Below are 279,626 nucleotides of genomic sequence, written 5' to 3'. Positions count from 1 at the left end.
ATAAAGTGCTCATAAAGATTCAATCTTTGTGTCTACTTATTGGTTTTGGTAGTGACAGGTGGCAAAAACATCAACTTGTCTGGGCTCATTATCATATAAGAAAAATTTTGAAGAAAAACAAAAACAAATAAAAGCGATGAACAAGTTTGCATTGTTAGGAGGTAGTTATACTCCTGCGTGGATTCATCTTTGATATCTCCCCGGTATAATCCCAGATCTTCTCGTGAAGATAAATCCTCCTCTGATAAAGTCTTCATTTACATTGTATTTGCAAACTGGGCCTTTGTGTTCAAACTACAATAGAGCTAAAGTCTCATTTCTGCCTACCCTACCCCCACCTCCTTTTTCCTCCCTCAGGAGTTTTAGACACTAAGCCCTCAGAGGTGATATTATCCTTAGAATTCAGCCCCAACAATCAACCCAAAGATCAAATGGGAACTAAAAACTGGGGAAGAAGGAAAAGAATAATAAATTCCCCAGGTAATAGTCTGTAAAATAAAGACTGGCTATAATCTGAGATTTCCACAAGAAAGACACAGGCCTTGGATTCTGAGTCTATACTTGTCAATATCAAGGAGAAATGAGGATTTAGAATCTTGGCTGTCACAGCCTGACGACGAGGTGTGGCTCCTATTTTCTCCTCTGTTTATCTGTCAGAAAACACACATAAGAAGTTGTCTCATCACAAAGGCTCTTAACTGTTTTCTTATAGCCAATCCCTTCCAAGCTACCTAGACACCACCTCTAAACAGCTAATCCCTCTGCAGTAATACAATTTTTAAGCTGTGGTTCACCAGCCTCTTCCCTTCAATATTCCCTTTCCACTTGGACACAATGACACAGCATTCTCCTGATTACACAGGGACGGGCAAAAGTACTTTTACAGCTGTTTGTATGGAAAAAGACATGCGAGTTATGATGATTACAATAGCTTTATTAACTCAGAAGAATATCACAATGCAGCTGTAAACCTACTTTTGCCCAGCCCTGTATTCTATAATGTCAACCATGTCTAGTTTATCATAAAGGAAGAATTCACACATGTCTCAAGATCCTGTTGTCTGTGTTTCTCCTGCCTCACTCTCCAATTCCCTGGTGATCTGTTCACTTTTACAATTTCATTTCTCACCTGGATGACGCTGGCTTTGAGAACACCCATCTCAAGCCCCATCCTTACTACTGAGGTCCAGTCAGCAGTGTGTAAATGTCCAGCGCCTCCACTAAGACATGCTGCCTGTCCTTTAGGGAACTCTTTTCCCCTTTTCCCTGCCCAAACACCCTTCCCTCCTTGAAGGTCCTTGTGAGAAACTAGAGGGTTCCACCGCAGAGGTGCTTAAACATGGAGTTACTGCTATACTTTCCTCCACCTTTGCTTGCATAAATACAACCCCTGCGTTCCATTCCTACTGACACTACCCCAGCTCCAGCCTGGTTAGTTTTCACAAGGATGATGCATTCCTTTTTTAAACTGTCCTCCTTCCCCTGAGGCCTTTCCACCCCCAGTTCATCCTACACTCCGCTGCAGGTGAATTATCCAAAAACAGTTCAGACCAGATCACATCCAAACTCAAAAAAAGAACAACCCAGCTCCCTGCTGCTTCCCAAGTAAGAGGCATACTCTACTGAAATTAGAAGGGCTTCCAAATGCGGTCCCAAGCCACCATTGGTATCCGACTCATCACCCCTGCTCAGCCAACCCAGATGGCTCACTGTTCTCCAAATACATCCAGCACTTCCCTTGGCCCTTGCTTCTGCTTGTTTCTTACATGAGGAATGTCCTTTCCATCATCTCTGCTTGCCCCAAGCCCATCAACACCACCTCTCATCAAATGCCATTGCCTCCAGTCCCAAAAGTCATTTCCTGCCACCAAGCTGGCAGTGATCTCTGAGTTCCCACGGCGTTTGGTCCTGTCTGTCTTCTAAAACCAATCACAGACTATATTGTGATAGAGTCCTTTGTGTGACTCTGGTATCTACTGTTAGGTAATAAACATCTTGAGGGCGGAGGCCTTGTGTTATCCCCCACAATGCCTTTCACACACCAAGCCCTCAATGAAAGCAGAAGCCAGGAAATGATAAACTGAGAACGAATACCTGGTTGGATTCTAGATGTCTGGGGCTGCAGAAGACTGAAATAATGAACAACACGGGTCACACAACCCCCATTTTCTTTCCCGCCCCTCCCCCATTTAAAAATAAACATACCTAGACCCAGGAAAATGGCACGGCTTGCCCAAGGTCACACCACTACAGAGGAATGACTAGAATTCAGACCGCCTGAATCTCAGGTCATCAGCCCTATCAACAAATTGTTGGCTCCCTGCCCTTTTTCAGTCCTTTCCTCAATGAATATTTTTCTTGTTAATAAAGTTTTCCTCGGTAATCTTATGTCTTTCCATATTATTTAAGTTTAGAGCATTGATGCCACATTCCTGGCCCCACATATAATTTTAGCAAAATGATACTTTTTTTTTTTTTAAGCCAAAGGACAAAACAGAGACATCAGAGAAACATCTGGTCTGATTCATCAGGGTAGGAGCAACTTTTCTATTTATACACAAGTACAGCCCTATCTTTGTAGCTCTCAGCTGTTCCCCATTGCTCAGTGTGTCCCCCTTTTCAACCTTGTCTGTCCCTCATCAAGACAGCCTCTTGCATCCTGAGTCTTCAGCGGAATCGAATGCAATGAAAGAAAAAATATTTCCTACTCCCTAGAACCGGCCTGTATTTAACAGGAACTATTTCCTTACTTTCTGTCTCCTTCTTCAAGAGCCTAGGACACAGTCTCAAGTTATGGGGTGGCTGCCTTTTGTTCCACTGCATTCTGGGTAGAAAGAAGTTAGATGAAAACTGAAGCTGCGGCAGCAATGAAGTTTTGGAAGCAGGTCAGGTGGAAAGGAAGTGAGTACTCTCAACAGGGAACTTGAGGGTGACACAGAAGACCAAGGGAATCTCTCGTGCTCCCCACGGCAATGTTTGACGGTTATTTAAATCAGAAACTGTTTCATCTTAGGCATTCAGCAGTACCAAGGAAAACATGGGAATCTTCTTGGGTTTAATGGGTACTGTGACCCCTAGGAGAAGGTCACTGTTTGTTCCAACCAATGACAATATTGTTTGGGAAAGCAGTGGAACAGGCCAGAGACAAAGAGACCTCCCCTGGACACTCCTTCTTGACAAAGCTCCTCCAAAGAATGACGTCACCTCAGCATTCAAGTACTGAGAGGCAAAAAGAATACAAACTCTCAGATGGGACCACAGGGGCCCCTGACATCAGCGCCTAATTAAAACCTTGAGGGGGGGTAATATAGCCTAAAGGTTTTGGTGGGAAAAAAAGGGGGGGTGGGGGGGTGGGGGGGGGGGGGGGGGGGGGGGGGGGGGAGAAGAAGTAGAGGTTCTAAGCACTGAAAATAATAAGGTGCCCCACCTCACCCTGTGTAATTTTTTTAAATTGTAAAGTGTTAGAAAAACCAACAAATTTCTGATTATTTTTTAGTGATGAGTACTACAGGACTTGTTTTAGCAATGGCAAATATCAAACTCCTAGATTTTTTCCATGAGCTTTTGTTTGCTCTTGCTTTTGCCAGTGCTCCAAACACTACCGCCTGCTTTGGAATACACAGCACCAACCATCTATTAACTAACGCAGTCTTTGAAGAGGGTGATCTTTAGCAAAGTAATTTCCGTGTGCTTTCAGTAACTATAGAAACACCAAGTTATTCACTCTAGCCAAAGAAAACGATCACTTCCCTAGTTCTGTGGGTCTAATGAGTTCTTGAAAGAGACAGTAAAAAAAACAAAGCCAAATCATGCTAGAAGAGAGACTTTTAAAATGATTCCACTGCCCTCGTGTTACCTTGGGAGCAATGTTATCGTAATTGATCAGCATATTATTGTAATTGATTAATTACAATGTTATTGTAATTGATCAACACTAACCCATTTTCATTTGGCCTCTGGTATAATAAAGGTGTCAAAGTATCAGTGAAAATGCCTGAAGTGTATTTGAGATTCTCATCAAAAACCAAAATTATCCAAAATATATCCCTTAGTAATCTGTCATCTAAATATGGACAAAGACGGTCATAGCACCTCCTGAATATCTTACCATTATTGATTAGGTTTGATTGCTGGTATTGAAAATAAGAAATCTACAAGGTTCTGGTGGGGGGGTTTTCTTTCTCTTTTTTTTTTTTTTTGAGTCAGGATCATTTTTCCATTGGTCCAGTAATAAGATGTCCTAATTAGCAGGGCATCCAGGAAAGAGCTAGCTTTTAGAAGCTAGCAGTCAGAAAGTGGGATGTTGAAATACATTTATGAGATTGCTGAGACGTAATGGCTGAGGGACAACAAGACGCAGAATGTGGTTCTGGCAAGAAGGTAACTAAAGCAGAACGGAGGAGAAGGCCACCAGGGTTCCGGTTCCAAACATCAGGAAGCTGTGTTGGCGCACTCCCAGGATGGCGGGAGGGGGTGCGACAGAGAGAATTGTGTGTTGGGCCTCACCGTTCTCTGGGGATGCTAGGAAGCAACGAGGAGACTGGTTAGCAGCCAGAGGGAGGAGAGCATGGAGCTCCTCCTGAAAAAAGGCTGAGCTTTTACAGGAGAGTTAAGAAGTGATGGTCTGGAAGTAGCAACAGGGCAATAGGCCACATGCCCACCCCGGCCCCCCAACTCCCTCTACAGCACAACAGAGCAAAATTGTATGAGGCGGTGAACAGCCCCAGTTGGCAGACTTTGTAGGACAATTCCTAGCCTTGAAGGAGACATCTTAATCTGAGGCAAGAAGTGGAGAGTACACTTCCTAGAAGAAATGTTAAGAATGTAGAGTATTTACAATAAAATAATGTTTTCAGATGACTCGGTGGAAAGGTGATTAGGAGTTTGTAGTGACATGCACAAGGGGTGAGAAGGAGGGGCTTCACAGTGATAAGCTGAAGAAGCGAGAAAGTACTAAACCATTAAGGGGACAAGGGTAAGAGTGGATAGATGACAAGAAGCATTTCCCTTTTAATCAGTGACTGAGGATTATGGAAGTGGGAGAGATGGGCTTCAAGTACACTTTGGCCCCTGCTTTTGACATCCATGTTGGATAAAGATTCTGTCAAAATGCAGAGGTGTGGTGAGGGCTACCACAAAGGTTTTAAATAGGACATAGGCACTTGGTTCTTATCTGAGCTATGTCTCTCTGTTCGGAGTGGTACCAACAAGCCTAGTTAGAACAAAGTCTCTCTAAATTTGCAGCTCAGCCAAGGGGCCATTTCTCTGTTTCATGAGAAGTCAAATCTGTGGGTCTCTTTATTTTATTCCTAGACTCTTCTTGTGGCCTGCCCTGCCTGGGACTAGTGATTGCTCATCTGGAATATTCTCACACCAGTCTCTTCCCTTCCCTTGCACCCTGTCCTGGTACATCAATTCGGGATCATTCTTATAGTCTGCTGTTTTCTCCTTCTCCTTCTCAAGTGGTCCTCAGAGATCTATCAATCCCTTAACTTGTCTTTGATCAATTCCCTCTGTCATTCTCTCCAGTAAGACACCTAATCTTTGTCTTTTTCCTCAAGACCTAGTCAACTCCCAACTCTCATTATCAACAAATGCTTCTGTGCCCTATTTCAAGGAGAAAAATTGGGGGTTCCGAGCAAGATCTTCAACATCCCCACCCAACCACCATATTTTCCTTCAGCCTCAGAGATGAGTGATCCCTCTTATTTTTCAAAAGCCAAACTCTCTCACCTCTTGCAGGGCGTCACCAATGATCTCTCTCTCTGTCTCTTTCTCTCTGTTTTTTTCCAACTACAATTTCAACATCGGCTCCTTCCTTCCATTTGTGTGGTCATCTCTCCCACCTAATCAAAAAGCTCCTACCAATGAAGCACACTGATGCTTGCCACCTTCTTTATGTGTTAGTGAATGGATAGATACGTGACAAGGCAAACGTAGCAAAATCCTCTTGGTAGAATTTATGTGAGTTACATAGATATTCACTGTACAGTTCTCTGCATAGTTAAGTTTTCTGTGTATTTAAAAACTGTCACAATAAAAATGTTGGAAAGGGATTCGAGACTCGGCATCTTCCTCAAATCACCAATCCTTTTTCTTCCTTTTTCCATCTTTAAAAAAATTATACTATACTCCCTGTCTTTACTACCTCCCTACCTCCCAGTCATTATTTTTTTTTTAGATCTTTAAAAAAGAGATAAAATGTAGTAAACAGAGGTGCAGTTCCCTTTACACCCATCTAATCCCTTGCTCTTCCAACTACCAAGATGTCAAGATTACTCTGACATGGGTATATATCTTTACCACAGGTGCCCGGGCACATGTGTGTATGCAAATTCTTTGATGATTTTTTTCTATGGAATTTTTGTTTCATGCCTTAATGAAATTTACATAGATATATATCATATATTCTGAACTTTACTTTTTGCATTTAGTATCATGTTTTTAAGATTTATCGACATCGATCCTCATGGATCTAATCCATTCATTTTAACTGCTACCCAGCTTTGCATCATGGAAATAGTCCATTATTAATTTATACATTCCGCTGTTGACAGTGGTCCCCAGTTTTTTACGATGGCAAACAAGAAAGAAGTGAGCATCCTTTAGGCAATTCTCTCTGTACATGCGTGTAAGCGTTTCTCTAGAAATATGTCCAGAAATTGAATGGCCATGGAGTAAGGTACACACTTAGTCCACTCTACAAAATATTGGCAAGTTGCTTTTTATCACGCTTATAAAAATGTAGATGGGAAACTTCCCATCCCCAGAGTATGAGAGTGTCTCATCTTTACATCCTTGCCCATATTTAGCATTATCCAATTTTAAATTCTGCCATCTCATGTATGTGAAAAGCAACCCAATTTTACATTTTTAATTTTTATCTGGAGAGAGCTGGCATCTTTCCATACTCAGTTGGTCATTTGGGCTTCACTTCTCTGAACTGTCTATTTCCCTTCACTGACAATTCTCTTCTATCACATTTTGTTCTTCTTTTTATTGACTTATAGACGTTCCCTCTGTGTACATCTTCTGTCAGTTATTTGAATTGCAAATGTTTTCTCCTAGTCTTCTTTTCTTTTTTTTTAACATTCTTTATGGTATCTCTTTAATTTCTCAAATAAAAATTTAATTTTTAGTTAGCATTTTTTTTGTTTACGGTTTAAGTTTTTCATGCCTTAAAAAAGCCTTTCCTACCCTGAAGTAATGAATATATTCTCCCCTATTATCTTCTGAAAGCTTTATTACTCTGCCTTTCACACCGAAGTCTTTAATCTACTTGATATTTATTTATGTGCACTGTGGGCAGAATCTAATTTTTCCTTTAGATAGCTCATTGACCCAGGACCATTCATTGAATAGTCCAGCTTTTTCTCATTGCTTTTCACTTTCAGGTACATCTTATACCAGGTTCTCATATATATTAATCTCTGTCCTCTTTCATCGGTCCGTTTATCTATTTATGATCTAGCACCACACGGGTTACTTTCTCCTGCTTCTCATTTTTCTTTTACAAAGTTGCCTTACTTATTCTTGGTCCTGAAGTCTCCATGTGAATTTCAGAATCAACGGGTAAAATTCCACAAAGCACTCTGTTTTGATTCTGACTACGACTGGACAAAATGTATACATTAATGAGAATTTGCTGATGTATAGAAACACTATTGGTTTTTAAACATTGATTGTATGTCCATTAACCTTGAAGCACATTTTCATAAATATTGATTACTTGTCAAAAGATTGTTTTGAATGTTCTGTGTAGATGATCATGTTTTCATATATTAATTATTTTGTTTCTTCCTTTTTTTGTCTTCCTATCTTGGTTAGGATCTGCCGGACAGTGTGGAGCAGATACAATAGCCACATCCTGTTCCTGACTTTAAAGGGAACGTTTCCATGATTTCTCTATTAAGTATGAGGTCTGCTATATAAGGTCTTTGGTATCAGGCATTATTTTACCTATTTCTAGCTTTCTACGAAGGATATTTTAAAATCATAAAGTGAGTGTTCAATTTTATTCAATGCTTCTTTTTGTGTTTATTAAAGTGATTACACAGGTTTCTCCCTTAATTGAACAAGATTGTGAATTATGTTAATAGAGTTCAAAACAGGAGGCATCATTTCATTTCTGATATTAAATCCTCCTTGATTACCTTGTGTTTTCAATGAATTATAAGTACTGCAGTTTAGTTTTTGTGTATCTATAGCTATATGTGGCAATAGCCAATAATTTCCCTTTTTGGTGCTGTTCTTATCCAGTTTGAGTATCCTTCCTGGGTATTCAAGGGGGTTGCCTCCCTATTCAACCTTCACTCTGTTATACTATATGAGAGCAGCTCTCCAAATGGTATCTCAGTGGATAAATTTAAAGTATCTTGCTGGAGTCCTGGCTGGTGTGGTTCAGTGGATTGAGCACGGGACTACCAAGCAAAGGGTTGCTGGTTCAATTCCCAGTCAGGGCACATGCCTGGGTTGCAGGCCAGTTCCCCAGGTAGGGAACGTTCAAGAGGCAACCAGACATTGATGTTTCCTTCCCTCTCTTTCTCCTTCCCTTCCCCTCTCTCTAAAAATAAATAAATAAAATCTCTTAAAAAATAAAAATAAAAATAAAAATAAAAGTATATTTTCCTTGAGCCCTACATTGCAATACCTCTGTTACATATAACAGCTTAATTGGTCCCCTTCTTCTTAAAATCTACTCTTTATTTTATTAACATTACGTTCTCCTGTTTTCTCTTAAATCTTTCAACATTCCTTCTCTACTTCCTTTTTTTTTTTTTTGCTTTTTTTAAATAAAGAAAAACTATGACTGTGTCAAATGGATAAATTTATTCATACAAAATAATACTATTCAACCACTAAATTACATGTACAAATATGAATAAATCTCCTCTACTTCCTTTTGGGCATCTCTTCTTCCTGGAGTCTCCCTTGGCTAGCATTCCTCTCTCCTCGTTCCCTAAGTGACCTGACGCCCCCTCCATGTTTCAGTTACCATCCATACAGATGGATTTTAGTGCCATGCCTTTGTTTCCAATCTCTCCCCTCAGTTCTAGTTTATTCTGGCTTAGTTTGGCATTCCCAAAGGCACCTGGGACTTCACATGTTTAGAATAGAACTCATCTTTTCCATGAAATTAGTTTCTCCTCCTGAAGACACAATCTTAGCTCATGACCCCATTATCTACATTTGTCATCCAAGAGAGCATTCTTTGATTGTCTCCTTCGTTTCTCAGATCCTATCAATCACCATGCCCTGACAATTTTACTTCCTAAACGTTGCTCAGTCCGGTCCCGCCTCTCCATCTGCACTATCCAGGCCTCAGATGGGGCTCACTTCATTTTTACCTGAACTAGAATGACAATTTGCTAACAAATCTTCTTTGTTAGCAAAGAAGATTTGTACAAGTACAGATGCCATTGCAACCCCTTTCTGATTGTTCTCTTTACAGTCACTGAAGTAGCTCCTTTAAATCTCTAAACTTGCCATGTCATTTTACTCTTTAAAATCCTTTAGTGGTTTGCCCTGGCCAGGTGGCTCAGTTGATTGGAGCATCATCCCATACATTAAAAGGTTGGGGCTTCGATTCCTGGTCAGGGCACATACCTAGGTTGCGAGTTCGGTCCCTAGTCAGGGAACATGTGGAAGGCAACCAGCTGATGTTTCTCTCTCACTCTCTCCACCTTCCTCTCTCTCTAAAACCAAAAGACATATTTTAAGAAAATTAAAACCCTTCGGTGTTTCTCCATTGCAGGCAGGAAGGTCGATACTTTTTAACATGGCATTCAGAGCCCACCATGTTTAGGCCTCACCTTCTTCTCTAGCTTCATATACATCTTGCTCTTGTCTTCAGCAACTCCAAACTGCTTGTAGTTACCTCTGTAACCTATGTATTTTGTTTCTTTCCCTGCCTTTGCCTATGCTGTCCTTTCTAGAAAGCCCATCTCCACCTCCATTCACCTCTCCCACTTGCCACCCAGATCTGATTTTCCTTCACCTCTCCACCTGACCAACCCACCATATCCTTTAAAATCCAAATCAACTGTCGATTCATTCAAAAAGCCATCTGTAACCCTCACCCCTCCCACAGGCTTAGCTAAGTGTCTTTGTTCAATGATCTCATAAATACCACTATTTTACACTTATCATATTGTATTGTAATTATTTCTTTATTTGTCCCTTACTGGACTGTGAACTCATCAAGAGAAGTAATTGGGTTTTTATATTTAAAGTTTGAAAACTTACCAGAATATCTGGCACATAAATATTTCTGAGGTAAATGAATAAGTGATTTAGATGAATTGAATATATTCTTTGCAGAAACTCTTGTTTTTTCATCTGTTATTGCTTAAAATTTAGTTTTTGTAGACTTTCCCCACCACATTGACTTCATAAATTTATTTATTTTTTTCTCTGGCTGACCATTTCTAAGGGGAAAAAAAAGTGACCTATCAGTACGGCTAACATGGTCTAGATTGGAATATGGAATCACAGAGGAAAATAAAAACAAAGAGAATAGGAGGTTGAAAGATGAGGATCCAAGTTCAAATACACACTATCTTTTCTAACTAGAGTTCTCACTAACACTACGGTGAGAAGTGGTTAATATTTATCAGCAGAATCTCAGTTGTCAGTGGCCCCTGGATTATTTGTGAAGTCAGATACCGCACCGAAGTCTACATAAACTCATCTGGAAACCCCATCTTATGCCTTATGGAAAAACCAATGTGCTCCCCAAATTCCCTGTAGTTTTTGTGGGAGCTCCCTATTCTTTTGATAACCTCGGGGTTTGATTTCTGGCTTCTGCTGAATGCCCATTCTGCACTCTGCACATTGCAGCTGTTCCTTTATCTTCATTTGGCACCGCCTCAAGGGTGGGTTACAGCCCCTCCTCCTCAGTTTCCCACCCCAAATTCACAAGAGGCAGCTGCGTGTGGTAGACTCTTCCTGAAGATTCGCAGATCACATTTGCCACACAAAGGGCCACGGCAAATAAGCAGCTCTCTCCAGCACACTTGAACTTAACACTGAAACCTCGGTTTCCTTGCTCTGTGTCCACCAACCCAAAGTCAAGCCTTCTGACCTCTTGTTCATATACTTCTTTTCTTTTCTTCCCATATTTCCCAATTTCTTTCACAGAATGATTTTGTGATCTTTCTGTTGTTTCTTTGCAACCCAGACAGAACCTCTACTTTCCCTTCTTAGGCATCTTGCAGATATTATTCTAATCAAAGACAATTCTTTACCTAAAAATAATTCTTGTGCCAGTTCGCAACATGTTTTCTCATTCCTCAGCTAAATTTCAATCTTCCCAACTACATCTTTCATAAAAATATATGTAAAAGAACATCTTTAGCTACTGCTTTAGTTGTTCATGTCTGAACCAGGCGGCACCAACCAACACAAAGAGTCCTCATCCTGGTGTACAGTTTGGAGCAAGCCAAGGAGTAGTTGTCACAGAATTATGTCTGAACTGGGTCTTAAAACACTCTCCACTCAATGCCTTTAAACAGACACTCCTCATATTTGGTATATGCCTGGTCTGAATGGAATGTTTCTGAAAAACAGCAAACTGATGGTTCCGACACACCTCTGGAATCCAAAAGAGATTTTCCCTCTTGGAAAGGCTTGATTCTTTCCAGAAAATATTATTAGTCAAGAGCCACCTGGGGGTCAGGCACTGTACTAAACCTTGGGGACTGAGTGGAGAAGAGAAGAGTTAAACTCCCTGCTCCCCTGGAGCTTATATTCTAGTAGGGAACACACTCAGTAGGAAGGAAATAGATAATTACACACTGCAGTGTGCTCCATGAAGAAAGCCAACATGGTGAGTTGACGGAGAACAAGTGGGGACCACGTGGGGAAATTGGGGACAACTGTAACAGAACAACAACAGGTGGAAGGGAGGGAGGTACTCCTGACTGAGTGCTTCAGAAAGTCTTCTTTGAGCCTTGACCTGTTATCTGAAAGCTAAATGATGAGAAGGAGCCAGTCATGCCAGACAAAAGGGGAGACCAGCTAAGAGGCCATTTCAGTAGCCCTGGTAAGAGATGATGGTGCTTAGATTAAGGTTGTAGCAGCAGAGAGAAAAGGAAGGACATGTAGTCCAGATAAGTTTTAGAGGTAGAACTGTAGCAGTATTTGCTAATGGGAGGTAGATAGATAGATAGATAGATAGATAGATAGATAGATAGATAGCCAGCCGAGGGGAGAGGAAGATGAGAAGGAGGAGGAGGAAGAGGAGGAGGAGGAGAAGAAAAAGAAGAAGAAGAATAGGAAGAAGAAGAAGAAGAAGAAGAAGAAGAAGAAGAAGAAGAAGAAGAAGAAGAAGAAGAAGAAGAAGAAGAAGAAGAAGAAGAAGAAGAAAAAGAAGAAGAAATGAATCAAGGAGGACTTCATAGTGTACTTTGACACAAACATGGAAAAGAAGACTTAGAGGAAGAACAGTCTTGGTAGGGAAGTCCAGTGGTCCATTTTGGATCTATAAATTTGAGATGCCTCTTGGACATTCAAATGGGAATACTGAATATACGAATCTGGAGTTCTGGGAAAGGTTAAGGCTGAAACATATACACTTGGAATAATCAGCACACATACTGTCTAAAGTCACAGTATTGAGTGATTCTTCCTAGGGAAAGAGTTACTCTTAGAGAAGCAGGCCTAGGACTGAGCAGTGAGGCACTTCAACACTTAGAGGTCAGACAGAGAAATGGGAGATAGAAAAGGACCGAGAAGGAGAGCCCAGTGGGGCAGGATAAAGGCAAGAGAACATGGTACCTCAGAAGTCAAAGAAGAGGGGGGCCTGGGGGAGAGCTATGTCCAATATATATCGCATACACAAGGCAAGACTCTGCCTAACCTGTTAGCTTTCTGAGCCTGAAGGAAGACACAGGCCAAGAAAGGATTTTAACATCAAATCTCCCCGGAAAGGTTTTGCAATCTGATTGGGTGTTTGAAGAGGCAGTGTCTTTGGACATTTGCGTGTGTTCTTCCAGGTTTGCAACTGAACAGAGAGGGGGGTAGGCAGTGAACAAGTCACCCCGGGCTCCCTTAATGTGGGCATAAATTTGTTGGTTGATTCTTAGGAGAGAATAACACCAAAAGACCTTCGTGGTGAGAAAGAAGTATAAAAGCATGATTGTAAAATTAGGATGGGTGTTTCGCAATTTCCATGGTAAAAGCAGGATTATCTGTGTTCATCTGTGCTTAGTTCCTTTCTGCAGAAGGTATCCATCACTGGAAGGAAAGAGTGGTACCTCTCTGCCATTCAGTTGCTTGTGGTTAAGTCTAGCTTCCCACTGCAGGAGGAAACATTGATAGAAAAACACAACATTTTATCTTCTTAGACACAGCACTGATGTCCTAGAAAACGTTCCTTTGATGGCAAGTCCTGTGCCAATGTGGGGCACAGCCATTGTGACACAGGCTGTTTTGCCCCAGTCGATTTGCTTACACACAGCTTTGGCACAGTCATTTTGATGCCAGGAACATCTTGATGTGGCTGCCTTGAAGTGGCTGTTTTGATATGGGAACATTTTGACTCTGCCTAAAAACAAACCAATAAACTTTTCACTTAAAAAAAACGTTATTACCAAGTCATGCGCATTGACGGAGCTCCTCCATCCACTCCGTGGGCCCCATCTTCTCCTCTACCCCCCAGAATAGAAGCCACACTGCAGAGGTGGACCGTAGGACCCTTGGAGGGAAAAAAAATCACCATAAGGGAGGGAGAAGTTCCAGAACAGTGGTACCAGCTCAGTTATAACACTGGTAGAAAGAGAAAGGTAATTCTGCCCTTGAACCCATCCCGACTCGGCCCCTTAAAAACAGCAGGGCGTGTCCACCACACTGAACAGGGCTCAAGGAGTCTGTGGCAAAACCCCCCATCCCCTCCCAAGAGCCGAGCCATCACCAGGAATTTCTATTCTTTACTTTAAACAGGAGGAAAACAAACAGAAGATAAAACGTATACCTCCCACATACCAGGGAGATGCCCAGGAAAACCAGGTAATTCCAGCCAGGTGTATCTTTGACGGGACGTGTACCATTGGATGAAAGACAGTAACTGTTCCTCAGGGAGGTTACAAAGAGCCACAGCTCTGCTCACCCAAACAGGAGGCGGCAACCCAGGTGGCCAAGTGACAGGTGTGAGCACCCGGGGATCAGATAGTGAGGTTGATCGGGTTTGATATTTTGTCATTCAGGTGTGACTAGACAATAGGTAAGGGAAAGTAAAATGCCTTGGGCCTCCCCATTGTTATCAGGAAGCCGGCAGGGGGCTATTATCAAGTGTCCCGTTGTCCGAATGGAGAATATAAGCGGACTTCCTCTCTAGCAACTTCTGTTTCTCTCTGGGAGTTCTTTCTTCTAAGCAACAATGGAACAGAAATGCTTATGCTGTAAATTAAATCATTAATATGATTAATGGTATAATTTTTCTAGCACAGGGTAGTCATATCACTTAAGCTAGTGAACTAAAACATTAAATATTTTCAAAAGAAGAATCCCTGTCTATTTCTGCCACCATTATCTCTTCAAAGAATTGAAGTGTTATTTAATTGAATCAGAAGATGTACGTGGAGAATATTGAATGATATGCAATATGAAAATCTGGAAGGCATGGGGGTGGGGATAAATGGTGCTGGGAAAAATTTTTTTGATTAAAAAAATCTATACAGTGCACCTGATTTGTTTCCTGGAAATATGAATTTCCCGTCCCCCCAAACCCATTTACTTCACCTCATTGCAAACATTTCCTATTTAGTTTCAGTTTCTATTCTTTCCAAATGCTCTGATTTCAATTTAGGTCAGCAGCTACCTATTAAATACCTAGTATGTTAGGCACTACAGGGAACAACATTCTAAATATGAATAAGAAATAGTCTCTGCTCTCAGGGATGTCTTGGGGGAGATTAGACTTGAATATAAACAATATAGGAAGCAGATAGAGATATCACTAGGCGCTCATATGCATTTAAATATCATCTGACAAATTTCAGATGTCATAAGCTGGCATAATCAAAATGATTTGGGACCACGACTAGAGCAATTAAACCCTACTGAGAGAAGGAAAGGGAAAATGGCATTTAATTATGGATGGCCTGCTCTGTGATAGTCACTGTGCCAAGCGTTTTACATATCTTGTCTCATTTAACCCCTCCCCCCCACCACAGTCCCGTTTTACAAAGCAGGAAACCGCGGCCCTACAACATTAAGTACCTCACTCAAGGTCCCCCTGCTCAGATTTGGTGGGGAGGCCAAATTCAAACCTGGCAGAACCCACACTCGTTTCAGGGGCCTCAAGGAAGGTAGCAGAGAGGGTGTTTGAGAGCATGACTTTGAGTTTTTAAAATGACATCAACGGAAGGTAAAAAACAAAAGGCAGTCAGAGCCAACCCGGATCCACCACCGAGCAACTCGGTGGCACAGCCATCAAGATGGCTATTTGGTAAGAATAACTTTTTATGAGCTTCGCTGAGTTGTCAAGGAGAGTAACAACAACAACAAAAAAGCAATACAAACCTTTTAAAATGACTGCATTGATTCTTGAGCTTATTGAGTCTAGAAAGTTACCTATTCTGCAGTAAGAAATATTACTAATAATAACCAGCATTTATTGAATACTTACTAACTCTGGACAATGTGCTGAATATTTAGAGGTTGAGATCATACATTTAGGACCAGGTTGAGGGGGTTCAAAGGGTGATCTCACCATGTATTAGTTATTACCTTCACCAGGTTACTTAAAACCTCTGGGCTTTAATTTCCTCATCTGAAAGGGGAGTCCTCTTCATATTATCTGATAAATAAACACCTGGTAAAATTAGCTGTTATCATGAAGTTGGAGTATGTTTGACTATTCTCCCAGACAGGAAGGGAGTTTCCTGGGTACACCCATCCATGGGCGAATCCAGGCCGGCTTCTTTGGGGTTCATGGCAAAGCAGGGGTCATGAACATAGGCTGAGCACCAATCAGCCACATCCCGGAGCTCGGTGGCCGTCACTCCTGCTGGAAGGCCCTGCATGCTGAGGGGGAGTCCGCTGCAGAAGAGAAGTCCTCAAGTGATGCCAGGCAGAAATGAGCTGGCGGAGCCAGATGCACTGAACGGGATTCCAGGGAGGTCACGTGGCCCGCTCCCACGCACGTCCGGCTGACCCTGCAAACCCCTGAGAGCCTCTCCTTTCACGACCCCAGGAGATGGATGCTCTGATCATCCCCATTTTACAGACAAGACGTTATCCTGCTTTAGGTCACGTACCTGGTGGGTAGCCAATCCAGGACCAGACCCCTGGGTGTTTAACTGTCCGACAATACTACCTCCTTATGCCAGTTATCCCAGGGTTGTGAGATTAGGATCCAAGGAAGAGATGAGATTTGCGAAGTCTGCATATCCACTCTGAACACAGCACTTAAATGAATCATCAATAAATATTAATTCTAGGAAAGACTTATTTATTCTAAGCCCAGTCAAGCAGTTGACAGGTCTGCCTATGTTTTAAACTCTCCTAGGCAGTAGGATAAAGGACTTTTCCAGGCAACCTCCTGGGTCTCGTAGAGGGAATTGGTCTAAAAGTGCACATCGCTGTGGGCAAAGTTCTCCAGCTTCGCTCCAGACCCAGCTGGAACCCCTGTGACAGGTTTCTTTCCTTCTTTCCAAGCAGCTCTGGCACAGGTTCTCCACTCTCCATGAAGCTCCTACCCACTCATGTTCCTTCCCCTTTACTCTCAGCAAATGACTCAACACCCACGGACAGGAAAAAGATGAGCCACCCAGTGATAACCGCCTTAGTTCCCACCACCCACCCTAAAAGCCTGGCCCCCCACCCTCCTTTTCTAACAACAGACAAAATCCTTCTCTCTGCAGCTAATGATGCCCCTGCCTGCCCTCTGGATCCCCAACCCTCCCACTCTCTCAGGAGTCTCTCTCAATTGATTTCTCCCTCTCTTCATTGTCCACCATTCCTTCCCCTACCAAATCCTTCCATGCGTATTTAAAATGCTTGAGTCCCTGCTTAATGAATAAAAACAAACAAACGCCGTCCCACAGCCCCTGCCCTTCCCTTCCCCTTCTCAGCCACACGTCTTAAGGGATTGTCTACACTCGGTGTCACCACTTTTTTGAGTCCTACTCACTCCTCAGTCCACCATGGCTCAGCTTAGGACGTCAGCACTTTTCTCCATCTGCACCAATGAGGACACCAATGGCGCAAAATCCTAGGGACACTGCGCAACCCGTTTATTTCTTCACCTGTTAGTGTTCACACTACTTTTCACTGTGTCTTAAACAGCTCTTTTGCTCGGCTGAATTTTCTTTCTACCTCTCTGGGTGCACATTCTTCTTTGAAAGCTCCTCTTCCACGGGCCATCCCTTTCCCCTGAGGCTCTCTGCTGGGGCCTTTCCATGTCTCAGTCTGCACACCTTCCCCGGGGGGGGGGGGGGGGGGGGGGGCGCATCCTCTGCCTTAGCTTTTGTTACCATCTGTTTGCCTGTGATCCCAAGTCTATAACTCCGGCCTAGATTCCTCCTCTGAGCTTCTTTTTTAAGCCCATGCTTGCCTTTTGTTAGTTTTTTTTATTTTTATTTTAACTTTAAAAAAAATATATTTTATTTATTTATTTAGAGAGAGGGGAAGGGAGGGAGAAAGAGAGGGAGAGAAACATCGATGTGAGAGAGAAGCATCCATAGGTTCTATGAGCATCTGTCTTTAGACACAAGGCAGGTGAGACCATGGCATTCAAGTGCACTGGTTAAGAATTAACGCTCTGGCCCTGACCGGTGTGGCTCAGTTGGTTGGAGTGCCATCTTGTAGCCAAAAAGTTGAGGGCTCAATTCCTGGTCAGAGTATCTACCTAGGCTGTGGGGTCCATCCCCGATCCGGGCACATACAAGAGGCAACCAATTGATGTTTCTCTTTCACATCGATGTTTCTCTTTCTTCCTCTCACCCTCTCTAAATTCAATGAAAAAATGTCCTCAGATGAATATTAAAAAAAAAAAAAGCACTCAGGCTCTGGAGCGAGACTGCCCAGATTCAGATTCAGGCACTGCAACGTCCCAGTTCTGTGACACTGGACAACCCGCTAACTTGTGCTTCATCTTTGTCCTCTGCACAATGGAGATCGCAACTGTATCTATCAAACAGACTCGTGACGATTAAATGAGTAAAGCTGAGTGGAGCATTTTGAATGCTGCCTGACACCCAGCAAACACTCCAAAGAGGGCTGCTATTACTTTCCGAGGCAGGTACCGCACCACTCATCTCCACAGAGGTACTCCCTAAATATTTTTGAAATGAACAGAGGAAATATTTGTATCTAAACTTGTCACCCAGATTCTCAGCATTAACCCAAAACTGAATATTAAATACACTACCACAAGCGCCATGCACAACAGTGACACCAGTGTGGTCGTTGGTCACCTGGAACCTTCTGGAAATGAGGTCATTCTGTTTCTCCCCGAGCAGTCAGAGAGTGACACTCTCGGGAGGGGGGTGTCTGCACCCAACACGACACCTCAAGGTTCCTGAGGGTGTCTCAATGGACTCTGAGGTAATGTCTCCTTTAGGTAAACATGGCTGTTAAAAGCAAGGATGCATTAAGGTAACTGTTTTAACAGGTCTTCCAGTCTTTTAAGGCTTCTGGGCCCTCCATTCTCCCTGCATCAGAGACACCGGTAGTCATGCCCACCTTCCCCAAGGAGTGGGCCTTGTTCTGCAGGTGCTTTGCCTTCCCGGGTCCCACAGGCTCAGCCGTATGGAGTTCAAGCCTCGCAAGGCTGTGTCATTGAGAAGTCAGTTTTTCATAACAGAAGAAATGCCACCAGATGCTCAGTTTGATCAGGGCAGAGACAGAAGCAGAATCATGTTATTTAACAGAAGTGGGGTTGTTTCCAAAGAAATGGTCTGAGAGGGAACTGAGGGGACCTAGGAGAAGTTTCAGAGTTTCAGAGGAAAACCAGACCAGACGTATGCACAGCACCAAGCTGCCAAATACATATTTATCCATAAATGTGCATCCCGCCCCTATCACCGCTTGCCTTCCTCACTGGCTTCCCGCCGGTTGTAGGGTTAGGCAGACACTGACACAGTATTTCTGTCTCCGGAAAGACAGGCTGGCATCTAGGGAAATGACCTTGATAGACTGAACTATAAATACAATATTAATCAGAGCAATTTGCTCTCGAATCGTGCCCCCCTGGTCCCCATATCCCAAAGCAGCTCGAGGAGAGAAGCAAAAAAGCATCATTAGGAGCCATGGAATGAGTGTGCGAGAAAGCAGAGGTCAAATACCCCAGCACAGTGGGAATAACAACCTGAGTCCTGGCTCCAGACAAAGTTATTTCCCTCGATCGGCTAAGTCCGAGCAGATCCGCAGGCGGTGTCTCTGTGCCTAATGGTCTCTGTCTGGGTGTCATAGAGCCAGATACTATGCAAAACAAGGTGAGGGGCTTAATCCACAAATAACTCATCACCTTTGCTCTCTGCAAGAGAGACCAGCGCAACCTTTACTGCTGAGGTTGTCCTGTAGCATGCCTGGGGCAGGGAGAGGACTGAGAATGAGGACCCCCTATGGTCATTCATGGAAAACGAAACAGCCACTCACAAGCCCAGGCTATTGGCGATAAGACTAGTGCATTACATGAATGCGTTCTAAACTCTCATCGGGCGTGAGCACTATTTTTCAGGTCAGATAAATGCTTGATTTCCACACAAGACCAGCACTCAAAACATTCGCCCCACAGTGAGTGTCATCCAAAGGACCTCCCTTGCAGTGAAAAGAATATTTTCAGCCGAAAGGTTGAGCAGGAAAAGGGTAGCCCCCAGCTTCTCCCTGCAGAAGAGCCTCAGAGGCCAACTTAGCTGCTCTTTTATAAGTCAAACGATGGCCTCTCTGGGCCGGCCCAGGTCCCTCCACGTTCGACTGGAGAATTGAGCTGCTCTGCCTCTGGCCCCACTGACCTGCTAGCTGAGTAATAAAGGTTTGTGGAGTCACTTTGTTTCTTTCTCTCTCTCTCTTTCTTTTTTTTTGTCTTAAAATCAGAACAAAGCTGACAGTCCTCATGACGAAGGGGAGGGCAAGGGCAAGTGGAAATCCACCCCCAGCTCCGCGGGGAATGAAGACACAGAGGCTCTTTCCTGTCAGCAGGTGTGAGTCAGACACACAGGGGGCAGCAAAATTGAGTAAGAAGGTGCCATTTTGTCGTCAATGTTCCCACCACCACCGCACAGAAATAAATAGTTGGGGAAAATGGTCCAGGATAAAAGAGCGATCTGGCCCGGAGTTGGAATGAATAGAAGGTTCCCGATGAAGGCGGCCTCATTATGCAACTTTTCCTTTCACTGAGGGATTCCAGCTCGTGGTGGAACCAATTGTGACGGGGAAGTGCTGACAGCCCTGGGAACCGGGGACGCTGGCCTTTGATTTGTGGCTTTGAAGCGCAGTTCTCCTGTCACTGAACTGTTAGTTGAGTGTATAAGCAAGTGAACTTGGCCTCCTTGACTCTTAGTTTGTAAGTCAGGAAACTGGGACCTGTAACCTTTACTATCAGATTAATGCTACACACAGGAATACTTTTTGGAGCTATGATGAGTTCAGTTTTGGACCACCGTGATCAAATAAATATTGCAATAAAGAGAGTCACACAAATATTTTTGGTTTCCCACGCACCTAAAACTTCTGTTTACACGGTACTGTACTCTGTTCAGTGTGCAATACCATTAGGTCTAAAAAACCAAAAATGGGCATACCTTAATTTGAAAAACTTCATTGCTAAAAAACGCTATCCATCATCTGAGCCTTCAGCGAGTTGTACTCTTTTTGCTGGTGGAGGGTCTTACCTTCAATTTGTAAAACACAAGGCAGCATCTGCAAAATGCAATGAAGTGGAGGCACCATCAGATGAAATATGTCTGTACAGTGCCTGAGTGACACGTGCCACCATGCCACTGGTTAGCCATCCACCCAGACCTCCCTGGAGATGCTCTTCTTGTCTTCCTGTTTACTCTACACAAAGGTTTGCCTTTCCGTCTCCTCTCTGCTGGAAGGAGGGTGATGACGTTGATGTTGATAGAGCCCACACTAGGTGAGCAGCAAAGGTACCTAGTGCACTTAGACCGTAACCGTCTCATAACCAAGTTCCTAGTCACGGAGGCTGGCAGCGTCTTAACCTCACCGCTTCGTTCTGCATTCTCTTTCATCTCTTTATGCTTAAGCTTTGACTGTGCAGGAAGCTGTCCGCAGTTCATTGAACTACCTTTTAAAAGGAGGACCTGCATATATCCTAACCGTCTTTTTCTCCCTACAGAGCAGCCATGGTGATTCTGTTAAAATGCGTCTAATCATTTCATTCCTTTGCTTCCTCTTTCACTCTGACTGAAAGGCAGTCCTCAGCACGGCATTCGAAGTGCTGCTGACCTAGAACCTGCTGCCTCTCTGCCTGCTTTCTCCGCCGTCTCCGCCCGTACTCCAGGACTCCGGGACTCCGGCCACAGTGGCCTCCTTGCTGATCTGGGCACATCCTCACAGGACATCCTTTGCCTTGGCTCGTCTCTCTTTCAGAAAAGTTGTCCTCCATTGACACCCACGTGGCTAACGCCATCGTGTCTGTCAGGTGACTGGTCATCCGCCACCTGTTACAGTGGCACCTCATGACTACCCTGACTGTCCTCTCTCAGCTGCTGTCTCCTTCCTTCACCGCTACTCTCCCAACTGTTCGCATTTTGATCTGCTTTTTCTCCCCCCCAAATACTTATCACCTTTAGTATATAATTTGTTGTGTTTTGTTTATTGTTATCTTCTCTGGCTAGAATTTAAGCCCCACAAGGGTAGAAACCTATGTTTGTTTTGACTCCTGACATATCCCGAGCACCCAGAATACTGGCTAGCACATAGCAAATAGGCAATAAGTATTTGTAGCATTTAATGAATGAAGATTCTGGAATCTGCAGTGAGAGCAAACCATATGAGTGATACACCTTGCATAATGGTGCCTCAACAAAGTATGGAGCTTGGATGCTATTTTAAGAGCTTGGCAGTGCCAGATCCTACAAATGCCTTACCATACACTACTTCTGCCCTGACCGGTGTGGTTCAGCTGGTCACGTGTCATCCTGCAAAGTCAGAGTTCATCAGTTTGATTCCCAGTCAGGGCACATCTGAGTTGCAGGTCTGATCCCTGGTTGGGACACATTCAAGAGGCAAATGACTGATATTTTCTTCTCATGTGGATATTTCTCTCCCTTTCTTTCTCCCTTCCTTCCCCTCTTTCTAAAAATAAAATAAATAAAATCTTTAAAAATATATATGGCTCCTGTTTCTCAGATCAAGAAGAGCAGTGCAAACCCTTCTATGCTGATAACCAACAGGTCTATCAAAACAGTGGCTAGGAATTTCACAGGAGCTGCGGGCCTGTGTGTTATTATGCAGGAAACAGGGTGAAACAGAATATGGCTTTCATCCTGTGACCTCCAGTTCTCCCAGGTGGGGAGGGGTCAAAAATCAAGCCGTGCGAGGGTCGTTCTCCGAAATGAATTAGTAAAACTCAATTCATTGCAGAGAATGTGTTAAGGGAGAGAGAGAGAGAGGTATTTCAGTTCACATAGCTATTTTTATTTTATTGGGCTCTATCACAATTTCCCTGAAAATGGTTAGCCCAGCAGGGCAGAGAGGTCAAGGACCTCAAAGCAGTGATCAGCAGCACTTACACTCCCCACTGGAACACGACCCCCCCCTCCAAAGACAATGCTGTTAATGAGCCACCGCACCGCATGTCCCCGAGAACAAAGGCTCCCCACCCCTCACCGGAAGAGCTTTTCCAGGAGATATTTAACTGGGGAAGCGCCAGGCGCACAACGGGGAGAAAAGAACATACAGACTGTTCTGAGCGCTGCAAAGAGACAAATTCTGGATTCTCTGGGGAGGCGCAGAGGTTAGCTGGCACATTTTTTCGCCACGTGACAAACATGTGCTTCACATACCCTGAGGTGGTCGGCTTCAGAGGGCCCCTTTGCTCCTCCCTCCCCCACAGTCACTAGCTGGGCTTAGGAACCTTGGGGGTGGACATATAAGCTGGAATAACATCCAGAACCGAGCATCTGGGGAGCAGTAGGGAAGGAACTGGAAGTTTATTTCAGGTGACAGACATACAGCAGGCTGCTTTTTTTCCCCTGAGATGATAATAATATTTCTGGAGTGGGGATGGTTGAATCATATGTCTCTTCATATCACAGTGTGGGAAGTCTCCGTTATAAACCCAACAATGGAAGGGAAGTGGTGCTTTCGGGGGGGGGTTTGGGGGTGGGGGGGCCTGCGAAGAAGTGTGGGAAGCATGGCGGGGGTGGGACGGGGGCGTGCCAGCAGAAAAGGAATCAGGAGGGGAAGGGAACCAGGAGAACCGGGGGCTGAAAAGTCTTCTTTCCACAACAGTTTGGCTCCCCCCTCTCCCTTCCCCATTCAATGGGTGTTTTGAAAAACACACAGAGAAAAAAAAAAAAGTTTTGTTTAAATGCCTCTTCCTGAGTGAGTCCACTGTCAGGAAAGGAAAGTCCAAACGCTCCAAAGTTCTATTTTTGTGCCCAGAGGCTGCGGGCTCTGCGCACAGACTCTGCCTCACTCCAAAGGGAAGGAAGCTGGGCGTGTGGCCTCCCGGTCGGTCGCAGAGGCCTGGACCTGCGCTCTGCCCAGCCTCCGGCCTCCGCTGGGGGGAGATGAGGATCTGGGTGGAGGATGCTGTGGGGACTGGCCTGAGGGGGGAGTTGGTAAATCAACAACGACAACAAAATGCTTCTTGATCATTCTCCAGGCAGATGGTTGTGGAACTAGACTATAATTGGAAGTTCAATCAGCTGCATTAACAGTAGGCTACCTCTGGTCGTTAAGGTTTACGACCTTCACGCGCCTCTCTGGCTACCATGTAGATTCGGGATGCGAGGCCTGGTGAAGAGTTAGTTCTATGTTTTGATGTGTGGGCCAAGTGGAAACCATAAATCAGTAATAGGGGCAATAGAACAGCAGTTACCTGGGTAGAAAGGGCCTCTGTGTGTATGTTGTGCATACATCCTGTGCACAGAATTACAGGTTGGTTGTGTCCCATCTGTGTGGCCTTTAACCAGTTCAGTGAAGATGCTGAGGGCATGGAACCTAGTAATGGGATTTGGACCACTCCTCCTCTCAGTCCAGGGTGGCCCTGCCTCCCTCCCTGCTTTGCAAGAGATCGCCTTTTACGAGGACCACAGGGTAGCCCAAGAAGGGCCATGCAGCTTACAAAGGACAGTCACATCTTCTAGGCTACCCCTGCCTCCTCAGCTATCTGGCCTATGGCGCAAACCTTAAAAAGAGACGTCTTTTAAAAAAAGGTTTATCCCTTGAAGAGCAGCTGGTGGTCAGGCATGCAGTGAGGAAAGTGGAGAGATCCAATTAAAGGAAAAGACTGATTTCTTTGGCTTAGCTGGTTTATGAATACACCAAGGTAGCACTGACCCTGGCGCAGGCAGATCCTCCTAAAACGCAGCCCTCATCATGGTACCGCTCCTGCTCATAAACCTTCAATGGCTCCCTAGTACCCTTTTGCGTGATGTCCAGATATCCCCATTAGGGTGCCCAAGGCTCTTGGTGAGCTGGCTTCTACTCCACATGGCCTAGCACACTTCCCCCGGCCTTTCTGCCAGCTCCACTGAATTTCTTTCATTTCCTGAAATATCTGCTTTCTTTCTTCCCCAACTTTCAAAGACGATTTTTCTTGCTGCTCCTGACTTACCCTTTAAATTCTTTTTTTAAATCCTCACCTGAGGACATTTTTCGTTGCTTTGAGAGAGAGAAGAAAGGGGGGAGAGAGAGAGAGAGAGAGAGAGAGGGAGAGAGAGACATTCCATATGAGCCCCAAAAGGGACTTGAACCTGCAACCCAGATAATGTGCCCTGACTGGGGATCGAACCCACAATTTTTTGGTTTATGGGATGACGCTCCAACCAACTGAGCCATGCTGCCCAGGGCTAAGTTCTTCCACCGAACGTTTCTACCCCTTCTCCACCCTTACTCTGTGTTAGGTTTCTCTGTCCTGTGCTCCCACAAACCTCCTACTTGATCCACCACTTACACACTGCTTTGAAATTACCTTTGTCCCTCCTGAATTTAAACACCTGTGGGCAGCACTGAGGCGTCTATCCGTCTTGCCCACCTTCATTTTCCCAGGGCAAGGCTGGTCCCCAGCACACAGCGATGCCCTGTATTTGTTGGATCAATGGGGCATAGGCCAATATGACAATCGACCCAGTGGGCCTTCCCAGACTTGCATTTGTCCTGCTGATTTTATTCAAGTGCCTGTGAAAAGACAAGAAAGGACCCTGAGTTAGAGACACTGGTTGTAGTAGGGCTGCCAGGGCTCCGGTCTTCTCCTTCCCCTCCCGATCCCCCTTTCCCACAATCACTCTCGGGGTCCTGGCCACAGCGTCCCAGTCAGCTCGGGGCCGCTGGTGGAGCTCCTTGTCTGTGCAAATACTGGCACCCGTCTGCACCAGAGTTAGTGATCTATTCTATTTTCTCATAAATTCGAACATAGAGTCACTTGTAATTACAACCATTTTCACTCGATTTCACTTTCACGCCTTCTCTTCCCCACCTTTTTCTCGAAGGTAGGAAGGGTGTCTTTGTTTATCAGTCCTTGTAATACCTAACACTGATGCAGTACAAAATGTGTACGTGTTCCATGAATAAATGTAGGACCACTTCAAGTCTAATTTGTCTTTAGAAATTGAATTTATTACAGTGCCTCTGTGGAAATGCATGCTAGACATATTTGGTGATGTGGCAATTGGACTACGTTTCTTAGAGGAAACTGTGGTTCCAGGGTGGGCTTAAAAACTGCAGCCCAGAACTATGTGGGCGCTGCAGCCTCGAGGTTGGCGGGAGCCGAACCCTGCAGCTGGGAAAAAACTCTTGTTCTGGGGTGCCCTCTAGTGATCCAAGGCACCACTAGGTCAGAAGCTGAGGCCAGAGGCTCTTGAACGTCATTCAGCAGGAAGCAGGATCTTGGGGGGCAGGGGATGCCGAATGAATAAGGGGGGGCCTGATAAAAGTATAGATGTCAGGATGCCACGCCAGCCAGCAGCAGACCATTCCTCTCAATCAGCCTCTTCACTGCTCCGACGCACAGTCCCCAGATCACATTTTATGCCTGAGCAGCGCTCATCAAACAATCAGAGTGATGCTCCAGCTATGTAGTCGGAGAACACTCAGGCTCATTCTTCCGCTGGTGGGGGTGGGTCATGGGCTCCGTGCTGACTGCTCAAGTGCGGACTTGAGTGAGAGAGACACACACAGAGAAAGCCTAGGTCCTCTGGTATGAAGCCCAGCCCAGCACACACAGGAACAGTCAGCAGCATAAAAATGCTGGACCACTGGGCAGATGCTTCAGGGAGAATTGTCACCTTCCCTTGATGTCTGTATTCCAGTGTGTGGGGGGACGACAGCCCTATTCTTCTTTTTGTGCCCTTCCTGACAAGGGGCACCTGGTTTCCATCGAGCACATACTCCAGGGCCAGCTCTGTGTCAGACTGTGCGTGTATGTCACCACTGGAAGTCACTGGAATCATTGCCAGTAAAGCATTCCTCAAGCCATGCGAGCAGGATTACTGGACAGCTGGTTCGAGCATAGGCAGCAGCTAGAATTTGCTGTCGTGCATTCTGTACGTATGTTCTGTGAAGCAGACTCGCTGGGAGATAAATAAAGCAACAACCACATCCTTTCCCTATTGCAAAAAGAGATTCGTGTTCAGAAACCCAATAGACAGCGTCCATCGATTGTTTAAAACATGCATCTCTGAATCCCCACTGCGCTTTCCTTCCTCCTTCTCACTCATTTCAGTGGAAGGCCACTGCTTTCATTAGGGCCTGTTAGCACATTAAAATGTTTGTTGAACCTTGCAAGGTGATAAATTACTCTGATTTGCAGTCTATACTCAGGTCTAATTATTTTCTTTTTCTTTCCCATGTACTAATAACACCTAATGAATTCAGTTAAATAGTAAAGTTGAATTGAGTGTCTACTCTGTGTCTGTAAAGCAGGCCAGGTAAGGCTGAGTGCCTCCCCCCTCGGGGTCAGAGCCCAGAGGGCACTGTCTCTGGTGCAACGTGATGAGTGGCCGACCAGAAATATGAGCCGAGGGCTAGGATAGCACAGGAGGATTACTTCTCTCCCTGGGAACTGGTGAATAGAGCCACGCTATCACCATTACACTCTAATATTCTAATAATTGATGAACATTAGTCTTTTCATGGTGATGGGGGAAAAGCCACATCATTCATTTCCAAATTACCTCGGACAAAACGGTTATCAAATCTCTCTTCTCACAAACAACAATGTTTTCTTTCATAGCTGTCCCCTTCCCCATTATTGTACCTTCACAACAAAACATGAGGCACTGGCCTGATGCCACTCGATTTCAGTCCTGCTCATTGGCTTGTCCGGAAAACTTTAAGCATCAGCTCACAGAACCCTTAATGAGAGAGCTCATTTAAAAAGCCGTCTCAAATGGGGAAACAAATTACATGCACAGCACAGCCTGCTCTTCATTTCCTCCTCCCCCTCCCAGACCGGCAGCCTTACCCACGACCAGGCAAAGTGAGTCATCAGGCCCAACGGGTCTGTCTTAACCTTGCTGCTTTGATGGCCACTTATCTTGCTTCACTGCCGCACTAAAATGTTGCCCAAACAGCGGGAGGGCCCTGTGCGTGTAATGATGGCCTGGGTAAAGCCTTTGATTGTGTGTATTTGGGTGGAACTTGAACTCGTAATTGGTGAATGCACACATTGTCTGGTTTCAGAGCCTCTCCCTAGAAAGCTTGTTTATTGCTGGGCAAGGAGGACATTTCTTTCCTCCTAGGTGTTTCTGTGGTCAGCCTAGAAAGGTTTCCTCAGTATTGCTTCGGGACAGTGGTGATTCTAATCAGGGCCTGCTAGGAAGTGTCTTATAAGGTCACCCTTCACTCCTCTCAAGCCTGGAATATCACGAGCCAGGACAGCTTCCTGCCCCAGGCTCAAAAGGGAAGTGATGGAGGAAGGGATGGGAGGTGGGTTTTTTTTTTTCCTTCCTTCTCTTATCCTGGAGTTTGCAAAAGGAAGGTTACAAATACCAAACAATCCTTCTACACCTGGTAGCCAGGGCAATGTTTGTGGGAGAAAGGAAATCCTCCCGCCACCTTGCCCCTTGCTTTAAATAATTCTCTGGAGCTGAGGCTCTTACAGAAAATACTTGCAATCTGTGTTGAGGCAGAGACACTACAGCCTTGAAGTCGAAAGACTAGGGTTGAGGCGTCGCCACTTGCCGGCTGTTCGGCTTTTGAGAATTTGCAAAACACCTTTAAAGCTCAGTGACTACTGTGTGCCGGGCTCCGGGCCAAGCACTGAGAATGAAAAATCGAGAAGTCACTGGCTCCACCCTGAAGTTTTTCATAATCTCTTGGGAAGACAGAGGCATACACAGTCCTTGCACAATGGGATGGATGTGTGCTTTACTAAGGCTGCAGAGGAGCTGCCGTGGAAACAAAGGGAGGGTGTTGGGTCTGTTTGGGAGGTGGCGGAGGAGGGTGAGAAGATGAGAAATGATGAGACTAGGGCTGGGAAAGGCCTCCCAGGTCAGAGGATGGAGCAGGAATGTGAAGGAAAAAAGAGTTCAGTTAAAAACACAATACGGTGTACAGATGATGTGTTGAAGAATTGTGTGCCTAAAGCCTATATAACTTTGCCCCAGCTGATGTGACTCAGTGGATTGAGCACTGGCCTGTGAACCAAAGAGTTGCCGGTTAAGATTCTCTGTCAGGACACAGGCCTGGGTTGTGGATCAGGTTCCCAGTAGGGGGCGCATGAGAGTCAGCCACACATTGATGTTTCTCTCCCTCTCTTCCCCTTTCCCTAAAAGTTAAAAAAAAACGACCCGTATAATTTTGTTAACCAAATTATGATACATTTTCATAAATTCAATAAAAAGGAAAAAACAAAAGAGATCACTTAGAGAAAGTAGAGTGATAGAAAGAACTGTCAACAAAAATTCCCCAAAAGAATATTAGAGAGCCAAGAGACTTTGAACAGTCTGAAAAGCAGGAAGACACAAATCTGAACGTGTGCCTCAATGTGCAGAGGTCGCCTTTTATAGAAAAAGATTTTGCCGGAGTTTGCAATTGGTCCAGTTTTATGCAAATGAGGTTTCCAAATTCGTACAGTTCTCATTAGTCCAAATCATGCAGTTTTGATTAGTCGGTATTGTGTGTTCTGATTGGCAGTTATAGAGCAGTTCTGGTTGGTCAGTATAGATGCAGATGAGGATACATTTGTGCAGTTCTGATTGGATGGGGCGGGTGTCAGTCCACGGGTCGAAAGACAAAGCCAGGGCCTCCCTGCGGTGGTTGACTCAGACCCCTAAACAAGCGCGGTCTAGTGTAGCAGAAGTCTGGAGTTGAGTCTGAGGTTTTCCCCGTATACAAAGCACATGAGGAGCCCCTGTCAACAACCGGTCACTAGGCTGTTTTCAAATGGCTGCTAGACTGTTGCTATTCAGAACATTTGGATCTGCAGTTGATCATGGGGAGCCCACCTGAACGGACAAATTCCTTCTTGGGATTTACATCAAATGATTGTGTCTTCTAGGAGTCCGTAGAACCCCGGCTGGGGTGGCAGGGGATAAAGAATCTTTGGACTAGACTGAGGAGGAGTGGGTTGAAGGGTAGGAGGGTCAGCAAAGACTGGTTTCACGTGCTAGAGGCCAGCGAGGATGGGGACTGCCAAGCACCCACTGGACTGGGTAAACGGGAGACCGCTGGCGACTTCCGCAAGAACAGCTTCAGTGGCATTTAGGGGAAAGTCACAGTGGAGAGTGGATGGAAGGAAAAAAAAGGAGCCAACACACACGCGTTTTTTTTTAACATTCGGTAGACTTGGCTATGGGAAGGAGATGAACAAGCTATGGGCTAGAATGGCTTGAGGGATTGAAGAAATAGTTGTGTTTTTATTTAGGCTTGAAATTCGGGCATAGTTTTATCCCATAGGGAAGAAGACAACGGAGTGGGAAGAGTTAATTTGAAAGAGAGAGATGGATTAAATGGGGTTTAAGTCCTACCTTGTAGAGTCCTTAGGAGGATTAGAGGAGGGCCCCTGGGCAAACCCTTTTTATAAAGAGGTGTATACGTGAGGCCCTGATTATCCAGCTATTGAAATACAACCTGCAGGCATCACGAGGCATTTGAGCTCACTTATCACTCGGCTGCAGAGAGAGGCAGACCTCCCTCTCTGTAGCTTGTTTGTGTGCTACTCTGCTGGACCGAGGGCCCAAGAATGAACTGAGCCCTCCTTGACATTTCTTCCTGCCAAACAACACCACTCACCAGCCCCCCTGGATCACAACAGGAAGCTGGAGGTTGACAAGTGAGACGCGATTAAGGGAGGGACAAGAGCCTCCCTGCTGTTAGGAGGTGGGACACACACCCAGACCTCTGGGAACCTTGCCTTGTGGGTATATTAGCGTTTTTTCATCAGATAAGCCTGGAGCCACGTGAGCTATGAAGCTGACTGTCCCTGACCCTCGCAGACACCAGTGGTCTCTTCTCCAGCCCAGTTCATGAACTGCGTGTTCTGGGAGGGCAGGGATTTTTGTCTGTTGTTCCCTGCCATATCCCCAGGGACCAGAGCCATGTCTGGCATGTGGATGGTGTCCAGTAATTGTGTCCAATGAATGATTCACCCATTCATCCATCCTTCCATTGACTCAATCAAAATGGACATATACCATGGGACAACTACCAAGCTCATCTCAGAGAAGCAGAGACAAATAATACTTGTTACCATTCTGAAAACGCGTGTTCTGTGCCAGGCACTTGACATACATTAGTTCGTGTAATTACAATCATCTTCCAGTTGGGGAAGCTGAGACTCAGAGAGCAGTCACTTGGTGGAGGGTATATGGCTAGAAAGGGATGAAGCTCTTGGTCCCTGCCTGATTCCAAAAGGTATGCTCTCTCTACACCGCCACTTGTCCCTCACCATTCTCCAGCTCAAACTGGAGCTTCAGTTCTAACTGACTGCTTGCTGTGCCTTGAACATGCCCCATTCTCTCTTATGTACTTCTTTGCCTGGGACCAACTTAGCTGTGCCCGCTGGCTAGTTCTTCCTCATCCTCCCTCTGGGAGGTTTCCTTGAAATGATGCTCTCCAGATGGAGCGGGTTGACCATCTCTGTGCTCTCACAGGCCCTTTTGCAGCCCTCTCTCTCGGGCATTTTAGATGCCAATTTGTACCCCTTTCTCCACTAGATCGTGAGGGGTTCAGGGGCAGCGACTGAATTCACAAGAGCCGCCATTCACTGAGTGCTGCCACGTCCTCACTGACCTTGTTTAATCCTTAGCCATCCTCTGAGATGGGTGTTATTATACTTGTTTTACAGATGAGGTAAGAGAAGCGCAGGGAGGTTAAATAACATTTCCAAGGTCCCGATGAGTAAGTAGCTAAAGCAGGAATTGAACACAGGAGCACCAGCTTCCAAGGCCCCAGTTCTTTTCCCTTCATCAGAAACATTCCCAGTGCTCCCAGCTTAGCTGCTGGGACAAACAGGTAAATATCCTCTGGACAATGAAGCCAGAAAGCTAACACAGGTCCACAGGAAGTTCTTTGAGGGAACACAAGGAAGGGAAGGATTCGCTCTTTCTGGGGAGGTGTGGTTGGAGAGGCTCCATGAGGTCACCAGAATGCTTGGGACCTTGTAAGTCACTTCCACAATAATGATTCAAGGTAGAAAACAGATCCCTGCGTCCAATCCTGGTGGTTGGTTTTGGGGGCCACAGCAGCGATCACTGAGGTCACCGGTGCTTCCACATTGGTCCGACTCCGTGCTTAAAATTTAGCCCAAATGCCTGCTTGCACCTGCTTAAGTTAGGACTGGTAACCAGGCAACCCACTCAGCAATTGCTTCATTAAAATTGTGTGTTTGTGTGTGCATATAAGCTACTGTACATAATCATCAACTTAATCTTACACACTATACTTTAAATTTCAATGAAATCAGCACGTTTTCGAGCCCATAGCTATGTGGAATAGGATACCACTAACTCCTAATTATGGCTTACCTTCTCTTCCTGCTCTTGTCCCATCACAAGCGGCCCGAGGCTGCTTTCTCTATATTCTCTCCTTCAGGGAGTGCACCTACATTCTAGGCTTGAACTACTGTACAATTCCTATACGATTAATCTTAAATCTACAGGCAAAGCGTGGCTTTGAAATGTATGGCACAATACCTTCTTTGTCTGTTTGTGAGGCTGTTTGTGAGGAAGGCACTGTGGGTGGCCGGATGGCAAGGGCTTTGGGACTCTGGCCTCAGGCAGTGAGCAAAGTCCTGCACCGCTCCATTTCCTAGCTGTGTGGTGTTGGACAAGTTACCCAACCTCCTTCCAGCCTACATTCCTGATCTATAAAAGAGGGAAAATCATAATAATATCCTAGCAAGAGGAGTATTGTGAGGACTAATGAAATAATTCGAAAGCATGTAGTGACTGATTTGCTTTAAGTTGCTAGCAAGTGCTTGTTGCAGTAATAATTATTATTACTGTCATCTTTGGCAGGCTGAAGCAATCTAGGTGACAGTGATTTGCAAGCTTTGAAGTGCCATGAAAGTGTGAAATATTATTATTATTGTGCACACTGTTCAGTGAAAGCCAAAGAGCTTGGTAGAAAGAGATGTGAACAGAAAATCAGGAAAGCTGGATTCTTAATGATGCTCCAGCCACTAAGTCCCAAGGTGACCTTGGGCCAGGTCCCCATGAGCCTCTAATGTCTGCTTGTAAAGGAAGCAGTTTGATAAGATTGTCTTTTGGATATATCTGTGGGAAATGCTTTTATATTTTCTGCAAAGTTCTGTCAGGTGCTTACACTGTTCCTGTATTGCTTGTCTATTACTCTGTGAAAACATAGCTGTTTGTATATTCTGCTTTGGGTCGCTTCTCTGCACTCAGCCCATCCAGCAGCTTCTGGATGTTATATAGTATCTCTTCATGTGAGTCGTACCAGAAGGAAGAGTCACCTGTCACTCTTTCACTTCTGAAGAGGTCCTCAAACTGGTTTGCAGGGCAGTTATTTGTTATACCCAGCTAGGAAAATTACAGCTAGGGCATTACCCAACCCTAAATCTGCAGTTCCTGGAACAGGGTAATGAACAAACATCAGGGAACAATTGGGTTTAAAATTCTAGCCAAATAAGGTAACTAACCCGGGCTGCCAGAAAGTGCCCGCCAGCAGCAGCACCCACCAATCAGGGACCCTCGCCATTTTTAAATAAGCCAATAGCTGACCGCCACCTCTGCTTCTGTATGCCTTTGCTTGCTTGCTAGAAAATATAAATACCCAGTAGTCTGTAAGCCAGGCGCGACTTCCATTTTGTAGCTCTGAGTAGCTATGTGACTCCGGTCACATTTGGGGAAGTTCGCCCCTGCGCAGGAAAAATCTTTGGCCATTAAAATTGTTATCAATTCGGTTCCGGACTCCGAGAGTGTGTATTTACCCGCCGATCATCTACAACATTATTGATTCTTTCTCTTTCTTCCCAGAAGGCTGATTGGTTCAGATGTAGCTGCTCGGTCTTCTTCTTCAGGACTCACATTTTATTCTTTCTGTCTGCTTTTCCACCTTTGCTCCCAATAAAACAAAATCACCAGAAATGATAACCAAAACTAGACATTATGGTATAGCGGCAGCACTTTGAGGGAGAGGCTAAATACTTCTTTTGCTACTATAGCAACTACTATCACAGGCTTTGCCACTTACCTTTGAAGCTCTTTGTGCAAGCTATTTTGGATATGCTGGTAAGTGTTTAAAATCAACTCAGTTACCTGAGAAACTTTAATCTCCCTCTAAGGTTCTTGAAGGGACTTCTACTTTGTCTTCAGACATTGTGACAGATGCAGAATGCAGTATTGATAGAGCTTTCCAAACACTGATTCTCCTATTTCCTGAGAATGGCAAGGACATTCTGAAGACCACAGTAGAAAACATTTTCATAAAAATACTTCATCAGCCCTGGCTGGTGTGGCTCAGTGGTTGGGCACCGGCCTGTGAATCAGGGGGGTCACCAGTTCGATTCCCAGTCTAGGGCATGTGCCTAGGTTGCAGGCCAGGTCCCCAGTACAGGGTGTGTGAGAGGCAACCACACATTGATGTTTCTCTCCCTCTCTTTCTCTCTCCCTTCCCCTCTATAAAAAATAAAAGAAAATCTTAAGAAAAAACTTAATGAAAAATAAAAGACTCGATGCTTCGAGATACTTCCAGATATCTGGATGGTAACCCAGGGCTCATTCAACAATTCGTTGGAGAAGCATGTATTAAATTCCCAAAAGTGCTACATTGTACAAAGTGCTGCAGACATCGGGAGATTGAGAAGTGGTTGCTGTTTTCAAGCAGCGCCATTAGAAATTGCTTGCTTTATATCTTGTGTAAGTACCTGATATTTTACAAAACATTTTCCACATGTAACAACAACTCATTTGATCCTCCGTACAGTCCAGGCTGGTTTCACCCTTCATAAACTTGAGATTTCTTACTGCTCAGTGCTATTTGGCAACCCGAATGTTCATTTTGAGGGTGGTGATGTCAGTGTTTCCCCATCATTGCTGGTTTGGTTTTACATGTCTGATGACTAAGCGTTTACAAAGGGTCTGATTAATAATTGTTTGTTCATCTTCTCACCTTCTAGGCCTCGTTCCTCACAGGCACGAGTTTCCCTCCAGAGAGGGACGGGGGCTAAAGTGATTTCTCCAATTCCCTGTGAGTGCTCTTCAGACAAAGGCAGGGACCTGGCCCTTGGATTTCTTTCCCACCCAAGCCTGCGGGCTGTAGCCTCAGAAGCTCATTTCTGCTTCATATTTGTTCTCTAGTTTTCCTCTATTCCAGGTCATTTGCTATCTTGCAACTACTGTGTCCATCAAAAAATAGAAACAGCATTTAGCGATTTGGGGATTATCCTGCCCAACCCTTTTACTTTATTGAGGGGACCCACAGCCCTCATGTGTCAATGCCAAAGCCACACAAATAGATGGCAGAGCTGGACTTGAATCTGAGAGGCTATATACTCTGACCAGATGTCTTAGAAAGACATCAGGCTACCTCTAAAACTCCCTGCCAAATGAAACATACTCCCCAGGATAACGTGTACTTCTCTTCTATTGCCAGTTTATGTATATTTAGAAATGTACAGGTGATGCTTCTGGGAGGACTATGCAGTTGGGGAGGGCAGAGAGGATGATGGGAAAGGTGTAGGCCCTGCTCTAGAGGGAGAGCGTTCTGGGGTCTCCGTCCTAAGGGCTTTAAAAGTAGGGACTTTGGGGGGGGGGTCTCAGGGGAGGATCCAATGGAATATCCGTCATCTTTCCAGGTGTGTCCTTTCAGGGTCGTGGTCTCCACTGATTGGCTGGCACCAGGACAGGGGGTCATTAGTCGGTGCCACTGCTCCTGATGTCCGCCATGTTGTTGCTTGTCTGGTTTTGCTGCTTTTCTGAGTCTGGAGCTGAAACACAACCGAGTCCTAGGTGTTGTCCCCAGGGGTTAATGCTTAAGGGACGGGTCATGCGAGGGCCCGCATGGGAGCTTCAGGAGGCCACTCTTCAGCCCCTCGCTCCTCCTCCAAGGGGCTCTGTGTTGCATGCCTGGCACTGTGCTGGGGAGAAAAGGTGGGGGGAGGGCGGAAACCGTATGACCAGTGTCAACCTTGGGGGTTTTGCTTGTTGCTAGGCACACAGGCTTTTCACGAGTGACCTTCCACACCTAGCCCGGGGTCCTGGCCTGCTCATGTCTAACTGCCTACCACAGTCTGGTTACTGTTGCAACAGCGGTCTCCCCAGTTTCATAGAGTTTCATGGGTTATACTTTTATGTCTTCAGTTTTTCCAGAGTGTGCCCGTTCACCTAGTAATTATGCTATTGGGCATCTACCTGTGCCAGGTGCAGTAAAGGCATGGGAACTATGAAAACGACCAGGATTTGGTACGACTTGAATTGGAAATACTCTCTGGATTTGTGTAGGATCATTCCACACTGGATTTCTACTAACCTCACAGTTTTCATGTAAATGGTCATGTACGCGCAAAAAACTTGGTGACAAAAACTCAACTCTACTAACGCGCTGAAGGCTTTACCTATGCATTCAGGATTTCGCACGGGCACAGGACCCAAGAACCGCTGCTCCAATGCCGCCAAGTGCGGTTTTAACAGTGTCCCAAACTTCCTACAAAAATGCCAGCATGAGGGTAATCTCGGGTAGTGGATTTTCTTTCACTCGTTTTCTGTCCTTTCCAGCGGGCTCCACCTTCAGGAAGGAGCGGGAGGAAGGGATGAGAACCCTGCGGGTGGGCTGGCTCGGGTTGCAATCCTGGGTGGGGGCCTGCCCCCAGGCGCCTGCCGCTCTTCGGCTCCCAGCGGCCCGGCAGGGGCGGGGCTGGCGCCTTCCGCTTTTCCCCACCCGCTGGGACTCACTCGTAACTCTGCGCGGGGCCATGGCGGCGGCGTTTTGGAGACGGTGCTTCGCCCCGCTGCGGCTCTGCAGGTGCGACCCCCGACTCTTCCCCGAGCCTCAAAACGCAGCTGCGTGGGTCGCCCCGAGTAACTCAGTCCCTGTCCCGTGTTGCAGGAGGGCCTGGCGAGGCAGCAACCGCCACTACCGCGCCGCGCGGTGCACCGAGTTGAAGCAGCCCCTGGTCATTGAGGAGATGGTCCCCCGCCCTGTCCTGCCCCACGAGGTAGGGTGACTGGCCTATCCCCGCGACCCCTTTCGCTTTCTCCTCCCCCGCCACACTTCCCACACCTCCACCGCAGGTTCAAGGCTGGATTCCCCAGCGCTCAGCTAGGGGCGGACGGGCACCGGAGCGCAACCTCGTCCTGGACGGTATGGGCCGGGTCAGGGTTCACAAAACAGACAAAAAGGCTAAGGAAAGATAGTCCCCCAACACCGCGAAGGGAGGCCTCTTTCCGAAGGCCCCAGAGCTGTTGCCTTAGAAACGGAGAATGCCGATTTGCACACCATTTTGCATAACCACCCGCAAGATACTAAATGAACACCGATGAATGGGTCCTGTCCTTTGTCCTTTGCTTCCTCTCCGGTGTCGGCATCTAATTATCTGCCCGCCCTCCTCCCACACACCAGCGGGGGGGACCATATTCCCTAAGAGTACGTGCCTGGGGCCCGTCTCTGCTGTTCTGTAGGCGCTGGGGATGGAGGGCTTCGGGCGTTTCCAGTGAAGTGTGGAGATCACTTTGGCTTCGTGGCTTAGCCACGCTGGCGACACAGGCTCAGCTGGCAGGGCCCATGAGCACCTGGGACAAGGTGCAGCTGGCAGTTAACCACAGTGTGGGGGACCCCTGGTGGGTGAGAGAGGGAAATGTGTCTCCTGCCCTTGAAGTGCCACCAACGGGGACCCTGGATGGCAGCCATTCGGCTTCCTGAGGCTCAGGTGCTCAAAGATGTTCGTCCCTGAATCATCCCTGAATCAGGGTGGAGTGGCTTGAGGTCACGCATGTGCCACACACATTTACAACTGGTGTGTCCTGTACTGAATGTGTGCGGGCCAAAGGCTGGACTCCTTTTTTCTGTGTTTGCCCAGACACTGCCTTGTCAGGGATTAGCTTGTGAGAGCTGGGACCAAGTGAGTTTCCCCACCGTTAAATAAATCCCCATGCTCTGGAATGGTGCCTGTCACATGGCAGATGCTTAAAACATTGTTGAATGAATGCAATTTGTCGATAAAATATGTCTTCTTGCCAATGCAGCCACCTCCGTGCTGAGGAGGGAATTGAAAGGAAACAGATAAATGAATGTTACCGACTGGGCCCCTCAGCCTTCCTTCTCTTCCCTGTGGTCCCCAGCCAGCCTGTGCAGATGGGTGGATCTGTGGCAGTAGCATTTCCCCTTCAGCCGGCCTCTCACAGCCAACCCGGGGGGCTTGTTAGAACAGTTTGCTGGGCTTTGTTCCCTGAGTTTCTGATTTAGTAGGTAGGGGAGGAGTGGAGCTGAGAATTTGAAATTGTAACAGGTTCCCAGGTGATAGGGATGCTGGCAGTCTGGGATCACGTTGAGAAGGACTGGCTTGCAAGGTCCAGAAACTGCTGGCTGCGCTGCCCCAGGCCTGCCTCGGCTTTAGCGTTGTCCCAAAACACAGCAGCCGGTGATCTAGGTAGGACTAGTCTCCAGGGTGATCCCTGAGTCCCAAGACAGCTGGTCATGTTACTCTCCTGCTTAAAATCCTTTCATGGCTTCCCTGAACCCCTCCTATGGAGACTAAGATGCTCAGTAAAGCCTACAGGCCCTTGGATGGTGTGGGCCCTCCTCTCTAACCCCATCTGTTTGTCCTCTTTGTGCTCCAGGTTTGCTGGGTTTCCTTTTGTCCGCCCCCCCCCCCCCAGGGCCTTTGCACATGCCATTGCTTTGGGTAGTGCCAGGCTTCTCCTTCTGTTTTGAATAGTTAACTCTTAGCTGTTCTTAGTTCAAGTGTTACTTTCTCAAGGATTCCTCCTGCCTCCCCCAAAAGGTCAAGTCCCTCCATTATATGCTTTCATGGCATTTCTATTTTTACTTTTAACATCTTGTGTAGGAGCTGTAATTTAATGCATTAATCCTCGCAGTTATTTGGTTAATGTCTGTCTTTTCCACCATTCTTTTTGCTCCGCGAAGGCAGGAAACTTGTCCGTTGGGCCTCATGCTTGTACCGTGGGACTTAGTTCAGTACCTGGCGTATAGTAGGGACTCAGTAAATATTTTGGTATAATTGAATGATCGCCTCCACAGACATGCACAGCTCTGCTCTATTTCCTTTCCAGGTGAGGGTTGACGTCCATTTCTGCGGACTGAACTTTGCTGATATTTTGCTTTGCCGGGGTCAGTATCAGAAAAGGCCCTGTCTTCCCTTCACACCTGGTGAGTATGAGGGGCCCAGTGGTGGCAGCAGGGGAAGGAGGCACAATCTTCAGAACCGTGTGCTTCATCTCAGACTCTACCCTGGCGGTGCTTGCCCGCTGTCGGGGGCATCTCAGCCTCACCCACCGCTGTGCCCACAGCTAGTGGGAAACCCTTGGGGGAAATGCCTATGACTGCCCTACCCTCCTTCTATTGCTCAGGGTAACATTGTAATTGGCTCATAGTAGAAGCTCAATGCATCCTTTAAAAGGGAATAGATGAGCAAATGAATGTTCACCCATCATTATGTTCATCAGAATTCTGACCCCAGTCATCACTGGTCCTGGTCATTTCCTTTTATTCCTGGATGTGGCCTCAGTTTTATTTTTTGCCTGAAGGATCACAACCGTCTGTTTGCAACCGAAACTCTTCGTCTTCACGGGCACGTTCCCCAAGAAACCTAAGGATCTGGAAGAAGTAGAAGAGTTGATATATTGCTAGCAGCCCACTGTCTGATCTTCATTGTGCCCAATCAGATTACTTTTAGGTCCTGAATTTGTGGGCAAATAACTGATTTTCGTGGTTGAAATTTATCGAAACAGGTATAAGTACAGTTCAGCATGTGTGTACATGTGATACGGATACATGTACTATTAAGGATCTAATACGGGGGCTGTGTTTTGGCCTTCGGGTGTTTGGTTGCCTCCACAGTCGGAAGCCTTTCCCTCTGTTTGATCTGCTGAAATGCTGAATGGGGAAAGATGGTGTGCTTGACTAAGTTATTCCTCTGGCAGCTCAAGTGGGAAATGTACGATCATTAAATTCAAAAATTTGGGAGGCGGAAGAGGAAAGGGCGGACAACTCCAGTTCAACCATTTGAGCCAAGTACTGTATGAATAAATAAGGGTCACGTCCCGAGGACCTCACAGTCCGGAAGAGGAGACACAGCAACAGATAAACACAATAGGGTGAACGTCGTAACTGGGGCACTGTAGGAGCCCCAGTGATTAGTGTTGGAAGTATTTGCGAACCTGTGATTCTCTGTGCTTTTGCTCATTCTTGAAATTTTTATCTGTGTCTTGGTAAGAAGGGGACTACTCTAGCTTTTCGGCTGAAAATTTTAAGTTCACTTTCCTGTGCTTTGGGTACAAATTCCGACCCCTCTTCCCTGGGTGGGAGGGAAGGTGCTTCAACCATCTCGGTTTCAGAAAATCACTAGGATGGCTGGTGGATCTGTGTGTCCTCGCCTCCATGGTGCTGGGCTTCAGCCTAATCTTGAAACCATTTGTTTTAGGAATGGAGTTTGCTGGGATAGTATTGGAGACAGGCACGGATGTCAGCACAGTTAAAGAGGTAAGTTCGACAAAGTCTAGGGACCCATGGGTGCGTAGCTCTGAGAAATGTGCTAACTCGTGTGTTGCCAAAGGGTCTCGGTGCCTCCTGGCCTTTGCCAGCAGACACCAAAGGGAGGCGGGGATGGAGGGGAAGAGATGAATGCTGAGCTGGGGAAGGCAGGCCGCAGAAGTGCCTGGCTTCATTTAACTTTCACTACTAGTAAAAGGCAGCACTGCTTTCGTTGCTAAGAGGTCTTGAGTTGCTAAGAGGATAGAAAATTCCCAAGTGTCGGCCTCTTGTGAGACAAATTAACACTGGGATTCTAATGCACATCCAAATTCATCTTCTATTTGATACCCATTATTATTTTCCAAAATGTGCTCAGATTGGATTGGCAACCTGGTGGGGGTATTGAGAAAAGGGGTTGCATCATTTACTGAAAAGTAACTCTGAATAGATAATTAGGGCCAACCTGGGGGTGGACGGGAGGGGGAGGGGCGTGTGCTAGAGGGTCTTAATGAAATCAGAAACAGAGATGCATTGGAACTGACCCTTAATGATATTTTCCCTTCAGGGAGATCCCGTCGTTGGCATGGGTGGCTATAATAATATGGCGGAACAATGTATCATGGACCAGAAGGTATCTCTACCTCCCAATATTTTTCTTTACTTTCCACCTATCCTTCATTTCTCATTCTCCTGCCCCCCACCCCCCGCTGCCTCTTTCCCTTTGTATTCATTTCGTCGTATCTCGTTTCTCAGCCAACCACGTCTTTCTTTCAAATGCTAAACCCCTTTTCTATATCAGGGTAACAACCTTTGCACAAAACTTTGTGCAAAGTGGTTTAATGAGTAAGCGTTTTGTTTTCTGAGTCCTGGAGCAACTGGCTGGCTGTCCAGTCGGATCACAGTTAGGTAGTTTTGGTAGAAAAACTGGTTTGGGGCTTGGAGCTGGCTGTCATGGGTTTCTCTCCCACACGGAGCTTGCAAAGGAGCTTGCAAAGGAGCTTGCGAAAGAGGTCATGGTGGGAATGGAGCTCAGATCATTTGGGGCAGGATGTGAATGGTGCCCCCTAGTGGAGAACAGTACATGCTTGTCCTCACAGTTTCTTCAAGGTAAAATTGTCCTAACTTCCAGTTCACCCATTACACAGTACAGTGGTCAGTGTTCCTTCTCCATTAGTTAGTTGGTTCCTTCCCGAGCAGATGCACCCTTAGGATTTTTGAAGACTGATGCAGCCAAGACTTGAACTCTGTCACGGGTTGCTTGGCCTTGACTTCTGTTAGGCATGGGTCCTGACATGGGTTTCCCTTTGCAAGTCAGTCACTCAATCAAATCATACTGTTCACTGAACAGCCTTTGTGAACAGGTACATGCGCTCAATCCTCATGTCACTATTTTCTCTTTATAGACGCTGTGGAAGGTTCCAGAAAAGGTCTCCCTCCGAGACGCTGCGATGCTGCCCGTAACTTACAGTACTGCCCTCATGGCCCTGAAGCATCGGGCACGAACCCAGCCTGGGTAAGGACTGTGTGCATAGGACCCTTCTCAGAAGTGCTGAGCCCTTGTCCTTTCCTTTCCCTCGCCTGACCTTTAGCTCACGTTTGGTCTGTCTCAGCAAGGGCTCAAGGAAGGTAGTGACCCGAGATTGGGGTCTGGGGACAGTGGGGCTATCCTTGAGTTGGAGAGGAGGGAGTGGTAGCCTGTGAACTGGCCAGTATGAATTTGGAGAAATATCCTTCTGAAACCTGAGCACTCTGGATGGTTCCTCCCAGAAAACCTTGACGTCTAGAGAGCCGACTTATTTAAATTGGCTTTGCTCTGGTTTTAAGGGAGGCCAGCGGTCTGGTACTGTGAAACTTGGTTGGGTGGACCGAACTGGGATAGTTTAAACTCCGAGGTGCTCCCCACTTCGCCTGGCCTAGACCTGTCTATTGCCCTCTGCTCTCTGCAGAGAGCCCCAGAACCACTCAGACTGGTGGTTTTCATTGGGCAATGGCTGTTTTGAAAATTCGGCAGTGCTGAGTGTGAGAATGCTTCAGGACAGAATTTCTGAAGCAGATATAAGTGGTAGGTCCAAGGAAGAGGCTGCCTGGAGACAGTAAGGAATATTTTTCCCCAGGAAGTTGTCAAACCTGGATTCAGTTAGCCCCCACGTAGCCACCACCCAGCCCCGAAACCTGGAGAACGGACGTCCATGAGGGGTTTGGTGAAATGGCCTCCAAGTTCTCTTCTTGCTATAAAATGCCCTGGTTTCAAACTGTTCATGAGATCCCATTGCTGGATGGTTTCTGGTTTCTGAAGCGAGGTTCGTCTCTCTCTCTCTCTCTGGCACAGAGAGACCGTGTTAGTGACGGCAGCGGCCGGAGCGACAGGCCTCGCAGTGATAGATGTGGCAACAAACATCCTTCAGGCCAAGGTATGTGCATGTGAGATTCTCCACTTACACAGATTGTGCCACGGGACACGGTTTTCAGGCGTGGCACATGTTCATTCATTCGGTACCCCCCCCCCCGGGGGATGCAGAGCTGCCTAGAGTGGCGCCTTGCCAGCCATTCGCCGGTGGGCCAGTGGGGGGACCTAGGAGCAAGTCACTGGTCCCTCCAGTGACTGGTACCTGCAAGGTTGGACTTATTCGCAGCTTCTGCAGATGCTGTACTCTCCACCTGTGAGGCTGTGACCCGACCCCCACTCCTCTCCCGCACTTCAAATTGAAACGCAGATGCCACTTTTTAGGGAAGTATTCTTTGTCCCTCAGGAGATGTGAATCGCCTCTCCTGGCTATTTGTTTATGGTCTCAGGGTATCCCGTCCTTCTCACTCTTGGTGCACACCTCACACACCTCCACGTACACTTAACCTTTTGTCTGCGCCTTTATTAGATTCAAGTCTCCCTCCCACTGGACTGGAATCCCCAGAAAAGCAGGGGTCGTGTCTGGTTCATAATTGCAGTTCCCGTGCCGGGCGTGGTGCCTGGGTCACAGCGGGCACCCAGTCACTGTTCCCTGAACGAACGAATACACAAATGAGAGAAAGTGGGTGTCAGAGAGAGAGGGTTTCTTTTTTTGTTGTTTTTTTTTCATTCTGGATTTCTTTTATTTTTTTATTGATTATGCTGTTACAGTTGTTCTATTCCCCCCTTCATTCCCCTCCACCCTACCCCTCCATCCCCACCATTACCCTCCCTTTAGTTTATGACCGTGTGTCTCAAGTCCTTTAGATTCTATATTTCCCATGCTATTCTTGCCCCCCCCATCTATTTTCTGTCTACTGTCTATGCTACTTATTTTCTGTACCTTCTCCCCCCTTCTCCTCCTCCCACTCCCCTGTTGCTAACCCTCCTTGAGATCTTCATTTCTATGTTTCCACTCCTGATCTAGCTGTCCTTTTAGTTTGCTTTCGTTTTAGGTGTGGTTGTTAATAACTGTGAGTTTGCTGTCCTTTCACTGTTCATGTTTCTTTAACTTCTTTTTCTTAGATAAGTCCCTTTAACATTTCATATAATAAGGGCTTGGTGATGATGAACTCCTTGAATTTGGTCTTATCTGAGAAGCACCTTATCTGTCCTTCCATTCTAAATGAAAGTTTTGCTGGATAGAGCAATCTTGGTTGTAGGTCTTTGGATTTCATGACTTGGAATACCTCTTTCCAGCCCCTTCTTGCCTGTAAGGTCTCTTTTGAGAAATCTGCTGACAGTCTGATGGGGACTCCTTTGTAGGTGACTGTCCCCTTAGCTCTTGCTGCTTCTAGGATTCTCTCCTTCATTTTAATTTTGGCTAATGTAATTATGATGTGCCTTGGTGTGTTCCTTCTTGGGTCCAACTTCTTTGGGACTCTCTGAGCTTCCTGGATTTCCTGGAAGTCTATTTCCTTTGCCAGATTGGGGAAATTCTCCTTTATTATTTGTTCAAATAAGTTTTCCACTGGTGGCTGTGCCTTTCCCCCTTCTGGTACCCCTATAATTCGGATGTTGGAGCGTTTCAAGATGTCCTGGAGGTTCCTAAGACTCTCCTCATTTCTTTGAATTCTTGCTTCCTGACTCTTTTCTCTTTGTCCATTATTTGCTTTCTTATGGTCCACTCTATTGATTTGAGTCCCAGTTTCCTTTTCATTGCTATTGGTGTCCTGTGCAATTCCATTCATTTCAATTAGCTTTGCCTTCATATATTTGTCTAATTTGTGGCTATAATCAACCAGTTCTGTGAGGATCCTGATGACCAGTGTTTTAAACTGTGCGTCTGAGAGTTTTGCTATTTCTTCATCACTTAGATCTATGGGCTCTGGGGCGTTGAGATCCTGTGACATTTTTGGTCTGTTCTGGCCCTTTAAGTGTGAGAAGCGGTGCCTTGGACTCCCAGGTCGCTGGGTTGTGACGCTGTATGTGGGGGCGTGGTCAGAGCGGGGAAATGGCGGCGCCCTCTACTGCCGCTTGCCACTGGGACCTGCCAGGCCCCGGTCCAACCGCCCACTCCCTCGCCTGTCCGCTGGCACACAAATGGGCGACCACAGTCAACACGCAGCACCGCTTCCCCCGCTGTCTCCCCCGCGGTCGCTCGCCTGGTGGCTCGCTTGGTCGCTCACTAGGTCCAACCCTGTGCCTGGATTCCGCGCCTGAGTCCGTCTGACCGAGTCCTCCTGTGCAACCCCTCACCAGCTGCTGGTTTCGCCCCTTACGGGTCAGGCTGAAGAATTTGTTAACGGACTTCCGAAAAGTTCAATTTTCTGTGTTCTGGCTGTGTTTTCTGTTGCTAATATTTAGTTGTCTCTAAACTTGGTTGCGTCAGACGGCACGGCACATCCGCCTATGCCTCCATCTTGGCGGAAGTCCGAGAAAGGGTTTCTTGGAGAAGATGAACATTGAAACTGAGATTTCAAAGGGTAGGTAGCAGTTGAGTTGAGGACGAAGAGAAGTGAAGGCCATTTCAGTGGTGGGAGGACCTGCCTGAAGACAGAGAAATAGGAACTGAGAAGCTGTGTCCGGTGAATTGCCAGTGGCCTCTGTGGACCAGAGGCTCTGTGTGGGGAATGGTGGGGAAGAACTGGGCAGAGCTGGGCAGAGGGAGGTAAGAACAGGAGGTGCTGGAGAGTTTGAACATTTCCTAGAAGCTCATGAGGGTGTTAAGTACGGAAGTGGCATCTGCAAAGGTCACTTGGGTAGCAGTGGGGATGAGGGATGGGGCAAGGTCAGTGGTGGTCCACAGGTGGGTGGCAGAGCAGACTCTGGGAGCGACCCCAGCCAGAGGTGACGATACTTGAACCCGGACAGTGGAGGTAGGAATTGAGAGACATTAAAGTGGAAGGAAATGGGGAATTAGGTCACTGGAGAGCATCCCGATACAGTAAAAGGGGAAGGACTTTGAAGGCAGCCTCTTGTAGGATCAAATTCCAGCCCCGCCTTTAGCTTAATCGCTCCAGTCCCACGGGTAAAATGTTTTCCGTACAGGGTTGTAGGGGGCTTATTGAAAGGGCACCGGCCCTGGGCCCATTAGAGGGCATGTGTATGTAAGAATCTCTTAGAAAGGGATCCTGTTGTTATCAGACATCGAATGGGAAGGAGCAAACTAGGCTGACTTACAGATTTGCCATTTATGGGGACTGAGAACACAGCGGGTCATGGCGAGTTCAGTTTTGGACATCGGTGAGTGTGAGGCTCCCACGGAGCAGGTGAGTGTGAGGCTCCCACGGAGCAGGCGATTCCGGGATCCAGAAGGTGTCAGGATGGACAGGCGGGGGGATAATTGCACTGGTCTGGAATTCCTGCAGGGGGCCCTCTCCTTCTCACACGGAGCTCCTTTGGGAAGGACCCGTGCGTTCTGAGAGCAATGCTGGACGCCAGGGGGCTCTTGGTGAAAATGAACACATTTCACAAGATCTTTTAGCACCTGTCTCAGCAGGGAGACCACGCTAAGTTCTCACTGTCCAGAACCATGGACCGTTTAGCATTTCTAGGACATCGTACCATTCGTTTTAAGTAATCACAGGAGGTTAAGTAGAGAGAAAAATTCACTTTGATTCAGAGGTGAAAATTCGCCGAAGCTGTGTTTTCTTCGGCAGCAGCGATGGTTGCATGCGAAAGCAAACAAAAATAGACATAGGCCATCGTGCCGTCTACTTGGGACGGGCTGTTTTGCTAATGCCGTCCTCCATGCACAGCAGCAGCGGTTTCATTTTGCGTTCATGGCCCCTCCCCTGCTATGGTCTAACCTGTGGTCCTCACCAAACCCCCGGGAGGTGGGTAATGTTGGGTGTTTGCTCTCCCTACTTCACCGGTAAAGAAAGTGAGGCACCAAGAGAGAACGTGACTCATGGCAGGTCTCACCGGGACCTAGAAAGAGCTGTTGGGTTGGACGGAACCCGGGGTCTGATTCTGGTCAGGCGTTGCCCGCTGTGGCGCCCAGTGCCTGCTGGTAGCCCTGTGACCGGCAGCTGCTGAGGGTGGCTTTCACATCGTTGTGGGCAAGCTGGGAGTCTTTTCAGGACACTGGTGTTCTGGGATGTTTGAGTGCAAGTTCCAAATGTCACTTCAGGGCCAATGTGCTTGGGCTGCTGGGTGCTGCCCAGTGATCAGGCACCTCTAGGCCATGTTTGAGTACTTGAAACTTTTCTGGAAACTTCCCAACCCCAGACCTGCTCACAGTATGCCCCTCGGCCCCCGGTGCCGTCTGTGCCATGCCCGAGGCACGGGTGTCAGTTCTGGTTGGGGGAGTGGAAGAGCATGGGCCCTGCGGTTGGGCAGCCTTGGGTCTTCCACCTGCTACCCGGACAATCCTGGGTTAAACCTCTCGGGGTTTATGTCTCCATCTATAGAATGGAAGTAATTATACCTCCCCACGGTGTTCTTATGGGGTTTACTTGGAATAAGTGATTGCATATGTGTAACAATAGATTCAGTTTATCTAACAGTGTGTTTTGCAAATGCTTCACACACGGCAGTATTCCACTGATTCCCTAAAATAAATCTTATTATATGGACGAGGTAAGTGATGCTTAGATAAGTAGGCAGGCAGGATAGAGAGGTTAAAAGCATGAACTCTGGAGATGGATTACCTGGGTTTAGTTCTCACTTCAGCCTCCCATTAGCTGGGTGACTATGGGCGAGTTAAGTTCTTTTGCCTCAGTTTCTTTGTCTCTAAAATGGGGATAAGGATAGTCTGTATATCATCGAGCTGTTGGTGTATATTCAGTAGAAATATTGAGATGAGTGCCTGGCACACGGTAGTGACCATGTAGCTGTTAGTTCTTACTAAGTAATTGGCTTAGGTGACACAGCTGGTTAGTAGCAGGGCCCAGGATTTGAACTTAGATCTCTTCGACTTCTAGGTCTTTCCACGGAATCATGTTTACCCTCTGGGCAGCTTAGCTCTTGTAGATCTAGGTTGGATATTTCTCATTTGTGCTTCTGGAACTCTCTGTACTTCCCCATCACTTCACTGTGTCTTGCTTTCTTGACTCTAAGCTAGGTGTTTAGCTTGTGTCCGTAATACCTGACTCACAGTGGAGTCTCCGTAAATGGTAGTTTAATTTGCGTTTGGAGAAGACTTACCAAGTATTTCCTGCACCATCTCCTAGCTAGACCCATTGGGGTTCCAGGGTCCTCAGAAATGTGGGTCCGGTGGCCAGTGGGGCATGGAGGGAGGGGCCGGTGTAGCCCTGCTGGGGGCTGGGCCTGATGTGCCAGGTTGAGGCTGATGCTAGGTCAGCGAGGTCACATTCGTTTCCTTGAGTAGCACTTTTTGGTTGCAGGTTGGGTGGGTGGCGTGAGCCCCTCCTGGTACACATTCCGGGACCTCAGCAGCTTTGCTTTCTCTGTGCAGGTGATTGCTGCCGCTGGAAGTGACGAGAAGTGCAAGCTGGCCAAGCAGAAGGGCGCACAGTGGAGCGTGAACTACAGTCAGGGCAGCCTGAAGGAGGCAGTGAGCAAGCTGGTGGGCAACGGTGGGGTGGACGTGGTCATCGACAACGTGGGCGGAGACATCTTCCTGGAGGCTCTCCGCAGGTTCGTGATGGGGGATCTCTCTTGAGTGGGTAGACCTGGGCCTCTGCTGGCAACTTCCCAGACCTGCGCCTTCCTCCTGGCCTTGCCTCTCCTTCATCTTTGCTGCTCACTTCTGCAGGCGTTGGCACTGACGGGAACAGCTGAGTGGGGGCGTGGAAGGAACTGGCAGCAGAGGGGAAATCAGGAAATGCTCAAATATAGCAACAACAAAATATCCAATGGGAAAATATCCAAGAAACGACTGCAGACTGTCTAGTTGGCAACATCAAGTGCTTTAGAAATTATGCATGTGTTCAGTTCAGCTGCGCCGGCCTCCGCGAACTATTTTATGTACATGGGGTGGGTAATTCTTGAGGAGATCATTGTTCAGATGTTAAATGTGCACCCTCTTTTGATTTTGCTGATTTTTGCAGTAGCTGGCAGGGTAGGTATCTCTTTGATTTGTTTTATTGAAAAAAGACATCTGCCCTGGCTGGTGTGGCTCGGTGGATTGAGCCCTGGCCTGCGGGACCGAAAGATTGCCAGTTCGATTCCCAGTCAGGGCACATGCCAGGTCCCCAGTGGGGGGGGGTGTGACAGGCAACTTGATCAATGTTTCTTTCTCTCTCTTTTCCCCTCTTTCTGGATGTAAATCAATCAGATCTTTAAAAAGTAAAACATAAGAAAACAATCACTGGAGAACGAGTGGGACCATTGCCTCTACACCGGTCTCATTCTATTTTTAGCCATGGACTCTGGATTGCTTTTCATACGGGTTCCACTTCTCTTGTCATCCTGGCGAGCACAATTTTGTGGCTCATCTCAGTTTAGAGCAGAAAAAACAGAAGCAGAGAGAGCAGCTTGCCCATGGGGGGGCCACCCAGTTGGCGCCCTGGCCCCTGAGCATCGCTCCGGGGTGATGGAGAAGCAGCAAAGGAGGGGGTGTGTTAATTAAAGGGAGAGCCAGGACCCAGCGCTGCTGGTCCTCACCCTCTGCTTGCCTTCTGAGTAACAGTGTTTTCTCCAGAAGCATCCTGTTTTTCTTCTAAAAACGAAAAGCAAAAACCAAACCAACGTATGCATATTTCATATCAAAGATGTTTACAAACTTCATTTTTATAGCTCCTTGCTCAGCATGCACTGTATGGTTCTTCTCATAATGGGTGACAGGGAACTTGCGTGGATTTTGCTTGATTGTTCAAAACTCTCTAGACAAGCTCGTAACTTAAGGGCGTCTGGAGGTAAGTGTTTGTGAAAAGCAAATGACGCTTCATGAAAGTGTCTGTCGTATTGCCTCTCCCGAAGTTCAGAACTTCACACTGAGTGGCCTCTGAGGGCGGCGTACAGAATGACATGTGTTCACACCGAGTTTCCTTCACGGAAGAGTGGAACAGTGGACTAGACAGTCATGATTCCAAAGTGGGTTCACTTATAAAGCCGGCTACTTCCTCTGGCTCCCTGAGGCCTTGCTTATGGCTCATATTTATGTTTTCCTATTGAAGAACCCAGAGTGGTACGAGATGAGTCAGCCTTGGCAGGTTGCAAGGTCAAGGGGAGTTCCCAGCTAGAGGTTTAATGTGTGTTTCTTTTTTAAGAAATTGTGCTAAAATATACATCACCTCATATTTATCATTTGAACCATTCAGAAGGGTACAATTCAGGGGCATTAAGTATACTCACAATGTTGTATAACATTCTCCAACAAAATCTCTGTACCTGGTAAACAATAATTGCCCCTTTCTCCCTTCCCCTACCCCCCGCAACCTCTGTTTTACTTTCTGTCTCCATGAATTAGTGTACGTGGCTTTTTTGTGCGTTCTTCCCTCTTTCCTGTGGTGCAAATGATACTGTAGATTTTCCATGGTGACCGTTTTAAGTGTCCAGCTCAGTAGTGCTGAGTACGTTCACGCCGTTGCAAAACGTCTCCTTGGCGTCTCCGTCTTGCGGATCTGAAACTGTCCTCGTTGAGCAACAGCTTCCCATTTCTCCCTCCTGGAAGGCCCCGTTCTCCTTTCTGTTTCTGTGCATTGGGGAACTTTAGACACCGGGCATAAATAGGACCAGAAAGTATTTGTTTTCTTAGCATAGTGTCCTCAAGGTTCATCCATGTTGCAGCATGCGACAGAATCTTCCCTTTAAGGTTGAATAACATTCCATGGTCAAGTACATACCCATTTTGTTAATCCATTCATCAGTACACGGACATCAGGGTTGCTCACACCTCCAGGGTGTTATCGATGGTGCTGATGAGGACACAGGTGGGCAAATAGCTCTTTAAGACCCTGCTTCCAATTCCTTTGGATGTAGACCAGGAAGTGGGATTGATGGGTCATATGGTAATACTGTTTTACATTTTTCTGAGGAACCTTCCTGGTTTTCCATGGTGGTAGCACCATTGTACAATTTTATGCACTTCTACCCGCCAGTGCCTGAGAGTTCCAATTTCCCTCCAGCCTTGCCAACGCATCTTCTACTTTTTCTTCTGTTCTATTTAAGTTGTTTGCCATCCTAATGAGTTGTTTTTAAATTTCTTTCCCTTCTGCTCTTCCCCTCAGCCTGGCCTGGGAGGGCAGGATCGTGGTGGTCGGTTTTGCCGGAGGAACCATTCCCTCCGTGCCGGCCAATCTTCTGCTCCTGAAGAACATCTCGGCCATGGGCTTGTATACAAGCCGGTACAAAGAGCAGGACTTCCCTACCTACTACGAGAGCCTGTCCTCGATTCTTCAGTACTGCCAGGAAGGACGCATCCAGCCCCAGTTGGGAGCGGTTTTCAAGCTGGAGGAGGTGAGGTTCTCTTAAGTTGAAGTGGTGTCGATGAAGCCGGGGAGTGATCTGGCTTTCTCCAAACAGCTTCTGTTTCAATACTATACATCCTCCTTTTACAGACTGAAAAGGTGAAAATGCCACCCAGAATAATGAAGTGTCACAGGCCAAGGGTCACCAGATGTCCCCCAGTTCTCTGGGTCGGATGGTGTGAGCCTCGGGGCCACCTGGGCAGTGGGACCTGTGGAGCCGGATGGTGTCTCAGGCAGAGGGAAGGGACGGTACTTTAGGAAATAATTTACCCGTGTTGATGTGAACTCTGAACTCCACAGTGTACAAGGCTAGGAAGGCAGCCCTTAACTCGACCTTTGATTTTAGAACACAGACACTAAAGCACAACCAGATGAGCTTGAGCCGGAGCTCTGTGAACAAAACTCGGAATTGTGCCTGGCGGCAGAAGACTGTGATTCCCCCATTAGTCTCTGCAGTTGTTGTCGCTGGCTGTTCACCCCCTTTCCTCGCCCCCCCCCCCCAGTCCCATTAATGTGGCTTAAACTTCCCCCAGAGTGTGACTGCGTGCATGCGAATGCAGAATCGCTGTCGACGCACATTGGCAAGGCATTCACTCTGAAGTCTTTTTTTCTCTCTTTTTTGGGGGGGTTAATTTAGTTTAATGTTTGCAAAACTGTTTTGGTAGCTCCAGGCGGCCCTGGTTGGAAGCGATGTTTAGTTCACATGCAGAAGAACTTAGGGGAGCCCAAGCCGTCAGGCCAGACCTCACGCTCAACCCTCTTCCATTCTTACGTTTTCCCCCTTGATGAGGTGCGTTCTCCTCAAACACGGCTTACTTTCTTGTCTTTTTGGGTGTTGGTTGAGAAGGTCCTGTTCAGTAGGATAAAGGGGACATGACTGGGCATCAGGGAACTGGTTGGAATCTATTTCTAGCTTTGGCCCCTCTGTTTGTATCCTTGTGGAAGTCCCTCACCATTCTGACCTTCAGTCCTCACATGTCTCTAAAATTGAGGGGTAGGACGGGATCAGCGGCTTTCAGACTACGCTTCGGGAGCCACCGTTGGGATTTGGGGGTGGGCAGGTGTAGGCTTGTGCTGCCTGGGCTCTTGGACTCCCTCTCTGCCGGGGCTGAAGTGGGAGTTTTTACTTTTTTGTTTATATTTTTCTTGCAAGAAAAGATTTTTTGTGGTTGAATACTTGAAATGCACCCGTTCTGAGAATGCCTGGGTCCCCTTCCAACTTGTGGCTTTTATCACATGACTTGCAAACTGAGGTTTGCCGTCCCCGAGACGCAGGTGCACCTGCTGATGGAGGAGGGCGGCAACTGGGCCGCACGGGAGTGAGAACACCTGCTGGTGTGCACCGTCTCGTGTGTCCATGGAGGTGTTCCAGCCGCCGCTCAGGTGGGACTCCCCATGCTGAAGTTCTCTGTCCTCTTAAACACGGTTTAATTATCTAATGGCTGGCCTCCCCTCAGCTTCCACGTGCCCTTCTTTCCCATGAGAGCTCTGCACGTAGGACTTTTCTAGTTCTCCCCATTCTATGGACCTTCCTGGCTCTCTGAGCCCCTGCTCCCTAACAGATGCCTCATTCACACAACGTCCATTTACTATCTCTCTGTCTCTCTCTATCTCTATTTCTGTCTCTGGCCCTCCCTATCTATATTGTACCAGATATACTGGTGCCACCCAGCTTGTATTTTCTTCTGAATATGTGGACTCACAGATTTGACCTTGATAGTGGATATGAATATGACCACACACCATGGCCTTTTTCATAGGGTATGAACTTCCACAGTACTCTGTGTGCTTCTCCTTCACCCACATGGAGGTACTGATTCGACGCCTGCTGCTCTTGTGGAGCATGAACTCCCTGCGGACAGGGGCCCTGTGCTCTCTGCACCTCTGAGTCTCCAGGCTCTGGCAGGGCCTTGCATATCTGGTGGGTGATGGATTAAGAGGACGGACATCTTTGTGCCTTATTTCCTTGTCTGTAATGGGAGCAGTAATATACCCTATGTACTAGGGTGGGTTTGAGGATTAAATAAGGTAGCACATCTAAAAGCATATAGGTAAAGACTTAGTATATTTTTAAAAACAAAATCTATAGCCGTTACGCTGAGTGAAGTTTTCAGTTCCCTGCGCTGGAACACTTTTGCACTGACATTTGAAAGGGTTGACTTCGAGAGACGATCTTTGAATGTTAACTAGAATTTATTGTTTTCGAAGGGTCACACCTGGGCCACCATCACGCAGTGGCCTCATGGTCTCTGTTCTGAGGACCGTATTTGTTAGATGTGTGCGTCCGCTTTCTGTAGGGAGTTGCTCACTCACATCTCGAACTGATAGGGTACTTAAACGTCACAGATCTGAACTTGTTTATCATACAAAGGTCGGCTGAGATCACGACCTGAACAGGCAGAAATGAGTGGACAGAAATTGTCCAGTCGACGTTTCCTGAGTGAGCCTGTGGAATAGCCTTGAAAATCACAGTACTCTTTTAGTTTGGATGGTTCATAAAATTCGGCCGGGTATTCCCGACTTGGTTGAGGAGCCCCCTGGTATCTGCCCGTCCTGCCCGCCCCAGAGCTCCTTTTCTTGTCACACTCAAGCAGTGATGGCCCCACCCATGGTCGGTCCCTGCGGTCGGGCTTCCCAGACCCCAGTACCCTTGATTGTCTCGGGCTTCCCCAGATGAGGACTGATCTCAGGCACAGCTCCCGTCACACTCCCTGTGGTTTTTCCTTTGCGACTGTCACAGAACCGGAATCGTACAGTCTGTAGCCTTTCGAGTCCGACCTCTCTGGCTCTGTTTTCATATGCTTCTGAGGTTCATCTGTGTTTTCACATATGTCAGTTTATTCTTTTTTATCGCCAAGTAGTATTTCACTGTATGGACGTACCACAGCTCGTTTCTTTGTTTATCATTAGTAAGCTATTCGATTATTTTCAGTTTTGATTGTTCTACGTAAATCTCCTATAAATATTCATGTTTGAGTTTTGCATAGACAGGTTTTTTTTCAAATTTTAGGGCTGGAATTTGTGGGTCCCATGCTTAGTGTATGTTTAACTTTTTTCTTTTAAAATTTATACAGACATTTATTTAGCTTTACTTACAGAGCAGGGTTTTCCTCCCCCTGCCCCGCCCAACCCCTCCCCCCTTCCAGTGGTGGCTAGATGGCATCATCAGATAAGAATGTCAGTGTGAAAAAGTCTGTGGCACCCTGCAGATCAGGAATGGAGATGCGAGAAGGGGCAGCGACTCTCAGCAGCTCCCTCCCTCTTGAGGCCTCCATTAGTGAGAGGTGATTCTACTGCGGTCTCTGCAGCCCGCCATGTTGAAGACGAGGCTGTTCCCACTGCGTTCCCACCAAAGCCCCATAGTTCAAGGTCTTCTGCCGCATGTGCCTGTGTGTTCTCGTTTGGAGACTGGCCCACCAGCATCGCTGCCTGTGTGAACATTGCAGATGTTGTTGGTACCGACTGGCCACTCTGTGCATAACTCGTAATAGCTTCCAGAGTGTTTACCAAAGTGGTTGTCTCCTTTCGCATTCCCACCGACCATGGAGGGGTGTTTTCCTTCCCCTGCATCTGCCAGAATTCATTGTTGTCAGTTGCTCTCTTTAAGGATAGCCATTCTAATAGGTATGGAGTGGTATCTGATTGTGGGTTTAATGTGCATTTCTCTAATGAAGAATAAGAGTATCTTTTCATGTGCACGTTTGCCGTCTGTATCTTTTTTGGAAAAATGCATTGATTGACTTTTAAAAGCAGATGCAGATCGGCTTGCATCAGAGCTGCAAGGTGATGAATGTAGTTCAACTAGGACAGTGTATCAGTAACCAAACGTTTTTACCTTTGGAAACCAACCCCGCTCAGTCCCAGATATATTCGTTCACTCATGAGCTTTATTTTATTCACCAAACATTTGCTGGGTACGTTCTGTACGCCGGTGACTAAAAAGCAAGACCTAAGGGATGTCTCTTTTAGTTGGGGAGATCTCAGGACAGGCTGTGATGGGGAAGAGCTGGTTTCTGACGGGAAGCAAGAATTGGCGTGAGGTACAGGGTATGGCACAAAAAACGCCCCTTTTGCATTACAAAATCTTTTATTACAAAATCATAAGCATGTCACTCTGTAACATAACACTGTCACACTCAAGCACACCATATGCGCATTTTAGGCAAAATGTTCCAAAGAAAACTAGAAATTATGACACCCATATTATTACCCGACCAACCACACTCAAGCAGGTGTTACTTCCACCAGACCCTGTATTTAGGGAACTATAGGTTACTCTGATTATTCCTGCTTGGTATGCTAATTAAAAATTCCAACAGCAAAACCTAACACAAAAACAATATCTTAACCTTGCCCCCAAATTCCAGGAGCATATCTCCAGGGAGAAATGTAATTATGGCTTCGTCCACTGCAAGGCAGGGGGCCAGGGTTCTGGGCACAGTCTGTGTGTCTGACCAGGCGTCAGTATGGGGGGCCTCCCTCCCTGACATGCAGCCTGTACAAAAGCACAGCACTAGAGGGACATGTCCCTAAGCATCTACCTGGATTAGCTATCAGGAGACTAGTCCAGAGCCCCACACTTTTAGTCTCTCACTGGGAACTTTGTCACTCTTACTAAGTACCCGGGCCTTGCTGTCACTGGTGCTCTGTGTCCCCAGCCCAGATGGAAACCACAGGGTGGGAAGGGACAGAGCTGAGTTATTTTTAGAAGCTGCTACAACAACAACAGCAGTGGCACTTGGACCTGAGAGGAGTGACAGAACAAAAGCAGGAGGTAAAATAATGCGTGTTCAGAATGATGAGATTCCCAAGTCACGGAGCAAAAAAGTGACGCTTTCCCCCGATACTATCGTTTAAAGAAGTCAGGTAAACGTGGGCTCCATTTTTCTAAAGATTTCTGTGCAAAATGGTTAAAAATATGCATTAGCCCCTGAAGTGCCAATTTTCTTTTTACATAACATTTATTTGCAGGAGATTCCTCATTTCTCTAGGATGCCAGGTGAAGAAAGTATCAGTTATCACGAATTAGGCTTGTTTCCCCAAGTATTTTGGTGGTTGGGAACAAGTGACTTCCGGCTGCCAGGGAGAGGGAGGGAGCCAGCCGTGAGTCACCTGGAGGTGTGTCTTTGAGTGATCGACAGGACAGGGATGAGTGTTTCAAACAGCTGCCTTAACCTCTTGCACCTCCTCGGAAGGCAGCTAAATTTGTGTAGGTTGGAAAGGGCTCGCAAAGCCCTGAAAGACACGTGTTTTCGACACCCGCTGCAGACGGCTTGCCATGATTGATTTGTTTGCCTGCTTTTTATTTATTTATGTTTCTTCGGCTTTTCGGGGGGGGTGGGGAGAGATTTCAAGTGGAAAGGGTTGTTTAATCGCATTTCTCACTTCAAAGCACATTTTCATCTTTGCAGGGCCCATCTTTTGCTTTTATGTCTGCATATCTGTGGGTGTCTGCATTTACTTATTCCTTCTACCCTCATTCCCCACGCTTTCCCTCCAAAGCTGCATGAGCAAATAACAGCACAGGGTTGTGCTGTGGATCTTACCCTGCTCCTGAGTTTTTCATGCGGTGCTTTTCAGCCTCCCCCTGTGTCGCCGGTCCCATACCCAGTTCGTGGTTTCCACTGCTGTGTAATCATCCATGGTGTGTGTGTTCATTATAGTTTGCAGATGGGACGGACCTCAAGTTTGACATGGTCCCCTGCCACCACGATCTGTGTTGCCTCTCACATTTGGATGTAAGGTCGTTTTGAGTTAATATTTGTGACGGATGCAAGGACAGTGTCTTGCTTCACTTTTTTTTGCCTGTGTTTGTGCGGTGGTCTCAGCACTATTTCTGGAAAAGACTGGCCTTTCTTCATCGAAGCGCCCTGGCTGCTTTGCCAGAAGATCAGTGGACTGCTCGTGTGGGGGCCTATTTGGGGGCTCGGCTGGCCGACCTGTTTGTTCCTTTATCAGCGTCACACTGTCTTGATCACTGTGGCTGCTGTTTAATTATGTTTTATAACTTGTACTTTGAAAAATGAAGTGGAGATAGGTTGCAATTTCGGTTACGCTGGAACTAGGAGAATTTTAATGAAAAGATAAGCACTGTAAAATTTTAAATGACCGATTCTTCTGCTAGTGGCTCTACTTTTTGAAAAGCTAGAACACACAGATATGACAACAGAATATATGGATAGGCCTGAGGACTCCTGTGGTCATTTATCTGACACACTGAAAACAATAGCTTAGACAGATACATTCTGAGGTTGGGTTATTCTTAAATATCATTGTTTTCCTTTGAATTTGTGGTGAGTATTCAGTTAGTGTTACGTGCTTCACTATAAACAGTCCATTGAAGACACATCTTAATACTTTAGCTATTTTAAGTATTGAACCAGCAACAAATGTTTGCGGGAATATGCACGTATGCAAGTCTTCCAACACATTCTGGGTTTGTTCTATTTAGGTCAACGATGCTTTCCATTATGTGATGAAACGCAAGTCCACGGGCAAGGTGCTCATCTCCCTCAAATGAAGCCGCGAACTCAGCGTGTCCAGATCCAGACTCAACACCTTCCCCAAAACCCGATTTCCCTGCTGTGTTTCTGAAGGTGTCACCACCTTCCTTATCAACTCAGGCTTGAAATCTTTTATTGGAGTCACCTTTGAATCTTTTTTCTTATTTCTTGTGAATAGTGGGATCGTCTACTTGACCGTCCAGGCTTGGACCTGTCGGAGGGGGAGAGGATGCTGTTTGTAATTACGCCAGGAAAGCTGGTGTCTCGTGCAAACCAAGAGGGACGGTCACCCCGTTCACAATATATCGGTGGCCAGGTTCCATCATCCCCACCTCCAAGATACTGCTCACCTTTTTACCCTCCTTTCCATTTGGCTCATTATGTCTCATCTGCTAATTCCAGCGACCTAACTGGCTTCCCTCCTTTAAACTATAGTCCCTCCGTCTTGATTATACATTATTGCCATGGCGACCTTCCCAAAGCACAGCTACGACAAGGCCTTGTCTTAGAAAACCTGTGATGGAGCACCATGTGGGGTGCGCCACGTGGTGGGGTTGAGGCTACTTGAGGTAGCAGCATTTCATGATGGCCAAGGTGTGGCCCCTCTCTGCTTTCCGGCCTTACGTTCAACAGCTGCACAGGTCCCTCAGTAGCACCGAGCTTTCCTGCCTCCCCCTTTGCTCCGTTCAAGCAGTTTCCCCCACCCCCTCGTCTCTGGGGAACAGACGCCTTCCTGACCCACAAGACCTGTGTCTGCAGAGCGCCTCTCCCGTCAGGAGGGTGCTCATCTCCCCTCTGCCCCCGACCTTCCTGTAGCTTCTCCCCGGGACTCGTCACACCGAGGGGAGCAGCGTGTCTACCGAGGATGTGGGTCTGAATCCCAGGCTGACCGCTTTGGGGGCACTTCCTGAAGGCCTCTGAGTCTTCATTTCCTTCCCTGTAGTGCAGATATTATCTCATCTCTCTCGCAGGGTGGTTGTGAGCATGCAGTGATGGGGCCAGGCAATTAGCAAATGCCGAGATTAGCAAATGCCAGTTACTTTCACTTCCTTTTCGGGAAAAAAAAAAGTTTATTTTTAGAGAGAGGGGAAGGGAGGGAGAAAGAGAAGGAGAGAAACATAGATGCGAGAGAGAAACATCCATTGACTGCCTCTGGTCCGTGCCCTGACCCAGGACCGAACCTACAACCCAGGCATGTGCCTTGACTGGGAATTGAACTGGTGACCTTTCACTTTGTGGGATGATGCCCCAACCAACTGAGCCACACCAGTCAGGTCGCTTCTTGACTTTCTACTTTCCCAACATAGCATAAGTTCTTCAGAGCAGGAACCACGTTGGGTTCCCCTCTGTACCTACTGCGGCATCTAGCACAGTGAGTTGTGCTTGGTAGATAATAAGTCAAATTGAGTTAGAATTACCTGCATGTCTTACATTGTGGGATTAAGTGAAGAATATGAAACAAGCCAAACACCCATCGACGGATGCATGGGTCAGCAACAGGTGCTGTGTCCATACAGTGGAGTGTTAGTCAGCCTTCAAAAAGGGAATTCTGACACATGGCACCATGTGGGTGGCCCTTGAAGATGCTCAGTGAACTAAGCCAGTCACCAAAGGACAAGTAGTGTCTGATACCATTTATATGAGGTGCCCAGTGTCGTCAAATTCAGGTAGCAGAGTGGGTGGTGGTGGCCTGGGGGTGGGGGGAGGGGAAGTGGGGAGTCACTGTCTCATGGGGACAGTTCCAGTTTGGGCAGAGGAGATGGTTCTGGGGGTAGCAGTGGTGGGGGCGGCACAACAGTGGGACTGTACTTACCGCCACTGATCTATTTACTTAAAAACGGTTAACATGGTAACTTAGGTTATGTATATCTGACCAAGAAGAAAATGTTAAAGAAATAATTTATTATGCTCACAGCCAGGTGATTCATTTCAGAGGGGGCAACAGCGTGTGGGGGGGGGTCGAGGGCCCAGCTAGGCCCCGCACGAGCCCTGGTCTGTGGGGAGAGGACCCGAACCCTCTCCAGGGCTGGCCATTGCAGTCCCTTCCTCTGTTGACCGCCGATGCCTACCAAGGGGTGGCTTGGGGTGGGGATGAAGACAGGTGCCTGACGCCACAGAGGTGGCCGGCTTCTGATGATTCTTGACGGGTGGGGCCTCCTGTTCCAATAAACATGGTAAGAGGTTTTCTTTTCTGATAAGCTCCTCAGACCATTTGAAAATATCTTCTTAGTGTCTCCTCACCAAAAAAAAAAAAAACCCATAAAACTGTGGAGGAACTGGATTGCAAAATAGGGAGCAAACATTTGGGGGAAAGAATGTGAAACTGAGCAATTCCGAGCAATTAGTGAAGAAAGGGGGAGGGAGGGGACAGACGTCAGGGAAACTGCCCACTTGTCTGTAGAGGGGCCCCTGGTGCTTCCCTCCCCATGGCCCCCCAAGCCGGGCAGAGCACCGGCTGGTGTCTCTTCCAGGCGCAGATGCCACAGTTCAGCCCTCTGGGGACTGTGTGCCCTGTGGTTCCATTTGATGACATGCTGCTCCTCATCTGCCTTCCCCCAACCTGTCTTCTCCTTAATGTGAGCGCTTTGTATTTAAGTGAAAGTTGGTTTTCAAAATTACCAAGACACCAACTTGGAGGCTAATTTTAGAATTTCCTGACGCCCTCTGGGATAACTGAAGACCTGCTGGGCGGACCTCGGGGGAGAAGGAGGTCCAATCAGGGTCGGCAAAGTGCGCAAGCCCAGCTGATCCGAGGGTGTCACTAGTAATAAAGACCGATTGTCCCCAGCTCACTGCTGACAAAATGACTTAGATTGAAAGAGGCAGTCATTAAGGAGAGCAAATTTCTTCAAGTTTCACACACAGGTACTGCTTAGAACTCCTAATGGCCTGTTCTCTGTGTGCCTGCGTTCCTGCTTCACTGGAATAATTTGATTTGAAAGCATTTGACTCACATTTTAGTCATCTTTGGGTAGTTCCACCGCCTGAGCCATTAGTCTGAAAAAAGACTCAGCGTAGCTCCAAGCGCAGCATTGTTCTGTATTCACAGACTTGCCCAGCTCACCCCGGAGGCCGCCTTGGGGTGGGGAGGGGGGCGAGCTCCACTCCCACTCACCTGCCTCCCCTTTCCTGTAACGGGTCTGCAGACTGCACCCCCCTCTCTCAGCCACCCAGGTGAGGTTCTGTGCTATTAGCTTTGGAATAATCGTGCCTGCACGTCACCGGTCTATCTGCCCCTGCTCCTTACTGTCCTCTGCGTGGCTTTAGGAAGCCATCTTTTCTATTTGAGCTACAGCAGGGACAACAAAAGACTTGTTATTTGGCCACTAAGAGAAAATAAAGGTGTCTTCACATGATCATTTCTATTTAACAGAAAAAAAATCTAAGTAAAGTAGGAAAAACTCATGCTATTCTTTCTGTTAGATTTCCTTCTAATACTGTATGAGTAAATCCAAGAGCAACTGTTTTTTCAAAAAATTTTGGGACAGGTCATGGGCAGGGAAGACCTCAACGAACACACGCTGCCTTGACTAGTTGTTCTCTTCCGCTTGGCGTCTATGTCTCGGCTGTTCTTTGGGTTTATCATTGTCAAGGAATCGTATACAAAGTTGTTTTCTGCCCCCTTTTTTTGATGTATTTAGAAACAGTTTCCTGAACTTCAGTGAATTGCTTTGTTATTTGAAAAGTGGTATTGTTAAAATAATGACAGCAACATCACATGGTCATGGAAAAAAAGTCTAGCCGGACAGGAGTTTATGAGTAGAAATGACCCTGTTTCTCTGTACGCTCTCTCATCCCCATTCTCCAGGGAACCCACTGAAAGCAGCTGGTGTTAGTCTCACGGGCTTTGTAAAACACATTTAAACACATGTGCACACTCACGGAGGTTGTTGGTGTGTGTTTTAAAGTAAAGACACATAAGTTTTAAAAACTGCTGATAATTCTATGCATAGTGTTCTGTGACGCACTGTGGTAAGGCAATAATATGTCACGGACATCATTCCATGTTAGTAAACATACTCATCTCAATTTTTGTGGCAGTTGCTTACTATTCCATAAGGAGGGTGTTGAGCCTATACGGCTATCTCCTTGGTAATGGGTTCACTCATATATTTAACAAACATTCCTTGATGCTCATTTATATGCTAAGATCAGCACAGCACAGGGAGCATGACGGCGAGCAAAAGGTTAGACGTCTAGTGGGGAGACAGATGTTAATTAAATTCACAAACCATGCCAAGCCAGTGCCATGCAAAATATGATGGGGAATTTAACTCAGGGAGGTCCAGAAAGCTTTCCCTGAGGAAAGACCCTTGAATCTCCATCTGAAGGCGGAGCCTTCTGGCAATCTAATTCTGGGAATTTAAGCAGGGAGGCATATTCTAGGCCACTGGGGCGAAACCAAGCACAGTGAGAGGAACCTGCTGAAGGAAGGCTGCAGGGGCTGGGCTGGAGAAGAGGCTGGAGGTGGGGACCAGACTAGACTGGGACCCGTGGGCTGTTTAGGGGTGTTTTGCCGTTGCCCTGACAGCGGTGTGATACCACTGAAGTGTCTAAGCAGAGTGGGTTAGGGTGGCACCACCAGAATGGCATTTTTGGAAGAACTCCTTTTATGTGGTGAAGGTTTGGGGAGGAATAGACCAACTAGGTGTCCATGAGTCCTAATGAGAGATGATGGTGTCTTGGCCCCAGATTGGTGTGGGCGGAGGGGGAGAGAAGTGGACAGGACAGTGAGCTATGCAGGAGGGAAAAGGGAAAGGATTGGGTGTCAGCTTGGATGTGGGCGGGGTCAGGAGAAGGAAAGGCCTGGCTGATGCCTAGATTCCTGGATAGGCATTGGAGAGGAGGCGTGTCAAAAGGGAACTGGGTTTCGGCAGTGGAGGGCATAGGATGGGGGCAGAATTTTGTGTATACTGAGACATCCAGGAGATAGCGAGTATGCAGTTTTATATCCCAGACACCAGTTTGGGCATCATTTGCAAGGAGGTGACATTGATACCCAGGACGTGGCAGAGAGTTCCCCCGGGGAGCGTGTAGAGAGAAGGCAAGAGGGACTGGACCAACCCTAACCTTTTTTCTTTCAACGGAACCGTAGAATATTTCGTGACTGCTGTGGGCGGCTGAAAGACTCGGAGGTGGTCGTTTGGTGATTTAAATAAGTCACAAGTGGTTGTAAGGAAGCTGGCACTGCACAGTGAGTAGGGCCTCTTCCTCTCGATGCAGAGCCAGCCCCTGGGGCCCTGATTCCAGCGGTTTGACCTTGGGTGGGACTCACCTTTTTATGTTTCTCATGTGAAAAAATGAGGATAATAATATGTGCTTTCTGCCTCATGTGGTTCATGCGAGGGTCAAATAAGATCATGTATGTGAAAGCACTTTGCAAAGGGTCATTTTCATAAGAGACAACATGGTTGCTCAGGACCAGTGTGCTCAAATTCATTTCAGAGTGAAAGCAAAATGCATATTTTTTGCAGCCTAGGCTGGGCCGACATGGAACAAAATACAGTTGGATATTTAAAGTATCTCTAACAGCTCCACACTTTATTTTAGCTGAATTCATTGTGCTCTTTCATACAGAATAATGGACAAAGTGATAGGGGGCCCATGAGCTGATGTGCCTTAAAGACACCCCGAGCCAGCCAAGGTCTGCAGAAGGGCACTTCAATTGATGCGGAGGGCCGAGAGAATTCTGTGTGAGGAATGATAAAAGAATTAGAGCTCCTCATTCCAGAAAGACACAGGCCAAGAGGAGGATATGATTGAATTTTATAAAATAATGACAATCATGGGATAAAAATATGAACTTATTAAGTCCCAGAGCACAAGAATGAGGAGCAACTTTATCATTCTAAGGAAATAGTTTTAGGGCAAAGTAAAAATAGTGCTTCTTTAGATGGGAAGGGGAAGTATAGGCGAATTATTACTTTCAAAGTCTGCAAGGACTAGAACCAACAATTATAAAGGAAAGATTTATATTGTGTGGAGGGTAGATTCATAGGCGATTATGAAGTGAAATTAGGATGCTTTGGGTAAACTTCCCCCATCTTGGGAGGTGAGACGTAGAGGTGACCATTCAGTTTCCTGCCTCTGTCTGGTGTCCTTGTCCATCTGGACTCCCCAGAGCACAGAATTTGGGCTCAGAAGGCCTGGCTGCAAGTGTGACCTCTCTGTCCTTAAGGAGTCCCCTCTTTTTTATGTGCCTCAGTTTCTTTATGAAAAAAAGGAAAGAAGTAATAACAACATCAATACCTGCTTACCATTGTGAGAGTCAAATGAAGTGATGTTTCTGAACGTGCTCTGCGGTTGATGAGCAGTTATTATCTTTATGAGCGTAAGGGTTTCCAGTTCTGTTTCAGCATTTTCAGCTCTGCTCTCCAGGTGGCTCAACCTTCACCTTGTCCTTCTTGATCCTGGCCTTGTCAGGGAGCAGTGTTTGTCGATTCAGAAATGAAGAAGGGGATGGAGGTCGAGGACTAACCTCTGATCTTCTCAGGAGGTGGAGAACGTGCAGACGGCTCTTCTCTCCTTCCCATTCTCTCCCTGTGAAGGCAGGTGGGCAACTGAAGGGCGGGGGGGACTTCGCAAGCCTCTCTTCTCCTTTGGACATTTTGCTGGTGAGATGCTGCCTAAAGAATGATGGGCCTTCTGGTCTCTGGGAGACTTTGAGGGTTCTTGTGGATCTTGGGAGAATGAAGAAGGGACCAGTACAGGGGCTGGAGGAGAAAAACCATGGACACTGGTTTCCTGTGGCTTCTCCCAGGTTTGGGATTTGAGGGAGAGAAAAATACGACTGAAATTTCCTTCCACGATAGTCATTGCAGTTCACTGTGGAAAGAAGGCTGATAGAGATTTGGAGAGAGAGGATTTGTCTTGCCGGGACCGATCGATGGTCCTCTGAATTTTGTTTCCCTTGGGAACCGAACTTTGGGGGGCGAGGTGCATGGCAACATCAGGAGGAGAGAGCTGTAACAAAACACCTCGTTTCCTCCAGAGAGAAGAGGAAAGGGCCTCACCCGGCCTCCAAGCCCTGCCCCACACAGCCTTACCTGACCTCATTTCCCACAGGGGTGAGGGGAAGGGGGATGGCCCCTGAGCCAGGCAGCCCTGGATTTGAGTTTCGGCTTTACCACTAGCTAGCTGCGCGGGCTCAGCTTCCGACCCGTAAAAAGATGATCATGCCAACCCCCTTTATCCTTGAGCGGCAGCGAGGACCACATGATGCCCCCATTTGGGAAGCACTTAGCAGGCTGCTTGGCAAAGCATCCGCCCTAAACAAGTGTCAGCTTCCGCCACGCCCACCAGTGCCCTCTACTCTAATGCCAACAGGAGACCTCCGATGGCTAGACTGCAGGCTCGGTGAAAGCAGGGACTGGGCGTGTGTTTTGCTCGCTTCTGTCTGTGTTACACGCAGCGCCTGAAGAAACAGATCTCCCGGCCATTTCCTTCCTGTGCAAGTTGCACCCATTCAGGGCCCAGCCGAAGGCCAGTTTCTCAGTAAAACAAGATCGCATTGACCTTGATTTTCCAGGAACCCCAGAGTACACGCTGCCGCCCAGAGAGAGCGCTGGGGCTGCCCGGCAATCTCGGTGTGTGTCTGTGAATCTTCTCCTTCAGTGCTGTTCAACACTTAGAGCCACACTGCCCATGACCAGGGCCCTGGGTTAGAGACGCGACCAGGGAGGGAATGGCTTCCTTAGACTACGGACCTGTATCTGGCACTGCCCCCTGCAGGGGACCCCGTGTTGTGGACCCTAGAGAAACCCAGGACTTCCACCAAGATGGAGATGTAGGTGGAAGCACTGTGCCTTCTCCCAGAACTAAGTTTAAAAACACCAAAGTTTTAGCAACAAAAACGCAGCCAAACCACAGAAAATTGAACTATACGGAAGTCTGACAACAACAAACCCTTCAGCCAAACCAGTAAGAGGGGCAGAGCCAGCAGCAGATCAGGGTTGGGCAGGAAAGATCCACCTGACCGACCTGGGCACACAACCCAGGTGTGCCAGCAGCCATGGGTGGATCCCAGGTGTGGAGAAGCGAGTGGACCCACTGAGGGCGCAAGGCGGTGGACCCATTGAGGGCTGATCACGGTCACACATTCACGTGCAGATAAACTGGTGAAGGAGGGAGCGGTGAGACAGACCGTGCAGGTCCCAGTGGCAGGAAGCGGCAGAGGGAACCACCATTATCCCTCTCTGACCCTGCCCCCACATACAGCATCACAAACCAGCGACCTGAGTGGCCCCTCTCTGACCACACCCCCACATACAGCATCACAAATCAGCGACTTGGGTGTCCCCACCCTGGTAAACAACTAAGGCTCCGCTCCTCATATGTAACAGACAAGAACAGATCAAAACATGGCTCAAGAACAGCTCAGAGCCCCAGAGCTGATAAATCTAAGCGATGAAGAAATAGCCAAACTTTCAGATGCACAGTTCAAAACACTGGTGATCAGGATGCTCACAGAACTGGTTGATTTTAGTCACAAATTAGAGGAACATATGAAGGCTAAACTAATTGAAATGAATGGTAATACACAGGAAACCAATAGTAATGGAAAGGAAACTGGGACTCAAATCAAAGGAGTGGACCAGAAGGAGGAAAAAAATGACCAAACAGAAAAGGATGAAGAATTCAAAAAAATGAGGAGAGGCTTAGGAACCTTCAGGACATCTTTAAACGTTCCAACATCCGAATTATAGGGGTACCAGAAGGGGAAGAGGAATGGCCACGAGTGGAAAACTTATTTGAATAAATAATAAAGGAGAACTTCCCCAATCTGGCAAAGGAAATAGACTTCCAGGAAATCCAAGAAACTCAGAGAGTCCCAAAGAAGTTGGACTCAAGAAGAAACACACCAAGGCACATCATAATTACATTAGCCAAGCTTAAAATGAAGGAGAGAATTCTAGAAGCAGCATGGGATAAGGGGACAGTCACCTACAAAGGAGTTCCCATCAGACTGTCAGCGGATTTCTCAAAAGAGACCTTACAGGCAAGAAGGGGCTGGAAAGAGGTATTCCAAGTCATGAAATCCAAAGACCTACAACCAAGATTGCTCTATCCAGCAAAGCTTTCATTTAGAATGGAAGGACAGATAAGGTGCTTCTCAGATAAGATCAAATTCAAGAAATTCATCATTACCAAGCCCTTATTATATGAAATGTTAAAGGGACTTACCTAAGAAAAAGAAGATAAAAAAGATGAACAGTGAAAGGACAGCAAACTCACAGTTATTAAGAACCACACCTAAAACTAAAGGAAACTAAGGACAGCTAGATCAGGAGCAGAACCATAGAAATGAAGATCACATGGATGGTTAGCAACAGGGGAGTGGGAGGAGGAGAAGGGGGGAGAAGGCACAGAAAATAAGTAGCATAGACGGTAGGTAGAAAATAGATAGGGGGGAGGGCAAGAATAGTATGGGAAATATAGAATCTAAAGAACTTGAGACACGTGGTCATAAACTAAAGGGGGGATGGTGGGGGAGGAGGTATGCAGGGTGCAGGGAAATGAAGGGGGAAATAGAACAAATGTAATGGCATAATTAATAAAATATATTTAAAAAAATAAAATAAAGGCAGAAAAAAAAGAGAAACCCATTCTGTGCTGTCACGTGACACTGTGGGATGCTTTGCAGAAGCCTCTCACTCTGAGGTCCTGGGAGATCTGTTTTCTGGCACGTACAGCTTCTTTCCTGGCGTCTTTGAGTGGATGGGAAAGCTGGGCAGGGGGTTTGCATTACCACTGATTCGTCGCAGAAAAGCCCATCAAGGGGCACTCAGAATCTCTCTCTTAGGAACAGCAGTCACACGTCAATTGGTGCCACTTTCCTGCAACATACGGTGATTGCTTAAAAGATTCCCCTGCCTTTTTTTTGTTGTTCTGAAAGCGCAAAAGCCAGTGGTAAGAGCTGGAACGGGCCCCCTGGATTTCTGTCTCCCTTTATTATCTGAATAAAGGATCAAGGGTAATGGTGCTTTAAAAAAAGCAGGCATGGGGAAGGGGGGCCTCCTGCCTCCGGTTTCTGCTGTGTCCCAGGTCCACCCTCTGATGTAGACTCCAGGCCACCCCCCCCTCAGTTCCGGTGGGGCCAGGAACCACTGTGATCCACCGGGGACCCTCCCGGCAGGTTCCAAGTCCGGGTCAGTAACCCAGCTGTTCCTGTCGAATGATTCCCCTTTGAATTCAGCTTGTAAGATTTCTCACTTTGTTCATTTTCATCCTTTCCTTTTCTTTAAAGTTTTTTTTTCCTTAAAAATAACCACAAGGAGACCTTGTGATCCTCTTCTTACTGACCCAGATATGGGAAAAACTGAAGAATTGACAGCAGCTTCTGGAAACACAGGCTGGCTCTCAGGAGCTGATTGGCTAAATGTAATAATTAAACATTAATCCTATTACCCACATATAACATACTCTCCTTGTTTTTCCTTACCTATCCAAAACCCGACTCTCCCATCCATGTTTTGCCAGAAAAGCCATGGGTTTAAGGATAAAAGACTTGGGTTCGATTCCTGACTTGGAAACTTCTAAGCTCTTTGATCTTGGGCAAGCAAACCACTTGGTGTGTGTGAATCTCGATTTCTTCACCTGTAAGAGAGAAATGCTGATCATTTATGGAGCAAGGCTTCAGGGTGGCTGGGATACACAAAAGGGGCTCCAAAGGCATACTTACCAAACTCCAGTGAGCCTAATTTGAATAATCCTGGAATTATTGATCTGTCCTATGTGTGTGTTATTGAGTCTACCCACATCATGTCATTTAACAATGAACTATACGTTACCTTTAATATGTGGCTCCACTTTCTTCATGCCCCCAGCTGGTGGGTAAGTTCCTTGCATGGTGCAACACACTTTCTTTTCCTTGTGTCAGTTGTTGCAATAATAGGCCCTTAGTTCGTGATAGCTGATTGCTGGAGGATGTGACCCGTCAACCAGATGGGTTCCGTAGCACACAGAGGTGATTTTCTTTGTCTTTCTCTCTCCAGTTTCACTGATTGCTGCTCATGGTGAGAGAGTAGGAAGTCCTGTAGCTTTTCTTATCTGGTCAATGTGTAGCTAGCTTCTCATCAAATACATTCTATTGGGTATTGACAGATACTGCTGACTTGCCATGAACCCAAAGTTTGTTTGAGTTGTTTATCCACTATGAGGATGGGTTTTCCCTGAACCAGCTCTGATTTTTTATTCTGGTGGGGTTGAGGTGGGCCACCAAGCTCAGGGGACAGAGATCTATAAAGGAGGCCTACACCGTACCCTCTTCTGCTATGACAGGCTCTCAGAGCGCTTCATAGTTACTTCATAGTAACACAGGCTTCATTAGAGCCTGTGTTCTTCGGGGAAGAACAGTATTCCTGGCTGTCACATCACCTCCACGAAGTGCCTATTGTGGGTTCGACTGTGTCCCTGCAAAAGGCATGCTGAAATCCTAGCCACTGGTACCTGTGAATGTGACCTTTTTGAGAAACAGGGTCTTCATAGCTGCAATGAAGCTAAGATGAGGTCCTACTGGGTGGCCTTCGTGCAGTGACTGGTGCCTTTTTCAGTAGAGGGAGATGTGGACACACACAGAGGGAAGACTGACCGTGGGGAGACTGAGGCAGACATTGGAGTGATGGGGCTACAAGCCAAGGATTGCCGGGAGCCAGGAGAAGCTAAGAAGCGGAGAGGAAGGTCCTCCCACAGAGCCTTCAGAGGGAGCAGGGCCCTGCCGACGCGTGAGTTCAGACTTTCAGCCTCCAGAACTGTGAGAGATCAATTCCTTTGTTTTAATCTGCCTAGTCTATGGCAGTTTGTTATGGCAGCTGCAGGAAATGAGTGTGCTGCCAGGGAGTCTAAATAAAACACAAGAGGGAGGCTCTAATTAGAATTGGTCACTCACCTTCGCTGAAAGACCTTGGTGCTAATCCCATGGTGCCTTCCCTTGTGATGACCTCAGTCTGGGACCCCCACGCCCTCCTGTCCACATAGCTCTGTATGTCTCATTTGACTTTATCTCTCACCCTCCTAACCCCCAAGCTGCACCCTCACACCCAGTGTCCTCACCATCTTCTCTGAATGTCCCCCTCACCTTTTTGCTCTGACTGATACCTGACTTACTCCTAGGGATCTGGGGTCCCAGGGCCTGATGGTGGGGTAGGATCCTGCTTTGCTCCTCATGGCCATTTCCAGACCCTTATTCCCCCCTGACCCTTCCCCACCAGTTTTTTTTTTTTTTTTTAACTTTCTCCCCCTGGCAATCACACCATTGCTTTGAAGGAGAGGCCACCTAATCTGCATAAACCTCCCATGCTGCGGTAGGTGGTCCCCCACCCTGCACTCACGCCTCATCCAGTTGAGGCTCTGGGCCCTGCTGGCTCACTGCACCCTGCTCACCAGCGCTTCTGTCCTCACTCTTGCTGGGTGGCCCACATAGATCAGCCAGTCTCAACCCTGGCTGCACTTCAGAACCTTATTTGGGAAGCCTTAAAAAAGAAAAAACAAACCAAGGCACTACACCCCCTTCCTGCAACCAACTGAGTCAGAAGCTTTGGGGGTTGGAGGCCTGTGTGTTTTTTAAGAGCTCCCCAGGTCATGCTGGTATGCGACTAGGTTTTAGACCACTGGCATAGGTGACCCAAGCAACACTGTGGCCTTTCGGAGCCTCCTCACTTCCAGCAAGCCTGTCTTCCACCTCAGCCGTGTTGAGTTCTGGCATCCTCCGTACTTCCAGCTCACTTCCTGTAGAATCCCAGCTCCAGCCATTCTTTGACCTCACCGTGTCCACCTGTCCTTCACCATCTACCTCAGCCAACCTGTGTCCATGGCCCAGGCTCAGCCTCTTAGCCTCTCCCCCTCTCTACTGCCTTCACCCGGCAACCCCTGCCCCCCGCCCCTGCTAATGCTCTACTCACCTATTCGCATCTGCCCATAGGCACCAAATGTCAGACTGTGGCTGGATGAAAACACACAGCTGCTTCCTGGTCGTCACTTTGTGAGGGAAGAGCTCAGGTGGCTGCTCCGTTCTGCCTGCCCTCTGCTTCATGCCCCTACCGGGTCACTCGCCTCCCTTCCGGATGCTCTTTTGCACCTTCTCTCTCCAGACCAGCTCCCTACGGAGCCTCTGGCCTTCTCACTCCTCCAATAGGCCAAACGTGTTGCTGCCTTAAGACCCTGCATTTACAGTTCACTCTGCCCTCCTTACTCCCTCCCATACCTCGCCGTGGGACAGCCCTCCCTGGGTTCATCTTGCCTTCATAGGGAAGTATACCGTCCATTGTTCCAGGATGGATTTATTTTTGTTTGCTTGTCTGGCTCCCTCATGAGCATGTAGGTTTCCTAGAGGCGGTTCCATTGTGGTCTGCTTAGTGCTTCTCTGATCTAGATACTAGGAGCGGAGCGTGGTGAGCTCTCTGTGAATGAATGAATGAGTGAATGAGCAAACAAAGGAACAGATCCATGCTGGGTATTTCTGAACAGACTTGGGAGGCCATATAAACAGTGATTAGATGGCTTGTGATTATGGGTGACTTTGTTCTTTTTGTGTTTTTTAGTTCCCTATTATATGCACATGTCAACTTAAAAAATGTTATTAAAAAAATAAAAATAACAAAAAAAGCAGTGACTAGACATTTGAGCTCTTGATTGATACTAGCCCTGGATTCGAAGTCTGGTTCTCTCCTTGCTAGCTGTGGGACTTTGAGCAAATTGTTCACTCTCTCTGGGCTTTGGTTTTCTCTTTTGTGAAGAATTAGAATATTAGGAGCTACTCCATAGGGATGCTGTGTGGATTACATAAAATCATATCTGAAAACGGCCCCAAACCTGGCACATTATACGCAATCAACAGATGTTTAATAGTAATGATAATGTTACCCCAATACATTTAATTAACAAAAAATTAAATGCTTTACCTATTATGATCTGATTATTCTTCACACAACCCCTGAGATGGTAACTCTCAGGCCCACCATATGAATCAGGAGACTGAGGCCCAGATAGGTTCAGTGACTTACCCGACATCAGGAGAGTCAGAGAGTAGCAGAGCCAGGGACCCAGGCTGGCGGGGTAGCTTCAGCACCCACGCGTGTGACCATCGTGATGTGCTGTCTCTGCTCAAAACCAGGCTTTCCACCTTTTGTGTCACTTCTCCCAGGGAGTTCCAAGATGCTCTCCCATCTGTGACTCAGTCTTGTGGTGGGCGGGCACGAGACTTTCAGTCTGTGTATATGAGGTCTGCCTGGAGAAAGTCCAACCGTTGTTAATATAACGAGAACGATGTGAACCCATATACTTCATCTTAACTCAGAAAACGTGGCCACTAGTGACCTTTCCCATGTTCTAATTATGTCCTTTTTTCCTCCCTGTTGATTATTTGGTCACCGATCAATAAGAGTGTATTTCCCAATTTCTGGCTCTGTTCCTGAAATACAGGGATGGGTCTGTCCATCCCACCTCCCTTCTTCTTTTCCTCCATTGGCATTTTCCCAAATGATGCCTGAGTCCCCTCCAGAGGCGGGATCTGAGGCAGGCTGGTGGAAGAGCGCGTCAGCAACGTCTCTGTGAGAGCATGTGCCATGGGCCCTCCCTCTGCACCGCAGAGTGTGGAAGCGTGTGAGGATGCAGCGCCTTTGACATCAGTCTCCGAGGAGAGGAGGGCTGTGTGAAGTCAGGGCTGGAGGCGTGTCTTACGTTTCTCTTTGGCGTGGCCTGTCCATTCCAGGTGGGTGCAAGAACATCTGTAGACTTCTGGAGTGTGTTGGCCACACAGAGGAAGACCCCAGCTCTATCGAAGATTTAGCAGCTGGACTCAGAAGCAGAAGAGCTCAGGTGAGTTACCAGTTATCAATAATTTTTACATAATACAATCAGCTTCATTGTTTTTCCTGGTTACATAAATAATTTTTTGAAAAAAATTAAATATATACAAGCTAATAGCGAATAAAAGAAGTTATCTGTAATCTCACCACCTTAAAATATCTGACACTTTTATAAACTTAGACATGCTTCTCTTTACACACACACATCATTCCCAGACACACAGTTTTATCTGGGATGCAGTGTAGTAGGTGCTGATTTATTGTTAAGCCTCTTAAAAAGTTACTTCCACCCTCATCCATTGTTTTTGTACATTCTTTATGTCAAGCAAAGAAAGTATTATTAACAGTAGGTATATAGCTTTTATATACTTTTATCTACATAGGTTCATAAACGTTTGGATATAATCACATATTATCATATAATAGCATATATATAATAGCATATGGGATAATATACTTTTTTATTCTATAATATATTATGGCAACCTCAGTGGTCTAATATTAATTTTGCTCAATGAAATGCCATAGAAACCCCTTAACTGATGCAGCTGTAATTTATTATTTGTTATTAGATATCCTAATATTCCATGACAGAAATATCTCAATCTGTTTAGTCATCTCCCTATTCACAAACATCCACTTACTCGGTTTTTGTGCACTCCAACCTCATGCGGACTTTGTAAATGAACTAATATCCACAATGCTGATTAAAAGTCTCTAAATTTTATTTTTTCAGTTTCTAATCCTGTTTGTGTTTTTTTTTGTCCATTATCAACTTGCTGTCATGATTGTTTAGAAAGTCAATATACTGTTTAATTTCTCCTTGGAATTCTTATTTAGTCATGGGAAGTGTTTTGTGTGGTTTCTTTCTATAATCTCAGGTACTGGCTTCTTTTACTCAGACCTTCTCAGTATGGTGGTCAGATCATGTTTCCAGCCTCAGGAGCCACACACAAAATTATTCCACTGGGAAACTGTTGCTCAAGCAGAAAGGTTCCGAGTAGCTGACGTGGCATCATAGTTCACAGTGTCTGCCAGCTGTGAGTAACAGCAGGCTGTCATGCTGGGATAGAGCAGAAGCAGCAGCAGCAGCAGCAACTCCTGATTTAGGGGCAAACGAAGTAAGTACTCATTTTCACCATTAACCAATTAACCCAAACCAAACCCAAACTGAAGAGTGCTGTGAGGGAATATAGTTCTCATTAGAAACCCTTCTAGTAGATTCATTTGAGAAGCATTTGGTCTAAACCAGAGTAGAAAGGCATCAAGCCAGCACATGGTTCTCAGCAAAATGAAGAACCTCACAGGGTTTTGCTTGAAAAAAAAAAAAACAACAAAACAAACTTAAACTGTGGCTCATGCCACTTTCAAACCCTAACTCCTCGAACTGACTGCGGACCCTGGCTGTCTGCTGAGGCCTGGAGTGAACTGAGGATGTGCAAAAGAACATGTGATTTCAATTCATGTGAAACTTTAGGTAGGTTCGATTATTGAGAAGATGAAAGGAGGCTTAGCAGTTCCAGTGTTTGGGGGAGAGGAGGTAGCCTGTTAAATATTTCAAGGAGGATACAAGTTGGTTAAAGCTGACTGAGAGGAGATGTGGAAACTTCTGTTCTCAGGGTGCATGGCTGGCGAGGGGCGTGGTGCCTGCTAACCCACAGCGAAATGAAGCCCTGGCCCAGCTCCCGTTTGCAGGAGGTGGCTCTACAGCTGTTATTCCCAAGGCTTCCACCCTGGAAGTCACATCCGGAGTCCTGGGATTTTCAGAGTTCACAAACCATGTGCTTATGACTTGGTGGTTTTTTTCTTTTTCTTTTTGTTGAGACCTTTTACTCGGATGTTCAGCTCTGCATGAAATGTCACAAATGACCAACAGCGATCCACCCTGAGTATGGCTAGCCTACTAACAGATATTCTGATTGTCACCTCTGTGCTGTGGATACCTAAATGAAGAGGTCCCTGGCCCTGTGGAATTTGCTGCCCAGAAGGAAAAACAGATGCTATGAGAGAAGGAATGAATAGTGGGAGGGGAGTCAGGACGCCTGGATTAGAGTCCTGGCCTTGATCCCAATTAACCATATGGCACTCTGGGCTCCCATTTATGTGCTATATAATGAATACATCAGGAAGGGATTCATTGCAATGCTTCAGTAATTGATTCTTCACCTAGTGTGAGTTTTTCTCTTGCTGAACAGCTTTTCACATAGCATCGAATTTACTCCGCGTCCCACTTGGAAACAGGTGATTACTGATGAAATGGACTTCCCATGTACCTTCAGATTTTATCAAATTGTGCTTTTTTATATCATAAACTTGAAGCATCCTCCTGAATGGGCCTCCTTACAGTGAAGTATAGGTAGAAGTAAAGGTTGCTTCTGCGAAAGATGTCTAAAAGCTAACAACCCATCTTACCTGTCTGAATTTCTATCTTTAAATGGTTATTGATTGGAACGAATACTTTTCCAACAGCTGCTGATTTCTGAGGGGCAAATATACAAAAGCCTGACACTAAGGAAAATGAAATTGCTTGAAATAGGAGTGACCCACAGGCCACAGCCTGAAAGAAATGAAACGGTGTCAAAAATAAACCAGGCTGTGCTTTCAAATAGAATAGAAAATATAAAGAAGAAAGAAAGAGAGAGAGAGAGAAAGAGAGAGAGAAAGAAAGAAAGAAAGAAAGAGAGAAAGAAAGAAAGAAAGAAAAAGAAAATTCCCACCACTGGTGACTATAGGGTGTACCCTCAGCTTCCCGCAACACATCAGTCATTTTGGGCTTTGGAATTTGTGGGAGTCTCATTAACCCATTTTAATGGACTCATGGGTGAAAGCAATTTCTTTAATATAATGAATATGCACACTATCTTCCCCGTTAGCCTGGCCTGGCCTAGCTCCCCAAATTATCCACACGGGCATTCATACGTCCCTCTCTGCTTCCCTCCCTTCTCAAGGACAGGAGTGTACTTCCTGATCCCCGAGTGATTCTGTCTCTTGGGCTATGAGTCCCACCCCCATCGGCCTCCAGAGGGACCACACCCATCACCCATTTCCTTTATTCCCCTGCCTCTTCAGCCTCTCCTCTAACGGGCTTCCCTCCATAGGTAGACGTGTTTGAGTATCTCCCGTGATGCCAGCCAGCCAACCAGCCAGCCAGTGAACAACAACTCGTAGCCCCTCCTTACAGTCCATCCCCTTTCTGACCATTCCACCAACCCAACGGAATCCACTGGACACGTTCATGTTCTTAAGCAACTTGATCTCTCGTGGTATCTCTTTTCTTTACCTCTTCCTCCTTCTCAACACTCTCTTCTTTCTTGGCTTCCTTGATGTTGTTCTGACTCTTGATAGTCTTCACAAACTTTTCTTTCTCTTCCTTTTACCGTACACGATCATTTTCTTATTTTGAAATCTGTTCTCTTCCTTCACAATCTCATCCATATCCATGGTTTTAATAATGGCTTGTGTGCTAATAACACCTAAATCAAACCTGATAACACCTACATACAAATCTTCAGGAAAGAAGCAATGTACAAACAAACGAACACCACCTATCGCAAACCTAAGTCCCAGCAGATTTCTCTCGGGAGTTCCTACTCCCTGCTGGAGCTCCAGTACCTTGTCCTGAAGGCCACTTAACTTTCCGGGGCCCAGCCTGAACTTCCCTTTCCTCACAAAACTTGCTTCTTCCAGTAAAATGCACTCCAATATTGATCAGGAACATTACCATTGACCTTCATCCAGCCAGAGCTGAAGAAATCCAGTTAACCTTTAAATCCCATTTATTCAGCTTCTGTGTTCTCTCCTGAACCTGACCCCAGCCCCTCTAACATTTTCCCCTCCACCAGTGTGTGAGTTCAGCTTGCGTGGACTTTATAAAGGCAGACAATGGCAATGCCTCTTAAGGTTCACCCTGCCTGCAGTCTGGCCCTCCTCCTGCCATTCTCTTCATTGTGACTCTGTGCTTTTCTAGAATGTCAGCTTGATGGTGTCACTTACCTGCTTTGAATCTTTTAGAAGCATCTTGTCTTCAGCAAAAATCCAAAACAATGGCCATCCAGCTTCTTTCCTCCCACTCCGTTGAGTCTGATTGAATATGGTGGGTGCCCGAGCCTGCCCAGCTGAGCCTCCCCTCCCTGCCTTTAGACCTACTGACTCCTCTTTTGGAACCACTCTAACCAGCCTGTCTACTGGTTAAGTCCTAATTATGCAACAAGGTTCAAAGAGCTTTCTCTTCTGGGAAGCCTTGCCTGAATTGGCTGCCTTTCCCTAATAATGTAATACTCTGAAACATTTCTCATATTTTGTTAAAGTGATTATTTTATTTGCCTCTTAAGTGGATGGTGAAAACCCAAGAGTTGGAATTATGTGTTTATGTCCATATTCCTAATGCCTACAATGGCGTGAGGAACATACCAGCTATTCAATAAACTGTTACTGAATGACTGAATGGGAGACAAATGGCTACCTGCTGTCACTCCAGGCTGATATTCTAGCTCAGTCAACCCAAAGAAAGCACATGTCTTCCCTAATAGTTCTGGAAGCAAACATCTTGGCCAGGTCCATAAACAGGTGCCAACCGCCACATTCATCTGTCTAGGGAGGGAGCTGCAACTCTAGCTGTCTACATAGGACTTATGTGTCCAATCTTAGAGCAAGGGATGCGGTCAGTCCCATGCATACTGTATAAACTGGGAGGAGACAGGAAAGTTTATCAAGGACAAAGTGATGATGTTACCAGAGCCAGGGGTTAGGATGCGGGGCAGGTGAAAAAAGCACACGCCCATGATATTGTGTGCAAACCATCAAGGCATTGAGGAGAGCTGGGGCGACACTGGCTGGGGCAGCGAGGACCCTACCTTCAGTATCTGCTCTCGTTGTCTCTTGGGTCTTAGTCCGTTCAGGCTGCTGTGACATGATACCACAGACGAGCTGGCTTACGAATGGACATTTACTCCTGACAGCTGTGGACCCTGGGGAGTCTACGATCCAGGTGCTGGCACACTCGGGGTCTGGTGAGGGCCCCTCCCGAGATGACAGACAGCTATCATCTCACTGTGTCCTCCTGTGGCAGAAGGGGCTGCAGAGCTCTCTGGAGTCTGTTTTATGAGGGCACTAACCCTGTTCATGAAGACTCTGCCCTCCGACCTAATCACCTCCTGAAGGCTCCACCTCCTAATTCCATCACCGTGGGGGTTAGCTTTCAACATCTGAATTTTGGGGGGATGCCAAGATTCAGTCTGTAGCAACTTCTTTGCATTCTACGCTCCAACCACACTGAACGTAACAGCGACTGGTGAAGTGCTGAATGCACAGGCCCCCCTTCCCCTCTGAGCCCTGCGGGATCCCCCCTTCGGTTGAGGACACACTCTCTCTTGCTTGCCTGCCCTCGTTCCAGGCTCATGTGCTTGCATCCTGCAGGTCTCTGTGGAGAGCTCTTTGCTAGGACACCTCCCCCGACTAGGTCGGGGGCTCTGCTGTGTGTTTCATCTGTTTCTTGCTGCCCCTCCCCCGGCACTGACCACCAGAGTGGCTTGTCACCTTGTCTGCACCTCCGTTAGGCAGGCAGGATGCTCCATAAGCGTAAGGAACCAGCTCACCTTGGTGCCTTAGAGTGGCCTGCAGTCGACACCTAGAACGATGCTTGACATAAATACAAGAATTACTCAGTTTTATGCCATTTCTTGGTTATTAAACAGGAGCAGGGACTGTTTGGGGTTCCTTCTGCACAGCCCTTTATTAGAGGAACTCTGGAGAGTCAGCTCACGCAGGAGAAAATATTTACTAACTACAAATAGTGAGTTAATATTTGTCTAAAATATTGTTTGTTGAATAGAAGATAATTTTTTTTTAATGCCAAGGTAAAGCTGTGTATTCCAGTCAGATTCATTTAGTGACATCGTTCATTCCATGAATGACATTTGGGCCAGCCCTGGGACGTGGTGTCACAGTGTCATGAAATCATGAAGCAGAGAAAGTGTTAATGGAAAAGGAAATATTCTTAGGGAGCTCACATGGAAATTACAGCACAAAGCAATGTCAGGAAAGGCAGTAAGTATTTGCTCAGCACAGAGGGAATCTACCACATTCATTTGTGGAACACTCTCCCCAAATAATGAAGCGCGGCCACCTCCCTGGCAATGGCTGCAGGCACAGATGCTTAGTAAAGAATCTTCCCCATCATCTTGCTGTCCCGAAGCTTGAACTCTGTTTTCTGGCATCATACGTGGCTCCTATGGACATTGTCCTAATGTGCTAAATGTAGCATTAAAACAGCACTTCAGGGGACCGTAACTCCTTCTGCAGTCACTCAGTCCAGACCGAGAGGACAGGGTTGGGAGAGCCGTGGAAAAGTGTGTGTGTTAACTCTGTGCGCACACATGGGCTATTTCTGTGCATGGGGAAGTGGGTAGAGGAGAAGCCAACAAAGTGGTGTGTGACCCCGGAAGTGAAGGACAAAGACTTATTGAAGACCCACTCCTCTATTTAACAGGCATTTGCGTGTTTTTCCATGCATTTATTTCATTTTCACAGCCCTGTTATCTGCTTTTTAGACTTAATTTTTTTTATTCTCACCCAAGGACATTATGTTATTGCTTTAGAGAGAGAGGAAAGGAGAGAGAGAGAGAGAGAGAGAGAGAGAGAGAGAGAGAGAGAGAGATAGGCAGGAGGGGAAGGAATGGGGAGAGAGAAACATCGATTGGTTAACTTGCACGAGTCCCTACCAGGGATTGAATCCATAACCAGGGTATGTGACCTGAGTGGGAATTGAACCCATGACCTTTTAGTTTATAGGACAATGCTCCAGCCAACTGAGCCACACTGGCCAGGGCTAGACTTCATTTTAAAGATAAGAGAACTGGGGTTCATAGAGATTGAGTGATTTTTCCCCAGAGGCACGCAGCTGGGCAGCGGCACTGCCAAAACTGTATCCAGGTTCCAACATCTATTTCCTTCCCCCTAGACCTCTGCTCCTCCCCAGAGTGACTGAGGGAAGGACATTTTATAAGGAAACACAAACGGGACTGTGGAAGTTGGAGAGGAAAATGCTTCTGAGTGGCATGTCTTCTATTCAAAGAGTTCGCACGAGAGTTAAGAGTAACTCATGTGCATTGTGTTATATCGGGAGGAGCATCTTGACTCTAAAATATTGGGGTGCACTTCTATAAGGAGCCTGAGGATCTGCCTTCCCTGGAGAACAAGCACCTCTGTGCTGGGGGAACTGGGACACCTTCCGCAGAGAGGATCTTTATCTGGAGTGCCACGGGTCAATCCATGGAAGAGCCGTGTGCGGCGAGGCCCCGAGTCTCCCTGGCTTAGCCACCGTGTCACCTGCAGGGATGGATTCTTTCTGGCTCATCGGACCTGTGTCTGACTGTCTGCTCTCGTTAGAGAGTCCGTCAAACATTCCCACCAAGTGGCAGGGAGTGACGTCTGGGGTGCAGAGTGTGTGCGTCTGAACGTGTGTTTATGTTTCATTGCAAGTATGGAATTGCTTTGATGTCTTATGCTGCTTGGTAAAAGTTAACACAAACTTGGATTTTACTCCACAATATTCAATAGTGTAATATTTACGTTTGTTAAAACTAAAACGTATTTTGCAATTGCTTCTGGGATAACATCGGTGCTTATGCAGTGCGTCCAACATCCTCACTGGGGCTACAACTACTCGAGTGTGTGAAGCACTGGGCGGCACTTTATTGACGTTTCTCATTCCGGTGTTTTTACTTTAACCCCCTCTGTTTTCCTGTGTAGTCATGTGACATAGGTTATCTGCGTTCCCTTGGTCTGGTGGCTCTGGATTAAGTGTAAAGGAGACGTGTGGTTGTCACAGCATCGTGGGCACTCAGCTTATTCTTCTCTGGCAACTGTGTGGAATGTTCCCTACACACTTTATAGCATTTCCAGGGAGAGGGGAACAGCTAACATTTATTAAGTATTTAATGGGCATCAAATACTTTGTAGGCGTTTAATCTAACTATACTCTTCCTAGCCCCGTGAGGTGGGTTCTGTTATTACCCCCGTTGCACAGAAGATGAAAAGGAGAACCCGAGTAGCGTGAACTTGGGTTTATGCAGCCAACAGATGATGGGGCTGAGATGCACATGCAGGCAGCCTTGTTCCCAGGCCACCAAGTGGCACTGCTCCTCTGGGGAGTATGTCCCACTGGCCTTGGGGGCTGGGGGAACACTCCAAACACATTACAGCCCTTTATATTTCTTTCAGTGAGTGCTGAGCCACTTGTGCCCATCGGAGCTTGAGGTGAGGTCAGAAGTCCCAGCAGCATCCATCCATCACCCCACTCGTCCTGGTCCAGGGGCCATCAGTCAAGTGGGAGGGGTGAGGAGAGGGGACGTGGGGCCACCTCTGCCAGCCCAGGGCTGATAAGGAAGGATGGAGCCATTCTTCTTCCTGAGTGACATATTGTTCTTTAGCTCTTGGCAGCAGAGGCAGGTTCATGGAAGGCAGGTTCGCAGGCAGCCAGGAAGGGGCATTTAAAGGAGCGCTTTTGTCAGGGCTCCTACGTGGGATCCCTCGGTCCTGTAGGAAGCCCTAATTGGGCCCGTGCCTTCATTCCCAAGCTTGTGCTGTGAGTGCCAATTCCGGGACGGCAGACACCGGCAGCCCATGGTGCCTGTGCCAGGCTAATTGTCTCTGGCTCTTGGACCATGTTTTTCTGGCACCTGTCCTTTCTGATAATTGGACTGCTGAGTGGCACCTGTTGCTGCTCATTTTGTCTGACACCCCGCTCACCCAGAGGAATAAATTGCAGCCTAGGAGGCCAGTCACTGGCTGAGGCCATGGGCTCCATCCCTCCAAGGCTGGCCCCAAGCGGTGGCTTTGCTGGAGTTGAGTCAAGGCTTCTGGTTGGCTGGGTCACCTTGGTTAAGTCACATCACTTCTCTGGACCTTAGTTTTGTCATCCATACAGCAAAGCTTTGGAGTTAACACTCCAGTAATGCAGGTGGTGTTGTGGGCCAGGACTAACATCGGTTATAAGCCAAAAGAATCACGTCAGAGGCTCACGCATGTCACCCTGATACGTCAGAACCCATCCCTGGAGGCCTGCGTCTGTGTCCTAACCGACCGTGCACTGTTCCTGCTGTCATGTGTGTCCTTCTCCAGTGACTCCTCCCAGGAGGGTTAAAAACGGAGGTGCAGCCATTAATGAGCCAGACGCCAGGGCCCACAACCGGGGTAAGAAACCACGGCCACGGTCAGAGGACCCTACACTCCGTGGCCCAGTCTGAGGAGTCAGTTCAGGCGTCGAGACAAAACCTGAGAGTTCAGGCACATTAGTGTGGTGACCCTGAGGACCACTGTGGTGGCCGTCCCTGCACTAGTGACCTCTTGGGAGGTGAACTGGCTCCCAGCTTGTCGAAGGCAGGGACTCTGTCCTTCAAGTTGTCTTGTGTCAAATCCTGGCATCTTATGGAGACTAAGTTAGGTGTTTGTTGAAAGAATATACTCTTGGGGTCTTTTTAGAGCAAATTCTGAATTTTATTCCCACCTCTCAAATTATTGAGATGTAATTGAGCAATAACATTGTGTAAGTTTATGGTGTATGATGCGATTTTCCGTGTTTTAAAATATTAATTCAAAAGTGAACATGAGCTTCTCTGTGTTTACCGTAATAATGCTGAAAAAATGTATTCTGCAACTGCAAGAAATTATTTTTCTCATTGTAACAGAACATCTTTCAGGGCCTTCAGTTCAATGCTGGGCATTCGAATTTGCCCCCCCCCCCCCGAGAGAATACACTGGTTACACAGCCACGGCCCCACGGGGAGAAGCGTGAATGAGGAAAATCAAACCAGAAAGACCAGGTATTTATGACTCTGCTTCGACCAGTGGAAATACCTTTTCTAAGAGGAAAGATAATACTGATTTGCAGAGCATTCTCATCACATATGTGACCTGTGACGTTTTACCAGCACTTCATCCCCCTGGTCACCCTCACGAGCTAAGTATTGTTGTTCTCTGTATGGAGAGGAAGAGACTCAGACCGGGGGAGGTTAAGTTGCAGAGCCGGCCGGCAGCAGAACCACAGGTTTAACCGCCCAGAGGCAGTGCTTTTCTGGCTGGGCCGGGCTGCCTGCGGGCTTCCTGGGTGTCCTGTCCCTGGTGCCTCTGTTCCTTGTTTGCTGTGGGGGTTTGAATGTTCTTTTGTGTGGGAGAACTCGGCCCAGCGCACGGCCAGGCAAACAGGAGCCCCGGGTTCTGAGCGAGCCCGCCAAGTCAGGTGCGTCCCACACTCGGTGGCCGGGCCGCACTTTGCCCTAGTGAGTCAGCTTCATGGAGGCCGGGCAGTTGCAAAGGTAACTGGCTGGCTGTCCAGGGGAGGGCCAGGTGAGTCTCGGTGGATGTGGCACCTGGACTTTGACAGTCTCCACGAGGAGAGGAGACGACACTCTTGGTCCAGGCTGCTGGAGCTGCACGAAAGGCAGGTGGAAGGGCGTCCGGGCAGGTGTGTGGGAATGCTGGCTCCTTTGTTTTCTCTCTCTTACCTGTGCTTGCTGACCTGCCAGACGAGCGGGCCAGGAAGGGTCCTTTATGTGATTGTGCAAGTGTGGCTTGTCTCGGTGGGTGTAACGCCTTCATTCTGGAAATCCTAGGTGCTTTTGGGTTGGTGTCCTTCACTACAGAGCTCCAACTTGCTGGAACTGATATCTCGTGAAAACCCAATGACCGGATTTGGGTGAAGAGACAGGGCGCTGTGCCTTTGCACTCGGGGCGGGCTGTCTAGTGAAAATGTTGGGGGACAGGGCAAGGAGACTTCCTCACGTGTGTCCACGTTGTATTGAGTCCCGTGGGCCTTCAGGGAAGACCCTCACACCTTTTCACAGTGGTGGCATTTGGCCTTTGCTGGGATTTGCTGGAAAAAGCCTGGCTTTTTCAAGAAAGTGGGTAACATGGGGCAGAGGGTGCTGGTTTCTGGAGCTGTGACTGGTTTTGAGATGGAAAGCCCTCCAGGTGTGGTTTGCAAAGTGCTCTGGGCTCGGCACAAACGGTGGGCCCTGGCTCCATGCCACTGGGGCGGAGCGACGGCTTGATGTCAACACATGCCCTTTGACCTCTAGTGCTGATAAGAAATTTTACTTTCACCTGGGAGTTTCAGGAGTGGGAGCAAGAGAACTGGCTTCTATCAGAATCTTTCGCCTGAAAACGGTCCCCCGTGGTGAGAAAATAGGGGGTGAGACGGAACTGAGGTGCTGCCCCGACAGGAGGGGCTCCCGGAGCGGGAGCAAGGCCTGGCGCACATGTGCCTTCCTGTGGAGACGCCGGGTGCAGGTCAGCTCTGTGCGGAGGGCCAGGGCTCTGGGAGGGCCAGCTGTCACCCCCTGGGCACTCGCCGGTTTTGCAAAATGAGTAGGGAAAATCAGTTTGGTTCTGGGGAGATTTCCAGGTTTTAACATCCGCAGCCAGGGGATCACTGGACAGGGCTCTCTCGTCTTGCTGGCCCTCCAGGACTGGAGCAGGCGTGGCCATAGTATCATAGTATGGGGTGAGTTCTATAGGTTCAGAAAAGATGTCTTTTCAGGTCCATTTGAGCTTCTTTTTGTTGAGGAAATGCCTTCCAATGCTCCCACTCCCCTGCTCTTTATCTCTAACCCTGCTATTTATTGAAACAATCCCCACAGACCAGGCCGGGGGGTTGGGCATGCCCTAAATTATTCTAATTCTGATGGTAGCCCTGCAAGCGAGTTGTTAGAATTCCCATTTCATGGATAAGGACACTGAGGCTTAAAAAAATGAACTAGCTAATAAGTGGCAGAGCTGAGATTTGAAGTGTGGTCTACAGCCCCGTCCAAGGCCCGCCCTGTTTCCGGGTTAGCGTGGGGCCCCCACAGTAAATGTTAAGTCAACATTTGCTGGCGGAATAAATGGCCATTTCTTTCATTGGAATACTTTGATAGTGTTTTGGAGCTTTGCCTATTACTGTTCTCTCTCCCAGGCTTCCCATATCTACTGCTGCTCCAACTAACTCTACTTTTTGATTTTTAAAGCCACATCAATATAGTCGTCTAGCCTGTTATTTATTTCATGTATGTGTTTGAGATTTTTTTTTCCCCAGATACTTCTATGTCAGTGTCTATCTGGCTTGTTCTAGATAGAAGATTTTCAGGACCATAAATGCTTCCCCCCAAAAAAAACCTAATTAACCATCATGCTTGGATATAAGCCTGATCATTTGTTTGGTCTTTTTGTTTTGTCTGCAGGGAGATGAAGTAACTACACAACTGACTTTAAACAAGAGAGAAGGTCAAAAGGTCGGGGATGGAGCCTGGGACTCCCCAGTGGCCGCCACAGCCTCGGGGGAGGCCCCCAGCCCAGTCACAGGGTCCAGACCACGGCCTTCGGAGAGACGGGTATCTTCAGCCTGCCGCTCACCCTTGGCATGGTGGAGAGAGGTTCCGTCAGTGGCAAGATGTCCGCAGGAGCCCCCAGCCACAGAGGGACCCTAGGGCAGACCGGCAGCAGCCCCATTACATGCCCAGGCCTGTGTCCGGGGGCGACTATTATGAAGGTGGCCATCCCCATCAGCTCTGTTCATGGTACGGTATTGGAGCTTGGGATGGACCCAACTCCCCTCTGTGGTTATGGACACATTGTTCTTTTCCTTCTTCCTGTTCCTTTTCTTTTTTCCGCCTTTTCCCTCTCCTCCCTACTACATTGATTCAGTTAAACACTTTCCTCTCCCAGATTGGATTCTGGTGACTGAAAATAGTATTGCCTTCTTCTGTAACCCCTAGTGGGGCTTCTTTTTTTTTTGTTTTCTTTTTTTTTAATTTTTAGTTTATTGATTATGCCATTACAGTTGTTCTATTCCCCCCCTTCATTCCCCTCCACCCCTACCACTCCCCCCTTTAGTTTATGACCATGTGTCTCAAGTTCTTTGGATTCTATATTTCCCCTACTATTCTTGCCCCCCCATCTATTTTCTATCTACCGTCTATGCTACTTATTTTCTGTACCTTCTCCCCCCTTCTCCTCCTCCCACTCCCCTGTTGCTAACCCTCCATGAGATCTTCATTTCTATGGTTCTGCTCCTGATCTAGCTGTTCTTAAAGATGCCATCAGAATGTCTGTGTTCGGGTGTTGGGGGCGGGGGAGAGGGTAGAAAGGAGGAAAGAATGGTGAAATTCAAGAGAGCAGAGGGAACCTAGGGGTCTTTGTAAAAACTTCCCCATTGTTTGTGGACCACACCCCCAGCACCGAGAAGAGCCCTAGTAGCTAGAACAGTACCGAGAGGGTGATGAGCATCCAGAAACAATAGGTGTTGAATGAATGAAGGGGAACGTAAAAGAAATCAACCTCAGAGGAAGCAGATACAAGCTTGCAGGCCCCAAGTTCAGAAGGAGGAGGTCTCGGTGAGGTCATTATAAGTTGGATCTCTGGAGTTGCCGCCCCTGAGTTTTCACTGATAGCTCTGCACTTAACTAATTTATTAGGGAACAATGGGAGCTCCTTGTGTTCACTTTAGCTTTTCCAGGTGGGGTAATATTTACCTGCCTACAGGTTCAGGGTTGAAGTGATGAAAACTATTTTAAAAAATTTTGCCTCCGTGAAGTGCTAAAGAATTGTTAACTGATAAAAACACTAACAACCTGGCGTTCTTTTCCCTGGTCCTTCTGTACTGCGGACTTCTCAAAGGTGTGTTGAGGACAGAGGCAGTAAAAGCAGTCAGATGTCAGATAGTTCCAATCATTTTTCTTTCCGTCTCATTTCCATCCATAATATGCGTGGGAATTACAACGGCATATTGGATACTTACACCGTCGTCCTGGGAAGGGATTTGTTAAGATGTTGTCTTCTGTGGTGGGATGTGTGTACTTGAAGAGTAAAGAGGACCATGGAGAAGAAGCAGACTATAGCTACGGTTTTGCTGAGAAAATCCCAGTCTGGTTCTGAAACCAAGACCTTACTTACTCCTGCTCTGAGTCTGGATTTCCTGTTCATCGGATCTAGAATTCACTGCGACTTTTAAAAGGGATTCTAGACTGAGGACACAATTCTCTCCTCCGAGGTGGCTTCCTGGGTCCAGTCTTCCACTGGTTTTTCTCTTTGCCACACTCGTTCTTGAATGGCTGGCCTTCTTTGTGACATTTTAGGCCTGGTGCTGAGGACCCGTATCTGAGCTACCACCCTTCAGCTTTAAGGGAAGAATATGCTTACGGAGGTTATTACTACCGAGGACACCCGCAGCAGCAACGAGAAGAAAGAGGTATGGAATATCCTCCCAGAAGCCTCTGGGACAGGGCAGAGGCCCAGGCGGCCGCGCTCAGAGCGCCCCTGGACGCACTGCTCTGCTGAGGTAGAAAGAACTCCTGCCCCTTCTTTCTTGGTCAGTCAAGGTCACAGCAAAGACACTAGTGCTTGCTGTCTCCAGGAGAGATAGAAAGCAGTCATTTTTCTTTGTATGTGTGGATGATGCACTGAAACGCTCATTCTGTTGCTAATATTACGGACACTTTGCACTTTATCCACATTTTTTTTCTTCTACTTCTCATTGTGGCTCAGATGACCTCTGACCAGGGGTCGGTAAAGCGTGTGCCTGGGCTGGGGTGTGTCTGACCGTCATTTACCCTGAGGGTGCAGATGGGCACCACTAGGAATCTGCACCCTACACAACAGTAAGGTTTTCCGTGTATGCTCATGGATGCTAGCAAAGAGAAAAATCTATTTTAACACTGAAAATGCGCACACACACACACACACACACACACACACACACACACAATACCCCAACTTGTACAATTGTAAGAAACCATACTGATAGGTTCAGGGGGGACTGAGGTGCCTCTCGGGGATGTTCATCATTAGCTCTCCCTGACCAATTTTATTCAGTTTGGCAAATACACTTCTGTGCCCCAGGGACTCAGCCCCAGAGCCTGCAGGTGCCTTTCTGAACTTTCTGGAGCCGGACGTGACCTGCTTTATTCTGTTTCTTCTTTTTTCTTTTTTCCTGAGGGTGCAGTGCCAAGGCAAGCGAGCCCTTACTTCTGGTCCGAAGATTATCGAGATCCAAAGTACCTCCGTGAGCATCACCGTGAAAACCAGGAGAGTCCACTGGGGACGCACAGTGCGACCCCATTCCAGTGAGTGTGCAAGGAGAGGCCAGGTCGGCCTGGCCTGGCCCCACCAGACTGCATTAGGGAAACCCGGCGTATCTGGTGCAGAGCCTGCATCTCGGGAAGCCCGTCTGCTTCTGCCGTATGGTGTGGGGGTTTGCCCCCCGGGGACGCGGGTGCAGCCCAGGGTGGCCTAGGCCGGCTGTTAGCAGTAGCCCTGGGTGGAGAGATTCTTTACCCTGAGACGTGGCTCCCAGACCTGGGCTGGTCTAGGTGCTGTTACCTGAGGTCCACGCTGAAGTGGGGAGGGACTTCATGCTCTGTTGGCCGCAGAACAGGTGTGGCCTTGCGGGAGTTCTCGTGACGGGGCCCTGCCGGGGCTGGGAGGCTCCCCCTTTCCACTCCTGCGTACGGAGAGCGGGCCATCCTCTGGGATTAGGAGAGCAGGGGATGGAGACAGCCTTTGGTTCAGGCACCTGTCCTGGCGGCCGCAGGCCTGGCGTCTTTGCCTGCAGCCCACCTGCCTAACTGCTCTGATTTACGCTGTTCCAGGATGCTGGGCTGCTGCAGGGACCAACCCCACCCTGCAGTGCTTGGGGCGGTTTTTGTTCCTGCCCTGGGGAGCATGGGGGTCCCTACTGTCCTGGTATTCATGAACTGAGGTGGTGCACGGAAGGACCACGCTTTCTCCCTGTGGCACCCAGGCCGACCTGACCCCGTCCGCCCCTTGCCACAGGGCAGCCTCCGGCAGAGGGCCGCTCAGCCTGGCTGGCTCACCCAGAAACCCTCCCCTGTCCCTGTCATTTCGCTGCAGATCTCAGAGTGGGAACCTGTACAAAGACAGCCCTGCTCCGAACTCTGGACAGGAGAGGCCTGGGGACTTCTTTCCGGAGAGTCTGCTCACTGGGGCCCAGAAGAATAAGGTAACCGGAAGTGACGTGGGGGCAGGGGCCTGAGACGGTGCCTCACCACGGACATTGTCAGCCATGGCAGGGCAGGGCCCGTGGGTGGGGGGTCCCAGCGGCCTGCAGGCTGAGGGGCCTAGTGCCGCCCTGCCTGGCAGAGCCTCCCCGCATTCCTCTTCGTTCTCGCCTTCCCATTTCAATCTGAAGGGCCTGGGGCCCGAATCTGCACTTTTGTCAAGTTGGCTGTGTCGGGAAATGTCACCTGAGTCACTCTGAGGTGGTGGGAGAGAAGAGAAGAGGCTGCCACCAGGAACCTGGGGGACTAGCAACTCGAGTGACCCAGGAAGTGAGGAAGTTGCTGGCATCTTTTGCAGACAGGCCTGGAAAGCAGAGCTCGAAACCATTCTTGACTTTTTAGCAAACCCTCTCTGTCTCCTAAAATCTTACTGTGTATACTGCCTGGGCCATACATACACTGGAACTCTTAACACTTTTTAAATAAGCTTTTATTTTGGAAAAAATTTAGATTTATGGAAAAGATGCAGAGATGCTGTAGAGACAGGTCCTTAATGTTTGACAGTCTTGGATATGTTTTGTTCCCCCGACTGGCTCTGTACGATTTGGGGGAACGGTCCCCTCTGTATACCAAGTGTGAAGCAGGCCAGGGCACTAGCATCCGGAGCAGCAGCAGTAACAACACAATGGCAGCAGCCACACATGGGTACAGCACTTGACCATGTGCAAAGAGCTCTTGTATCCAGCGTTTCATTTGTCCCTTCCCAGGAAGTAAGTTCCATGAGTTTCCTGTACACCTGTAGCCCAGGGAAAGCACAGTGCCTGGAGCCTAGTAGGTGCTCGTTAAATAGTTGGTGCCTGCACTGTGCCAGGCAGGTATGATGATCTGTATTACAGGTGAGGGTGCCCAGCTCAGAGTCTCGTGTCACTAAGCCATAGCAGCTCAGTATAGACAAAGCTGGGATCTGAATCCCAACCTCCTGGCCCCTCCTGGGCCCAAGGCTCGCACTCTTTCCACTGGGCCATACACATCCTTTAGCACAGCACTTGTCAGCTGAATCATCCATTCTTTTCCTTGCAACACATCCAAATGCGCTGTATTCATTCGAAAGTTCCAGTTTTGTTGCTGTTCGTGAACACTTGGGGGGACCCTCTCCCTGAAACCACTTCTGATTCTTCCCGTGCGTTTCCTTTGGCTTCAACCTGCAGCCACTGCTGACCAGCGAGTCCAACCTTCTGCAACAGCAGGAATCTGGCCTCAGCTCCAGCAGCTACGAGCTCAGCCAGTACATGGCAGATGCCTCTGAGTCCCACCACCCCGTGGCTTCGGCAGCCTGGAGACCAATTCAGGACGGTGGGTACTGAAGTGGTCAAGGGGTTGGTTGCGTCCAGTGGGAAGAAGGCTGGGTGGCAAGTCTCTTGGAAAGACACTGTCACCCTGGTTTCCAAGAGTGGGTTATTGTTCACCTCATTTGCCCACAGAGATCTTCAGGGCAGACAGGCCAACTTGGCTCCATTCCCCAGCTTTTCTCTCGTCCTGGACATTGCATCCTAGTGGGTTCTTGGAAGGGAACCCGGCTCCGAGCCACCACCAGGCACATGTAGGTGCTTTTAAGTAGCAGGTGAAGGAAGTGGACCCGGGAATCAATTTGGTAAAGCAGAGGCAGGTCACAGAGCATGACTGCTCTGCCTGGAGGTGGATGATTTGTTAAAAGTCCTAGCCTCTCATCACCACCGAGACTCTGGTCTGTGTGCATTGTTAACATCTGGACCAACCCTCGACTGCTTGCATTGTACTCTGACAGAGGCTCAGGGGCTTAAATCTGACTCAAAGCATGGGCTGCTTCTAAGGGTGTGGCCCACCCAGCTCCCAGGTGGAATTTGGACAGAAATGCGTCCGTAGCATGTTCTAAGTCAAGGAAAGCAGTGGCCGTCGTGCTAACAGTGTCCACCTGTGTCTGTTGGCCAGAGGACGTCTCGGCAGCTGGTTCCAAGGCGCCCATGAAGTTCTACATCCCCCATGTGCCTGTGAGTTTCGGGCCAGGAGGTCACCTGGTGTGTGTGTGCCCCAGCTCTCCCAGGGAAGGGCAAACGGCCCTGGTCGAACTGCACAGCATGGAGGTAAAGAGAGTCTGCGTCCCTGGCATATCAGCACGCTGCTCCCTGCTTCCTCTCATTTGAGCCTGGGCATCTCCAGGAACGGGGGCCCCTTGTGGGGAACTGGGAGCTGTGCACCCTGCGGGGGGCGCTATGTGTGCAGGAAGGGGTGGGACTCTTCTCTGAAGAAGTGATATTGGACTTGAGTTTTTCCTGAGATGCCGTTGGCGCAGTTTCAGCAACCGGAGAACTCATGCGTGCTCTGCTTTCTCTACAAGACACTGAGCCACACCTTGGGACCCTGCCCTCGGGCTCTGGCCCTGGGCTTGACTGTAAGGGGCGTTGGGTGAACAGGGTCTGGAAGAGCAAATCTAATTTTTGTTGCAGGTTATTCTTAATGATTCTGAGGAGCAAGAGGAGATGAGAACTTTCTCAGGACCCCTGATCCGGTAAATCACCCTGTGAGCCTCCGAAGAAGGGCTTTTGAAACCTGTAGTCTTCCAGCTCAGAGTAGGATTTGGGGGGATTTGCTCTTGGCTTCTCTGAGAGAGAGTGTTGATCCCCAATGCACCAGAATTCTCTGTGCTCCCAGACAGAGCCCAGTGTGGTCTGAGACTTTTTCCACAAGCGATTTGGTATTTGAAGGGGCGGAAGAAAAATTAACAAAAACGTTTAAAAATACGAAATGGGTCCCATTTTGCAGCAGTGACATAGTAGGGGGTTTCAGTGTTCTGTGTGCCTAACAGACACGGAGGAGAGGAGAGCAGTCTGAAGTCACAGACAAGTCCAGTGGAGTTGGGGAAAAAAGGCTTGCCTTTTTCTGGAGAAATAGGACGGCCAGTGTGAGTTCCTGGACAGTGTGCAAGTCTGCCCTCTGCAGGATTGAGCTAGAACTGCTTTTAAATGCCCTTTGCTGGGCAGAGCCCCTGCTGATGTCTGAGGACCCTGGTCCCAGCCCCAGGCATCCTACTACCTAGTGACACCAAGGCGGACTGCTCAGTGAGCTCTCTCTGGCCTTAGCTTTCCCTTTAAGAAATGATGTAACGCCGGCTGTGCCTACCCATGGTGGCTGTGAGACCTTTAAGCATCAACGCTGTTATATAAATGTATTTGTACCCTGAATCTCCCCCTCCAGGCGAGTCCCCATCTGGTATTTTGACAGGGTCTCCAGGTGAAGCTGAGTTGTCTGTTTCCCACACTCGGGCAGCACCGAGTTGCATGTTTGGACACTAGCGTATTGGTTCCAACGGGGCGCTGATTTTATTGAATGGTCTCAGGCACACAGTGCTGCCTGTTCATCGAGCACTCCATACATGCTGCCCAATTTGCTGTTTCCTTTTTGTTGGGAGATCGATTTTTAAAATGATCCCTGTCTTATGGGAGAAAGCTGGGGCTCCGAGGACAGAGATGCTTGTGTGTAAGCTGAGACCTGGCAAGCTAGGTTTAAACCCGGGTCTGAACCCGACTCCAAAGTCTGGGCTCTTGCCCTCCCCCGAGGCAGTCACTTCAGGTCTCGGAGCCTCAGTCTCCTCACCTGTGACATGGGGAGAGCGACCGTGAGAGTCTCCGAAGTCCCGTCCTGTTCCCCAAGGAGAGGACCGCCTGTGGCTGCAGACTCATTCATGGTCCCAGCCCAGCCAGCGGCCGTGCACCGTGGGAGGAGCCCCCGGTCCCCACGGGGAAGAGTCTGCCACTCATCCTTGGCTCCCTGATGTCTCTCCTTAGGGAAGACGTCCACAAGGTGGACATCATGACGTTTTGCCAGCAGAAAGCAGCCCAGAGCCGCAAGTCCGAGACCTCAGGGAGCCGAGACTCCGCTCTGCTGTGGCAGCTGCTGGTTCTCCTTTGCCGGCAGAATGGGGTGAGTGTTGCCCCTCGGGGGGTGGGGGGGGCAGGAGCAGCTGGATTGAAATGTCGGCCTTCCTTGGGGAAGTAAGGTTCGGCTTATGGCGTAATTATCCAAGGTAATAGTAAAGAAGCCACACGTGCCTCCCAAGTGCTCCGCTCTCAGTGCCAGTTTGCCAGCCCCCCCGCCTCCTGGCCTGGGGTATTGGGAAGTCGCTGGGTCACTGCACCAGGCAGCGGCACACCTGTGAGAACGTGGGTGTTCTGGGAAACCTGGTGGCACCCCCGCGGGATGCAGCAACCCAGGGCTGGCTTCCCCACAAAGAAGGCGGGTGCTCCCAGGTCTGCTTCTTCAGCCTGGGCTGTGCCGTGAGGACGAGGAGGAGGATCCTTCCTTCCTCTGGTGACTGGCTTTGCCTTGCAGTCCATGGTGGGGTCTGACATTGCGGAGCTGCTGGTGCAAGACTGCAAGAAGCTGGACAAGTACCAGAGGCAGCCGCCTGTGGCCAATCTCATCAGCCTGACGGAGGAGGACGACAAGCCGGTGCTCAGTGTGGGGACCCGGAACCTGCTCACTGGGGAGATTCCCCCCAGCGTGGAGACGCCCGCCCAGATCGTGGAGAAATTCACCAAACTGCTCTACTATGGAAGGAAGAAGGTGAGTGCGCCCCCGCCAGGCTTGTTTTAAAAAAGCAACTGCGGTCTGTCCCTACCACTCGGCCCTCCTCTACGCGGAGGGTAATACAGGGTCCCGCACAAGTAATGCATGTTACAAAATCACAAGCACATAACCGTGTAACATAACAATATCACACTCAAGCACACCATGTGACAGTTTAGGTGAAAGGTTCAAAGGAAAACTGTAAATTGTTACACCCATATGTAACCATAACCCTAACCCTATCCTGACCAACCACACCCAAGCAGGGGTTACTTCTGCCCAACCCTGTATTTATACCCATTTCACAGCACTTCAGCTCAGGAAGGTACAACGAAGAAAAGAAAACCACGAGGGAGCACATTTTCAGTTTGATATTTAAGGAGTAGAAAAGAATTCAAATGTAGATCGTCATTTCATGTTTATCACTCTTGAATTGGGATCAATTTGGTTTTCTCAAACTCTGTAGATCTTAAAAAATATAATCTTCAAGTCTCTAAGGAGACTTGACTACTCAAGAATTTCTAGTTAAGGAAAGGAAAGCGATTGTTTTTCTCATTCCATCTGTAAGCGGAACAAAGTTTGAGTGGTGTTTTTCTTAATAATCTTTCAAACCCTCTGAAAATATTGGGAGTTGAAATATCACAAACACAACTAATGACATAGTTAACGATGGTGTGGGTAAAACAAAATAATTACACATTTTTTTAAAATGACAGAAGTGTCCTGAAATCGAAAGATGTGCTTTACAAACCTATTTCTCTTGCTGCATAAGCAGCAGCGGACACGTCTGAAACCCCCTTGGACTGCATGGTAACCAAGCAGCAATGGCCGGGATGTTCAGCTAGCTGGCGATGCTCCTTGTTCAGGCAGGGGAGGCATCTGCAGTAGCATTGGGACTGGGAACTATAGTTTATACACGACAAATTTGATCTGGGGAAAGAGTGAGAACACAAGTTCAGTTTTTTATACACTTTTCCATCAATTAAAAAAGAACAAAAGAAAAACAGCCATCATCCTCCCATTCAAAGATAACACCCGTTAACATTTTGATATATTTTCTCGTGGCATTTTCTATGCATATCTATTCAAAAGCAAATTAAATCATATATACAAGTACTTTTTTTACCCCTAAGGTTATATAGTGAAACATTCCCATGCCATTAAAACGTAGTGTTTAAAAATGGTTGGGCACCATCCCGCCATTTGAGATGCCACAATCTGAGGGCATCAGATTTTATTTAAAATCCATTACTATTGACTATGTAGGCCAGCTACATTTTTGTCACCCATTATAAATGACACAATTTGAGCCCCTTGTCCCAGAAGTCTTTGCTGGATCTTTTAATTATTATTTTTTAAGGATCGATTCCTAGCAGTGGCATCACCAGGTTGAAGGGCATGCATTTTCTAAAAAGTCCTGAATGTATACACTAAATAAGTTTTTAGAACGTTTGTTCCAAGCTGTATCCCCGCCAGCTGTATCTAAGATATACCTGCCAATATGAATACTTTCATTCCACAGATGAAGTGATGTCTCACTTAATTTTTTGACATATAAATCAGACAACTTTACTTTTATACTATTTAAATTTTTCCTGAGGTGTATTTGACAGGTGAAATGGTAAGATTTTAGAGTGTATAATGTAAAGATTTAACGCATGTAAATCATGCAAAGGGATTCCCCCATTGAGCTAATTATTATATCCATCACTCACAAATTGACCTATTTTCGTGCCTTGTTTAATTTTGAAGTCAAACTTGCATGTTACGAAAGTCTTAAATGAACTTAATAATATTTGGATGTATGATTCAAATCAGTTTCAATCAATGGATTCCAAAGATTTTTAAAAAGGATAAAATGGGGGAAATGGCGCCCCTCGCCCAGCCACTGGGTCTCTGCCTGAGCTGTGCCCAGAGATGTTTTATGCGTGTGAGATGCCTTTCTCCTCTTCTAACAGCATACCATTCACCCCTCGTCACCTTCTGTTGTTTATCTAACAAAATATCTTGGCACATGTTTTCAGTAAAAGGATAGGCTGTAAATATTTTGGGCTGGCGATTGCTGGGCTCCGAACACTCGGTCACAGGTGGCAAGTAAACCAGTGGCATGGTGGCGGTCCAGCAGGGACTTGGATTATGTATAACTTCCATACATCATGAAATATTGTTCTTTTGATTTTTCCAATCTAAAAATGCAAATACTGTTCTTAGCTCATGGGCGGAATCGGGCTTTCTGGCCACATTTTGCTGAGCCCTGCTCCAGGTAATGTGTAAATTTCTTCCTCATTATATCTGGTGGCCCACACAGGGCTCTATAGATCAATTATGATGGACGAAGCCCTTATATCCTGACATTTAGGGTACGTCCAGTCCTTTGCTGTCACCAACGAGGCTGCAACGCACAGCCGTTGTCATTTCCCCTTGCGTGAGAGTACCTGTGGGATGCATTTCTGGAAGTGGAGATGTTCCAGAGGGCAGGTGGTTTGTGATTCTGGTAGCTACTTACACTTGCCTTACTAAGGGTTGTACCAGTTTACTGTACCTGCGGTGCATGAGGTTGTGGGACCCGGGCGTGTGGAACTCGAGGACACGGAGGGCCAGCTGTATCTCCTTGTCACTTGTATTCCGAGACTCAGTCCTTGCAGGGAGGTGCTTCTCGAGTTTTTGGTGCTCAGGTCCACAGGAGTGTGTGCGCCTTTGCCGGCGATGATTAGGCTAAGGGGCTGCTGTGTTCGAGGGGGAGCCAAGGAAAGAGAACAATGGATTCTGACAAAGTTGAGGCTGGAGAGAGGGACAGCGTAGACATACGGACCAGCGAAAGCCCCTTTCGCACGACTCCTGTTTCGTGTCTGCAGGCGGGACACTAAGAGTCTTCATGGAGGCCCCATCTCTATTGCCCAGGGGACGGCAGCTCCTAAGCGCAGCGGCTTGTTCTTGTTGTCAGAGGAGGGGTGGGGACGCCACACCGCAACACCGGATGTGATGTTTCGTTTCCAGGAAGCCTTGGAGTGGGCCATGAAGAACCACCTGTGGGGCCACGCTTTGTTCCTGTCCAGCAAGATGGACCCCAGGACCTACAGCTGGGTCATGAGTGGGTGAGCCGGGGACTCACAATGGAGACCGGTGGCGCGGAGAGGCCTCCCCACCAAATGGGGCGGTGACAGAGGGAGAAATGCAGGAAGCATTGAGGCACCCACCCCCCAAGCATTCGTCCGGGTTCTCTTTTCTGAGTGGGATGGAGTATTTCTCTTCTCCAGATTCAACAGTCTACACACAGACACACTCTTCCTACCTGCGACGGTGAAGAGAACGTTTTAGCAATATCCCCTGAGTCAGGGTTTCCAGAAAGGAACTGGGTTTCTGCCTTGTGACAGCTTCTGTCTTTGGAAGGGGCTGTTCCGGACAGTCCCATCAGCAAGGACAGGGGAACGGTTACTAAGGTTAATGGGCGGGGCCTTCGGGCTGAGAGTCAGTGCCTGTCCACTGCTCAGTCTTGCAGTGGAGACCGCGGTGCCGAGAAGAAGGTAGGGATTCAGGGAGCAGGACTGTGAGCCGTGGCAGGAGAGGGCGTTTACAGATCCTGCAGCCTTCACCCAGGGCAGTGGGAGATTACGAGACCGAAGGGATACACGTAGTCAGAAATCATGCCGGCACGCCAAGATCCAGGCGTCAGGCGGACCAGGCCAAATGCCCAAACCAGGACGAGTCAGGAATAGAGGTGTAAGTTCAGAGCCAGGAGTTCAGACTAAGGCAGATGAAACAGCGAGAGAGAATCGGATCTGATGGAGGTGGTAGGTCTAGTGGGTGTGGGAGGAGGGTTTCTGAGCAAGGCCTTTCAGCCCTAGTCAGCATCCCTGGGACAGACCTGCCGCACGGGCGGGATGACCCTCTGAGCTTCACTTACGTGTAAATCGCCACATGTCCCGTGGAGCAGAGAGTCGGCTGGGGGGATGGACACTCTAGTGTAACTTCCGTCTTCGGGGCTGGCGGCTGTCACCCTCCCCGGGAGCCCGCTCTTCACGATGGCCTCCACGGAGTCTCTTCATGGTTCTGCCCCTCGGGCTGCTCAGGCCCTGGTGCCGTGGCTGTGCACTCGGCCTGCACAGGGGCTGGAATGGGGAAGAGCACGGAGCTTCATCACGTCACGTGCTCTGAGCCTGCGAGGCCAGGGCGCTGCTATAAGATGGCGCTCTGAGGGACGACTTTCCTCTGGGGTTTGGAAAGCAGTCTCCCCCTGCCCCACGTGGGAGCGTGTGCTTCTGCTACAGATTTTCGCCCTGGGCCATTGATTCTCGACGGTACCCAGTGACTTGTGAAAAATATCTCTTTCAATTCAGCTCTAGAGCTTATTATATCACCGCCAGGCGTATCTCTTGGTTTGTCATCATGGGGACCATTGCTGGTCTCTGTTCGATGCCTTTTTGGTTACTGAAAATGGCAGCTTAGTGCCTGTGAGTAAAAGCACCACGACCCAGGCTGGTGATGAGCTGGGAAATGGGGGCTGAGAGCTGTAGGAGTGCGGGGGCCGGGGTGGGGGTCACTGGAAAGGAGGGGCCCACCGAGAAGAGGTTCAGATTGACTGCTGGGGCCCTCTGGGGCTCTTTGAAATGTGAGTGGGTCACCTCCATGCAGAAATGGTTACCCAAGAATTCGGGTGTCCCTGCCGCAGTGCAGAAACCTCCCTCAACCAATCATGAAGATACGCCTGGGTGTGGGGCAGAGTGAAGATTCTTCCCCCCCCACCCCCCACCCCGAAAAGTGAGGGCGACAAAGGCACAATGGAAAAGTAGAGAGAAACTCTTGTTCCAAATTAAGCTGCTGAAACCAAACAGAAATACGTAGGAGCCTCCCAGGCAGTGGGTTAAAGGCCCTCCTGGCTGGGTCCCCCTGATGGCCCCTCTCCCCGCAGCTTCACCAGCACGCTGGCGCTCAACGACCCGCTGCAGACCCTCTTCCAGCTCATGTCCGGGAGGATCCCCCAGGCAGCCACGGTACTTTTCGGACAGGGCCCCGGCAACACCCCACTTCCTAGGGCTTTAGGGGGTGGGTGGAGACTGCTCTGGAACTGGGGCGTGGTGGCTTTGATGATTAAAAATCAGAATAAGAGTTTGTTAATCACCTACCTTGTGCTATGCACTTCGACGCTTGTTATTTCATGTAACGTGAGGAGGCAGGGACTCCTCCCCTGTTTGGCCGAGGTAAAACAGAGGTGCCCAGGTGTGAGGGGGGCCACGGGCACAGGGCGGGTGGGGAGTGCAGTTGGGGTCAGCCCAGGTCCGCCAGGTGCTGGAGACCCTGCCCTTCCACACCGGCTCGGCTGAAGAACAGGAGAGCCCACAGCTGTTGCCTTGGCTTCCCCAGGCTCCTCTCCCTTCCCTCCCCTGCGCCTTGACCCTTCACAGCTGGACACGTTCGATTTTACACGTTGCCTGGACTTGGATTTGGCTCAGGAGACATGCGAGGCCCACTGGGTAGCTGTCCCACTGTGAGAGGCTCGGGCTTTTTGCTCCAAGTGCTCCTTCCTGATCTTTGAGGTCCGGGAACTAGGATACATTTTCGGTGACTGTTTGGGTCATGTTTTTTGTGGAATATAGCATGCTTTTCAAATATGTGTATTCCTATCTTACAGTTCAGAAAAGTTTTCTTCCATTATGTCCTTCAGTGATTGTTTTGTTCTATTGTTTTGGTTTTCTTTTCAGAAATGCCATTGAAATGCACCTCATTTCATTAAAAAAATTTTTTGCTTTCTTTCTTCTTTTTTTGCGCCTCTAGTTTCTACCTTGTGTGTCCCTTCTTGTGTTTTCAGCGGCGTCTGTTAGCTTTTATGTTCTCTTCATTTCCGTCCTTGTTTCTTTGGTTTTTCTCCCACTCCCGATGGACCTACCGTGACAATTAAAGGGAGGTGATATCTGAACACGTCAGCCGCCATGCCTGGCGCATTAAAATTGGTGAATAAATGTTCGCTCGCTCTCTCTCTCTCTTGCTCTCCCTCCATATGGCTGCTTCACAGGGATTCTTAAAAATCGCTTGTGGAGGAGACAGAAGGATGATTTCTAAGTTTTTGCTGTTTTTAGCAGAGGCCTTTCTTTTCCTGCTTTCTTCAGCTCCAGCAAGAAAGGGCCTGGCTCCCGCATTAAGTTGGGGGTAACAGCAGCACCCACTTATTACTGTCCTGGGGGACTGTTCCTGGAAGGAACGCTTGGCGTGGGGAGTGGTCCATGGTCAGAGTGCAGTAAGCGGCAGCTGCTCTTAGTCTTGTGCCCGATGACTGTCATCCTTCTCGTTTTCACTGCGTTGCCCAGGTCAACAAAGAGTTGACTCCATAAAATGGAGTCGGAGGAAGCATCTTTGCTTCCTTGGGGTAATTACAAAGACCAAGGATTTGTGAAGTGTTCTGACACCCAGATCTTGGGTATTACTGTCAATCCGTACCCACTCGAGGTAACAATTGGAAGACAGACTGGTCTGCAAATCACCTCTTTCCTTTGCTGGGCTTGTGTGTGTGTGTGCGTGTGTTTGCACCCACATGTGATTTATAAAGTGCAAACCAAGTGTGCAGCACTGTGCTATGTGCTGTACCTTCCCAGCTCATATTCTTATCAACAATAACCCTCTGGGGTAGAAATCGTGATCTCCATTTAAGAGACGAGGGAACAAAGGTTTAAGCACATTTGAAAGCTTGCTGGCGGTCGCACAGCTAGTAAGAGGCTGGACCCCAGTTGAATCGGGCCCGTGTTACTCCTGTGACCTTATGTTGTTTCTTTTATCGATGTTTCCTGCCCTGGAATCCCCCTTCATTCAGGAGAAGGTGGCCCCAGGGCCAGAGGGTAGCAAAAGCACCATTGGTGTGGTCTTTGTTTACACTCTACTGCCCCTGGTGGACATCTTCTGCCCCTGCATTGTCACCAGAGGGAGGCGGGCATAGCTCTTGGCTAGGAATGCAAGGGGCTGGGCCACATGGCTTGATTTTTTTCCTCCTCCAAGTGGCGGTAGGTTTGTTGTGAAGATTAAAGAAGATGAGGTATGTGACAGGGCTTTGTAAAACCAGAGAACACAGCCCTTTGTAAGGTATTAAAAAGCCCAGTGTTCCCCTGACTTCTGACGCTAATGTGGACTCTTCGCCTCAGGAGCCCAGAATGTTTGATCTTCCTTCTCCCACGGAGGCATCAGGGTTTTATTTTCGTCCCCCCCCCCCCCCCAGCTGTTGGGATTGAGGCACCAGAAAGCAGTTTGAAAATTGGTGAGGAATAGTGACATTTTACCTATGTTACCCCTCTGTCTGCCTATCCATCTGGGCGTTTAGCTTTTTAAAAAGAGAACTTCGAGTTGAGAGCAGCAGCGTGGCTGGCAGTGTAGCAGGTGTTCCCTGAAGTCATCCATGCTGGGAAGTGGACAAGAGCCTTCCTGACCTCCGTCCTGGCCAGGGTGACACCACTCAGTGAACTTTCCGTTTTTTTCCCCCGCTGCTTCTCAGAGTTGTGGGGACAAGCAGTGGGGAGACTGGAGGCCTCACCTGGCGGTGATCCTGTCGAATCAGGCTGGGGACCCGGAGCTGCATCGGTGCGCCATCGTCACCATGGGGGACACCCTGGGTAAGCAGAAGCCCGCACACGTCCCCGCCCTCCCCTCTAGGGTAGCTCCAGGCCTTGTGCTTTGGTTCTCAGGTTCAGTGGAGGGTCCAAGGCTATGTCTCCAGCTTGCCTTTGATCCAGGAGCCTCAATGTTCTGGGGACAGAAAGTCCAGAGAAAGAAGTGTCCTGCTCGTCTCTCTGCTTCCCAGAAAATGGGCGATACGCCAGGGCAGGCCAGGCCCTGAGATTGGAGTTCGCAGCTCTCTCAGCAGGGGACCTTCTATTCTGGTCAGACTTCCCAGAAGATGAGTTAGGACACGGGGCATGTCCCCTCCTGTTGCCATTAGTCCTGCAGTGACCCAGCACAGGCAGACAGGAAATTCCATTTTTGCCTGAACTACCCTGGGTAGTTGCATCCCCTTTATTTCTAGCACCGCTCTGTGAACGTGGCCTATTTATAAACACTTGGGGGCCATTGAATGGTTCAGATCAGTCTCTCAGGTTTGGTTCAGGGGCAGAACATGGAGAAATCATGGTTCTCTTTGTGGAACTTAGTGAAATACCACTCTGTTAAACTTAAAATAGCTTTGTGTGAAGTTGTGCCAAGTCAGACGGCAGGTTGCTCAGCACCCAGCTACAAAGTGACACTTTGTGTGCTGAGCCCTCGGGTGCCAGGGGCTGTGCTAGGTACCTCACCTGCTTCAATGAACTCAGTTTGGAGGAAATGGAAAGTGTGTGGGAGGGCACTTGAAGCCCCGGAGCAGTTTGGTGATTAATGTGATTTTTCTGAGCACGGGGGAAAGCCTTCCTGTTGTTTCATTTCTGCAGGGAATGTGTTAGGTGGCCGAGAAGCCTGGTTTTAAACGTGGCTCCTTCTAAAAAACGGCCCACGTCTTTGCTCAGGTGTAGGCATCTGTTCTTGCTTCTTGCCCTCAGGAAGGACTCAAATGCTTAGAAAATCCCTACTCAGAAATCCATTCGGGGCGACGTGAAACATTCTAGCTGCAGAGAATTGAAATGGAATGTCGGAGGCCAAACCTGTGGTGGGGAAAGAAACCGAGGGTGGGGTGGTTTGGGGGCTGTGAGGCTGGTCCCCTCTGACCTGCGTCTGAGTCCACCTGCAGCGGCCTCCCCTCCCCCCCCCAGAGGACAGGTCCCCACGTGGGCACAGCGCGTTTTGTGACTGGGGCTTGTCCTTCCCTGCAGCCGGGAAGGGGATGGTGGAGGCAGCTCACTTCTGCTACCTCGTGGCTCGGGTGCCTTTCGGCCACTACACGGTGAAGACAGACCATCTGGCCCTGCTGGGCAGCAGCCACAGGTATGCAATCCTCCGGGACACAGGAGACGGGAAGGGGAGTTTTGTTTTCTAGGGGTGTGCTTTAGCGCTTGTTGGGTTTCATGGCTCCATTTTCCGCTTTTTTGGGTGAATCCCAGCTACCGATGGTCCCCTTCTCCGGGACTTGTTTCCGCTCAGGGCTGGGCAAGGGGAGGCCCAGCAGGTGCCACTTCACACCACCAGGGGGCCTTTGGTGGGAGCTGGCGCCCTGGGGTTGTATTGTGTGCCTATGGCCACTTGGTGGCGCCCTGGCTCCACGACCAGGATCTGTCTCATAAAATAGTGTGAGCGCCTGATGGCGCTGGGTTAGATAGCCCTGGGCAAAACCGGAAAGTGGAAGAAGTTTTTGTTTAGCTCCTACACCGCTGCCTTGGTGCACAAGCTGCTCCGAGTTCCACCTGTCATTCATTCTCTCTGGGCTCTAACACTAGGCTTTTCCTCCATGTTCTGGACCTCGTTTTCCCCCCATCCCTGTAATAATGATTTCCCGAGCCCTGTATCAGTCATTTTGTTTGCACTATTTCCTTCCATCACTACAAATTTACCCCATGAAGAAAATGTTCTGTTTAATCTTCGCTTTCTAGAGGAGGGGAGCCAAGGCACAGAGAGGTTGAGTACCTTGCCTAAGATAGCACAGCTGGTGTGGGGTCAAGTTAGACTTGGAAGCCAGACCGTGTGGATGCAAAGCCCTTACTTTTAGCAGTTGCACCGAACTCCCTACAACCGCAGGAGCACACGCCGTACGGCCTGTTCTCTCGGGCTCTGGCCCCTGATACCCCGTGGTTAGCTTGTCAGAGAAGCTCATCTGTGCCTAGTGTGACAGTAAGAGTGTGTGGTTCACACATCTCTCTGATGGTTTGTGTGGTAAGAGGAAATGTCTGGAGAGGGAGTCCTGACCCCAGGGACAGTCCTGGTGACAGTGGCAAACTGTGGAGGGAGAGATGTGGGGTGCGAAGGGACTCGGACGGCCCCTCAGGTCACACTGACCCAGTCGGCTTCCTCACTGGCTGCAGGAACACTCAGCATGGGGACCGGCATTGATTGTTGGCTCCGTGACCCTCCGTATTCACTGCCCCGCCAGCTCTGATAAGTGCTCCCAGAGTGTCACGTCGCTCCCTCTTTCGTGCCCTGGGGCTCAGGCTGGGGGTGGCCTGTGACAGGTGCACGTGCTAGGCTCTCAGGGCTCTCAGGTGAGCTGGGCGGGACAGCAGCCTGCCTCACAGACCCTCCAGCAAGGAGGGCAGAGGGTGGGCCCCTTCCCCATTTCTGCAGCCTGCACCTGCGGGCTGGCACCCGGCTGAGTTCTGGTCCTTCCCCACAAGCAGAGGGGACCGGAGGGGAAGAGCCTTCCCTCCGGAGGCCCAGAGCCCTTTCCCCTCAGGGACCGGGACTCACCTCCCCCCCACCCTGGACCCCACCTCAGTCTCTTATTGTTCTTCCCTGGTTTTAGTCAAGAGTTTCTGAGATTTGCAACCACGGAGGCCATCCAGAGGACGGAGATCTTCGAGTACTGCCAGCTGCTGGGCCGCCCCCAGGCCTTCATCCCTTCTTTCCAGGTAACCGAACCCACGCGAGGCCGGGCCGGCACCTGCGCTGTGTCCGTGGCAGCGGGCGGCTGGGTTTCCAGCTCTGCTCTTTGGCACAGACTAGCTGGGCCACGCCACCTACCGACTTTTCCTCATGTGCTTGAGCGTGGGGAGGGTTAGGATTTCTCTCTGGGTCCCCTAAATGTCTGAGTTTTAAGATACGAAAGTGAACTACTGCAGTGGTGTCTGATCGAAGCCCCCGCCCGGCTCTGACCCATGAAACTCCTGCCCGGGGTCCGGGCCGTGCAGTGGGCATGGGCCTGAGGCCCCAGCCGGTGGGCTGTGTGCCCTGCTCCTCGGCTGCTGACCTGCTCCTCCGACCTCTGGGGGCTCTTCTGTCTTCAGACTCTGGAAATTGCTCCCTGCTCCGTCCTCGGCCCCCATCCCGCCTGCCTCCCCCAGGGCCTCCACGGTGCCCGAGGTCTTGTCCTTCACAGGTTCTAACCTCTCTCTTCAGCTTCCCTGTGGGATGCTCTCTTGTCACTTTCAATCCATAAAGACTCTTTCAGCGCCTGCTTCAGTGACACGGTGGCAGTGACACACACGTACAAACACACAGACACACACAAGCACACACACGCACCTCAGAACACGGGACAGAAACCAAACCAGACCTGGACGATGAATGAGTTACTAGGTGCAGAAATACGACCCCGTTCATGACTTCTGTCTGCAGTTCCCCAGAGCCCCGTGGGCTCCAGCGCAGCCTGCTGACCGGCGCCTCGGGGTGCAGGCCTTCGGCCTCCCTGCCCCTTCCTTCCCGAGTCCGCCCGCCTCTTGTGAGCTCCAGGCTGGCGGTGATGAGAGGAACGGGTTCCTGAGAATGTGCTCCCCGTGCCCAGCAGGGGATTTCATGCTTCCTGTGAGGCCAGCGTGATGTCCGCCCATCCCCCTTTCCCAGAACAGGAAACGGGGGTCAGAGCTGTGGGCACGTCCCTTGCATATCATGTGTTCTCAGGACTTTACACGATTCTCTCCTTTAGTCTTCGCCACAACCAGCCGAGAGGCAGTGTGATCGTCCCCATCTGTGGTGAGGCACAGAGAGGCAGGGTCACTGCTAGTGCTCCCTGCCCCAGCTGGGAGCTGGGACTTGAACTTGTGTCTGCCGGATCGCCAGCCCTCAGGGTCCATCTCGGCCTGTTGCACTTGCTCCTGGGAAGGCCCGCCCATGCCCATCCGCACTCTCCCGTGGGCTTTAATCCCTGGCACTAGCCATTGTTTCTTTTACCCGGCCCCCTGGCATTTGGCCCTGTGCCCCTTGAGGCTTTCCAGGAGAGTGGGCCGCATTTCCATGGTGACCAGGGCCCAGGGAGACGGAGGGATGGGACTTCCATCCCTTTCTCTAGGAGCTGTGGGCTGCCCTTGGCCTTGGGCCCATGCACAGATAGACTGCCCCGAATGGTACTCAGCCCTCCTTGGTGTTTAGATGCCAGAGTCACAGGAAGCTGGCAGCCTGCTGGCTTCTTTCCTCTCTGTCTACCCCTGCCTGGGTGGACCAGTCACCGGCCTTGTTCCTCCTCGCAGGTGTATAAGCTCCTGTATGCTTCCCGGCTGGCAGATTTCGGCCTTGCGTCCCAGGCCCTGCATTACTGCGAAGCTGTTGGCATGGCCCTGCTTAGCCAGGGAGAGAGCAGTCACCCGGTGCTGCTGGTGGAACTCATCAAGGTGAGCTTCCTACAGGGTTCTCTGCGCCTGTTTTATCTTCAGTGTTCAGAGCAAGCGATTGCAAAGTAGCTTGGGCCCACGTTTCGTCTCCTTTGAGCCTGCTGTGGAACAGGAACCCGGGCTGTCTTTGACCTTGTGTGCATGCCCAGATGTGATCAGCCAAGGCCTGACACCGTGCAAAGAAGGTTGCTATGGGTGGGGGCATGGCAGGGGGGCTGGGGGCAGTGGGAGCTGGGCATGTGCAATGCAAGACACTCATTCTTGCATCTGCTTCTCTGGTACAGTAAAATGGCACGTTAAGGTGGAACATTCTAATTATAAAAGCTACGCGTAGAGAACACATTTTACTGATGAAAGTAGGAAATGCCCCTCATTAAAATGCTTCTAAATGCATGGAATACTTGATCACGTGTGGGATGCCCTTAAAAGACAAAACATACCAACTTTTAGTTCCAGGGGGAAGAAAATCAGGGAAAGAGTTCCAATTAATTGAAGAAAAATGTCTTAGCTGGAGAATAAAAAGGCAGCCTGCTGTCTGTTTTTGCTTTGCTTCAGACGAGGTTCTGTAACCAATGAATCCGCGGTGCTGATCTTCCTTGCTCTGAGCTTTCTGCCGTAGGATGATGTTAGCAGTGAGCTCAGGCACCCAGCGTGGAGAGGGCGGAAAGTTCTGAAACTTAACAGTGGGATAGGGTCTTGCAACACGAAGTAGTCCGCCGACCAGTGGGCACAGGCGTGCATCCACCGGGGCGCCCCCCAGAGTCCCGGCATCAGAGTCAGCATTTCAACAAGGTCCCAGGTGGTCCGAGGGGCGTGAGAGTGTGAGATGCACTTGCACAAAGCAGGAAGCTTTGCAGGAACACAGAGCCGAGTAGCAGTTTCTCCTCACCTTTCACTTACGTCTGAACCCAGGGTGGGTTCATTGCGTTTGCATGTTGCAGTTTTGCGGAGGTATCTGCCGGATGTGCCCTCTCTAGATTAGGCTTTATGATGCAATTTACGAGTGAGTTCCGGCGCTGCCTCCTTTCCCCTGATCGCATCTTCCCCCATTTTCTTGCCATTTCTCTTACTCGTTTGTCTCCCTCTGTTTCCTTCTCGTACTCTCTGCCCCGACCTGCCTGCAAACCTGGCGCAGCTAGCGGAGAAGCTGAAGCTGTCCGATCCTCTGCTGTTAGAGAGACGCCGCGGGGACCGGGACCTGGAGCCCCCCTGGCTCGTGAGCCTTCGGAAGCTGCGCAGGGAGCTGGAGGTGAGCGGGGCCTGGGGCGGCACCGGTGTGGGAGCCCTCTGCTCTCCTCTGAGCTCCCGTTTACATAGAGGGCGCAGGCACTGACCTTGGCAAGCCCCCGACCCTATCACCCTGGAGGCTCCGTCTGACCTGGGAGGGGTTGGTGCTCAGCTCCACACCTCGGCCTTTCTCCGGGGAAGCGTTTTCCTACATTCGCTTGCAAGAGGGTGGGGCTCTTTTCAAAATCATCCCTGCCACCCGCTCGAGGTCCCAGAAAATACGTTTTATGAGGATCAAGGCTTCCGCTCCTTTAGGAAGGACGGATCATAGTGCGCCCACGCCTCTTTCATGTAATGTAGGGCGATCGCTTAAAAGACTTCCGGGCCTTTCCCTTTTGTCCTGACAATTGCAAAAGCTGCTGGTCGTAATTGTAACAATAATTGGAACAGGGCTTCCTCCATGTTCTTTCTCCCACTCCTTCTGAGAAAGGATGGGGTGGAATTTTTAAGGTGCCCGTGGCCCTTACTCTGTCCACCTGCTGCCAACTCTGGGGCATCGGGTTCCTTGGCTTGCCCCTTTCTGGAGGGGACACAATGGCCCAGTCTCCCCGTCCTGGGTCCCTGCCTGCTCTCAGCAGAGCTTGGAGACAGGAAGGGCTGAGGCTGCTACCCACCCCTCTTACCCCCCCACCTTCCCCACCAGCCCCTGGCACTCCACTGAGGTTCCCTTGCCTTGGTTACCCTCTAGTTTCTTTTTGACTTAATGTTTAAATCATCATTCCCTGTTCTTGTTTCCCTTTGTGTTGCTTAAAGGATTTTCCTTTATCTCAATTAGCACAAGGTAGCAGGAGACACTGGGGAACCCTGTTCTGCTCACTCGGATGTTTCGGGGGCCCGAGGGACAACAGGTACCGAAACTGATGAGCCGAGTGTGTACGGAGCTGATGCTCGGGACCTGGGGACAGGAGGCAGCGTCACTTAAAACACACCCGCCCCTCCCGTCCTGCCCCTTCTTCGTGGCCTGTGTCAGGCTGACCCCACGGTCGGGGTGCCGTCCCCACGCCGCGCCTGCAGCCGCAGTCGTCCTGACACGTCTGAGTCCTTACGCTATCAGAGCTTCTGCTTCACGTTCAGGTTTTAACACTTGTCACTTCCTATCCCTCTCTAACGGCTTCATCTCTGTCCTGCCGTCTCCGAGGCTGAATATATTTCACGAGGTCGGAGACGGTGCGTGACCTCTGTTTCAAGTTGGTGTGGAGGCTGTTCGGGATCTCCAGACTCCGAGCGATCGGCTGCCAGGCACATGTGAAATACATTTCAGGGCGTCTCAGCACGAGCTTCCTTCCCCCTCGGGTGCCTCTGGGTTTGGCTGGGTTGCCTCATCGCCCCCAGTTAATTCCGAGCCCTTTTCCCAAATGACATGTCACGGTGGAGTGAGAATGAGGCCTCGCTCTTTGCTTCAGGCCTTTTCCCAGCCTCTACCTCTTCCTTTGGGGATGAGTGAAGGGGGAGGGCTGGCGGGGCAGGTTTGGGTTTCCATTTCTTGGCGTTGCTGCTGAGTCGCAGAATGTGTGAAGGTCAAGGGCTGGAGGAGAGCCAGGCTGGGTGTCTCTGAACGGCCGCTGCCGCTAGGAAGCAGCTGTGCCTCCCGTCACCCCACCGAGCAGGTGGGGCTGTCGCCCTGTCCCATGCCATGACCTCGGGCCAGTCATGGTACACAGCACATACAGCCCTTCTCATCGGCAGAATGGCAGAGCCAGAACCAGCGCCACCAAGGGCCCGTCCAGGGCCAGTGCTCCCATTCCTTAGAAGCAAAGCCATCGTTTCTGCAGCCCAATGGGCATTTTAACTGGACTCAGATTTCTAAGCCCGTTAGGAAATCCTTGAAGGAGAAAGTTTCTCCGAAGATAAAAAGTGTGGCGTTACAGAAGATGGTCACTTCTGCCTCCCAACCCCCCTGTTGAAGGCTCGGGGCTCGCACAAGGTGGGAGGGAAACACTCGTCTGAACTCTGTGCCACGAGCAGTGGGTGGTGGCACCACAGTGGCTGTGCGGTGGTTGGCATCCCATCCGTGGCAGCCACGTCGAGGGGCCTGTTCTCGTGCCCGCTTTCCAACAAGGATGTGGGCGGGAACGTGCCTGGGGCGATTAGCCCGTGCGGATGCGGTTCAGGTCTCACCTCTGTCTCCTTGCCCTGTGTCCTTAGAGAACGCTTTCTACCACGATCTTTCGGGACATCGAGGTGACTCGGAAGCCACTGCGGACCCTGCAGCCCCGTGGTTGACAGTGGAACCCACGGGCCCGGTCCGGCCGGGCCCCCAGCAGCCCTTTCCACTCCAGCCAGACTCCTACGCAGCAGGAGGAGACTGGGGACAGGCTGGGGTCCCGGTGCCTCTTTACTCAGTTCCGGAGACCCACCTGCCGGGGATCAGTGGTGGCTTGGCTGTGACAGAGGCTCCCGGAGGCAGGGCCTGGGAGGAGGCCCATGGAACACAGCTGCATCCTGGTAAGGCCTGTGCTGAGCTGGTGGTGGTGGGGGGGGGGGGCGGAGGTGAACAGGTCTGGAGGGAAGAAGCCGATGAGGGGAGGCAGGGACCAGTGGGGAGCCGGGAAAGACCTGAATGGGGGTGTGCACCTGACAGAGGGCCTACTGTGTGTCGGGCCCGGTGCTGGTGCTCTGCACACATCCGAGGGAGCTTGCTGTCTACTGGGACAAGCACCGCAAGACTGACAGCAGCCCTGCTGGCCCTCCCCAAGTGTCACAGGGTTTCTAGGACAGAGGCTGCAGGGTGGAGAGCTGTGGTGAAGGTCAGGTCCTCCTACCAAAGTCCAAGCACTCACTGCCCACAGAGACCCGTGCTCCTGTCTGGGTCCCGGGTGTCCTAGGCCCCTCGGGCCTTGGACATCAGGGCTGAGAGTGGGCGAGCCGTGCTGGGTATCACCAGGGAAGTGCGGGAGGCCAGCCAGTTAGATCAGCTATTGGACCTCCTCAGATAAGGGCCTGCCCACCACGGGACACTCAAATGGGGGGAGTGGCCTGGCCAGGGAGGACCCCGGGTCCTAGCTTGATGTGGCCCTGATTGCCAGGGTTCCTGAGGAGCAATGTGGTGTCCAGGGTAGAGGAAGGGTGATTGGCATGTCCTGGGGCAGCTGAAATTGAATTGAGAGGGCCGGGCAAGGGGTCCTCATGTCCAGTGTGATATGCTTGGGGCTTCGGGGTTGGAGCTCCGGCTGCTTTGTGGTTAGAAGATCCAACTGCCCCCATTACCTTCCCCAGGATGGTTGGGACAGGTACAATCACGAATCATGACATCTGTTTCTTTTTGTGCCGCAGGAGAGGACACAGGGTCTCCAGACACTTCCCAGCATCCCGACGGTCCAGAGGTGGTTTCCGAACCACAGGTGAGAGGACGAAGCCCGCCCTGAGCATCAGGTTTTCCTCGTCACCAGGTGTCTCAGCCACACGCACACTCCCTCCTCTGCCTGGCCCCAGCTCACCCTTCTCCACGGCACCTTGTTTGTCCTCTACACTGAGTCCTGAGACGTGGGGGCACTGTGTTCCCGGATGCTCGGTCCCACCCACCTATGTTCCCCCACCCCGGCCAGGGCAGCGGGGCCAGGACAGGGCCAGTTCTGACCTCGCAGGGCTGCTCTGCCTGACACGTTCTTCTTATCTTTACACCGAACACTTGCCACGCCCTGCCCCGTCCTGGGGGACTCTGGGTGTTTCTTTCTTTTCTTTCTTTTCTACCTTGCTTTGCTCCCAAGAAGGGTCTATAGCAGCTCTGTCTTTTGTCCTTGGTGATGCTGTAAGGTCTCAGCAGTGACCGTGTCTGATTAATCATGTCGTCTAGCGGTTGAACGGATGCTCCCCTCCCCCAACAAGGGCAGCGCTGGTCCCAAAAGTAAGATGTGTTTTTTAGCTTTGCCTGGTTGGTCAGTTGTATAACGTAACTTTCTCAAGTATCGGCCAACTACAGGTCTTAAAAACCTGTATACTTTACTTTTTCTTTTTCCAGCTAAAAAACTAGTACATTCTTAATTATAGAAAACTTAAGGAATAAAGAATCAAGCCAACATCACTCATAATCCCAAAGTCAAATAGTTGGTTATTTCAGTACTCGTATATGTGTATCTATGTATATATACATGCAAACAACATGTTTTAAGTGGTTGAGAACATGTATGTATGCAGCTTTACTTCCTATTTGGTATTGAACACTATAAAATGAGATTTTCCCATGTCATTCATAAGTAAGATTGTTAGTATTGGTGTGGAAAGCACTTTTCATTGTATGAAAGCACGTTCATTCATTCGTTTATGCATCCATTCATTCATGCATCCATTTACTGGTTCGTTCACAAATTCTGAGCTCCCACAGTGGGCATGGTCATGGGGGCTGGGGACACACAGGGAACCAGACCCGGTGTCCACACGGCGCTCCCATTTAGTGGAGGTGCCCACAAGAACCCTCCTGTACGCAGAGGGACTTGACTTTACATGGGGTGGCAGGGAGGGCGTCCCGGAGGAGGCCTGAGCGTGAGCATGAACTGGGGTGAGTGCCCCGGGGACAGCGGCTCGGGGCAGAGGGAGCACCCGAGCAGGGCCGGCTGGGTGCCGTCGGGGAGCAGCGGGGGAAGCCCTGAGTCTAGAAATCGGGGAGCAGTGCGAGGCGCTCAGAAGCCAGGCCCTGGAGAGGAGCCGGATTTTAGCTGGTCGCCCTTCGCCATTGTGTCCTTTGTCTCTCTTTTCCTTTTTTTCTTCCATACTCTTCCTCTCTCCTCCCTCCCTCCCTCCCTCCCTCCCTCCCTCCCTCCCTCCCTCCCTTCCCCCTTCCTTATGTATTAAATAACCTGGTATATAAGCCCTTGTCTGCCAGCCTGCCTGGGTTTGGGTTCCTATCTGCCATTTACTACCTGTGACCTTTAACAGGTTGCTTCACCTTTCTGTGCCTTGGTTTTCTCCTCTGCGAAATGGGGTGGTCGCTGCACCAACCTCACAGTACTGTCGTAAGGGTGACATGTTTTCATGGTACCTGCAAAACCAGGATCAGTATGTTGTACACAGAGTAGATGCTGCACTCACTGCAGTAAACTATAAAGCTTTTCTTACAGATTGCCGAAGTATTTTCCAAAGGTTGTACCAATTATAGGTTTTTTTGGACAGTGTAAAATATGACACAGAAGGACAAATGTTGTGTGACTCCATTGATGTGAGACAGAAAGTAGAGTGGAGGTGACCGAGGCAAATGGGGAGTTAGTGTTTAACGGGCGCAGAGTTTCCGCTGAAGTTAAGGAAAGTTCTAGAAATGATGATGGTGGTATAACGTTGTGCATATACCAATGCCACTGGATTTACACTTAAAACCGGTTACACTGGCAAACTTTCTGCTCTACTGAACACAGCACAACAATTTGACATTAAGGGACATGGGGATAGTTTGTTTGCTCCTCTCTGGTGCTTTTGTTTACAGCAGCCTTTGAGCAAGTGGGCTTGGAAGTGGGCTCTAGGCTTGGGGGTTACTCTGACTGTCCTTTTGGGTATGTGGGTCCCTGCGGGTGTTGCCTGACCCTCTTCACTTCCAGCGGTAGCCTCTCCTGCCCCTGCTCCGGGCTTTGGTATAGTCCTGGAAACCCGATGTTCCCAGGGAGCTGGCCCAGCGCCCAAAACCCCCGGGGGACTGGGGATAGTGTGCAGACCACGGTTGGGCTCTGGCCTTGACCTGGGACCTTCGGCAAGTCCCGTCGCATGGCTAAGTCCTACCTCCCCATCAGTGAAGTATAACCCAGCAGGATGATCCCACGGAGTGGGTGAGCAGGCTAGTCAGGTGACGGCACCCATGTAAAAGGTGCCCTTGTAACCTGTCCAGGGCATTACACAGGTGAGCTCTTGTTCTCTTTCATCCCAGGTGCCACTGCTTCCCAGGACACACGACATTTCCGAGAGCGCCACCGTTTCGGCCAAGGAGGAAGAGGAGGAGGATTCTTCTGATGAAGCAGATAAAAAGTCTTCCCATCACACTGCAGAGAGAGCCAAGGTAGGAGGCGTGGGGCAGAGCGCACAGGCGGTGGGCTGGGGCTGTGTCCCTGCCCCAGGTCACCACCTCACCCTGGGGTGACTAATCTCAGGCCCTGAGGGAGAATCACACCTGCAGGCCATTGAACTCTGCCCCCGCTCCTGCCCCCAGAGCTCAGGGTTTGGCTGGTTCGGCTGGTTTCGCTCGAAGCCCACCCACAGCGCATCCCCCTCCGGAGAGGAAGACTCCTCAGACGGCCCCAACTCGGAGGTAACCTGGCGGGGGGACCGGGAAGCCCCATCTTGTGTGGGCCCCTCCCAGGATGGCTCCTCAGGCTCAGAGGGCCTGGCGTTGGCATTGGACTTCAGCCTCGTCCGGGTGCAGGGACGGAGGTCCTGGGAAATAAATGGATCCTGCGAAGGGAAGGTCCATAAAAGTTAGGATGATGAATTGAAACTCAGAAGGCCAGCGATCACTGGGACTCAGGGAGCAGGGCAGCGGCCCACAGGAAGTGGGGTTTGGGGGGAACACCCTGGTGTGGGCACTGTAGGAACACAAGCCGGCCCTCGTGGATTTGCTAACCCCAGCGCTGCCCTTCCCTTTTCATGAAGCAGGAGACCCCCAGCGCGTCTCCTCCTCCTCGCCAGGCTGGCCCAGGCCTCTCACGGACGCCTCTCCCAGAGCCCCCGTCTTTGCCAGGCACTGGCACCTTCTCCGGGGCCACAGGTACGGCCAACCTCATGTCCCCTGGGCTGTGGTGGTCTGGTCCGTGCTTCCTGGCGATTGGGGGTGCCTTCTGGGAGTGGAGACTCCGCAGTCCTGGGCAGTGGAAACAGTTCTGACTCACGCCTTTCTAGGTGGGGGTGAAGTCCAAGGACCAGCGCCCGGTGGAGGAACAGCCGAGGTCACTGGGATTGGAGGCTTGTCTGGGCCACAGGTGAGTAGCCCGAGGGCGGGGCCCTGACACACAGGGAAGGTGGGGAAAGCTTTGCTGTAAGTTTGCTGGCGTTGCTGTGACAAGGGGTCACACACAGAGCTGCTTAAACAAAGCAACTCCCTCCCAGCTCTGGGGGTCGGAACCCGAGATCAGGGTTTCAGCGGGTTGGTTTCTCCTGCGGCCTCCCTCCTTGGCTGGTAGATGGCTGCCTTCTCCCGAGTCTTCCTGTGGCCATCTCTCCGTGTGTCTGTGTCCAAATGTCCTCTTCCTCCAAGGACACCAATCGTTCTGGGTTAGGGAGCCCCACAAGGACCTCACTTTGCCTTAGTCCCCTCTGTAAGGACCCTATAACCCAGTCCATTGGGAGGTACTGGGATGTAGATCTGAGCATATGCAGTTTGGGGGGGACATGACTTAGCCCATAACTGCTTCCTTAGGTGAAATCTACAGAACTTCCCGTGTCCCGGGGGGAGGCAGAGCTCACCCGTGGCCTTGGCAAGGGCTGTGATAAACTCTCGATGAATTGTCTGCATTTGTGCTTTCATGTAGCTGGCCAGGAGGACGCTTTTATTTCTTGTGTCCTGGTTAGAGCATTCTTACAGTTCTTTAAGACCTTTCAAGGAAAATGCTACTTTTCATGATGCCATCAATACAAGTTATTGTGGCTTTTTCTCCTCTTGGGCTCCAGGTACCGCCGTACCCAAGGGTTGGCTGCGCCCACTTGAACCACGTTTGGTTGCTCAAGATTCCCTGAGTTCTATCAAGGAACCTTCCCATCGGCCTGTCCCGTCCAAATCTGCCACTCAGGGACGGCCCCGGTGCTCTGGGGTCCGGGGAGCGGTGGACTGATTTTCTATTATTTTCTGTCGCAGGGTGTGTCCTCTGAGCACTACTTCAGCCCTGGTGCCCTGCCCCCCCCACCCCCCACGAGAGGGGCAGTTCCTCTCTACAACCCATCTCAGGTCCCCCAGGTAAGGAAGCCCTGAGGGGCGGGGGGTTAGCACAGGTTACGGATCCGGGTTTGCAATCCTAGTTGTCCACTTATGGTGCGTGAGTTCTTGAGCAGTGGCTCGCCCTTTCTAAGTCTCAGTTTTTGCATCTGTAAAATGGGCTGAGTAGTGGCTGCCTCACCGAATAGTTGTGGGGGTTTCATAGGAGCATGTACATGTGCAGGGCCTGGCACACAGAAGAGGGTCAGTCAGTGCTGCCACTGTCAACATTGACCTTTCGTACATCTCAAGACTTAAGGGACACGGGGTGGTGACGTCACCAGAGACCTTGCACCACTGCCGTGTCCCAGGGTGAGGGGATCCTTGCCAACATTGAAAAAGGCCAAACTCCCTGCTCTGCAGTGATCTGGGGACACTGGTGACTCTCCTATGTCCCTGGGCCTCCCCCGTTTATAAAATCGAATTTGTTTTGCTGTATGTAAGAGGTCGAGGTGCCGGGTGGACGTTGATCATTAGAACATCACCCTGGGAAGCCAGATGCAGCCAGAGCACTCTAGATGCTTGGATGCCCAACTTGGCCCAACCAGCCAGTCCTGGGAGGAGCCGCACTCGGGGCTCTAAGCCAGTGTGACCTTTGCTCTCTTCCAGCTGTGCACAGCTCCGAGTGTGAGCCGGCCGAACCGCCTCGCTCAGCGCCGCTACCCGACCCAGCCGTGAGGAACGACCTCCCCCGGGCACAGCGTTGACGTCACTCTCCGTTCTTCATCTCCCAGCCCTTGTCAGGGCCCCAGGAGGGTCGTGCTGGCCTGTTGCCTCCACGGGGTATGGAGAAGGCAAAGGGGCAGGCTCCCGAAGTGTCCAATTCAGTCCAGTCTTTTAAGATCAGCTTCACGCAACAGAAACGACTCCATCAGATGGAAAAACTGGGCATGATCGCAGACGGGAGGGGAGCAGGGAGCAGGGTGCCATCCATGGGGCAGCTTAGAGGACGGTGTCTTCAGATTCCCAGACAAGTCAGGGCCTGGGGACACCACCACTGGAGTTAGCGAGGACCCCACTGGGCTCCGCAGCAGGAATTCTGGGGCAGGGCACTCTGAGCCATGTCCTGGACTAATCTGACTTCTTCCTCAGGTTCGGTTATGGACCACGGATTCATGGCTGTCCTTAGCCAACGTTCTTATACTAAAACTTGATGACTCTTGTCATAATTCCCTTTTCAGTGGCATTTCAGCAGTTTCCCTGTTGGTCCTCGTTTTGTGCACATTTTTAGGCGGTTCAGATTAATTATATTTCTCTCACTTTCTTAGCGGGTCCTATTTTTTCACATTCTGGCATCTGGCTATCAAGTTAGATTGCTGTAGGCATCATATTGTCATGGCAACTACTGAACCTAATGATGCAGATGGATGGAGCGTCAGTCAAATAAATGATGGAAAACACTTTCTAAAAATTCACCCCTTCCCTAGGAGAGGAGGGGTGAGTGCGTGACGTTGTGTATCCCTCGCTCCCTGCCTCAGACCTTTGCAAGTTGATGTTCGGAGGGTCGCTGGAGAGAGAGGGAGGAGGGGGACATCTTGGAGATTTCTGTTCCTTTTCTTTTAGACCCCAAATGGAAAGGCCTGGTTCTGTTGGTCAGATTTGCGGAGACTCGATCCCCCTAAAGAACATTGTTTTTGTCCGTGTGATGGTGTGTCCAGGTTTTGTGCTGCAAAGTGCTACACTTCTGTGGGCGGTGATTAAACCTGAGGATTTTATAGCAAATGCTCGTCCATGGCACATTTCGTGGTGTCTTCCCTGAAGTCTTTGCTAGTAACGGTTCCACCGTGGGAAAGGCGTGAAGGGCTGGGGAGAGCCCTTTGTTAACGAGAATCTAGGCCCCGATCTTCTTAACTTCCAAGTCCACTCTTATGTCATCCATTTTTTCAGTCGGGGAAAATAGGAACAAAAGTTTCTTCAGTGAAAGGAGTTGCTTCATTAATTAACCCTTGCATAGTCTGTCTTCTGACAAGTCTGTTCTTTCAGATTAAATGAGGAAATTTGTGCCTCAGGGTTTTGCATCCAGAGGGGCCTTGGTAAACGCGGTTCCCTTCTTATGAAAAGAGGGCTGCTTCTTTGGGGCGGTACCATTGCCGGCACCCGGGGGCGGAACGGTGGTGGGAGTGGGTGGCTTCGGCAGAGTCAGACACTTAGACTTGCATCCTGGCTGGTGCACAGTTCTCCCTGTAACCTGGGCCAAGTTACATGTGCTTCTCTGTAACACGAGGGCGATAATCACCACGGTACCTACCACACTGGGACACTGGAAGAATTCAGTGAGTCAAGCTCAGAGAAGAGTACCTGGTACATGCTAAGCATTGCACTTGTATAAGTGTTTTTTTTTTTTTAAACTAATTATCAGTGTATACTCAGTAAGTTAAATCTTGACTGTCTTGTTGCCCACTGGATTAAACTGTGGACTTTTCATTCTCGATGTAGCCATATCACAGGAATAATATTTAAAAACTACTCAAAATGTGTCCTTGTTACTAAGCTGGTTTCTCTCCCTGTGTCCCACCTGCCCTCAGTCAGGGCTAGGTCTGTGGCTTAGTGTCCCAGGAAGCAGTGACGTAGGGGTGGTCCCGCCCCATGGAAAGGAGCGCTTTCCAGGAGGAGAGTGGGGACCCAAGAGAAGGGCCAGGACATTGGATGCCTGTGTCCCCACTTTCTCCTCCCGTTGGGGTTATAAATGGAAAAGCAGGGCCTGGAGTGTAAACAAAGCCGGCACTGAACTCGGTTATGTCCCAGGTAAAGGGAACAAATTTGCTGAGGGGGAACGCCAGGGGCTTCATACACTGGAAAGGGCGATGTCAGGGTACATATGCTGATTCTGATCGAAGGCTTGCACTGTGGCCGTCACAACGCACCTGCTCATCCGCGGGGGGCTGATTGAAACGGGCCCTGTTGTTCATTGGCCAGGAGAGAGCCCTCCGCTGGGTCCAGTAGGGGCCTGACAACCCAGGGTCACCCAGAGGTCTTAGCTGTTTATTAGCTTTTCGTGGTGCTGCTGATGTGGATGAGGTTGCTGAAGGTCATGATCATTTTACGGCTTCTGCTGGTTAGAACCAGTTGTGCTAAAACAAAGCAAGTGCAGCTGGAAGAGAAAAATATTATTTTATTTCTTTGTGAGAGGGAAGTGTGGGGAGGAGACCAGGTCATGGTGGGCAACTGCTGCTAAAAATGGGGGCCCAAGAGCACAGGGCTGGTGGTGCCTTTCCTTGTCCAGTGCTTGGGAGAGGCTGCCGGCCTCGAGGAGAAGCCGGCGTGCGCTTGGCATCTCTTGTCCAGGGCGGTTTGGGAGCCCCCGCAGCTTGGCCTTGGGGGTGATGGTGATCTGAGGCAGGGCCTTAGCTCTCTGCAGCCCAGGGCATGTGGGCTCCTGTAGGGAATGATTGACTGTACAGTGTCCCCAAGGGTCCCAGGGACCACGGGGGCCCCAGCCAACACCGGGTCAGGGCAGGGCCAGACCAGCCACCCAGAAAGACTAGGGCCCACTCCATCGCCCTTCACTGTGAGCCATTTTGTGAAAAGAGAAGACATAGAATTCTCTCTTAAAAATAATTACCTAAAGACACTGTTTAATAGGGGAAGAGACAGCGATTAGTAACCGGCAAGTCTGTTTTGATTCTCCTGCTCCTCACTGGGCTGTGTGTGGTCTTGGAGGAAGAATAGCTTCAGGAAATAAAGATGGGACATTTTCCTTAAAAAAATGGAGTGGTAACGTGCAAATTTGCAATTCTGCTATAGACATACAATTTAATATTTATATGAAAGCATTTAAACTTAACGCGTTCAGTAATTTGGAAGGGAACAAACCATTAAATTCCATTTAAGTGTCTTTATCACGTATAGCCATTCCAGCCTGCTGTCCAGTCCCCTGCCAGGGCATAAACTGTAAACAAGCCAAGAGTCCTCAGTCCCTGATCCTGCATGCAGTCCCCTATCCATCTTTGTCTTCACTTGAGCCTCAGGTCGCTCCAGATCAAAGGTTCTGCTGGCGTCCCCCCGCCCCCCTTAGGAATCTTTTTTTCTTTGGTCTCTTCCTCTGAGCAGCGAAGGAGAAGAGCAAGCGACCGCATCTGCCTCTTCACTGAAAACCAGAATATTTTCTTCCCAAGAGGAAGTATGCAAAACACTCTTCTGCTTGAAAGGAATAATAATAGGTGTGTAATCTGGGTATCTGACTCACGGGAGTTTCTGGGACACTTGCCCTCCACGGAGAGTGGGACAGAATTACCTTTCTCCCTCGCGTGTTCGCCAGCCAGAGCCGGCCATGGCGTGTAGCTGATTCACACGCAGCCGGGTGTTCGTAGGGTGCTCACCTGAGCTTGCCTCCAGGCATGGCCGCAAGGCTGCCTGCTCCCAGGAAGTAGTCCCAGCAGCCCTTCATTCAGGTCCTTCAGAGAGGGCTTCCTAATGAGACTGAATGAATGTCATGTCGAATGGGGACTAACAGCATACTAAATGTTTCATTACAGGCTCACTCAGTAGGGGCATCTGCTTTCCATACCTTCTTCCTTTTCGTATTTACCTCCGGGTAGTATTTAAAAGTATTTCGCTGAAACTAGGTCAACTGCACTGTGACTCAAGTTTGGCTGACCTGGGCAAGCTGCTGGTTATATTAATGTGAGATGCTTTCTTGGTCGCTAACCACCTTTGAGGAAGCCGATTGAGCATCCAATTTTTAAAGAATCTCAAGAGGGGGATTCTGTGGCTTGCCTGGAAGCTCTGGCCTAGAATTTCACGCCCTCCAACATGAGAACGCTCTTCCTAATACTTTGTACCCAAATCCCTCCCGTGGCTCTTCGAGACTCTCAGCCAGTCTTCAGAGGAGGCGGAAAACAGCAGCTTGCCACCACCTGTGTCTGGAACTCCTTCACATTCTGCAAGGCCATTAAATCATGTTTCAGGTTATGAAATGAAGGCTTATGAAATAGGGTTTTCCCGGCTAAAGTTGGGGATCAAACCGGCTAAATGCTCGGAGTCTTTTGGTAGCTACGGTGGCCATGTATTTGCATTTCAATGACAGTATTTATTGAGCATTTACTTGGTGACAGGCACGGTGGTATGCATTCTAGGAAGTATATATATTATTGTTGCAACATGTTATAGATGAGGAATCTGAAGACTCATCTGAAGAGAGAGATTAAGCAATTTGTCCAAGGTCATGTAGCTACTCGGGACAGAGCTGGCATTGGAAAGCAGGTAGCCTGACCTCTGAATCTGGGCTTTTAGCCACATTGTCCCTGGACATATGCACATTTATTTGTTCACGCATTTGTCAAATATTAACTGAATACTGTATCAGACATTGCACTGCTTTCCCAACAAGATGATCTTGACACTTAAAATACTCTGGGTCTAGTGAGGGAGACAGACATATAAATGTGGAAATTACCGCCTAATGTGATAACTGATACTTAAAGCTATGTTCAGAGGACCTAGTGCCTTGCCATTTCTTAATAATATAGGGGTTTCATCTATTTATGTAATTTTGGGGGGCTGATAAGTAATATGGTCAAATTGTACCACCGCTTGTAGGTCAAGATCAAAGCTAAGTTCATCGCTAGTGTGTAGAATAGCAAATCTGTCGGCCAGAGTCTGAAGTGGCATTAAGAACCAGGGGCTGTGCATGAAGTCGCGCACTGTGGTCGCCAGCACCCTGGGCCAATGGCATCCGAAAGGGAGATCATGGGATTTAGACTCGGCACATTTGCCGTGACAAGAGTCTCTGCTTGCTTCTTCCTGCCCTTTACAAGATCCGAGGGCAGGGAAAGAGTGACCACTGCAGCAGAAGTCCCTGAAGGAGAGGGTCCGAGGCGGGAGCGGTGTGATTTCGTGTGCACAGAGGTGGACGCCGTCCTGTGAGGACCTATTTCCGACGTCTCCCTTTTCACCTGAGCCCCACCCCTGCCCTGTTCTTTCCTCTTCTTCATAACTGCTGTTTACCCCGAAGAGTGGAGAGAAGCCAACCTCCCCACGAAGCATCTTCTGGGGGGCTAACACTGTGTCGGTGCCCACGGAGTCCCACTCACCAGAACAGGATGCAACGGACCCCATGTCAGTAAAGCCAAACTTTTGGCTAGAAAACGGGAGCTAATTTATAATGTTCCCTGGCTCTTCGAAATCAAAGGCCTTGACTTTGAAAACGTGCCTCTGAGTACTAAGAGCTCATTTTGGGATATGAACAGTTCTTGTGTTCTACAATCATGAGTTGTGGTCAGGAAGAGACCTGGTTCTGGGTAGGACGGAAAGGATTTGAGTTTCGGATTTTACTATTTCTTCTCCACCTCTTTGGGTGTTTGGATGGATTCCCATGAAGTAAGAACAAACCAGAGTGTTACAGTCATGGCTTTTATGTTATTTATTTATTTTTAGTCATTTTTTTTGATATTTTGGTCATGGCTTCCTTATGTAATTTTTCAGCTTTTTTGCTTGGCAGGCAAAGCCAACAATAAGCCATTAGTCATCCTGATAATGCGCCTCAGTTAATATCCTGAGACAGGATCCCGTCTCACTTGCTTTGCAAACAGGTACATGACCGGGATGATGCGGATCCATTGGCATTTGCGAAATCAAATTAGTTTTTAAATGTACTGGAGGAGCTTGCAATGGAGAGCTAATTGATGTTAAGCCCCTAAAATAAAGAATTATTTGCAAAGAAAACAATCGCTCGCATTTATCACTCTGTAGAGGCTGATTTTATAGTCTCAGGGAGGAGAGGACAGTACAGACAAGACTCTCAGTTCTCGGCTCCTTTCCCACTAACTAAACTGGTGCCTTTACCTAAGTCGATTGAATTTCTCAGCCTCCGCAAACTCCTCCACTAAAAATTTGGAGTGGCTCCTTCAGCAAACATGGATTTAGAACGTCCCACGGGACAGGCGGGTGAAAGGCAAGTCCAGCTCTCCAAGGGCTCACGGACGAGCTGGGAGACAAGTGATAAGTATGGCCCTGGGTGGCTGTCACTCCAGGTGCCACTGGTGTGTGGCAGAGCCCCTGACTGTGCCTCCCGGGGAAGAAGGCGCCGAGGAAGGTTCTGGAAGAGGGAAATTTATCGATGAAAATTTCAATTTTTCTAAATCTCTCATATTAAAGTTCTGATTTCCAGGTTGATGGTCTTTCCCCTTGAATATGAAGACAATGGGGTAACATGAAGCTTTTTCATGGAGGGTTGTTGGTAGTAATAAAAAGATCAATAACTAAGACTTCATGCTAGGCATTGTGACAAGCACTTACACGTGTTTATTCTATTTTCTGAACATGCAAGGAAGGAATTAAGCAGAAAGTTCAAGTAACTTGACCAGCATTTCATAGCTAATGATGGAGAAAGCACTGTGCTACATTCTTCACAGACTGCCTTCTTAAACCTGGAAGCAACTCACAGGTGTTTCTCAGCCTCACTTCACAGTGAGGCCATGGGGCTCAGGGAGTTTAAGTAACTTCCCGGAGGTCACAGATTAAGTGGAGGAGCTGGGATTTAAACCTAGGGAGCTGGGCCCCGGAGCCTAGATCCCCTCTTGTGAACTTAGTTTAAAGTAGCGGCACCTGTTCTGCAAACCAGGCAGGATGAGTCCCTCTGTCCCCCCGGTTTCCCTCTGCCCGCTGCTGAGGGAGATTACTCATCGTCTTATGCGTTTATGTCTACTTTTGCCAGTCGACTTGTGACTTCTCGGGACAGAGACGCTATAACATACTCCTCTTTTTTATTTCCAGGACCTTACGCTGTGCCTATGTGTAATAAGGGCTAAATATTCTAAACAGACCCAATTGAATTATTTCCCATCACGAGAACCCCAAAACTGTTTTCCACAAATTCTGGCCGAGAGGTGGTCCCGAGGGGCCACCCTGTTGTTCATCTTTGGTCCATCTCTGCATCTCTTGGAAGCCGAGACCAGTCTTGGTACATAGTAAATGCTCAAAAACGTGTCTGTGCATGAGTGATGACTCAGTAAGGGAGGCAAGGGACACAAATGAGAGGGTCACTGCAGCTTTTGGGATCCTGTCCATGGCAGAGGTGGCACAGATCTTCAGAGGAGGGAGCCCAGCGCTCCTTGGAGACACCCAGGCAGGCCACCTCCCCGGTGGCTGCTGGAGGGGAGGCACCTCGCCTCCGGTCAAGGCAAGTGATGTCCTAGTTGTGCTTATTTCTGGCAGAAGCATTTCTTGGTTTTAAAGGGTACTTCACCCCTTTACAACCCGGGTAATTGCTGTTGGAATGCTTTGCCCTGATAGCGTCTTAATTAGGTCAAATTTTATACCAAGGGCTCTAACTTAATGCTGCATTTGCAATTCTAAGGCCTCCACTCTTGAGCTGCCAGGAAACATTCAGATGTGAGGACATCCTGACCCCAGAGCCTGTTTTTCCCTCTTCCGGGGGAGGGGGCGGGCCAGAGGGGGTGCCCAGGGGAGTTGGGCCAAAGGAGACGTGTGTGCCCGGAGAAGCATCTAAATGCTTTCAGAGGGAACCCCGTCTCCAAGTCACCCTGCTCCCAGCACTGCTTGGATGTTGCTTGGATAATTGCAGGATCCAGGCTGTTCGCATTTAGTGAAAATTATATAGTTTTGCTCTCTGTGTTTTTTTTTTTAAAGCTACCTTTTAATTATCTGCCTTTTGTCAAGCAGAACACGCCCCGAGAGTTACACCCTTCCTTCCCCACCATGCCACCCCAATAATGAGAAGAAGCCATCTGCCGAGAAAACAAACACAATATAAAAATTACACAAATACATAATCCCCAACCCAGAAGGGAGGGAGCAGCTGCCACCTGCTACCAAACAGGAGAGAGTTTAATATTTATCCAGCAGAGAAGATTTCCAATGGGGCTGTGATTCCTCTGTTGGGGGGGGGGGGCGTGGACGGGCCGAAGGGGGAGGGTCAGCGATGACAATCATCTGCACAGGCCTGGCCTAAATGGGGACACAGCGGAAATCAATTCAGCGGGCTCAGTGTGGCTGTCCCCTGTCACAGGGTACATTCAGGAAGCCCCTGAGGAGGCCGTCAATCTGTCGCCCGAAAGGGGAGAGATGGGGAGTGGAGAAAGGTGGTAATTGAAATTGAGCTTCCCTGGAGACTTTACCTCCAGCTGAAAGAGCAGCTAGAAAAATAGGGGGCAGAGTCATCCCTGAGGTAAGGGACAGTGGGGCTCTTGTCACAGGTCTGGGGGAGCGTGCCTGGTAGCCACGACAATCTGCTCTGGCTGAAGTGTTTCAGAGCAGCCTCTTTGGCCCTGGATTGTTATGCAAACTTTCTCCCCAGGCCTGAAAATGCACTTCCTGAGGCTTCAGTGGATTTAGGGCTTGCACTGATTTGTATATATAACTCGTGTCTAATTCCTTCATTACACGCTCTCTGAGTGAATAGAAATTCAGTTATTAGAAATTGTGCAATGCACAGAAGCTGGTCCATCTTCCATTTTATCGACAAGTTGGATTGTTAAAACAATTACGCCCACGGTCGGCACGACAGGGCTTTCTAAGAAAGAGGCCGGTTACCGAGCTGTGAGAATCAGAAGTGTCCTTAAGCTGTGGTCGGGGAGACATGGTTTGGCAAAACATCTGCCAATAAAGGGGAGTGTTCCGGCAAATTACCGGGGCTCCACACGCAGGCGCAGCTCCCTGGCCGTGTCCGAGAGCCCATGAAGCGTGCAAATGTGAGGGGGGCCAGTATTCCTGCCTCTGTGCAGCTGTGCATGGGCTGCTTTTGAACACATTTGCACATATTAATGAGCTGGCATAGCAGCTCCAGGATTAGAACAGTGGGGCGTACCGGTGTCTGCCTAATCTGAGGCTGCGCCTGCTGTCAGCTTCGTGGGCGGGGTTGTGCAGCGGGAGGTGGGAATTGCGGTGGGCGTGGCACATGCCCACGCACGCTGCACGCACACTGCACGCACCCTCCACTCCTCCTCTGGCTCCCTGGACCACCTCATCTCTGACCATCCCGCATGGCCTCGGCACTGCTATTCATTCACGGCTCCTGTTGCATCTTGCAACTATGTCTCCTTGTTTAATGATTTATGTGTCAGTGTTGCTTGGAGATTCCTTTTTGCTTCTCCATTTCCTAACACAGTCCCTGGTGTTCAGTGGGTGCTCTATAAATGATGGATGAATGAATGAATGAGTGCGTTGGTGGATGGATGAAAGAGCTTGTTCCCTCAGAGACTGCTCTGTGCCGGGTGCCGTCTACCTGCCACTGTGGCTTCAAGGAACAGAATAGGTCCCTGGCATGGCTTCCCTTACATTTGCATACAAATGGCACCATGGCAAAGGAGATCTCTAAACAAAGGGCCACCAGAAACCTTCCTGAGAGTGTAACCCAGAGCATGTCATCCAAAGGACTTCACCCTGGTCCACGCCTGCCCCAGAGCTGGAACACGGTGCAAAGTTCCCACCAGTCTGCGATGCGGTGAGAAAAATACAGCGTGGTAGGTTTTCACGGAGTTACCCAAATTCTGTTAGAGTTCTGAGCTTAGGTCCTTCCACTTTGACATGAAAATGCTCTTCCTTTTATGAATTGAGAGCAGTAGTAGATGACAGCGTTTTGTTTTTTTTTTAAATGCCTTTACTGGACAAAACAAATACTTTCTGAGTCCCTCACATTTTCTCTCTTTTTTTGGTAGAGAGGAGAACTTTGATTGTTCTGTGAAATCCCAAAGTCTGAAGCCATTGCTTTAACTCATGTCTTTCTTTTTGGAAAAAAAATCACTGAAATCGCCTTAAGTGAGACAGGGAGCTACTTACAAGGCTTGGCTCATTGTAGCCAATGACAAGGTACTTCAGACCCTATGAGTGCCTCGCCGTCTTGTCTCTTTGGGGCAGGGATGCAGGCTGGGTCAGGTACATCTGGCAGCAACGCCTCACTGAGCTACGGGAGATTTCTTCAATCCAGGTTCTACAGCGGAGGAGCACAGAGGTCCGATTTACTGACGTTGAATGTGTTCTCTTCTGCAGGAGGAGGTGCTGTTCCATCTCTAGGTCGAGCGTGTAAGTGTGTGTCCTGACTGTGTGACTGCAGAACACCACTGTGATCGATGAGAATCCTGGTGGTGCAAAGTGTGTGTGTGTGTGTGTGTGTGTGACACACTCTCTGTGTGTCCCCACCCCCCACCCCCACCGCCACACACACTTCTGCTTTCTCTGACTATCACAGCGTTCCTCTCTGGGCCGTGCAGCGCCACCCTGGTTTTTTTTTGCATTGTCTTCTGTTCCTGTTCTCTGTTTATTATTCACAAGTCTGATCTCCCCTGAAGGGTGGGAACGCTCTCTTCAAATCCCGTCATTAATCGATAAGCATTTCTTTCTATAAATCTTTTCTGGAGGCTGTTGGCTGCTCCTGGTTCCACGTGTCGTCCGGGAGAGCTGGTTCCCAGCCCGGGTTCTGTGGCTGGTGGAGGACAGGAGGGTGAGTGAGCCCCGAATCTGCCGGCACCCAGACCCCCTGTCACTGGGAGGGAGTGACTGCAGTGACCTGCCTCACTGAGCAGCCTGCCATGTCCATTAACTGCGTAATGACAGCGGGGGTCTTTGAGAATACGCACGAGGAACATAATTGTTAGGGTTAATGCTAGTGTTCACTTTTAAAATTTTCTTTTCCTCCAAGAGGAGAGGCAGAAAATCTGTTTGAAGAAAGGGCAGCTAGAAGGCTATAGTTTGTCCTGAATTCATGAGTGACTTTGATGGCCTAAGCATTGGGGACACAGTCTTAGAATCTGAAGGTAATTATTTCTCCTTCAGGGCAGGGAGTCTTCTCCTTCTCCTTCCACTGTGGGGAAAAAAGAAAAAGAAAACGCTAGGAAAACTACTGCTCTAGGTCTTTGTTCTGAGAAGGTTTGAAATGTCCAAGGAAGAAAAATACAGACTTTATCACCCCGTCAGTCTCTTTTAGCCCAAATATCTCTCCCTGCCCTTCAGCCCACGTGTTGGCAGCAGACGAGACCCTTCTCATCCAGGAAAAAAACCTTCTTGGAGCTGGTGTCGGGGCTGCTATTTAAGCAGCTGCTTTTTGGCGTGATCCCAAGGGGAATGTTGGCGCCGGCTCCTTCCTCGGCGCCGGCAGCACCTGCCTCACGTGCATGTCCACGGTCCTGGGGTGCTCAGCTGGAATCTTTGGCTTGTGACACCCCAAGCAGGTGGCTTGGGACAAAGGGCACAGCAGTTGGCAACAGTGGTTGTTGGAGGGTTACCAAGGCTTGGGAACGCTCTCATCAGTTGTGTGTGTGTGTGTGTGTGTACATGAGTGTGAGCATGGCCTCTCCAAATGGGTAAAAAGCATCATACGAGGAACTTTGAAGCAGCATTTTCTTCCCGATTTTCCTGGTTTTCGCTGTGCAGAGTTCCATCTTTGTCAGGGTAGCTCCGGCTCTCTCTCCCTTTCCCGTTAACCCTTGTTTGATCTCTAACCTGGGGATCCCACCTGCCTTCTCAGCGTGTCCTTTTAACTCCCTTGCTTTCCTCTTTAAAGCCACTGGCCCTCACTTTTGTGGAGACCGAACTGAGAAGGGACACTCTTCGTCATTCAAGGCATCTGGCAGAGGGGCTCTTCGGCAAATAGAGATTTTTGGTTTTGGTGTCCGGTTACCTCGACCGCCCACTCCCCCACATCCCAGTGCCAGCAACTCCTGTTCCTTTCAAAATTCCCGGAGGGGCATTTACCTTTGGCATCAGGAAACAAAAACCGGTGCTTAAAGGCATCTTTCTTTTGAAGCCACTTTAGTTGGGTCGGTTCTAATCTTTTATTTCCCATGATGGGCCTTTCAGAAGAGTTTGGCTCTGACACTGATGGGACCTCCGCACTGCACCTCGGAAGCTCTGCCCCTGCACACACAGTGTGGATTATAATCAAGTAGAGGAGACACCCATGTGCCCATGTTGGGGCCCGCAGTGAAGAACGTGGTGAGAAAAGGGGCTCTGGGACCTCGTGACTTTGGCTCGCTTTGGTGTAAAGAAATCTCTCTTTCTTCTCACAGGGAGGAAATAATTTGAACGTCACTGAAATGGGTAAAGACTCACGCCTCCCTTGTTCAGAGGAGGCGGCCCCGACTAAGGCTGGTCCCCAAGCATCGCTGCTCACTGCCCCTGAGCCCTTCAGGACGCACTGTGTGGCCGCCCTGGGGGTTGGTCCCAGGCCCTCCCCCAGGTCCTCCCCCTGCTGTGAGTCTTTGGGTGAGTTACACAGTTTCTGTGCACCTCAGCTTCATCATCTGCAAAACAGAGGTCATGGCATCTGCCTCGGGATGTAAAAATTAAAACGAGACATGGGCATATCTCGTGTGGTACATGGAAAACAAACGGCACGTGCAAATTCCCTCTGTTCTTTTACCAAGATTTACTTTTTCTTTTCTTTCCTCTTCTCTTTTACATGGCCAGTCCTCTTCCCTTGCAGGCGAAGTGAATGCCCGAATCATTTTAATTAGTCCTTCTGGGTTCCAGGCACATCTGAGATGAGCATCAGCCAGAACTTGAGCCTTGAGCTGCGTTGCCAAATGATAAGCTCCTTCTGCTGACACGTGGACCACATGAAGGGACTTTTCTCAGTGCCAGGTGATGCTAATAGCCATCCGATCTGAAGCCAGAGTGGCTCTTTTGTTTAATAATTTACATCGTCTCTGAGAACACTGAGCTAAAGTCGAAAATTGCAGGAAGGGAGGATTTACCTAAATGCCAACAAAGCTAAACTGTAGTAACATCACCTGAGCCCCTTTGCAGTTGGACACTCCCGTGCTACCCGTAATGCCAGGGGATATTGGAGGGAGCCAATGCATGAGGTGGCAGGTGACTTTAATCTCTGAGATGTTAGGGCCCTGTCAAGGCTTGCCCTGTGGGTGTCACCAGCTCACGCTGGCTGAGAAGCCTGGCTGGACTCATCAAAACAAGTACATTACAGTAGAGCCCCACTGGGTGTTACTGCACTGCCTTTTCCACTTATCAAGTGCTTGTTGTATGCCTACTGTGGGGTGGGTCCTCTGCTGGGCACAGCTGCAGAGGCGGACAGTGTTGCTGGCGAGCTGCCGCCAGGCTGGTGCAGAAAACACACAGTAAGTGTCAATCACACCTCTCCCCGCCCTCCGCACCCATGCTCCCCGAGTAGCAACAGGCAACACCTCCTCCAGGACCGTCCCTCCTTCCTAGCATTTTGGAAGGGGGCGAATTGGGGAGGGCAAAGGGAATAAGACTGGAATAACAGGAATAACCATTTAAAGCTATTACCATGCGCCAGGTACAGGACTGGACATTTTACATATATCTCATCGAACTGGTCCTTCCAGGAGGAAAAGAGATGAGTGCATTTCTCTAACTGGAAGTCTCACCCTCCTGGCTGGCTCCCTCAAGTCCTTGGCTGATGCAAGGGTCCCTCCTCAAACAGGTCTTCCCTCTGTGCTCAGGTTACACCGACCCCTCTGCTCCCTGGGCGTCTTGCCATTTAGATGTTCTCTGCAGTACAGGTTTGCATCTAACGTCATGTATTTTATTCGTTTATGTTGCTTGTTTGCTTGGCTCTTCCATCTGTCCCACAAAAAGTCAGTTGTCCGGGAGTCTTGTGATTTCTGCTCCTCTGCTGTGTCCTCAGCACCCAGAACAGCCCCTGGACCAGAGCACGTGGCCACTGATTGTTTGTTGAGCAGACTGATGACCTGACACCATCAGGAAGAGATGACTCTGCAGTCTACGATCGGAGTGAGGCTTTTCCTACGCCAGCTGGACTGGAGGAGGTAGCTTTCATTGGTTGACTCATTCACCCACTAGGTATCTGTTGCACAATTCAATTGTGTGTGGCGCAGTGCTGGGCTCTGGGCTAATAGATGTGATGAGACATGGTTCTGCTTCCAGAACTCAGTCGGCTGAGGGAAATGGACTCATAAATAATACCAATCACAATAATGATGATAGTTCATTTAATGGGGCACACTACGTGCCAGGTGCTGTTCTAAGCATGTTTATGCATATCAAGCCCTCTAATTCTTACAACAAAATGAGGTGTTACTCTCCTGCTCATTTTGCAGATGGGGAAACAGAGGCACGAAGAGGCCATGCATGGAACTATGGTGCAGTGTGAGGTATGTTCTGAGCAGTGAAGGGGTGGGAAACAGCTTGCCTTTCAAATGGGCACTCCTGGGGTAGGGAGGGGCCGGGGGCACTTGGAGAGGCTGTTTGTCATTGTCATTGGCCCTCCTGCTCCCCCTGACCAGAACTTCTTCCCTCCTTTACTCCAGTTTCTGCTGCTGGAACCTGAGACCAGGTTCGGCCAATGCTCTCCTTCCAACCCTCATGACCGTTGGCTCTTTTGACCAGAGTCTGCAGACCTCTCCAGCCCTCTGACGCAGGTAGGATGGCTTGGCTCAGTCCCTGCTCTCAGCTGTGACCTCAGACGCCTGCTCTGAGGGCTGCTGTCCTCTGCAGAGAGGGAAGAGACTGTGACCAGTCCCAGAATCCACTCCATTCCCTGGGCAGGGGCCCAGGTCTGCACCCACTGACAGGCTTTGGGGAGTTTCTGAAAGGAGGAAGTTTAACACCTTCAAGCTTTCCACCTCATCTGCTCTCCCCACAGTCCCTTCTGGGTCTTGGGTGGCCACCTTTGTGCTTCGAAAGTATAGGAGGTCACTTGTCTCCCTCGCCTAATGATGTGTTACAGAAAACAAGCTTTCATTACTTGGAAAGTGCGATAGGAACATGAATATTAATAACTCCCATGGGTTTCCTGCAAACATCCATCACCAGGGCTTAAAAGACTTGTTCTGACTTGCTTGGCATGGGGGTAACTGCTCAGCAGAACAATAATAAAGCATTCATGAACCCGGCTCAGGCGGAGCGCTTCCTGGGGCTTTGAACTCCAGCACTCCTGCAGGGCTGTGGTGCGGAATGTGCTGGCCCCCACCTGGGTTCCAGCAGGAGGATGTCTGACTTCCATCAGGGACAGGACGTGGCAGATGCACCAAGACCCAGTGGGGCCGGAGCTGGGATTTCTCTTTATCAAAAAGAAAGTTCTTGGTGACAGCATCCTGGTGAGCAGGTGCGGGAGATCTAAGACGTGGCAGGTTGGAGCAGTGCTGGGGGGACTGGAAGCTGGCAAGCTCAGCACAGGCTCCTGGAACTTCAGAACTCAGAGGTCATCATTCTGGGTACACTGAGGACACACAGGAGGAAGAAAGGTCAGCGGTAGGGCCAAGAGCACAAAATCTGGAGATGGCCATTTTGCTAGGAGAATCCTACTACATCAGGAACATGTCACCTTTGCCCTTGATTCAGGGTTTCCGTTGACATCTGTGGACATACTCTTCTCAGTTCAAGTTTCTGATTCTGGAAATCTCCAAGCATTTGCCACTTTCTGCTCCGCGGGTCTGGCTTCCTGCAGAGGGTTAATAGGGTGGACCCAGGCTATGCTAGAGGTCCTGGGGTTCCTGTCACAGGTACTCCTGTTCTAGTCGGAAGTGCCCCCAGGACACGAGGGGAGCAGAGTGGAGACTGGACAGAGTACTAGGGGGCCGAGCGAGCAGCATGACAGCCCTGTTCTCGGGTTCTGTTACTCCAGACACCCAACGTGGGGTTCAACTTTGGGGGTGAAGCTCCTGGTCAGATGGCTGTTCAAGAACACGGCGGCCTCCATCCTTAGCTGAAAAGCCATGGCCAAATGTATCTTCCTGTACCTTGTGCTTTTCTTTTTCCGATTTAGGATTTTAAAAGTGTCCATAAATATCTCTAGTTCCCAAAAACAAAATTAAAAAAAAAATCATTTGGATTTCTTAGAGAAAAGTATCTTTTTAGGTAGTTTCCATGGGGTCAAGTAGCACCGATTTTGCTGAAGTTTAGGTCACTCCTTCAATCTGTGGTGTTAATGAAAATGCTCGTCTTCCTGGACAGCAGTGTGCACAGTTGGAGTGATGGGGAATTTCACTCCATGATGTCTCCGTGATATCCAATTTCCCTGTGGCTGGAATGCTGGTGACCTGGGACACAGATGAAAGTCACAAACACGGTCATGGCTTTCCCCCACAAAGACTTCATTGCAGGAGGTCACACCCCCATGGAGTTCCGGCAGGGCGTACTTTAGGTCACCATGGCCTCTGGCTCTGGCTAACAGTGTTTACTTTTCGGGGCAGCTTGGTATCCTGGTGGAAGTTAGAGTGAAGAGTTGCAGCCAGAAAATCTACAAGGTGGATCCTGGCTTTGAAATTGGCTTGCTCTGTTACTTTGCCCCTTCCGAGCTGCCGTTTTTCCATATGTCAAATGAAAATAGAAACAGCAACTGCTCTTTCTCTGCCTTATGGAATTGTCCCGAGATAATATGGAACTTTTGCCTTGCTAAAGAGTTGTTGATGTTGTACAGAAATAGAGCTAGTCAAACTTTTTCGAAGACGAACCAAACACATTTTTCGGCCAGTCCATAAAGTGGTTATGGAGTACGTGCAATAAAAGCTTAGAATATAAGAAGGGCACTTCTCTAGTCAAAAAGGAAAAAAAAAATGATGTGGTTATAGAAGATGATGTTGGCTGTCTTCATCTTCCATCACTCCCATCTCCTTCATTAAAGAGCCCTGGTGATTGTTGTCCTCATTCATTACAAACACATTTCAAGGGAGGCAGGTTTTAACCCAGAAGCAAGTCTTGGTCGGTCTAAGCCAGCGGTTCCTAAACTTCAAACTGTATCACCTGCCGGGCTTGTTGAAACACCCCTTGCTGGGCTCTACCCCTAGAATTTCTGATTTAATAGGTCTGGATGGGGTCAGAGAATTTGTAACTGGTGAGGCTGATGCCCCTGGTCTGAGACTATGTTTTGAGAGCCACTGCCTCAGCCAATCACAGGGGGTGGTCCCATTCTCCTGGCCAGTTATTGGTTAGCTATAGACACGCGATGCTGTTCTGGCCAATGAAATGTGGTAAGTCTCCTAGGGGCTTATGGGAAAAGCTTTTCCCATAAGCCCCTAGGAGACTTTTCAAAAGAGTCACAGGGAAGAGATGGCTTCTTTTCTACCGCTGGATGGAGCACCTGGGACAGCTGCAGGTACGTGGGGACCAGGAAGGGAGCAGCCCTGAGGACCAAGTGGACACTCTGAGAGTAACCAGGCGAAAACAAGGAAAAGCACCTGGGTCCTTAGTGAGGTTATCAAGTTGCCAAATTAATGGCGGAGCTGCCCACCTATTGTTTGTTGGCCCATTTTGAGTTGGAATTTTCTGCTTCTTTCAGTCAATGGTAACTTAATGGATAAATTCAGAACAGCAATTTCTTTTCCTTCGTGGGGACGTGGGGTAGGTAATGGGAGAGGAGCCTTGAGCCTCTGCAGAGGGAATGAGGATGCCTGGCGTGAGAGAGTGCACTCAGCCATGAACCACGTACTGACGCTGAGGTCCAGCTATTGGGAGAAGAATCCGGAAGGGACCAGTCTTAGGACAGGATGGAGAGGTGGGCAAGTCAGGGTCAGAGTAAAGTGTTCCCAGCTCGGGAGAAGTGACCACTTGGTTGGGAGCACACACAAGTGGGCGGAAAGGTGGACTGGGTGCCTTAAGAACAGCAAACTTTGGAGGATTTTGTGGCCTGAGTGGGGCAGGATGGGTGGGAAGGGGCAGCCAGGATGGGAAAGAACAGCTGAGGAGAGGCAGGCTAAGGGGATCAGAACTGGAAAGTAGGAGAAAAAAAAAAAAAAAAGACAAGGGCTTGGGAGCTTGTTTGCTGAATGAGACATTCTGCCCCCAAATGATTCATTGTTTTCCATTGAAGGAAAGGCTTTTTTCCCTCAGTTAAAAGATAGCATAGGGTTCTGCCTTGGTCTTTATCTGGGGGTACGTATGCCCTCAGGGCAGATACTGGTCTCCCAATAATTATTGAGAATCCTCTCTTCTCCAAGCCCCAGAGTTTGTTGCAAGTCTGTTCCTTCTTCCATCACCTGTGGGCCTGGGACTTTCCGGTGTTCATCCCATTTCTTTCCTCCTGCTTTCCTGAGTCTCTTCAATGGGCCAACACCTACCACTTCTACCTGCAAATGTTGCCGCCTGTGGTTCTGCCCCTGTGCCCAGTGCCAGCCCCGAGGGCCTCTGTCCCCAGCATTGGTGATGCCACCACAAGAAGGCAGGAGCCTGTCCTTCAGATGCTCCATCCAGGGTGGTGCTGTCCAGTAAGAACACCATACAAGCCACTTGTCTGCTTTGAAGTTCTCTGACACTACATTAAAGAAGTAAAGTGAAATGGGAATACTAATTTTTAATCACGCATTTTATTTATCCCAGTGGTTCTCAAGCAGAGGAGAATTTGGCCCCCATCCCCCACCCCAGTGCCTAGACATTTGCTGATGTCCAGGAAGGTGGCTAGTCAATTTTTGGTTGTCACCGCCAGCAGCTTGGAGTGGCGCTTTTTGGTGGGAGCCAGGAATGCCGCCCAACTTCCTGCGGTCCCCTGGGGCAGCGCACCACAACACAGAACCACACAACCTGCCAAGTCCATAGTGCCAAGGTTGAGAAGCCTGATCCAACCTGATATGTCATTGATCGGAGGCTTTACATGCTCAAGAATTCCAAGTTTTAAAATCTGGCATGTATCTTATAACACGTCTCAGGTCAGGCTGGCCGTGTTGCCACTGCCCAGCTGGCCCGTGTGAGTCACATGTACTGCGCAGGCGTGCGGTGCATGCCTGGTGTCCGGGAAGCTCTCTGTGGCCCCAGCTTCCCAGGCAGAGCAAGCGTGGCGGCGTGTGCATTCCTACGGCCCCCGAGGTACTGGGGTAAAGGGATGGCCCAGCATCTCCGCAACGATGAAGCTGCGGGGGAGGCAGGAGTAGTCAGAGCAACATCTTCCCAGCAGCTTGCGTTTATTTCTCTGCAAAATGCCAGCAAGAGGTTGCATTTTCTTGCTTCCTTGAGGCAAAGGTCAGCGTGCCCCATGGGAAGATTACAGAGAGAGAGAGAGAGAGCGCTTTCAGTGCAGCTTTGAGGATTCGGGTATTGATCACAAAGGCTTCCAGACGGTTAAAACCAACAACTGAGCAACACCCTTTGCCTCCTTCAAAACACTCTGTAATTTTTCCCCTTGTCCGACACGAGAAATGAAGTTGTTCAGGTGCAGAAGAAGGGCTCGTGCAGCAATCAGAGCTGCAGAGCCACCCAGATCGACCTGGGTGCCACATGCTGCAGTCTGTCATCCCCAGTTTGAAGGCTGCGCGGTATCTCCTTAGTCTGGAGTTGTGGTACAGATAATTGCGCATCGAGTGAGTAATTACACGTGACACAGAAACAGGCGAATGGATTAGCGACATACCCAGGGGTCCCTCTGGGGGGACCTTCCCTGTCTGCCCACGCACAGAGCTCCTGCAAGGGGAGACGCTGGAGCGAAGGCCCCGAGAACCGCGCCCCAGGGCAAGGTGCCAGCGAGAGCGGGGACGGCCCCTTCTGGAAGGACCTTCATGGATGCCAGGCCTGCTCTGTGAAGCGGCAGGGTCCCCTCTGGTGCGGCTGATTCTTCTGGGGAGACCTAGCCTCAGTTTCCTGAGTGGCCTCCTCGCTCTGTCCTCCCTGGAGGCTGCCAGACGTCACCCCAGGGCCCTGTGGCACCCGGGCATCTCTGACAAAGCCAGGCTTTGTCGACGACGGTGGAGAACCACAGAGAGAGCATTTTCTCATTTTGGCAGCCTCAGCGTGGCATCTATTTTTGGAGGATCTAAGGCTCATGTACTTTGCCTTCCTGGCTCCAGGAAGGCTTTCGCTCCGCTTTCCCACATGCCCAAAAACCTACCCCATCTTTTCAAGTCCAGGGAAGGAGTGTATAAAAATCTTTTGAGAAAGAAATTCAATTTCTCTCAGCTCTTACTCAACACACATATATCGGGTGCCGACTCTGTGCAAGGAATTAGGAGCCAAGAGACTGAAGGAAAGGAAAGGCCCGGCTTCTGCTTTTAAGGGGCTTGTGAGAGAGAATTAAACGACAGATAAATGGCAGAGCGTGGAAGCCCCAGGAGACGAGGGAACTGCTCTGGGGTGGGGTGGGGAGGGAAGGTGGCCTCTGGCAGGTGAAATTCGAGTTGGCCCTTCAGGGTTGGAGGGAGGGGGAGGGCCTGGAGTGAGGGAACCTCCCTCATGCTCCCCCTTCTTCCATGGCCCCATTTTAAAGTTCAAATGCAACTCGAGGCACCACAGCTTCACAGGCTTTGTCTCAGTCTCTAGAAACTCATGACGGACTAATGTGATTGTCTGGAAACTTGACCTTCCATAGAGATGAGACTCACTGACTCGTTTGCTCGCTCATTTGGTAAATATTATTGAGCATCTATTCTGGGCCTGGTCCTGTTTTTGATGCTAAGGATACAGTGGGAAACAAGGCAGATACAAGCTTACTTTATGAAGCTCATAGTCTAAGTGAGGTGGGAGACGAGGAACAGTTGCCAGGGTGATAAGAAATATGAAAAGGGAGCCACAGGTTCGAGGTATTCAGTCTGGTCCAGATCGAAGGCTTTCCTTCAGAAGTGGCGCTCCATCCGACCGGTGAGTGAGCAGTGAGAACTGAGTGAGCCAGGTGGAGGCGGAGAGCGGAACGAGGGGAGAAGGATGTGCCCATCACGAAGAAGAGACCGCACCAAGGTTCTGCATGGAGAAAATGTGGCATGAAAATGGTCCACGGTGGCTACAGCAAAGACGGAGATAAGGCCAAGAGTGTGGGCAGACCCTGCCCAGGCTGGAGGTGACCGTGTGTTCCCTCGGCACAACGGTCAAAACAGGTCAGAGCTCATGTGCCACCACCAGGTGTAGGGGAGGAGGCCCCTCCCTTGCACAGATGTGGAGGGCCAGGGAAGCCCAGGGGCAGCTGGTCTGTGTGGGGCCCTGCCCTGGTCCCTGTACCTGCTGCCTCCCCACCTGCCTCTCAGCACAGGGCCCTTGGGCACCCACCACCCGCAGGCCCTGCTGTGTCGGCCCCTGAATTGAGCTCCTCGAGTGCCCAGCAGTCCGTGCTCTCCATGTGGGCATGTTTGCCAGGACCTCATTCTTTCTGGTGGGCGGGCTGATCCCTGAGCACCCGAGATGGCCCCAAGCAGCATCTTTTTATTTTATTTATTTATTTTATTGATTATGCTGTTACAATTGTTCTATTCCCCCCTTCATTCCCCTCCACCCTACCCCCCTGTCCCCACCATTACCCCCCCTTTAGTTTATGACCATGTGTCTCAAGTCCTTTAGATTCTATATTTCCCATGCTATTCTTGCCCCCCATCTATTTTCTATCTACTGTTTATGCTACTTATTTTCTGTACCTTCTCCCCCCTTCTCCTCCTCCCACTCCCCTGTTGCTAACCCTCCTTGAGATCTTCATTTCTATGTTTCCACTCCTGATCTAGCTGTCCTTTTAGTTTGCTTTTGTTTTAGGTGTGGTTGTTAATAACTGTGAGTTTGTTGTCCTTTCACTGTTCATGTTTCTTTAACTTCTTTTTCTTAGGTAAGTCCCTTTAACATTTCATATAATAAGGGCTTGGTGATGATGAACTCCTTGAATTTGATCTTATCTGAGAAGCACTTGATCTGTCCTTCCATTCTAAATGAAAGTTTTGCTGGATAGAGCAATCTTGGTTGTAGGTCTTTGGATTTCATGACTTGGAATACCTCTTTCCAGCCCCTTCTTGCCTGTAAGGTCTCTTTTGAGAAATCTGCTGACAGTCTGATGGGGACTCCTTTGTAGGTGACTGTTCCCTTAGCTCTTGCTGCTTCTAGGATTCTCTCCTTCATTTTAATCTTGGCTAATGTAATGATGATGTGCCTTGGTGTGTTTCTTCTTGGATCCAACTTCTTTGGGACTCTCTGAGCTTCCTGGATTTCCTGGAAGTCTATTTCCCTTTGCCAGATTGGGGAAATTCTCCTTTATTATTTGTTCAAATAAGTTTTCCACTGGTGGCTGTTCCTTTCCCCCTTCTGGTACCCCTATAATTTGGATGTTGGAGCGTTTAAAGATGTCCTGGAGGTTCCTAAGACTCTCCTCATTTCTTTGAATTCTTGCTTCTTCATTCTTTTCTGTTTGGCCATTATTTGCTTTCTTCTGGTCCACTCCATTGATTTGAGTCCCAGTTTCCTTTTCATTGCTATTGGTGTCCTGTGCAATTCCATTCATTTCAGTTAGTTTCGCCTTCATATATTTGTCTAATTTGTGGCTATAATCAACCAGTTCTGTGAGGATCCTGATGACCAGTGTTTTAAACTGTGCGTCTGAGAGTTTTGCTATTTCTTCATCGCTTAGATTTATAGGCTCTGGGGCTTTGAGATCTTCTTGAGCCATTTTTGGTCTTTTCGTGCCCTTTAAGTGTGAGGAGTGGCGCCTTGGACTCCCAGGTCGCTGGGTTGTGACACTGTATGTGGGGGCGGGGTCAGAGCAGGGAAATGACAGCACCCTCCACTGCAGCTTGCCGCGGGGACCCGCTGGGTTCCGGTCCAACCGCCCACTCCCTCGCTTGTCTATCCACACACAAATGCGCGACCACAGTCAACCTGCAGCCCTGTTCCCTCGCTGTTTCCCCCATGGTCGCTTGCTTGGTCGCTCGCTCTGTCGCTCACTAGGTCCAACCCTGTGCCTGGATTCCTCGCCTGAGTCCGTCTCACTGAGTTTTCCTGTGCAATCCTGCTCCACCAGCTGCTGGTTTCGCCCCGTACCGGTCAGGCTGAAGAATTTGTTGTTAACAGACTTCCGAAAAGTTCAATTTTCTGTGTTCTGGATGTGTTTTCTGTTGCTAATATTTAGTTGTCTCTAAACTTGGTTGTGTGAGAAGGCACGGCATAACCGCCTATGCCTCCATCTTGGCGGAAGTCCAAGCAGCATCTTTTTAAATGCCACTGATTTAGTTCAGAATTAGGTTCCTGCCTCAGTTTCCCTGCTTACTGTTTCAGTTTCCTGCTGGGGCTGAAAGTTTGTCCAGAAACTCCAGTCCCCGGTGTCCGCTGAGACTGCATCTGGATGTTAAGGACAACGTACAAAACACACACACACACACACACACCCCACCCCACCCCTAGAAGACCTGGCCAGTGATGCCTACAGCAGAGTGTTCGTAATAACTGAATGTGTTGGATTATCATGTATTTTGAAAATGTGAAAAATCGTCTTTTTACCTCTTCAGAGGAGAAGATGATGCTAATTAAAAAGATGACACTTAAGTAATCTCATCCTTTAAAAAAATTTGGTCTTTGTAGATGCCAACAATTGCCTCTTTCTTTTTCCAGTTGGCAGTTTCAACATTTGTTCTGTTTCCCTGTTGTGAAACCCCCAGGAGGTAAAGCGTGGCACTGGTCCAGGAGGTGGAACACAGTCCGAAATTCTTAACTTGGCACTTGGAGCCTCCCACCTCCTTCTGCTGTTCCTTTGCGAGTCTCGGCTCTCGGCTGTCTCCTCCAGGTTTTCCCACAAACCGTCCCCTCTGCCTGGAATGCCCTTCCCCTTGATCTCTACTTGCTCAGGTTCTCTTCCAAGAGGACCTCCTCTCCTCCATTTCCATTAGCGTTTCCCCTTCCTCCTCTGACCCTGACTTCTTCCTCTCCCTCTGGCCCCTCATTTCCATATTCTCCTTTCCCATCTTCCACCGAGTCCCCTGCTCAGACTCGCTTTATCGTAAGTCACCAGTGGATAGCTAGCATCAGTTTTTGAGGGCTAGCCTAGAAAGTGCATGATGAAATAGCTTCGGCTTCTATGGTTAAGACTTTATTTTTTATATTTGGGATATGTGGAAAGTATGAAGGAGACCGGGGTCTCCACTGCCTAGGGAGGAGTGGTCAGGAGCTTCAAACCTCAGCTCTGCTGTTTTGCAGTGTTAGGCAAGTTACTCAGCCTGTCCGAGCCTTTAGTATTCACATCTATGAAATGGGACTGATAAACCCGATCTCACGGGCTCACCGTGAGCATCACAATCGGTATTACACATAAAATGCTTAGTGCAGTGTCTTGCAAGTAATAAGCGCTCCATGTTTTGTAACTATTGTCATTCTAATAACCGTGGTAACATTTTCAAACTCTTATTTATAACATTATTTTTTTTTATTAGAAATACTTTGCCAGTTCAAACCAACAAAGTGGCAAGCAAAATTTGGATCCATTCCATTATCACGCTGTGACTGCTTCTTTCCCCAGGATGGAGAGGTGACATCCTTACATCACAGCGGCCTTGACAGGCGTCCCCAGGAAATGGAGCAAACCAACGTACTTACTCTTGTTTGGGCCTCGAGATCGCACGGAGCAGCCGAGCCCAGGCAGTTGGGTGTGAAGCCCGCAGAGGGTGAGTACGTGGGGTTCAGTCCCTTGATTCTGTAGCAGGTGCTGTTCATAGCACCCAAGTCCTTTCCTGGAGCCCCTTTGTATCTGTGACACAGGCCATGTGCTAAGAGCTCCCACATGCCATACTTTGTCACAATATGGCACTTTCACGTTTCATCACCATGTGACACATGTGTGACATGGCCTTTGGTTTAGGTGACGCGGAGGCACCCTCTGGCTTGAGCAGGGGCTCCTGCTCACCGCCCCCCAGCTTTCCGCCCGGTGCCATTCCTGCTGCCTGGGTAACCGGCTCACGTCCCAGGAGAAAGGACTGCCAGGATCACTAATGGGTGGTTAAGGACAGTGTCCCCGTGTAAGGGATTTCACGGGCCTTGAAAACTAGTGAGTAAATAACCATTTATCAGCCAGTCACTTAGAGGATTGCCACATGGAACCACGTCCCAGACTTCCAAACGCATTGAAGCCACATATCATCACGGAGCATAAAAGTTATGTGCGAATGGGCTGTAAAATGGAACAACTGTTTACCTCAGGGGAGGTTTTATTTACACGCCCTCCGGCTGAGAGTGAAGGCCAGCCATGGAGCCTGCCTTCAAGCAGAGCCTGTCCTCAGTGCAGCTGCCTCGGGTAAATGCCAATCTCGGGGTGACTTCTGGGGCCTGGGGAGGGTCTCCCCGGCTCCCTGCAAAGCTTGTTTTGCCTGCCTGGCGTTTGAATTTTCTTGACACTAAAGCTTTATCTGTAGTTACAGAACATTCGATTTGATGAATTCGACACCGGATTTGGTATGAAACACACGGATAGCTAGCATTCTTTACAGAGTACTGGGATACGCGTGATCTTCTTTACCCTCACACACTCCAGTAAGTGGAGTCCTCGCCCCCGATGACGAGGAGGGGCCCGTGGCCTGGAGAAGCGAAATGACTTGTAGGACGGCATGTGCAGGTCATGGCAGAGCTGGGGCTGGAATCTGTGGCTTCTGAGGATTCCCTCCCCTTTGGTGATCTTTCCAGTAGGGCAGGCTCTTGAATTAAACAGACCCTGCAGGCCGAAGTCCCTGACATCCATTTACACCAGGCTGAGAGCCAGTTTGGAGGGGTGGGGCTGTGAATGGAAGAGTCAGGTCTGCAGGCCCCGAGTGCCCTCCTCTGCCACGCTCCCTGTGAGTCCTCTCTCCCCGGAAGCTAGGGCTCATTCTTTTTCCTTCTGTGCTCAGTGGGGGGTTTATTCCTTTGGACAGATCTGCCAGAACTGGATGCTGATAGTGTTTTTTCCCCTCTGACTCCTGTGATTGCAGGAAGCTGCCAGTTGTTCATGATCGCTTCCTGAAACACATTTTATTGAGCACCTACTACCTAGGAGGCATGATGCAGAGTTGATTCCCCTCGGCTCCCGTTGCCTTAATGAAACATGAGTTTGTCACGTGTCTTAACGAACTCTACTTTGTGTTACTGTCGACTAGCTCACAAGATGCTGTGAAGCTGGTCTTTGTTCTCTACATTTCTCGTCCACAGTCAGCCATCGGAACTAACAGCTTGGTGGGGGTGCTGAAGAGGCTGGAGGTGAGGGTGCCTGAAGGTTGGGGGGCAGAACACAGAATGTTGAGTTCTGGGAGAACTTTAAGACGACATAAGGATTTCTTTTTTTTTTTTTGGTAAAGATTTATTTATTTATTTTTAGAGAGAAGGGAAGGGAAGGAGAAAGAGAGGGAGAGAAACATCAATGTGTGGTTTCCTCTCATGCGCCCCCCTACTGGGGACCCGGCCTGCAACCCAGGCATGTGCCCTGACTGGGAATCGAACCGGCAGCCCTTTGGTTAGCAGGTCCATGCTCAATCCACTGAACTACACCAGCCAAGGTGGATTTCTTAACCCAACCAAGGCCCGGCCGGTCCCAGCTGCAGGTCAGTCAGTCAGCAGGTGACTCTGCTGACGGACAGTCAGTGAGCCGAAGAGAAAGCAGATGATGTATAGAAAAGGGTAACAGAGAACGACCTTTAGCATCATTGTTTAATAACACGGCCTTCAGTAGATACCAGTGGCAAGGCTTGAATGAGTTTCGTCTGAATTTCTGCTTTCTTCCTCTGCATGCTTCATTTCTAAAACCACCTACTCTGAATGACAACTCAATCAATTCAATCACATGCCATTTTACCCAGTAGGAACCCATCCCCAGCTCCCCCTCCACACTCGTAACTGTCCACGGCTTTCTGAAGTAGCCTGTGTGTGTTTCACAGCGAAATTATTCTCAGCTCCAGATTCCCGAGGCAGAATGATGTGGAGATGGACATGACTCTGACTTGAGAGTAAAGATTCTCTCCGCCGCCTCCTTTTCTCACTGCGTCTCCTGTTTGTCACAGCCAGATCTGCCAGCTCACGTTCAACTTCCCATCAGTTCAGTTGTGTTAAGGAATCATCGGCTTGATCAGCTTCAGTCTAGAGGCTAAGATGCTGGGGTTTTTTATGTTGTTTCCCACGCGTTTGGAACCCTGCCAGAGTAAATGAAGGCAAAACGAACATGTATATTTGGGCCCTGTCTTCCAGGGGCCGGGTGAAGTGATGGACAGGATTGTATCACCCGGGGAATAAGGGAGGAGATGGGTCACTCATGCTGGTCGATCCCCACAGTCCCACAGTGTCCGTGGGTAACGAACTGGAAAAAACCCTGCTGATTGAAACTTTGAATCATTACAAGCTTTGAAATCAACAGCCTTCTTTTAGAATTTTAATCGTCTATGGTTTGCTTCAGAGCCGGCGCTGCAGTGGTCTGCGGCCACAGACTGAACTGTCCGTCAACATGGGCAGGGTTTGCTTGTGGCCTCTGTGTGTGCAGAGATGATACAGAACATTCAGGAAGGCTGGGATAACTCTCCAGGGCACTGGAGTGATCGTCAGGGAATGGGGCACTTCCATTGATTCAGAGTTTGTGTTTCTCATTATTTGCAAATGACCCTCCAGGTTCTAAGTATATTGTAATTTGTATTTTTGTCAAAGCATGAATTAGAATTGAACTTGATGCCTGGGATGCTGGGGTGCGGAGGTTGATCACTCGGCTGATGGATGAGTCTAATAACACGCTGCCCCTCCGACACACAGGACGATGAGTTTTCCGTTTGTTGTGTGGGCATATTATGGGGTGAATGATGTGACATAGAGGTTCTCCGTGAATTGGGGGATTTGTAAAGGTTTTTGGAAGGAATTACTCCTGAGTGTCAGGCTGTCTGTAGGTACATCTTATTGTAATGAAATTGAGTACAGTCTTGCCTGTCTTATCTGTGACTGACTTATCTAGACATTAAGAAATAACTTACTTCGGAATCAGCTTGTAAAGAAAAAGGGCCGCTGAGCAGATGGAAGAGGTATTTTCACATCTGTCCACACTAAAACTCACGCACACTCCTAGCTCAAAGGTGACCTCCTCAGATCTTCATCCAGGACTACCCTCTGCCCTTTTCTCGTTGACTGGACCTCAGGTGCAGAGTTGAGGTCATCATCACTGTAAGAAGCTGGCAGCATCTGCCTGTTTATGGCCTCTCCCCTGGGCTACTTTGTTTTAGTACTTCCCTCCCGCACACCCATCCCCAGGTCCGTCTGTTCTCTCTCGTCATTTATAATGAACGTGCAAACTGATGTGTTTAGAGTATGTCATTGAAACGGATACCATTTAGAGTTATACAGTGATCTTTCAGTATATACCTTTCTTCTTTTTTGCCCTTTCCACTCAGACTAATTTTCAGGATTTACCTACGTTGGTGAATGTGCGTCTGGTTCATTCTCCTGCTGCCTCGCCTTCCAGAGAGCGTGGCTGCCATGTTTTGCTTGCAGCCCCAGTGAGGGACAGATGCCATTGCTGGCTTGGTGCTTTGCTGCCACAAACAGCACTGAGAACCGTCCTTATCTGTGTCCCTGGATGGCCCTGGGGGCTGTTCCTGGAGTGTTAGCCCGAGAGTGGGGTGAAGGTCATAGGTACCACACGCTTCATCCCATAGAGAGTTGCCGGCTAGCCCTCCAGAATGTCTGTGCAACTTTCTTCTCTACCAGGAGTGAGCTAAGTCTCCTGTTTTTCCACATTTCATGAATATTAATGAGCGTCCTGCTGGTTATTAATGATGTAGAGCACCTCTCCACGTATTTATTAATTTGGACTTCTTGTGGAAATCGTCTGGTCATGTCCTTGTCCATTTCAACATTGGGTTTCTCATCTTTCTCACTAATTTCTTGGCATCTCATGTATATTTTAGACATTCATTTTTGTCCGTGGTAGTTGACTGGCAGCTGTGCAGTGAGACACCCCCTAGTCTTGGGAGAAACACCCGTGGCTTTGAGGTGGGTGTCGGCGAAAGAAAACAAATTGCAGCAGAAGTGCCATCGGGGCAAAACGCTGTCATGTTTTGTAAACACTTTTTATTAAAGAGTAAACTTCCACTAAGGAAAACCTTGTGAATGATGGAATGGACCATCAGTCCATCAGCAAGAATTTACTCAGTCATTGCATAGGTTAAGCGCTACCACGATGGCTGGAAGAATACAAAGAGTGAGGCTAGTTCACCCCCAAACACTTTCAACCTATTGGAAAGATGCAGCAGCCCCCAAAGAAGGCCAGCGATACAAAGCAAAAGGTAACAGACCTCCAGAGAGAGAACCATAGAGATGGTGGCCAAGCATTCGGCTCTCAAAGGGGATTTTCAAAACCGTGAATTTATCTTCAATCATACAACAAAGACCAATGAATAGGGAGATTTGCTTTTCATAGCCAGGCCACCAAAGCAAGGGGTGCTCCCACTAAAATTCTGTCAGCGCTGGTGCCTTACTAAGTGAATTTCTCGAGATTTGAGAGAACTATTGTGATTTCAAAAATAGCTTCCCACACAATCTGACTCCCAGGAAGTCACGGAGTGAAGAGGTCTCCAGGTTTCTGGTCCGCAGGCCTCTCCCCTTGCAAAGCACTGAAAACACACGAACCGCATGCATGCGTTGACAGGAGAATTAGCTAACAGGAGCCCTCACGGCACATGGTGGAAACCATAAATGCTGTGCAGCTAGGTCAGTCATGGACACTGGCTGTCCCCCAGTTGCTCCTGAGAGGAGTTCGACGACAGCTGAGTGACTGTTTAACCTGCTCATCAGACGGCTGGTGGCGTGCCTGGTGACAAATGGAAGAGGAGAATTTATAGAAGGCAAACACAGGGGCAGCAAAAGAGACCAAATATCGTGCTTTTCAAGCTGGGCACCGCAGGCCTTCGGGGGCAGGCCGAGTCTTTGTTCAGTGGGACTTTCCGGTGTGTTGGGGGCTTTGACATTGTGGGCCCTCAACACTAGTTTACCTGCTCCACCCCCGTCCTATGAACACAGCCGCAACCTCAATAAAAAGTGCCAACTAATTTCCAAACCCTGTCCCTGTCCCCTGGTTGGAAATCATGGTGACAGAGCCCTGGGTGCCCTTAGGAGACAATGTTGTCGGGGGTGTGGGGGGTGCTGGTTAGAGGGAGCAAAGATGCAATTAGCAGGGAAGCGAAAGGCCTGATTAGAATGACAGCAATCCTTTAGTGTCTGAGTGGATTTCAGTCCAGTCAATCCGTTCTGCACAGGGCTGTGCCAGACTGTTGTTAAATATTGGCTCTCATCTCCTCGGGGCTCAGCTTGGAGCCTCAGAAATGTAGACCATACCCCTAGGCCTGACCTTTGCCTTCCTTCCAACACTCATTTCCATCCCCCTCCACCCCCCCATCTTCCATTTTCTTATGTGGACTTTTCTGGTTCCAGTTAACAGAGCCGCACAGATAACCCTGAATGGTCCAGAATGACCGAGATGGGAAATGAGCTAATGCTGGACTATTTTGTGGTTGGAGATTTTAACGAGTTTCAGGTGGGGTCCACTGTGAGGCGGGGTGCTTTGTTGCTCTGGTGTTGGTACTTGTTAGCCACAGCGCTCCCATGCCGCAGCAGGTCACGTTCCCTTTGCAGACGCCTAACTTAAAGTCACCTCTTCCATGTGGTTTGGATCCCAGCCCTCCTACCTGGACCACATTGTTTGTCCGATACTGACCTAAGGGGCTTTGCTTCCATGGTGCCGGCCCCCCTCCCCACCCCCCAACCCTGCCGTCTGGGCACCTCCATTGTTTGGGCTATTGTTTCCAGAGGACTGAATAAAGGCTTACTCCAGTACTAAAGGCTTCAACTGAATACCAGATTTGTTGCTACCTGAAAAAGTCCGTTTGAAACTTCAAGGTCTAGAAAGTAATTATTTTTTTTTGTTATCCAGTTGTTATGATTAAATCTCTACTTAACATTCTCTTAAAATTAAGAATATCTGTAACACTGCACAGAAAATGTCATATAAACCTGCATACTCTCAGGATCTCTGACTGGTAAACAGAAGCTCGACTGTTCATTTGTGATACAAGTCTGGGACTCACTCATCCACGTCTTCTCTCCCGCCCTCCCAACTAGGGTGGTGTCTGGATGGTCCCACCTCCTCAGTGGTTCTGAAAGGCCTCCCCTCTTCTCCAGCCTGCTACCCGTCCTTACTTCAGGTTCTTACTCTGTCTCACTCGGGTTATTACAAGTCACCCGTAAATGGTCTCTGCTTCCAGACATCCCCCCCTCACCTCTTCCCAGAAAACCCTCTCACTTCAGACCTAACATTTATCCTGGTAGTCCCGTGCGGGATCCCTTCACGGCGTCCTCTTCCGCCCCAGGGTGACCCCTGAAACTCTGCGGTCCTCTGGTGGACCAGTACCTGCTCTGCTCCGAAGTCTCATTTCCTATACCTTTTCCTTACCCTGTGCCCTCTAGTGGTGCCAAATGACCTCAGCTACAAAATCGCATTATATTTTTCATGTCGTATTATACTTTTTTAAAAATGCTGTGCTTTTGTTAATGATTGCTTACCCTTCGTGGCCCATGGCTGGCCTTACCTCTTCCTCACAGCCTTTCCTGATCTGCCCGTCTGGGTCTGATGCCTCTGCTGTGTTCTCTGCAAGCTCCTCGGGCATTTCTCTGACTTAGCACTTACCATACTGCATGGATGCGAGCCGTCCAGCTGCCTGTCTTCCCCTCTTGACCGTGACCTGGAAGCTAAAATCTGTCTCAGATTCATCCTTATATCTGCAGCCCTCAGCCCAGTGCCTAGCATAACAGTGATACTCAAGAAATGTTTCCCAAGGGGTTGGATTCAAATTTGTAGACTTTATGGGTAAGAGAGACCAAAGAAAAATGTGAAGTTGAGAAATATCTGGTAATTCGAGATGATATTGCCAATGGGGACATTTCAGACCAAAAGACTCCAGGCATTTTTTGAGGGTGTCTCAACAAAGAATTAGACCAGAAAGGTCCATCGGACCTCTGACCTCGCCTTTGCTGAGCTGGGAAAATGGAAGGCAGGCCCCTGAGGGAAGCAGGTTTTAGACTCTGCTGAGGACTGTCAGCTTCGTCAGGAGAGGGCAGTGAGCACTGCTGACTGTGGAGGTTCCAGGGACCCAGTCCTCCCTTGTCCTGGGGCACTGTTGGGGTGGAGGTGTCTGTGCGTGTCTCTGCGTGTCTCACATGTGAATGTGGTGGCCGTGATGACAAGCAGGGTGATCTGAAGAAGCCCCCAGGCTAACAGGGAGCCGTCTCAATCAGCCTGCTTGTAGGTACCTGACAGCTTGAAAATGGAGGACTTTACTCTTTAATTCTAACAGCTGACATTGACCAGCTGTGACCTACTATGTGCCAGCCAGTATTCGGAAGCTTTGGGTGCATTAACTCAATAATCTTCACATCATCCCCAATTTCTTCACTTCTGTTATTTTCTTCATTCTATAGATGGGGAAACCAAGCCCCATGGGACTGAAGCGACATGTTCAAGATCACTGAGCTAAGACACGTCAGAGGCAGGGTCGACCCCAGACAGTCTGGTTTGGGAGCCCAGGGTCGGGCAGACAAGCCTAAACCAGCACTCTGTCCCATCTGTCTCACGCCGTCATGGTCCAGAGTCACTGCTGCCCACTCCCTGGGAGCCCAGGTCTGCAGGTGGTCACTATGAATGACAAAGGGGTATGGCTCTTTGAGGAGACTTGGGGACCCCCACCTGGTGGGCCCCCAGCTCCCAGAGCAGCTGAGCTGCAGCCAGAAGGGAGTCTCAATGGGAGCCCATGCAGAGCTGTGGGCTGCTGAGGAAGAGCTGGTGTCACTGGTCAGACAAGAGGCTCCCAGGGATAGGCTGGGAGTCCTGGCTGGGAGTTGGACAGGCCCACAGGAGGCTGGTAGAAGGGAGCCTGCCCCGTGAAGACCCGTGGAGGGGGACCTGCCGGGGCTGGAGCTGGTGGTGGAGAAATGCAGCCGAGGCTGAGGCGCCAGGTGCCGAGACCGTGCTGTGAGTCTGTGTGTTGAGACTTCAGTTCTCACTCCAACCCTGCAAGGCAAACATCCGCCATGTCTGTGGATAAGAAACAGTCTTGGGTGCTTCAGCAGCAGGCCCAAGCTGCAGCATTAGTAAGTCTCTGAGCTGGAATGTGGAGCAGGTTCTGCTTGATTCTACCCAACTCAGGGACATGGATGACAGTGTGGTGATTGTGGGGGCAGTGAGGGGGGTATAAGGGAACTAAATGGTAATGGAAAAATACAATATAAATAGATTAAAAAAATAAAGCTCATCTTTTAAATCCATTCCCACTGCCTTTCCTATACAATCCCCATTTCTCCTCCCCCCACCTTTTTTTTAAAAAAGAAGATGGGTCATCATTCTAAATTATTGATGGAGAGCTGAGGCCTGTCTAGTGGGTTACCCAATGGAAATATTTTCCCAAGATCTGGGGGAGTATCTGCCATGCCTCATAAAAAAAGAAGTATACAATTTTCTTTTTAGGTCCCAGGTATCTAATAAGAATTCACCTCAAGTTACTTGTTTTTCCTTTTCCAACTTTTCTACATGCCGGGGAAGTTGGTGTGGGAGCCAAAGTTGAGAAGGCAGAGCCCAACTCACTCTCTGTGGGCGGCAGGAGATTCACAGGGGATGCGCAGCCAGCCGGGGACCCGTGAGGCCTCCCAGTGGAGACATGCAGGTCAGCGGGGGTAGGGAGACCACCTCCTGCCATCACAGGGCAGTGCGAGCATTGCTGACCTGCAGAGCGATGGGACCGATGCGTATTCTACGTGGGTTCTCCTGGAGTCGTGTGTGCGGTGGGTGCGGTGGGTGGGGTGGGGGAGAGCTGGAGAAGGGGGTGGATCTGCAGGAATGGAGACAATGTGACAGGAGGCTGAAATTAGACAATGCAGCGGGAAAGGGAAGCCAGGGACAGATGGGGAAGGCGTTGCGACGCTACAGAGAAGGAGCGCCAGAACGTGCTTGGTGGTGGGAAGTGACAGAGTGCCGCGAGGGGGGACAAGTGAAGCCTTGTTAGCAGAACTGGGGGAGTCAGAGACGGGAACTCACTTGGGGAGAGAAAGAGCATAATCTTCAGCAGCTCTCACGTTGGATCTCCGAGAGGTATTGGGAAGAGGATCCAGTTGGAAACGCTTGCATCACAGAGACCATGCCTTGCCTCTCAGCGATGACAGAATTTGGGAGTGTGTGCCTCTTACCCACCCATCCGGGACTCCTGAAGGCAGAGACGAGCCCTCTGTTTCCGCGTGATCACAGGCCGTCAGAGGAAGAAGCCAGCCTCCGGGAAGTAAACCAGGTAATTATCTCCATCCTTCCTATGACAATAATGGCAACGAAGCAGGAAAAAAATTCAACAGAGGCAGCTTCCCAGGTCTCCAGGGAAACTCAAGATGAAGGCGTGGATTCTCAGGACCCACCTCTGCAGCAATGCCCCCCTTCCCCCCCAGCACCATAATGACGGCCGAGGGCCATGTTGTGCCTCCAGAATAAAGGATCCGGGAGATGGAAATTAGAAGGACTCCCACAGCCTGGAGCAGCACCTCACCGGGTCTGCACGCATGGTCTGCATCAGACATGAGAAACACAGGGCCGTCAGTAGTGAACCAAACTCTGTAAACATCCAGGAGACAACGAAATTAGAAATAATAAGCAGATGGGCTTTTATTCAAAGAGAAGCATGCCAGATGGACTCAGTACCTCTCTTTCTTTCTTTCTTCTCTCTCTCTCTCTTTTTTTTTTTTAATAAAACTATGAGGGTGGCAGTTGAAGGGAAAATGACTCCTTTGATGTCCTATAGTTGAAGATTGTTAAAATATTTGAGTCTTCCAAGAAATCTGACTTTCGGAATTGGCTCAGAATGCCTGGAAGACAAGCACATCACTGACAGAAAAATTGGATAAAGGATGCTAATTGGGTAATAGAATGTGCTAGAGCCCCGGGCTGGTGGGACAACCTCAGGAGGGACCTTCCCACACGCCATGGAGTTTTGGAGCCCGAGAGGACCTCAGGGATCATCTGCTCCAACGCTCTTGTTTAAGGAGAAGGACACTCCATTGAGAGGAGACATTGACCTCACACGACCAGGGCAAGAGTGGGCTTACCTGACAGTCTTGCTGTGTGAGTGTGAACTCGCCTCTTTACCAGCTTCTCCCTTATCTAGAAACGGAAATAAACACGATTGAGTACAATTCTGAAGGGATTCCGAGTACAGAGATGAAAGAACCGGACCCTGAGCTAACAGAGCCCAAGATATAGGTCATGGTCCTGAAGCGGGTGGGCTGCAGACAGCGTGAAGACAGCGACCAAGACACGAGGGTGACTCTGGCTGACAGGTCAGGCCCCTGCAGGCTCCGTGCCATTTCTAAGCCACTTCCAATGTTGTTAATCCATCACTGCTGTGAAGCGAATACTGCCCACTTGCAGGCGAGGAAATTGCAAAACTCGAGGAGATTCGGGGACTTGTCCAACTAAGGTCAACCAACAAGCACGTGTCCCAAAAAGGACAAGAGCAGGTGTCTTTGGGTCCCAGGCAGGCTCCACTGCACTCCCATCTGGCCTTCGGTAGAACTCTCGTGGAGGTGTTGGCTTCCCTCCTGCCCTGTACGCTCCTTCCCCCGCCCGGGAAGGCTCCCCTCCTCTTCTGCTGGGCCCCTTTCCAACGTGTGTCCCTGCCCTCGTACACGTCCCCGGAAAGCGTGCAGGCCAAATGTCACAGCCCTGCTCTCAGGAGTGTCCCCAGACCTCCTCCCACATCTTCCTCACCCTTCATCCAAACGCGCCCATCTCCTTCCCTGTCTCTGCTGAGCCCCCCCAGCTCAGCCTTCTGTCACCCTAAAAAGCATAAACTCATTTTCACCACCGCCTGCACAGGGGGATGACTTCCCCTTTGGGAAATCATTTCAACCCCCGCACCAGCTTCCTCATTTTAAAAACAACTCGGCAACGACGCCTGGTGCGTGACTTACCGTGGATGGCGATACCGTGAAGGTGCGTGTGGGAACAGGCCTAGTCCATGCCTGACCGGAAATGGGTGTTCCGTGAGCATTTACCGAGAGGAGTTTAGGTTGGAGCCTGGGCTCAAGTCCCCTCTCAAGGGCCTTCTATCTTTCTTAGGCAGAGTAACTTGTTGTCCCAAACCCATATGAGAACAGCCCTACTCCACCTGCTCGACAATGGCCCCCCTCACCGCCAGGAACTAGTCTTTTGATTGGGGGGCAGGTTGAAATGGGAGGTGGGATGTTAATGGATGATTGTGTTCTTTTTCAGGCAATTTCTTCCCTGTCAGGGTGTGGAAGGGTTTTTGCAACGGGTAGCATTTCTTTATTTTTTGTAAAGAGGGGCCCTTGCGATGTAGGGAAAAAAATGGGACCTATCTGTATTCCTTTCTAGTGCTGAAAATAGCTCCTCAGTCTTCATTCGTCCAGGCAATGTTGTTACACAAATATCTTGATTATTATTTTTTTGCCTTTTATTGGGGGGTAAAGCTCCTCAGTGCATCCTTAGTAGGAGACCATATGCTATGGCTTGAATGTTTGTGTGCTCCCCCCAAATTCCTGGGTCGGAATCTTAACCCCCAAGGTGCTGGTATTATGAGGGTAGAGCCCCTGTGAATGAGGTCACTGCCTTTCTAAAACAGACTGGGGACAGTCCCTCATCCCTCCGACCGAGGGAGGACATAGCAAAAAGATGGCCGTCTGTGACCCGGGAAGTGGGTCCTCATTAGACACCGGGCCTTGGACTTCCCAGTCTCCACAACTGTGAGAGACACATTTCTGTTTCTTCTAAGACACATGATCCGTGGTATTTTGTTGCGGCAGCACAAATGGACTCATACACTATCTGATGACAGTAGTGTTTTTCCTTATCTCCCACAAGGAAGGCACGCAAGCTGAAGAAATGCCCTTTTCCCTTCTCACGAGATGTGAGCTCCTGGGAAGAGCAGTGTCTGGGAATCACTAGACCTGCATTTTGTCTCGTGTTTGCTACCTGGGAGCCGTGGGCAAGTGTCTAATCTATTGTGTGGCAGCCAGTCCTGGGCCTGTGGCATCCAGCACCCTGTCACCTCCCCGAGGGCAGGAAATGTTGCTCGTTTTCCTGTGGTGCTTGATCTAGCAGGAGCAAAGTTAGTAACCCTCTGGGAACCATAACTCTGAATGTTGCCAAAACACAGCTTCACATACACACCCATCACTGATGACCATCACTCAGTAGAGTACCAACTACATGCCTTACATTACTTAATCTAATCATCAACAAGTATTCAACACATCTGCTGTTATTACCACTACTTTGCCTAAGAACAGGGACTTGTAGAGAGAGATTAAGTGATTGGCCTCTTTGTTAGTTGGTAGAAAATTAGGATTTGAACTCAGGTCCAGCAGCCTCTGTTTTTCTGCTCATCTGTTTTTGGGATCTAAGCCCCTCATTTATTAATAATGCTTTACGACTGCAAAGAGCTTTTAAGTGTTTAAATGTGAAAGCCAAGAAGCTTTCTTTTGTTCCACAACCGAGGAAGAAGAAGACCCAGCTTCTGAGTAGGAGGCTCTGATTGACTAAGGGGGGATGAATCTTGTCCTTGGGTGTTTTCCTCCAAGGCTGACCCTTGGGGCCCTCCCTCTCCTGGTGCTCGGCCTGGCTTACCTTGGCTGGTGGGCTGTCTCCGCATCGGCCCCACTCCTGCATTCAAAGGCTCCACTTCTTCCACTCAGCTAGAGACCTCGATGAGGCCACACAGTCACTGAGTCCCTGCGTGGGCCACATGTAGGGCTGGCCCTGAGGACACCCCAAGAATAAGACAGGCCTTACCGCCTAGTGGGAGACACGGAGGCGTACAAAGACAATCACCTCTGGGAGGCGGTGATTCCAGACAGCTCTGTAAGCATGTGAGGTCACATGACAGTCTTGGGAATGGGAGGGGGTGTGGTGGGGAGCACAGGGCACAGGCTTTAGAAAGTGGCCGCTGTGTGGGGAGTAGACCAGCCTGGGGTGGGGCAGAGGGTCCGGCCTGAGCAAAGCCCCGCAGTCCACGGAGGGCTTTGCAGATTGTGAGACAGAGTTTTCATCATTGTCTTCTTACCTAGAGTTGCCACATTCCAGGAAAACGCCCCCGCCCCCCACCGCCATACCCCATTTTCACTCAACTGAGGCTACTGTACTTATTTTCGGGCTCTAAGATCACACCCCCCCCCATCTTCTTCTCCTACTCCTGCCTGTAGTGTTTGTGGGGTCCAGGCCCCCCAGGTTATTTTAGTCCTTCAGTAACTGAAAGGATCTATGTCACTTCTGCTTCATGTAGAAATAAGCCTCAAGGCAAGTGATATCACGTCTATTGGTCTATTTATCCAGCGTACATGTTTACTCAGGGGCACCTGGGCACTGTGACGTAGGCTGTGAAACCAGGCTCACATGTAATTGTGTGTGTGTAAAACACATAAAGAACATCCCGAGTGGCTTTTACTCAATTTTCATGTTTCCTCCTAACCTTCTCTCCCATGGCTATTAGTAAGCGATGTTTATATATATACATATATATATACATATATATATATGTGTATATATATGTATATATATGTATATATATATATTTTTTTTCTCTTAAATTTTTCATTGCAATTCCCAGTTGAAAGACACACACACTCCCTCTCTCTCACACTTCTTTGGTAGGTTTGATAAATGTCATTAGAGAGAAAGGTTGGTTTTTCTTACCTCGCAGTTAGCATTTCTGCAGAGGGAGACAGAAGCCGGGGCCCTGGAAGAAAGCCCTGGACAAAGGCTTCCTCTGGGGCGTGACCTCCACACCCACGCAGAGCCAGGAGTGATGACGGGCTGTCTCAATTGCAGCGAGTCTTCAAGTCCGCTCTCTGACTACTTGGCAGCCGAGATAGAAATCTTCCTCTTTTCCCAGATGCTCAGAGAGGTCTCTCCGAACGTCCTGCTTATTGTCCCCAAAGCAAAAACAGTCCTCGCAGTGTGAAATACTGCGCGCTCAACTGTTTCCCATTTTCATTCCTTTTTTGTCCTCTCCTCAGGTTTTTGCAAAGGGACCACGAAACTATCTTCTGCAGTGACGTGAGTCTGTCCAAGAGCTATTTCACAGGGGATAAAGACTGACGTTTCTTTTTTCAGGAGACATTATTGTTATTTGGGACTGATGAACTGTCAGTCTTTTCTGCCAGGAACAGAGACGCCGACCCACACTCGGGTCAGTGATGGACCACGTATACCACGGTGGCCCCATCAGGTTATGATGGAGCCGAAAAGTTCCTACCACCTAGTGATGCAGGAGCTGTTGTAACGTTGTAGCCAGTGAGGTCATAGCTGTTGTCAAGTCTAAACGTCATGACATCATAGCCATGGTAAGGTCATAGTCGTCATAACTTGTAGCCTCCATAAGGTTGTACTCCTTGTAAAGTGGTAGTTGTGGTACCATTGGAGTCAAAGTAACGTCTTAGCAGAGGTAGGGTTGCAGCTGCAGCTGTTATAATGTCATAGTGTGGTAAGGGCATAGTGCATTGTTGAGTTGTAGCCATGGTAACACTGGGGGTAGTAACGTCATAGCAATGGCGAGGTCATAGCCGGTGTAAGGTTGCAGCCAGTCCCAGGTTGCAGCACGAGGCATGACTCATAGGTATTCATACAGAAGGATAACAAGAAAGAAATATTTTTGTCTAGCTATACAATGTGTTCGTGTTTTAAGCTAAATGTTATTACAGGAGTCTAAAAGTTCAAAAGATTTAAATGTTTATAAAGTGAACAAGATACAGTAAGCCAAGGTTAACTTATTATTGAAGAAAGAAAAAAGGTTTTTCTTGATTTGGTGTGGCCTGAGCCCACAGGGTTTCTGAGGTCTACAGCCCCGGGTGTTCAAACCCCGGGCCTTCACATTCACTCACGGCTTGCACACCAACTCGCCTGGAGTAACTGCCAGCGCCTCACATTGGTGAACCACTTTTCCTTTCACACTGTCTTTTTACGGGACCTTTTTCAGATACATTGAAAATGCACAAATAGTTACCGTTGTCTTACCATCGCCTACAGCATCCGGTGCAGTGACGCGTCGTGACGGCTCTCGGTGGCCCAGGCCGGCGGTAGCCTCTGCCGTCCAGGTTTGTGCAAATTCACACAATGACAAAATCGCCTAATGACGCATTTCTCCAGACAGGTCCCCATCGTTAAACGATGCGTGACTGTACGTTTTTCAGCAAATTACTTTAACATATAGAGCTCCTGTTATTGACTTCCCCACTTGCAGTTTCTGGGCAAAAGCCCAGTTTATGGAAGCAAGGAGGACACACACACACTGGAGTCGAGAGTCATTTGTTCGTTGTTCTTTATTTTGGAGGTGGCTAGCATGATCCAGAGAGGCAGTGCGACTTTGTGCTCTGATTTTGTTCACCTAACACCTCCATTAGGCTGCACTCCCATCTTCAGAGGACTGAACCTGCCGTTTGCATGCAAACCAGAGAGGGAGGGAGGGGCAGGCAGGGGACTGTGCCAGGGACTACAGAGCCCTTTCTAAAGGGAAGCACCTGCTGGGCGTGGGCAGTGAATGACCCTGTACTTACAATAGCTCCTCTGGTAGAAAATGTCCTCCTTTTGCAGATGAGGAAATTGAGGCCTAATAAGGTTAAGGGACTAGTTCCGGGTCATCTAGGAGCCAGCACAAGATTAGTGGCTCTTTGCTTTGGAAAACGGTCTGGCAATTCCTCAAAAGGTTCAACATTAGACCTACCGTGTAACCCTGTAATTTGACTCTCAAGGAAAAGGAAAACATATGTCTGTAAAAATTTGGTCACCAGTGTCTGTGGCAGCAGTATTCATAATTGCCAAAAAGCAGAAATACCCCAAACATCCACCAACTAATGGATGGATAAATAAATAAAGCTATCCCTACGATGGAATAGCATTTGAAGTAAGAAGAAATGAAGTGTGATACATGCTAAGCCTGCACGAAGCTTGCGAACATTATGCTAAGTCAAAGAATTCAGTCACAAAGACCACACGTGGCATGATTCCATTTACACGAAATGTCCAGAACACAGAGAAAAGAGATTAGCGGTGGCCCAGGGGACCGGGGTGAGGTGGGGAGAGCGACTGCTAATGTTTACAGAGTTTCATTTTCGGGCGATGAAAAATATCCCAGAATTGATTCTAAGTTCGGTTCCAAATTGATTCTAACACATAATTGGTTTTAAAATTGACTGTAATAATGGGTGGACAACTCTTTGAATAATATACTAGGAATCCATCGAATTGTGCACGTCACATGGGTGAGTGATACGGTATGTGAGTTCTATCTAAATAATGTCATAAAAAATTCATGGCTACTTTCCACTGCTCTGAGAGAGACAGTGCCACTCAGACCGGGGAGCAACCGAGATGCTTCTGGTGAGAGAAACCCAGGTACCACGGTGCAGTAGCAGTGCCCGGCTTCTAACGTATGTACCACGTGCCTGGCACTGTGCCCCTCAGAGGCACTGACTCGCCCAGAGTGACGTCCACGAGCCCAGTGTTACTTTCATTTTCCAGAAGAGGGAACAGGCTTTCCAGAGGCTTAGTAATGTTCTCAAGGTCATGAGGTCATGTATCTAGTAAGCACTACAGCTGCCTCCTACCGAACAGAAACCTTGAGAATAACTGCTTAATTCCCTAAGCCCTAGCCTTGTCGAGCCGTGGCTCACCAGATAGACTCTGTTGCTAGATGGCTTGGACGAGAATCTGAATTCGGCCTCCTGGGTCCTGTGTACCTGTGAGCATGTTGCTTCAACTCTGTGCTCCAGTATTGTGGGGCGATAGAAGGATTAAACCCACAGAGTTGAAGATTAACTGAAATAATATGGGGAAGGCGCCCAGGACAGTGCCTGGCACTTAGTATGTGCTCAACACATGTAAACTGTGACTGTCCCCAGCCTGTTGGGGGATGGGAGTACAGGAATGACTAAGTTGCAGGTTGTGGCTCAGCGACAGTCTCGTGGGGAGAACAGATGTAGACATAATTGAAATAAGGAACGACGGTGAAAGTGGGCGGGCGGCTGAGCAGCCGCGACTGATGATTAATGAGAGCTACTCACTCCTGTGGTCCTCGATCTTTGGTCTTTGGGGCCCTGGTACGGGAGTGTTTACGGCAGCAGGATTTTCTTCCCCTCAGGGTTTCAGACACACACAAGAATTATGAAATCTGGTTAGCGTCTCAGGGTTGTGTTTTTTCCCCCAACAGCTTGGTAAAAGTTTAACGCTTAAAAGGACAGAGCAGGGAGAGTAGCAAAAAGTCTTTTATTCGGGCTTCTAGAATATGTGACCTTAGACCCTTAGAAGATGTGACAGATCAGGAGATGCGGAGTCATGAAAAGACAGTGTGAGGGGTGTTCGTCCTTGATGAGGGTGTTTTCTCGTATTCTAAGTACATGGAAATTAGGAATATGTGGGGGATGAGCGATTGGTTGATGAGTACGAACTGTAAGATTTGTAAGTAAATATGTCTGTGTGTGTGTGTTCTCTAATTAGCGATGCCACCTCTGTCAGGCATTCCTCAGAGCAGTTGTCTGTCCTTGCACAGAGGGACCCAGGGGCCCTGGAGGGCAGGTGATGTGGTCGCCCACCCCGGCCACACCTGAGAGTCCCCTGGGACCTTTTGAAACACACAGTGGCCAGGCGGGACCTCACCCAAACCCGTCCAATCAGAATCTCTGGGGGCAGGGCTTGGACATTAGCATTTTTCTTTTAAAACATTCCCCAGGTGAGTCTTGTGGGGTCTGGGGTAAGAAGCCCTTCTGTGGATGGGAAGGCTGGGGCATCTTCCAGAAACCGTGGCGTGCAGTTGGCCAGAGGGCAACCACCAGAACCCCCCCCCATGAGTGTAGGAGTGTGTCAGTGCCCATCTAGGTTTCCAGGGGCATTTCCTAAGAGACTTCTCTGGGCTGGGACTGAGGATGTACCAGCCCAGGGGCAGGGAAAGTGCTGGAAGGATGGCTGCCGAGGAAGGAGGTCAGCTTTAGTAATTGGAACAGGCTCTGATCTTTCAACTCCTCCATTGTCATAATTCTGAGCTTTCTCATAGCCTGAGTCTATGTTCCAGGGGGAGGGAGGGAGGGAGAGCAGGGAGGGAGAAGGGCACCCAGGGATCCTGGACCCGCAGATGTTGTCTCATTGGAGGTGCTGGGCTGGCTTAGCAGAAGGCTCACCTGCCTGTTCCAAATGCTGCAATGTCCCCTGAGAGCCATTTTCCCCCCACAGTGCTGGCTGCCGCACTGCCCCCTGGGACTCTCAGTGTCCCTCTACAGCAAGCCCATTAAGGTGATCAGAGAGTCACCAGAGAGCTTGAGGAGTGTGACCGTGACCACGGGCGCCTGTTTCATCTTGCCCTGAACCAGACTGCTGAGGGACGATCCCCTTGTGTTTTCACCAGGACGAGGGTATCAGCCGGCCACATAGCTCTGGGCACTGTTCTGGTCAGCCCACAGCATCCCGGGAAGGACCCCTGGGCTTTCTATGAGAAGCCTGTCTGCTTCAAGATCCAAACTCTCCCTCGGAGAAGGATGTTGGCGGGGGCCATACTGAGTCTGGGGAGACCGGGGGAAATGGAGGGCCAAAGAAGGAACAATTTCACTGTGCTGGAATCAGGAGCATTGGATTACCCACATAAACCCTTGTCTCAAATGCATTTGAGCCAACAGCACCTGCTTCCTCCCCCAGAATCTCTCTGCAACCTTCAACCACATCCCACCTGTTCCCTCTCCCCGCCCACCCCCACCCCCCCACCAACGAGCCCGTCTCCACCACAGGCTCTTGATGGAATCTCACACAGCGCGCATTTATTATTGACCAGTTTCTTTATCTTGGATAGTGTGTCACAAACCGTCAAGACTAGAGCTCTTAAAGGTAGTTTCACAGATTTAAGATGAAGAAGCAGCATCCATACAGTTTCAGACTCAGGGAAGTCTGGTAGCCAGCCAGCGACACACACACACACACACACACACACACACACACACACACCCTCCTCCCCACCCCCCACAAGGCTGCTGGAGAAGGGAATTTTACTCACTGGAGCTGGCTTGGACTTTAGATATGAAACATTTGATTTATCGTTTCTATTTCACTCTGATAGAAAACTCTGCTTACCTTATTGGAAGGTCGAATGTGTTAGGTTCTTTTGCGAAGGTAGCTGTTAAAATTTATTTCACATTCAGGGAAAGGGGTGCTTGTTATTCACCGTATTCCCATTTTAATTATGATTTTCCCCAGCATCATTTTTAAACAAGAATAACTTAAGGCCCACAAAAGTGGTTTTCCCTAATCAGGTCTTAAGCCCCCCGCCTGCCTCCCCACTGCTGCCACACAGATGAAATGGGATGGAGAGCTGAGCAATTACCTGGTGAATCGGAACAGTGTAGAGTCAGCAGTCAATTAGAATAGTTCAATCAGGACAAGGCTTTCTTCTCCCTTCTTCTTTTGCTCTGAGTTCTCGCCTCGACTCCTGCTACTCCGTCTGCCCTGTGTTGAAGCCCCTCCTCATTCTCCTGCCCCTGCTGACCCCAGAGCCCTCTGTACCAAATGACCTCGGCTCCTTTGCCCACCTGGAGCCCTTCTCCACTCCTCTCCGGGCCCCACAGGTCTACAGTCCCCCCTGCATTTAGGTCAGCCCAGACCTGAGCGCCCCCTTGTGTCAGGCTGGGCCCTGCGCACTCACATCACACCTGGGTGTGAGCCCACATTCCCTTGGCTGCTGGGACTTTGGGCCTGGCTTCTAGAACTTCCCTTGTACCGAGATTGTCTTCGCACACCTGTCAGTTTCTCGGACTCTTGTAGCGATGGGCACACTGCTTGCTCTTGCCAGCTTCTGTCACTAGGGACTGACTGGTGGTGGACTCAAGCCCAGTGTGAGGAGGGGCTTGCTCCCAGGGACAGCCCTCATGTACATGGACACCCAGCCCCAAGGGCCTCCTGAGCCCAGCTGTGTCCCCCTGCCAGGTGGGATCTCCAAGCACTCCTCTTCATCCCATGTCAAGCACCTGCCTGTGTCTTAATTCCAGGTAGCCAATCCGTGTTTGGCTGACCCCCCACTGCCAGCTGCATCTTCCCGTGGCAGCAAGGTAAGCAGGCCTTAGACATTTCTCCCCTGGCATGACTTGCTGCAATAGGCACCACCATATGAGATACTTATTTATTAACATGTATGCACTTAATACACGTTTATTGAGCACTTAGTATATGCCTGGCACTCAGTGTTAAACGATACCTACTTCTGACCCTCGAGGAGTGAGGATGAGCTTCCTGGGACTGCTGTAACAAAGGGCCACAGACTGGGCGGTCTGAACAACAGAAGGGTGCATCTCACTGGTCTGGTGGCTGGCACTGTGAAATCCAGGTCCAGCGGGGCCAGTGTCTCCTGAGGGCCGGGAGGAAGCCCCTGCTACAGGTCCCTTCCCTGGGCACTGATGGCCATCTTCTCCCAGGGCCTTCACAGTGTCTTCCCTCCATGCATGTCTGCACCTGTGAGCAAATTCCCCCTTCTTTAAGGACACCGAGTATGTTGAATTCAGGGTCCACTCTCTTTTCATAGAAGCTCATCTTCACTAATGACATTTGCAGTGACCTCATTGCCAAGTAAGGTCACACTCTGCAGTGCTGGGGACCAGCATGCCTCCTGCTCTGGGGCAGGAGGCAGAGAGACCTGCCTGTAAAAGCTCGCTCCGTATCTGCTGGGAGGGGCGGTCCCCTTTCCTTCCCTTCACTTTTCAGGGCAGACACGCCAATATTTGTCAAGCAATAACTAGGTACCAGAAACGACGTGTATTTTTGAATACTTAGAACGTGTTGACCACTAGTCAGTGACTTACGTGCATGGACACAGTCCTATGAAGAAACTGAGGCTGAGAGTTTGAAAGACGGGCCAGCTTCCCAGGGTGAGGAGAGAGAAGCAGGTCAGCTGTGTTTTGTAGGGATGGAATTACTTACACCTTTTGTGCCCTGCCTCCCCGGGACACTGAGCTCTGCCACAGAGGGTGTCTTCGCTGTTTTAGATCCATCTGCTGACGGGGCACGGCTCACAGAGACTGCTGCGTGGGAAAGCTTCCTGAGTCAGGCAGTGCAGAAAGCCCTGCTGCTACAGGTTCGAATCCCTGTGGTCAGAGCCTCTGCTAGGCTCTCAGTGTTAGACGGTGCCTACTTAAAATAGGCACCCATCTATCTCGGGTGCTATGTATCGCCTCTGCCGTAGCTCTCAGATATCCTTCTCTTGTTCATTTGCTCACTTGCCTTCTGTCTGTCCCCCTGTTAGAGTATCTAGAGGGGACCTGCCCCAAGCTGGAATTATCTTCTGGAAGGCAGGCCCCTTGTAGTACAGGCTTCCCCAACCAGGTGAGGGTTCTAGGAACCCATCTGTATCAGCGTACCAGCTGGTGTTGTTGTGAGAGGCTGTGTTCAGCTTTAGTGAATTTTTTTTTTGAAGACTCTTTCCCTGGGTTTGCCCATTTCATGATGGGTGATTTATGAGCACACCTGCCCACGCTGCACTTGAGTGTTCAGCAGTTTCTGACCAATAGTGACAGGACCCTGGTGCCCCACGCTCCCTGTTCATTCAATCTCATCCTGAACATCTTTTTGTTTGTTTCCCTGGATGAAAAAAGTCCTCGAAGGAAAATGTTTTGCTGATGTGGAAGAGGTAAAACAAACACCAGCACAAACACTAAAATCGACGAGTTCAAATAATATTGTGAGCAGTGGAAAAAAGTCTTGATAGCTGTATTGCACCAAATGGAGAGTGCTTTGAAAGTGACTGAAGTTTAAACATATAAGAATACATACACAATTTTTAAATAAATAAGTTTCATTTGGGGGGGTCCCCCCTCGTAAGTCCCACAAAGTCAGGGCCAGCATCTCGGGTGCCTCGAGCCCCCCCACCGCCCCCACCTGGCCCACAGAGCTTTTCCAGAAAAACCTTCAGGTAAAGGAATTTTGCTACAGATAAAGTATTACTTTGGGGCCTTCTCAATAAGAAGATTTCATTTCATTTTTAACAAGACACAGGGAGCAATATGACTCTAGGAACTCGTATGTTAAATAGTTGAGTAGAAACGAGACACTTGGAGCCCCCTCGCTGGCGCCCGGCACAGCTGGGGAAGACACATGACTCTCGGCTCTGAAGTCTTCTTCCTGCTGTTGTTGATCATCACCCCCCTAAGCGCAGCTCTGGCAGTGTAGCCACAGGCTTCCTTCTCACTTAAAGCCTCGCCTTCCCGGTCGGGGCCCCATCAGCATTTTCCTTCCTAACAGCAGCCCACTCCTGCTGCTTGGCGAGAACAGGCTGCACGTTGGCAGCAAACTTGATGGACCGAGTTCATGTGTGTTGGGGGAGGGTCGGTCATGCACGGACATCTCTGCACCCTGAGGTATTGCAGCTGAGAGGGTGGGGCTGGCCATTGCAAGGCCTGGGCTCCCTCCCCGGGCCCCAGGCAGCTTGCCCTGGTGTGTCCAGATTGGTGTGTCCATTTGGAAAAAATAGTGAATGATTCCTGCTCGGCCTGCTTCACAGACCATTGCAGGCCTCAAAGTAACGCACAGAGAAATGTTCCGGCCTGGCACATGAACAGGTAAGGAATTACCTGCGACGACGTATCTGACGTACCTGGGCTCAGGTCCCAGTTCTGTGACTTATTAGCTGTGACCTTAGTTATTCAAAAATCTCTGCACTTCAGTTTTGTCGTGTGTGAAATGGGGAGAATAATACTGACCTATCCACCTGGCATGTCTGTGAGGGTTATAGGGAATGGTATCTGAGAAGCTCTTGGCACCTGGTAGGTGCAGTAGTAATATTTCTCCCATTGATTTTACTTCGTCATTAACCAGATAATGCCGTCGTATCAGTTTTCTATTGCTGCCATGACACTTCCACAAGTTCGTGGCTGAAATGTCACAAATTTGTTATCTCACAGATCCGCACGTCAGGAGTCCCGTGGCTTGGCTGTGTCTCCAGCCGTATCTTGAGGCTGAAATCACGTTTGCTGGCAGCCCGTAGATGGAGTCTGCTTCTAAGCCTTTCAGGCTGTTAGCAAATCGAGTTCCATGTGGTTGTTGGACTGAGGTTCCCTTTCCTGGCTGGCTGGTGGCTGGGGTTGTCTTCAGCTTCTAGAGACTGCCCACATCGCTTGGCTCGGTGGCCTTCTTCCTTCCTCCCTCTTCCCCCTTGAAGGGGCCACATGATTACTTCAGGATAATCCACAGCCCTATCTTAACATCAGTCACCTTAATTGCCCCTGCCTGGCTCCTTTTCTAGGTAACCATTTTGGGCCAAGATAACACACAAGTTTCAGGGACAGGAACGTGGACATCCTTGGGGGCCATTTTTCTTCCGATCACAGCCATGTGTTGATACCCTACTTTCGTATGTATTAACAATGTCTCATCAATGAGACGTGCTATTTGAAGTACTTAGCTCAATGCCTGATCTAGAGTAAGCTCTTGACTAATATTAATGTCTGGTTTTGGTATTGACAAGCAGAGGACAATTAAGTCTTAGCCTATGTACGTGGCGGAGCATCATCTCCTTTGAGACCCATCTTTAGTTTTCTCCAGGAAGCCTTTCTGATCCCAGCCCTCGACCGCCAGGCTGGGTTTGGTGTGGTCCCCTGTGTTACTGAACCATAGTACTCACTGTGTTTAACTGTCCACATCTCTTCCACCAGACTCTGAACTTTTAGAGTTGGTTTCTGTGTTCAGAAAGAAAAAGAAAGCAACATTTTTCTTTCTGGGATTATTTAGTAGTCTCATACTTAGTAGATGCTCAATAAATGTTTATTGACTACATGGATGATGAGAATATCTATTGCATACTCAAAAATAATTGATCAAATAATTACCGGTTGAAAGGTATCCCCTAAACATCATAAATATGAAGACACTTATTCAAGGCAAAATGTACTCACATGGATGCTGTATTTTCTAAGAGAATTGTCTTCACATAGAGGCTCCTGAACAATAAATATAGGTTGTGTTTGTGAAGACAATTTTTTCCACTGTCTAGGCTCAGATCTTGTCGTCAACTCCTGCACCTGGAATTGACTGAACGCGTTTCTCACTTTTTTTCTCTGAATGTATCAGGAAACAAGTAAACACTATTGAAATGGAAGCCACATCAGCTTGGCTGGCTTCTCATTTGCATACTTACTGGGACTTCTCGTCTCTAAGAGCAAACCTGGTCCCTCCGGTTCTTTCTCTTGGAAATGCACCAGCAGCCTTTCCCTCGCCCACCCTGGCCTCACCTGCCAAATGCCCGTTCTCTATTCCTTTTGTGAAGTGTCCTAACAATGCTGGAAGGAGGGAGTCCTTTTGTGAAGTGTCCTAACAGTGCTGGAAGGAGGGAGTGGTCAATATTGATCAAATAAGAGCAGTGTTCAGAGGGTGCTATGGTTACCGTTGTCGTTCGTGGGTTTGGTCTGTGTCTTTTTCAGTTTTGTCTGTTGCAGTTTGTCGGCCGGCCCACGCTGACTCCTGATCAGCCAGGGGGCCTGCTTCTCTCGCCCGGGCCAGGCTCTCTCGTCACAGCTCTTTTCAGTGTGGCTGCCCCTTTGCAGTAATTGCTGTCTCTTGAGGACTTTGGTCTTTTGATATTTATTATTTTTTTAGGTTCAGTATAGTCTCCATTATTCTAAAGGAACAGTTTTATTATCTGAAACAAGCAACCACCAGTGAAAAATTGGGGCCGAATCACAGGCCTCAAGACCCAGATGAGAAATAAAGAAACATTGTTTATAGACGTAAGTATTTGCTTGGCAGTTTTCCTTCTGTGTAGCGTGGTGGGGCACTTTTTTTTTTTTTTGCCATCACAGACCAATAATTAGGCATCAGGTTACATCTTGATATTACAAATGTACTGCCCTCTGTTGGAAGCCTGGGAGTCCTAGATTTCTTTTGGGTCCATCTCTCCATTTTGGAATCAGAATCCAGTTCCTGTGTGAGGCTCCTGGGTCTTTCAATGGTTTTTGTGTAGCCAGATCTCCATGGCCACCTTTGGTTGACTTCCATGACACTGTTCCTTTAAATTCAGCAAATATTTGTTGAGCACTGGTTGTGATTACGTGCCAGACATTGTGATAAATGCCCAGATGCCTAACCCATGGTTCCTGATTTCCAGAAGCTATGCCTTGGTAAAGAGGACAGAAATGTGCAGGTAAGTAGAAAGGAAAGCTGACTCCATACGGTTCTATAACTCTGAAAAAACACTCACATGCTCTGTGGGCAGAGGTAGCCACGGAGAACTAGGACTTGGTACTGGAGCAATTGTTGGCTTCGTGCCTGATGCGTTAGGTTTTCCATGTGTGGTACGCATGGCTTTGGGAAGGGGATGTAATTAGAATGTGGAGCCTCAGGAAGGGCTGCACAGAGAGGGATGCAGCCGGAAGCTCACTAGCATCTTCCTGTCCTGCTCACACTCTGAGTGTGACTAGAACCACAGCCGGTGACAGGTGGGTGGCAGCATGGTCAGGAGCAATGTGCTGATGGAGTGTCCAGCCAGATGTTGCCCATTAACAGATACGACAGACTGCTGTGCCAAGTGCTATGTGAGCCTGTATATGCGTATGGGTTGGCCCCACTTGCTGAGGGAGATTGAGCACTGCTGGCCCATCTGCACCAGCCACCTCACTCTCTTGCCTATCTTAGATCAGGGGTCCCCAACTTCCGGACTGTGGACCGGTACTACCCTGGGCCTATTAGGAACCGGGGCACATAGCAGGAGGTAAGCTTGAATGTAAGGTGCTTGAATCATCCCAAAACCATTCCCCCCAAAGCCACAGTCCGTGAAAATTTGTCTTCCACGAAACCCGTCCCTGGTGCCAAAAAGTTTGGGGACCACTGTCCTAGAGTTCTTGCTCCAGCGCGACCGCTCTTGAGGAATTCACTCTTCCACAGGGTCTCTGAACACGGCAAAGTTGTAGCTCCTTTGAGGCAAGCTGTGCAGTAAGGCCGATATGGGCTTTGTTGATCTGGTCCCTGGCCACCATTCCTAGCTCGTCTCCCAGAATGCCCCACTTTCCTCCCACTGACCCCAGCTGCTGCTAGTTTCTTCTCATAGCTCCTTGCTTTTAAGTGCCCTTTCCTCTGCTTAGAATGACCCTCACACGAAGTGTGGGAGGCTTGGGGGGAGGAGTCTGGGGAGGAGGTGAGTAAAGAGGTGATTTCAGTAGTCTAGGTGAAAGGTAGGAAGCCCTGCGTGGAACACCTGGGAATGGAGAGAAAGAATTCGATGAAATGGGTATTTAGGAAGTTTAGAAGCTACACAATTTGATGACCAATTAGATATAGTGGGTGATGAAAAAGAGTCTGTGATAACCCTGAGGGGTCTGGCGTGGATTGGATTTTCTGTAATTACCTGTATCCCTTAGAGAAGTCTGTCAGTGTGAGCTACAAACCAACATTCCATGTAATTAACTTTTGTTTTTAACAAGGTTCAAGTTATATTTTAACCAAAAAAAAAACTGTGAGTCGATTTGATGTCTAGGCAATGTGACTTCCGATTTTGTTACTCATATTAGTTTTTGAATACAAAAAATTAAAAATAATACTTAATAGAGTGAGTAGGACGAACTGTTTGAATGTGTAGAGGCTTATGAAGGTGTCTTCTTTAACATTCGTGGTTATGTTTTAGAATTGCTGTGTTCTAATCTTTTAAAGGCCAAATACAGATTTTAAAAATAGGTGATAATGACTGGAGAAATGTTCCTTGTGACCGGGTTGAGGACCTCGCACAGATGCTTGGGTTCTGTTCTCCACCGCACAGAAAAAGCAGAAGGCATTTCCAACATCGCTTGTTTTGATTTTCCTGCATTCAGAATGCCGACTGAGAAATGCTGGCATTTTTCTTGCTCCTCCATAGAACCTGGAAAAGAAAGAATGTGTTTTTAATGTAGCTCTGGTATATCTGTAGTCTTTTGAAATCCTGACATCTCCCAAGTAGCGTCGGTTCCAGACACTGAGTTGAGAAACAGAACCAGGCTGATAAGGCCTGTGTGAGTGATGTGAGATGTGGCATCTCGCCTGCTAATGAAGCACAGAGGACAGTCCTTCAGTTTGACATGCAATTAATTCTTAAGGGAAAAAATGAGCCTTTTGGGGGTAGTAAATGGTGGTTCTGTTCACGAATAGTTTTGGTTTCCTTCACCCTAGGCGCACTGTAGGGCCAAACTCCCTGATCTGCAGCACAGAGACTGGCCACCTGGCTGACTTCGGACAGCGAGACGTGAGTGGGAGTAACACGCACCATCTCTGGGTGAAAGTCTAAGTGCCAGGGCGTGATTTGCCTGTGTCTTTTCCTTTGTCATGAGACTGGCGATGCTCCAGATGATGGTAGCATTATCGAGTGTGGGGGTGTGGGGACGAGTCCCTAGCAGATATACAACCTTCGTGGTTTTAAGCAACTGAGATTTGGGGGCTGGTTTGTTGTGAAACCCACCTTGCCACACACACAGAGAATCCCTCGTTTACACACTTTAGAACACTGCTTGTGTTTCCTGATTACCATGTGCCTGTTGTGGAGAATTTTGAAAATACAGAAAAGAACGAAAAAGATATAAGCATCCACTGAAATCACCTGCATAAAAATCATTGAATATTTGGGTGGACAGTTGACCCTTGAACGACATGGGTTTGAACCAAGTGGATCCACTTAAACGTGGATTTTTTTCCCCCAAAAAATGCTATAAATGTATTTTTTTTCGTCCTAGGATTTTCTTAATAACATTTTCTTTAGCTTACTTTATTCCAAGACTACCGTATGTAATACAAATAACACACTAAAATGTGTTCATCTACTGTTCATGTTGTCAGTGAGCTTTTGGTCAAAAGTAGGCCATTAGTAGTTAAGCTTGGGGGAGTCAAAAGTTGTCAGTGGATTTTTTGAACTGCGAGGGGGTGGGTGCCCCCAATCCCCATGTTGTTCAAGGGCCAGTTGTGTTTTATTTCTTTCTCTTGTATATATTGAATTTCAAAAACTGAGGTCCCATTATATATACAACATTGCCTTTTTGCTTCATATTATATCACTAGCCTTTAAAATTTATAAATTTGCTGCCTTGTCTTTAATTTGGGAAGGAACAGTGTGATCTATTTTTATATTTATATTATGTTTTGTACCGTTGTATAATTTATAACAAAGCCATATCTTGCTTTTACACTTTTCTGCTTGTGAATAACAGCCTAAATGAAGGGGGCTACATTCGCACCCCTCCTTGCTCGGATCCTTGTCATGTCCTTAGAGTAAACCCTAGAAGGGGAATTACAGACCCAACAGGTGTGCACGTTTTGAAGCCTTTGCTTAGTTGCCCAGGAGGAAGATTGTACCAATTAACACTCCAGCAACGAGAGGTGGGCCTTTTCACCATCCCTGTTGAGTATTACAATTCCTTTTCATCTCTGTTACTTTGGTAGGTGAAAACGTTACGTGTTGTCTTAGATTTGTGTTTATTTGATTACACGTGATGCTGAACATTTATTTTACATGTTTATGAGCCATTTGCATTATTTTTTTTGTTGTTCTGGGAATTGTCTAAGTCAGAGGTACCCAAGCTTTCGGCGTCTCTGGGCTACACAGGAAGGAGAAGAGTTGTCTTGGGCCACATGTTAAATACACTGTGACACGTCATCACAAAAAAATCTCGTCACGTTTTAAGTAAGTTTACGGTTTTGTGTTGGGCTGCATGCACGGCCATGCTGGGCTGCATTTGGCCCGCAGGCTGCAGGGTGGGCACCCCTGGTGGATTCTCAAGCCCCCAAACAACAAACTCTGCAGGAAGCCAACAGCCTCATTCTGTGACCACAAAGCCCCAGCATGCGTTTTTGAAGTGCAAGTGTTCAGCAGGCTTCTCTGATTCCCTCTCATCTTCCTTGTTTTGATTATTTTCTCTCCAGCAATCTCCCTCCACAGCCTGTGTCTCCCCCAAGCTTTGGTCTCCCTCCAAGCATTTTATTGCACGGGGCTGCAGCCATGGCGGAACCTGAAATTTTGGGGAGAAAGGGATAAATAGGATCAAAGTCATATAGTTCTGAGTGGAATAGCATTATTGTGGAAAAATCCATGAGTGTCTTCCTGGTGAAGTTTCCTCCCTTCCAAGTGATACGTTCCCACGGCAAAGAGACAGCGGACACCTCTTCTCCTGGAGGGTCAGTGATTCAGGGCACACAGCCTGCTTCTCTGGCTCGAATCTACCATAGCTGGGGGGGGGGAGGTGAAGCTTAAATGACTCTTCCTGGAAGCGTTCTTATGGACTTCACAGACATTGCTTCCCCCCCGATTGTCTGTTTGGTGCATTTGAGAAGGGAGAAGAGAGAATCTAAATTTCCCCAAAGCAAGTGTTATTTTTTAAGCTTGTGTGAGATAAAAGACAGATTGAAATGGAGCCAGACGGACCTGCCCTTCACCCTCTATCTCGTCGGAGTTGGAGGCTCGCGTCGGCATGTCAGGCAGCAGCTGGCAGGCTCTTTCATCATCATTAATTGTCCGCTGAGTTCTCACAAGGAGAGACGAGAATTCAGGTTTAATTACGTCTGTACCATCTCCGATCAAGTTCAGGGGGTTCTGGTGGCACAAAACAGGCGTGGGCCCGCGGTGTGCCAAGGGTACTCTGTGAAGCAGCAGCCATGTGTGTCCTTGAGGGGCAGAGATGAATTAACTGAGCTCGAAGGGAAGGGAGACTTATTAGGGTGGGCAACTCTCTCTAGATGTGGTGAAGGGGACCAGGGGGAAGGGAGGCCGCTGGCGGTATTGATCCAGTGAAGGGTATTTTGGTTTATCTGGGGCGGGTGTAGTGGGCCTTTCCCAGGGAATGAGCTAAGAAACACTTGGTTTCAGATAAAACAGTAACACTCCCACAGTCACCGACTGGAGGAAATAGGTCTCTTTGGAAAAAGATCAGGATGATCCCTGATTTTATTGGTGCAGAGCGAGCCTTAGGGACCAGGAAGCTGGTGCTGGCTAAAGCGAGAACTCAAGGACAGCTTAAGTGAAATGACAAGGGGCAGGTGACATGGGAGCTGAGAGTATCAGTAGCTTATTTCATTGTTCCACAAAATACGTCAATAGCTACCAATAGCCTTCACCACGCTTATGACGATGGTCCTGCTGCCTGGCTTAGCCACACAAGGTCTCATTCTGATCTTCTGTCCACCCCTGGGGACGTCCCTGTCTGCTTCTGGTCTTTTCCTTATTGACCGACCCATGAACTTTGTACCGCAGAATGAAGCTGTGGTCTCCGCTCCATTTCCCTTCATCGGGGTATAGATCTTGTGCTTACAAATGTTAACCACCCACCTTCATCAGTAATCTCCCTTCTTGAAAGGAGCTCTGAGACCACTGCTGGAGTTATCTCTGTGGACTTAGGTGTTTTCAAGAATCGCAGAGAGCGACCATCGGCCCTCTGCTTTTCGAAAGGACGGTGTCACTGATGCTCTCATGTCCCGGGAAGAGCCATTTCTCTTAGTGCTTAGGCCCCCTGCCCCCATTGGAAAAAATGAAACAATAGTAGATCACATAGATGGAACCTGAAAAATCTAAAATTAACCACTGTGTGTGTGTGTGTGTGTGTGTGTCTGTCTGTGCATTATATGCAGCAGAAGGGCTTTGTGCATCTTCTAAATCTGCAGTGAAAGAAACCTTCCCCCTGCCTACGGCTTGTGCTCTTTTGTATGAGGCCTCTAATCGAAACCCCGTAGCTCATCTTTGCTCTAAGTTTTATAGCCAGGAACAAGACTAACAGGGGCAAGTTTGGAAAACCAAGGAAATCCAAAGCAGAGCTCTCAGACTTTGAGATATATGTTAGTTAAAACAGGTCCATAGAGGATCAGAATAGAATACGGGAATCTATGTATATGTGTATATCGGTGTTGGTGTGTGATTGTGTCTTAAAGCCAGAGGATCTGTTTGTACTTCTACTCAACCATACTAGGCACAGGATATGTGCTCAGTAGATACGTACCACATGTGTGAAGTATTTATCGGAAGTGTTAAACAGCTTCCGCAGTGAACATGTGCCCTGGTGGGCTAACCATGTGGATTGAGGTGTGGGCGGAGCAGAGGTAAATGCTGTGTATCAAATTGTGATTCAGCTCATCCCAGAGCACGGAGCCCACCGGAGCTGCCCCCAGGGTGTGGGGAGCACAGGCACCTGCTCCGGGCCCCGGGGTGGGGCCTTTGAGCTATAGGGGTAGCTGAGTGGAGCCAAGCAGGCCTGTGAGCTGAGAACAGGATGTATATACACACACGTCACCGTGACGGGAAGTCAAGTCATCAGTTCTGTTTGCCTCCCATTGCTTTTGTAAGTCCACTCTGTGGGACCAGTTTTTCCTCTGTCCCCAGTGAAATACAGACATGTCCCATGACTTTGCTGTCCAAGCCAGATGAGCACAAATAGTTGCGTCACTTCAAGCCACACTCTGTTATCTTAGTGTGGTGACAAATATAACTGGTCCCATGTTATGGTTATAAAACTGCAGTTTTGTTACAGTTAAAAGTTCTTCTTTTCTGCCTATTCAGCCTTATTCCAGAAGGAGGCTCTGGTCAGGGAAATGGGAGTTCTCCTCTCTCCTGCCTGCTCTTCCCTCCCCCAGCTCCTCTCTTGTGCCTTCTACACTCCGCTCGCTCCGGGGTTCGACCAAGGAGTCACACATTCTGCTTTACAAAGGCTCGTCCCAGCTGTGGGGGGCCAGGGCCTCATCGTTACCAGGTCCCTTTGTATCAGTTGTCTCCAGAGAGACAAGAAGCAATGGTCCCAAGGCAACGAGGACACCAAATAATCCCACTGCTCTTACAATACCTCAGGACTGAATATTTAAAAGGCAGGCAGGCTTCAGACTTGTAATGGAGAGAAAATATCCCTTCGAGCCATTAAGGAGTGTGAGAAAATCTAAGCTGTTGAGAAACCGGTCGGAAAAGCTGGCAGAATTCATTACTTGAAAGATCCTGGGTGATGTCCATAAATAAGTAAAGCTTTGAGTTATAAAATAAAGCTAACTCAGAAGTCCATTCAGGAAGGTGACCAGAGAGCACATAATTAGAGTAACTGGTTTCATAGGCAATTTTGAAGTTCGTCTCCAGGAAGACGGTCACTCTGAGATATTCCCAGACAACCCCGAGGAGACGAGATGGTTCCGAGTTCAGGTTCGTGAGTGAAGGTGGACAGATGCTAACTCCGACTAAATAATTTATAGCCTTAGGAGACATGCAGGACTCCTCTCTGCTTTAATTTTTCTCACCCATAAACGGGTGCCTGGGAGTAGCTGTAGAATAGTAGCAGTGACCGTGGCATAGAGTAAATGCTCAGTAACTGTATCATTGTTGTTTCTATATTGATTGATCTTCGAGAAAGGAAAGGGGGGGAGGGGGGAGAGAGCACGAGAAACATTAATCAGTTGCCTCCCATATGCCCCCCAACCCAGGCCTGTGTCCTGACTGGGAATCCAACCAACAGCCTTTCTGTGTATAAGATGACGCTCCAACCAACTGAGCCACACTGGCCGGGGCGTCCATAACTATATTACTATTATTATTATATCTAGATTTTTTTCTCCTGGAAGCGCCCTGAGTCTGAGACAAAGACGACTGCAGGACCGAAGCAGTGGGTATGAGTTGACAGACGAGAGTAGGTTGGCTCTTTATGTCGATCAGGTTTGATCGTGCAGGATGGGCCAAAGCAGGTTTATGGGTGCGTGTGTGGGGAATAATACAATAATTAATAAATAACAATAAAAGAGTGAACTCTGCATTTTACATATTCATAACGGTAAAGCTTCTTTTGCCTACTCTGTGTAGTCAGAAAAACAGACTTGGTTTCAGGTATAAAAGAGACAGAAGCATGCCCAAAAAGGGTTTAAATTCTACTCACAGAGGGAGTGACTTTCGGTTTGTTCTGGTTTTTTAGCATTTAGTTTACTCTTTTTTTCTACAAAAAAAAAGAGAGAAAAAAATGTCAAAAAAGCAGTCTCGTTTTCTGATTCTATTGTTGTATGTTGGTTTGTAGACAGGCCTTATACAGACTCCATTCTCCACTTGTGAAGATGTGACCTCTATTAGAATGGACTGCACGCTGTAACTAGCAACCCCTGTGTCTCGCGGCGGTGATACTAACGCAGGTTTACGTCTCCCTGGTGCCACACGCTGCTCCCCAGAAGGGCTGTCCCCCTGTGTTGGCCTGGGGATCCAGACCTGTTTCGTCCTGTGGCTCCTTTGCTTCCGAGGACCCTTTTGATGTCCTGCGCTGGATCTTCAGCTTTTCCCAGCTGATGAGCGATGTGCAGAATGATGAGTGTGTACAATGTTTCATATCCAGCAGGAAGTCAGTCCTCACTTATTCTCATGTTCCTATGGCCAGAACCTTGTCACCTGGCCTCAGCCTAGTTGCTAGAGAAGCTCGAAAATGTAGGTTTCCCATATTCCCATGTCGGGAAAAGGGACTGGAAGGAATTCAATTAGCCTCTGCTGCATAACTTTTATTATGAAATTAAATAGAAGTTTGTGTAAGGCTTTATAGGGTGAGTTGCAACGAGGAATGTTGAGATGTGGCCATTAGATCAAGGAAAAAGTTTTTGTACTTTAAAATGCATTCATCTCCATAGCAGCGAGGGCTTCCCTGAGTAGGCTGGACTCAGATCCCCTGGGGAGGCAGAATTCATTTTTGCTTCCTTGGGTCCAGATGCCGAGGAAGCGGCAGTAACTTCATGCCCGTCAGGTCTCCTCATAACATCAAGACCCTTCCTAATAACTCCAGAGAACACTGAAACTGCTTTTCTCTGGCTCATTGAATTTAACTCGATGTTAACTTGATATTCTGCACCTCCTCTCTAGAATTGCTCTCAACATCCTTCAATTTTTACAGCTAAGTCTGGAATAGCAAAATGTCCTGGATTCATCCATCAAACAGTGACTGAGCACCTCTTATGAAAAGATAGTAAGAATAGTTTTTGGTTATGTATCTTCAGGTAGGAAGGCGGCTTTCCAAAGGGATAGAAACTTGCAGTTCAGGAAGCAATCTATTTCATAATTGTAGTCTGTGGAAGCACCATGCAAAGACCTAAAGTGGTCATCATACCAGATGGCTGCCAGCTTCTCATCTGAGTGACTAACCACACGAGAAAATGGGCAAAGACGGTAGCGTGTTGACCAGCTTTGAGAGGAAGGACTCAGGATTGCCCTCACAAAGTTTTCCAGTGCCAGCTGGGTTGTGTGATGTGCGATGTGGTACTGTTTTGGGCAAAGATGGATGGCCCGTGATTCTTAACCTCTCCTTCCCGTCACTTCTCCTTCTCAGTCAGTAATAAGCTGGACCGGGCCATCCCTGTAGCTCCCGGCCACTCTCAGAGTGGCCGTTTGTTCCTTCTGCCCTCTGGCACACTTCAGGAACGGTTTCCCCTACTCCCTCTTCCTCACTTGGGTGTGAGCCCAAGAGAAAGTAAAAGCAATTTAATTTTCATGTTATCTGGAGTCAGACGTAATTAGGAAGACAAATCTGCTGGAAAAGAAAATATGCTCTCCAAAGCCAAATACTGTGCTGTTGGCAATCAGATCGAGCAGCGACCTAATGCATTAACTGTGTTCTATGAGGCTTTCACTCACCAAGATAATAGTGATGTTTCAAGAGGGCACGATGTGACCCATGGTATTTCCAAATTCTCGAGAGTAACAAGCTATGAAAAAAAAAAACAACCAATGTATGTATTTGTGTGTGTGTGTGTGAGTTCTCAAAATCATCCTTTGATTTTGCGTGGTAGGAAGAGTGTCAGAGTGGGAGCAAGGTTATCAAAGGACCATCCAGGCTGTTAAAAAGTACAGATTTCTGAGCCCTACCCCACAGGTAGCAAGTTCAAATTTCTGGGGGCGGAACCCAATAGGCTGAATTTCTGGCAAACTCCCTGGTTTGAGAGCTCATTAAAAGTCTGGTAACCATTAAACAAGTCATCAAGTCGCAGGACTGCTCTCACCTGTGGAAGAAGAATATGAACACTTACCGTGTTTGTCACATAGAGCTGTTATGCAGATTAAAAGAAAATCATGGGCCAAGAGCCCTTTGCCAAGTGAAAAATTCCCCTGCAAATATAAGCCTGTGCTGTGTCTGTCAGGGGTGAAATCGAAGACAAACAGCCAACCTTTGGTCCCGCATTTTCTCGAAAACCTGTCAGGTTCCCCTCCCTGTAGGCGCTTAGGCACGGAGGCATATCAGAGTGCAGTGTGTTTATGCTGGGCCCCTGCTTGAGCTGAGTTTATTATATCAACTGCAGCAGCTCCAAAGTGAAGGTAGAGTTAACTCTAAGCAAGGTTCTGTTTGTGCACTTACAGATTTAAAGGGGACAGGCACAGTGTTCTCTTCTGTTGATCAGGGACGCAAACAAAGCTATTAGGTCTAGGGAACGGAGGGAAAAAAATCACTTTTCATATTGTGCAACCAACCTTAAATCAGGTCAATTTCTCCTTTGTTGCTGGCTAATATCCAAGTCACAGGGAAAAGCTGAGGCATTTTTTTCGTTTAGAATGGATTTTTGCAGTGTTTATAAACCAAAGCTCCTTGAAATTTTCATTAGGAGGATCACACAGTTCACCTCTTGTCCTGCCCTTTATCCTTTCTCCTGGAATAGTTGAGTGATTTTGAAAATTCTCACTAGTTTAATTGATTAGGAAGGAGAGCTATTTTTGAAAGTCACCTTTGGCAAAGCAGAACTGAGACTGACATGCAGTCAAGAGTCTCTGACCTTGGTGTCTGCAGCACAGAGAATAAGAACGTGACCTTCACTGGAGCTTTGAACGTGTGAGGAAGGGAAGGGCATGACCATTTATGAACTCAGTGCCAGCACTCTGCCAGGCACATAAGACTTGCTGTGTCATTGAATTGTAATCATTCATAATCCTGTGGCATAGGTACGATCCCTATACTTATACGCAAGGAAGCTGAGGGTCAATGTGGTTAACGTGGTAATAGGTGGTGGAGCTGGGGTTATTTCTGTATAACCATCACCCTAATGACTTAAAACAATAATTGTCGTTATTGCTCACAAGTCTGTAGCCCCTGTACGTTGACAGCTCAGTCGCGCAGTTCTGGGTCAGCTTCAGCTATTTCTGGTTGAGCTTGCTCATGCCTCTGCAGTCGGTTTCCCTGTTGGCTGGTTGTGTGTGCAGGTGTGCATGTGTTGTGTCTGTGTGTCTGTCTGTCGCTCATGTGGGTAGCAGTCGTCTGGGGCCTGGGGGTGTGGCAGATCGTATTTTCCAAAGATGGCCACCACAGCACATCCAATCTCCTGTGTTCTTTTTTTTTTTTTTTTTTGCAATGAGACATTATGGTTTTCTCACTTCTGTCCCTGTTCCTTGAATCTGGGCAGAACTTTGGAACTGCTTTGACGGATAGAATATATCAGAAGAAATGTGGGGTCAATTTCCAGGCTTAGACCTGGAGACACCAGAAGCTTCTGTCTTCTTCCCTTTATGACTTTGCTCTGGGAACCCGTCTCAGTGCTAGGAGGAAGCCAAGCAGCCACACGGAGAGGCCACATGTAGGTGTCCAGCTGACAGTCCCAGCTGAGGTCCCAGGTGGCAGCCAGCATCAACCAGCATCCATGTGAGTGAGTGAGTGAGGCTTAGATGGCTCTTGCCGCCAGAGGTCAAGTCACACCTGGCCTCTGAGCGGCCCAGCTGATGCTTGGGAAGCAGAGAGGAGCGGTCTCTGCCAGCCCCTGCCCAAGGTGCTTATTTGTAAGGGAAACAAGTAATAATTGTTGTTTTAAGCCATTGAGTTGGAGGTGGTTTGCTGTGCAGAAATGGGTAAGTGGCATAGCATGATAATGGGTCATGTTTTCCCTATCATTCAGCAGGCTAGACTGGGCTTCTTTGCATGATTGCTAAGGGGGGCGGGGAGAAGGAGAGGGAGGAAAAGGAAGCACAAAAGGTTCCTTGAGGTTTAGGCTTAACACTGACACACTGTCAAGTCTACTGCGTTTTGTCGTGCAGAGCAAATCACAACGCCAGTCCAAGTCAAGGGAGGGGAAAACAGATTGCCTTTGGATGGGAGGAGCTGGAGAGTCAAGTTGAAAGGTGCAAATACAAAAGGAGGAATGAAGCCTTGAGGCCATTTTTGCAATCTGCTGTGTTATGCAACCTCCTAAAGTTTGTGGACAATTCAGGTCAGTGAGAAAGGTGGTGACACTCTCAAGACCCAAGATCTGTAATGACTGTGACTCATGTAACACTATAGAGGGAGTGAGGTCTGATTTCTGGCAAGCTTGGCCATAGAGAATATCACATGCATGGAAAAATAGCCAAGAAAATAGCTATCACAAAGCCCATGTATGTGACTGACAGCGAGGCATACAACTCCTCACAGGCCCCAGGGCAGTGCAGGGCTTGGAAGGAACGGGAACACCTTCACTCCTTTATGCTGCACAACACATAGGGCAGGTGTCAAAACCGGGTTTACATGCATTCATTGATTTCTTGGAGAAAGAACTGGAGTGCACGTCAAGAGGTTGAAGAGGTGTCAAGGCTCCTGCAGGGTCTAAGGTCATGAACACCCACCTCCAAAGGTGGGTTATCTTGGGGAGCCTGGGAAACCAAGTTCACTCTGGGACAAATAACATATTTGGGTCAGCTTTGGAGTAAGTTTAGTAGCTTCTGGTAGAAGCCTGACTTGTGGAAAGGTTCCAATCAGTCACCACCTTGCTGGGCTGGGGATGCCAGGAGTGGCCCTGGACCATGGTGAAGAAGGCATGAGGCCTCTTTGACTTTTTCTGATGAACTCATGAAACAGACCCACTTCAGTTCAGTGTAACTCAAATCAACAAATAGCTGTCGATCACCTTCCATGCTCCAGGCACTATGGTGGGTGCTGAACACACGGAGCTAATGTAGGGTCTGGGCCTTGTTTCCAAGCTGTTCATGGTCTCACTACATTAGTGAACAGATTCTTATCATTCAGTCTGCTAAACACTATGATTCTGTCAAAGAGGGTGTGAACAGGACACATGGAAAGGAACATTGAATTTAATCTGTGGGTCTAGGAGGGCTTCCTGGAAGTCTCCAGGATGAGAAGGGATTGCCTAGGAGAAGAGGAAAAATGTTCCACTAGGGAGGTGGAACAGCATATGCGAAGACCCAGAAACAAGAGGCCAGCTAGACCAGAGTCTGAACACATGTGAGAGAAGGGTGAGAAATGAACTTGTAGGGGAAGTTGGAAGTGACATGGTGGCTTTTGTTTTTAGGAATCAGGGCTGTGGAGAAGGGACTGTAGGGAGAAAACAGACAGGGGAGCTCAGAAAGGTAGTTATCAGAATCTGGGCCAATAGTGACAAGGGCCTCACCTCAGAGAGCAGTCATAGGACCGGAGAAGAGGGCATTTAATGAAATTCTGTCACTGGATGTGGATTAACTGGGGGTGGCATTGGGGAGTCCAGGGTGATGCTTAGATTTTGAACAATGGGTGGCCGGTGCAGCCATTGTCTGACACGGGGAGCACAGGAGGATGGGTAGGCTGAGCCTGGCGGAGGACAGGCCAGGTTGGAGGCTCCAGCAGACATCGAGCCTGACGAAGTGTGCCCTAAAGACTTCAGGAGAGTTTTCCAGCTGATTCCAACTCCCATCTCTTCCCTTCTCCTTGCCTGCCTCCATCCTTGGCTCTCCAGTCCCCTGCAAAACAGTGAAAAACAGCATTTGAAAGAGTCTCTATGGCCATGAGGAGTACTGTGCATGCCTACCAGCCCCGAGGTGCTGCTGTATCCTCCCTTCCAAGTCCTACATGTGTGTAGTGCATCGCCCCGCACATTCCGTAAATGACCCTATACATATGTTGTCAAGCATTAGGATGAACCCACTGCAAGCTTACTTTTATGCACTTCTTGGGCCATGGAGACACGGGACTGAGATGTTTACTGGGACTCAGGACTGTCAGTGCTAAATCCAGGACCGCCCCAGGACAAACAGCGTGGTTGGTCACCCTAGCTGTAGGAGGGCATGTCACTCTCACTCCATCATTATCCTGGGTGGCGAAGCTCTGTTAGGTTATGGGTGAGGGCTGGAGTGAGACAACCTGAGCTCACAGCCAAGGCCCGCCATGTACTGTGAGACCCTGGGCCAGACAGAGCTCGGGTCTCAGATTTGTCACCTGTAAAATGAGGAAATAATTGTACCCACTTCATAGGACTGCTGCGGAGGTTAAATGACACACCTGACACATAGAAGTAACCGGCGGCTCGGCCCCATGGGCACTCTTTCCTGAGTCTCCACTCCCAGGACCCCTGGTGTCAGCGTTTGGTACCGAGTGCTGTCCCATCTCGTGGCCACCCAGCAGCTTCTTATGGGGTGTTTACTGTCTGCGTGGGGGGCTTTTCACAAGACTGAGAGCTCTGTGGGGTGCGGGGAGAGCCAGGGCCGCCTCAGGGTTAGCCTTTTCCCAGAGGCAAAGTCCATGTTTTAATCATGGATTTGACAAATGTCATAGCCTAAGAAGGGGGAACTTGAGGTGTTAGCTGGGTGAGGACCCATCTCTATTAGTTCCCCTCATTAAAGAAGGTGTGTGTGGGGAGACAAAGGTGGGGAGGGGGAGTTTCAAAGTGGTGGGTACCCAGCACTGGGGTCAGTCCCATAGAGGCACACCAGCCTGTGCTTGTGGTCTGACAAAGTGTGATGACACAGTCTTTCTTTACACACACACACACACACACACTCTCTCTCTCTCTCTCTCTCTCTCTGTACTGGCTGGTTCATCCGTCCTCTGGAAGGCGGTGTGCAGGGCTTCCTGACCCTAAATTGCCTGATTTCCCTTCTCATCTCCATCAGGCGTGCTGCCGACCTCCTTCTCCAGTTTTCCCCCATTTCTGGCCCAGTCCTGTTCTGCACCTGATGTTCCTTCCCTTTGCTTTGAAGACTGAGGACCCTGCTTTGCAGGATAACAAATAGAACTGTCAAACACATCAGTGCCACCGCCTGCAAAGATAAATGGGGCGGCACATGGAGCAACCTCTGTGGATCCTGGGGACCCAGCAGGAACTGACATTGTGACAGATGGGGGACAAGTGGCGCTGACACAATCGGGGCGCATGAATGTCGAGGGGGCAGGGTGGTGTCCGCTGCTCCGCGGGCTCCCCCTCCCTCGTAAAGGGATAGCAGGCAGGTCACTGCTCCTCGCCAGGCCTTGGGAACCTTCCTGCCAGCCACACAGGGCAAGTGCAGAGCATCCTGCTGCCTCTGGGGTGACAACTGAGCTACCTTGCAAAGAAAGCCAGTCCTGGGCAAAGGCCAGGGCACAGTTTGTCTTTAAGCCTCCACCTTGGCTTTCTCCAGGCCTGCCCTGCCTGTTTGGACATTCTCATCTGACCTCCCACACACCTAGCAGGCTCACCTTGTCTCTCTTACCCAGGAGCCCCTCCAGGCCCTGCCAGTCAGCCCGTGCAATGGACTGGTCCACTCCTTCCCCTTAGAGCGAAAGTCCTGTGTCATCAGGAATTGGTAGGATGCCCTGCTGATGGCTTCCAAACCGCCCTCCCAGCTGAACGGGGCTTGCATGCGCACTCTCCCCAGGGCTGGGATGGACTGGGCTGGGCATTCTGGAGCCCCTAATGAGGGATGGCTGACGAGATCATAAACTCTGCTCCAAAGAGATCCAAATGCTTGGTAGCACGTGCAGACATCAATTCCGGGTGGTATCCGTGCACTCACAATTTCCTTTCTCGTTCTGCCTCAGGAGAAGCTTTCCTTTACTCACAGGTGCTGCTCAGCCCTGGGGTCTCCTCTGAGTCTCTAGGTCTCTGCCTTCAGTATCCATTGCTGACAGGCCTCCTGGGGCCCAAACAATCAATTCCACTGAGAGAACAGGGAGCAAGGATCCATTTTCTGTAAAGCAATGTGCTGACCGCTGTGAGTGGGGGGAGGCAGAGACGTGGCTGCCAAGATAAAAAGCCACGGCCTGTCACATTTGGGGACTTACAAGCCAGTTGAGAAGAGTGCCCTGTGTGTGTCTCCTTAACATGGGGCCAGCTACAAAAAGAGTTAAAGGGTCAGCGTGAGAACCGAGGGAGGAAGCCTAATCCTGGCTGGAGAGGAGCAAGGACATTCTCAGGGAAGAGATGGGGTTTGCCAGAGCCTTGAAGGTGAAGAGGCTCTGGACGGGCTGAAATGGTGGGGAAAAGGTAGACTATGTCACTATTCAGAACAGCGATTTTCAACCTTTTTCATCTTATGGCATGCATAAGCTAATTACTAAAATTCTGCAGCACACCAAAAATATATTTTTTGGCCTATCTGACAAAAAGTATCTGACAAATTTTGATTCATTTACTCCAAATGACTATTGTTGTGTTGGCTATTGTCATTTTTTATTTTGACAACTTAAAGGAAAAGGGGTCGGTCCCCCTGACTAAATTGTCAGGTATCACGCATTTTAAAAATTCTTGTGGCACCCTGATTGGAAATTGCTGATGTAGAAGGCAGAGTATGAATTCAGACAGATGTGGGGTGCAGTGTCATGGGGTCTGGGCTTGGTCAGATATGACCGATGCCCATGAGAAGGGTGTGTGTGTGGGGGGAATATTTGGTTGGGGAAAAAGGTTGGACCCAGCCTTAGGAGTTGGAATTTTGTTCTGTATTTGGCTTTGTGTTGGGGGAACACATGCTTCTTTGCTTTGCATTTCGTCCCTCATTGCAGAATTCCCAATGGAATTGGATGCTGCCCTTAGTGATGAGTAAGGAACTAATCATCAAACGGTTCTCTTGGATGCCTCAAGAAAATTTGGGGAAAGGAGGGAGGGAGGCACTGGTACAGAAGTAGAGTGAAGGAGCTCATTTCAGTTCCAGTTTTTCTGTCTTGAGAAGGGATCACATATAATACGTGGCCTAATGTGGGGATAATAATCCTTCTCCCATAGGGCTCTGGTAAAGCCCTTGAGAGAAATATATATAAAGTGTTTAGCACAGTACATCCCAATAACTGGTGGCTGTTGCCATGATTATCCCCTTGCCTCCTGGTCCCTTTTAGCAGGAAAGGGCTCCCAGACATGGTCAGTGGGCAGCTGTATGGGAGGAACATGTGGTGTGTCCACAGAAAAGATGCTGCTGAGGGATGCTCAAAGTCTCGATGATGGGGAGACTTAACAGGATCAATACCACTTTTGAAGAAGATTATATGCTATACTAGGCAGCAAATAGACCATTAAAACTGGATTTGGAAAGCATTTATGGAGTCTATTAGAGATGGTTAAACATACCAACACGGAAAAATAAATAGTGGGTTATACATACACAGCCTGCCAGCACTCTTTCTCTTGGTGTTTCTCTGTCTCCCTTCCTCCCGCTCCTTCCCCATTTTCAGGTGCAGGTAAGTGGGCCTGATCAAATAACTCTTCTAGCTATTTAGAGTGCGTAAAATTTCAGGTGCTGAGTAGGAAGTGATGTGTCAGTTTCCAGCGGGTAGTGGGTGAGTTCTCCCTGATTAATACGCTGATAAGGGTTTTCCAGGAATAACTTAAACCTTTTGGTTGGCTTTTTTTAAAGGTTGCTCATGAGCCATTTCATGCACTGGAGTAGCAATTTCATGTTCTCTGGTGGCTTGAAATAATTAGGTTATTTTGTGAAATGAATAAATGAGAAGTTAACTCACCGGCATGGATCAGTATAGTAGCTGGATTTATTTCTCATAAAGGTGAGTGTTCTAGAGTCTTAACCTACAAATAATTGTTTTGACTCCTTCCCCTTTCTCATTAATGATATGTTTTGGGTCATTTCATGAGGGAGGCTGCCCAGTAGAGTGGGAAAAGTGTATGAACTCTGGGATCAGTCAAACCTTGAATCAATTTTCACTGGGTGTGTGACCTTGAGCAAATCACTTAACATGCCAGACCCCAATTCCTAATCAGTAAAGGGGTGGTTATGATACTGTTTTGAGAGGTGTATGAATTAAGTCTGTTATTGAAAGCCTTTAATGCAGCTCCTAACCCATATTGGAAACACGAGCTAACATTAGATTCCTTTTAGTCTCCCTCCCCGCCACATTATGTTAAAATGATTAATGTTTATACCAAGGATAAACAGTCAGCACGTAAATTAATTATGGTTTTACTCCTTTGTTAGGTCCAAAAGAACCTCAGTCTTGATAAAGTGCCAGAATGAACATGTTTACTGAGCCTGTGCATTTGGGTGAAGTGAAAGGTGCTTGAGACCCAATTACTCTGTAGAAATCTGTATTAGAATTTTTCTTTGTGGCCGTGAGTGACCTGATTTAAGGCAAAACCTCTATCCTCAAACCAACCATTGGTCACCCGAATGTAACATTTAAACAGAATCTTGACTGGGGAGTTGGCTTTGCATTGTCTCCTGCTGTGGGCTACATACAGGGGACATCCTGTAGCCAGTAGATAAAGGGCGGAAATGCAAAAAATTCACTAACAAAATGGCATTTGGAGTTTGGAGGGCAATTAGTGCTCTGTTTAGTTGGTGACAGAAAGAGATCTTGCTTTCCCTAAATACAATCCAGACAACCCAGCCACAGCTGGTCCAGTTGTGGAGGTCTGTGCTCTGAGTTCCTATTAGGACGTTACAGCCTTGGAATGCTTATTTCTATTTACTCTAAGCCTCAATTCTGTACATCACTGATCCACTGAATTGAACAAATTGAAAGTGATCACATTTAGGAAGTATTGGTGGGAGGTTGCGTTTCTTCCTCTGTAATAACGTCTTGAGAGCTATCGGGGTTCACTGGTTTTCCTTAAATCCATCCTACCCGCCTCCACGCAAATGAACTCAGTTGGAGGTCAGGTTTATTGACATTTCCATGAGTATATCTGGCTCACTGTAGCGTCTGTCTAAATGAACACTGCCTTGGTGCATTGAAACATCATGATTTACTCTACATCCAGGGGAGAGAGGGGAGCGTGTGGCATTCAGGCAAGAACGAGGGCGTAGGGAGCACATGTCTCCAGGCCAAGAATAGCTGCAAATTGACTTAATTTCTTGAATAGATCACAGAAAGTTGTTCTGGTGTTGGAATGGGGGGAACTTCAAGGAAGTTCTGTTGAGGTTGGAAAAGGGAAACAATAGACAGGAGGAATGCCCAGATGAGACTACTGACAAATGTCCCCTACATTTTCATGCTTTCCCTTAGGGGAAAAAGACATCAGCCATTTGGGCTTTGGTGAGTGAGCTTCAAATTTCTGAGTTAAGATCATAGAAACCAAAGTTTATTGTCTTCAGTACCAGTGATCAGTCACGGTACAGCTCCTTCAGCCACTGCTTCATTTTTCTGATCGTCTTCTTACCCAAACGTTTCAGAAGAGCTGTCTATACACATTGTCTCCACGTCTTCACTTCCCAATCTCTCTTCCACCGACTCAGGTCAAGCCTCTGACCAAACCACTACTGAACTCAGTGTTGTCAAGGTTACCAATGACCTCTGGGTTGCCAAGCACAGAGGTTGCTCTCCGTCCTCATCTCGTTTGAACTCTCAACATCTTGGGGGTGTGTTGACTCTTTCTCCCATCTAAAAACACTTACTTTCTTAGTTCCCATGAAAAATTTTTTTTTCCTGACTCTTCTCTGACCTCACTGGTCTCCTTGGTTGGCTCTTCCTCTTCCACCCAACCTGTCAATGTTGATGTTATTCATTTATGGAGCTTGGACTGACTGGGCTTCTCTTCTCTTTCTCTCCAAAGTGTCTTCCTAGTGGATCTATTCAAGTTCTAGGTATTCAAATGCAACTGTAACCAGATACCGCCAATCTTCCTGTCCTCTGCCTTAACCTCTCCTCTGAGTTCTACACTGATAAATGCAATCGTCTACTTGACGTTGCCACTTGCAGACATTTCAAACTGAGTAAGTCCAGAAAGGTGCTCTTGGTACCTGTTTGCCAGCTCCGCAACATCATATCCATCAGCAAGTCCTGTCAATTCAAATTCTACAATATGCTCTGCTATGTCCATTGCTGTTCTTAGTCATGGGCTACCTCCTAATCCATCTGGACTAGTACAACTGCCTCCTAAAGGCACTTTCTTCTTCCAATCTTACCCTATATCACAGTCCATTCTACACACGGCAACTTCCCTGCTTAGAACCCTCCAGATTTTCACATTGCCCCTAGACTAAAACCCAAGTTCCTGTCATGTCTACCAGGCCTTGCTGGATCTGGTTCTTACCTCTCCAATCCTTTCTTATTATGTGGTCCTTCTTAGTCGCCATGCTCCAGTTGTGCTGGTTGCTCTTCTTCCAGTCCCTGGAACATACTCTGTTCCCTAACACATCAAGGGTTTTGCCTTTGTCCAGAATGAAAATGTACATCTCTAACGTAATGGCATCTATTTTGGGCCAGGCCAGTTCTAAGTGCTTTCCACGGATTAGCACATTCAATTCCCACAGCCCCCATGTGAAATAGGAATTGTTGTTCTTCTGTTTAACAAAGGGGGACATTGGCTCACACTTACTCAGTGAATGTTCTCTCCCCCTTTGTATGTGACAGCTCCCTCTTGTTTTTCTGGGGGGTCTTAGTTTAAATATTACTCTTCAAGGACGCTTTTCTTGAATCCCCTATCTAAAGTGCTGAATTCATTCTGCCTCTTTTTGACGTTTATAGCATGCATCCTCACGTGCAGGATCTTTGTTTACTCACGTTCTCACCTGTATGGACTAGGACTAGGTCTTTCTTGCTCATGGCTGTATGCCCATGTCTCAGAGCAACACCTGACTCAATTCTTTGTTGAATGAATGAAGGAAGGACGGACGGAAGGGCCACCTTCTGTGGAACTTAGTGAACTAGGGAGAGGGAAGGGCAGAGGTTGGGAGGGCACGTTGTGTGGAGACCCTACGTGCATCACAGACCTGCTAACCTGGTCCGTACGAGTTATTCCATCCCATGCTGCAGGGTCCGGCACAAGTTATGCCCCCTTTTTAATTATAAAATCACTTATTACAAAATCATAAGCATGTTGTTCTGTAATGTAACAACATCACCCTCAAGCACACCGTAGGACATCTTAGGTGAAGTGTTTGAATGAAAACTATAAATCATTACACCCGTGTTATTACCCGACCAACCACACTCAAGTAGGCCTTACTTCTGTCGGAACCTGTATTCTCCCTGAAACAACAGTAAAACACAAAAACAAACAAAAAAGAGCCATATAGAACTTAAAGAGAAGACTGGCTATTCATACCTATCTATTTCTCTGATCATAGACTGAGCCCTATAGTTATAGACCTATTAGGTACCCATTCGGTGGGAGAAATGGTGTAGGCAGAATTGTGGCAGCAAGGTTGGGATAAATGATGGTCAGCTTGTCTAGGGCAGAGGGATCGGGCGTGGGTGCAGTGACAGACGACACCGGAAATCAGGGTATGGCCCTGAATGCCATCTATGGAGGGTGGATGTGAACTATTAAAGGTGAAAAAGTCACTGAGCATCTTTTTCCAAGTCATTTGGAAATTGTCAAGAATCATGCAACCTCCAATATATCAGATAATTCAATTTTTGGTCAAAAGACCTTGCCGTTGCACCCTCAGCACGCATTGAGAGAAGTTGTAAAAATGCATCTTCTTTCTGCCATTTACTATCCCTTCTAAGAGGGCCCGCAGTTTCAGTGCCGATAAAGCTGTGTTAAAGTTAGCATATTATTATCTTGTAGATAATTGTGTTTCTGCCTTTGCTAGGGTTAAAAGAAATCTGAACATCAAACTGAAATGACTTAAATAATCATTTAGGTCTTTTCATCTTGCTGCTATCTGTCTACCATCACTCCCAGTTTTATATTCTTCTTAGATGTGGATTATCTCTTTATTGGAATGTTATCATTTTTGTGTTTTATTATTCTGCATTTTAGTCATTCCTCACAGATCCTTTTTGATGCACAGAGGTATCCTTTGATTAATATATACACAAGAGAAAGGTTTCATCAGCTTAAAAGTGTTTTGGGGGTGTACTCTTGTCTTTGCTAGTATAAAGGGGGCAGTATTTATTTGACATGGAATTGGCGTATGAGTAATTGGCTGCATCTTTTCCTTTAAGCCAGCTCCCTTTATCTCTGGTGAGTCATTGGCTCTCAAGAGGATGTAGCAGGATTAGCGGAGGGGAAACCCTGGTGTGGCAATGGCCCCGCCTGCAACTTCATGGGGGCTCATGTAAAGAGCATTACAAGTCCCAGGTGAGTGCTGTCCAACCTCCCAAAGGCACTGAAGTGACTTGGCTGACTCCCTGCACCCCAATGGGCCCCAGCTGACTCTCTGCACCCCGATGGGCACCTGCTCAGGGCTGTGGCAGGCCCAGGTGTCCCCGCTGCCCTTTTCGATATAACTTTCCAATTTCCTTGCTCTTTTGCATGTCTTAACTGTCATTTTCATAACTTAAAGGGAAATCAAGTTATTTTGAGAGTAGTAGTTTTCTTAGTGTGGTCCAGGGACCCTTGGAAGATCCTGAAGGCCTCTCAGGGGGTCCGTGGGAGTAAAACTACATTCAAAATAACACTAAAGCATTATTTGCGTGTCCACTTCCGTATTCCCACAGCGCACAGTGGGGTTTCCCAGGGGCCACATGACGTGCTGTTGCGAGAGATTGAATGCAGAAGCAGGTGTCAGAATCTAGTGCTTTTCTGTAAGCTAGGCATTAGAGACACTTGAAAAAAATGTAGAGCAATGTCATGCTTTTCACTGAAATTCCTTCCACTTGAAAAATAGATTTTAACAGTGTTATTTATGTTATCATGTGGTAGGTTTATTATAGTCATTTTTTAATGACCGAATAAATAAATATTTTACACATTCCTTCTTTTTCATTTTGGAAATGGTAATTATTAATAGTTCTTATGGAAAAAATGAGACTGTATTAGGCAAAAGCACTGTATTGGGGTCTTCAATAATTTTTTTAAAATGTAAAGAGATCCAGGAGCCCAGAAGTTTGACAATCACTTCAAAACAGCTAGCATACCAGTAGCAACTTTTCCTATGTGAAGGGGAGGGTGACTGAAGAATTAAAGAAACAATACATCAGTGACATTGGTGAGAAGGTTAAAGTGCGGAGGGACTCACAGTAAACTAGGGCTCTCGAGGGCAGAGGCTGAGACCTCCCCAGCCAGCATTGTCTCCCTGGTGACCAGTATTATATCTAGCACGCAGGAGCAATTGACTGAACTGCTGAATGAATGGTGAAACACTAGTAAAATGCACCTTTGATGTGGTATACAAGGTCTAAATAGGGCCAGTCCTACTATCAGCCGTCAAGGAGAGCTTTCATTCATTCAGTTTTCAATTCGTCCATTTGTTCAGTGGGTATTTATTGAGTACCTATTATGTGCCGGCTGCTATGTGGAAGTCACATTACATCTCCAATTTTCCCATGCTAAAAAGGAAGCTCAAATAATGTGTGAAAACCCTTCTAGCATCGTCTTCCTTTGGATAATTCAAGAACTCTCTCTTTGTCTCCCTTGGATAAGCTAACAGGAGAAGGAAGACAGCTTTCCTCGGGCGAAAAGCACTGTCTGTTGCAAGTACTGCTGCAGAGACTTAAGTGGCAGCTGCTTGACTGCCTTGGTGTTTTCCAGGTAGAAATGGTCACGTCTGCGAACGAAAAAAGTCGAAAACATGAAATCGCCTAGCTCCATTTTATTTCCTAGTTTTATTCAGTATTAGACTCTGCTGAATAATATCAAGTTGGGAAATTCGGAAACCCTACCAGGGTCTCTCTCTGCTAGCAGAACGACGACAATCAAGGGTCTTTTGTGTGAAGAATCTGAGTGATTTTGGGCAATGAATGCCAGTTGGGAAACTGTGTCATTACTCTAAGTGGGCCTTGGCTTTGGGGACAATGAATGCCCCTTTTCCTTCAGTCATTTATCCACAACTTATTCTGGTGAGCAAAATCTTAAATGTTACAGCTCCATATGCCTGTCTCTTGCAGCCCTAGGTGGATGGGTTTCTGCCTGTATTTGTCGGTTTTCGTTTGGTTATATTGCAGGTACAAGCCACCCCTGCATTTTAGTGGCTTAACAAATGTTTATTGACTGATCGTATTTCATATTGACGATGGGTTGGAATGAATAGCTCCTGCTCCAAATCTCTTCTGCCTCTAAGCATCTAGGTTAAGCAGCTACTATTTGGGATTACTCTCCTTATAGGAAAATGAAAAACAGACATGCCTGAATCACACGATAGTTCTTAGGTAGAATGGGGCATGTGTGTGCCACTTCCGGTTCCTGTTCGGCTGGCCAAAGCAGGTGGCGTGCAGCCCGTGGTCAATGAGGGCGGGACATTCACTCCCTCACAGGCAGTTTCTGCAAACCACTTGGCAGTGAGCAGGGGTGTGCATCTCTCTGTTGAAAGGAAAAGCGAATAGCTGAGAACAAGATCCTAATGGAGCACACCATTCTTTCACTGCGAGATACAGAAATGAACTGCTTCTCCGTGCAGTTCATTTTGGTTTCTGATACCTTAAACAGAACGAGGATCTTCCTGGAGTTCAAGATATGCTACAGCACCGTCCTGGGGCACTTCTCAGCATCTAAGTTGAGCCTTGGTCTTGTGCAAGGAACTCAATAAAAATGAAGGAACTCAGCCCTTCCCCAAACAGAAACAAACTAAACACGTCCTCACTGAGAGAAGAGTGTTCTCCTCGACCCCAGCAGCCCATGAAGGAGAGAGGCAGTGACTCAGAGGTCTGCCTGGTGGTAGGCGTTGTTCTCCTTCATCTCTGGGCCTTCCCCGTGGAGACCCCACCTGCTGAATCTCCAATCGAATCTTGATGGAGCTGAGTTGCCGCTGAGGCAATGCCCTGTCCTTGAACTCTACAAGTGATGCCCAAAAGGGACTGCCTAGAAGTGCAAAATGTGCTCACGATCCCCCTCCCCACAAATTCTTCGATCTTTCTGCTTGTGCTTCAGTTCAGAACATTATACCTGCACTGTTACCAGAGTTTCCCAGTTATCTTCTCTGCCTTTATGTTCATGCCTTGATAATCTGTTCTCTACTTACTCGATCTTTCTAAGTAAGTATAATACACTTTCCAAAGTATAAACTAAGCCTGCAAATATTATTCCCCAGTGCCTACCTCTTCGAGCCACAATTTCCTTAAATACATTTTTTAAAGTTTTTATTATTGTTCAAGTACAGTTGTCTCCATCTTAAGCCACAATCTAAATTACCTGAAAAATGGGATAATAATTCTACTTTGGAGGGATGCTGTGAAGGTAAGGGAGATAATATATGTAAAGTGCCTAATATTGTTTCCTAATCAATGGCATCTCATGATGAGTATTACGATAAAATGCTGAATCCTCTTGCTGGGCCTGCCAGGCCTCCAGGGCTACTAGCTAACAACCTCAGCAGCTGTATTTGGCTCCGGGCCCGACCCCACCGTACCTTCCTGTGCCCTATGCTTTGGCTCTGTCAAACTACATCCAGTTCCCTCGTCAACCATCTTGTTTTTCAGCTCTATGCCGCCGCCCAGGTGGCACCTCTAGAATGCTTTTGTTCACTCGGTCCCACGGTTTAGAATGAAGATGCATTTCAAAGGCCCTCACAGTCTGATATTGCTCTGACCCTCTAGGAGAATTAACTGTGTCTGCTAATGGCCCCCTGGATCATAACACTTCTAACACTGTATTGCCCTTGTTTGTGTTCAGGTTTGTCTTTCTGCTGGACCACGAGTCTTCTGAGGGCAGAGATTTTGTCTTAATTCTCCCAGGGGCATCCAACCCACAGCCTGTGGGCTGCATGTGACCCAGGATGGGTGTGAATGCATCCCAGCACAAAATTGTAAATTTACTTAAAACATGAGATTTTTTGGGGGATTAGGTGTCACAGTATATTTAGCGTGTGGCCCAAGACAACCCTTCTTCCCATGCGGCTCAGAGATGCCAGCATGTTGGACACCCCTGGAATGTAGTAGGGGCCCGACGAATGCTTTTTGAATGAATGAATGTGCTTCTGGGAAAAAGAAATGACAGACTACAGGAAGGGTTTGAATAAAGGGTAGATTATGATTAATCAAAGGCCACATTAAGATCCTAGGATTTGAAGCTCAGTGTGAGAAAACAGATAGTAGTTCCACATTCTGTACTTCAAAGGGATGAACACAGGTTTGGAGGAGAGCAGTTTTGGTGTATGTGTCATTAGGAAGATACATTTATCATGCAAAAAAAAAAAATCCCAGCTTAAAAAGACCTACGGATGGACTTTTTCTTGATGTAGTAAGTAGGTCTTAATAAATGCATTTCTTCATATTCTCACTCCTGAAATGTCACACTTTTGGGGTTAGCTAGTTGCCTTAATCTGAGTAGGCATGCAAGGGTAAGATTGAGTGAGTAATTCTGTTTGCCTGCTTCACATGCCATTGTTTAGCTAGAAAAATTAAATTCCTATTCAAGTCTCTCAGCATGTTTAATAAATGCTTCAGGTGCACAGAACTGTGTGCAAGGCAGGGCCAAACCCAGCCATTCCTGGGGAGTGATGTATTTATTAACCACACTGAGTAATGCAGGCCTAGAACGTGGGATGCTGGTGGGGAGACAGGTGAACCTGGCCAACAAGGACGAGTAAGACCTTCCTGCTGCACAGGCCAATGGGGATTTCAAACACCAGCTCTGCTCTTTTGATCGTGACCTTGGACATGTCACTTGCTATTCTTTGTGTCCCGGTCCTCTCAGCAGCTGCCATGCACAGAGATCCCTTTATGTCCTATGCAATGTAGTTTGTGGCCTTCAAGCTTTTTGTTTTTCATTTTTTTATTGCATTAAAATATATATAACATGGAATTTGCCTTTTTGAACAATTTTTAAGTGTACAAGTCAGAGTCTGTGCATTCAGTACCTGTACGATGCACCCGCTTTAATCTTAGCTCAACCCTGGGAGAAGGTGTTGGTATTGTTCTCGTCCTTGTCCAGAGAAGGAAGCAGGCTCTGAGAAGTTAAGTAATAACGATGTGTATAAGATTCTTGGTAGCTCTCAGGTGCTAAATATGAGGCAGCATTTCTTATTATTTTCCTTTCAGGCCACAGGCCAAAAGGTCCTATTTAAACTCCAAGAAAGGGAAGAAGATAGAAGTTCTAGATGCATTCATTTTCCTGGTGCATTAGCAGAGAGACCTGCATCGCCAGTGGAGGGAGGCAGTGGACTGACTCCTGCCTGCACCGTACCTGGTCGATGGGTGTCCAGGCCCAGCCTCAGCGCTCATCTCCCTGAGCCAAGGGGATCCCACCCCCGCCCATAGCCTGGGTCGGGGGAGGGGAGGAAATGAGTTAAGCCTGTCTTCAGACACGTTTGTATTGATTCTGTCAGTTTCTCGTTGCCTGCTGACAGAAGATAGATGGCTCATAATGCAGCCGGGCACAGCACATTACGTCCCATCTTGGGACTCCTAAATCATTTCAAAATTTTAAATTCCCTAATCAATATTTTATGGCAAGCACAAGCCCGTGATGAGGCCTGTTTCTCTCCAGGGCCTGTGCTCACACACTGGGACCCGGTGGGTGAGAGTGGCCAGAGGGGTCAGCCCCGTCTGGGGAGGACTGCAGACTGTGTTCTCCGGAAGGCTGTCATTTAATAGCAGCTGGGACCGGGACTGAAAGGGCCCCTGGAAGTCACATGGTCCCAGTCTGTGCCTTAAAGGGGAAGAAATCTGAGTCCCCAGGGACGATGCTGTTGGCCCTTGGTCATTCACAGTGTAACTAAGACCAGAACCCAACTCTTCTGACTTCCCGCCTGAAGCTCTTTCCGTGAAACCACGCCGAGCCGAGACCTGGCACATAGTAGATGCTCAACAAATGTTAGTGAAGTGTTGAATGAATGTTAGAACTCAAAAAGGCAAAGTTGGGGCCAAATAAGCCTTTATGCTGAGTAAGCACTTATGAAACACTGGCTTCTGTTCTAAGTTCTATTTTGAAATATTAGTCCCTACTCACCATCCCATGAACTAGAGACTATCATTACCCTACATTTACGTGTGGCAAAAACCAGGCTTGGAGAGGTAAGTGGCTTGCCCAAGGTCTCAGAGCTGCTAAGTGAGAAGGAACCCGCATTGAAGCCCAAGCATCCCGGCTGCAGAGCCTGCACCTAAGCTACTGGGCTAGGTCAGCTGCCGGCACAAACTGGGTTTGCTCTTCTCCAGCTGTATTTAGACCTATAGCCAATATGCATCTGAGTTTCATCACTTGGAAAAGTTGGGGAAAAAAACACTTTAGTCTTGTGACCAGCCAGTGGATCAGAAGGTAAGCAATCAGCTGCTCAGCCCTCGGCCTTCAGTGGTGCTGGGTGAAGAAGGATGCTGAAAGCAAGACCACACTTGAGAGTTTAGAGGAAGCAGCCGCGGGCTGGGAGGACGGGATCCTGGGGCTGAGGCTCCCAGCGGAAGTAGGTGCTCCACAAAGAAGTTTTGAGGTTGCTGCCAATCCATAGGCCTGTTCGGGGGCTGCAGCAGAGAATGAAAAGAAAAATCCTTACCCCTTACACTGGCTCACAGCCTTCGCCACCATTCTAGACCCTCCCTGCCTTTTCCTGCTTCCCTTCCCCCCCGCCACTTGCCCCCACTCACTGTGCCCCAGCAGGATCCCTGCATGAGGACCCACCTTGCCCCCAGTGGTCCCCTTGGCCTGAAATACTCAACCACGTGGCTGTCTCATGACTCCTTCTTGTGATTTAGATCCCAGTGGAAGATGTCACCTGTTCAGAGAGGCGTTCCTCCCTTCTCACCAGCCTCAAGTGCTCGCTCCCTCGGTGTGAGCTCCTTGAAAGAAAAGTCTTTCATCTTGAGTATCTAGGTCAGCAATGAGCAAATATCGACTGAGAGAAGGGTCTTCAGGGTGTTTTGAAGAAGACCCCTCAGGTGGCAGGAGGAGCACATGGCAATTAGGAGTTGAACAGAAAGGGAACCAATAAAACAGCCCCGCCGGAGGGCCAGTGGCCTGCGAGTGATGCTGTCCTGCATGGGGAGCTCACTCCTCACCTGTGAGGGGAGTTCATGCCACATTTGGGCAGCTCTGACAGCTGTGACTTCTTCCTCATTTGGGCAGAAAACCCCACTCTTTGTAGCTTCTTTCCGTTAGTCTTGCTTCAAATCCTGGGGTGCCCTCGAAGCCATGTTCCATCAGCAGAAAGTTCCTGAGGCACACAGAGCCCCACGGCTCCTGGCCGACATTGCAACTGAGAAACCACAGGGAAAAGCTGTCAGATCTCAGCTGTGGGCATCTCGGGATGCATAGTGTGGCAGTTTCAGCTGTCAGAGTCAGCTTGCTTTTCCAAGGGAGCACGCAGAGAATTCTGGGTCAACGTTCTTGCAATGCCAGAGCGGTAGGAGGCTTTGCCAAGAGCAGGGAAAAGACCAAGGACTTGGCTGATTTCCCTTTAAAGGGCACTATTACAAATGCAGGGGTAGACGTCATGCTGTCTTCTACTTGCATGTTGTTCGATACATTGCAAAGCTTTTCCAGGCATGTTATTGGATGTTCTCATCAATCTTATAAGATATCTGACATTGGTATCACCGCTTCGAGAGAAGAGAGGACGTGCCTAAGAAAGACACTCTGCCTGTGACTTCAGGCATGTCTTTGATTAAATAAAGTTGTGCTTCTTAAACCTAAATGTGCCTAACATCACCTGGAAAGTTTGCTAAAACACATTCCTAGAGATTCCGATTCTGTAGGCCCGGAGCGAAGCCTGAGAATTGGCAGGTCGAACAAGCACCCAGGTGCTGCTGATGCTGGGTGGCCCTGCCCAGGTGGCTGTGGCTGGTGTCACACCACTGCCTCACTCTGAAAAGTAGCAGGGAGCTGTGGGAAGTATGTTGGATATGATACCTCATTTGATCTCACAGTAAACCCATTATATGGATGAGAAAGTGAAGGCATAGAGAGGTCAAGGAACTCGCCCAAAGTCCCTGATATGATAAGTGGCCAAGTCTGAGTTTTGCTGGACTTCTGAGCAATGGGTTTAACCACAGTGTCATGCTACTTTGTGGAAGGGGAGGGAGTTTTGTCTATCTGGGTCTCTTGTCCTCACTAGAAGAAGGACCCTGCTTCCCACAGGGCACTAAGATCAAAGCTCAGGTCTCTCAGGTTCGGGGAAGAACTCAGACTGCTTTCTAGGAACCAGAGCTAGGTGTTCTCTATACTACCTGGTTCCCAAGGCATCAGATCAGACATACAGGGTCATTTTAAGCTTCTGCTAGGATCCCAATTGCCACTGTGCAGGGCAGAGCAACCGTGGGCAAGATTGTCAAAGACTCAGACTTGTTGTGGGAAACTTCATCCCTGCATGCTCCTCTCTGAGTGCTCCCCTGGGTGCTCATCCCTAAGTGCTCCCTCTGCTCTCCTTCCTGTGTGTTCCTCTCTATATGCTCCCCACTGTATGCTCCCCGCTGTGTGCTCCCCGCTGCCTCCCAGTAGACTTTTGGAGCTTTCCTACTTTTTGATCTTTTTAATGGAATGAAAATTATTAAACTCTCAAAATGGAAACGTTAGCAACTTCATGAGTAACTCCTCCCACTGGTCTTTGCATTTACAAGAGACTAAGAGAGAGGGCAATGATTAACCAAAGGGATTCATCTCTAGATGCTGTATTTCCAGCCTTAGGGTGGGCAGGCAGGGAGGGTGATCTGGGGTGGGGGTCTTCCTGTCCTTTTTCCCTGTGCTTCCCCTTCGTGACACGGAGCACAACTTGTCCCGTGGTTATCATGAGACTGCCTGTGCCACACCTGCCTCCCGCCTGGACTGTGAGCTCCATGGGGAAGAGACACTTCATCTGTTTTGCTCCTCCTGTTGCCCCAAACCAAGACATGCGGTGGGTCTGGAGCTTAATCACAACTCAGATGTACAAAAAGGGGTGGTGTTTTTCTGAAACTGTCATTAGCCACCATTTTTTGCTACTGTGGAAAGACATACTCTTTATAATTAAAGGTAGCTTTGTCAAGTTCTGGCTTGATCTGTAGGCTCTTTTTACTAATTACTCAGACAATTATAACTCATATCAGGGCCATTGCCCCTTATCAAGTGTTCCTCTTTCCTATCTGGGCTGATGCCTGCCTGCAAGAAGGCACGGAATCATGGCAGGGGGAGATGGCAAGGTTCTTTTTTTAAAATTAAGTCTGTCCGAGTGACATTGGTTAATCACATTATGTAAGTTTCAGGTATACAGCTTTATAATATGACATCTGTGTACTCTCTTGGGTACTCCTCATCCAAAGTCTGGTCTGGACGTGGGTAGGCTCCTCTCTGGTTTGTGGTCTGTGTTCTGGTCTCGGCTGGACTCTGGGGTAGAGCAGCTGTTCCCACCATCTGCTCTCATTGCACTGGTTGCCTCTGTGTCTGCAGCTGGTGTCATGGGTGGTCTGCCCTCCTGGCTTTATCTAAGCGACCCTGCCCACTGCCTAAGCAACTTGTGTCTTGACTCAGTTCTTGCTAGACACAGCGATCCTCTGAAATTTCCAGGGGTGAATTTCTGTGTGCGTGTGTGTGTGTGTGTCAGGGAGAGGGGGTACAGAAGGAAAGATGCTCCCACCTGATAGGGGCCCTTTCTTCCCACTTGGAATCTGGAAGGATTTCACCTGCAGGAATCCCTGATCTTCCTGGAGCTTCTCCTTTCCAGTGGAAGTTAACTGTTTCCACTTCATGTCTTCCGTCCTGCCTGCCCTAAGGGAACTTACAGACTCTTTATTTTCTCATGTGCCCATGTCTTGCACTGGAAAACCAGGGCTCTCAAGGTTATATTGCCTTTTTTCTGAATTTGCAATGTTGAACTTGAATCCTGGAAAACTTCATTCCTTGTTCTCACCCTCACTGCACCAGCCCCCAAGGTTGTGGGTAATTCAAACTCTGAGGGAAGAGGGCTGGTGGGCAATACAACCTACCGAATGAGCAGGAGTGAAAAACACACGCAATCCCATTCCAAACCCTTGCTTTGCTTGACTGTAGACTCGAGCATAGGTTCAGTGAACAATGGCAGTGTGGAGTCAGGAAACTCTGGGCTAGAATTTGGGCTCCTTTTGGGGTATGTAGACTCTTGGGGTGTTGGCTAAATGAGGACTGACTGGAGACTCAGAGATAGCACCCCCTGGGGATACCACACACGGCGTTATGTGGTGGTGAGTATGATACCAACACTTCATTTACAACTGTTTTCCCGCAGACTGTTTTATAATTTATTGTTTATTTTATTAAGCAATATATTACACGAGGCACAGCACTAGGACATGTTCCTTTGTGAGGGACAAAATTTATTGAGTGGACAGTTTATGAATTTCCCTCTTTCTCCAGTTCATCAAAAATAATCCTGTTTTAGGGAGTGGGGGAGGCAGAAAAGGCGGAGGGACCAGCGGAGGCCGGGATGCAAGCAGGTGTATCCCAGCAACCAGATCAAGGTGCCACCAAGCCCTGGCTCCTCTCTGTGTCCAGTGAAAGAGGATTCAGCCCTCCCTCCCTTTGTGGGTGGTATCGTGGATGCTGTGAATCACAGCAACCGTCTTTAAGGGGTTACGGGGTGGCCAGCACTAGGTCACCCCGAGGGTACATTGTCTTGTGAATTTCTTAGAGCTCTGTGAGGCGGGCTTTCGTTTTCCCATTTCACACAGGGAGAAACAGGTTCAGGGAGGTTCCCTGACTTCCTCAAGGCCCCTTTGTCACACAAGCTGGGTTAGAAGCAGGACTGGAATCTGGACTTTTAAATCCTCCTTTCAACATGTGTATTTTCATCCCAAAGGGCTGCCAGAAGTGCAGCTTGGAGAAATGCAGAGCCTTGGGCTCCAGCCTGGATTTGCTGAATCAGAGTCTGCGTTTTAATGAGTGAATGACACACATGTGAAACCTGAGCGGCTCCGCTTTAGGGGACACGCACTCACCCCTGGCCTTCTGCCCTTGCGTCGGGGCTCCACCCCGTCCCTGCTCCCTGCCCCCTGCCCTCTCCTCCATGCCTCTCTCCCAGGAAGAAGTGAGCTGGGTGTCGCTCAGTTTCTGAGACCTGCTCTGCTCTGCAAAGACAGCAGGCTTGCACTCCAAGTTCTCGATTAGTCCTGCTTGGCACTCCGTTGCGGCACTTGAAGTTCCTCCAAGGAATGACTGTTGGTGGAATGTTGGTGTGAAGGAGGGAGGCAACTTTCCCCGGGTGACATTCTGTCCCTGGAGATCTGGCTCTGGGCTCTGTATCCGTTGCTCCCCCATCGGGCTGATCAGATCCACGTGATCTCGTCATCCTCACCGAGCATGCACGGAGCCCTTCCTCCTTGTTTGACCCTCCCCTCATCTGGCTGGTGAGGTGGAGGTGGCCGCCCACCTCTCCAGGGAGGTTGTCCCTCCCCCTGCGTAGATGTTCGTGTTATCCACCTGTGGGAGAGAAAGGTGCTCATTGGCTGTTGGCTGCCGTGCTCAGCTACTGATGGACATGAAGCATCCTTCTAACAGTTACTTTTTGTTTAACACCTTTTGTAGGCAAGGCACTGAGCTAGGTTTTATGATTTCCATTTTACAGATGATGAAACTAATTCTTAGAAATGTCAGTAAGTGGCTGAGCTAGGGGACAATTCCATGTTTGCCCAACTCTGAGGTTCATGCTTTTTCCATCTCCTTTTTAGACATGTTCCTCTTTAAGAGCTTATGGTTCCTAATATCTTTTAGTCAGAGGGATAGATTCGCACACTTGTGAATTCTTGCAGCCCTCCAGTGAGTGGCTCTTACATGTTAGAGCACATCAGACACAGTGGGTGGGCTTGTGAGAACATTGACTCTGCACTTAGGGGACAGGGCCCGAGCATCTGGGCTTCTCACAAGTTGGCAGGTCTGCGGACCACACTGTGAGATCCCCTGCCTCAGTGGGTTGGGGAAGCAGGGAGGCGTGGGAAGCAAAGCACCCATTGTTCCCATGCGCTCGGTTCCATGGACATTAGCTGGACAATACTGCTACAGTAGCAGCATAAACTCACTTCTTGTCTCCTGGGCATTATTTCACAGGAGAACAGAGGTCAGTCACCTGCATCTGTTTCAGCTCAGTATCTCCTCCTTTCTGGGCAGTGTTTAGGCTGCTCTTCTGCCCTAAACGCGTGAGGGTCATCTGCTAACAAGCAAAGGATGTTAAAAGCATTTGGTGATGTAAATAAAGGCCCGAAAACTGAAAGCATGTTGATTAATGGGCATTTTGCAGGAACTAGTAATCCAGTTCAAAGAATAAAAAAGCCTTAGCTCATCCACCCAATTAAGCGGCTCATCTAAAATTCATGAGATTTGTGAAGGAGGGATCCACCATTGTCCTTTCCACAGGGTTCTTCCCTTATTGTATGGATACATAGCTAATTTCCAAAAAGGGTCAACTTGGAATTTACATCATGGCACGCCAAGCATATCTGGGTAGACCACTTAGGGGGCCATCCACATGGAAGCCCAACAGGAGAAAGGCATGACGCAAGGAGCATCAGGGCAAGGGACGAGGAGTGTGGGGCTTCGGAGTCTGAGAGAGCTGGTTGTCAGCGCTGGCTCTGCCATTTAACAGCTGAGGGTCCCTGAGCACAGGACTTAACCAGTCTGCGCCTCATTGTCTCCAGGACCAAGGCTGATGTAAGAAATGTTTAGCCAACAGATATGGCCTGGGCATCAGCTGCTTAGAACGGATGGAAGCCAAATCAGGAGCGAAGCCAGCTGTAAGTAAGCCAGAGCCGGTGTGGATGACTGGCTCGCGCTTTCAGATATAGTGTGGGTCCCAGCTGTGGTTTATCTGTTTGCAGGGGAAATGGGTTTTACTAAATTTAAGAAGGAAGTTGGTACATGCGTGTGTGTGTGTGGAGAGGGGTGGGGCATGTGCACGAACATGTGAGTACACAGAGCACACACTCAGAGAATCGCAGGGAGCTTTCCTGGGAGTGAGGCCACACAGACTCCCTGGCTGATTCAGGGTTAGGAGAGACACCTCTTTCAGAGGCTGGGACTGTGGCCCGTCTGGCCAGTCCCACCCCGCTCTCAGAATCAGGTAGCCAGTGGATGCGAAGCCAAGATGAGGGAGGGTCCTGTTTGCTGATTCTTCTTTCTCTGCTGTCTCTGTGGAGAGGCAAGACCAGAAGGCTATCTAGTATCGCCCGGGACATTGACAAGTAGGAAAGCCGGTGGAAAGGCCTCAGGTCCAGATGCAACGGGAGCACCTGAACGCTCCCTGCACCACGGTCCAGCCGTTGGAGGCTCCGATGGAACTTTTCTGGAAAAGAGGACATTACTCCTTCCCTTCTCAGTTCATTGGCTTGAACTGAGGAGGAACTAAGGTAATAGGTGTGAAACACCTGGTGCACAGTAGGAACTTACTTCCGATGACAGGAAGCTCTGCGTTGGATCACTGGTCTCCAGGCCGTGTGCCTAGGCTCCGCTGGCCAGGATAGCAAGGAGGTTTTACCGGTGGTGCTCTGTGGGCCTTGCTCATGGACACCTGAGCGGGTACTTCTGGGAAACTTGTGGCAAATTCTAAGGCAGACGAGCTATTTATTATTCTGGGAGAGCGAGTAAAATGCAACACTTGAATTCTAACTAGCAGGGTAGAGGAGGTCTTCCTACCTGGGCCCTCACAAGAGAGTTTCAAGGTTGGTGGCACGGTGTGACCTCAGTGTAAGCGGTGTGCACAGTGGCAGAGCCAGAGCCTGGCTGGCCCTGGGGTGAGGGACAGGGCCAGTGTCTGTGAGGATGAGGGGCACTAACCACAGGACAGATCCACACCCCGATGTTCTCCTGAAGGTCAGATGTGGCCTCAACAGCTCTTGCAGAGGCACGTGGCAGCCATGAGGGAGCAAGTGGAAGGAGGGGCTTCTCAATAGCTCCAGCTCTAGGGAAAACCAGACATTCAGGGGGCTATATCCCCCTGGAGACCTGGGCAGGTGGAGATGCAGAACCAGAGCTTTCAAATGTCCGGTGCTCTACTAGCTGCCCCAGTAACCACCACTGACTAGTCTTCACCACTGAATTTAAATCCTTCCCTGGATTTAGTATCTCAGACTAGAAAGTCCTTATCCTACTCTTGGCTAATTTCGCAAGTCGGCCGCTTCCTCCTCCCTGAAACTCTTTTGTCTCTTGAACAATGCGATCTGCTCTTTCGATCACCCTCTTACCTCCGACATCCCTTGCAGTCCCTTTTCTCCACCTGCATCTTCGTGTTTGGTGCCCAGTCTCATTGGCAGTCTGAGTCACAGTCCACACTCAAGACTTAACTGCCCCTGGGCCTGCCTGAGCCCTGTGCCTCCGTCTCCAGCCAGGAACTCTTTCTTCCATAGTTGGACGTCCTTTGGTATTTCCGCTTTGGTTCTGCCCGGAAGACTGGACTGACCTCCTGACTGGAGTTCACCACCCCCGTCCATGCCTTTCCTGCTGCCCAGGTATTTCCTTCTAAATTACCCCTTGGATCACATGCCTGGGCTGCTTCAATGATTCATCAGTGCTCTCAAGGTAGTTGCCTACTATGGCTTAAAGGAGTCTTGACACCCAGCGCCTGCTTCTTTGCCAGCCTGGTTTCTCGTTACCCTTCTGCCCATATCTCGTCCTCTGGCTGAACTGAACTTGTTTCAGTTTCTCAAATATAATGTGTGCTTCCACTTCTCCATGCCTTTCGACATGTTGTTGTCTTTTTTTCTGGAATGTTCTTCACGTTCTCTCTGCTGGTCATTTCCTGGTCTTGTGAGACTTGCGGTAGAAGCGCCTCATCTGTGAAGTGGTACCTAGTACCCAGGGCTTCACAGACGTCTGACCTGTGCAGTTACACAGAGCTCCATGCTCAGAAGAAGGTCATGCCTTGGCTTGGTGGCTCAGTGGGTTAGCGTGTTGCCCTGTACACCAAAAAGTTGAGGGTTTGATCCCCATTCAGGGCACGTACCTAAGTTGTGGGTTTGATCTCCGGTCAGGGCAGCTATGAGAGGCAACTGACTGATGTGTCTCTCTCTCTCTCTCTCTCTCTCTCTCTCTCTCTCTCAAATCAATAAACATAGCCTTGAGTGAAGATCTTTTTTTAAAAAGTCCCTGCATTTAGTTTAATGCTCTGCTCTCGCTATCTTAAAATTTTCAACATTTTTTAAAAACAAGGGGCCCCGCATTTATATTTTATACAGAGGCCTTTAAATTATGTATCTGGTCCAGCTGACACCCCTACAGCAACCTACACACAGCACAGTCACAACACTTGCTAGGCTGCCTTGCTGTTGCTATTCTCCCGTCTGCCTCCCCCACTGGACTCCGTGGAGGCTGGTCTCCTTCATCTCTATTCCCCAGCGCCCGGGGCACTGAAGGGCACAGAGCTGGGGATCACGAGTGCTTACAGAGAGAATGAATCCACGTCTACGGGGCCCTTTTCCCTTGGTCCGTGAGAGCTGCCTTTCCTCTTTAAAAACAGGCTTTCCCCACTTGAAAAGCAGAAACCATGAGCTCCAGTTTTAATCAATTTTTTAAAAACTTGGCTTTATGTTCTAACCTAGCTCCATTCACCTCTTGGATCCGCAGTGAAATGAAAGGTGTGACTGAACCGTCCAGCAGGGACCGCTGGGCGGTAACTCCCCAAGCCCTCCCTCCGCCTGCGGCTCCTTCTCCAGGTTCTGCGTCTCTCTTTCAGGGCACTTAAGAATCCTGGTGCTTTCTCCCTCCTCCACCCCATCTCACCTCCCCCCTTTCTCTCTCTTCACCCCTTTTGTTTTTCATCAGGAGGCGGAGCAAAGCCAGATTCTTCACTCAGCAAAAGCAGAATTTGTTGATGTTTGGAGGGGAAATAAAAGAGAAAGAAAAGTCAACAATCCTCCAAAATCTAGGCGTTTGAGTATTGAAGACTGTGAAGGAGAGCAGTGGTGACCGGTCCTGAGTCAGGCTGCGTCTGACCTTCAGGCCCGTTGTTTTCTCTCCAACGACAAAGCTGCGCCCTGCAAGGGGCCTTGTGCAGAACAAATTTGCTGTTCGACACTCTGCTGCCTGTCCCCTCGCTCTCGGGGAAGCCGCCCCAACTGCTCTGAGGCCTAGTTCTGAGCCTGCTCCTCGCCCAGGATGCCCCGGGGGCTGGGCTGGGGGGTGGGGGTGAAAGAACATGTTGGGAAGAAGATGTAGGAGGAGGACCAGGTATCTGGGGCTCTGGACCCCCTTGCCCACCACTTCCACTGCTTTTCCATATGTGGTTTCCGTGTAAGATTTTACTGGAAGGAGGGGTTACAGTGCTCAAATATGCAGGAGAGCCTCTGTCTACTTACCCAGGGTCAGCTCTCAGTCTGGGGCGACAGGAGGGCCTGGCCAGCTGTAGGGATTCTGCAGCATGACTCTTGTCAATAAAAGAGAACACAAATAATTAATACTTCCTGCTTTTACTCTCAGCCAAATGATTATAGAGAAGTAGGGTTCCTGGATTGGCCTCCTTTCCATGTCTCTCTGGCCACAGGATGGGTTTTGGCCGGGGCTCAAACTCCTTGGCAAAGGCCAGGATGAAGCTGTTGATAATATCACTATGCATGTTCAATGGCTGAGGGACCCCCTTCTTCACCTGAGGGCCTGGGGACTTGTTATAAAACCATGCACAGCAGGACAGGGAGGGACAGCCCTGACGGCCTTGAACACCTCTACCCTTCATGCCCCAGACACACTACTATTTTAATTTTCTTCCTAGAGGACATTCTGGTCGGCCCAGCCACGGAGAACAATGGGGCAGAGGAAGGCGTGTGGTGTGGACCAGAAGCAGCGTGGACGTCTGGAGTCCACCACACCTGTCTCTTCGTTAGCTGTGAGGGTAAATGTACCTGCTACTCTGTCACACCCTGTGCAAGATGAAAAGGGATTTGCATTTTAGTTGGGGAGCAAAAAGATCCCACCTTGTTGGGTAGCGAGATCCCTTACCCATCTTCATGTCGACTGCCCGCACAAGCCAGAGGGAAACCCAGAAATTGAGGAAAGGAAACTGGGCTCCATGTCTTTCACTGTGCAGGAAGGTTAGAGGGGACAAAGGCTTTTGGTTGTTGGAACTGCTGCAGAACAACATGTAGCCAAACCGATTTTACCCGAAGCTAGTGGATGTAGAGAAGGGTTAAGTCCCCACAGCAGCTCATCAGTGGAAAAATGAAATGCTGAATGAAATGAAGTTATTCCAGGACCTTCTCTGATTAGTTCAAAGTTGCATTAACAGGAGAAATATGTCTCTCTTCAGGAGACTTGGTGATGGGTTTTGGCAGGAAACGAATCCTGGCAGTTCGAGATGCGTCTGGTATTTTTGGATATTTGGGGACATAGTGAACTACAAATAGGAACGACAGACCCTAAAGTCCTTCCTCCCCCGCATGGACCCAGAATCCAAAACACATGCCCAGCAGCTGGAATTGGGGGCAGAGTAGACCCATCTCGACTCACCATGGAGACCAGAGTCTGAGCAATTTATGAGACACCAGGTGGCGTGCAGGCTACTTGATGCGTGGAAGGAGGGAGGGGGTTCTGAACGGGTGGGGGCAGAGAAAGGAGGAGTGGGAACTTCAGGAAGCGGGTAAAAGAGATGGGAACCGAAAGAAAAGAAGTAAAAGCAGCAGCTTCGGGGAAAGAGAGTCCCATAGAAGACCCCCTGGGACCCAGGAATTTTCCGTGTGCAAATTGAAGGCATATGGGATGTCAACCTCAGGGACGTCAACCTCAGGGACATGACGGTATCTTGGGGTGGCCAGGGATGTCTCCTGGAACAGGCAGGATCTGGGCTGGACACCGACGGACCAGAAGATCTTCATAGGCCAGTAGAGGGGACTGGAGAGGACATTTCCGTTGTAATATTAATATGGCGAAGGCGGCATATTTTTGGTTGTGGTCTCTGCCGCATCCTCCTATCTCCTGTACACTTCCCTCCCCTGACAGCGATGCTGAGCCCAGACATTTTAAAGAGACCTGGCAGGGAACCTGGTCCTCCCTTCTCCCAAGAAGGCTGAGCATGTACTCAAGACTGGGACTGGCCCCTTCTGGGATTTGGAGGAAACATAAACAGACCTCGCTGGGCCTTGGGAGTCTAAGCAGTGGAAGGTATAATTCACATTCTCAATCCCGACACAATCTGGTTGGCGTGGAAGTCGGAGCCTGCCGACTTTAACAGCCCAGTCGTTCCTACATTCTGGACTGCGGGTAAAATATCTTTTGAACAGAAGGGCAAACAGTCTGAAGTTCCAACTGAAGTCCCCCAGAGGCTCCAGGAGAGCAGTGTGTTATGGTAATGTGGCCCCAGGGACCCTTGGGTTCCCACCCCGAACTACACAAATGAAACCACCGGGCCAGGCTGTGCCAAAAGCCATTTTCTAAATGTCAGCTTCCACCGACAGGAGTACATCCCATAATTCTATGATTTCTTAAGAAGTACCATCTATTTGGTCTTCCTGCTGCCTTACATCCCTTATTGTACCCCTTCTTTCCCTCTTACTCCCGTATGAGGAGGGAGAAGGAGAAACTCTCATTTCTTTCTGATCATCACAAACTGTGCCCTGCCTGCTTTTCCCCACGCCTGGCCTTTCTCTTCCTCTGATCTTCTCTCGTGCTTTTACGGGCCACCCTCTCTGGCTGCCAGGTTTCCCAGATGTGGCAACTGAATGTGCTCTCGGCTCTTGGGTTGCTCACTTCTAATTACCTTTTAATGCCTCACCTTCTTGTCTGATTCATCTTTGGAATCCCATTACTCATTTCCAGTCTTGTAGAAGAGGCCGTCTCACAAAATTAATTGCAAAGCGATGGAATGTGTAAATGTAGTAGAAAATATGATTGATCCCTCTTCTAAAACTAAAGTAGGGCTAAATGTGATTTATTCATTCGCAGCTCAATCCTTCCCCCAATTAATAGCTGAGCTGGTACAGCCTCTTGGGCTTCCTGGTCAATACCAAGCAGCTGAATCTTGTCGCCAGTGATCACAGTTGAGATTTTACTACAAAGCAATGTGAGTGACTTTTTAAATATAAGTATCCCAAGTATTTTGTGAAAGGAATACCCACCCTCTTCAAAGTTGTCCATGTAGTAGGTCACACATACTGTAGCTTATGTATCTAGAGCTGGTGCTGTGAAAGGTTTCCGTCAGAATGTTACCTGGCTCTGTTCAGAAACAGTTGAAATATGTCAGGGAGTCCAAAATTTCCCCATCTCAGTTGTATCACAAGACAGCCTCTTACATCCGAAAGTGGCTTCAAAAGTCTATCGGATCACGAGGCCTGACTTTTGGCTTCAGAGAAGGTCACCCCAGCATTCACACCTTCACGGCTGGAAGCTGCTGTCCCCCGAGAACATCGATTCGACTTCAGGGTTCGTTTCTGCATCTTGTAAGCACACCCCACTCACCTCTCCACTGTCACGATCACATTGACCCAAAGGGTTTCCACTGGCTTTGCTGCAGTGACGTTGGACTGTGTCGTGCTCAGAGATGAAACTTTGCTCTGACCGAAGGTATTCAAAGAACAGCTGCAGGCTCCAAACCTATTCCTAGAGAGCGGTTCCAAAATGTTTTGGGTGATTAACTGTAGCCTGGAAAAAGCAGACAGTGTTCCAAGGGGTCTGCTTTGAAGGAGACAGCTGCTGGGTGGGGGGCGGAGGAGACGTTATCTCCTGACTTCCTGTACCTCGTCGAGGGGGCTCTGCTAGAACAACATTTCTGGCCGTCCCGTCCCCCTCCTCCCCTATTCCTCCCACAGGGTGAAGAACTCCTGAGTCCGACAGTGAGTTAGGCAGAAGGACCAGGCAGGGGTGGCTCAGCCTGTTCTGTGTCCCACTTAGGGTCTGTCAGCCTGAAGATCGCTGGGCCCTGAACTAAGAGGCCTGCCCCAGAGGGCTCTGCAAGGGCGTGTCTGACCACACTGCCCACGAGGTGTCAGCAAAACCTCTCGGCCCCAGATCTAAAACCTCATAGTCAATAATGTGGGCGATATTTTAAATTCTATCTATATGACTCCCGTGTATCTCTCTCATTTGGTTTTAATTTCTAGGTGATGAAGAAAGAGGGGTTATTTATTAGCCTTTTAAGGCACCATCCACCACGTTTATTTGGATGTATAAATTAATGTTGCTTCTATTATGAGACCGGCTTCCCTGCATCATTGCCGTGCCCGACGTAGGAAAAGGTAAGAGCCACAGGCAGGAATGGCTTCCTTCACCGTATTTAAACATTCTTCCAGAAACTGTGGGAAAAGACGGAAATGTCCATTTCTTGCTTGTGGAAGGGGGTTTTGAGCAACTCTTTTCGCCCCTTGTAAAAAAAGGATGATTTTCTCATGATGGTCGTGATGCTTATTTTTGGTATTGAGGAACATGAACAACTCTTGCCGTGATTCTTATTTGCCCCTGGACGATAAGCTCCTGTAGGACAAGGCTGTGCTGCTCGACCCGATCACGCCTTCTTTTTCTGCCAGATGCACTGCTACCTGTCTGTGCCTCTCCCTGAGGAATTCGCTTGACTCTGGCCCAGCCCAGTGAGGTCTCAGGCCCTTGTCTATTCCCAAGAAGCAAACGCCATCATGGTTTATAGTGATCACTTGGAATTCCCAGGTGTTTGAGAGCATGTTTGTTCTGAAGTGAGGGCAGGGGGAGTGGTTGACATCAGACAAAGCTGATCTGATTGACATGCGGTTTTATCTGATGTCTTCCTATCCTGGGCTTGACAAGTTTGTCCTGGTTACTCTCTTGCCTTGGTGAGTCCCCTCTTAGCTAGTCCAATCGAATTTTCCCAGGGCTTTCTCTACCCATATCTGTACTTCTGTTTTCTTATTTTGCCTCTGGTCTCTGGACTTGTGTTTGAATCTTATCATTTTGAGGACTTTGTCTTGGTGGTCCCTCAAATCTTGTCTTTAGTAAGAAGCATCCTTTATAGAACCCGATCCCAGCCCTGGACCCTTGGCTGGGGACCTGGCCAGGGCCAGCTGAGCCCTTCTGGGTGGTGGAAATCAGACAGGTGTCTGATGTCAAATCTGACAAGATCTGGAGGTGGACTCGGAGGAGTTTTTTTTCCTTGAATAATGTGTAGTCCCTTCTTATCAGCAGGTCTGAGATCGAGTGGCCACGTCCTGACACATTTCCAGGGCAGGCTTGGCGATGATGTTGTTTGGACACTCAGGAATGTCTCTAGTATTTTCACAACTTTCATGAAATTCACATATACTTCTCGACAGAAAGTGGACTTCACTTTTACTTTATTGAGAACAGAACAGTAGGCCATCAAAGAGAAGAGCAGGAAAAAGGGGTGGGATTGTCAAGCCAGCAGGAGACAACTTCTGTGACATCCCTTTCTGCCCTGCTGTCCTTATACCTCTGCGTGTGAAAATGAGACCAGAGAGGCTCATGGAGGGCAAAGGATCTCACAGGTGGAGAAGCCGCACTTGTTGACGGTTCATTTTCTCCCGCCTCGAACACCAAAACCAGACCTGGGAGTCTGGGCGTTTCATTTCTGTTTCTAAGAAACAGAAGGGAATCTAGAGTTTTTAGAGCTTTACAAAAATTAGACTCAATTTGATTCAAACCCTCATCCTATACCTGAGATTACTAAGGACCAGATGAGCGGGGTGAGCCAGCCAAGGTAGCACAGCCCACTGATGGCAGGAGTGAACTTGACACCAGTCTCCTGACCAGCCAGATATTTCTCTGTCCACCTATGTCCCTTCATGGCCAGGGGAGGGAAAGGAGGCTGGAGTAGTGGAGAAATGGGGTCTCAACGTCCCAGCTGCTATGTGGACACCGAGGCTACCAAGAGGAAGCCGGGAGACTGGGAAACCCAGGGCATTTGCTACAGCAAGGCACGGTGATTTTCAGTGTCAGGCTTAGGTCAACTGGTGGAGAAAAAGGCAGAATTCGCATCTAGGTGCTCAGTAGATTTCTCTCCTTTTTGCAATGTAAGGTGCGTAAGTCATGTGTTTAAAGCAGTATCCGAAAACCTCACAGAAGCAGTTATGAAATATTTTGTTTTACTGGCAATGGGACAAAAAATAATTGGGCATTAAATCAAGGAAATGGGGAAAAGGGAGCTGCAAATCAAGGGAAATGGTGGAAAATTAGGTCTTAGTGGAGAGGAATGTGTACATATGAACTGCACGATGTTTCAGGGGGAGAAATACGGTGCTGTAAATCTCTCCTTTAACCCTTTACAAGCGCCGGCGGAACCCGCCTTGCCCGAGTGCCCGTGTCTGGGGGAGGTGGCCATTCTTCACAGGGAGAATCGACAGCTCGCTGTCCCCAATTGTCAGAAATGGGGTGTGATGATTTAGACAGCGCTGTTTTAAATGGGAGCTTGAGATCCACGCGGTGGTCGCATTTCTTGGACTGTTACAGGGTGTGCATTTCTCTGGCCTCTGACAGTGAAGGGTGCCTTCAGCCCGATGGCAGCTTAGAGCCAGGGAGAGGAGCTCAGGGACCCCTTTGCCGGCAGGCTCGAGGGCCCCACCAAGGTGCCAGCTGACTCCATTAAATCCCGTGGAAAGCGTGCATTCATATCTGTCTACTAGAGGCATCATCTCCATGAATTAAAAAAAATAAATAATAAACACCTTTTTAATTGCACAACCTCCCTTTCTCTTGTCAGTTAAAGTGAACTCACAAAGCTGCTTAACACAGAACCTCCCAGATGTCCGCCCCTGTCAGAGAGTTTCGAGCTGTTACACTGTCTCCCTGTAGCTGCGAGGATTAATCACGGATAATCACCACGAAAGGATCACACCCATATACTAATGTGTATACTAATGTGTATACACCCATATACTAATATAAAAATAGCAAAATGCCCAAGGTGCAACTGCTGAGGAAGAAGAAATGCACTTGAACACGGAGAGCCTCTGAGTTGCCACTTAGGGATGGGAGAGAGGGCTCAGATCTTTTTCATTTCATTAGGGACGTTGGTCCAGAAAAGTGGTCCATTGGCTGGCCCTGGGAGGGAGGTTGTGCTCGATGATGTTTATTGGTCAGAGAGCAGCCTTTAACTCATGCTGCCCAAATGTGAGTTAGGGCATCGAATCTTGGCAGAGATGGGGGATGCGTGTGGCTGGGAGAAGTGACTGAGCTTCGACAGAGTTTAGCTGGGACCTGAGGAAGAGCTTCTAAAGAGCTTCTAAAGAGAAGGCCAGATGAGGATGGATGGCCGAGAAAGAATGAAGCTGTTTGCCTTGAAATCTTTAAGATGAAAGTCGATTCTCTGAAATGGACCAGGTGGCATCTGGGACTTCCCCTCGTCCTGGGCTCTGTCTGGAGTCATTCTAGGACACCAAGACCACAACCAAGGGTGTCACAGAAACAGCTGTGGAATGCTGTCCTCGTCTGGGATTCTGTGGGCAGGATGTGGCAAGCAGACACCCACGTGGCTGTCTGTCATGTGACAGTCTCCATGACAGGGGGGTCAGTGTGATGGGCCTGCAGGCCAGAGCCCCATTCTGTGCTCCCTGCTCCCAGCGGGGCACCAGCCCACGTGACCCCGCTGGACAAGCTGTAGTGCTGGGGCCAGCAGGAGGCCTGACAGCGTGGGGCTATATCCCACCCGGCCGAAATGCCCATGCAATGCCAGGGAAGGGCGTCATCCGCCCACAGCTTTCGGCTGAGACCCCCGCCAGCTACAGTTCCCTACAAACCTTGGCCAGAAGCACATGACATGCTTCACTTGAAGGTCACCAGCCTTGGTCAGAGGGAGACTCTTAAACAGGACCGCACACCTGATTACCCTTTCAGTTCCTTTTTAACCAGGACACATGAAGAGCAAGAGCATATGGCACAGGGTGAGTTGGGAAGAGGTATTCGTCTTCCCACCTTGACTTCAGGGTTTCATGAAGGGCTGGGGGTTTCAAGTCATCTGTGAAGCAAGAAAGGCAGTTGTTTTGGGAAGTGGCTCTGGGACCAAAGGGACCAGTGTATGTGGAGGATGAAGTCATCATCACAGTTGTGCTCTCTTGGGACCAGGCACCAGGTGACAGAACAGGCAGGCCGAAGCTGCTGGGTGCCGGTGGGGGTACTGCCCTATCAGTGTTCTGGAACATCATTTGTACTTTCCTTGGGTGGAGTGAAAAGGAAATGGAACTTGGGCGAGATATCAGCAGGCTAAACAGAGGGAGATTGAAATGCTTCTCTTCAGATTGTTGACAAAATTGTGTGCTAATCAGACTGAACCAGCTCCGTGTTCGTGCCGACAGGGCTGTCGAATCGGCATCTCTCACTGACCCTGGGAAGCTAAAATTTACAAAGGCGAAGTCTGTGCCCCTGCCTGCTCTTGCCTTACTCCTGTATGGCTGGTCCTTCGGCAACTGCACAAAGCTTCACCTGCCGCCTATGGTGGCGTTCACCGCTCTGATGACTGGCTGAGCCCTGGGCCACCTCCTTGAGTCCCCTCTGATCACCTGGGGCTCCAGGAAGCCAAGACAGGGCTTCTCCTATCTCCTCTCAAGCTGTTCTGCATGTTGCTTTCCATTTTAACCTTCAGATAGGTTTTTCTCCCTTCTTCTGTTCTCTTGCCTTGGAATCCTGGGGCTGCGAGTCCAGAAGATGGCCCAGCCAGGTGTCTCTGGGCTAATGAACAGCTGCGGGAAGATAATTAATGCCGTCCCACCTTCCTTGCAGCCTCTACCACCTCCCCATGCCACAGCCTGCAACATCTGTGCTTCCCAGCAGCCGCACTGTAAAACACCCTTCCCAGCTCTTCACAGAACAACTGTCAGACAGGCCAGCAGCCACAGGAAGGGCAAAACTTACAAAACGCAACAAACGGTGAGCTCTGTTATGTCCAATCACAGATGTTGAGTTTTTCCATGAGAGAGGACTGAAGAGAACCGGGTTGGGGACCTACCTGGTTCTGGTGCAGTGTGGGTGGGGGGCAAGGGGAAGGGGCAGGGACGAGAGGGGCTGTGAGGACGTAGCTTTCATTCCTATCTTCCAGGAAAGGTGGCTGAACCTGCAGGGTTTTGGACTAGCCCAGAATGGTCTTGACCATCAGCAGAAAGGGTGAGGTTATCTCAGACCTCTTAGTGTCTCATCCAGAGGCGGTACTCAAGACTGAACAGAATAGCACGGCACCATTCAGAGCAGACAGCCATAAGCACTTGGTATGGCCATTGTGGTGTATACAGCTGCATCTCAGACCTGGTCTCATATTCCCTGCTCGTCCTTCAGCCTCAAACATAATAACATGTATCGAGTACCTATTATATGCCAGAAAGGGCTCTAGGTGCTTTTGATGATTTTACACATGAAGGGTATAACTCAAGTTGCTTTAACAATAATGTTAATTGTTTTTTTCCCTGGTTTATGAATGGTAATTTGCAGCTGTGAGACAGTAGCCCCACCTGCATTTGTGAGATGTCAGCCTCTTTGAAGTATTGCCCGTCCTCATTCCCCGTCCTGGTCTCCCTGGGCATTCCTCTGGGGATCTCATAAATGGTGAAGAGGAGTCTTTAGTGTTCTCCTGGTCCAGCTCCTGGTGGTGTCTTTTATCTGCAATGCACTTGAGGGAGGGTACCCTGCTGCTTGTGGCCTCTAGGGCCTGGTGCTTTCCTGCCTGGGGTGCTGTGTCTTCTGACAGTCTCACCTGTACACTGTCCTGACATGACTACGCTGACCAAGTGCACTGGTGTGGTACTGGGTCCTCTGTGCACTAGTAAGATGCTGCTGCACCTGAAGCATCACCGATACTCCTGTGAAACCAGCTCCTTCACTTCCCCTTGTGCACCCTGCCTTTATTGGACCCTTGTGCTCCCTGCCTGTACTGGGCAACGCCCAACCGGAAATCTTACACATACAGGATCTTCTCTGTTTCCTTACTTCCTGTGTCTCTCCATGTCCAGAGGGCCCCCTTTCTCTCCTTGTAGGCTACTTTCCCTCCACACAACCAAGTTTTTGGCGTGTGCCCCACACAGGCCCTTCTTGGCCTTGACCAAGATCCCCCAGAGTCAAGCAATTCAAAAAATGTCAAGTCTCAAATTGCCTTGCCCAGAGGATGTTTACAGGTGTTACACAGGAAATGAGGTGGCTTTATGCAAATGTGGCCCAAATAAGTTAGAGCAGGAAAGGAATCTTTCTTCCAAACAGACCCTACAGCTGCCCTCGCCCAGAGGAATATGGAGCTTGTCCAGAGAATCTGCTGGTCACGGACGTGGTGCTCACCATAGGGGTTTAGTGCTGGAGGCTTCGAGAGGCACAGCCAGCACTTTGCAGAGCTGAGAAGAACAGCCCTTTCCTAGAAATCAACTGAAGTCAGTGCTTAAAAGATTATTCTTTGGCCAAGTGCTTGAGACAAGACACAAACTACGTTCTGGCCTGACCAAGTCATACAGGCAGAGTGCATGCGGCCTGCAGAGGAGGGCCCAGGGCTGGTCCCTGCTTACCGTTCATTGTTGACTCTTAAGAGAGGACGCCCAGGAGAGACATCAGCATCTACTGCCTCTCTCTACAAATTCTCATTAGTCCTTAATAAAAATCCTTCATACATATCCCAGTTAAAAAACTCGTTAGTTGCAGTTTAGATACAGGTACCTGACAGGAAAGGTACTACCTAACTAGTAGAGTTTAGCCTCTGGTGCTTAGACTTACAAAAGCCTGATCTATCAAAGAGGTGTCATCCTTTCTGAATGCTTCAAGCAGTTACCCTTCTTTGTCTGATGAACTCTCTTCTTTGATCTATGGATTCCTGAACCAGAGCCTGTCTAGGAGCTCCTTGTGATTGTTGCCTGGGGAATTGAAATGCAAGGCAAGCCCAGCCCTCAAGCTGCGGATAGTCTAGCAGTGAAAATGGACAAGTAAAGGCCACAGGGTGTGAGAGAGAAAAGCACACAGATGGAGTGAGAGGGCATAGAAGAGATGCCCAAACCAGATGTGGCGGGGTAGGTGAGGGATGGAGTGAAGGAAGGCTTCCGAGTGGGGGTGACTCCAAAGCTGAACCTCAAATGCTCCATGAATGTTAATCAAGCAGGTGGGATTGTCATGATGAACAACCTGTACAGGAGGAGTATGGAGGCTTGGAGAGGACGGTGTGTCTGGGGAACTGTCATTAATTTGTTACAGCTTAAAAGCATGATGGGAGTGTATTAGGCCTGAGTTATGAGACTTGGAGAGAAGCCAGATCATGGAAGTTCTTGTTGTCTGAAGATGTCATTCTAAGGAGACCACAGTTGGTTCAAAACATGACAGGAAACCCTGGGCCGATTTCAAGCATGGGATTGACAGGCTTAAATTTGCTTTCTAGAATGCTCGCTGAGCTCCCGGTTTGACTGTAGCTGCATCACTCAGCATTAGGGCTGGGAGAGAATTAGAGAACTCAGTCTCAAAGTCAGTGTTGGGGACTCAGATGAGCATCGGCCTTTCTCAGTGTCTTCGTGGTTTTCCAAAGAGCACAGAAGAGGAGCATCGTCCCGTGGTCTGGAGGTGTAAGTGGGCATCTATGAATCCTGCAGTGTTGGCCTCTCAGAGGGTGTGGCTGACCGTTCTCGGTCTCCCTGTTTAGACCAGCTGTGGCATGGAGTGCTTTGGATGTGCCCATTTCTGAACAAAGTGAGTGAAGAATAATGCCAGTCAGGCTTGACCCTTTGTCCTTGGAAAGCTGTGCTGGCCTTGGCCGGTGACAAAGTGTCAACATAGGCTCGAGTCATCATTATGAGCAAGAAGATCAGGGGCTGCTAGCTGGCTGAAGGCAGCTTCACTGGCCGGTCAAGTAATACTCTTCTCGGCCTCACAGATTTCGAGAGTTTTATTATCCGGCACACCATTATTCAGACAGAAATAATATTTCTTTTCACACTGTGTTATTTCTGGAGTTTTGATGTATTCTTCCATGGCTCTACTTGCCTGGAAGGTGTTTTCCTGAAGTTGGTCAGGAGAAGCCCTGCACGGGCTGCTGGGAGGTGGAAGCCTGCGATGATGCACAATGCAATTACCGTGACAAGTCTTTCTAATTGCCACTTCCCTTCCGCCAAGCCCTCCTTTTCTTCAGATGTTGCGAATTTTGGGTAATCTCAGGTTATTATCACACTGAGCTGCTAACCTGAGTCTTGACACTCCTCCTGGAGACCTGTGTCAGACACAATTACAGCTGAGGAGAGGCGATCCTTCCTTCCTTATTAGCAGTTGCCGGGCTGGGTATCTAACATTGATTAGCAGTTTGGAACAACCGCATTCCTTGGGCTCCAACACACGTTCTGTGGCTTGCTCCGGCGCCTTGGAGGGTAGGTACGCTGTTCTCCACTGCCTCGCCTCCCTCTGCCCCTGTGGCTGTCTGTTTAGAGAAGGTTCCTTTCATGCTCCGGTGATTTATTTATTTCTGATGTTATTTTCTCCTTTCTCTTGTTTTTCAAACCATTTGCCGGTTCTGTAGGTGAAGCAGATTGAATTCATCTCTAGGAATTGGGACCTGTGTGTGATTGTGGGAGGTCTGAGAGCTGAGACAGGGCCATTTGCCACCCCGCTCCTCCCGCCCCGGTTACCCAGGTCTTCAGCAACAGAAGCCAGAGAGAATGGGAAAAACTGGAAGGAAGGGTTGCTGCTGGCCCAGTGTCTGTTTCCCAGAAGCCTTTCCTTTCATTACAGTCAACCTGTTACCCTGCTCATTAGCCATGGAGCCTAGGATTGCTATGGGGTGGGAGGGGCAGGGGGAAGTTCATAACCACATCTGTGGGAGGGGCCCGTTCAGCTGTCATTTCTGTTTGCTGTGGATGGTGTGTGAAGGCAGGTACCTGCTCAACAGCTCATCATTAAATGTCACCCGTGTTCTGGACAGGTTCTGTTACCTATGTTTGTGTAGAGTCAGAAGAACTTCAGGAAGGTAGTATGACCATTGGGAAATTCCTCATGGGGACCTCCATTCCTCTCCTCTCTCTCCCCCTTCACCCCCATCTCCCCTCTCCTTCCTTCCTTTCTCCTCCTCCTCCTTCCTTCCTTCCCAGAATTAGCTGAGCAGGAAAATGAAAATTAAATTAAGACACTTTCTTTTTTGGTCTGTTTCTTCTTCTTAAGATTCACTGAAGTCAGAATCTTAGTCCCCAAGTATATTACAGGCGCTTTTGTGCTATCATCTGATTGCTGTCCCTCATGGAGACTTTCCTACCTTTCTGTTCCTGGAGAGACACAGCTGCCTTGACTCTGGCCCCTGACTTGAAAAGGCTACTGCCTCAACATTTCCCCAGTAGCTGGATTCACTCTAACACAGCACCGGGTGGCCACTGGAGTCCTGGATCTCGGTGTAACAGCCACATGTGGCGTATAGTTTATTTGCTCATTTATTCTTCCACTCAGTAAACATATATTAAAACACTTCATCATCCTGGGGGATCATCTAGGCATTATTGATATTTATTGATAATATGCTACGTTCCAAGAGCTTACTCACACGTTATTGGAGTGTGTGGCTGTGATGCACAGAGATTAATATGGGCTGCGAATCAAACAGATCTGCCCGAAGCCCCTGTTCTATCACCTGGTGCCTGTATGACTTCAGACGTGGCCACTAAACTCTCTAAGCCTCAGCATGCTTCTCTATGTTGAAATGAGGATTATATTAAATTCATGTCGCCACCGTACACAGAGAACCCACTGTTTTGGAGAATTTATGTCCTAGGGTTCAGAACTTTAAATCACAGTTACTGCTTTACAGCTAAAGCCACCAAGGGGCAGAGGTAGTAATGGGATCAGGACGGTAACCTGGGTCCCCTGACTCCCAAGCAAGGCCAACTTTGTTACTTAGCTTGTCCCCTTGCTTGTGTTAACAATCATCCTGGCCATCTAGAAGGAAGCTCCTGGAACTGGGGGCAAGTGTCTATCACCTGGTAATGTTGGAATCAGCCCTTCCTTGTCTGAAGGTGGACTGCACAGTTTATGTTTTTCAGACCCTTTTCATCTCCTCTCTCCACGCACGGACTCTGGGCCTTCCCGTCCTCATTAACACCTCACCCAGGAAGGAAATGTAAAGGGAAATAAAACTTAAGCCACTCAGTTTTGCTCATTAGCAGCAGCTCTTTTTAAAAGATTGGGTGGAAGGGGAAGCTGACATTGAGCTGCGGTGGGGTTTTTGGATTATCGCCTTGGACTTAAATTAGCTGGGCTACCTTTCATGCTGTTACCATGGAAAATGGGGGTCAGTTGTCCGAGCCCCAGTGGGCTGTGGCCAGAGACCCCCATCTGCCCAGCTGGCAGCTTTAGCCCTTCTGGTTCCCTGCCCTCCCTGCTTCTGTTCCTTTACACATCCTCCACTAGGGGCTCCTCGTTTCACATTGCAGACAGAGAGGATCCTCTCCAAGGTCACTGTGACCTTGGCCATGTTTGTTAGGGCCCCCATGTGGCAGATGTGAAAGGAGCCTTAGATTGGTGCAACGTGTTGGCCCTGGGCTGGGTAACATTAGTAAAACACAAAGCTGGAAATCAGAATATCAGCTAGCTCCTTTTATCTGGTCCTGTTTTAAACCTAGCTCCCTTTCTAGCTGTACCACATTCTCCCCGGAGGGTGCAAGCTTCCCTCTGCCCCAGGTCCATGGGGCTCCCTGCTGCTTGCTATGTGGACTGCATTCAGCTTACAGCGTAGCCTGACAGCCACGCTGCTGGTAGCTCCGGCAAGAGGACCTCCTGTTGGGTTTTGATGCTGGGAGTGTCAGCTGAATACAGTCTTCAAATCACTGAGCTCTTTAGGCTCACCCCACATCCTAATTCTCTCTGCCCAGTTTGCCACAGATCTGGAACACGTTCTTCGGTCTTGTGTCACCTAAAGCCTTTCTCCTGGGACCTGACTTCCGGCCACCAAGTCCAGGTGGAAATTTAATGGTGGGTGTGATGCTGAGCAGTCACCTGGGAACCAGGGATGGTGACTTGGCTAAATGGCCTCAGTCTTCTCATCTGTAAAAGCATGAAGCTGTTCTAAACGACTTCGAAGGTCCCATGGTTTTCTATGACTGTGTAAATACTTGTTTTAGGAAGTCACTCTGTAGATTCATGGAACTAAATAGCTATGTAAAGGCAGCAAATCAGGCAGCTAATATGTAGTTTAATATTATCATGAATCATATGATTTCAAATTCTATATATAATTTTTTTCCTTATAGAATCTTCTGTTGAAAATCTTAGCAATAATGTGAAGAGAAATGGGACACCAGTAGAAATGCTTGGAGTGTTTCATGGTATAGTAAGAAAGCTATTATAAACCTTAGGCATAATTTCTAGTATTTAAAGATTTCTCTGATGTAATGAAAGAGCAGCTTATTTGTTTTTTGAGGCTTCAGGTAATGTTCCCTAGAATTTAGGGTTAGGCTTTTTATGCTGTGTGCTTGGAGTTGGAAATAATTGTTCTTGTAATTAAAAATTTGTTATAATGTGTTTAAAATTTGGGGGTACAGTTAAAAAGATTTTATGCATAAGTAAGGAGGTGAATGGCAAGGAAGGTAATGTGTTAGAGGAGAAAATGGTCCAGACCAGAGTCAGAGGTCCTGAGTTCGAGTCATAACTTGACTAAGCCCCTTGAGGGCAGGGCTCTGCTTCCCCAGCACCCACACAGCACCTGGACTGAATCCCCGGGGCCCAAGGTGCTTCATAAGAAGAATAAGTATCTAATAATATAGAGAATGGTAAGTAAAATAATACAAATAAATACCTGGGTGACTCCTCCCATATGTCACTAACTCAGAGGGCTCAGGGCTGGGCTCTGGGGGAGACACGGGACACAAAGCCTCTCTGTTCCTGGGGGGCAGGCAGTGCATGAAGAGCTCACGTCCCTTCTGAACCCACCTCCGAGGCCGTCTGGAAGGGGAAAAAGAACCGGACTTCTTGTTACTGGTGGCCACTTGTTGGGCTGTGGAGAGAAGCTCCAGGAGCCCGCAGTCCTGGCACCCACGAGCAGTCCTGGCACCCACGAGTTTCTGGGAAATTTTTTCACAGGGTGGGGGGGACATCCAGGAATTTCCACTAAAAAAAAGAAATGCCTTTTTTATCTCTACATCACCATCCTCCACCACCAAGAGGTAGGATTCATGCTGCTGAAAAGGCCCGAGCCTTTATTTCTTTGGGATTCCTTGGCAAACCACTCCTGTGACTGCGGTCCAGGGTGCCGTGGTTTTATGGAATATTTAAGAAGTGGCTGTGAACACGCTGGCCTTTGTGGGGCCACATAAGCTGGTGGGTTCTGGTGGGCAGGCTCATCTTCTCCGGGCTTGCCCTTCCCCTTCAGAGAAATGTGAGTCCTTTTATTCCGCCTCTGGCTCCCACCAGGATTTGGAATGGAATGACATTTTTTACCATTTGAGAAAGAGAGAATTTGGGAGGAGGGAGGTGAGAGTCACGCGTTGGTTATCAGAACTACAGCTTTTGGGGCTGAGCTTTGGGTGAGGACGGAGAACGGCGCTATCTTGTGGGAGGCAGGAAGGAAGCTGTGGGTGAGGGGCTGGGGGAACGGGGGCTCAGAGCCTGCTGCGTCTGGCTGCTCCAGCCTGGCGTTCCTGGGAAGGGGGACCTGAAGCTAGTACCCTGTGACTTGGGGAATGGGGCTGGAGAAGACCCCCTGGTGAGCACTGGGGTCCGCCAAGGTGACGGCGGGTGGGGACCATGTATGCTATAAGTGGAACCCACAGCCTTTTCTATCAGGAGCATTTAGATTGCTCTGCATCTCAAGAACCATAAATGCACCGGGAGAAAAAGTTAACAAACAGGTGCCTCTCCTTAATTCTGGGAGACAGCCATGCTATATAAGCTTAACAAATATATTTTAAACTCCGCTGGGTTTCTGATTACAGAAGTCATGCTTGTTCATCATGGAAAACACAAGACGGCATCTAGGAGAAAAATAAAAGCCGCCTAGAACGCCTCTTCTGAGAGTGGGCCGCTGTTAACGTTCAGGGGCTCTGCCGTCCACAGTAATGTTTCTAACAAACAGGACTATGACGTCATTTCATAACTTGCCTTTTTACCTAAGTAATACATTCTGAACATTTTATATGTCTTTATGTACTTGCCTTTGGTGTAATTTTTATTGTGTGTCAATCACTGCAGCTGGTTCTCCGCGGCTCAGGTGCCAGGTGCCATCAGGAAGGTCGGGCCAGCGTGGATTCACCGGCTTCGCTCTCCTGTAGGTGAAGGTCATCTCTGCGCTCTCACCCCCTCTGCTCTGCCCTTGATCAGAGGCTGAGGAGCCTGATGCTCTTGATCGCATTCTCTTCAAGACATTCGCTTGCATTTGCTCCCCAGTTCATCATGTCCATGGTCATGTCCCTAGTTCAGGCCTTTCATTCTTCCCCCTTAGGAGACCATCAATAAGAGAGTTCTTACTTATTGTCTTCCCTTCAATGTCTCTCCTCCACCCTGTTTTACACATTACTGGCACGTTAGTCATATTAAGTTATAGCCATGATGATATATCGCTCTATGGTTCAAAAGCTGCAAGTGCTTCTCGCCATCGCGTGGAGCCCAGACACCTAGGCCGGCATGCAGGGGAGGAAGCGGTAACCCTTCTCTACCTGTCTTCCTACCAACCCTAGTTAAAGGCACTCCTTGACCTTTGATGGGTTTCGTCTAATGAACCCGTCATAATTTAAAATAGCTGTAAGTCTAAAGTGTGTCTAATTCACCTGGCCTACCAAACGTGATAGCTTAGCCCATCTTCTCTTCTCGAGCTCGGCAGCTGCAGGAGGCACATGTGGGCATTTTGGAGACATGGTGGGATCCAAACACAGCGCACAATGTCCAAAAATGCCGGCAGCACAGCACACTGTGGAGTGTTGGTTGTTTACCCCCCTGGTCGTGTGTTGACCCGGAGCTGCTGCTGCTGCTGCCGCTGTTCTCTGGCACCACAGCAGGGCATCCTAGCGCATAGCACCAGTCCCGGTAAAGATCAAAATTCAAAATGTGCAACATGGCTTTTAGGGAATGCATGTCATTTTCACACCACCGTAAGGTCAGGGGGCCATTGGTAGTCATGGTCTCCAGTTGATTCTGCTCTGCCGTGACCTCCCAGATCGGCCCTCCTTCTCTCTCCCCCTCTGCCCCTGCCCTCCTCACACCCTCCTTCTTAGCTGAATTACGGGAAGATGTGCCTCTGGCTTTCCTTGCTGCAGTCCTTCCCCCTGCCTCGCTCTTCCTCCTGTGCTCAGAAGGCTGCTCTCAGAGGAGATAGGACCATCCTAGGCTCCCTGAAAATCTCCAATAGCTCCCCATAGCATTGGGGAAAGAGTCATTATTTCTTAGCACAACTTAAATGTCCTTCCTCGTGTCCCCTTTTCAGCTCCTTGATGTTGAGTTTGAACCACGCTAAGGGCCTCCAGGTCCCTGAGCACCCCTGCAGCGCCCTCAAACCTTGTGGGGGCTGCCCCACCCTCTTCCGTCTTCCCTGCCTCCCCTCCCTAACGTCTCCCCCCACCTTAAGTGTCCCTCCTTTCCCCCTCTCCCGGCTCCAGTCATACTACAATGGATTGCCCTTTTACCCATTTGAAAGTGAGGAGCCTTAAGCTCCTTGAGGGCAGAGATGGTATTTTATTTGTCCTCATATTTCACCAAAACTAAGTACCAGGGTTACAGAAGGTTTATTCAATTATTGTTGGTGCAGGCCTGAACGGATAAGTATCCAAAGAGTGTGTAGTAATGTATCAAGCAGTGGAACCTGGGAGAATGGGGCGGTGAGTGCCCATGGTTCCTTACTGGCAGTTCAGCACCAGGAGTTTGATAAATAATTCGTTGTTTCTAAAATGCAGTCCCCACAACGGCCCTAAGTCTACTTTCTCTCTGTGCGTGGAGCTGTGAGTACACACTCTGTTTCTGTTTTTTTTTATGCTCAGGGCTTTTGTAGGTGTTTGTCCGTGCGTTGTGGCCAGGGCACTGTGCTGTCGGCTATGATCCCAGAGAGGAGACGCCGTGCCGGGGAGCCAGGATGGGGTCATGACGTGCCCAGGGCCACTTTGACCTTTGCCCATGGTTTCAGAGGTAAGACAAGGGCAGTGATGATGATGGTGCTGATGGAAAAACACAAAAACGTTTTATCTGTGTCAAGATATAGAGCTGGGATCTGGACTGGGGACGTGAACGAGGCCTTTATTCTGTACTCATCACAAGGCACATCCCTTGCTTATAATAAGCTTGGTATGTTCCTGGTCCAAAACACTAAACATCATTACAGGGGCCTTCTGAGGCTCCCCCGGGTTTTCGTTCAAGGCTCATACCATGGACGCATTCGCATGAGGTTGTTCCTCCTTTTAAGACCCTTACAGGAGTGTATGACCTTTTGGTGTCTCTGGGCCACACATTAAACACACTGTGACACATAATCACAAAAAAATCTCATCATGTTTTAAGTAAATTTATGATTTTATGTTAGGTTGTATTCACAGTCACCCTGAACCACATGCTGCCCGTAGGCTGCAGGTTGGACCTCCCTGCTTTTACGAGCTTCCGGTTACATTTGGACCCGAGGTCTTTGTGATGACCCATGAGGCCTCGCCGCAGCCTGGGTCCTGCCTTCCACTCCTGACTCATCCCCCTCCCTCTCCTCCTCACCACCCATTCCCCCCACTCCAGCCTCCTCCCTGTTTCCAACGTCTTTCCCACTTCAGTGTTTCCTCTCCACCCTCCTCTCTGCCTGGGATTCTCCCCCTTTGCTCTGGGTGTGATGGATTGCTTTTGCTGTCAACTGTGGATGCCCCAAGCACCCTTTCCAGTGGGCCCTCCACGATGCTCCATCTCTGCATGCTTTTCATTTTCTTCATAGCATTTCCTACTGGCTGTAACGGTGAATTTACACTTTGGTTTACTTTTTTACTGGTACTCTTCCCCCGAATGACTGTGAACAAATTATGTAACCAACTTTCACCCCAATATCCTCATCTGAAAATGGAGACATTTTTCTTGAGAGCTATTATTACAATACATGCCGGATACTGTGCTAATTACTTAATCTGGATCGACATTGGTCTCCCAGCAGAGGGTCACAGAGAGACGACCCAAGTCGCCCATGGTCACACGGTGGGTGGATGGCATAGATGGAATTTGAACCCACCTCGTCTGGTTTCAGAGTCCATGGTCTTCACTGCTTTGCCAGGCCAAGTGCAGATGTTCGTGAACTACGTAAATAAGTGGCTTCCTCCTGAGCCCGCTGATCTTTCTCCAGAAGTGTCCTGCATAAGAGCAGGAGCATTGCCAGCTTTCCAGATCCATCTAGAAGGTCTGGATACCCAGCACCCTGCCCCACTTACCCTCCTTGGAAAAAAGTGTGGCTTTCCTGGCCTTCTGCAGGCTGGACGCCGAGCTCCTGCCCGAGCGGATGTGATGAGGCTGTGATGAGGGGGAGGAGGAGGCCCCCCGCCCCGCTCCCCATCTGTGGGAGGCGGGTTTCAGAGAAACACGCTCCTTGCCCTCCTGGTCGCACCTGCTGCCTACAAGGAATTGGCTCCTGGTTGATTCTTTTCTTTTCCTTGACAAAAGGCAAGAACTGTGTGAAGAATTTACTCTGTAAAGAATTGCTAAGTGCAGGTGCAGCCTTCCTGCAGCACTGGTCCATCCAGAGGGCCCAGGTGCCTGGCAGCGGGGCACAGGGCTCGCTCGGTGGGACCCCTTTCCTGAGCCATCCTGCCGTGGGCCCCTGACCCAAATATGAGAGGTACTGCGGAGAGACAGGATTTGCCTTCTGGCTGCCGATGACAGATGTCATTGCACATGGGTCTGAGTTTCCATGTCCAGTGCCTGCTTCTCCTCTTTCAAGCAGAGTATATTGGGGGCCCCCAGGGGTTCCTCTGAGCATCCTCCTAGTTGATGGTCCCCATCTTTGGGGCTTTACCTGCAGTCACTGCACTCCTCCTCTGTCCTTCATTCTACCAGATAATTCTCTGTGTACTGGGTGTGCAGCAAGGATCTCTTAAATAAATGTATAACCCTCAGTGAGTCCCTGAAGACCCTGTGCGAGTCTCAGCAGCAGGGGGAGGCATCTGAAAAGGAGGGGGAGGTGTGAGCAAAGTCCCGAGATCAGGAAACCGTGTGTGCCATTGGGAAAGGGTGAGCTTCTGTGTCCGATTGAAGGTGGGATGCCAGGGAGTGGGTCTGCAGGTGAGTCTCTGGGGCCACCGGGACCTCTTCTTTATTGCTTTGCCTTTCTTGTCTCTGCTCAGTGCCCCAGGAAGCTGACTTCTGTGGTTCCATCCATCAGGGACTTCCTTGCCCAGAGGTTGTTGGAATCGACCAATAGGAGGCTTTGAAAACCTGCTCCCCTCCCACTCCGAGCTGGCCCAGGTTCTGGCAGAGCCACAAGTCCTATGCTTCTCCAGCAACATTTCTGTCACAGGCTCCTCTTGCTTCAGCTGCAACCCTCCTGGGGATCTATTAACACTGTCCCTTGCCCTCGCCACTTCAGGTGTAGTGGTTGGTAATTAATGGCTTTCCTTTGATTTCTGGATCCTGTGGAATTCCTCTTCCCTTTAGCTGGTTCCTTAAACTTTCCTCATACCCCTGTGTAGACCCCTGAGTGAGTTCTCTGTAGCTGCACCTTGTAGTGGTTGTGCCTGCTGTTTCCTGGTGGGACCCCTGCCAGTGCAGAGAGTACTGGGAGAGTAGGCGAGAGATGGGTAGAGCTAGATTGCGGACAGCAGCGAGGTCTATTTTTTTTAATTCAGGAAACTGAGAAATCATTCATGGTTTCTGAAGATGAGGAGGACTAGAGCAGAGGTACCTGGAAACTGCCAAGATAAAGCACAGTGCATGTGGGGTATGGGGACCCATGGAAGTAGATGTGTAAGATGCAGAGAAGGAGCCTTTGTGCCCATCCCGTCGGCAGGATCTGGTGGACTGAGAGAACAGCGATGCCACAAGCAGGACTGGGGATGGGAAGCTGCCTCCAACCTTTCTCTAAAAGCGGTGGGCGTGCTTGTCCTCCTTGGAGGGGTTGGTGGCAGGAAATGTCACATTGGTCACCTCCGAGCCTGCTGGAGCTCGGGAGATGTCCCACAGAGATGCGGCCCTTCTGCAGTGGTGAGGCTCTGTGGGCAGCATCCAGCACAGTTTTCCTACCTTAGGGAGTGAATCCGCAGTGTCCATCTGGGGTCTCCTGGGTAGCAACGAGATCTCAGATCTTTATTTGTAGATGTGGCATTTATTTATTTGGAAATGAGTCAAGGCAGAAAAATGCATTGCATGAAGACACGTTGAGGGCACAAAGGCTGCCTTGTTGAGAGAAGACTGAGGAGAAAAGGAGGTTCGTGCTGTGCAGCCCCCCGGGACCACTCTGAGAGCCAGGAGTGGGGGTGCGGGGAGGTGGGCTCCCCATGGTTGTAGGGAAGAACCTTCTAGAGATGGATTCAGTCTGCCCATTGGTGCGGTGAGCATCTTGGAGTGTGAGCATTTGGTCCTGAAGGCAGTTAAGTTGAAGCTCAGCGCTTGCTGGTCCCTTACTCTGAAAAAAGACTTCCTGTACTGTGGTCAGAATTGGGCTGAAGAAAGTCACACTCCTATTCCATTTCCCTCAGCCCCAGTCCACTGACTCCAGGCTTCTTCTATTGCCTGAGCACTGAGCTGGGTCTGCAGCTGCAAGGCTGACCCAGCAGCAGTCCAGGCTCGTGGCCTTTCATGACGGGTATGTTCTGGATGGACCTTCAGGGCCAAGAGCAAACGCAATGCTCTTTTGTGGGTCAGAAGTTTCATAATCTTATTTGCTCCTATTCCGCTGCTATGGTTATCTTCATCTCCTTTAAATAATGCCCCATTTCCTGTTCATTCAGATTAGCAGTGTGAGTTTGATCGGTCAGCTACGTGGGGCATATGTAGAAGAAAGAATAAACGTGCTTTGATTCCCTGGCTGTTCTACCAGCCGGGGAGTTTCATAGATGTCTTTTAAAATCCCATTTGAAGGTGGGATAAAGGCGATGGGCGGCGATGAAAGCGTGTCTGGAACATGGAAAGTTGACACGTGCGGCATTTCTTGCTAAATGAGGTCAGAGAAGAATCTCTTTCTTTGGGGCGAAGGGTGTTAAAAGATGGGTGCATGCTTAGAACCACAGGATCCTGAAGGAATTCAGTTGTTCTTCTAGCCCAGTCTTCCATTCGATAAATCGTAGGTAATATTCACAAATGGACTTCAAGTTTATAAACTGTTTTAAGTGCATCATCTCATTTTATCTTGTGAGGCAGGTGTGGCAAGTACTACTCTTCCCATTCCCTAGGTGAGCAAACCAAGACTCAGAAAGACCGGGTTTCCAGTTCAAGGTCATGCAGACGAGCATGACGAGTGGACAAGCTTGGCATGGAACTGTAATCCCGTTGCCTTCCCACCCCTTTGCAGGGACTTCGATCATAAACCGACACTTACTGTGCCAGGTAGTGGGCTCAGCACTTAGTTGTGAGCTCGTTCAGTCCTTAGAACAATCTCCGTTTTCCAGATGTGGGACAAGGATGGTCCCTCTACCTTCTGGCTCTGCCAAAGCATAGATGGCAGCTTTGTCTCAAGGCTGTGACAGGCTTACCTTCTCTCTAACAGTAGGAGGAAGAGAAATGTCAGTAGGCTCTGGCTGGTGTGGCTCAGTGGATTGAGCACGGGCCTTCAAACCAAAGGGTCACCACGGCACATGCCTGGGTTGCAGGCCAGGTCCCCGGTAGGGGGTGCGCGAGAGGCAAGCACATATTGGTGCTTCTCTCCTTCTCTTCCCCTCTGTCTAAAAATAAATAAAATCTTTAGAAAAGAAATGTGTCCCGGGTATGTGTGCGCCAGGAGCCCTGCTGCACTCCCCACTTTCTGTAACTGACTGCGGGGCACCCCCACTTAGTCACACCCTAGAGACCGAGGTGTCCCACTTCTCAAAGTAGACTCATTGTCTTCTCTCCAGCACTGGTCCTCCCACTGCGTTCTCTGTCTTGGCCAGCGCCATGACCGAGGCTCAACGCATGCGCCTGGTGTTGGCACGGAAACCTCTACGTTCTTGCCTCTGCATCCCCACTGCTAAGTCTCAGGTTGGACCCTCGTCACCTCGACTTTGGCAGGAGTTGTCTAACCGCCTCTGTGCTGCTTTTCTGCTTCTGCAGATGGTTTCAAGGTACATTCTCCAGAAACAGAGATGGAATGCAATTATTCCCTTTTCCCAAAATCTTCCTCGGCTTGCCGTGTACTTAATCTGGCCCTCAGATGCCAATTGAGCCGCTGCAAAATGCCAGCGTTCTAGATGCTGGACCCAGGAAACAACACAGTTGCAAAGTCCGTCCCCAAGTCCCTGAGCAGGGGCGTGCCCTGCAGTCCAGCGTTCAGGGCCACCCACAGTGTGGCTCAGCTCCTCTTCCAGGGCCCTGCTCAATCTCCCCACCTGGCATAGTAAGAGTCAGTTTATGATTTCCCCACACTCCTGCAGGTGGTATCCATGTCCCGGGTCCTCTGGTCATACTGAGCATGCTCAGTTCCTTTACCTCTGTGCCTAGCTGGGGTGTTGCTGTGACCCGGAGTTCCGCTCGCCTGTGCATGTGTCCTGTGACCCAGCTCGGTTGCATCTGTTCTGTGAATTCCTCCTGGATCATGCTCTGCCCCCACTGACTTGAGTCTGAGTTAATCTCACCGATACCGTGTGCGCAGTGATTTTGCTGTTACGGTGTTTATCACAGTCTGTGTCATTTCTGTGTGTCTGTCTCCTCCTTGGACTGCGATCCTTGAGCAGAGGAATTTCTTCTTTGTGTTTTATATTCTTAGCACTTTTCCCAGTCCCTGGTACGTAGCAGGTGCCTGATCAATATTAGCCACTTTGAAATGGTTAGATGTTAAGCTTCTTGACACTATTCCCCCATCCTGCTATCACCTACCTCCCCCCGTTCAAAGTTCTTCTTCAAAAATATTTATTTATTTGTGTATTTATTCTTAGAGAAAGGAGAAAGGAGGGAGAAAGAGAGGGGCAGAAGCATTCATGTGGGTGGGAAACTCGGCCTGACCGGGGACTGAACCCGAAACCCAGGCATGTGCCCTGAATGGGAATCAAACCAGCAAACTCTTGCTTTAGAGAGGACCAGGCTCAAACCAATGCAGCTACACTGGTCAGGGCTCAAAGCTCTTTAACAGGCTTCCACAAATAAATCTCGCACATCGGTGTACAAGCGCAGGAAGGCACTTTGAAGCCTCTAGGTGGCAATGCTACTGTGCTGAAAATGAGGTGGGCGAGCCCCAGGTCGGGGAAATCGGATCAGCCTCTCAGGGTACCTGCCTTCCTCCCTCCCTTCCTCCCTCCCTCCTTTTTTCTGTCCTCTCTTCTACTCTCTCCTCATATCTCCATTTTGTTCATCTCTTAGATCTCTTCACAGAGTTTGAAAAACACTGAGGTGTGATTGTGGGCCCAGGAAAACATGCAAGGTCTCCTAGAGGCCCCACCTCCTGCCTCACACGCTTTGAGTAGAATTGAATATTTCTAATATATTCCACTTGAATTTGGAGGTGTGAGCGGATTAGGATCTTCAGAGATGCGGAGAGAAGAAGCTGTCGATTTTATAAGAAACCAAGGTGATAATTCCAATGGCTTCCAACATGTGTGGTGTCCACACCTGCTTTGTTCCTGGACATGTTGCCTGTCAGGGGCTGAGATACTTGGCTTTGCAGGGCAGATCCGAAAGGGACTCGTCGACCTGGTTTAGGGAGGGGACAAGGCTGTGTCAGCACAGGGCGTTTCAGCTCAAGTCAGGACCCAGGAGGAGCACTGGCTAAATTTGCAGGGAGCCCAGCTGGGAGCAGGACCCAGAGCAGGAGGGTGGTGGGGACTAAGCTGGGTGGGAGCAGCGGGCAGTGAGCTCTCCGGAGAGGCAGGGGCGAGGGGCGCTAAGCCTCTACCTGCCTGTTTTTCCACAGAGCCCACTGCTCTAGCAATTCAGCATTTCAAACGGAATGGACATGCGTGAGGGGGTATCGTGGAGGAAGGGATTGGTAATTTAAGCTTGAAAAACTGTCACTTTGCCTCAGAGCAAACTGCCTTTCTGTGCCTTGGCTCTTTTGTGTGGTTCGGATACGGGCAGGTCTGGAAGATCGTTTGCCTGGTACTAATAGGAAGGCTCGCGGTGCCGGCTGGTTACGAGATGTAATAGGACTTTTCTCACTGTGAGAATAGCAGCCACCTAGCGCCCCTGGTTTCTATTTTCCGTCACCAAGAAAATCTCTCTCTTTCTCTTTCTCTCTCTCTCTACCTGCCCCAGTCTCTCTCTCTCTCTGCTTCTCTCTCTCCTCCCCTTCACATGCCCCCCAAATAAACAAACAACCCCCCAGGATTTCTGTTGATACATTTCTCTTTGAAACAATTAAAATATTTATTCACTTTCCTCCAAATCCCATTTTTATATTCTTTTCCTGCCTTAGGGATAATGTCATTGGATTAGGGGAGAGACCCTTTTTACTTGCCTGCCATTAATGAATCCTGCTGTTAATTAATCCAGCTCTTTTCTCAATATCTTTTGCTTTCTAAGCGTAAGCTATAGTTTCCACTCCTTTCTCCTCCAACTAATGTGTTTAGTAGCTATAGCTGGGGCAGGTGTGAATCTATCATTGAGTACTTAATTCTACCACTGTTGTTATTTAAAAAAAAAAAATTGGGTACAACTTTAAAAAGAGGTTTAGAGCTTCATTTGATTTTTCTGTCTGCTTATACAAATATGTTTCTCTGAAGAGACCTTTTTAACTTTCTGTCCCAAATTCTTCGATCGGTGCTCTTGGTCAAGCCCACCTTTTGGGAATGTGGGGGCCCGTGTGTGAGGCACCCCCTTCTGCTGAAACAGGCTGCAGCCAGTCCGCACTGCCTTCTGGTGGGGAGTGACCTTCTGCCCCTCCCATGCTTTAAACATGGGGGAGAAGGAATGGAAGCAGCCTCTGGCAGATGGACCTGGAACATGCTCACGTTCCCAGAACATTCCCAGAACGAAACAGTGTCTTTCTTTTGCTTCTCTTGCCTTCTCAGATGGTTTCTCAAACTGCCTTTCTCCTGGCCCGGGGCTGGCACCCCCTGTAACTGCTCTCGGAGTTTCTCCTCCCGTGGTAGGGATACCTTTGGCTAGTGTTTGGGGGCCCTTGGGAGCTGTGCAGAATTTCACTGCCGGCCAGCGTGAGCTGCGTGAGGCCTGCCTGCTGGGACCCTCTTTGCTAAGTGCATTTCTAGTAATTTTCTAAAAATTTGGCTACAGTGGAAAACGAAGTTCAGGAGACAATGGGCCTGGACGTCTGACGGCCTGGGGTGCGGCTTCGTGGTCCAGAGTGCGGGTTTCCACGTCGGCCAGACTTGGGCTCCAGCTCCCCCCCAGTCTACCACTGTGCGCCCCCTTTTCGTTATATAAAATAGGGATAATCACAGTACCTGAGAGGGGACCCTGAGGATCAGTGAGATAATGCATGTGGTACAGGTAAAGTTCTCAACAGAGTCCTGAAACATGCCGAGTGCTCAGTGGCTGTCGTCTGAAGCCCGTGATTAAGAGGATGAATCTGAACGCTGGAAGGCGCCTTAGAAACCACCTCCCCACGCCTTCCTCTCAGCGGAGCTGGAGCCGCTCCGACAGCTGTCCACACTCCCTCGGCCACCTGCTGACAGCAGCTTCTGGGGAAGGCCGGTCACCGGACTCCTGACCCAGCGTGCCTCCGCCCACGGCGGCAGGCTCTGGGACCTCCATTCTATTTTGATAATGGCCGTGGGTGGTGACACGCTCTGTGGGCTTACACAGTCATACATTCAATAAATATTTATTGAGCAGATGCAACGACAAGAATACACAGATCCTACATTCAGCCATCCTCTTGTGGCACAGGGGAAATAAAACCTGCGCCAGTGACTAAATTCCAGAGCCCCCTAAGTGTTCATTAAATAAAGATCTGGGACACGTGCTATGGGGGGGCAGAGAAATGGGGCCACGTGGAGTTGAATGATAAGCTGACGCTCGGTGAACACTTGTTGGGCCCCCATAAGCACGAGAGACAATGGGACGTACAAGCTGGCAGAGCAGGAGCTGTCTCTTGTTTACCTTTGAATGGGAAGCACCCAGCAGAGTGCAAGCATGAGGTAGGCAGACAAGTATTTGTAGGGGGGATGAGTGAGCCTGGTCTCTCTGTCTTCTGTCATTATCTAGGGGTCATCCTGAGGCTAGGGAGGCTGCACCCCCACCTCTGCTTCTCCTTTCTGTCTTGATTAGTGTAGTTCTGTCCCTGCAGGTGCCCACAGCAGGACAGTGGCCCTCAGAAGTTAGCCCTGTGGCGGCTGTTGTCCTTGCTCTTGGGGAGGCCTCTGATCTTAGGTGTCCACCTTGTCCTGGTGGGGGCGCCATGGGGGGCAGGCATTCTCTCCTTCCCATCAAAGCCCTTGTGCCCTGCGCACCGTGCCCGCAGCACCTGCGCTGTGCTAATATGATCAGTGACTCTATTTTGTGGTTATTGCCCAGCTCTGGTGCTCTCTTAGAAAGCAGGCTGATGCCCTGGCTGGTGTGGCTCAGTGGATTGAGCGCCAGCCTGTCAACCAAAGGGTTGCTGGTTCCATTCCCAGTCAGGGCACATGCCCGCGTTGCGGGCCAGATCCCCAGTTGGGGGCACACAAGAGGCAACCACATGTTGATTTTTCTCTCCCTCTTTCTCCCTCCCTTCCCCTTTCTCTAGAAATAAATAAAATCTTAAAACAGGAAAGCAGGCTGAGGTGTGGTCTGATTCCTACCAGGTTCCACGAGATTGGCTAGCAGAGAGGAACAGAGCAGAGAACTGAGAGGGACAGTGGGAATCGATTTATTCCTCAAATAATCCTCCCAGAAATGGGGGTTAGCTGTCTTCGTGGAATAAATGGATATCATCAGTGTTATCGAGTTGACCTTTCCCCCTGTCCTGGTGGACAGTAACTGTGGCCTCGTGGCTCCATTCTCTTGGGTGCAGTGCAATGAGGCAATTCAGACACATTTCCAGGAAACCGACACTCATCCCTTTGGCATTTTGGAAAAAGAGAAACATTATTGGCGTGAGCACAGAGTAATGGGGTTGCAGTAGCCCTGACCCAGTCTGGCTGTGCGGCAGCCATTGGAACCCACGGGAGATGATTGGTGGACACGGTTCTAAGGTGGGCTTTGATTTTTAACGGGCGTTTCTTCTTTGCTGGGAATCCAGCTGACTGTCGGGATCGTCAGTGATTCTTGTGGGGACACAGAAAGGGGGACGTCCTGACTTCTCCCTTGTGCTGCAGTGAGTGGAGAACACAGCTCCAGGGACCTTCTGCTCAGTCTAACCCTTGGGTCACTGCCACCACCAGTGACACTGTGTGTCAGTCCTCCCCCGCCCACCCGGTGGGAGGGGGTGGGATGGGAGAAGTGCTCGGAAGTGTCAGGCTGAGGTAGCATCATCAACTCTTAAAAGAATAACCTTTATATTACTTTAGTTTGTATTACGAAATTATACATGTGCATTAGAGAAGAATCCAGAAATCAGATAAATAAAATCAAGAAAGAATTAGTGAAATGCCACCAAGCTAAGAGCTTACAGAAATTTGTCTTTTCAGACTCAGCGTGGCCACTTTTGAGGTTGGAGGATGGAAAGGGCACTGCTACTTCTCCACCGTCAGTTAAGAAAAAAAAAAATCAGGGCTGCTTTATGGGAACTGAAGTTAATAATGGAAATATCTTGTATTGTACCCTTTATTGTATTTATAAAATGCACTTAAATATGTCATCTTATTGAATCTTCTAGTGACCCTCTGATTTAGGTTATTATCCTCATTTTATGATTAAAAAAAAAATCCCAGGGACTCAGAAAGGTACAGTGACTTTAACTAAAGAGCAGTTAAGTGACAGAGCTGGGGCTTGAACTGAGGGCTTTTGATTTTAGAACTAAAGTGCAATTTACTAGATTCTAGCCACCTCATCACTTTACAGAAACTCTGTGTATCAATCAGTAATTGCTACAATGATGTTGTATAACAAACCACCTCAAAATTCAGTGGCAGGAGAGTGTTATTTACACTATTGGTTACGGGTCCTCAGACTGACTGGAGTTAGCTGTTCTAGCCTGGCCTCACCTGGGTAGTCTGCTTCAGCCTTTGGATTGGCAGGATTTGGCTTAAGCCTGGGTCTTAGGTCCATATCTATTCGTTGTGTATTTATTCTGAGGACCAGGTAGAAGAGGGTGCTTTTCTCAGAGCAGATCACTGGAATACAAGATCTACAGTAGACCACATAAGCCCATTTAAAATCCCTTTTTCCACCATGACATTCCATTTGACATTCCACTGGCCAAAGAAAGTTACATGGCCACGCCAGTCCAATGAATAAGGATGTACCACCCCCAATGAGAGGCGAAGGAGTGTGAATAATAATACAAGCCTTCACCACCTGGCCTCTTAGTCAATGTTCTCCTGCACCAAAAATATACTTACTCCCATTTCAATATCCTTAAATGTCTCACCCAGTCTAAAACCTTGAAATGATAACAAATCCTGATACAGCTCCTATGGACCGAGACGCATATGAAATAAAGGGGCAAGTTACTTGTTTTCTAACCACTCAGCATACAGTGTGAACAGGGGTAGAATAACTGCAACAAATACTTCTATTTGAAAAAGACAAGAACGGTGGTACATTGCGGTCACTGACCCACGACAGTTCTGAAATCCTGCTGGGTGGGTGCAGCCAGATTTGCTCATGGCGGTGGCGTGGAGCATTTTATTCTAGGCCAGTGGTTGGCACCTGTAGAGGGCCAGAGGGTACACATTTTAGGCTTTGCAGGCCACGCGGTATCTGTTGCCACTTCTCAGATTTATGTGGTAGCAAAAACAGCATAGGCAATAGGTCTGTATAGGTGTGATTGTGGTTCAATAAGACTTTATTTACTAAATTTGGTGGCGGGAAGAGTTTGGCCTGTGGCCCATGGTTCCCTGTCCCTAGATCAGGTCCAGGCTCTGCTCCCTGGGTGTGACTTGCTAGTTCACTGTTCCCCGTGACGTTTGGCACCAGCTTCCAAGACATCCTTCCTTTTCCATCATTAACCACGCATGGCCCTCTTCTCCTGAAGAGAACTTTAGAGGGCAAGCTTTTCTCTCTGGATAAGCCACTTTTCTAGCCCCTGTTCTGCATATAGAAATTTGGGAGCCAGAGATCTTTTTATCACAGAGTCTCAGGTTGACGATGTTTTATCCATACAATTGTCTCGAAGTCTTGTGAATTTCCTGTGTTTGAGTTCTTCCGACTCCATGGTAGTGGCATCTATAATTCATTTTGAGACATCTCTCTCTCTTGAGACTTAATTTTGGCTACCTCGGCTGGAGTAGGCCTCTGTGGGGTCATATCTTCTATCTTTCTAGGAGCTCTTTGTTCAGCTGAAAGGAACCAATAGGCATCCCTTCAGTTCTCTCACCCACGCCCTTGACTTAGTCTGTCCTGAGGCAGATCATTTGAGAAGGTGAAAAACAGTTTCCCTTTTCAAACCTGCAACTTCTGGCTCATTTCTGGGCTTTCTATATTCCCTCTCAGCTTTGCTGGTAAACTGGCCAGCTCCTCTCTAAAATTAGCTTTGTCTTGCAATACCTTATGCAGCTAATGACAACCAATTTAACCTCCCGAATTTCTGCCAGGGCGCTTTCTTGCCCAATGCTTCAAATTCATTAGGCACATTTGCTGTCGTGCAGATTGTAACAGTCGAGTTTTTTAAAACCAAAATGTTATTTAAAAATATTTGTATTTATTCATTTGTAAAATGTGTTTTTTAATTATAGTCGCCATATGATATATTAATTTTAGGTGTACAACATGGCGATTTGACATTTATATACCTAACAGTGATCACCACGTTAAGACTGGTAACCAGCTGTCACCAGCATGGTTATATAACATTATTGATTCGAGTCCCTTATATTGCACATTATGTCCCCATGACTTATTTTATGACCGGAAGTTGCTACTTCCTGTTTTTTGTCCAAACTCACAGATGATATTTGTCAGGTGCTTCATCACTGAATGCACGATAGCATTTCCAGCTTTCTGTAATAGTTTCCTCATCATCTGCTGCCTAATCACCAAACCATAGTCACATATTTCAGGTGTTCATTATGGCAATATTCCACCTCCGATACCAATTTCTGTGTGGGCCAGCCATAGCCACACAGATGCTGCTGCTGCTTACTAAACTCCCTCCAGAGTCACTGCTTCCGACAGTGAGCACTAAGCTTCCATTCACAGTCTCCTCTTGTCCCAATGACCCACTGATCCAGGCCGAGCTCAGCAAGGGGTCTAGTTTTAGGATGCATGCTGACTCGGATTGAATCTAGGCTGTGGTTAAACACATTTTTTAAAAATCCTCACTTGAGGATATGTTTATTGATTTGAGAGAGAGAGAGGGAGAGAGATTGGTTGCCTCTTGTATGCCCCCTCACCAGGGATCAAACCCGTAACATTTTTGGTGGATGGGATGGCACTCCAGCCACCTGAGCCACCTGGCCAGGTCTGGGTCTTTTCCCCGGGTCTGTTTTGTTTCAGCTCCGGCAGTAGAAGGGCAGCAGCTGCTTCTGTCAAATGTCTTTCTATAGTGTTATAGAGTTTCTATAAACTCTTTCTATAGTGATAAACTCTTTCTACAGTCCAGTTGAGCACATAACACATTTAAAGCTTCTGCTTGCATCACAGCCATTAACATTTCTCTGGACAAAGTAAATTACATGGCCACGTCCAACATCAGTGGAACAGGAAAGTACACTTGTCCACAGTAGGAAGGGTAAGGAGTGAATTTTTTGCTGAACTATAATTCAGATGTTAACACTGGAGTTCATTTTCAAGATATTGATGTCAAAAGAGAAAGAACAAAAATGGACATTTATTAAATACCTTACTCAAGGCATCTGTTTTTTCTTTTTTATTCACACACTATATTATATTAGTTTCAGGAATACAGCATCATGCTGTGACATTTGTATACACCGCAAAATGATCACCACGGTAATTCTAGTTACCATCTGCCACCATACAAAGTTAATATTATTGACTATAGTACATTATATCCTTATGACTTACTGATTTTATAACTAGAAGTTGGAACTTATTGATCCCCTTCACTCATTTCATCTACCCCCAAGTCCCCTCCTCATGGAAAATCACCAATCTGTTCTCCGTCATCTGTATCTATGACTCTGGTTTTTGTTTGTTTGTTTGTTTTGGTTTTCTTTTAAAGATTCTACATGTAAGTAATCATACAGTGTCTGTCTTTCTCTGTCTGACTTATTTCACTTCACATGATAACCTCTCGGTCCATCCATGTTGTTGCAAATGGTACGATTTCATTGTTTTATGGCTGAGTTAATATTTCACCATATATGTGCACTAAATATCTATCCATACATCCACTGATGGACACTTAGGTTGTTTCCATACCTTGGCCATTGTAAGTAATATTGCAATAAACACAGGGATGCATGTATATATATCTTTAAATTAGTATCTTGGATAAATACCTGGAAGCGGAGTTGCTGGGTCATATGGTAGTTCTGTTTTTAATTTTTTGAGGAACCCTCATACTGTCTCCATAGTGGCTACACCAATTCCTAGTTCCACAAAAAGTGCACCATTGCTCCCTTTTCTCCACAGCCTCACCAACACTTGTTATTCATTGTGTTTTTGGTAATAGCCATTTTGACAGGTGTGAGGTGATCTCCCATTGTGATTTTGCTGTGCATTTCCCTGAGGATTAGTGATGTTGATCATTTTCTCATGTGCCTCTTGGCCAACTGTATGTCTTTTTGTAAAAATGTCTACTCAAGTCCTCTGCCCATTTCTTAATCAGAATATATGTTTTTTTTAACATATTTTAGCTATTTATATACGAATTCTTTATATATTTTAGCTATTAACTCATTAAATATATGATTTGCAGATATCTTTTCCCATCCAAATTGTTTGCCTTTTACTTTGCTATTGGTTTCTTTCACTGTGCAGAAGCTTTTTAGTTTGATGGGGTCCTGTTTGTTTATTTTGGCTTTTGTTTCCCCGCCTTTAGAGTCAGGTCCAAAAATTCATCACCAAAATTGATATTAGGCAGCTTAACTCCTATATGGTCTTCTAGGAGTTTTACGGTTTCTGCTCTTACACTCAAGTTAATTTTGAGTTAATTTTTGGGTGTGGTATAGGATCATGGTTCAGTTTCCCTCTTTTGCATGTGGTTGTCCTATTTTTCCAACACCATTTATTCAAGGGACTGTCCTCCCTGTTCTTGGCTCCTTTGTTGAACATTAATGACCATGTATTTATGTGTTTATTTCTGGGCTCTCTGTTTGGTTCCATTAATCCATGTGTCTGTTTTTATGCCAATACACACTGTTTTGATTACTTTGTAATATAGATTGGAATCAGGAAGCATGATGCCTCCAACTTCTTTTTCAAGACTGCTTTGATTATTCAAGATCTTTTGTGGTTCCATATGAAGTTCAGGATTATTTGGTCTATTTCTGTGAAAAATGCCACTGAAAGTTTGACAGAAATTGCACTGAACGTGTAGATTGCTTTGGGTAGTATGGAATACCTTTCCATTTCTTTGTCTCCTTGAATTTCTTTCATCAATGTCTTATAGCTTTCAGTGTAAAGGTCTATCACCTCCTTGACTAAATTTATTCTTAGGTGTTCTATTCCTTTTGATGTCGTTGTAAATGAGATTTTTTTCCCTCTTACTGCTAGTTTGCTGTTTGGGTATATAAATACAACATGTATTTATATACTGATTTTCTATGTTGGAACTTTGCTGAATTTGCATATCCCCAACAGGGGATTCTTTTTGTGGAATATTAAGTGTTTTCCACATATAAAATTATGTTGTCCACAAATAGTGATGGTTTTACTTCTCCCTTTCCAATTTGGATAAAGTTGTTTTTTTTTTATGTCTAATTGTGCTGGCTGGGACTTCCAGTACTATATTGAATAAAAGGTGGGTATCCTTGTCTTTTTCTTGATTTTAAAGAAAGAGTTTTCCGTTTTTCACCATGGAGTATGATGTTAGCTATGGTTTGTCATATTTGACCATTATTATTTGAGGTGTGTTCTATTTATACTTACTTGGTTAAGAGTTTTTATTGTAAATGAGTGTTGAAAGATGGAGGTGTAAATAAACACAGGTTGCCTCCATGCCCAACCACAGCAAAAATTACAACTAGACTACAGAACAAATATCACTCAGAATAGTCGGAAAATTGAGCTGTATGGAAGTCTGACAACCCAGGAATTAAAGAAGTCACATTCATCCAGACAAGTAGGAGGGTCAAAGATGAAGAGATGTGCAGAGAGGCGTGGAGACTCGCAGAGATGTGCAGAGACATGGAGATGTGGAACAGGTGGTCCCACCCCCATGTGTGGTAGATAAAAATTGGGAGGGATACCTCAGGAGTGAGGGATCCCAGCCCCATACCAGGCCACTCAGCTTGGGAAGTGCTCCAACTTCCAAGCCCTGCTCCAATACCAGGAAGATAAGTCCCCATAACTTCTGGCTGCAAAAACCAGTGGGGGTTGGAGCAACAGAAGAAACTGTGGGATTCTCAGGAGTCTCCTCTTAAAGGGCCTGCAATGGACTTAGGACTGACAGTCTCTCCCTCTGGGGGAGCAGCCCTGGAACAGCAGCTGGAAGAAAACCAGTGGCACATGGGGAGAAACTGAAGTGTTTACCATTAGGGCTAGTTCTTGGGGACACCATTCTCCTGGACAAAACTCCAGAGGCCAGACATTGCCCCCTTTCTGAGTCCTCCCCCACACAGAGCCAAAGAGCAATTACACCATATTGGAGTCTCCATCAACCTGGTTCACAGGGGTTGTTGCACCCTGGCAATTACCTAAGGCCCCATCACGTCCAACTTACTTATGTGCTTTTCTACAATAGGCCATGCTACTAAGATAGGGAGTCAAAGCAGCTCTCCCTAATACTTAGAAACAAACACAGGGAGGCTGCCCAAATGAGGAGACAAATAAACATAGCCCAAATGAAAGAACAGGACAAAACTCCAGAAAAAGAACTAAAAATGGAGATAAGCAATCTGTCAGATGCAGAATTCAAAACACTGGTTATTAGGATGCTCAAGGAACTCATTGGGTACTTCAACAGTGTAAAAAAGACACAGGCAGAAATGAAGACTACACTAAATGCAATAAGGGAAAATTTATAGGGAATCCACAGTGGAGTGGATGAAGCTGAGAATAAAATCAATGGTTTGGAACCTAAAGGAGAAAAAAACATTTAATCAGAATAGCAAGAAGAACAAAGAATCCAAAAACACAAAGATAGGCTAAGGAGCCTCTGAGATAACTTCAAACATTCCAATATTCAAATCATAGTGGTGCCAGAGGGAAAAGGGAAAGAGCTAGAAATTGAACTTATTTGAAAAAATAATGAAAGAAAACTTCCCTAACCGGTGAAGGAAATAGACACATAAGTCCAGGAAGCATAGAGAGCCAAACAAGATGAATGCAAAGAGGCCCACTTCAAGAAACAACATGATTAAAATGTCAAAGGTTAAAGATGAGAGAATGTTAAGAGCAGCAAGAGAAAAGCAGAGAGTTACCTACAAAAGAGTTCCCATAAGACTATCAGTTGATATTTCAAAAGAAACTTTGCAGGCTAGAAGGGACTAGCAAAAAATATTCAAAGTGATGAAAAGCAAGGACCTACAACCTAGATTACTCTATCCAGCAAAGCTATCATTTAGAATTGAAGGGCAGATAAATTGTTTCCCAGACAGAGTAAAGCTAAAAGAGTTCATCACCACCAAGCCATTATTACATGAAATGTTAAAGGGACTTTAAAAAAAAGAAGAAGATAAAAACTATGAATACAAAAATGACAATAAACTCACAACTATCAATAATTGAATCTAAAAAAAGAAACTAAGCAAGCAAGCAGGACAGAAACAGAATCATAGGTAGGGAGACCATTTGGAGGGTTATCAGTAGGGAGGGGGAAGAGAGAGAATGGGGGAAAAGGTGCAGGGGCTAAGAAATACAAATTGGTAGTTACAAAATGGACAGGGGGATGTCCATAGGATAGGAATAAGATAGGAAGTGGAGTAGCCAAGAAACTTACATGCACGACCCATCACATGAACTAGGGGAGGGAGAGATTGCCAAAGGGAGTGGGGGCTACTGGGTGGAGGGGGACAAAAGGGGAAAAGTTGGGAGAACTGCAATAGCATAATCAATAAATATATTTTAAAAATAAATGGATGTTGAACTTTGTCACATGCTTTTACTGCATCTATTAAGATGATCAAATAATTTTTACCCTTCATTTCGTTAATGTGGTGTATCACATTGATGGATTTGTGGATATTGAACCATCTTTGCATCCCTGGAATAAGTCCCACTTGATGATGGTGCATGATGAGCCTTTAAATGTATCGTTCAATTCAGTTTGCTGATGTTTTGTTGAGGATTTTTGTGTCTATGTTGTTTATTAGGAATACTGGCCTCTGGTGCACGTGTGTGTGTGTGTGTGTGTGTGTGTGTGTGTGGTGTTCTTGTCTAGTTTTGGTATCAGGGTAATGCTGGCCTCACGAAATGAGTTTGGAAGTGTTTCCGTCTGGAAACACTTCAATTTGGAAAAGGGAAACTACATATTGTGGTAGCAGGATGCCTTCCCAACCCTGGACTGTTATGAGCAAGAGAGACTTTGGTCTTAAGGTACCTGTTCTTTTGTATTTTTGTTACAGCAGCTTAGACTGTACATGATACTTCTATATTGTTACTCCATAGGGGAAACTATCCTGTTCAAACCACCAGAGTTTGGGGTTTCTTTGTTAAAGGAACTTAGTCTGTTCCTTAAGGAATAGAGACAATAGTACTGCTGCTTGTGGCTGTTAAAGAGATTAAGTGAGATACTGTGAAAAAAAATCAGAAACTAGTAGAATTCCTAAATTAATGGCACTTATAATATGTGCTATATTTATAATATGATTGATATACAATATAAACATATTTAATGTATTACTACAATGACTATAACATAAGGATAATTATTATAATTATTATAATTACTGGCCATATTCGATGCAGATTAGCTAGTGGCATCAGATTGGTGACCCTATTTCCCAGGAAGCTCTTCTTTCTTCTGTCTCTGTCTCCCTCAATGTAGTAATTGTCATCTTCATCAGTCACAGCCCATCTAGACTTCAATGAATTTGTCCATAAATTGCCCTGAGAATAGTGGAGAGTTAGCAGTGTTTAAGTGGGAGAACTCCAGTCCCGAGTGAGGTATGTGGAGTGGGGTTGTGGTGTTTTATTGGTTTCTAAAATAAAATAGCAGAAGTGTTGGCTCTTTTGTCTCCTTGGCACTGCATATTCTGGGTTTCAAAAAATGCGATTCAGTTCCTACCAGGTCTCTCCTAACTGCCTGTAGGTGGTTCAAGGGAAATTCATCAACCTTTCTGGAAAAACAGCCTTACATGTAAGAGCCCATGGACAGAAATCAATAATATTCCCTATGCAGAGGAAGCACAGTTTTATGTTCATTCCATATTTAGGGTTTAGAGAGTGGCATCGTGGGGCTGACAGAGAGTGGCTCCAGCGCCTCAGAAAAAATCCATCTTCCGTCCCTGCAACGAGCAGGTTTGGAGCATGCTTCCGACCCAGGTGCGTTGCTGGGGGTTGCAGAAACGAGTGAGGTATGCTTGTGCCTATAAAGAGTTCACCGTCGAGCAGCTGTGAGAAGGCAGTATACAGAGTGCTTAAGAGAGTGGACTCAGGAGTCAGTCTAATTGTATTCTAACCCTGGCTTTGAGGCTTAGTGGCTTTGTTACCTTGGGCAAGTTACTAAACTGATTCATGCCTCAGTTGCTTCTTTCATCATATGCAGATAATATGGATACATTTCATAGGGTGCTCATTAGTATTAAGTCAAGACAGGTAAAGCACTCAGAACTTCCCCCTGCCCTGCATGCGCGCGCGCGCGCACACACACACACACACACACACACACACACACACACACACACAGTAAGTTCCTATTACACAGTGTCTGGCACAACAAATGCCCCCTTTTTGTTACAAAATCTTTTATGATAAAAACACAAGCATGTCATTCTGCCACATAATATTAGCATGCTCAAGCATACCATATGACATTTTAGGCGAAATGGTCAAATTGCTGTCCATCTCGTGTGAGATATTCACATACCCTACCAATCACACTCAAGCAAGCCTTGCTTCTGCCGGAACCCTGTGTGTCGACTACTGTTACCCACTAGACTGCAGGCTCCGGGAGGACGGGTGTCTTGTCTGCTCTGCTCACTGCTGTACCTTTAACAGCCAGACTAGGGCCTGGAAGCAACAAATGTTTGTTGACTGACCTAGTAGCTAATCAATAAATATTTGTTGAATAAGTTAATAATTGAATACAATGACATTCAAGTTTTTTTGTTTTTGTTTTTTTAGACCTTCTACCTTCCAAAAAAAACACCAAGTAATATTTATTCAGCACTTACTAGGCTCCAAACTCAATGCTAGTTTTTTCTTACACTACAGATAACTTCTCTGCTTTTCCAGGTCTCCCCTCTCTGTGATGGAGTAAATACTCATCAAATTGTTTCTGAATTAAACCCAGTGTCCTGGAAGCCATATGAGCTATTTTTCACGGACAGCTCAAGACTTGGGAATTCCAGTGTGTTGCTTTGTATAACTTGACGTACCATAAAGACCTTTGACCTTGAAGTCGTCCTTTTAGTAATTTGCATGTTCTTGCCTGGACTTAGCTTCTATGGTTAGACTACAGGCCACCGTGATGAGCGTGCGACTTCCCGAAGCATTCTTTATTTATCTAATTCTGGACATTTTCTCATTTCTTTTCTCTTAAGAGTCCTTTGCCCACGGTAACTGAAACCCATTTGTAACAAGACTCAGACTCAATATTAACCGATTTTGTTCATCCTCAACACAGTGTACGAGTTAGGTGTTATCATTATCACCTTCAACAGATGTGGGGACTGCGTCTCACAGAGGTAAAGGGGTCCGAGATCACACAGATGCTGATTGGAAGACCCAGGATTTGAACACAGGTGCTGTGTTTTTCTTGCTCAGGTGCTGTGCCTTTGAGCCACTGCCCTTCCCTGCTTCCTGAAGTCCCCAAGGATGGTCAAGTGGGTGGCTCCAGCCGTGTTCTCGCATGCACCAGGCCACGTGTCTTTGCACAGGGGCCATCTGCAGTGTGCAAAGGAAGCTGGGCACTATGGAAAAGAGAACACAGAGAAACCTGCATTTGGTGCCTCGGCTGCCTCGTGCTCTTCACATGTTTTATCAGCCGAGAAGCAGAGAGCAAGCTGTGGCTCGGTCTGCAGAACAGCCCATTGCCCTGGCTGCTCCTGTCTTTCCTGATGTTCAGAAAACAGAAGATGCAGGCGAACTCTGAGCTAATGGGTCTGTTCCACTCATTATTTCCCCAGGATGGTGCTGTATCACAGGAGTCCCTAAGTGTTCAGGGAAGAAGGCATCTCATTAGTGCCCGGGAAGGTCTGAGGTGGGCAGATGGTTGCTGTTTGCATCTGTTCCTGAGCAGGAACACGAATGTGTTGGAGAGTGTGATGGAAGGTCCATCAGGCAAGCCAGACAATTGCTCTCCCTGTTCCCTCACTTACCCACTGTTACACAGAAAAGAAAACACTTTTTTGCCGGTTGTGGTAATGCAGGCGCTGTTGAGTTGGCATTTACATGCAGTGTCATCTTAAAGAACAAGAAAGAGCAGCAGCTCCTGGATGTACCTGGATCTATACCTTCCTGACCTAGAAGCTGCCCCCAGCCCTGTGCGTGTTGGCAGAGTAGATGGGGTAGGGGTGGGTTCTGCAGGGGACCCATACCTTTAATCATTGGCCAGTGGCATCTACCCACAACAGGATGTCATACATTGTTAGAAAACTCCGGTGAATGAAATCCAGATCTTTCTTCTCCAGGCACCAATGACTGGAAAAAAACCACGACTTGAGTAGTTAATAACATCCTCCTGTTGAGTGGAAAATAATGATAATGACAATAATAGTCACCACTATGAGCTCAGTATGTGATATGTCCTCAGTGCTTCTGTATGCTTGCGCTGAGCTGAGTGCTTTGCTCGAATTACCTAATTTAGTCATTGGAACAATCTTATGAGGTTTTTGTGTAACAAAAATTAAGCACCTGCTATATGCTCTTCATCGTTCCAGGCATTGGGGATAGACCAGTGAACCAAACAGCAGGGGAGAATAAACAATAGACACAATAAATGAGTTGCATAGGATGCTACAAGGGGATACATGCTACGGAGGAAAAAGGAGAGCGAGAAAGGGGTACTTGGAGTAAGCAGAGGGACAGTTCACAATTTGAAACAAGGTGGTCACGGGGGAGGTGATGTTGGATCAAAGACCTGACCGAGGTGAAAGAGAGCGTAGAGCGCTGGAGGACAGGGCACCAGCAAAGGCCGGAGGTGACAGCTTGCCAGGCATCGGAGGAGCGGCAGGGAAAGGGAGGTGGCGTGGAGGGAATTGGGGCATCGAAGCAGGAAATGACCTTAGGCAGTGGAGTGGCAGCGTGTAGGAGCCACCGGTGGGTTTGAGAAAAAGAATGATGAGACTTGACTTACTCTGGCTGCTGTGGTGGACTGAGTTTATCATTCCTGTCTTACAACCGAGGAAATGTGTTTCAGTGGGTTCACCCGCCCAGGGTGATAAGAACAGGCCAGACTTTCGGGTCTACCTGCCTTCAAATGCCACACCTTGAATGACTCCTCTATATTATCTGTCACACCTGCTCAACGCCACCCTTCCCTGCTCACAGACTACTTTCATTTCTTCCCACTGCTGCACAGGCCCCTTCTCTCTCTGCCCGACCATGCTGGGATGTGGTCATTATCGTCCAATCTTGTAAAAAGCCTTTCTCTCTTGCTATCAAGGCATTCCTTCGCCTGGTGGTTTATTTGCAGGTTCATCTCATACCGAGAGAGAATTCCTGGAGATTCCATCTTTCTCTCGCTACCCGGCTAAGGGTGTGTGGAGATCATGTTTCAGTTTCGTGCCCACTTTGGGACCAGAAGAACGATTCCAGGCATTGGTCCCTCTTAACGTCGTTTTCAGTGGCCTGGGGAGTCCATGGCAGAGGGATCATAGCCACTCGGTGGGGAATCGGGGCTCTGTTTCATTCCTTTTCCTGAAACTAGCACTTCTGTCTCAGTGGGGGCCCCTTTAATGAATCAATTAAGGAGAGTATTATTATTAGAAGCTGTTTTCAGCCCAATTAAGACCTTGCAACATGTCAGTTGAGATAATAAAAGTGAGTTAAAGCTCAATTTTTCTTTATTAGGGTGTTTATTAGAAGATTGAAATGTTCATTAGGTGGAGCAAAGCGACACATTCATCTTCTGCTCATCAGTTGCTCTGTAGAACCTGTTCTGCGCTCGGGGTTAGCGTGTGCCCCTTCTGATACACTGAGCTGAGTTCTAACTCTGCTTCTGTCGCAGGTAAAAATAAATTTGAGAGGTTTGAGACTCAAGTTAGGGAATTTTCTTTTGCTTCATGTGACCATGGAAAGCTTGATTATGTCTGCTTGCTTAGGAGTGAGATAGTGTGCCAACACTTGGGTAATTGATGAACCGATGCCAGGCCCTGTGATTATCTCAGAGAGTCAAACTCACAGATTTTGTCAGCTTTATAATATTTAAGGGTTATAAAAATTTTTTAGGATTATAAAAGCTTTCAAATATACAGAGAAGTATATGGGGTAAATTATTGACACCCATATATCCTCCCAGCTATCAAATCTTAGCATTTCCCTTATACTTACTTCCATTTTTTTTTTGTTAAAACATTAGAGATTTAGCTAAAGCTTCTAATGTCATTCTCCCTGACCCCATTACCTGCCCTGACCCCATTCCCAGAGTTAACTACCTTCCTGAATTCAGAATTTATCATCCTTTATAGGTTTTTGTATCATTACTGTACATAATGTGTATACGTTTATAACAACACAAAATATTGTTTTACTTGCTTTCAAAGTTTGTATAAACTTTGGCATGTAAATGTATCATTCTGCAGCTTGCCTTTATTTGTGCAATATTTTGTTTTTGAGGTTAATCCATGTGGAAATACATAGGTATAGTTTATTTTCTTTGCTGTATGTGTGTTTACCTCAATTAACTTATCTATTCTCCTGTCGATGAACTTTCAAGATATTTGAAATTTTTCCTGATTGCGAATAATATTGCAGGGAATATCCCTGTATGTCTTCTTGCTCACAGTTGCAAGAATTTCTCTAGGCCAGGGTTTCTGAAACTTAAAATGAGAAAAGGAAGAGATTCATTTTGTATCAAAAGTTAGTGTGTGCATGTTTGCTTACAGAGGCACACGAACCAAAAATACAAGTTCCACTCCTCATGTCCATGAAGTACTCCAACACACACTTCGATATCTGTTCTGTTCTGTCCTGTTGTATCCTATCTTTCCCTATTCTATACTATTTTATGTGTTTTTAATTAAAAAAAACTGGTTGTGAGTCACTAAGTTGATTCCATGAATTGGTCACAGAATATGGCTCGAAATGCACTGTTCTGAGATGCATTACCAGGAAGTGAGAATGTCGGCCATCTTGAATTTTCCTAGGTCTTAGAAAGGAATGTCCTCTGATACATTTGTCTCCTGTACTCATCATGGCTTTTAATAACCCCCCACTCCCAAATAACAATAACCCCCACCTCCAAATGTGAGTGGTTCTTTCACATTCCGAATGCTAAATAGAAAAAACAAGTAATATTCTAGTTCTATTATACCAAAATTTAAAGCTTAAATCCAAAGGCAGCTGGGGTACAGTAGAAAGAGCACAATTCCGGGTGAACAAAGATCTGGGTTCCTTCTTGGCCCTACCTCCTTGGATTAGTCATGCCTCCTCTTTAAGCTTCACTTTCCTTATCTTTAAAGTGTGAATGGCAATCCTACTTTCTTAGGGCTGTGCTGAGGATGAAATGAGATAATACATGTGTAAATGCATGATACCTAACAAATGACTTAAAAAGAGAAGAGCGAAAGGATTTGATGACAAATGCCAAACAACACTTTCTCCCTAGATGCCAACTTAAACCCACATTTGCATAACTATCTGTAGGCTAGCTCCTTGCTGCTTTTCCCTACCTTTGAGATGTCTAAAGGCAGGAAGCAAAGGAGAGACACCAAGAATTGGTAAAGAAGGCCTGTGGCAAAGGCAGTACAGCCCCATCTGACTTCTGTACGAGGACAACTACTCTCCAAGCCGAGTCAGGTTTTGCGTGTGTGGGGATGGGGCTGATCTATGGGAATTCTGAAGACTTGTAGTCAGCAGCTTGTCCTCCTTACTTTCTCTTTGATTTTCTTTTCTCTCTCAATGTCAAACTCTACTTGGGGGCTTCTTAATACTATTCCTTCCACGAGGCTTTTCCATCCCTTGCCATACTGTCTCCTACATTAGCCTCCCCTCGATTTTCTCTTTCAAGTCTCCTCTTTGACTCCCTTTGTGTTGAAGAGTTCACAGAGAGTTTGGGGAGAAAGGATGGATTCCTTCCAGCACCCAGTAAGGGGACCCCTTCACGGCCATCAAGCAGGGAGAGAGAACTAAGTTCTTATTTAAATCTGTTTCCCCCTTCCACTCTCTCCTGCTTTCCGTGTGTACTCACTGCTGTATACCTACCTGCCTGGTATTATTTCCAATGGATGCTTTCTAATCCTAAGTCAACTCTTACCATAAGGGATGAGTTGGTTCATGGAATATCCTGAAAGACAAAGACCTTAATTCATCCCCAAACCTAATAAATAAAACCAGTCGATCCAAAGCTAGGCAAATCATGATTAGAACTGGACTGTCACCCCAACCAAGGGAGAGAAGCCCATTGTTGAGGGTAGGGAAGTGAATGGTGAATTTACTTCACACATTAGAGCGCTTGTCCTCAGCCTGGCTGAATACCAGAACCACTCTCCAGAAAAATTAAGTCCGGGGAAGGAGAGAAAGGCAGGCAGTCAGACCAGCAAGTGACTCTCCCTGGCTAAAAATAGCGGCTCCTTTCCCATGTAAACAAGCTGGTGGGCTGCCTCTCAGGCAACTCTGGGGAGGCTGGGCAGGGACTGAGGAGGAGAAGGAACGAAACAGGACACGATTTTGCTCTTTAATAGGAAAGGAAACTAGAAATGCTGGATGAGCCCTTTCTAATGTCCACAATGTGTTTGTAATGTCCACAATGTGTCCTTGTCTTACTCCCACCCAGTGCCACCCAAACCATGAAATTAATGACTCTGCAGTTTAAGCCTAACCTCGACGGCTCCGAAATAGGGACAACAGCATTTATAACAACCATACTGTGGCCCTCGTTTGATGAGGCCAGCCTGTGACGCGGGCTGACTGCAGGAAACCTTTTCCACTTTTGCAGAAAGCTCTGTCGTTCCCATTGGGTTCACGGCATGGGAGAGGGCTCCAAAGTGCCTAAAAGCGGCCCAGTGGCTGGGTAACCAAATCGGTTAGAGTATCCCCTCCATTATGCCAAGGCTGCAGATTCGAACCCCAGTCACAACAAGGAACGACCAGTGAGCGCAGAAATAAGTGGACCGACAAATCCACGTTACTGTCTCTCTCCCCCTTCTCCTCTCTCTCTCAAATCAATTAAAGAAAAAAAAAAGCTGCCCACTGGCTGCAAGGAGAGGTTCCGACAGAAGCCCTGACACGGGGGTGTGCGGAAACCCCTCAAAGGCCCCAGGGCGCCTGGGGGCTCCTAGTGGTGCTGGGGCGCGGCCTACAGGCAGCCCTCCCGCCTTGGAGGCGAGTCAGGTGTCTCCATCCCCTTGATGAGTTTCACCTGCTCAACCGGGAAGCCGCGCCCAGAGCGCACGGAGTCTGCGCGGGCAGAATGCGCGGTGCGCCATTGCAGTGGGCCTGGCTCAGGGTCGGGTCCGGGGTTTTGCCCCGCTCGCTTGGGGTGGGACAGCTTCTCCGCGTCCTGAAAGAAGGTGCCACCACGCTGGTTTTGCTTCTTCAAGTAGCACTGGGCTCCCTGGTGTTTCTCCTCGTAAAACTTGCCAAAGGAGTGGCCCCCATGCTCTCCGGGCCACACCGTCGCTGTTTGAGAAGGAGCCTGGAGAGGCCCGCAGCACTCTCAGGTTTCCGGGGCCTCCATCCCGGTGGCATCCTACCTAGGAACGGTGAGGGGGCGGGCATGATAGGTCTGGTATCGGGGAGCTAAGCTCAAACACAGTCTTGGCTGGTCCCAGGGGCCCAGGGTGGTGGAGAAGGTGGGAAGGTTGCACTGGGAAGGAGGTCAGAGGGTGGTCAAGTCTGGAAGAAGGGGTGTCCCTGGGTCTGTACCCTCCAAACAGTGGGAGCAGGAGACCAATCCACAGGACTGCCGGCCCACTGCCTCATCCTAACTTTTTGTAAAGAAAAAGGGAAGTTAAATAAAGGGTGGGAGGCTGGTCTAAGAATAAGGATGGGGTCTGTTGGAGTAAGTTTCTAGGCCCAAGACAGAGGCTCCTGCCGGGAATGCGAGGCAGCAAGCGGAAACTTAGTAACTGTCTCGTCTCAGTAAACACTCTGTCTCCCCCGAAACCCAGTACATCCAGTCTCCCAGTCCCCCAGAGCCAAGCCAACTCCGGGCCTCTGCAACCCAGGTCGACTGCCCAGCCCCCACCAATGAGACATTTTCTATTTCTCTCTTCCTGTTCTGTATTCTTTAGCTTCTAGAAACTTCTTACCTGACGCCCCATTTTACTGTTCTCTGAAAGGAGACTGTTCACTTCATGAAGTGTTAAAAGTTTGTTTCTATCACCTAAACTCTTTTTTTTCTGTAATCATTTTTAACAGTTTCTGTCAATGAGGTATGGGACCCGCAGCTGACAGCTAAGGGCCAGCATGAGACCAGGAGATGCCCAGATGAGGAGTCCCCTTCAACCTTTGGAATTCACTGTTCCTCTCCTCCCAGCCAAGGGCCCTGGGTAAGTTATTCTTGGATTTGAGCTCCACTCTCTTGCTAGCAGCTCTCTGATCCAAATAAACTTTATTAAGAATTAAAAAAAAAAAAAGTATTCTTCCAGGAAAGGTTCCAGGGCTTATTAAAATGTCCAGAAATGTTCCAGGGTTGGCCAAAAAGCCTGTTTAGTATTTTCCATAAAATAAAAGACACATTTTTCATTTTCACCAATAACTTTATTGATTTAGATATTTTGAGTATGTCGGCCACCTCCTGCTGTTGGCTGCTAGTGCATAGAGGCCAGAGGTGCTGCTAAACATCTCCCAGTGCAGAAGGCGGCTCCGCAGCAAAGATTTATTTGGCCATAATGTCAATAGTACCAAGAAACTTCACAAACCACTTTTGACACGTTCGTTCAGTTGCAGTCCCTTCTCCATGCCCTGCACAAATCTTTTCTTGCTTTTCAGTTGCATTTTTACTTTTCGTGAAATAATAAAGCACAATATGCCATGAATGTTGCATATTTTCTTCCATCTTTAATATTAAAATGGCTGTGCAAAAATTCACCAATTTGGTTGTTTTTTTAAATGCACACTGATAGGACAGCTATCACCATACAGTCTAACAAAATTGTTTCCAATGAAGTTAAAGACAACGAGCACCACTAGAGCCATCTACAGAAAAAGCAAAACAGACTTTTGGCCAACCCAGTTGGAAGTCCACCATGGGGGGCAGCCGTTAGGGAGTTCACAGTATAAGTTTGCAGCATGAACTGCTGGAGTACTTGGGAAAATTAATACAGGAATTCAGACTGTTTTGACCATCAATCTAAGCAGGCACAGTTGGACTGTGAACAGCCATCAGGGGGTCTGCCACAATGAAAACATATTTTAGTGGAAGGAGTGATAGATCTGTTGTTAATGGGAGTCTTGGAAGCCGAAGATGAGAAATGGGGGGACACAGGTTGAGCCCTTGAAAGCTGTTAGAGCTCGTCAGGTTAGAGGCACCCAAAACAAAAGGCGAAGACTGAGATGACTCCGGCAGCTCCCCTTTGTTCTCCTTTTCCTGAGTACTCGGTCTGCTAGTTCTCCACGGGAATTGCCTTCCCACTCGGAAGAGACCACAGGGATCTGAACGGAAGACCACCAAGTTAGTGCAACTTCTTCAAGGCCACAAACCTAAAACACTTGGGCCTCCCCCATTACACCCTCCTAGGCCGTCCATCATAAAACACTGGCCCAGAGATCAGAGTCTCACTTGCCATCCTGGAAAGTGCTGTCACATCCTTCCATACAGACTCAGATGCCCACCCCCTACCATCTGTCCTTGAAAGAGGGTGGTCTTGTGGGCCCCTCCCAGGTTGATGGGAGTCAAAGGACTCTTCTGAATCACTACCAGTTACTTCCTGAAACAGCCAAGGGGAAACTAAAATAGAGACAGAGAGAAACCCTCGTCAGATTCTGGGGGAGACCAGGGTTACACTCTCCACTTTAGACCCCACTTGCTTGGGAGCCTGCATGTGGGTCCTGGGTGAACGGGCAGATGCTGGTGAGGAGTGAGAATTCTTCCAGAGTCAGCTCACCGCCGCCTCAGCGGGGCCTGGTTGAAAGAGGCAGGGAAATTTCACGTTGTCCCTTCCTTTCCGGAATCTGGTTTTGCAGTCCCCATTGGTTGGTGCCCCTTCTCTCCAAGTGATAGTTGTTGATTTTGTGTTAGTCTGGTTTTGCATCCTGAGAAGTTGGGTTGGCTTTCTGCCCGCCTGGGCCATGTAGGTGGTTGGTTCTTGTGTGTGCAGGCAGCCTAACTGTTAAGTTGGGGGCCCCAAAATGCGGCCAGACAGAAGTGTGGGTTGCGCCGCATTTGCAGCTGGGGCCCTACCAGCCAGTGCCAGCTCTCAGGGAAATTGTCTGTCTTTGAGCGTGGCTCTGGATCTCGGGAGGTCGGTTTCTTTTGCACCCTCTTAGGGACGCCTCTTACATTCTTGGAGTCATTCAATACTGAGAGGAATGTTTACTGTTTGTCTGGCTGAACCCTGATGAGATATTTAAAAGGACTTTAAAAAAGTCGACCTATGGTCAGAAGTTGGCCAAATGGAGGGTTGATATTCAGAGCCTGATAGAAACGGTTTTTTTAAAAAAAATTTTTTTAGGCCTTCTCTAAGCTGTATAAAATTATGTGCCTAGAGGGAAAGAAAACCATTCCAAAGACACATGCTCTCAATCTAGAACAGAGGAATATTTTGATTGACATCTTAGCGGAGGGTCTTCTCCCTGATATAAGGAACTGAATTGAAAGTAATATAGGTGGATGGGGGGTTGCAACCTTGATACCATTCCAGTTGCAACCCGATTCTTGGAGAAATGAGAAACAACAGACCCACAAATCGAGGACAACTTGTACAACTTGCCGTACAGATGGAGTTTTCGAGAACAGGAAAGGCCCACCGATCCTTTTCACCAATCCCCAGACCTCTCCTGTTCTCAAAAGGCTTGCAGGTATTGTAAAAAAATCCTGGCCTTGGGAAACAAAACTACTTCCAGGAGGAACTTGCATTCTTTTTCCATGCCTTTGAGCGTGTAAATATTCTATGCAGTCTCTAGGAACCCAGGTCATTCTTATAAGAAGGTAAAAACATTTTTAAAAAAGGGCTATTCGGGAACTAGGCGAATGAAAATCTTAATAAGTCTTCTTTACAAATATTAGTAAAACATGTAAGCTGCCTGAGAAGGTAACCTTAACTTATTCCACCTGCCAGAAAAACAGCTGCAATCCAGCTGTTATAAACTAGCAAGTTTTGCATTATGACCCCATCTCTTGGCTACAGTTTTAAAGCAAAAGCTGTAAGATTTGTTTGCACCTGTCTGTCTGTTTTTGAATGTCTGTGAATGTGTGTTGTGAGTATGTGATTTTTTTCCTACCTCCAACATTAATTTGTAAAACTCTATTTTATTGGCTGAAAAGAAAATCAAGTATTTCTATACACCAAGTGTACTCTCAGAAACATGGAAACGAACCCCTGTGTATTTCAGGCTCACAGGATGTAGGATAATCTTCAGCTTGTAAAAGATAGTTTAAGATTGTTGGTTTAATTAAAACAGGCGTGTCTTTGGAGTTATTAGAATTAAATATAATATTTTTATTTGACTTAGGTTTATTAAAAGTCAAATAAGCTCGTTTGATCTCTGTTATAGAATTTGTCAGCGAGAAAGATAACTTAAGATGAAGGTTGTTTAATGTCTCATGAATTTCCATGAGTAATGAGAACATAATTGTTAAAAACAAGTAAGTAGATGTAAGATAAAAATTTATAAATGCCCTGACTGGTGTAGCTCAGTGGGTTGAACATGGGCTGTGAACCAAAGGGTCACCAGTTCGATTCCCAGTCAGGGCACATGCCTGGGTTGCAGGCCCAGTCCCCAGTGGGGGCCAGGTGAGAGGCAACCACACATTGATGTTTCTCTCCCTTTCTTTCTCCCTCACCATCTCCCCCAAATAAATAAAATTAAAAAAACCCCAAAATTTATAAATGAGCTTTTCAAAAATAATTATGCTTTACGGTATGCCCGTTGAAAAATATTTCCTAAAATCTTTTGGGAACTTGAAACCTTAAGGCTGTATGAGATAACTTGTGCTGAATATTCATTTAATATCTAGATCTTCTCAAAATAATATAAAATACTGACACATTAATTATTGAACATAAGTTACCAATTTTGGCTATTTGAATATTTGGGCCTATTAGTAAACATGCTTTGTGCCACATTGCGTAATTAACTTGGAGGAAGAACGTACTTCTATAAATTATGAAATGTATTTATAAATTTGTCACTCCATAGAATGCCTGGTGTGACAGACATGTTATGATTGCTTACTCCTTAGTTTTTACTAAGAATCAAGGATCCTAAGGGATAAGAATTCTAATTAATATATGCAACTAAACTGCCAGAAAAAATAAGGGTTTTGGTAAGAAGAGTTCTAAGATATGCGGGTATATTTTTATTAAAGTTAAAAGAGGAGGATGGAACTAGGAGGACTCAAGATGGAAACTAGGGTTGGCACTCCTGAGTGAGGGAGAAGGTAGTGGACTGGGACTCAGGAGAAAGAAACTAGGAGCTGCACTCCTGAGGGAGAAGGAACTAGCGGGGACTGAGGATGGAACTAGGAGGACTCAAGATGGAACTAGCGGGGACTCAGGAGGATGTAACTAGGAGCTGCGCTCCTGAGTGAGAAGGCCTGTGTGAGAGCTTGAAAAAGACTGGCTCCAGGACATGAAGGGTCCCCGCTTGGCCAGATGAGAGAGAGCCACGCGGTTTTAGCAGAGTGAGGACCCCCTCTAGGTGAGATGAAGAAGAAAGCCACATGGTTTTGGTGGAGTGCGGACTCCTGCAGCTTTGGTAGAAGAGGCCCACGCGGCTTTGGGGTGCCCCCTTTGGCCGCGTGGCCTGAAAAGCAACAGAGACTTTGACTGGAACTGGGTACAAAGGACTCTTGCCAGTGGACCATGAGAGGGTACCACAGTACTTTGGATTAACTCGAGGTCCTGCACAGTGACACAGCTGACGGTGCCAGCAGCCTGCAATACAGACGTGTGCTCTTTTCCTGATTTACGGTACCCGGAGTTGGGACAGTGGGAGAAGGGAGCGCTGTGTGGGTGTAGGTGTACAACCTAAAGGACTTTGATATTTTAGTGGTAGCATTAGGCCTGAATAGCATTAAATAAACATTTTGTTTCCTTTTCACACACACACAAAAAAAAGTTAAAAGAGAGTGATTTTGCCCTAAACTAAAATTTTTGGTCCAGAATGAGAAGGTGTGGGGGAGTGTAAAACAAAACCTGAATGAATTCTGTTCGTTCAAGCTGACTAGGATTGGAGTAGATCTATTTTAAGTTTTTTTAAAGGTTTAATATCAAAAGTACACAGAAGAAAATTAGAATTGGGTTTCTCTCTGTTAAAAAGACAAAGTTTTCTTGGACTCTCTGTCTACTTTCAATAAGAGATGGTGAATTTTTTAAAAACTTTTGGGTTATCCACTTGGAAAGCAAAGTTCTGTGAGTTAACTAAAATAATCTATTGCCCTTCACATCATCTCTGTCAGGACTTTGGTTACTTAAGAAAGCCCTGTTTTCTCAGTATGAACAGAGCTTGGTTTTGTTCATAACTGTGACCTATATTTGCTTTAAATTCTTCTATTGTCACTTTGATTAAGTAGATTGTTATTATTTCACATTGATCTGTGATCCTGTTTAGTCAAGTGTTCAAAATGTTTGACATTTTGACAACTTCCCCAAGTCAAATTCTTTTTGAAAAATTTAGGTAGAATGGCCATCTAACATTATACTTGTGTATAGTGTAATGATTCAGTGTTTTTATATATTGTGAAATGATCCCCACAATAAGTCTGCTTGACATTTGTCACCACACCATAGTTATACATGTTTTTCTTCTGATGAGAACATCTTAAGATCCACCCTGTTGGCAGCTTGTAACTGTGAATGCATCGTTATCAACCACAGTCACCACGTTGCACTTGAAACCTGCATGACTGACGTATTTAATAACAGCTCTGCTGTCTGGGTGTGTGAACTTGGTTTCCTCATTTGTTTTAAGGGGTTTTTGTATTTTTATTTTAGATTCCACATGTAAGTGGGATCATATGGTATTTGTCTTTCTCTGTTTTGCCTCGATTTCACTTAGCATAATGCCCTGGAGGTCCATCCGTGTTGTTGTAAGTGGCAAGCTTTTATTCTTTTTTTATGGCTAAATACTATTCCGGATTGCATGTGTGTGTGTGTGTATTTATATATAAAAACACATTTTCTTTATCCATTCATTCTTCAGTGGACACAGGCTATTCCCATGTCTTGACTATTGTAAATACTGCTGCAATAAACATAGGGGTGCGTATGTCTATTTGAGTTAGCGTGTTTGTTTTCTTTGGAAAAAGACCCCCCAGAAAGTGGAATTGCTGGATCATATGGCAGGTCCGTTTGTAGTTTTTGAGTAACCTGCCTACTATTTTCCGTGGTGGCCGCACCAGTTTACATTCCCACCAACAGTGCACGAGGGTCCCCTTTTCCTCATATCCTTGCCAACACTTGATTATTTCTTGTTTTTTGATAATAGCCATTCTAACAGGTGTGAAGTGGTATCTCACTGTGGCTTTGATTTGCATTTCCCTAATCATTGGTGATGTCAAGTGCCTGTACTTGTGTGGCTCTCTGTATGTCTTCTATAGAAAAATGTCTATTCAGATCCTCCTCCCCTTTTTAAATCAGAATTTTGGGGGGCTTTTGGTATTTATTTACTATTGAGTTATATGAGTTCTTTATATATTTTGGATATTAGCCCCTTAACAGATATGATTCCAAATGTCTTCTCTCATTCAGTAGGTAGCCCATTATTTTGAGTTACATACTTTGGCAAATGGCTGGGTTCTCTGCCTCTGCTTCTAAAACAGTTCTCCATCAATTCCATCTCTACTCACTCCTCTTAGCTTCTCATCTTATTCTTTTTTATGAGGAAGAAGAAAAAATGTCTACCAGTTTGTCTTGGCCCAGCACAAGTCTCAACCGCCAGGATTATATTACCTTCCATAACTGCAGGAGCACCAAAGGCCGGCTTGTTGGGAGGTGCTAAGAGCACCCTCATCTCCATGAACTTCACCTATGCTGCAGCCAAGTAACGCAGGCAGGGCAGCTTTGACACCTGTGGCCTGGCTCCTCCCTCCTCTGTGCCCCTACCCTGTGGATGTTCTGGAACTTCTGCCCACCTCTCTCATCCCCATCATCTTCAGCTCACGAACTCCATGATGCCAAGTCTACAGCATGTGGGTTTGTCCTTATTAAATGCTGCCGGCTGTTGCGTTATGTCTTCTGCCCAAAAAGGCTGCCCAGGGAGGTCAGAGGACTTGCTGTCCTCATTCATGTATTTGACTAGAAGTTCAGTGCGGCAGGGAAGCCCCACATGTGTGCTGGTGGGACGGACTTCCCACTGGTGCCTCTTTTGTCCCTCCCTTCCTTCGTTTCCTCCTGGTCTGTCACAGCCTGCTGGAGAAAGTGCACTTTCTGCACTGCTGTTTGAACCCAAGATGGAGAGATTTGACCCGAGGACCAGGAAGACCCAGCTGAGGGGAAACCTGACCTGGAAACCGGTACTGACCAGCTGAGTCACCGTCACACCACGTTCCTTTGTGACGGTGTGAGGGCCTCTGCTGGAGAGACCTGCAGAAACCATCTCTTTCTTTTTGACACCATTGTGGGCAGGAGAATGAGTGAGCTAAAGTGGTACCCCTGGATTTGGGGCGAGCTGGCCCTTTAAAGGCTCTGAAAGACCAAACAAATGCACAGCATCACCCAAGGCTGCACCGAACGTTTTCCCCCAGACTGGAGTTCCCTGAGTGCGTCTCAGAAGAAAGGCTGCGCCAGCAGGTTTGCAGAGGGCGCACAGATGCTAATGAAGCGCCAACCGGCTGCTCTCAGCACAGCCTTCTGGGCACCACGCCACCACCTCCCTTCCTTCTCTGCCCATTTATTTATTTATATTCTTAATTAATGGAAATTTCAACTCCCATTAGATCAGGAGGAGTCAGTGAGGAACAGCCAGAGCGCTGGGCAGGCAGTACTGCTGGGGAAGGGCAGAGACTCCTCGTCCTGTTCCTGGATTCTGGGCCCACGGCTGGTCCCGGGCTCAGGAGAGAGATCCATTTGCTGGTTCTACGTAGGAGAGTCAGGAACCTGTGTCCATGGACCTCCATGGTATCTCTGAGCTTCTTTGGGCTCTATCGAGGTGTTTTCCCCTTGGTTCTGTTGGAATTAGGCAGCAAAGGTTAGATGCTACCTGGCTGGGCAATCTTGGGCAAAGTAATGAACATTTCTGTGTCTCACTCTTCTCTAAAAAAAAGTCATAGTATCTACCTCAGGGGGTACCTGGGGGTCCTAAATGAGGGGATATGTGGGAGGTGCTTGGCGCAGGGCCTGGTCCTCAATGCATACCCCCTGGGTGCCACCCTCACCACCCTCCCATCCCATGTGCACACAGCCACCTTGCTCCTCTCTCAGGTGCCTCAGGTGGGCTCCGGCTCTGCTTTGGGGGTGGCGTGGTGAGCTGGTTCAGGTGGGGTTTTGGAATGCATAGTGTTGAATCTTGGCATCACTCATGAAGCCCGAACGCCCGAACATGAGTATAACGCGGGGCTCAGATGTCAGTGTGGGACTTAGGCACAGCCAAAAAGCCACCGATGGATCGATCGTGGTAGAGTGCTAAGAGCTGGAAGAAGGGATCCGTACCCTGCAGCTTCCCTGGGGGTAGCCTCCCTGGGCTCTCGGAGGCAAGGGCCGGAGCAGGAGTGATTGGAGTGGCAACCTGCTGTCGCACTTGCTGGGTTTGGCCGCTGGCTCCCCAACTTACTGCCTCTGGGACCTATGAAAAATGAGCGTGAACACAGCAGTGTTCTGGAGCTCTTGGGAAAATGACATGAGATAACACGTGAAGTGTTGTGAAGGCATGGCAAGTTCTCAGAAACTCAGCTGTTACGATTAGATCGCGTTTATTTATTCCTGGGTTTTCCATGCCTGTCAGGGTCTGCTTATGGTAAGGACTCAAGAAATATTTGTCAAATGATCAAATGGAGAATGTGAGCCTTGGGACAACTCAGCCACCTTTGTGGGCTTGCTAGCCCGGATGGAGGGGTCCTCTTTGATGGACTCAAATGCCACTTCCAGATCAAAATGCAGGGATTCTACGTCAGGTTCACAGACGCCTACAGGGCCTGGGAGTAGCATTCTGTTTTCACCCAAAGGAAGCATCTTTCTTTCCTCTTTCCTGAACGATGTCATTATGTGTCGATAGAGAACAAAGTAGCCAGGATCCCGGGTGTCGCTGGAGAGAAGAATTTAAACTGCTGTGTTTGAGTCTTAAATTACTAGCACCCTTTTTGGGGTGAGAAGGATCCACTCGTTATCTTGAATGTGCTATTGGGTTTCTTTTCTAAAGGGAAGGGGCAACTCAAAAGGTGAGCCAGACACTGGTAGGTATTAAGAGAGAACTGAGCACAATTGGGGAAGAATTACTATTCCATCCGGTAAATCTGTGCTCTCTCCTCACCTCGGTTACCTTGTTCACTCTGCGGCTCACCTAATCTCGGATAAGACACAGCGGAAATAGAGAAGGTCCCTGGAAGGGCAGAGTGGGTGGCTGTGGGGGACCGGGTGACTTCCACAGCAAGAAAGATGAAATTTTTCGTTCTGAAAGGAGCAGAAGAAAGGGGTGAACACTCTTTTGAGGTGGTGAGCATAATGAATGGGGAGCGCAGGCTGCTTGCCGGCTCCCTCTTGCCCTTTCCCCTAATCGGAGAGAGCAGCAGCACTTGACAAAATTAAAAAGGAGCAGATTTAGAGCTGATGAAAGGAAACGCTCTCCACACAATGTATAATTAACTTGTGAAGGAACCTAGCCCGCTCGCTGTTAACAGAGGCAAGCGGCTAGCCGGGCTCTCACGCGGTGGGTAGAATCACAGCCCTTTTGGCTGTTACACTGGTTAAGGCCTCCTTCCTGAGTCCATTCATCCTCTGCCGCAAGGCAGAGGGTGGAATAATCACCAGGTTATAAGGTGGCACTTCCGGTGGGATGCGAAAACTGGGAGGCGAGGTCGGCCTGTTGGTGGAGAGGAAGGTTGCTAGTACTGGGAGGGGCTGTGGAGACCACCTAGAGAAGCCAGGGGACTTGACCGAGGACACGTGACCACTTAGGGGTCGAGCCCAGAATCCCGGCTCCCTGGCTCCTCCGCCAGTGCCCTCTCTGTCATAGCACATGGGCCCAGGAGGGTGTCAGGGTCTCGGGTGGCTCCCACGGAAGGGTGTGATCAGAATCATCAGGACACGGTTGGTCTGCGGAGCTGTTCAGTGTGTGTTGGTTCTGGGCAGGAGTTCCGCGCGTTTCATACCTGTGTGATCTCGAGTCTCCTGCGAAGGGTAAGGCGCTAGTGCAGACCAGGGCTTGTTTGGTGGGAGGAGGTGAGTATTAGCAGTTCAAATGCCGTCTTCACTTCTTAGGTGTATGACCTTGGGTACCTTTCTAGTGTCTCTGAATCTGACTCATTATCTTACTGTTACCTTCCTCATGGATAGGCGAGGGCTCAATGACTCAATACTGACAAGCATTTAACATGCAGTGGCGTGCAGTCACCATTCAAAAACTGGCACTAAAATCATGATGAGATTTAGAATCAGCATGAGCTGACCTGTTAGGAGAAAACCTTGCTTTAGTTTTTTAGATCAGTCTACCTCTTTCCTCCCTCCCTCCCTCCTTCCTTCTCATTGACTCAGCAAATACTTTTTGAATCCTTAGTATGCATTGTGTTAGGTACTGGGTAGGCAGTGGTGAATGAATGACATATGGTTTCTATCCTGCTGGAGTTCACAACGAAGTGGAGGAGACAATCATGCAAAAAGAATAAAACCGCCTACCGTGCTCTGTGACACATGGTGCCTTGAGGTGAAGTTCTATAGAGTGTCGTGGGATCATAGGAGGAGCTTTAGTCTGTGAAATGTTTATTAACCTCGACCTATGTGTTAAGCACTGCAATAGGCATTTGTCAAGTTACTGGTCAAGTAAATCCCACCCTTAGGAGAAACGACATCTTGGAAAGGCTTCTGTAGTCCTTGGGAGTCCCAGAAGACAGTGCAGGAACCTGAGCTTGTACTTACGTCGTCATTAAACTGGTCTCCAAGTGAGCTCTGTTCTGAATCACTCAAACGTGGTTCGAGATGGCTTTTGTTGTCCTGGTGAAAAATGTTGGTCAAGAGACCCCAGAAAAATGATCATGACCCAGAAGGTAGGCAGGGTTCCTCTAAGAATTTGCAGGCCCTGAGCCTTCTCACATTTGAGACCGTCTCCTAGATCTTATCAAACATCCCAAGCATACTGTAAAATTCAGATGCCTCTATAATCCCTGGTAGATTTAGCTGTTTGTTTGGGGTTTTTTTTTGCTGTAAAATTATTTTCTAATTTTGTTTTTAAAATTATTTGTGATGAGTGGTTTTTGGAAATTACATGATTATTCAAGGAATTCTCCTGGGATGAGAAAACTTAAATGGCTTTCCAGCATAATGACTTTTTTTGATGAATACTAAATTAGACAATTAATGAAGTTGACATAATATTACATCTTATAGACATTCAATTAAACACTAAATAATTTCAGTTTTAAGCTTTCTTTTTGTATCTGGAGCCAGTTCCTTTGGCTTTGTTTCTAGATCTAAGACATTCCTATAGGCCTTCGGGAAGATTTTAGGCTGGGAGCCTGGGGCCTCTGGATGGAGTAGCCCTGGGGCAACAGCAGGGTCTCGGCTGAGGACCCCTGAGGGTGATCTGATGAAGCAACCCCGTGATTTAGGCCCGGAGGCCTGGTAGTAACCTGGGCGGGGCCTTTCCCCAGCTCTCAAAGGAAGCTTGATTCTCTCTTCTCTTGGCCCATCTTCCTTCCTATTTGCCTTTTCCCCTGTTCTGCTCTTTCCCAAATCCTCTCTCCATTTCCTTCTCTCTGGTCCAGGGCTCTGTCCGTCAGTGGGGTAGCCAGTGGCTCCCCTAGGCCCGCCCCTCTCTGCTGGTGCCCATGAAGTCATTTCTGATCCCAGTGAAGGCGTCATGGAAGGAGTTCCGGCTGCACTCATAGAATTAAAGCCAGTTAGGGAGATGCTTGGATTAAAGCTGGGCATACAAAGTGCTTGCCATGTATTTCTTTATGAAACAGTGTCTTAGTATGTTTTCAGAGTGAGAGGAGCTGTTGAACCTTCGTCCTTGGTCCAGTTTTACTGAGGGGAGAGGCTGCTGGCATTTTCTTGTTCGCCTGTATTACAAGCTTACTTTGTTCTGCTGCTCCCCTCTCTGCCTGGTGGCTGCATCCCTCACATCTCAGTGGCAAGCCACCTCCCTGCGCCCCATCCCTGACCTCCCTGGGATGGTCTGAGTGCTCTCTCTTCGGTGCTCCCACCGACCATCCGAGTGCTCACACATCTACAGAGGCAGAGCCCATCTTCTGTCAGAGTGGCTTGTTTGATTGGCACATCTGACCCCCATCGTACACCCTTTGTGGCCAAAGGCTCTGCCTGCCTCCATCTTTGCAGCTTTGGTTCTGAGCCCAGCTGGGGGTCCATAGTCAGGTCCAAAGGAACGAGATAACAGGCTGGGAACCCTGGACTCTTCTTTTTGAACTGATTTTCCAGTCCTTTTCAACTTTGTCTAGCCAAGCCAGGAAAGGCTGCCTGCTTGGGCCTTCTGTAAGAAGCAGCCTTGAGAAACACCCACCCACCCTGCACGGTCCCTTCTTCCAGCTGTCTCCAGACCACAGACTGTCTACTCCAGGGTCTCCTACCACCAGGGATTTTTTTTTTTTTTTTAGTTGGGCTAAAGAAGCAAAGGTGCAGATAAGAAATACCTCTGGCCATAAAGTGAAATAAATGCACATCAGCTGTCTGTGGCCAGAAATTCTCAATGAGCAGAGGTCACTGCCAGATTGTTCAACAGTGCGTCCAGCGGGCGGTGAGGGCAACTTTGAGCTGCTGGAATGAATGGCCCCACAGCTTTTCTTGTCTTAGAAGGACATACGGTTTCCTTTGGCTTGAGATGATGGATGTAAGTCTGCATCCGTGGGATTGGATTCTGAAAGTGCTGGTCTTGCTTCCAGGACCTAGAGAGCATTAGCAGTTCAGGGTCACTGGCCACTTTCGGGGGGCAGGGTTTGGGGATGTCTGCCCAGGTTCTCCCTTTGACCCAGGAGGCCCCAGAAGCCCATTACCGGCCCCTGTAGTGCCTCATCTCATTTATTTTACTCTGATTAGGATAGGATAAAACACCTGCCAACACCCCCACCCACCTTTGCAGTCCTTCTTTTCAAACTCCTTTCCAGGCATTTCTCCCTCAGGTCCTGTGCTCAGTACTCATGAGGCCGCTTGGACCTGCCCTGGATGTTCCCGTGTGCCATTGCCCACCTACTTCTGCGGATGCCTGTCAGCCTCAGACACGGGGCTTCTTCTTCACGGGTCATTCCAGCAGGCCCCTGAATGCATCTCTGCGCTCCTGGGGCTGGAAGCCCCCACCCTTCTAGAAGAACTGGTTCTCTTTAATCTTTGATCCTACCCGGCCTGTGTGTGTCCCTTAATTATGGCTCTTACCTCGTTCTGTCACAGTTTATTTCTACTACAATTATAGTAATTAATCCATCAGCACATCCTGTCAGCACTACTTTCAAAATACCGTATCCAGAATTTGACTACTTCCCACCACATCCAAGCTGCTACTCCTTCCTGACCTCCCTGCGACCTGGTCTCCTTGTCTCCTTGTCTGCCTTCCTACAGCGTACTTTCCACACAGGAGCTGAACTCATCCTTAGGAAAGATGAGTTAGAGTGTATCTTCTCCGGGTGTTCCAGAGAAACAGAACTGCTGGGATATGTGTGTGTGTGTGTGTGTGTGTTTGCACACACACACAGAGAGAGGGAGGTTTATTACGAAGGACTGGCTCACATGCTCATGGAGGCCGGCCAGTCCCAAGTCGGCAGTGTGGGCTGGCACCCTGGGGTATCATGCATTTATCTATTCATGGAGGAGAGCTGATGGTGCAGCTCCGTCTGAAGGCTGCAGCCTTGAGACCCAGGAGGGCCAAGAGGACTGGTGAACTCTGAGGGCAGCCTGCAGGGGAATTACCTCCTGTTCAGGGAGGCTGGTCTCTCTGTTCTGTACAGGCCTTCAACTGATTTGATGAGGCCCACCCACATTATAAAGGGCAGGCAGTTTGCTTACTCGGAGTCCACTGAGTTAGATGTTCATTTTATCCAAAAATATCCTCCAGATTGACATGTAAATTAACCATCAGGCCGTGTCACTTGGTCCCCCTCATCTGTCACGTTCCCACCCAGCCCCAAGTGAGCAGCTTCGGGCTGTTCCTCTTCTACTCTGTCCCTGTGTTCCCGCCACGGCGGCCTCCTTGCTGTTCTTCAAATGTGACCGCACACTCCTGCTCCAGCGCTCTTCTCTCTGCCCTCCTGCTGGATGTTTGCCTGTGTCTCTCCTTCTCCTCCCAGATGCCCGTATTCAAATGACCTATTTCCTTTCTCACATTATTTCCCTCGCTCCTGGCACCCTCTAGTCCCTTACCTTACTTTGTGTTTCTCCATGATTTTAACCCAACACTGTATCATGCATTTGTCTATTTACTCTCTAGAATGAATAAATAGTCTAGAGTGTATGCTCCGCGGCGCAGGGGCTTCATCTGTTTTGGTTACTGTTGTATGCTTAGCATGTAAACCAGAGCCTGGCACATTGGCACACTAGAGGCATTCAACAAGCCTTTGTGGAATAAGTGAATATACTGGAGATATTAATAGCTAACATATATTAAGTGCTTACTATCCCCTTTTACGTTTATAAAAATCTATGGGGTAGACTTTGATTTTTTTTTTTTTTTTAAGATTTCACTTATTCACCTTCAGGGAGAGGAGTAAGGTGGGAGAGAAACATTAATATGTGGTTGCCTCTTGCACGCCCCCAACCAGAGACCAGGCCCGCAACCTAGGCATGTGCCCTGACTGGGAATCGAACCAGTGACCCTTTGGTTCACAGGCCAGCACTCAATCCACTGAGCCATGCCAGCCAGGGTGGACCTTGATCAGATATTAGATGCAAGACCCCTGAAGGCTGGGGCTTCGTTGGTCTTGCTCACCTAGAACAAATAGCACACACTCGAATATGGTTTGCTGAATGAATGCACGAACAAGTCAACATTTTCCAGACCAGGAGGTCGAGGCATAGGTGAAGTGACTTGCCCAAGCCACCTTGTAGTAAGTGCAAGAGCCAGGACTTCAACCCGGATGATCTAACCCCATAAACCAACCTTTGATGGTGTCTGTTTGCCAACATGACTACAATCTAAGGGTGGTGGCTATGACTTGTCTGCCTTCATTTCTCTAGTTCCTGGCATATCGGCTGCGCTACATAAATGTTTATGGATACAATGCATCCCAGCTCTTTCATCTCCAGAGCTCTCCTGTGGCGACTGTGCTTGAGGGCTGAGAGGTCAGACCACCTACTGGGTGACGTTGCACTTGGCCTCTCAGTAAAGGCATAGGGTAAAAAACTTGGATGTTGCCATGAAATGGACCCAGGTTCTTTACTTCCAGCGTTGGGACCTTGGCCCCTGTGTTGCTGTCTGTGCATTGGGGATAATAGGAATGTCTGCTCCCAAAGGTTTCTTTTTAAAGGTTAACTAAGATCATAGCTGTAAGCCTGGCATACTCGAATTGCTTAACTGTTATTACTGGATGACTTCCTTTCTCTGAACTTCTGCAGCACATCTGTTGCTGTTTGTACTTGGTATGTCACTTCTCAGCTGTCACAGTGCGTCCTTTATCTCGTGGTGTGCCTCTGGGACATGGGGTGGGGAGAGCTCATGCCTTACACTTTCGTGTCCTCGCGTAGGATGAGTGGTGCTTTGCACCTCATGGCCGTTCAGTGCTTCAGTGAATAGATTCACTCCTGCAGCTCCCAAAAGAGACATCTCTGTCGCCAGCTCTCCACAATGGTGCCGTGAAGGTCCGAGGTGGGTTTCAGCCGATGGACTTGGGAATCTCTGTCTATATGTGTATTCTAGGGAATCTTGGGTCACGTTACAGTAGTTTAGGTGGCCTAAAAACAGTGAAAATGGATCCCTCAGAATACTCCTGTCACCCATTTCTTGTGACTCATGGAAAGAATCATAGTAATGAAAATGTCAGACAAAAATGCTGAAAACTTCTGCCCTGACCTCAATCCTCAGGTGCTGGAAGTTCAAGTCAGAGCACCTAGGTCTCCAAAGGACTTTGGACCACAACATAAGCAGAGGGATGCAGGTTAGGGAAAAGGGAGTGAGGGGGGAGAAATAGTCAATACAGTGGTCAGGGAAGGATGCCTTTGAGCAGAGGTCTGAGAGACATAAGAAGCAACCCATGTACATCTCGGGGGAGGAAGAGCAAGGGCAGAGGAATGGCAGATGTAAAGGACCCAAGGCATCAGGCATTGTGTTTGAGGGACAGCAGAGAGGCCCATGTGAGAGAACATTGTGAGCAAAGGGAGGGTGGCTGGAGATTAGGAAGACGAGGAATTAGGGGGATAGGTCTTTAGAGTTTCATGGGTTATGGTTGGGGCTTTATCATCCTGAGTGAGAAGAAAGGCCACTGGAGAGAGCTCCGAGAAGAGGAAAGACTGATTTACTTTCTAAGCAAGATCTCAGGATGCGTTGTGTGAAGTGACTTACAGGGCGACAAGACTGAAGCTAGGAAAAGCAGTTAGGAAGCTATTGACTAGCCCCGGTGAGACAGGATGGTGGCTTGATGGAGGTGGAGGTGATGAAAAGGGGTTTGTTTTGAAATATATTTTGAAGGTAGATCCCATAGGAGCTTTTGATGGATTTGAAATGTTAAAAGTGGTACAAAGGATAAAAAAGAGAATTTTTTTTTTTACTGGAACCGATAATTAATGATTTGACTCGATGAAATGGAGAGGATGTAGGGAAAAGCTTTGGGAAATCAATCAACTTTAGATATAAAATTTAGATATCCAAGTGTTGTAGATACATTGAATAGAAAGTTGTGTAGAGAAGCCTGAAGTTCGAGGGAGAGAGCAGAGCCAATGATACACGTTTTGGAATTATCAGCAAAACACAGGGTATAAAGCCATATGAGTAGCTGAGACCGTCCAGGAAATGAAGATAGAGAGGAAGAGAGACGCAACTTCAGTCCTGACGCACCTCACCAGTCACAGGTTGGGAAGAGGAGGAGCCAGCAAAGGGGGCTGAGAGAAAGCAGCGCGATGTTGGAAGAAAGCAGGAAGGATGCGGTGTCCTTGAAAGTCAAGTGAAAAGTCCATTTTAAGGAGGGAGTGATCGATCACCTGTATCAAATATCTCCAGAGGTCAAGTGAGGTGAGCATTGAGAATTGACTGTTGGGGTTGATATGAGATACATATAAGAGTGCTCATAGAAGCACTTTATTTTTAGCAAAATATTTTGGAAGCATTCCCAAATGTCTATCAGTAGGAGAATGGGTGAATGCATTGTGGTCTGTTTGCACACTGGCATTCTAGTGAGCTGAAGGAAGGAAAGCTGGAGTCATGTGGATGAGTTCTGTAAACGTGGTAGTAAGGGAAAAGGCTAAAGAAGAATATGTACAGTTGAATATCATAATATGCAAAACTTGAATGTCATCATCATCAGAACAAACTTTGATCGCTTAGAGGAACCTACACAGTGAAAGTGTAAAGAAATAAAATGGGACATACTGAATTCAGGATACTAGTTACTTTAAGAGAGGGGGAAGAGGAAGAGATTTGGGAGGGATACACAGGAGACATTCAGCAATACTGGCAATACAGGTTGACCTTGAACAACATCAGGGTCAGAGGCACTGACCCCCTAAGTGGTTGAATATGCACATATCATTTTTGAGTCCCAAGAACTTAACTACTACTAGCTACTGTTGACTGGAAACCTGATGGATAGCAGAACCAGTCGATTAACACATATTTTCTGATTATGTGTGTTATATACTGTATTCTTATAATAAAGTAGGTAAGAGAAAAGAAAATTTTATTAAGAAAAGCATAAGGGTGAGTCCATTTACTGTATTTATTGAAAAAATCTGCATATTAATGGGCCTGCGTTATTCAAACCTGTGTCATTCAAGGGGCAACTGTGTTTTAGTTTTTTAGCTTGGCAGTGGATACACAAATTATACTGAATTCTTTATACTTTTTGCATAGTCTAGATATTGCCCAAGAACTTACAAATGAAGAGAAAGACAGTTCAAGACACTGGATTTGTCAGCGTGGAAGTCATCTGTGACTGGGACAAAAGTGCAGGGCAGTGTTTCTGGGGCTAGCAAACTGGAGCAGGTTTGAGAGGAGCGAGAGGGGGAGAGTGAGTCAAGACAACTCCTTAGAGAAGTTTTCAAAGTAAGCGCGGCAGAGATAAGGCGTGGTAGCTGGAGGAGGACGTCAAGTAAAGGAGGGTTTGGTTGACTGACTCCAAGTGTAAAGTTGGCCAAGGCTGACTAGGGCTAACACAATTAAAATGCAGTTTGTTTAATTATTTGTCCTCAGCTGATGATCCAGACCTCCTCATTTCCCTTTGGTGCTTTGGCATTTGACCATTGGTGTTCGTGAGCATCTTTACCCGTATCCCTATGGATACTGGTGAAAATAATTTAGTAAACGCCTCTGTTGGGGAGGAGTTGGAAACAACTCATTTAAATGAGGTTTGGGATTCCTTGTGGATTAATATAGGTGGAGAATTGAATGAAAACATCACACAGAATGCGCACCTTGTTTCAGGCATTTTAGAATGTATGTTTTCTAGAATTAGGATGGTTCAGAATGGTGTACAAAGGCCACTTATTAACCGTAACTTTCAAGAAAACTTCTTGAAGGAAGATTTCAATGTAATCGTTATTCTGCATATCACCACTAGAAAACGGGCATTGGGTTGTTGTGCTGGCTATTGCTGTTTTTCTAGTAGCTGGTACAGAGTTTTGAAGATGCTCTCACCCTATCTCCTGGAGCTCATTTAGCCCAACGATGATGCCTGTTAGCAAGATAATGATAATAATAATAAAATACGAACTTAACTGAATATGATTTACAGAGAATCTGTTGTGTGCCAGGCACTGTTGTAGGCGTCCTGGCCGATTTTATTACACTCTCATACTTCCACGCGGAGTAGGTCGTGCTATCCCTGTTTTACAGACGAGGAAATGGACGCAGACGGAATTCAGTAGACAGACAGACGTTCCAGAACTGGGATCGGAACTCGGGGCATCTAATCCCAGTGCCTCCTCTCTCCACTTTTCTGTGCGGCCTCTGAGAGTGGTTTGTGATTAGACTTCTGACACAGAGTTAATTGAACTTTCTCGGGCTGTGATTTCTGACTCAGAGAGGTGGCCTTCTCCTTGCTTTGCCGTGTTTCGTGTTGCTGGTGAACACGAAGCAGTGTGGGTAGGAGCGAGTGACCACTGTGGGGAGTGGTCAGTGTGTCAGCTGGAAGTTTTGAAGATCTTCAGTGAACTGGGAAAAAAGTAAGAGTTCACGTCTTGAAGTCTTTTACTTTGTAGAGTAGCCTGTGTTTCTAAAACGTCCACAGTGACTGTTGTTGTTCTATATTATTTAAATGAGCAAGTGTCCTAGTTTCAAGGGAAAGAGATTTTTTTCCCCATCAAATTTACTGCACATCTGTTTAAAGAATGTGGCAACAGTATGCATAAATCTCCAATCAAAATATTATAGAACAAGCCAATTTTATGATATTAAAAATGTATGGCCAGACACAATGTGCTGAAAATATGAAATTACCACGTGGTGCCTTTTCTGCTCTGCTTATATTGGACTGTTCAGCCCCAAATTAGATCTTGTACAGAAAAATACCAATGAAAAGAAGTTAAACTTGGCCTGAAACAATTAAACTGATGTTATAAAAGTGTGTCTTTATAATGTGTCAACACTGCAAATATATTTTTATAAGAGTAGAATGTTTGTAATATCTTAGCTAGATTTTGAGGCATTTAAATTATATATGTCATTACATATAATGATGTTTTATGAATATTGGCTATAATAACAGAGAAGAATTTTAAAGCTCTTTTAGTAGGAAATCTTCAAATGTTTTTTAAGCAATAAGGAATCCCTTGTTGGAGATTTCTAGAGTTAATTGGTGCATCATTTCTTTAGGGTATGATCATCAAATCGATAAAGATCCAGCTGGACTTTTATATAAGCAGACTACCAACTTCAGGTTTCAAAAATGGAACATCATCGTCATCATCTTTCATGGAATACCACCTCCACCATCCCCATTGCACCAACACTGAGACTGATGACGGCCTTCTAGTTACAAATACATTAATGGTCATCTTCTATACATTGAGTTCTCAGAGAGGCCCTATGAGATGATCCTTATTAGCCCATTGTATAGACTGAGAAATTGAGGTTTGGAAACATTAATTCATTCATTCCAGGTCGCCTGGCCATGATCTACACCCTGGAGAAGCTTGCGTGTCTGTAACATTTGACAATTTACAGCATTAGTTCAGCCAGGACAGCACGTGCCAGTCAGAAAAGCCGCCGTGGTGGAGTCTGGCCTCTGGGTTACTGGCTGGTGTCTTCCATTGGACCTCACAGAAGCTTCACCTGGGCAAGAAGGCCCTTTGTTGGCTGGGCCTGCGATGCAGCTCCAGAGGCAGTAGGAATGCCAGAGATGGGTGTGGGGAGGGGAAAGAATTCAGAGAAAATCACTTTGTTTTTGTCATCGAGATTCTTAGTATCCATGGCCTTACGTCTGTTTCTTAGAAAGGGGTGGCCAGCAGACACTCAAAATGCAGATTTCATGCAAATCTCTGTGAGATGTTAGAAGAACCTAAAAGCTATGTTTTGGGATTGTAGTTTGTATCACGGTTCCCTGGGGTGTGTGGGAAGCCCCTCTTCAGTGACTTGGCTGCAGCTCAGGGTGGGACGGGCATGGGGAGACTTGGTCAGCTCTGCCCCGGGGGCGGCTCTGTCTCTGGGCGGAGGGGTCAGCGCCTGGTGCACCTGGCCAATGTTGCTGACACGTGTGGAGCAGGACAGGAGACTAAGCACTGGCTGTGACATGGGTGGAAGGCACTTTGTGGTTTCCCTGGTTCTTCCAGAAGATGCTGGGAAGCCTTCAGGAGGCATGGCACTGAGCTGGCTTTACAACTACACTCAAGGCCAAATTTGTTATGGTTCATAAGGTACACGTAGATCTAGCTTAGCCTTTGGAGGAAGAGGAAAGCATGGGGCTTTGGGCACTGATGCAGCAGTGGGGGTGGGGGTGGGTAGTGAGATGGAGTGACTAGAGGATGCCGAGAATGGATAGCAGCAGAGGAAGGAAGCCCAGAAAGGTACGTTGTTGGGGTGGGGAGATTCTGGAATGTGAACCTCAGGTGGGCAAAGTTACTTTAATAGGCAGCAGGCATTGCTTGAAGATGTGCGAGCAGGGTCGCAGGGTGATCAGAGCCCTGCTTTAGGGAAATGAATCAGGGAGTGATTTACTAGACAGTTCAAGTAGAAAGAATCTTAGCCCATGAAGAGACTGAGTGGAAGTCTTTTGATAACATGGGCCCCCCGTGAAGCACAGGGCAGAGGTTTCTGAAAACGGGAGTGCCGATTGGATTGGTTCTATGAAGATTTAATACAATGGCCCCTCCTTATTCATGCTGTCGCTTTCCTCAGTTTCAGACACCCATGCTCAAAATATTAAAAATCTGCAGTGTGAATCTATTAGATGGAAAATTCCAGAAATAAACAATACATACATTTTCAATTTCCTGCCACCCTGCTCCATCCCACCTGGAACCGGAATCACCCCTTTGTTCAGCGTCTCCATGTTGTAAATATAACGTATGATCCCTGCCTGTCAGTCACTTGGTAGCCGCCCTAGTTGTCATATCAACTGTCACTGTGTCACAGTGCACTTGTGTTCAAGTAGCCCTTCTGCTTCTTGATAATGGCCCCAAAGCCATTCACATAACTTTTGTTATAGCATGTTGTTAAAATTGTTCAATTTTATTAGGTATTGTTGCTGGCCTCTTACTGTGTCTGATTAGGTGTGTACGCATAGGAAAAAACATGATATGTGTAGGGTTTGGTACTCTCCATGGTTCCAGGCATCTCCAGGGGTTCTCGGAAAGTATTCCCTCTAGATGGGGGGACTAGTGCACGACACAGCAGGAGAAGAGTGATTCAGTGTTGGATCGTGGAGAACCGGATGCACCGGAGTGGGGGCGGGGGCTGAGAGATGAGACAGTCCCTGTGAGGAGCCGAGCTGGGGTGAGGGAAGGAACCTAGTGAGGGAACTAGAAGGGCTGAGTGTTGTCTGGATGTTAGTGCACACTCTTTGGAGGTAAAAGGGTTTCTCGGGGAGATAAGAAGCTGGATAGAGAAGTTCTTTGGAGTTCAGAAAGTCACAGAAATCAGGAGTCAGGCTTTTTGGGACCCATCAGAATGGTGGCCAGACTTGGTGGAGATCCTGAAGGTTTCAGTGAATGGAGAACAGCGTTTTCGAGGACAGTAGATGGCGGACGGAGATGAGGACGCTCAGTGTGCTGCCCGGGAAGGGGGGCGGGGCACCTCTGTGTGAGAGGGTGGGAAGATGGTCTGGGAGTTGCAGGCTGGAGGGCTGGGGACCTGACTGCCACTCCACAGCGACATACGTGTTGGTGAATGGGAAGCCTCCACCTGAGGTGGCTTCAGGGGAAGACGGGACATCAGGGGACAGCCATGTCAAGAGAAGGTGTAAAGGGACATTCAGCGGGGAATTTAAGAACATTTAAGGGACTTTGTGAATCAAGGAATGGAGAATCCAGGGAGCACAGGGCAAGGATTTGGGAGAGGGGTGAGTGCCGACATTGGATCAGGGGAGAAGAATCACCAGGCTACTTGGGAATAGTGGAAAGGAAAAGAAGAGGGTAAGCCACCAGAAGGGGCTCGATTTAAGAAGACAGGGTCATGTGGCTGTCAAGGCAAGAGGTCCCCACAGTCTCCTGGGGGTGAGGTGCTACTTGGCCCTGCAGAACTCATCTGCTGCCCGAAAGGGAGGCCCCACCTCTGGGTGGCGGTGGTGTGGAGAGGCAGCCTACAGGCTGGTGTGCTCTGGGAGCAGAGACAAAGCTGGGCGGTGCCCTGCTCTGAGCAGCTGAGGCTGGATGGCAATCTCTGGGATGGGGGCTGGGCTCCAAAAGGATGATTTCATTAAAAAAAGGGTCTGTGTCACCTCCATGCCTAACGCCCCTCACGCGGCTCCGCCTCCCCTTCATCCTAGGGTAGAAGTGCTGTGACGTGGTTGACAAGATCCCTCCCCCACCCCAGCACCTGGCTGCTGCCTGCCTTTGGGGACTTCTGTCTTGTTACTTTCTTTCACAAATCATGTTATAACGATCTTGAGATGCTTACGATTTTCTGAACTTTTTTTTTGCGGCTTCCGACTGTAATTTTCTTTCCTACACACCTTCCTCTGCCCTCTACACACCAATGGCCCTGCCCGCTCCGCTCGGAGGATTTAACCAAGGAGTCTCCTCCCCCAGGGGGCCTCTCCTGACCCTCTTATGTTGGATTAAATGCTTCGTTTCTCATAGAACCTCTGTCATTACCAGTGCCCTCGTCTATCAATAGCCTCTTATTACCTCAATCATTAAATTCGCCACATAATGTGAACTCTCTTGATTGAAAGGCTCCACCAACAGCCCTGGACTCTGAGAAACTTTCCAGCAAGACTCACTCTCCATCACACCCTCTGCTTCTCTCTTGATCCTTCTCTCTGATCCTGTGCGTGGAAGGGTCTTGGCCAATGCTCGGAGAGGGATGGGAGGCCACAGGGGCCAAATTAGGTCAAGGCTGTGGGGAATAATGCGAGGCATGGATTCCAGCGGCTGCGTGATGGAGAACCGACAGGAATCTGCACACCTTCCAGGGTGTGTCCCGGGCAAGATTGCCACACTGGGAGCAGGAACACAGAACACAAACAGAGACACAACCCCCGGAGCACAACTGACGAGCTCAGGACGGAGGCTCCGGTGGGACACACAGATGTCTACGAGGCCCTGAAAATGGTCACCTGGGGTGGAAGGTGATGCATTCAGAGGAGTGAAAATCGAGGGAGAAGAGAGAGACAAAAGTAACTGGCTGGCAAGGTTGTCGTGGAAGAACTGCCTCTGGAGACTCACCCACTTCCCACAGCGTTTAGTAGGCCAGAAATAACAGTAACAATAATCGCTGCCGCCACCACCACCACCCTCTTTAATGCATGAACACTGCAGATTTGTTAAGGCTTTTTTTTTAATAACACAAAGAATAGTAATCTCTGTTACTTCCTGTCAACCTCCCAACATTCCATGAGGTGGGCAGGGTAGACCCCCCTCATTCTGCAGTTGACAGTGAGACACGGGGGGTTGCGGTCTCAGCAGGGGCACAGTGGACAGCAGGGCCTTCTCCCACTTTCTGACTGTTACTCATTCCCCTGGACCACAGGCTTCCCGTCAGAGTGACAGACGCAACCTCAACAAGAGATCAGGCTTCCTAAGTGTACAGAAGCGCCTGCCTCATTGTAGCTTGTCCCGGCACACTGCTGTTGGAAGTGACACCTTTGTGTCTGTGGTGCCGAGGTCCCTAGAGCTTTTGTCACAGAGAGGAGTCCCTCTGGCAACCTGCCGCTCTGGTGGCAGGTGGTCATTCGTAGCTGCAAAGTTGCCATTTGGCTACCAGCTTCACAGTTGCATCCTCGAATTACTTTCGACCCATAGGTGGGTGCCGCCTACGCCTGGTGATTTGTTTGTTTCTGAATTTGTCAGTCAGGTGTAAAGCATCCCCTGCTTTACCACCCTCCCTGCCCCCACCACCCACCCACAATCCCTATGTTCTGCAAGTTAATTTGTGGCTAAGTAGTTTTTCAGCATATTTCTCCGGTAAGCACTTCCTAAGTATAGTTGGGGCTTATATAGGACCAAGACTGAATTTATATTGGCCAAAGACTCTGAATATTTATCTGTTGTAATTTATGTCCAGAAGGAAAATAGGGAAAAAGATTCCTCTTCTCCCATCAAGGGCTGAGGTTGATGTTGGGGATTGTGGGGAAGTAACAGTGATCCCTTACTCAGGGGTGGTGTCTGCCACCCTCGCCCCACCCTTGGCTTGGACTCACCAGCCCTGTTACCCCTGTACTTCTACTGAAACTACAATAAAAAAAGCCTGCAGCTGTTCTCCTGAATATCAAACCTAAATGGCAACTGATTTGTTCTCCTGAAATTTTCGGTGACATTTGACACAATTTTACAGGCTGGAATCCTGGGAATCATCCTTTTTTTTCCCTGTTGCCTTTTTAGGTTGAAAACGGCTCATGGTTTTTCTTTTTTAGCTTGTTTATACGGTGGGTTGCATCGGTCGAGTTTTGAATGTTAAATCAACATTGCATTCTAGGGATAAATTCTGCTTGTTCACAATGTATTGTCCTTTCTATATAGTGCTGATTTGTTAAATTTTCTTTAGAAATTTAGCACCTATGTTCACAAGGGATGTTGGGCTATCATTTTCTTCTCCAGTAATGTCCTTTTCCTGGTCTGCCTGTCAGGATAACATTGACCTCGTCACCTGAGCTGAGAAGTATTTCTTCCTCTGCAGTTCTTTGAAGAAATCTGGTGTAGACTTGGTGTTATTTCTTTTCTCTAACATTTGTTAGAAGTCACCAACGGAGCCGTCTGGGCCTGGAATTTTCCTTGAGAGATTTTAAAGTACAAATTCAGTTTCTTTGCTAGAATTAGGTTTAGTCAGGTTATATAGAGATCAATAGTGTGTATTTCAAGATATTTGTCCATTTCATCGAAGTTGTTGAATTTAGGTGTTTATCAATTTTATTGGCCTTTTCAAAGGACCGGATTTTGGTTTCATTGCTTTATTTTTAGTGTTTTCCTGTTTTCTATTTCGTTGATTCTTGTTTTGACCTTTATTATCTCCTTTATTCTGCTTACTTTGGGCTTAATTTGCTGTTCTTATTCTAGGTTATTAAGTTTAAAACTCAGGTCACTGATCTGAGACTTTTCTTTATTCGAATGTGGGTGTTTAGTGCTGTAAACAGCCTTTCAGGACTGTCTTAGCAGTGTCCCACAGATTCTGGTATGCTGTGTTTTCATTTTACTTCAATTCAGAATGCTTTTCTAATTTCCCATTTGATTTCTTATTTGACCCATGGGTTATTTAGAACTGTTTCATTCAGTATAAAAATATTTTGGGGGTATTTCCATATATATCTTTTTATTATTGATGTGTAGTTTAATTCCGTTGTGGTCACAAAACATACTTTGTATGATTTGAGTCCTTGTAAATGTATTGAGGCTTGTTTTAGAGCCCAGAATACTTTTTTTTTTTTTTTTTTAATTCAAAAGGATTTAACTTTGGGGGATCATCGTATATGTGACAGAAGGTCGGCAGGGCTCTTGTTAGCCGTTTACTGCTTCCCAGTGGTCCATCCAGAGGGGCCTCTCCTTGGAAAGCCCTCTGGCTTCCTGCCTTCATGGCCTGGGCCCTGATGTCGCCCGGTGCACAGGGAGGGTTCTTCTGGAGGCAGAGGCTGAAGGGATGAAGTTCAGTGTGGAGGTCTGGTTGGCACATTTTAAGACCCAGGTCTGTTCCATATAGGATAAACATCAGTTTGAATCCACAGCCCAAGATGAAGCAATAAAATTTAAGAAAGCTGAAATCCTCTTTACTTTAAAAATACCTGACCGGGACATACGATTGTGACGTCTATACTTGTGACAGGGAAAAGTCAGCCAAGAGCCAGCAGAAAACCTTAAGCCTTTAAAAAGTGTCACCACCTAAACAAAGGCGCTTGTGCATCTTCTGATTTGTTGTCAGAACCAAGCCACTGTGCCTTTCCTCCCTGCCTGGGTCTGTCTTTGGATGTTTTGTGCCAGGACTCTCGGCCTTGCCCAGGTGGGGCCCCTTCACGGGTCTCCCCAAACTGCTGCAGCCCAAACTCATTTCTCCCGCATTGAACAACTGCGCCATACCGCCGGGCCCTCTGTGAGGTCAGGATCAACTGGGTGGGAACCCTCACATCTGATTTGGTATCTAACTGGTCATTGGAGCCAGGGAAGGGGCCATGTTTGGGGTCTAACAGCATTGCATGAAGGACCATGGGTCTACTCACTCAAGCAGATTTTGGCTATAAGCAGGACGTTTCAGTAACACTTCAGTTTTCAGGGAGAGTGGGAGAGCTCTGTTGATTTGGGCGTCCAGGTCTCAGACACAGTGTTAGCTCTGGGCTGGAGTCAGTTTAGAGAAGAAAGGCGTGGGGGAGGAGAAACAGAACAAGACTTATTAGTCCTTTCCCATTCCTACATTACTGTGCTTTGGCAGATACTTTGCAAAAGAATTTTCTGGATGAACTTCACACTGCAGAAAGTTCATTTGGGGGGGTCAGACAGCTGTGCACAAGATTATTTTTTTTAAAGAAAAGGAAATGAACATTGTTTCAGCTGACATTTAAACCTCTATTCTCTCTTTACTAGCTTGTCATATTGCTTCATATATTTTGGTCTGACATACTTCCCAGAAGAAGAAAAAGATATTTTATAGGATTGTTGGACTGTAATATGGAACCCTGGTAGATGTCATTTTCTGCTCATATAAAAAATTCTAAGAATAGGACTCAGGAACCCGACCAACTTCTGCCTCTCTCTGGGATTTGGTAGCACTTATGGAAATAGCAACTTAAAGGACGAGTAGAGTTTAAAGAAGACCACCACCACCCGGAGCTCTTTTCCACCTCTTCTTGACTGGAGTCTGAGACACTAAACCCACGGTTTGTGTAACAGTTTTAGTTCTTCGTTCAGTTCTGTTGCTCCCAAGAGTACATTGGGATGTTTTTAGGCTACATCACCAGATTTTGGTTCTGCAGAGAGTTCTTTGGTGCACTTACTTGGTGACACCCTGGGTCTCTAAGTCAGTGGTCAGCAAACTACAGCCTACTCATATTCCTTAGTTCATGAACGTTATTGTCATGAGTCTGAGAAGGGCCCTCTTATTTTATGTTATTTTTTACTTTGCAATATTATCCCCATATCCAACTTCCATTCCCCTACTTCCCATAGGGCTCAATCCGCTCTCCCCACGATGGACGGCTAAGGTGAGGCCCCCATGGACAGCCTGCTAGGTTGTCACCATCCTCACTCCAGGAGCTGCCATTTGCACAGGCTACAGGTCACCATGACAGTGAGCGTTATGGACACAGGCTCTTTTGGACCTGTGTGAAAATTGCTTTTCGATATATTATCTATGAGCAGGTTTATTAGATCATAAGATTATGTGCCTGTAGTTTAAGTAGTACAAGACTGTTTTCCCTAAAAATGGCATTGGCTTTTAGTTTAGCAGTAATGCGTAAAACTCCAGTATACCCATAGGTTTTGTCCCAGTGTATGGCATTAGCCAGTTTTCTAACTTTTGCTAATCTAATTGGTATAGAGTGAAATCGCTGTTATTTCAATTTGCATTTTTTTGGGGGGGGGCTACTGTTGAATTCGAGCATGTTTCTCTCCCTTTTTAAAAGATTTTATTTATTTTTAGAGAGGGGGGAAGGAGGGAGATAGGGAGAGAAACATCAGTTTGTGGTTGCCTCTTGCATGTCCCCCACTGGGGACCTGGCCTGCAACCCAGGCATGTGCCCTGATTGGGAATTGAGCCAATGACCCTTTGGTTTGCAGGCTGGCACTCCATCCACTGAGCCACAGCAGCTGAGGCTGAGTCTGAACATCTCTTGATAGGCTGCTCAGGTTTTGGATTTCCTCTATTATGAACGGTCTGTTTATATTAGTTGCCCGTTTGTTTTTTTTGCTAAGGAATATCTCTTCTTGATATTAATTTGTAGTCCTAGGTTCCAGATAGTAATTTTTTGCACCTTTAAACATTAAACACATCTGTCTTATTTAACTAACTTTGTGGTGTCATTCAGTGCACAGAAATAATAAATTTGTTGCTATAATTCATTGATATGTTTTTAGGATTTAGACTTAGAAATTGTGTCTAGAAAGTTTTATACTCTTCCATCATAAAGATTTCCCTATATTTTTAATGTACCATTAGAGATTCAGTTCTATTTTCTCTAGTGAGTCCATTTCAGCCAAAATGACTAAATAATTCTCTTTATTGAGACTATTACGTCCCTGTATATTATATTCCTATAATGTTATAGATCTCTGATTATTTTCCTTAGTTCCTTTGGTTTATTTTTTGTCTTTGTGTTAATACCCTCAGTAGCAGTATTTTTTTCAACTACCATAACAATATTTAGCAGGGCAAGTTTTTTCCTAGTGTTCTTTTTAATGATGACATCTCTTGGCAAAGATGTTTTCTATGTACATGTGACTCCATATGTTTTAGAGTGTGTATTATGTTTCAGAAATTTGACAGAAGATTTCAAATCAGTTGCTTTAATTTCTGTATTAATCCAAAGATAATCAACAGCTTTATTAGACTACTAAATCCGCCTATCTGAGCATGGAATCTCTATTTATTTATTACGTGTCAATTATCCTCTTCCATGTCCTTTCTTTTTACATTTTCTTTATAGAGGTCTTGCAAACAAGGGGTCTTGTTTAATTTCTAGGTAGTTTGTAGTTATTTGTAGACATTTTAGTTGGTATTTTCCTCTTTGCTGAGGGACATTTTGTAGTTGAGTGTACTGTAACAGGCAAATTATTTTGATTTTTGTAAATTGATCTTATGTCTAGTAACCATTAATTGCATTGGTTCTTCTAGGTAGAATGTCACATTTACCTAGATGACAATTTAAACACGTGCCTTACAATCCTTATACCTCTTATTTTCTTTCATGTTCCACATGACATTGACCTCATGTACTGAGTTCAAATAGTACTGATGGAATGTATCATCCTAGGTGTTAAACCTTATCAACTACTCTTTCTGCATTGATTGATATAATATTTTAATAGTTTATATATAATTATTATATATTTTCTTCATTGTGAATGTGGGAAATTATGTGGTCAGGTTTTTGATCCATTCCTGGATAACTTCTCTGGAGTTTGATACACACATATACACATACCCCATTGTTGATTCTGTTAGCTACTATTTCAGCTGATATTTTTACATCTAAATTTATAAGTGAAACGGCTCTAGAATTTTCTCTTCTTATTTTGTGTTTATCTGAGTTCAGGACCAAGATTATAGTTTTCTCATAAAAGGAGGCGGGCAGGTTTTCTTCTTTTTTCCTATTTTTTAGAAAGTGTTTAAAATTGGAATTCATCATTCCTTGAGAATTTTGAAGAACTCTCTCATAAAACTGTTTGGCTAATTTCAGGATAGGAAAGTCATTGAATTTTTCCTAGCTCTTTAAAATATGTATTGGTCTCTTAAAGCTCCAAAATCGTGTTGGTACAATTTTGGCATTTAAAGTTGTCTTGTAATTGATTTTATCAGTGTTTTGAAGTATGTTCACGTACAGCTTTTTCTTCCCCTAATTCTTTCTTTCCATCCATCCATCACCCTTCTTCCCTGGAGAGCACAT

At 48.0% G+C, this 279,626-nt stretch overlaps 2 protein-coding genes and 2 long non-coding RNA genes across 36 annotated transcripts; 3 read left to right on the top strand and 1 right to left on the bottom strand.

Annotated features, from left to right (window-relative positions):
• Window positions 1-36,463: 36,463 nt before the first annotated feature.
• On the top strand, window positions 36,464-57,648 carry LOC119049572 (quinone oxidoreductase-like protein 2). Its single transcript, XM_037145583.2, has 10 exons — window positions 36,464-36,564; window positions 36,649-36,757; window positions 38,832-38,928; window positions 40,202-40,260; window positions 40,817-40,882; window positions 41,655-41,764; window positions 42,581-42,662; window positions 48,057-48,238; window positions 50,773-51,001; window positions 57,464-57,648. Exons 1-10 carry the CDS (start codon window positions 36,515-36,517, stop codon window positions 57,530-57,532), a joined length of 1,053 nt encoding a protein of 350 aa, XP_037001478.2. The 5' UTR covers window positions 36,464-36,514; the 3' UTR covers window positions 57,533-57,648.
• LOC119049573 (uncharacterized) lies at window positions 57,636-77,421 on the bottom strand. 20 transcript variants are annotated; one of them, XR_008391283.1, is made up of 9 exons: window positions 76,313-76,845; window positions 72,964-73,420; window positions 72,192-72,303; window positions 71,516-71,739; window positions 70,415-70,912; window positions 68,306-69,985; window positions 63,773-68,111; window positions 58,406-58,564; window positions 57,636-57,726 (listed from the first exon to the last, which is right to left on the bottom strand). It is a non-coding gene; the product is annotated as an uncharacterized LOC119049573 (long non-coding RNA). The 20 variants fall into 20 exon arrangements; XR_008391286.1 differs by having other exon boundaries at window positions 57,640-57,726; window positions 58,263-58,564; XR_008391282.1 differs by lacking the exon at window positions 57,636-57,726 and having other exon boundaries at window positions 57,729-58,564; window positions 63,773-67,351; window positions 67,957-68,111.
• Window positions 73,359-127,372, top strand: SEC16B (SEC16 homolog B, endoplasmic reticulum export factor). 13 transcript variants are annotated; one of them, XR_008391277.1, is made up of 28 exons: window positions 82,603-82,781; window positions 83,433-83,605; window positions 84,535-84,870; window positions 86,428-86,540; window positions 87,285-87,414; window positions 88,202-88,310; window positions 89,517-89,661; window positions 90,277-90,428; window positions 90,792-90,853; window positions 92,130-92,265; window positions 92,674-92,907; window positions 95,908-96,005; window positions 97,820-97,901; window positions 100,385-100,502; window positions 101,688-101,799; window positions 103,268-103,373; window positions 104,928-105,068; window positions 106,204-106,317; window positions 107,131-107,203; window positions 108,501-108,800; window positions 109,629-109,696; window positions 112,204-112,332; window positions 112,483-112,581; window positions 112,923-113,037; window positions 113,169-113,248; window positions 114,121-114,219; window positions 114,847-115,020; window positions 127,200-127,372. XR_008391277.1 is itself a non-coding variant. In XM_053663691.1 (27 exons), the coding sequence occupies exons 3-27, from the start codon at window positions 84,593-84,595 to the stop codon at window positions 114,913-114,915; spliced, it is 3,162 nt and encodes a 1,053-aa protein (XP_053519666.1). In that variant the 5' UTR covers window positions 82,603-82,781; window positions 83,433-83,605; window positions 84,535-84,592; the 3' UTR covers window positions 114,916-118,268. The 13 variants fall into 13 exon arrangements, 8 of the variants coding, with proteins under 8 accessions (XP_053519669.1, XP_053519668.1, XP_053519666.1 ...); XR_008391275.1 differs by lacking the exon at window positions 127,200-127,372 and adding an exon at window positions 126,991-127,154; XR_008391273.1 differs by lacking the exon at window positions 127,200-127,372 and adding an exon at window positions 121,951-122,360.
• Window positions 127,373-127,601: 229 nt separating this feature from the next.
• On the top strand, window positions 127,602-249,532 carry LOC119049569 (uncharacterized). Of its 2 annotated transcripts, XR_005082535.2 has the most exons (6): window positions 127,602-127,773; window positions 128,752-128,942; window positions 129,234-129,287; window positions 129,444-129,554; window positions 139,310-139,454; window positions 249,407-249,532. It is a non-coding gene; the product is annotated as an uncharacterized LOC119049569 (long non-coding RNA). The 2 variants fall into 2 exon arrangements; XR_005082534.2 differs by lacking the exon at window positions 249,407-249,532 and having other exon boundaries at window positions 139,310-141,068.
• Window positions 249,533-279,626: the final 30,094 nt, after the last annotated feature.

Source organism: Artibeus jamaicensis, unplaced genomic scaffold (assembly GCF_021234435.1).
Source record: "Artibeus jamaicensis isolate MK-2021 breed Jamaican fruit bat unplaced genomic scaffold, CSHL_Jam_final contig_327, whole genome shotgun sequence".
Lineage (NCBI taxonomy): Eukaryota > Metazoa > Chordata > Mammalia > Chiroptera > Phyllostomidae > Artibeus > Artibeus jamaicensis.
The sequence above is the reverse complement of the archived record's forward strand: the minus strand, read 5'-3'. Positions and strand labels throughout refer to the sequence as shown.

Coding starts and splice junctions, on each gene's coding strand:
- LOC119049572 (XM_037145583.2), top strand. CDS start 36,515: ATGGCGGCGGCGTTTTGGAGACGGTGCTTCGCCCCGCTGCGGCTCTGC. Junction 36,565..36,648: donor GCCCCGCTGCGGCTCTGCAG/GTGCGACCCCCG, acceptor CCCGTGTTGCAG/GAGGGCCTGGCGAGGCAGCA. Junction 42,663..48,056: donor CAAACATCCTTCAGGCCAAG/GTATGTGCATGT, acceptor TTCTCTGTGCAG/GTGATTGCTGCCGCTGGAAG.
- SEC16B (XM_053663694.1), top strand. CDS start 84,593: ATGGAGCCTGGGACTCCCCAGTGGCCGCCACAGCCTCGGGGGAGGCCC. Junction 103,374..104,927: donor CCTTCATCCCTTCTTTCCAG/GTAACCGAACCC, acceptor TCCTCCTCGCAG/GTGTATAAGCTCCTGTATGC. Junction 114,220..114,846: donor ACCCATCTCAGGTCCCCCAG/GTAAGGAAGCCC, acceptor GCTCTCTTCCAG/CTGTGCACAGCTCCGAGTGT.